The sequence below is a fragment of the Xenopus tropicalis genome, chromosome 3 (genome assembly GCF_000004195.4).
Source record: "Xenopus tropicalis strain Nigerian chromosome 3, UCB_Xtro_10.0, whole genome shotgun sequence".
NCBI classification, from domain to species: domain Eukaryota; kingdom Metazoa; phylum Chordata; class Amphibia; order Anura; family Pipidae; genus Xenopus; species Xenopus tropicalis.
The window spans coordinates 7,335,004-7,623,361 of NC_030679.2; the positions used below are offsets into that span (position 1 = coordinate 7,335,004).

A 288,358-nucleotide genomic window follows, 5' to 3' on the forward strand; every position below is an offset into this window, starting at 1 on the left:
GGGAATGCCAGGGGGGCTGTAAGGTGCCACAGACAGTCACTATTTATTAGGCTGGGGGGGGCTGTTTGTGCCTCTGGGTACTGGGAATTCCAGGGGGGCTGTAAGGTGCCACAGACAGTCACTATTTATTGGGCTGGGGGGGGCTGTTTGTGCCTCTGGGTACTGGGGAATGCCAGGGGGGCTGTAAGGTGCCACAGACAGTCACTATTTATTGGGCTGGGGGGGCTGTTTGTGCCTCTGGGTACTGGGAATGCCAGGGGGGCTGTAAGGTGCCACAGACAGTCAGTATTTATTGGGCTGGGGGGGCTGTTTGTGCCTCTGGGTACTGGGAATGCCAGGGGGGCTGTAAGGTGCCACAGACAGTCACTATTTATTGGGCTGGGGGGCTGTTTGTGCCTCTGGGTAGTGGGAATGCCAGGGGGGCTGTAAGGTGCCACAGACAGTCACTATTTATTGGGCTGGGGGGGCTGTTTGTGCCTCTGGGTACTGGGAATGCCAGGGGGGCTGTAAGGTGCCACAGACAGTCACTATTTATTGGGCTGGGGGGGCTGTTTGTGCCTCTGGGTACTGGGAATGCCAGGGGGGCTTTAAGGTGCCACAGACAGTCACTATTTATTGGGCTGGGGGGGCTGTTTGTGCCTCTGGGTACTGGGAATGCCAGGGGGGCTTTAAGGTGCCACAGACAGTCACTATTTATTGGGCTGGGGGGGGCTGTTTGTTCCTCTGGGTACTGGGAATGCCAGGGGGGCTGTAAGGTGCCACAGACAGTCACTATTTATTGGGCTGGGGGGGCTGTTTGTGCCTCTGGGTACTGGGAATGCCAGGGCCAATTCTGAATACTGAAAGTCTATTTTGGGAACACACAATTGGTGCCTGATTAAATAAAAAGAACATTAGTGAATATATCTATAATTCTCTTGGTCCGGTTGGAGGCGGACACTTGGTGCTCAAATATTGATAAAAATACAGTGATTAGATGGATTATATTCTTTCTTTCCACCCTGACCTCCGACCCTGCTCTTTGTAACAGACCCCATTCATCACTGACTGTAGCAATGACTTTCCCATTCTAATTCACACACATGTGTTGGGTGTCTGACTGCCCGATGCTCTGTTTGCATGACATTCGATCCAACCCCCCCCTCCCCATCACCAACCAGTTGTTTCACTAAATTATGCATTTTATCCCTTGCTTGTTCCAGAGCATCACCGTGGGAGGAGCGGTTGCCTAACGATAGCCAATGGGAGGCAGGGTGAGGTGGGAGAGGCAGAGACAGCAGGCGAATGTGATGCAGAAGGCTGGATGGTGCTGCACAGACACTGCCGTCGCTGCTGCCGTCTGATGTATCAGGAAGCAACACAAGGTAAGAGGCCACAACAGAGAATGAAATGGATATGGGGACCCCCTTCTTTCTAAGGAATCCCTCCCCCCAGTCATACAGGCATCAAGGGACCCAGGAGGGATGGGTTGCTGCTGATGCTGCTTATTGGGAAGCAATGGAATAATGGAAAGGTCCAATAGGAATTCACATTTAGATCGTTAGCTCTGCGCGCATGGTTCTGTTGGTATATAAGAAGGAGGGTATGCTGGGGGGCCCGGGCACGGAGGGACACACTGTTGCGTGTAGAAACTCTTCCGATGGGTTTTGCACCACAGATCGTAGGGGGGCAAATGATACGTTACTACACTGTGTAATACCTGATATGGTTATGGCTTTGAGTTCTTCTACAGCAGAAGGGCCACAGGTTGGGGGCCCCCATGTTTGCTCAGTTGTCTGTTTATCTTGTATCTAATTCTCTGTATAATTCTGCCTTTATATCAGTCAGTTTGCATTGAATCTTCCCATATAAATAGAACAGATTTAACTGATATAGGGAGACACAGGTTGTCCTTTCATGCCTGTCGTTATTAATTAGCGCAGGGCTGGGATGTGTTATTGTTATTATTTATTTATTTATAAAGCGCCAACATATCCCGCAGCGCTGTACAATAAGTGGGTTTCATACATTGGGCATACAGAGTAACATATAAAGCAACCAATAACCGATACAGGAGGTGAAGGGAGCCCTGCCCAAAAGAGCTTACACTCTACAAGGAGTAACATATAAAGCAACCAATAACCGATACAGGAGGGGAAGAGAGCCCTGCCCAAAAGAGCTTACACTCTACAAGGAGTAACATATAAAGCAACCAATAACCGATACAAGAGGTGAAGGGAGCCCTGCCCAAAAGAGCTTACACTCTACAAGGAGTAACATATAAAGCAATCAGTAACCAATACAGGAGGGGAAGAGAGCCCTGCCCAAAAGAGCTTACACTCTACAAGGAGTAACATATAAAGCAACCAATAACCGATACAGGAGGGGAAGGGAGCCCTGCCCAAAAGAGCTTACACTCTACAAGGAGTAACATATAAAGCAATCAGTAACCAATACAGGAGGGGAAGAGAGCCCTGCCCAAAAGAGCTTACACTCTACAAGGAGTAACATATAAAGCAATCAGTAACCGATACAAGAGGTGAAGAGAGCCCTGCCCAAAAGAGCTTACAATCTACAAGGAGTAACATATAAAGCAATCAGTAACCGATACAGGAGGTGAAGAGAGCCCTGCCCAAAAGAGCTTACAATCTACACCAGAATGCCTAGGGACCTTGGGTATTTGGATCACCTTAAGGGCTACTGAAAAACATATAAACCCAAAAGACACAATGGCAGCTCAGAAAATTCAGTCAAAAAATAATTCTTTGCTTAAATAGGGTCACAGTAGTACCTGTATTCTGCAGCTTTCTGGATAATGAGTTTCCAGATAATAGATTTCATACCTGTTGCCTGCTTAGCATCACCGCTATGTCTGGCAGACATTGTTGCACTGATTGTAATACTGATAGCTTTGTCATCTGCAGTACCTTTACTTGCCAGTAGAGCCGGAAGGTTGTTTCCTCATAGCTGGTAACAGAACAGCGCCACTGTCTATGGTGTTTCCTGCAGGTAGTGCAAGGGATGGTGGATGGATATTCTTGTTGTAAGACATGTCCCCCCTTTATGGGGGCATATGTTAATATTTGTGATATAACATCCTTATTATTATTATTATTATTATTTTCCTGTTGTCTAGTATTTATATGGCAGCATCATATTCTGGAGAGCAGTAGAATGCATGTAAACAGTAATGCAATGCACACTGTGCCTAGGGAATATTCTAATGTAGTTGCAGGGAACCTGGACCTAAGTCTGTCCCTCTCTACACTACTGTTTCTGACTCTTAGGGTGAAGACACACAGAGCTAATAGTAGCAGCTACTTTTTCACGGCTACTGAACGCCAGAAAATCCCCTGCCATAGACAATACTGAGAATTGCCTCTGTTAAAACTCACGTAGAGACAGTTATCAGTAAATGATCAGCATTGTCTGTTTTAGTAGCCACTACAAGTAGCAGCTACTAGTAGCTCTGTGTGTCCTTACCCTTAGGGCTCTGGCACACGGGGAGATTAGTCGGGCGCGACAAAACTCCCTGTTCGCGGGCGACTAATCTCCCCGAGTTGCCTTCACCTGCCATCCCATCGGCGAAAATGTAAGTCGCCGGTGGGATGGCACACGCGGCGGCGCGATTTTGCGCAAATCACCGAAAAAGCCTTGAGAGGCAACTTCGGCGATTTGCGCGAAATCACGCCGCGTGTGCCATCCCACCGGCGACTTACATTTTCGCCGGTGGGATGGCAGGTGAAGGCAACTCGGGGAGATTAGTCGCCTGCGAACAGGGAGTTTTGTCGCGCCCGACTAATCTCCCCGTGTGCCAGAGCCCTTAGGGCCTTAGGTCACACAGGGAGATTAGTCGCCCACGACAAATCTCCCTTGTCACGGGCAACTAGTCTCCCCGAACTACCATCCCACCGGCGAACATGTAAGTCGCCGGTGGGATGGTACACACTGCGCAGGCGATTTCGGCGCATCCACGAAGTTGCCTCGCGAGGCATTTTCGGCGATTTGCCAAAATCGCGCTGCCGTGTGTGCCATCCCGCCAGTGGGATGGCAGTTCGGGGAGATTAGTTGCCCGCGAACAGGGAGATTTGTCGCGGGTGACTAATCTCCCCGTGTGCCAGAGCCCTTAGGGCCGTGGTAGACAGGGAGATTAGCCGCCCACGACAAATCTCACTTGTTGCGGGTGACTAATCTCCCCGATATGCCATCCCACCGGCTCGAATGTAAATTGCCAGTGGGATGGCATATGCGACGCCTCGATTTCCTCGAAATTGCAGAAGTTTGGAGATTTGTCTGTCACAGCCCTTAGGTTGAAGACACACTGAGCTACTAGTAGCAGCTACTTTTTCAAGGCTACTAAACTCCAGAAAATCCCCTGCCATAGACAATACTGAGAATTGCCTCTGCCAAAACACACGTAGAGACAATTATCAGTAAATGATCAGCATTGTCTATTTTAGAAGCCGCGACAAGTAGCTGCTACTAGTAGTTCTGTGTGTCTTCACCCTACAGGTGCCCATACACGTAACCATCCGCTCGCCTGGTGAGGTCGCCAAGCGAGTGGATCTTCTCCCGATATCCCCACCTACGGGCTAATTCGGTCGTTTGGCCCTGGGGCCAAACAATCGAATTAGAATGACTGTTAAGGGTGCAGTCTTTTCGGGGACCGCATCAACAAGCCAATGGGGTCCCCGATCTGATTAAATCTTTCAACCTGCCCGATTGATATCTGCCCGATTTCAGGCCAGATATCGGTCGGGCAGGCCAGTCGTTGCTGCCCCTACACGGGCCAATAAGCTGCCAAATTGGTCCAAGGGACCCATATCAGCAGCTACAATCGGCCTGTGTATGGCCCCTTTAGAATGAAGACACACAGAGCTACTAGTAGCAGCTACTAAAATAGACAATGCTGATCATTTACTGTTAACAGTCTCAACATGACAGGGACCACTGGTTCCTAATTCCACCCTGTTTGTATAAAATAAACTATTTTCTACTTATCGTCCCCATTGGTACTATTACTATACTGTGATACAGCGCAGAGTGTACATTATTACAGTTACAGATCCCTTATCTGGAAAGCCCCAGGTCCCAAGCATTCTGGATAACAGGTCCTATACCTGTATATGAATATTGATACAAGCTCCCCAACCCGCAGCTTTATGGACACAATAAAAATAATAAAAATTACATTTATAAGTATGGCAAACTCGCAGCTCTGTTTACAATGAGCCAATAAACACTTGCATTTAAACGGTGGCAATAAAGGCTGCAGTAATGTGATGGGGGGGGCAATAGAGTGTGGGGGAAAGTGACGGGGGGGGGGGGGGCAGGTGTCAGAAAGAGCCTCGGGATGTCACTTATTGATTTCCATTAAAACCAGGTTTTCCTCACCCCGAGCCTCCGTCCCTCTGTGCTTACAGCCCAAAAGGCACTGACAAGTGAATTCTGATGATCCCACCATGAATTAGCTGCACAGATGCTGGGCACAATGTGACGGGGAGGGGGGGGGGTGTAATTAAAAGCTGTGAGGTGTGAGAAGGAAGGGGGAGGAATTCTGGGAGGCTTGGGAAGGATAAGGAGGGATGGTTCACTAGCACTAACATGAGGGGGGACTTGGGGGGTCCCAGCACCGAGACTACCTGTGTTCGTGTGTAAATGTATATGCATTGTGCTTCCCTGCACATTCCTGTCTTGTGATACATGGTTTTATTACATTATGGACAATAGGCCCCCTACTAATGTCTACTACTATCTAGCCAGTAAATTACCAGCCAGGGCCAGTTATGTAGTTGCTGGTAAATGTATAATCTCCAATGGTAACACCGCCATGTCTCCCCAGTTCCCTCGCAAACTCTCAAACCCTTCCTACTCACCCAATCCGACCTGCCTATGTCTCAGCTCCGCCCCCTTTGTCATCACAGCTCACGTACAGGTACTGTTTTATTATTACAGAGAAAAGGGAATCATTTAACCATTAAATAAACCCAATAGGGCTGTTCTGCCCCCAATAAGGGGTAATTATATCTTAGTTGGGATCAAGTACAGGTACTGTTTTATTATTACAGAGAAAAGGGAATCATTTAACCATTAAATAAACCCAATAGGGCTGTTCTGCCCCCAATAAGGGGTAATTATATCTTAGTTGGGATCAAGTACAGGTACTGTTTTATTATTACAGAGAAAAGGGAATAATTTAACCATTAAATAAACCCAATAGGGCTGTTCTGCCCCAATAAGGGGTAATTATATCTTAGTTGGGATCAAGTACAGGTACTGTTTTATTATTACAGAGAAAAGGGAATCATTTAACCATTAAATAAACCCAATAGGGCTGTTCTGCCCCAATAAGGGGTAATTATATCTTAGTTGGGATCAAGTACAGGTACTGTTTTATTATTACAGAGAAAAGGGAATCATTTAACCATTAAATTAACCCAATAGGGCTGTTCTGCCCCAATAAGGGGTAATTATATCTTAGTTGGGATCAAGTACAGGTACTGTTTTATTATTACAGAGAAAAGGGAATCATTTAACCATGAAATAAACCCAATAGGGCTGTTCTGCCCCAATAAGGGGTAATTATATCTTAGTTGGGATCAAGTACAGGTACTGTTTTATTATTACAGAGAAAAGGGAATCATTTAACCATTAAATAAACCCAACAGGGCTGTTCTGCCCCCAATAAGGGGTAATTATATCTTAACCCCTGCAGCACTATGGTGCTGATTCCTCAGCTGCCAGGGGGCGCTAAGAGCCTCACTCTGAGGGTTATGTGGCTGTTTGTTTTTAATGCCAGCTGGGATCTGTGTATGTTGTGCCAGTCTATTTATACGCGGGTCTGTTTGTCACCGGCACAAGGCTGTCATTTTCTCCCTCTTAGTAAATAAATAATCCCTTATTTGTGTTTCAGGATGGGGTTGGGTTGTTTTGCTGCGGCTGGGGCAGGGTGAGACATGAAAGGGCAAGTTAAGCCTGATAATGGATATATACAGTAAAGGGAAGTAAGAGAGAGAGCACAGAAAAGAAGGAAGAGGATGGAAGAAGAGATGAAAGGAATGAGGGATTGAGGGATGAAGGGAGAATATTCCATGGAAAGGGGAGATAACGGGATTAAATTAGAGGGAAAGGTCAAGCGCAAAGGGAAGATGCAAAATATCAAGCGAGAGCTGCGTAAGTGAAGGAGACAGACATGTAATGTATTGTGACATGCTCACCCTATATATACTGAGCTGCTGTACGGCACTGCCTTGCTGGGAGCTGATTGGGCGGAAGGCTCCGTATGGGTGAGTGGAGCAGCAGGAGGGCACGCCGCAGGGAATCTCCATCCAGCTGAAAGCAGCATTGGGCTGTTCCTTGCTGGTTTTGACTTTTGAAACAATGTAGCAGAAGTCAGCTGGCGCCCGGTGCAGTGTTTCAGGAGTCACAACCAGCAGTGCCGGGCCCCCCTGCTGCCCCAGCGACCACAGGGTCTGCTGTATACATAGTTACGCCACTGGGTAATTCTTCACTATTAACATTTGTATTGCAAATCTAATTCTCTGATTGGCTATTCGGGTGCTCTGATTGGCTAGTCGGGTGCCCTGATTGGCTTGTCGGGTGCTCTGATTGGCTAGTCGGGTACTCTGATTGGCTATTCTGGTGCTCTGATTGGCTAATTGGGTGCTCTGATTGGCTAGTTAGGTCAACATTATAGTATTGTATAATTTAAGACTAGACCAACTTGTAGCCAATAAGAACATTTCTAAAAGCCAAGACTAGATCAACCTGTAGCCAATAAGAACATTACTAAAAGCCAAGACTAGATCAACCTGTAGCCAATAAGAACATTACTAAAAGCCAAGACTAGACCAACCTGTAGCCAATAAGAACATTACTAAAAGCCAAGACTAGACCAACCTGTAGCCAATAAGAACATTACTAAAAGCCAAGACTAGACCAACCTGTAGCCAATAAGAACATTACTATAAGCCAAGACTAGACCAACCTGTAGCCAATAAGAACATTACTAAAAGCCAAGACTAGACCAACCTGTAGCCAATAAGAATATTACTAAAAGCCAAGACTAGACCAACCTGTAGCCAATAAGAACATTACTAAAAGCCAAGACTAGATCAACCTGTAGCCAATAAGAACATTACTAAAAGCCAAGACTAGATCAACCTGTAGCCAATAAGAACATTACTAAAAGCCAAGACTAGATCAACCTGTAGCCAATAAGAACATTACTAAAAGCCACAACTAGACCAACCTGTAGCCAATTAGAACATTACTATATGCCAAGACTAGATCAACCTGTATCCAATAAGAACATTACTATAAGCCAAGACTAGTCCAACCTGTAGCCAATAAGAACATTACTATAAGCCAAGACTAGTCCAACCTGTAGCCAATAAGAACATTACTATAAGCCAAGACTAGTCCAACCTGTAGCCAATAAGAACATTACTATAATCCAAGACTAGTCCAACCTGTCGCCAATTTGAACATTACTATAATCCAAGACTAGACCAACCTGTAGCCAATAAGAACATTACTATAAGCCAAGACTAGTCCAACCTGTAGCCAATAAGAACATTACTATAATCCAAGACTAGACCAACCTGTAGCCAATAAGAACATTACTATAAGCCAAGACTAGACCAACCTGTAGCCAATAAGAACATTACTATAAGCCAAGACTAGTCCAACCTGTAGCCAATAAGAACATTACTATAATCCAAGACTAGACCAACCTGTAGCCAATAAGAACATTACTATAAGCCAAGACTAGACCAACCTGTAGCCAATAAGAACATTACTATAAGCCAAGACTAGACCAACCTGTAGCCAATAAGAACATTACTATAAGCCAAGACTAGTCCAACCTGTAGCCAATAAGCACATTACTAAAAGCCAAGACTAGACCAACCTGTAGCCAATTTGAACATTAGTTCACAGGGATAGACTAAGCTTTAACCAATCAGTGCAGTGGGATATTCCCAGCCTGCGGGCTGTTGCAGGATTGGCCCTTAGTAATGGGGGGGGGGCCCTGAGCTGCCAGTCTGCGTTGCTGTGAGTGACAGGCGGTGCCATTATATAATGCAGGGCCAGAGTGACGCCTGGAGCGGAAATCTAATGCTCCTATATGTGTATAATGTCAAAAAACGTATGTTCTGCAGAGTGCAGGGAAGCATAACGCATGCACATTTACACACGGGTTGGATACGGACGGGCCAGTGCAGCTTCTTGCTAATTCAGCCGATCCAATGGAAAGATCTAGATTCCCAATAAGTTGTTTATTGTCTTCCTGCAAGTTTAGGTAATGATCTTGTTTTCCCCAATTCTCCTTCTCTTTCACATCCCTGAGATGTTTTGGGACTTAGCAGCTGTTCTATTAGCACCTTCTATAAAAAGATCTCATTGTTAACTGTCGAATAAAATTGCCAGCTTGAGTCACGCGGCTGCCAATCGGTGAGATCCTCACAGCACCCAACCCCTTCAAACCTCTCAAGCTCAGACTTAAAGGGGAACTTCAACCAGAAACTGTGTTTGCTTAATGTAGGAAATATCATTCCAAGCAGCTCCCCAATATCCATTCATCCCTCATTCTCACTGGGTTTATAGTTATGTGTAACTGTCACTGTGTCTGTCCCTTTCCCTTCCCTGCACTGCTGGTTCTGACTCCTGATACAACTCCCCAATATCCATTCATTCCTCATTCTCACTGGGTTTATAGTTATGTGTAACTGTCACTGTGTCTGTCCCTTTCCCTTCCCTGCACTGCTGGTTCTGACTCCTGATACAACTCCCCAATATCCATTCATTCCTCATTCTCACTGGGTTTATAGTTATGTGTAACTGTCACTGTGTCTGTCCCTTTCCCTTCCCTGCACTGCTGGTTCTGACTCCTGATACAACTCCCCAATACCCATTCATTCCTCATTCTCGCTGGGTTTATAGTTATGTGTAACTGTCACTGTGTCAGTCCCTTTCCCTTCCCTGCACTGCTGGTTCTGACTCCTGATACAACTCCCCAATATCCATTCATCCCTCATTCTCACTGGGTTTATAGTTATGTGTAACTGTCACTGTGTCTGTCCCTTTCCCTTCCCTGCACTGCTGGTTCTGACTCCTGATACAACTCCCCAATATCCATTCATTCCTCATTCTCACTGGGTTTATAGTTATGTGTAACTGTCACTGTGTCTGTCCCTTTCCCTTCCCTGCACTGCTGGTTCTGACTCCTGATACAACTCCCCAATATCCATTCATCCCTCATTCTCACTGGGTTTATAGTTATGTGTAACTGTCACTGTGTCTGTCCCTTTCCCTTCCCTGCACTGCTGGTTCTGACTCCTGATACAACTCCCCAATATCCATTCATCCTCATTCTCACTGGGTTTATAGTTATGTGTAACTGTCACTGTGTCTGTCCCTTTCCCTTCCCTGCACTGCTGGTTCTGACTCCTGATACAACTCCCCAATATCCATTCATCCCTCATTCTCACTGGGTTTATAGTTATGTGTAACTGTCACTGTGTCTGTCCCTTTCCCTTCCCTGCACTGCTGGTTCTGACTCCTGATACAACTCCCCAATATCCATTCATCCCTCATTCCCACTGGGTTTATAGTTATGTGTAACTGTCACTGTGTCTGTCCCTTTCCCTTCCCTGCACTGCTGGTTCTGACTCCTGATACAGCTCCCCAATATCCATTCATCCCTTATTCCCACTGGGTTTATAGTTATGTGTAACTGTCACTGTGTCTGTCCCTTTCCCTTCCCTGCACTGCTGGTTCTGACTCCTGATACAACTCCCCAATATCCATTCATCCCTCATTCTCACTGGGTTTATAGTTATGTGTAACTGTCACTGTGTCTGTCCCTTTCCCTTCCCTGCACTGCTGGTTCTGACTCCTGATACAACTCCCCAATATCCATTCATTCCTCATTCTCACTGGGTTTATAGTTATGTGTAACTGTCACTGTGTCTGTCCCTTTCCCTTCCCTGCACTGCTGGTTCTGACTCCTGATACAACTCCCCAATACCCATTCATTCCTCATTCTCACTGGGTTTATAGTTATGTGTAACTGTCACTGTGTCTGTCCCTTTCCCTTCCCTGCACTGCTGGTTCTGACTCCTGATACAACTCCCCAATATCCATTCATCCCTCATTCTCACTGGGTTTATAGTTATGTGTAACTGTCACTGTGTCTGTCCCTTTCCCTTCCCTGCACTGCTGGTTCTGACTCCTGATACAACTCCCCAATACCCATTCATTCCTCATTCTCACTGGGTTTATAGTTATGTGTAACTGTCACTGTGTCTGTCCCTTTCCCTTCCCTGCACTGCTGGTTCTGACTCCTGATACAACTCCCCAATACCCATTCATTCCTCATTCTCACTGGGTTTATAGTTATGTGTAACTGTCACTGTGTCTGTCCCTTTCCCTTCCCTGCACTGCTGGTTCTGACTCCTGATACAACTCCCCAATATCCATTCATCCCTCATTCTCACTGGGTTTATAGTTATGTGTAACTGTCACTGTGTCTGTCCCTTTCCCTTCCCTGCACTGCTGGTTCTGACTCCTGATACAACTCCCCAATACCCATTCATTCCTCATTCTCACTGGGTTTATAGTTATGTGTAACTGTCACTGTGTCTGTCCCTTTCCCTTCCCTGCACTGCTGGTTCTGACTCCTGATACAACTCCCCAATACCCATTCATTCCTCATTCTCACTGGGTTTATAGTTATGTGTAACTGTCACTGTGTCTGTCCCTTTCCCTTCCCTGCACTGCTGGTTCTGACTCCTGATACAACTCCCCAATACCCATTCATTCCTCATTCTCACTGGGTTTATAGTTATGTGTAACTGTCACTGTGTCTGTCCCTTTCCCTTCCCTGCACTGCTGGTTCTGACTCCTGATACAACTTCCCACTGTACCATAATGGACTGTATAATGTAATGAGTCGGGCGGCGGGGCAGTAGCCAGCTGCCTTGGGTTAATAGCAATAAAGAATGAATAGCCCTGAAGGGACAGGACCGGCCTGGCTGCAGGAGCAGTCGCTGCTATTGTGAGTAACTGTAACAGCTCAGCAGTTGTATTTAGATGATGAGAAGCTCTGGATAGAGATGGACATAAAGGAGAGATTTATGGATACAGAGTGGGGCCCTGAGAAGAAGTAATTACATAACACAGACTGCCCTGCTCTGGGGTTTATGCATTTCCTGCAGATAGACAAGTAAATACTTCTTGGTTCTACCCCCCCCCCCTCCTGTGAAAGCATCAATGCATCCATTTGCTTTGTTCTGCCAGATCCAGGCTCTTACTATTGTCTTATAAGCTAAAAAGGTCAGGCAATAACTGCATGGCCCGGGGCCCCCCAGCAAAAGATAAATAAAAACAATTCAGCAGGAACAGCCCTCTAAGTTTGCTCATAGCCTGTACAGAGAGATACCATAAAACTATGGCACATAGGGATTCCCCTGTACTAAGCACAATTCAGCAGGAACAGCCCCCTAAGTTTGCTCATAGCCTGTACAGAGAGATACCATAAAACTATGGCACATAGGGATTCCCCTGTACTAAGCACAATTCAGCAGGAACAGCCCCCTAAGTTTGCCCATAGCCTGTACAGAGAGATACCATAAAACTATGGCACATAGGGATTCCCCTGTACTAAGCACAATTCAGCAGGAACAGCCCCCTAAGTTTGCTCATAGCCTGTACAGAGAGATACCATAAAACTATGGCACATAGGGATTCCCCTGTACTAAGCACAATTCAGCAGGAACAGCCCCCTAAGTTTGCTCATAGCCTGTACAGAGAGATACCATAAAACTATGGCACATAGGGATTCCCCTGTACTAAGCACAATTCAGCAGAAACAGCCCCCTAAGTTTGTTCATAGCCTGTACAGAGAGATACCATAAAACTATGGCACATAGGGATTCCCCTGTACTAAGCACAATTCAGCAGGAACAGCCCCCTAAGTTTGCTCATAGCCTGTACAGAGAGATACCATAAAACTATGGCACATAGGGATTCCCCTGTACTAAGCACAATTCAGCAGGAACAGCCCCCTAAGTTTGCTCATAGCCTGTACAGAGAGATACCATAAAACTATGGCACATAGGGATTCCCCTGTACTAAGCACAATTCAGCAGGAACAGCCCCCTAAGTTTGCTCATAGCCTGTACAGAGAGATACCATAAAACTATGGCACATAGGGATTCCCCTGTACTAAGCACAATTCAGCAGGAACAGCCCCCTAAGTTTGCTCATAGCCTGTACAGAGAGATACCATAAAACTATGGCACATAGGGATTCCCCTGTACTAAGCACAATTCAGCAGGAACAGCCCCCTAAGTTTGCTCATAGCCTGTACAGAGAGATACCATAAAACTATGGCACATAGGGATTCCCCTGTACTAAGCACAATTCAGCAGGAACAGCCCCCTAAGTTTGCTCATAGCCTGTACAGAGAGATACCATAAAACTATGGCACATAGGGATTCCCCTGTACTAAGCACAATTCAGCAGGAACAGCCCCCTAAGTTTGCTCATAGCCTGTACAGAGAGATACCATAAAACTATGGCACATAGGGATTCCCCTGTACTAAGCACAATTCAGCAGGAACAGCCCCCTAAGTTTGCTCATAGCCTGTACAGAGAGATACCATAAAACTATGGCACATAGGGATTCCCCTGTACTAAGCACAATTCAGCAGGAACAGCCCCCTAAGTTTGCTCATAGCCTGTACAGAGAGATACCATAAAACTATGGCACATAGGGATTCCCCTGTACTAAGCACAATTCAGCAGGAACAGCCCCCTAAGTTTGCTCATAGCCTGTACAGAGAGATACCATAAAACTATGGCACATAGGGATTCCCCTGTACTAAGCACAATTCAGCAGGAACAGCCCCCTATGTTTGCTCATAGCCTGTACAGAGAGATACCATAAAACTATGGCACATAGGGATTCCCCTGTACTAAGCACAATTCAGCAGGAACAGCCCCCTAAGTTTGCTCATAGCCTGTACAGAGAGATACCATAAAACTATGGCACATAGGGATTCCCCTGTACTAAGCACAATTCAGCAGGAACAGCCCCCTATGTTTGCTCATAGCCTGTACAGAGAGATACCATAAAACTATGGCACATAGGGATTCCCCGGTACTAAGCACAATTCGAGTTATTCAAGATGTGACTCCTGGGAATAATAGGGACAGTTCGGTAGTTGATGGATCATTACAGTTACAGCGCAGTTCCCGGGGCTGGTTGATTTAGTACGTGCCTTCGCCAGATATAAATTATAGGATGTATTAAAATGCTCCCAGCGGTTGTTCCGATGGCCGTACCCAAATCCAGACTGGAGCGCGAGGCTTCTCTGCATTTTGTACTGTAAATGAATGACATTCAGGCAGCGCCAAGCTGGGTCCGAACCCGTTTGTCAGCTAGTGGGACATTTATACTGACGCACGCAATGTATTATTTAATAGATTCTTATGTAACTACATGTACTGGCACTCTACTGATTTATTCTGGGGCGGGGGAACCTATGTATATCTGGGGGCTGCAGAGCAGGGATGCACAGCCTGGAGTATACTGTTGGACTGCAACTCCCACACAAAGGTTGTTAAGGGATGCTGGGAGCTGCAGGTTGGATGTTCCTGCCCTTTAGCCAGTCCCCATCCCTCACCATCTTGTCCTACTGTAACCAACCTATCCTACTGTCTCCATCTTGCCCTGCTGTCTCAATCTTGCCTTACTGTTTCCATCTTGCCCTACTGACTCCATCTTGCCCTACTGTCTCCATCTTGCCCTACTGACTCCATCTTGCCCTACTGTCTCCATCTTGTCCTACTGTCTCCATCTTGCCCTACTGTCTCCATCTTGCCCTACTGTCTCCATCTTGTCCTACTGTCTCCATCTTGCTCTACTGTCTCCATCTTGCCCTACTGTCTCCATCTTGTCCTACTGTCTCCATCTTGCCCTACTGTCACCATCTTGCCCTACTGTCACCATCTTGCCCTACTGACTCCATCTTGTCCTACTGTCTCCACCTTGCCCTACTGTCTCCATCTTGCCCTATTGTCTCCATCTTGCCCTACTGTCTCCATCTTGCCCTACTGTCTCCATCTTGCCCTACTGTCTCCATCTTGCCCTACTGTCTCCATCTTGCCCTACTGTCTCCATCTTGCCCTACTGTCTCCATCTTGCCCTACTGTCTCCATCTTGCCCTACTGTCACCATCTTGTCCTACTGTCTCCATCTTGCCCTACTGTCTCCATCTTGCCCTACTGTCTCCATTTTGCCCTACTGTCTCCATTTTGCCCTACTGTCTCCATCTTGCCCTACTGTCTCCATCTTGCCCTAGTGTCACCATCTTGTCCTACTGTCTCCATCTTGCTCTACTGTCTCCATCTTTCTCTACTGTCTCCATCTTGCCCTACTGTCTCCATCTTGCCCTACTGTCTCCATCTTGCCCTACTGTCTCCATCTTGCCCTACTGTCTCCATCTTGCCCTACTGTCTCCATCTTACCCTACTGTCTCCATCTTGTTTTACTGTCTCCATCTTACCCTACTGTCTGCATCTTGTTTTACTGTCTCCATCTTGCCCTACTGTCTCCATCTTGTTTTACTGTCTCCATCTTACCCTACTGTCTCCATCTTGTTTTACTGTCTCCATCTTACCCTACTGTCTGCATCTTGTTTTACTGTCTCCATCTTGCCCTACTGTCTCCATCTTGTTTTACTGTCTCCATCTTACCCTACTGTCTCCATCTTGTTTTACTGTCTCCATCTTACCCTACTGTCTCCATCTTGTTTTACTGTCTCCATCTTACCCTACTGTCTCCATCTTACCCTACTGTCTCCATCTTACCCTACTCTTCTCATCTTTCTATACTATTTCCATCTTGCCGTATGGGTCCCATCTTGCCCCACTGTCTTAATCCTGCCCTATGGTTCCTATCTTGCACTACTCTTCCCATCTTTTTGTACTGTTTCCATTTTACCCTACTTTTCTCATCTTTCCATAGTATTTCCATCTTGCCCTATGGTTCCTCTCTGCTCTTCTTCATTTCTAGTGTTTCCATCTTGCCCTACTCTTCCCATCTTTCCCTGCTGTCTCCATTTTTTCCTACTGCTTCCATCTTTCCCTTACTCTTCCTATCTTTCTCTACTGTTTCCATTTTGCCCTACTCTTCATATCTTGCCCTACTCTTCCCATCTTTTTTGTACTGTTTCCATTTTACCCTACTTTTCTCATCTTTCCATAGTATTTCCATCTTGCTCTATGGTTCCTATCTACTCTTCTCCATTTCTACTGCTTCCATCTTTCCCTTACTCTTCCTATCTTTCTCTACTGTTTCCATTTTGCCCTACTCTTCATATCTTGCCCTGCAGTTGGCACATTTCCCTACTTTTTTTTGCACCCTCTTGCCCTACTTGTCCTACTTTACCTGCTGCCCCTCTGTGGATCTCCTGAAGGTGCCGGTGCTATTTCCGTGCCGGCATATTAGTGGGTGCCACAGAGCATGGGTGCTTACTTACATCAGCGGTGCCATTTTGTCAGGGGAATAAATAGCTCTGACGATATAATGGCTGCAGGAATTTCACAACATTTTGTGTGTGTCAGACCCCATAGGAAACACAGTCAATATGAATATTTAAAGAGTCATTCAGTTGGCAAAATGGAAGCCTGACAAATGGCACAGCGTGTATCTGTCAGATTAGAGCCATGGCAATGACAGACTGAGGCTTAGTAGCACAATGGGACCTGACAGTAGCCGGGGTGGTAATGGGGCTTGGATCCACCGAGGAGTAAAGCCTTAGGGGCCCTGGTACCTACAGACCCGAGCTGGGCTGCTGAAGAACCAAGGGATCTCCCCATTGGCACTGACCCTATGTAATAACTGTGAGAGTGGGCCCAGTGTGCCAAGTTCTGGTGGGCCCAGCCCTGTGTGTATGGGAAGGGATCTTGGCCATGTAAGCTGGGAAGGCTGTTATATAACGACTTGCGTACGGCAGCGCTTAACACTAACTCTCCGATTTGCAGCAAACAATTAAATCTAATCACAGACTGTTGCCTGCCAATGGATCTGCCCCTCCCTGGGTGTAATTACAGCTCTCACAGCAGCAGTCTCACCCTCATATCGGCAGCACATACCCTCTGACTTGATTACCCACCTAATTATAGGCAGCCATTGTGCAAAGTGGCGGGTGGGAGCCACTGAGGGATGCTGGGTAGGGATGGGGCAGGGGGACAATCGGCAGCCTAAAAAAATTAGAAAAAAACTCCTATTTAATTCTTGATTCCTAATGCACTTATTTATACTGCATTATAAAAGTAGTTTACCTTTAAAATAATGGGGTTAGTTTACCTTTAATCTTGTACTGTTATGTAGACCAGTGCTGTCCAACTTCTGTGGTACTGAGGGCCGGGTTTTGCTTTTCTGACCTGCATGGTGGAAGCCAGTTTTGACCACTCCCCTTTTTTAAACCACACCCACTTCAAACTACACCCATGTTATCACAAGAGCTTTTAAGACCAAACCCACATTAATGGTGGTAGCGCCGCAAAACCCCAATGGTTGGTGCTCACTGCTCCCCTTCATTCATATGTGAAAGAATTATATTATCTCATATTAAGACACACCCTTAAATCTATATGGCTCCTCCTCCCCTGTGGATAGCACAGCAACCCCCAGCTCATACTTACACACCTAAGGGACCATTTAATGGCTATTTCCAACTACTAACAAACATCCAGAACTAACCCTGCCGGATTTACCTACCACAGGCAGCATAGGGCAGGCAGAGTATGGAACACACAGGCAGCATAGGGCAGTTAGAGTATGGAACACACAGGCAGCATAGGGCATGCAGAGCATGGCACACACAGGCAGCATAGGACAGGCAGCATAGGGCAGGCAGAGTATGGCACACACAGGCAGCATAGGGCATGCAGAGTATGGGACACACAGGCAGCATAGGGCAGGCAGAGTATGGCACACACAGGCAGCATAGGGCAGGCAGAGTATGGCACACACAGGCAGCATAGGGCAGGCAGAGTATGGAACACACAGGCAGCATAGGGCAGGCAGAGTATGGCACACACAGGCAGCATAGGGCAGGCAGAGTATGGCACACACAGGCAGCATAGGACAGGCAGCATAGGGCAGGCAGAGTATGGCACACACAGGCAGCATAGGGCATGCAGAGTATGGCACACACAGGCAGCATAGGGCAGGCAGAGTATGGCACACACAGGCAGCATAGGGCAGGCGGAGTATGGCACACACAGGCACCATAGGGCAGGCGGAGTATGGCACACACAGGCACCATAGGGCAGGCGGAGTATGGCACACACAGGCAGCATAGGGCAGGCGGAGTATGGCACACACAGGCAGCATAGGGCAGGCAGAGTATGGCACACACAGGCAGCATAGGGCAGGCAGAGTATGGCACACACAGGCAGCATAGGGCAGGCAGAGTATGGCACACACAGGCAACATAGGGCAGGCAGAGACATTTTGCAACTGATCTTCACTTTTTATGTTTTTGTGGATTTTGAATGATTTCACTTATTGCTTCCAGTTCAGACTGTTGGCAGCTATCTAGTTGCTAGGGGTCCAGCTTACTCTAGCAACCAGGCAGCCAGGTGGGATAAAGATAAGGAAGATAAGGAATAAAAAGTAACAATAACCGAAAAGCCGAGTATTCTGTATGTATGACCGCTCCCCTTTAAGCATTTGACCAATAGTACATGGGGCTATTTTGGGCATCTGTTTAAGCACCCTAGAAACAGTCCCCCATAGACTTGTACTACTCTGTTGCAGTAGTTTGGGTGCTTTTCGAGGGGGTTGCAATGTAGGTGTATGGGTGCCCAGAAGCCCTGTGTGCCATTACCCATAGCCAGGCAGTTTAAATACAGAGATCAGATAAAACAAGGCTTCCGCTGCCTTTCTCTCTTTCCATTGTCTCCGTTGCTCAGATTCTAATCGCTGAGCCTCAGACGTGAAGCAGAAGCAATAAATTCCCTTTTAGACAGGAGCAAACGCCATTTATTGCCCTGTCATCCCCGGGACTCCAGCAGCAGTGACTGCCTGTCCAACCGATGAACTCTCGCTGGCAGATATTGAAGGTAGCAGAGCTGTCTCATTGCACAGGGAGCCGATAGCAATTCCAGCCAAGGCCTATAGCAGCCATTGGGCTCAATGCAAAGTCAGGCAGAGATTCTCTAATGAATCTGGATCTAAAGTGGAATAAGGCAAGCAGGGTGGGAAGTCATTTAGTGCAGAACAGGGTTCAAAAAGGGAAAAATATGCTGTTTTTTGCACTCCAAAACCGAGTCTTCACCCTATGAATACAGTGCTGCCTGTGTTTAGTATTGCTGTATTCATGGCAGGCAGGTAGGGGAGACATGAAGACATCCCTCCTCTTGCTCCTTACCTGTCCCATTATTTACATTGTATCCAGACAAACAAGTTAGGGAGCACCCACAACCAGTGCATACTCACCTAGTACCAGATTAAAGGGGACGTAAACCCTGCTGCACTGCTCAACCACACTTTATTAGTTGTATCCGGACTACAAATCCCAGAATAATGTAACATATAATGAAGGGTGAGGCATGCTGGGAGCTGTAGTCCAGCAACATCAGGGTTGGATTCTTAAAGCAATATTGCCCAATAAAACTGCATTAAAATGCAAGAAATCCCCCAATGAGAATCCCAGCTGATGTGAGTAAATCTGGCTCCCTGTTCTCTGTTCCTGCAATTGGAGTTGGGAGCAATAAGCACAGTTTCCCAGCACTGAACAAGTCTGTCCCTTTATCCCCATGTCTGATTCCTGTGCCATATAATGACGGGAAAATGCCATCATTATCTCTATATGTAAGGTACCAGCAAGATGGCCGACACAGTGCTGGGAATCAGCATTCTCATTGGTCACTTCTCTTGCATTTATAATGAGATATTTAGTCAGTAGAATTCTCATTGGTGAATTTTATTGCATCTATAATTGAATTTTTTGGCAACTTCTATAGATAACTAGGGGGCGCAGTGGGACAATGCTGTGGTTGGGTTTATAACGCCTTTATGTATAAAGGGCTATCTCCCCTTTAAATGACCACCTTTAGCTTGAGAGGGATATTCTGAGATATTTTCCCTGTCTGATGAATTTTGGATGGGACTAATCTCTCATTGGAATATGAACAGTAACGTGATTTGCAGGTTGGCTGGGGGGGGGGGGGGGCACTGCAGCATAAATAACATTTATATATCAAGAATCAATGTGGTTCAATCTGCTAAAAAGCTACAGTGTTGCAGTATGGGGGAAGCAGGATTTAGTGCTGAGTCAGCCTTTCCTTGGCCGGTCAAAAGCATAACTAGAAATAACTGGGCCCCACCGCTTCATGTTTTAAACCCCCAAACCAGGGCCTTCCGTAACTACGAAGCTCTCAGGAGCTGCCATATCTGTTTTGGCACCCCTAAAATTTAACTTTATATTTCTAACCAAACTTGAAGGGCACAGATTGTGCCAAAGGACAGAATAGACGATGCAGAACGTGCTGCAGATATGGCGGGGTGCCCGGCAGCGTGGCTACATGCCAACCTATTTCCATCACATAGACAGTGTATGGCACGGTGCACAATTATGGGAACAAACGGAAGGGGGGCATTACAACTACAAGTCCCAGCAGCCCTTCAGCAGCCTCAGCCTTGCTGTGTTATGGGCCAATAATAATGATAATAATACTGTAATAATAATGGAACTTTGCTTACAGCAAAAACAAATAATTGTCAGTGCCCCTCTGTTGGTATGAGGTATTTTTTATTTAATATGGGGGTGCTTCAGGGGGGGCTACAGGGTCAGACTGGGCCACCTAGACACTGGGAAATATCCCAGTAGGCCCAGGCGGCCCAGAACCTTGCCGGCGCTCCCTCTGCCCGACCGTTCCTCCACTGATATGTTAAATTTACACACGCTCAGGGGAGGACGTTGGGTGGGGGACCCTGCGGGGGTTTAGGGGGGGTTATGGGATGTGGCTGGCGTGGGCCCTGGGGGGCTATAGCCATCTGGTGGTGCCCCGGGGCCTCTTTTTAGAAGAGCAGGGTGCATTTTGGAGCGCAATTGTCACTATATACATGACATAGGCAGGGCATATTAGGGCATCCCCAAGCAAGTACATTGTGCCACATGTGCTATTTACAGTGTTGGGGTTCAATTATCAGTACATGAACCTTATGCCATCCATCCAGTCACTTGCCAGGGTTGTGCACTGTTACCTCCATAAGCCATCACCCCTCTGGCATGCATTGTCATTCATCCCCCCTCCTCACTATTACCCCCTCACTAACCCTAACCCAGTGATCCCCAACCAGTAGCTCAGGGGCAACATGTTGCTCCCCAACCCCTTGGATGTTGCTCTCAGTGCCCCCAAACCAGGGAGTTATTTTTGAATTCCTGACTTGGGGGCAAGTTTTGGTTGAATAAAAACAAGATTTCCTACCAAATAAAGCCCCCTGTAAGCTGATAGGGTGCATAGAGGCCCCTAATAGCCAATCACAGCCCTTATTTGGCTCCTCCATGAACTTTTATGGTGCTTGTGTTGCTCCCCAAGTCTTTTTACATTTGACGAGTAAGAAAGGTTGGGGACCCCTGCCCTTACCCTAGCCCTAACCCTAAAAGGCTAACCCTAACACCTTAGGGCTAGAGTTAAAGATAGGGTGGATGATCCAGGAGGGCTAAGCAGAGGAGGCGGAAAGATGGCCGGAGGAGACCTGATGGCTGAGGTAGGAGTTCAGACTCCTCCCTCCTAAATACCTGTTTTTGTATCCAATTACAGTCCCACATACAAAACTCAGAGCTCTGCATTGAAACTGAGGTTGCTATTCTAACTACGCTCATAGGAGGGGGCTTTAACCCTCTGTGCCCCTGTAATCACTCAGCTCAGTCACAGGTAAGCACGAGACATCAGCGCTGCCCACAGACTCTCACCAGAGGCTCTTATCCGGGCGCCCAAGGCTGCCCCCATTGCCTGATCTAAGCTGTGTACTCCACAATAGCAACAGGAGAGGTGCATTGAAATAACCTTCTAACCTTCTAACTATCTTAGTTGGGATCAAGTACAGGAACTGTTTTATTATTACAGAGAAAAAGGAATCATTTAACCATTAAATAAACCCAATAGGGCTGTTCTGCCCCAATAAGGGGTAATTATATCTTAGTTGGGATCAAGTACAGGTACTGTTTTATTATTACAGAGAAAAGGGAATCATTTAACCATTAAATAAACCCAATAGGGCTGTTCTGCCCCAATAAGGGGTAATTATATCTTAGTTGGGATCAAGTACAGGTACTGCTTTATTATTACAGAGAAAAGGGAATCATTTAACCATTAAATAAACCCAATAGGGCTGTTCTGCCCCAATAAGGGGTAATTATATCTTAGTTGGGATCAAGTACAGGTACTGTTTTATTATTACAGAGAAAAGGGAATCATTTAACCATTAAATAAACCCAATAGGGCTGTTCTGCCCCCAATAAGGGGTAATTATATCTTAGTTGGGATCAAGTACAGGTACTGTTTTATTATTACAGAGAAAAGGGAATCATTTAACCATTAAATAAACCCAATAGGGCTGTTCTGCCCCAATAAGGGGTAATTATATCTTAGTTGGGATCAAGTACAGGTACTGCTTTATTATTACAGAGAAAAGGGAATCATTTAACCATTAAATAAACCCAATAGGGCTGTTCTGCCCCAATAAGGGGTAATTATATCTTAGTTGGGATCAAGTACAGGTACTGTTTTATTATTACAGAGAAAAGGGAATCATTTAACCATTAAATAAACCCAATAGGGCTGTTCTGCCCCCAATAAGGGGTAATTATATCTTAGTTGGGATCAAGTACAGGTACTGTTTTATTATTACAGAGAAAAGGGAATCATTTAACCATTAAATAAACCCAACAGGGCTGTTCTGCCCCAATAAGGGGTAATTATATCTTAGTTGGGATCAAGTACAGGTACTGTTTTATTATTACAGAGAAAAGGGAATCATTTAACCATTAAATAAACCCAATAGGGCTGTTCTGCCCCAATAAGGGGTAATTATATCTTAGTTGGGATCAAGTACAGGAACTGTTTTATTATTACAGAGAAAAGGGAATCATTTAACCATTAAATAAACCCAATAGGGCTGTTCTGCCCCCCAATAAGGGGTAATTATATCTTAGTTGGGATCACGTACAGGAACTGTTTTATTATTACAGAGAAAAGGGAATCATTTAACCATTAAATAAACCCAATAGGACTGTTCTGCCCCAATAAGGGGTAATTATATCTTAGTTGGGATCAAGTACAGGTACTGTTTTATTATTACAGAGAAAAGGGAATCATTTAACCATTAAATAAACCCAATAGGGCTGTTCTGCCCCAATAAGGGGTAATTATATCTTAGTTGGGATCAAGTACAGGTACTGTTTTATTATTACAGAGAAAAGGGAATCATTTAACCATTAAATAAACCCAATAGGGCTGTTCTGCCCCAATAAGGGGTAATTATATCTTAGTTGGGATCAAGTACAGGTACTGTTTTATTATTACAGAGAAAAGGGAATCATTTTTAAAAATTAGAATTATTTGCTTATAATGGAGTCTATGGGGGACAGCCTTTCAGTAATTTGAACTGGGTTTCCAGATAACGGATCCGATACCTGTACCAAATTGCCAATCATAGCTCTTCTTTGGCACCCATGGGTCTTTATTCATGATTGTGTTGCTCCCCAACACTTTTTCCATTTGAATGAGGCTCTTGTGCATAAAAGTTTGGGGGTGTCAGAGGATGCTGGGAGTTGTAGTGCTACAGTTTAATGCCCCTTTTTTATATATTTTGCCCTAGTTTTATACCAGCAGCTCATGCTATTAAAAGCCTGCTCTGAAACGGCTGCCTTGTCACATAGTTACATAATTAGTGGTTTAAAAAACGCAACTGTCCATCAAGTCGGGCCCCCTCCCGTGTAGCCCCCATTATCCGCTAACAGCCCTGCAGTTTTAATCTCCGTGCCACCAGTTAATGGCTTTACCCCCAGCTCAGATAATACAAAAGCTTCTATGGACGGAAATAAACATCAATGCCGAAAGGCTCAATGTTACACCCTCCCAGCTTGTACCCCCCTCTCCCTGTGCCTCCGGCACGGAAATATAAATAGCTGGGTAAGGGCTGTCACTGTACCATTAATATTCCATGTACTGTGCGCTGTGTGATAAATGGGAAGTGTTTTATGTCCTCAGTGCAAATACTGTGTGTGGCAGTGTTATTTATTCATGTGCTTGTATATCTCCAGCCTCCCAGCACTTCTGGGGGAATGTCTCTAGGATGGGAATATATATATTCTATATAAACATATAGTAGGGGGTACAATATCTCTTATAACACGAGTGATACTCAGAGTTCCCTGTATAACTCAGCCTGCAGCCTTGTGCCTTTATATGGGGGGCACAGAACCCCTCAGTGACTGCTAATATCCTTATCATTTACAGTAGGGGGTACATTATCCCTTATAATACATGAGTGATACTCAGAGTTCCCTGTATAACTCAGCCTGCAGCCTTGTGCCTTTATATGGGGGGCACAGAACCCCTCAGTGACTGCTAATATCCTTATCATTTACAGTAGGGGGTACATTATCCCTTATAATACATGAGTGATACTCAGAGTTCCCTGTATAACTCAGCCTGCAGCCTTGTGCCTTTATATGGGCACAGAACCCCTCAGTGACTGCTAATATCCTTATCATTTACAGTAGGGGGTACATTATCCCTTATAATACATGAGTGATACTCAGAGTTCCCTGTATAACTCAGCCTGCAGCCTTGTGCCTTTATATGGGCACAGAACCCCTCAGTGACTGCTAATATCCTTATCATTTACAGTAGGGGGTACATTATCCCTTATAATACATGAGTGATACTCAGAGTTCCCTGTATAACTCAGCCTGCAGCCTTGTGCCTTTATATGGGGGGCACAGAACCCCTCAGTGACTGCTAATATCCTTATCATTTACAGTAGGGGGTACATTATCCCTTATAATACATGAGTGATACTCAGAGTTCCCTGTATAACTCAGCCTGCAGCCTTGTGCCTTTATATGGGCACAGAACCCCTCAGTGACTGCTAATATCCTTATCATTTACAGTAGGGGGTACATTATCCCTTATAATACATGAGTGATACTCAGAGTTCCCTGTATAACTCAGCCTGCAGCCTTGTGCCTTTATATGGGCACAGAACTACTAAACCCAAGTGCCCATCTCACAGTGCCTTACGCCCCCTATTGGAGATAATGGTCTGAGCTGGCTCCTGGGAGTCTTTACAAAATCTCGGCATTAGAAAATGCACAGCTCTTCATTAGCTAAAACTAAGATCAATTATTGATATTGTTATTGACACCGGAGAGCTTCTCGAGGGGGAGCAGGGAACATTAGTTAATGTTTATAAGGAAAGGGTATTGAGTGTCCCAAGGAACATTCCTTTCATTCCCAGTTGGGAACATTCCACTTATATTATTAGCAATTCAAGACAGAAACCTGTTTCCGAGCTCTACATTTATCCAATACAGGGCCTGAGATCTTATTTAATAGAAAGAAAGTCCTTACAGTCCAGTACTTATATCCTAGAAAGCTAACCTAATGATTAGGGGTATATGGTATATGATTCCTTATAGGGTTTGGGTACCTACAATGTAAATTGGGTATTGGGCAGGCTGTGGGTAGTTAAAGGGGCTGTAAACCATGCTGCACTGTTGCTGGACTACAAATCCCAGAATAATGTAACATATAATGAAGCATAAGGCATGCTGGGAGCTGTAGTCCAGCAACATCAGGGTTGGATTCTTAAAGCAGTATTGCACAATAAAACTGCATTAAAATGCAAGAAATCCCCCAATGAGAATCCCAGCTGATGTGAGTAAATCCGGCTCCCTGTTCTCTGTTCCTGCAATTGGAGTTGGGAGCAATAAGCACAGTTTCCCAGCACTGAACAAGTCTGTCCCTTTATCCCCATGTCTGATTCCTGTGCCATATAATGACGGGAAAATGCCATCATTATCTCTATATGTAAGGTACCAGCAAGGGGCCTGACACAGTGCTGGGAATCAGCATTCTCATTGGTCACTTCTCTTGCATTTATAATGAGATATTTAGTCAGTAGAATTCTCATTGGTGAATTAAATTGCATCTATAATTTCAGCAACTTGGAGAGACAACAAAGGGGGCGCAGTGGGACAGCGTTGAGGTTGGGTTTACAACCCCTTTTTAATGTGAGTGGGGTGACTGGTAGAGCATTGGCCCTGCTTCTTTTAGCAGCTTTGATGTAACCCTTTCTGCCTTCTCCCAACCCTGGAACTGCACACATATACCATGGAGGCTTCTCATTGGAGGAGCCTGGCGCATCTTTAATGATCTAGCAGTAGTGGCCCTGACAAAGCACCTTACAGAGGTATAATTGGGTGAGCTCAGATCCATGAAAGCCCATCGCTGTCTCTTATAACAGAGATAATTATTATTTTCATTGTCAGCCGTAGCCCTTCCGGTGTGGGGAGAGTATTCCCTCCGACCGTGAGCGGGAGAATCATCTCTCCTGCAGGATAATTGGATTGGGCCCCGTTCCGGCTTCAGCAAACAGCGCAAAGCAAAGAGCAGATGCGATGGGGAGAGACGGCAGGCTGAGTGGGCGAGTGACAGATGCACCAGAGGCTTTCAGCCTTGTCAGGCACAGGCTGCACACAGGGGCATCTTTGTGGTACGGCAAAACTGGCTTCCTAGGGAGCTTAGATTTATTCATATCAAGTATAGTGGCCCATCAGCCATGTGAGAGCAGCAACCTATGGAGGCCTGCGGGTAGGGCAACACTGCCCTGTTGTTGCAATATTGGCATCTTGCCCTACTGTCTCCATGTTGCCCTACTGTCTCCATCTCGCCCTACTTTCTCCATCTCGCCCTACTGTCTCCATCTCGCCCTACTGTCTACATCTTGCCCTACTGTCTCTATGTTGCCCTAATGTCTCCATCTTGCCCTACTGTCTCCATCTCGCCCTACTGTCTCCATCTTGCCCTACACTTTCCATCTTGCCCTACACTTTCCATCTTGCCCTACTGTAACCATCATGGCCTACTTCTCTGATCTTGCCCTATGGTTACCATTTTGTGCTACTTCTCTGATCTCATCCTATTGCACTGAACCTGTGGACCTAAACTTGTACCCCCGTGCTGTTTATAAATGGTTACCACCACCCCCCGTATACTTAAGTCCCATCTGCCCCCATCTTGCGCTATGCTCATCATTTTGTCCTGCTCTTTTTGTTCTGCTGTCTCCATGTTGCTCTTCAGTCACCATCTTATCAAAGTGTCTCCATCTTGTTTTGCTCTCACCATCTTGAACTACTGTCTCCATCTTTCTCTACAGTTACCATCTTGTCCTTCTTTAACCATCTTGCCATACCAGCGTCGGACTGGGACCCAAGGGGCCCACCAGAAACCTTAGACCATAGACCAATAGTCTACAAACTATTTTCCTCCTTTCCCCACCCAACCTCTTTATTCTCCCAGTCCCTTTTATTTACATGCTAGCATCTATTCTTCCATCTATTTCCCCTCTCTCTTCCCATTCAGAAATAGGGAATGCCCATGAAACAGGCCAAATGGTTAGAAGCAGGAGGGCCACTGGGAGTTTTCCTGGTATCCTGGAGGCCCAGTTCGTCACTGTGCCCTACTATCTATCATGACCTGCTCTCCTGCCCTTTGGTCACTGCCTTCTACTACTTTTTTTGTTGTGCTGTGTCCATGTTGCTCCATGGTTACCATCTTGTCAAACATTCTCCATCTTGTCCTACTGTCACTTTTTTCCTGCTTTTACCATTTTGTCCTACTGTTTCCATCTTACCTTATGGCAACCATCTTGACCTACTTTAACCATCTTGCCCTACTGTCTCCATTTTGCCCTACTGTCTCCATCTTGCCCTACTGTCTCCATCTTGCCCTACTGTCTCCATCTTGCCTTACTGTCTCCATCTTGCCCTACTGTCCCCATCTTGCCCTACTGTCTCCATTTTGCCCTACTGTCTCCATCTTGCCCTACTGTCTCCATCTTGCCCTACTGTCTCCATCTTGCCCTACTGTCTCCATCTTGCCCTACTGTCTCCATCTTGCCTTACTGTCTCCATCTTGTCCTACTGTCTCCATCTTGCCCTACTGTCTCCATCTTGCCTTACTGTCTCCATCTTGTCCTACTGTCTCCATCTTGCCCTACTGTCTCCATCTTGCCCTACTGTCTCCTACTTGACCTTACTTTAATCTTGCCCTATTACATACCGTTTAGGTTTTTGGCCTACCTTGTCCATCTTGTGCTATGGTCACCTTCTTGTCCTACTGTCACCAACTTCCCCTCCTGTTACCATCTTGCCTTACAGCTGCCATCTTGGTGTATTGTTACAGTCATACCCTGCTGTCATCATCTTGTCCAAGTCCTCCCATCATGCCCTTCTGTTACCTTCTTGTAGGGAATCAGAATGATTTTCTTCCTTAGAATCCAGACAGACAATTTTCTGACCCGCTTCCAAGACGCCGAAACCCAGTGAGAATGAATCATGTCTCCACGCATCAGTGCACATCCATTTGCTTTCTGGCACTCAGATGGGCAGCTCTGGGCAGAGCAGGGAGACAAGAGCAACCATTCCAAGACCTGTATTTTCTTTTAATAATAGAAATTATTTGCTATTCCTTCCTGGGGAAGGGGTAATGCCCTTTGGTTGAAGACTTGAGTGCAACACTCACTGATATTTGGGGTTCCTCTGTGTCCCAGGGGGTTCGGATATACCCTGACTTTATTAAGCTGTACTTCTTACCTTAGGGTGCTCTCTTTTCCCCTCTACCACCATCAGTGGAGTCAGATATGGCCTCTCCCCATTTTCTATAACCTAGGGGAACACACCTAACCCATCCTTGAGCCAATACTGACAATCCCACCTCCACAGGGCATTTATAAATAATAGCTCCTATAAATACGTGGGCTCAGAGATTCTGTTTGTGCAATATGATATGCAGTAGTGCTAAGGCAGCGAAGCTGGAGGATGCTGGGAGGGAGCTGGAGGATGCTGGTGGGGAGCTGGAGGATGCTGGTGGGGAGCTGGAGGATGCTGGTGGGGAGCTGGAGGATGCTGGGGGGGGGAGCTGGAGGATGCTGGGGGGGAGCTGGAGGATGCTGGGGGGGAGCTGGAGGATGCTGGGGGGGAGCTGGAGGATGCTGGTGGGGAGCTGGAGGATGCTGGTGGGGAGCTGGAGGATGCTGGTGGGGAGCTGGAGGATGCTGGGGGGGGAGCTGGAGGATGCTGGGGGGGAGCTGGAGGATGCTGGTGGGGAGCTGGAGGATGCTGGGGGGGAGCTGGAGGATGCTTGGGGGGAGCTGGAGATCGTAGGGAGGAGCGGGAGGAAGCAGTGTAGGAGCAGGATGCAGAGGGGAGTGGGCCATAGTATGAGGACACTGGGGGAGGACCAGCAATGTTTTAGGGGGCCCTGGCACCAATGCAAATCGTAACCTCTGGCTACCAATGTTTTAGGGTGGGGCCTGGCTACCAATGTCTGTGTGTCCTTTGTACTGATGGGAGTGGTCACTGGGGGAGGCGCTATTGGGGGGAGGGGTGTGGGAGGAGGGGGCCCAGAAAATTTTGTTGTGAGGAGCCCCATGCTTTCTGATGGCGGCCCTGTATATATACATACGGCAGGGCCCAGTGCAGTTGTCACTTTTATATCTCCCCAAGAAATACGGGGAGAAGCTTTGGGTTCATCATTCTTACGTTTCACTTCACATTGGCAAAAGTCCATCGCTCCTATTTAATAAAACACTGGTTAATAGGGATATGGTTTTTATCTACTCCCCGCAGATCGCTCTACGGCACCCAGGAATATACAGTCTGCACTGAAAGGCAAAGTCAAACCAAATACATATATATGTATATATTTTATTTGCTTCTGATTGGATAGGGCTTCCGTACGCAGCTGCTTGCAGTTTAAGACTCCTTTAAAAGAACGTTTTCCTTTCCTCTGTAATCACAATCACTAATTCGTGTCCATGTCCTGAGTAAATTCTATTTGCACTTCAGTAAATCAGTGTAACATTTCCTGTCATTGTGGCATTCTACCTGCATCCAGTACCTACAGGGTTAACCCGTCTCCCCCCCCCCCTTCCCCTCGGGGTCCTGTTCATAATACCATCTATTAAGTGCTGTCCCTTCCCATGTCATGTCCAACAGCCTGAGCCAATTGCCTTCCTATTGATCCACTGTCTCTCCAAACGGGTATCCACAGGGCTGTGTCCCTCTCAGCATCAATTTTATCTGCAGCCCCCCCCCCCCCAAGGAACACACAGCATCTAACTTTATTCTGTGGGAGGGAGGTGCCATAGTGTTTCCCTTAGACAGTACAGTATGGGGGTACAGCTTATTGTGTGCCCAGAACATTCCTTCTCTGTATATTTGTATTTATACATATGGGTAGGAGGTGCCATAGTGTTTCCCTTAGACAGTACAGTATGGGGGTACAGCTTATTGTGTGCCCAGAACATTCCTTCTCTGTATATTTGTATTTATACATATGGGTAGGAGGTGCCATAGTGTTTCCCTTAGACAGTACAGTATGGGGGTACAGCTTATTGTGTGCCCAGAACATTCCTTCTCTGTATATTTGTATTTATACATATGGGTAGGGGGTGCCATAGTGTTTCCCTTAGACAGTACAGTATGGGGGTACAGCTTATTGTGTGCCCAGAACATTCCTTCTCTGTATATTTGTATTTATACATATGGGTAGGAGGTGCCATAGTGTTTCCCTTAGACAGTACAGTATGGGGGTACAGCTTATTGTGTGCCCAGAACATTCCCTCTCTGTATATTTGTATTTATACATATGGGTAGGGGGTGCCATAGTGTTTCCCTTAGACAGTACAGTATGGGGGTACAGCTTATTGTGTGCCCAGAACATTCCTTCTCTGTATATTTGTATTTATACATATGGGTAGGGGGTGCCATAGTGTTTCCCTTAGACAGTACAGTATGGGGGTACAGCTTATTATTATTATTATTACTAGAGGGTAATTACCAAAATGGAAAATAATGGCAAAGCACAAGTCAGATGGGGCCACAAGGAGTTAAAGTGACTTCTCCCTGATCCCTGTGAAGCAATCAGATTTATTCCCAGTTCAATAGCCACAAAGACATTCTGTTTAGGGAAAAACATGTGAAATAAACTGATACATCCATCTCTTGTGTCTCAAGGGGAAGCAATGGAGCCTCCTACGGAATTGGAGATTCATTCGCACACTCATTATGGATCTGCCTCATCTTAACAATACAAACGAGGATTTGGGGTTCAATAAATAACATTACTTTAATGTGAGGTCACCAAACAAGTTGATCTGTGTCCAATTTAGCTGCCTACATGCCAAGCAAAAAGGGGGTCTGATACAATGGCTGCTGGGCAATGGTCAGATAATAACTCATGAAGGAAGGAGAAGGGGTAGGGACCCTAAGCTTTAGGTCCCTTTGCCTGGGTTCCCCTTTAGACAGGCAGTGGGTGGCCTTTGTTGGGGTGTGGGCACCTAAGGGTGGTCCTAATAGTTTGTTTATCATAACTATTCTTTCCAGGTTAAAAGAGAGTTTCCCCTGCAGTTCAGCAGTGACCACTAGGTGGTGGTCTTCTTCCTGGGACTTCCCCTCTCTAAGAGATAGCTAAAGGAGCCAGTCTAGTTCAGTTAGGTGGTTTATAGTCACTGTAGGAGGGAAAGGATAGATAGTGGTATTAGTTGGGCAGCTTGAAGCCCCTCCGAGGAGATCAGTAGGGTTATCACCTCGCAGCGTTACTGGCCGTAGTGCAGGGAAATTCAGTGGCTAGCTCAGGTCATAGCATATTCCCAAAGAGGGGAGATTATCCGGAGAGAGAGAGAGAAGCTCCTGGTTTGGATGTCGGGGAGAAATACCTGCTTTATTACCACTGAATGCTGTTTGGAATAAATAAAGAAGTTTGTTTAATGGTTAAATGATTCCCTTTTCTCTGTAATAATAAAACAGTACCTGTACTTGATCCCAACTAAGATATAATTACCCCTTATTGGGGCAGAACAGCCCTATTGGGTTTATTTAATGGTTAAATGATTCCCTTTTCTCTGTAATGATAAAACAGTACCTGTACTTGATCCCAACTAAGATATAATTACCCCTTATTGGGGCAGAACAGCCCTATTGGGTTTATTTCATGGTTAAATGATTCCCTTTTCTCTGTAATAATAAAACAGTACCTGTACTTGATCCCAACTAAGATATAATTACCCCTTATTGGGGGCAGAACAGCCCTATTGGGTTTATTTCATGGTTAAATGATTCCCTTTTCTCTGTAATAATAAAACAGTACCTGTACTTGATCCCAACTAAGATATAATTACCCCTTATTGGGGCAGAACAGCCCTATTGGGTTTATTTAATGGTTAAATGATTCCCTTTTCTCTGTAATGATAAAACAGTACCTGTACTTGATCCCAACTAAGATATAATTACCCCTTATTGGGGCAGAACAGCCCTATTGGGTTTATTTCATGGTTAAATGATTCCCTTTTCTCTGTAATAATAAAACAGTACCTGTACTTGATCCCAACTAAGATATAATTACCCCTTATTGGGGCAGAACAGCCCTATTGGGTTTATTTAATGGTTAAATGATTCCCTTTTCTCTGTAATAATAAAACAGTACCTGTACTTGATCCCAACTAAGATATAATTACCCCTTATTGGGGCAGAACAGCCCTATTGGGTTTATTTCATGGTTAAATGATTCCGTTTTCTCTGTAATAATAAAACAGTACCTGTACTTGATCCCAACTAAGATATAATTACCCCTTATTGGGGCAGAACAGCCCTATTGGGTTTATTTAATGGTTAAATGATTCCCTTTTTCTCTGTAATAATAAAACAGTACCTGTACTTGATCCCAACTAAGATATAATTACCCCTTATTGGGGCAGAACAGCCCTATTGGGTTTAAATAATATCTTTTTGATTTCTTAAGGTATTAAGATCCAAATTACAGAAAGATCCCTTATCCGGAATACCCTTGGTCCCGAGCATTCTGGATAACAGGTCCTATACCTGTATTGAGAAATTGTATCATTACGGAATTGTTACCTGGTTTAACCCCCTCTGCCGGGCCAGACAATAAAGGGGGGACATATGTTTTCCACCATATGAAGCTTAGTATCTAACTGAAGGCTGTGATTAGAGGGGGGGTGAGTTTACAGGACACCCACACATCCTGCTGCCGACAGTAACTCGTGGCACAATGATATAATAACTCATGTGTATAAATCATCATTTGTATGTGTTTTATCCAAGGCCTTCGGAAGCCATAATGCCCCCAGTGGCTAGCAGCTTTATAGTCACAGCCGGCGCCATTTTGTGTACAGTGTTATTAAGGCAAAGCTTTGTATCCCCCCAAAATCTTATGCATTTGCCATCTAGGTGATATCTAGGAAGTGCTGAATGGAAAATGAAAGTATTTGTAATTAAAAATCTAAACTGTCAATCATATATTGCCTGCGGCATAGAGGCAGGGGCAGGCAATATATGATTGACAGCTCAGATTTTTAAAATGCATTTATAACAGGTATACCCAAAATCTTATGCATTTGACATCTAGGTGATATCTAGACAGTGCTAAATGGAAAATGAAAGTAATTGTAAATAACATTCTGAGCTGCCAATCATATATTGCCTGCCCCGCCTCTATGCTAGCTCAGATTTTTAAATGCATTTATAACAGGTATACCCAAAATCTTATGCATTTGACATATAGGTGATATCTAGGAAGTGCTGAATGGAAAATGAAAGTATTTGTAATTAAAAATCTGAGCTGATTGACAGCTCAGATTTTTAAATGCATTTATAACAGGTATGGATGATTTAATTAAAAAAAATGTGGAAGCAAATCCCCATTTTAATCCCGAGATCCGTGTAATGTACAAACCCAAGGTTCCAAAGTAATGAAAACCTATTATCCCCCCCCCATGGTTCCCCCCATACAGTTGCTTCCCTGCTAATGGCTCTTACCACAGTATGATGTAGGGGTTATAGGCCACTTACTCTGACCCCTTTCTTCTTTGGGACTTGTGGTTTCGGCTCATTAGTGATTATTATGTAAGAGGGGTAATTAGCGAGTCACTGCACCAGCTACAAACATGGAAGTCTAACCAATTTATTTATTATATTTGGCTTTACTTGCCCTTTAAGATTCACAAGTTCTTTCCTTGCACAGATTAAAGGGTAACTAATGTGACCTGCATTTTGTGTATCTGCAGATAAGACAGTGAGCTACTGATCTCCTGATAAGAGAGCATTGAGACTTGCCCAATAAGCCGCCATATTCCAGTCCTAGAACCCCCCCCCCCAACCCGCCCAGAAAAGCGAAGCCATGAATTTCCTACGCAGACGCCTTTCGGACAGTAGCTTTGTGGCCAACCTACCCAATGGGTACATGATGGACCTCCAGAGACCAGATAACTCCACAAGCTCCCCAGTCTCACCAGCCCTGGATCGGAAGCAACAGCCTCCATCTGTCCCAGCTTCGGCCTCCACGGGGGGAACCAGCCTCTTCAGCTCCATCACCAACGCAGTGAAACAGACTACCCAAGCAGCTGCGGGGCTAGTGGAACAGACTGGGGCACCGGCACCCCCGGTAGTGCTAAAGCCCAAGATTCTCCTGGTGATCGACGATCCTCATACAGACTGGTAAGGCCCTTCTTTCAACTTATTTCCATGATGCATTTGCCATCTAGGTGATATCTAGGAAGTGCTGATTGGAAAATGAAAGTAATTGTAATTAAAAATCTGAGCTGTCAATCATATATTGCCTGCCCCGCCTCTATGCCGCAGGCATAGAGGCAGGGCAGGCAATATATGATTGACACCTCGGATTTTTACATGATGGAAAAATCTGCGTGCGCGCAAAGCGCATGGCAAAAAAAGACACTGGGATTCGGCCGAATCCCGAACCGAATCCGGGATTCGGTGCATCCCTACCAATTACTGCTGGGCCACTATAGTCAGGGTATAAACTGAGTGTTGGATGGGCTTTAACATAACAGGTTGCCACAATCTCACTTTGATGGCATATGGACTCTCTCTGTGTGATGTTACTCCCCAACCCCTTGGATGTTACTCCCCAACCCCTTGGATGTTGCTCCCCAACCCCTTGGATGTCGCCCCCCCAACACCTTGGATGTTGCTCCCCAACCCCTTGGATGTTACCCCCAACCCCTTGGATGTTACCCCCCAACCCCTTGGATGTTGCTCCCCAACCCCTTGGATGTTGCCCCCCAACCCCTTGGATGTCGCTCCCCAACCCCTTGGATGTCACTCCCCAACCCCTTGGATGTCGCCCCCCAACCCCTTGGATGTCGCCCCCCAACCCCTTGGATGTCGCTCCCCAACCCCTTGGATGTCGCTCCCCAACCCCTTGGATGTTGCTCCCCAACCCCTTGGATGTCACTCCCCAACCCCTTGGATGTCGCCCCCCAACCCCTTGGATGTCGCCCCCCAACCCCTTGGATGTCGCCCCCCAACCCCTTGGATGTCGCTCCCCAACCCCTTGGATGTTGCCCCCCAACCCCTTGGATGTTGCTCCCCCAACCCCTTGGATGTTACTCCCCAACCCCTTGGATGTTACTCCCCAACCCCTTGGATGTTGCTCACCAACCCCTTGGATGTTGCCCCCCAACCCCTTGGATGTTGCTCCCCAACCGTTTGGATGTTGCTCCCCAACCCCTTGGATGTTACTCCCCAACCCCTTGGATGTTGCTCACCAACCCCTTGGATGTTGCCCCCCAACCCCTTGGATGTTGCTCCCAAACCCCTTGGATGTTGCCCCCCAACCCCTTGGATGTTGCTCCCCGTGGCCTCAAAGCAGTTGCTCATTTTTGAATGTCTGGTTAGGTAAGTAATTGTAATTAAAAATCTGAGCTGTCAATCATATATTGCCTGCCCCGCCTCTATGCCGCAGGCATAGAGGCAGGGCAGGCAATATATGATTGACACCTCGGATTTTTACATGATGGAAAAATCTGCGTGCGCGCAAAGCGCATGGCAAAAAAAGACACTGGGATTCGGCCGAATCCCGAACCGAATCCGGGATTCGGTGCATCCCTACCAATTACTGCTGGGCCACTATAGTCAGGGTATAAACTGAGTGTTGGATGGGCTTTAACATAACAGGTTGCCACAATCTCACTTTGATGGCATATGGACTCTCTCTGTGTGATGTTACTCCCCAACCCCTTGGATGTTACTCCCCAACCCCTTGGATGTTACTCCCCAACCCCTTGGATGTTGCTCCCCAACCCCTTGGATGTCGCCCCCCCAACACCTTGGATGTTGCTCCCCAACCCCTTGGATGTTACCCCCAACCCCTTGGATGTTACCCCCCAACCCCTTGGATGTTGCTCCCCAACCCCTTGGATGTTGCCCCCCAACCCCTTGGATGTCGCTCCCCAACCCCTTGGATGTCACTCCCCAACCCCTTGGATGTCGCCCCCCAACCCCTTGGATGTCGCCCCCCAACCCCTTGGATGTCGCTCCCCAACCCTTGGATGTCGCTCCCCAACCCCTTGGATGTTGCTCCCCAACCCCTTGGATGTCACTCCCCAACCCCTTGGATGTCGCCCCCCCAACCCCTTGGATGTCGCCCCCCAACCCCTTGGATGTCGCCCCCCAACCCCTTGGATGTCGCTCCCCAACCCCTTGGATGTTGCCCCCCAACCCCTTGGATGTTGCTCCCCCAACCCCTTGGATGTTACTCCCCAACCCCTTGGATGTTACTCCCCAACCCCTTGGATGTTGCTCACCAACCCCTTGGATGTTGCCCCCCAACCCCTTGGATGTTGCTCCCCAACCGTTTGGATGTTGCTCCCCAACCCCTTGGATGTTACTCCCCAACCCCTTGGATGTTGCTCACCAACCCCTTGGATGTTGCCCCCCAACCCCTTGGATGTTGCTCCCAAACCCCTTGGATGTTGCCCCCCAACCCCTTGGATGTTGCTCCCCGTGGCCTCAAAGCAGTTGCTCATTTTTGAATGTCTGGTTAGGAGGCTTTTGGTTGCATAAAACCCAGTATATTGCCAAACAGAGGCTTCTGTAGGCTCCAGTCAATATAGGGGCTATCAAATAGCCAATTATAGCTCTCATTGGCACCCCCCCAGGAACCTTTTTCACGCTTGTGTTGCTCCCCAACACTTTGTCTATTTGAATGTGGCTGACGGGTATAAAGGTTGGGAATCCCTGGTATAAAGCAACAAAAGCTGCATTAATAAACACTACAGCAAGATGGCAGTGTTGAGCTGCATTAGGCCAAAGCAATATTGAGTAGATTAAAGATCCCTGCTGACAAACATACACCTAGAGATCCACGTTGTCAACACATTTGTCACACGCTGACGGCTGCAGCCATAACATCATTTGCACCTCTTTTTTCCAACCCGTGCTTATGTAACTGTGAGTAATACAGCCAACAGGAGGGGGAATTGCTTATATAAATACACATTTATCTCTTACCTTACATTCAAACCTGGGTGGATCATGATGATGAAGTTTTTCATCAGTAGAATTCTCATTGGTGAATTTTCTTGCATCTATAATTAGGTTTTTTGGCAACTTCTATAGCAAAACTAGGGGGCATCATGGCCTCTTTAAACCCAAAAAAAAGTAATTTACTGAGTCTTTTGTCACCTTGGCTCTCTCAATAAGGCATCTCTTAGTTATAGTTACAAGCTCAAGTTTTGCCACTTTGCTTTTATCTAACACGGGGAGACTATTGTGCAATTATATGTTTGCAAATATTACACTATAATCGAGCATTAGAAGGTGGGGGGGGGGGGGTACAGTGCTGTTTATTAGTTTAGGGCCCTTGGCAATTATCATATAAAGCAGGAAATAAGAGTCAAAGGTTAATTGAGCAGGCAGGATTTTCATTGGCTGATACTCTTGCATCGACTGTGCTTGCAAAAATGGGTAGTGTTGCTTTAAGAACCCATCTCCATGGTTTCTAGGCTACACCTTCTATCGGAATGGCAATGGCAAGGGTGGACTCTTCCCCAACACATCACAATTCTTCCCCTTCTTGGTCCTACCCCCCACCCCTAGGACCTACCCCCCACCCCTTGGACCTACCCCCCACCCCTTGGACCTACCCCCCACCCTTTGGACCTACCCCCCACCTCTAGGACCTACCCCCCCACCCCTAGGACCTACCCCCCACCCCTTGGACCTACCCCCCACCCCTTGGACCTACCCCCCACCCCTAGGACCTACCCCCCACCCCTTGGACCTACCACCCACCCCTAGGACCTACCCCCCACCCCTAGGACCTACCCCCCCACCACCTTACAACGTAGGATCATAACACAGATGTGGTTACTAGGTCCAGTACCCCATAGCAACAAGTCAGCTGGTGGAATTTTCCAGTGTCAGTTTTAAAATAATCATCCAATTGGTTGCTATGGGTTACTAGACCTTGGCAAACACTGTGTTTGAAACTCAAGGCAGTTGCCGCCCTGTTTGGAGCTCACAACAATTAGCCCTTCTGCTATAGACTGCTATGGCCTCCGTGTCTGTCAGTTCTCAGCCCGAGACAGTTGTTGGCTCATCAGCATGGAGTCTCTTCTTCTGTGACATAAATGTACTGTGTGAGGCTGCTGTGCCCAGTGTCCGGCATATGAACAGAGCAGCGACTGGCAAACATTCTTTATCTCTTGCCCAGTGTCTCCCTGGCACTCAGTTCCCCGGCCATTATATGGATACAATACACTGAGCAGGATCCCCCAGTAATGTAGTCTGTATGCGCGGAATCTCTCTGTGGGTGGCACGGTATTGTCCAGCACTGGCCCATTGTGTATACAAACCTAGGGCCCCACACTTGCACCCCCTCTCCCTACTATACCTGCTATCCCACAGCCCCAGTCCCTTCCCAGAGGCTATTATCCCCCCACTGCTACTATAGGCACTATCTCTCCCTACTATACCTGCTATCCCACAGCCCCAGTCCCTTCCCAGAGGCTATTATCCCCCCACTGCTACTATAGGCACCATCTCTCCCTACTATACCTGCTATCCCACAGCCCAGTCCCTTCCCAGAGGCTATTATCCCCCCACTGCTACTATAGGCACCATCTCTCCCTACTATACCTGCTATCCACAGCCCCAGTCCTTCCCAGAGCTATTATCCCCACTGCTACTATAGGCACCATCTCTCCCTACTATACCTGCTATCCACACCCCAGTCCCTTCCAGAGGCATTCCCCCACTGCTACTATAGGCACCATCTCTCCCTACTATACCTGCTATCCCACACCCCAGTCCCTTCCCAGAGGCTATTATCCCCCCACTGCTACTATAGGCACCATCTCTCCCTACTATACCTGCTATCCCACAGCCCCAGTCCCTTCCCAGAGGCTATTATCCCCCCACTGCTACTATAGGCACCATCTCTCCCTACTATACCTGCTATCCCACAGCCCCAGTCCCTTCCCAGAGGCTATTATCCCCCCACTGCTACTATAGGCACCATCTCTCCCTACTATACCTGCTATCCCACAGCCCCAGTCCCTTCCCAGAGGCTATTATCCCCCCACTGCTACTATAGGCACCATCTCTCCCTACTATACCTGCTATCCCACAGCCCCAGTCCCTTCCCAGAGGCTATTATCCCCCCACTGCTACTATAGGCACCATCTCTCCCTACTATACCTGCTATCCCACAGCCCCAGTCCCTTCCCAGAGGCTATTATCCCCCCACTGCTACTATAGGCACCATCTCTCCCTACTATACCTGCTATCCCACAGCCCCAGTCCCTTCCCAGAGGCTATTATCCCCCACTGCTACTATAGGCACCATCTCTCCCTACTATACCTGCTATCCCACAGCCCAGTCCCTTCCCAGAGGCTATTATCCCCCCACTGCTTCTCTGCTACTATAGGCACCATCTCTCCCATACTATACCTGCTATCCCACAGCCCCAGTCCCTTCCCAGAGGCTATTATCCCCCCACTGCTACTACAGGCACCATCTCTCCCTACTATACCTGCTATCCCACAGCCCCAGTCGCCTTCCCAGAGGCTATTATCCCCCCGACTGCTACTATAGGCACCATCTCTCCCTACTATACCTGCTATCCCACAGCCCCAGTCCCTTCCCAGAGGCTATTATCCCTCCACTGCTACTATAGGCACCATCTCTCCCTACTATACCTGCTATCCCACAGCCCCAGTCCCTTCCCAGAGGCTATTATCCCTCCACTGCTACTATAGGCACCATCTCTCCCTACTATACCTGCTATCCCACAGCCCCAGTCCCTTCCCAGAGGCTATTATCCCCCCCACTGCTACTATAGGCACCATCTCTCCCTACTATACCTGCTATCCCACAGCCCCAGTCCCTTCCCAGAGGCTATTATCCCCCCCACTGCTACTATAGGCACCATCTCTCCCTACTATACCTGCTATCCCACAGCCCCAGTCCCTTTCCAGAGGCTATTATCCCCCCACTGCTACTATAGGCGCCATCTCTCCCTACTATACCTGCTATCCCACAGCCCCAGTCCCTTCCCAGAGGCTATTATCCCTCCACTGCTGTAGAATTCCTCTCACAATCTTGGCACTGTTACAATATTTGCACACTGCATAAAAATGATGCATAATGGATATTAAATGGGCCTGCAGTGTTTATATAAAGGTGATAGGCCGCATTTATTAATTAGACTAGAGGTCCCTCCCATCAGTAAAGACGTAAATATTTTTTATTCATAAATACAATTTACTGATATAGGAATCATCCTATGGGCCGTTTACTACAAAGAGAAGGGTGTGACGGGGCGAATAAGAGGGAATTCATCTGTCTGTGAGCCAGAAATAAGTCAGGGGTATCTGACAGACCCCAGTTTATGGATTCCTGAATAAGGGAAATATTATTGGCACAATAGAGTCTATATTCCGGGCCTATGACGTGATGTTTCCCTGCAATTTATCACTCTGCTGGCAGATTGTGACTTGAACCTGACAAGGAAACCAATCTGACGTTCCTTCTCCGTTTCCTTTCCCCACAGGGCCAAGTACTTCAGAGGGAAGAAGGTGAACAAGGACTACGAGATTCGGGTGGAGCAGGTAATGGCAGTGATCTCAGCGCACAGCTGTTTGTAGAGCCACAGCCCGACTAAGGCCGATACACCCAACCCGTCTGTCAATGGATCCCTTGTATTTTTGTCTCAGTGCCATGAAGCCATTGAGAGAAATTTGGGCATATTCCCAAACCCCAAGCTTCTCCCTTCTGTTATCATTGCTTGCCCTCTTGGGACTGGGTTTATACGGGAACCACCTGCCGTGGCTCTGAAATCTGAAAAAGTGTTTTATTACTGGAAATAGAGCATTTGTCAGTTGTATTGCTCATAAAGGGATGGGCGTTTAGGGAAATTTATGGACAAACCTTGACCAAGCGAAGAATAAGATCAAAAATAGTGGGGAAAAAAATGTTATTTATAGTAGTTTCCACAGTTGGTGTAGTGCCAGGCAGTCTACAGGAGCTTGGCCAACCTTAATGCCTGAACAAACCAATGACCAGTCCATTTTGGGATTCTAATAGCCATGGCTTTATTAACAACTGACCTATTGGCTATTCACCGAAGAAGGAACCCTGCATGCCAGATAAGCATACCCCCTGCCAACATGGGCAAGTGGAAACAGGCAGCCAAAACAACCTACCTCCAAGTAGGCCTGCCCTATGCTGCATGTGTGTGCCATACTCTGCCGGCCCTATACTGCCTATGTGCCATACTTTGCTTACCCTATGCTGCCTGTGTGTGCCATACTCTGCCTGCCCTATGCTACCTGTGTGTTTCATACTCTGCCTGCCCTATGCTGCCTGTGTGTGCCATAGACACAAGCAGCATAGGGCAGGCAGTACATACAGTGACACAATGCTGGCACTGCTCCTACAGTCTGTTTGAGTCTGAACAATGCAGGAACTAAAAGGTTGAACAGTACAGGGAATTACAAGTATAAACAATACAGGGGGATTACAGCCTGAATCTGAGGTGGAACCATGCAGGGGGGCAGTTAATCTCAGTACTGATACCATTTAAAGCTTACTCAAAGGTAAGCAGTCACAGCAGCCAGACAGGTGGGGGGCCACACAGAGGGGGGGCCGTAGGCCTCCAGTTGGACAGCACTGCTCTAAATAGATCATTATCTACCCAAACCCCTTCCGGTATGTGTCTGTTTGATCCCTTAATGGGCCAGGCAGCAATCCTATCTATTCCTCCGATGGTGACCCTGCTAGTCATCATGGCAGCACTAGGTACAATATACCTTTTTAATGTGTTTTTTTGTCATTTAATACTGCCTTTCCTTCTTCCCAACCCACACACTGACCCATGTAATCCACCAGCAGCGGGGAAACTATGCAGCAGCAGCCTGCCAGCTAGATAGAGCCGCAAACCCCCTTACAGAGCAGATTTATTTTCCATTTTGATAAGTCTCGTGAAATTCCTTTGATCATTTTTGCACTTGCCTGGGAGACTTGGTGTAAATGATGCATTTCCGGGACGTGTGGGTTCAGCCCTGTGCATTTCTCTACACCAACCTGTAATGTAGTTATAAGAGTTGTCTGACAGACACAGTGACAGTTACATATAACTATAAACCCAGTGAGAATGAGGAATGAATGGATATTGGGGAGTTGTATCAGGAGTCAGAACCAGCAGTGCAGGGAAGGGAAAGGGACAGACACAGTGACAGTTACACATAACTATAAACCCAGTGAGAATGAGGAATGAATGGGTATTGGGGAGTTGTATCAGGAGTCAGAACCAGCAGTGCAGGGAAGGGAAAGGGACAGACACAGTGACAGTTACACATAACTATAAACCCAGTGAGAATGAGGAATGAATGGATATTGGGGAGTTGTATCAGGAGTCAGAACCAGCAGTGCAGGGAAGGGAAAGGGACAGACACAGTGACAGTTACACATAACTATAAACCCAGTGAGAATGAGGGATGAATGGATATTGGGGAGTTGTATCAGGAGTCAGAACCAGCAGTGCAGGGAAGGGAAAGGGACAGACACAGTGACAGTTACACATAACTATAAACCCAGTGAGAATGAGGAATGAATGGATATTGGGGAGTTGTATCAGGAGTCAGAACCAGCAGTGCAGGGAAGGGAAAGGGACAGACACAGTGACAGTTACACATAACTATAAACCCAGTGAGAATGAGGGATGAATGGATATTGGGGAGTTGTATCAGGAGTCAGAACCAGCAGTGCAGGGAAGGGAAAGGGACAGACACAGTGACAGTTACACATAACTATAAACCCAGTGAGAATGAGGGATGAATGGATATTGGGGAGTTGTATCAGGAGTCAGAACCAGCAGTGCAGGGAAGGGAAAGGGACATACACAGTGACAGTTACACATAACTATAAACCCAGTGAGAATGAGGAATGAATGGATATTGGGGAGTTGCTTAGAATGGCCTTTTCTTTCATTGTGCAAATGCAGGTTTAGGGTTGAGTTCCCCTTTAATTTTCTCTTAGCACCGTCTCTGCTTTTCATTTATTAATTACCTGAGGGTCCAACACGAGGCTGGGAATGGCTTTGTTTCCCCTGCAACAAAACAACGCCCGTGTGTCCTAAACCTTATTTCTAATAGATGCTGCCATACTGTTTCCTCTGCTATAGTAGAATAGATACCTTCCATGCACACAACAGCACCCCCTAGTGGGCAGATTACAATGACACATGATTTTATCTAGCATCACCAGGAGGTAACTATGTGCTTTACCTTTAGCTATAAACAGAATATCCTGTTTTCTACATTAGTCTGAATAAAGTCCCATTACGGTAACCGGAGCGTTTGATCTCGGAGGCCGCGGTGTCCCCAACGCTATCAGCGACAGACTCATCCATGATACAATGTGACACTCACAATCAGATGGGCTTTAATCCGTTTCCCTTGCGCCTGTTTGACTTCACACGGACCTGTCTAGTTTTTCTTCCCTTTCGGAAACGAAGGCTCCCAATTGTGTCTTGGAAACTTGGCAAGCCGTGAGATGCCAGAAGGCCGGCTATTAACCCCGTCGGTGAACTTCCACCGGGAGAGGGAAAATGAGCAAGGGCTCAGGCTTTAAGCTTCAGTTCTTCACCTTAAAGTCTGGTTTAATTTCAATTATATTAGAAAGATCCCTGCTGCTTTCTACTCTGCCCTGGGGCTCCGACACGTGTTGTAAACCCAACCACAACGCTGTCCCACTGCGCCCCCTAGTTATGCCTCCACGTTGTCCAAAAACATAATTATAGATTATTTTTATTATTATTATTATTATTAACTTTCATTTATAAAGCGCCAACATATCCCGCAGCGCTGTACAATAAGTGGGTTTCATACACTGGACATACAGAGTAACATATAAAGCAACCAATAACCGATACAGGAGGTGAAGAGAGCCCTGCCCAAAAGAGCTTACACGCTACAAGGAGTAACATATAAAGCAATCAGTAACCGATACAGGAGGGGAAGAGAGCCCTGCCCAAAAGAGCTTACACTCTACAAGGAGTAACATATAAAGAAATCAGTAACCGATACAGGAGGGGAAGGGAGCCCTGCCCAAAAGAGCTTACACTCTACAAGGAGTAACATATAAAGCAATCAGTAACCGATACAGGAGGGGAAGAGAGCCCTGCCCAAAAGAGCTTACACTCTACAAGGAGTAACATATAAAGCAACCAATAACCGATACAGGAGGGGAAGGGAGCCCTGCCCAAAAGAGCTTACACTCTACAAGGAGTAACATATAAAGCAACCAATAACCGATACAGGAGGGGAAGAGAGCCCTGCCCAAAAGAGCTTACACTCTACAAGGAGTAACATATAAAGCAATCAGTAACCGATACAAGAGGGGAAGGGAGCCCTGCCCAAAAGAGCTTACACTCTACAAGGAGTAACATATAAAGCAATCAGTAACCGATACAAGAGGGGAAGGGAGCCCTGCCCAAAAGAGCTTACAATCTACAAGGAGTAACATATAAAGCAATCAGTAACCGATACAGGAGGGGAAGGGAGCCCTGCCGAAGGGAGCCCTGCCCAAAAGAGCTTACACTCTACAAGGAGTAACATATAAAGCAATCAGTAACCGATGCAGGGGGGGAAGGGAGCCCTGCCCAAAAGAGCTTACACTCTACAAGGAGTAACATATAAAGCAATCAGTAACCGATACAGGAGGGGAAGAGAGCCCTGCCCAAAAGAGCTTACAATCAACTAATGCAATTAAATTCACCAATGAGAATTCTACTGACCAGAAACTTCATTATAAATGCAAAAGAATTCACCAATGAGAATGCAGATCCGAGCACTATGTCAGCCATCTTGCTTGTACCTTACATATAGAGATATATATATGTAAGGCCCAGGGCCACCATCAGAAAATTTGGGGCCCCGTACAAGTTATTTATATGCCCCCCCATAAACACAAGCATGCAGTTCTAAAATTTTGCCCATACCCCTTGTCCGCAAAATAAACAGCTGATGTTACTCTATAATTAGCAGTTCATATAAAGAATTCTATCAGTAAAAATGAGTGCTAATAGGTCAGTCTTTAAATTGGGGAGGGGTCAGTGGAGTTTATAAATAATTAAGCATAGGGGCCCAAAAATCAGTCATTCCCCTGCTGGAAAGTTCATGTAGGAAACTCTCATATAATTCAGTGTATAGATCCCAATATAAATTGCTGGTGTTATTCTAATATTCTATTCATTTACTGTAAATAGTTAATAAAATAGTTAATAAGTCAATCAGTTTATTGGGGGCAGTGGAATTTGCCTCAAGTTTTTAATTCATTGGTACAGGTATCGGACTCCTTATCCGGAAACCCATTATCCAGAAAGTTCTGAATTACGGAAAGGCCATCTCCCATAGACTCCATTTTAGTCAAATAATTCAAATGTTTAAAATTGATTTCCTTTTTCTCTGTAATAATAAAACAGTACCTGTACTTGATCCCAACTAAGATATAATTACCCCTTATTGGGGCAGAACAGCCCTATTGGGTTTATTTCATGGTTAAATGATTCCCTTTTCTCTGTAATAATAAAACAGTACCTGTACTTGATCCCAACTAAGATATAATTACCCCTTATTGGGGGCAGAACAGCCCTATTGGGTTTATTTAATGGTTAAATGATTCCCTTTTCTCTGTAATAATAAAACAGTACCTGTACTTGATCCCAACTAAGATATAATTACCCCTTATTGGGGCAGAACAGCCCTATTGGGTTTATTTCATGGTTAAATGATTCCCTTTTCTCTGTAATAATAAAACAGTACCTGTACTTGATCCCAACTAAGATATAATTACCCCTTATTGGGGCAGAACAGCCCTATTGGGTTTATTTCATGGTTAAATGATTCCCTTTTCTCTGTAATAATAAAACAGTACCTGTACTTGATCCCAACTAAGATATAATTACCCCTTATTGGGGTTTCTAGGCAGGTCACGTTAAGTTTTTGAGTAAGTTAAGTAGTTACTGTAACTTTATATGTAACTTTCACAACGCGGCCAGGCCAGAATTCACGGGGCACACCTGTACCCCCTCTTTCCCCCTGATGGCCGCGCTGCATAGGCCCTTAGGTGGCTGGGTGGTGGGCCCTTGAGTTGGGTGCCCCAGTGCAACTCTGCTCACTTCTAGTGCTCAATATGATGATAGCGCTGAGCAGAGAAGCGTTAGAAGACACTTCCTGCATCGTCAACTTCAGCTTTTGCCATTCATTAATTGTAGGGACACACAAAGCTTCCAGACTTTGACTTGTTTACTGGAATTAAGGGCACAATAGAATCCTTTTTAACCCCTGAATTGCTAGGGAGAGGAACCCAAATAGAGAGCATCAGACAGGCTAAGGCCTTGGGTCAATGACTGGAGCACCCAATGGAACTCGAGCATTGCAGGCACTATGGACACTATGGACTATATCTCTCTGTTCCTAGAGTGTTTATTCTAGCAGTTACCTGTATGAACCAAAGACTGGAAGATAATGCAGGAATTTTGGCCACGTGCCATTGAAATTCTTTACGTTTAATCTTCACACATAAATTAGAAGCCCTCGGATTTGGCTTGGAGCCCTAGGCCGTTGCTGTAGATGTACTGCAATAGGCTCATCTCCCACAAACAAGAGTCATTCTCCCCCTCCCGACAAGCTCAAAAGCCCACCCCGGGGGGCCTCAGCATCTCATTAGCCCCCGGCATCAATGATTTAGACCGTGGGAGCCAAGACCAGGGCTTAGCGAGTGGCAGGGTAAACACACACATTGTGCAGAGGGACCTGCTGTGTCCTGTGGGTCTTCAGGAAAATCTGAGACTGAATATAAATAGGTGCTGTTTATACACACAGCCACACATAAGACTTGCAACCCCTATTTGGCTATAAGATAGTCAAACCCAGGCTAGTGTAGGTGTTAGAGCATGGGGTACATGCGACTCTCTTAGCAGGATGGGCCTTCGCTGTATGGAAGAGACCTGTGGAGCAGGGGTGTAGTAGGACTACAACTCACTGTAGCTGTGTGCAGTGCAGATTTAGCAAAGATGGACGCCAGAAGGTTCTTGCAGTTGAACTATAGACAGGTTTATTGTCAGAGAGAAATGGATAAGCAGGGTTATTGCATATACTCACATACAGATGAGACAAGAGAGGATACACACCGGTTTATCCCACCTCCTTTAGAGTCTGGGCAGGGTAAATGCACCCAGTCAGCTTGGCAACCCTTTGGGAGCAGTCAGGATAGATACCTCAGCCCTCAGGTTGATAACCCCTAGCTTGAGAGTCCTACAGCCGACTGTGGATCAGAGTTTAGTTACTGCCTGTCTCAAACGTGGCAACAGTGCCTGTATGGAAGGTACTTCCAGCTAATTTCCTTGGTGGAGCCCAAACTGCCCTTGCTTCCTTCTCTATCCCACTCTCCTAGAGAGTGCTCTTACAAGAGTAACTATCTAACTGGTCCTCGTTCACGGGGTCCCTGTCCCCGACTTCACTAGAGTAAATGGTGATGACTCTAGGGCAATAAGGCTTTACTGGGGCCTATTCTGATCCCAGGCTCAGTGACCTGTTACTGAGACACAGAGGCAGCCAAAGAGGAAGCCACACCTCCTTGCTAAACACTATATTGGAGTGCAAGGGGTGTGGTCAACCAAATAACCAATAAGGTATAAGTGCAAAGGACAAACTAGATACAAGGGTCTTTGCCCAGTAACAGTAGAAATAAGGATGTGGTAGGGTTTAAAGCCATAGGAGCAGACTAACCCTATGGGTCTCTACGGACTCAAAAGGATATTTTAAGGTTAAAACCCAGGGGGCGGGGTTATTTTTGGTATTCCCTCCCCCCCAGTGAGTCAGCCTTCTGACCCAAGCTGGTGTTCATCTTCACGCCATACACGTACCTGCCCCACTGATATCTGTCCAAAAATCAACCAGATATTTATCGGGCAGACCTAAAAATCGCATTGGGGCAAATGATTGGTTCAACCCGATATCGCCCCGGCTCAATGTGGGCCAATCAGGTAAAGATCCCCTTATTTGCTGACCTCTCCAAACGTGCATAGCTTTATGTGTATGACCAGCACCTTGGGGCCCCCAACATAGCAGTATGCCTGTTGGGGGAACATTGAGTAGTGCTGGAAGCTGAAGTCCAACCAATAGGAAGGCAAAGGCGACCAGCCAATTGGAATGTAACTGCCATAAAGGGAAGGATCCCTGACATACTGCTGATACAGGGGGGTATATAAGCCCCTTAGAAATGCCATGGTGTCCACTGCAAATATAGCTGACATGTTTTTACATTCAGAGTCCATTTTGAGAGTTCCCAAGTTTACATTTATTTTTTGGGAATGGTGCTTAGTTTCCCTTTAATAGAGACAAAGCTTTATATGAAGCTGCTTTGATGTGTCTCCCTGTGTCTGCTGGTTGGCGACACTTGTTCAGTGGGTGTCGGAGCACACTGCTTCTGTAGGAGAATCAAGTCCAACAGATACTTGGGAATCTTGGGAAACAATACGGCAAACTGCGTCCAAAATAAACCGCGTGTCCCAGCAGACGAGACGCTGCTTCATCCAGAAACTGTTTGCGGCCAGACAAGGGGGAAGGAGAACAATTTCATTAGCGCTTTCTTCTTTTATTCAACAAACAGGCCACAGACGGGCTCAGGGTTTTAATGCTGACTTAAAAGGAATGAATAGTATTCAACACCCTTCCTAAGCTGGTTGTGGAATCTCCTTTCCTCCAGTTTCAGCACCTATCACCCCTCTAAGAACAGCCCCCTAAGTTTGCTCATAGCCTGTACAGAGAGATATCATACAACTATGGCACATAGGGATTCCCCTGTACTAAGCACAATTCAGCAGGAACAGCCCCCTAAGTTTGCTCATAGCCTGTACAGAGAGATACCATAAAACTATGGCACATAGGGATTCCCCTGTACTAAGCACAATTCAGCAGGAACAGCCCCCTAAGTTTGCTCATAGCCTGTACAGCGAGATACCATAAAACTATGGCACATAGGGATTCCCCTGTACTAAGCACAATTCAGCAGGAACAGCCCCCTAAGTTTGCTCATAGCCTGTACAGAGAGATACCATGAAACTATGGCACATAGGGATTCCCCTGTACTAAGCACAATTCAGCAGGAACAGCCCCCTAAGTTTGCCCATAGCCTGTACAGAGAGATACCATAAAACTATGGCACATAGGGATTCCCCTGTACTAAGCACAATTCAGCAGGAACAGCCCCCTAAGTTTGCCCATAGCCTGTACAGAGAGATACCATGAAACTATGGTACATAGGGATACCCCTGTACTAAGCACAATTCAGCAGGAACAGCCCCCTAAGTTTGCTCATAGCCTGTACAGAGAGATACCATAAAACTATGGTACATAGGGATACCCCTGTACTAAGCACAATTCAGCAGGAACAGCCCCCTAAGTTTGCCCATAGCCTGTACAGAGAGATACCATAAAACTATGGCACATAGGGATTCCCCTGTACTAAGCACAATTCAGCAGGAACAGCCCCCTAAGTTTGCTCATAGCCTGTACAGAGAGATACCATAAAACTATGGCACATAGGGATTCCCCTGTACTAAGCACAATTCAGCAGGAACAGCCCCCTAAGTTTGCTCATAGCCTGTACAGAGAGATACCATAAAACTATGGCAGTATAGGGATTCCCCTGTCCCCTGAGTGCCATGAGAAAACTACAACTCCCCTCTAAAATATAGTAAATCCTCCTTTTACTGGAAATAAAAGAAAGATAAGTTTTTTTTTGACATCTCTTCTTCAGCAGTAGAATACATGAGGTGATTTGCACTGTAACTTAATCCAGGAGTGGGATTAGAGCTGTCACGGGATGTAGCTGACAGGCAATTTGTAGGTGCAAATTTATACCAGGATTGGGGCCAAGAGGTTAGAACGCTGTAGAATGGGAAAGGGAAAAGAAAAATCCTTCCAAGGCAAATATAGCACCGAGCCGGAAAGCCCTGTGATGTTCCCTTCCTGGGGATGTGGTACGGCTGCAGCAGGTCGATGACAGACGTGAACTGCTCCATTCTATTTATTCCAGTACCCAGAGTCACTGATCCTTTATATATTCTGTATATTAGAAAACCTGCATTCATTGGGTACTAAATAAAGTTATGAGCCCATACAGAAGTATTCATTATACAGAGGGTTTAACCGGGAGGGAGAATCTGGTTGCAATTGGTATTCATTTTTTTATTATTAGCTTTTTGTTCAGTTTAGAATTTCAGGGGCTACCTGGTTGCTAGGGGCCAATTCAACCTAGCAACCAGGCAGTGGTTTAAAAGAGAGACAGGGATAAGATTAGAGGAAAGCCTTAATAGTAATATAACATAACAATAAGAATCAGGGGCTGCCATTGCCCAGCAAGTTACAGGGTTGGCAAAAAGCCACTCCTGGTAACTTAAAGCGGACCTGTCACCTTAAGAAATAATTCCAGATTGTTTTCTATTGTGTTTGGCAAGCAAAGTAAAATTTAACTTACACTATATAAATTATTTTAATCTTATTTTCTTCAGGCTTGGAATTCACAATTGCAGCAAGCAGGCAGGGGCCATTTTGTTTGCATCCTGTCCTACCGTCACCATCTTGTCCTACTGTCCCCATCTTGCCCTACTGTCTCCATCTTGCCCTACTGTCTCCATCTTGTCCTACTGTCCCCATCTTGTCCTACTGTCTCCACCTTGTCCTACCGTCACCATCTTGCCCTACTGTCTCCATCTTGCCCCACTGTCCCCATCTTGCCCTACTGTCTCCATCTTGTCCTACTGTCTCCACCTTGCCCTACTGTCTCCCTCTTGCCCTACTGTCTCCATCTTGCCCTACCGTCACCATCTTGCCCTACTGTCTCCATCTTGCCCTACTGTCTCCATCTTGCCCTACTGTCTCCATCTTGCCCTACTGTCTTCATCTTGTCCTACTGCTACCATCTTGCTTTACGGTCTCCACTTTGTCCTACCGTCACCATCTTGCCTTACTGTCTCCATCTTGTCCTACTGTCTCCATCTTGCTTTACGGTCTCCACTTTGTCCTACCATCACCATCTTGCCTTACTGTCTCCATCTTTTCCTACTGACTCCATCTTGCCCTACTGTCTCCACCTTGTCCTACCGTCACCGTCTTGCCCTACTGTCTCCATCTTGTCCTACTGTCTCCATCTTGCTTTACGGTCTCCCCTTTGTCCTACCGTCACCATCTTGCCTTACTGTCTCCATCTTGTCCTACTGTCTCCACTTTGTCCTACCGTCACCATCTTGCCTTACTGTCTCCATCTTTTCCTACTGACTCCATCTTGCCCTACTGTCTCCATCTTGCCCTACTGTCTCCATCTTGCCCTACTGTCTCCATCTTGCCTTACTGTCTCCATCTTGTCCTACTGTCTCCATCTTGCCCTACTGTCTCCATCTTGCCCTACTGTCACCATCTTGCTGTGCTGTCATTGACTTACCATAATGCTGTCATCTTGCTCTGCTGTCACCATCTTGCCCTACTATACTTACATATCCCACACCCTACCTACTTACAACTGCTGATCTGCAATCCAAACCTACCCCAATAAGTAAGGGGCCCTGGGCAGTAATCCCTGTTTGTTCAGAGTACGTTTTTGGCCAGGTTGGAAGCATTTTTAGGGGTGCGCTTGGGATATACAAATGTAACCTGGATTAAAGAAAAATGGGCTTTGCTTTAACCCAAAAGCAACTAAATCTCCTACAAAAATGTGCTTTCCTACCGACCGCAATTTCTCACTCTTCCTCTTTGTGTCTCAATTTCAGGCGGAATTTTCAGAGCTAAACCTGGCTGCCTATGTGAATGGGGGGTGCATGGTGGACATGCAGGTCATGAGGAATGGAACCAAGGTGGTCAAGTAAGTACTCTGCTTGTATGAGAAAAATATGTTTGTTTGTCATGTATATTGCTTAAGAATTTATTTTCCATTGTGAAGAATCTCCCAAACTTTGGGGGATAGCCCAAAAATCATGAGAATACTACTGGGTGATTGGAGACAGGGGTAGAGAAGGCAAAATCGGATAACTCCCGAAAGAATAGGGGGCAGCTCTGCAGGAGGTGCCGGTAGGGAATCCCTTTGCTTGTTGCACAGGGGCTAAATTCACCTTTATTTAAGCATATTTACTTGCTTATACATATTCACGTATTACTGTAGCAATATGACTGCCATCATATAAGATTTGAATTTGAACTGGCAGGAGTAGTGACAAATGGTTGTCCTGTGCGGTGTCGGACTGGGACCCCAGGGGCCCACTGACACCTGGGTCCCCCGGGAGTTTCCTGGTATCCTGGTGGGCCAGTCTGACACTGGTCCTGTGAGTACTTACAGCCAATAAGAGAGTAAGAAAAAGTGTTCTGTGAGGTAACCATGAGGTACTTACTGGTCCTGTGAGTACTTACAGCCAATAAGAGAGTGAGAAAAAGTGTTCTGTGAAGTAAACATGAGGTACTTACTGGTCCTGTGAGTACTTACAGCCAATAAGAGAGTGAGGAAAAGTGTTCTGTGAGGTAACCATGAGGTACTTACTGGTCCTGTGAGTACTTACAGCCAATAAGAGAGTGAGGAAAAGTGTTCTGTGAGGTAACCATGAGGTACTTACTGATCCAGTGAGTACTTACAGCCAATAAGAGAGTGAGGAAAAGTGTTCTGTGAGGTAACCATGAGGTACTTACTGGTCCTGTGAGTACTTACAGCCAATGAGAGAGTGAGGAAAAGTGTTCTGTGAGGTAACCATGAGGTACTTACTGGTCCTGTGAGTACTTACAGCCAATAAGAGAGTGAGGAAAAGTGTTCTGTGAGGTAACCATGAGGTACTTACTGATCCAGTGAGTACTTACAGCCAATAAGAGAGTGAGGAAGAGTGTTCTCTGAGGTAATCATGAGGTACTTACTGGTCCTGTGAGTACTTACAGCCAATAAGAGAGTGAGGAAGAGTGTTCTGTGAGGTAACCATGAGGTACTTACTGGTCCTGTGAGTACTTACAGCCAATAAGAGAGTGAGGAAAAGTGTTCTGTGAGGTAACCATGAGGTACTTACTGATCCAGTGAGTACTTACAGCCAATAAGAGAGTGAGGAAGAGTGTTCTCTGAGGTAATCATGAGGTACTTACTGGTCCTGTGAGAACTTACAGCCAATAAGAGAGTGAGGAAGAGTGTTCTGTGAGGTAACCATGAGGTACTTACTGGTCCTGTGAGTACTTACAGCCAATAAGAGAGTGAGGAAGAGTGTTCTCTGAGGTAACCATGAGGTACTTACCTGTGAGTACTTACAGCCAATGAGAGAGTATGGAAAAGTGTTCTGTGAGGTAATCATGAGGTACTTACTGGTCCTGTGAGTACTTACAGCCAATAAGAGAGTGAGGAAGAGTGTTCTGTGAGGTAACCATGAGGTACTTACTGGTCCTGTGAGTACTTACAGCCAATAAGAGAGTGAGGTAGAGTGTTCTCTGAGGTAACCATGAGGTACTTACCTGTGAGTACTTACAGCCAATGAGAGAGTATGGAAAAGTGTTCTGTGAGGTAATCATGAGGTACTTACTGGTCCTGTGAGTACTTACAGCCAATAAGAGAGTGAGGAAGAGTGTTCTGTGAGGTAACCATGAGGTACTTACTGGTCCTGTGAGTACTTACAGCCAATAAGAGAGTGAGGTAGAGTGTTCTCTGAGGTAACCATGAGGTACTTACCTGTGAGTACTTACAGCCAATGAGAGAGTATGGAAAAGTGTTCTGTGAGGTAACCGCAGAGTAGTTGCAACCAGCAAGAGAAAGCTTTCTCTGAGCTAACTATGAGGTATATAAAGTCAGTGACAGTGTGAAAGTGTCCTGTTGGGTAACCAGAAAGCATTTACAGCCAATGAGAGAGTGAGGAAAAGTGTTCTGTGAGGTAACCACAGAGTATTTACAACCCCTCCCAAGTGCTCCGTAGGTGAGCAAAATATACGTGTGGCTGGGCGGCATGCCCACTGGCTTTCTATGAGGTAACTAGGAAGTACTTACAGCCAATTAGATGAAACAAAAGTTTTATTGGGTAGAACAGTGTAATTGACAATTAACATAGAAGTTAATGGTTATCTGGAAGTAAACACATGTTATAACTAAATGCCACCCGCCGGCTTGAGGATATGTCCTCAGAGACGAGTCTCAACTTAAATTGCAGCAACTGTGAGCAATGAGCAAAAGGTAAACTCTGTATAACCTGCCAGCGCATGATCATTGTGTGAGAGCAGTGATTATTTCCGTTTTCTTTAAAGGCCTGACCCTTTAGTTCATGAAATTGATACAGAAATAGGAAAATATCAGAATAGGAGTTATAAAGCATCATTAAAATTTCAACCAGTCAACATTCCCACATTTTACGCCATTTATTTTTTGTATTCCCACCAATTCTGATGCACTTCAGCAGCGGCGTAACTGGGTTGCTTCAGGGCCCCCCTGCAGAAAAATCCTCTGAGGGGCCTGGAGTAACCAATCTCTTCTCCCCAGTCCCCCTCCAGATTGCCAGATTTTTAAAGGTATTTAAAGGTAGGAGATAGGCCGGGGAGAGGGACTACGGTACAGCAGACCCTGCGGTCCGGGCCCCCCTGTTGCCGCCCCCCCCCCAACCGTGGGGTGTGCTGTATACATAGTTTTACACCACTGCACTTCAGTGCTGCTTTTCTTCTATTTTACACCAAAATTGACAGTTTGTCTTCCGTGAATATTATTTGAAGTTCATTTTAGCTGTTAATGTTAGGTTGTGCCTCTGAGATCTTGCAGATGCTGTCCCATAGTGTAAACATTCATTCTGTGCTGCTCACACCTTGTCATTAGCACAGTGTTACACTAACGTGTGCCTGTATTATTATATTCTGCACGTATGAGGGCACATGGATATTTTCAAGTACATTGAGCAAAGCGCAGTTTCAGTCGCCATGTTTTCTCCCACAATGCAGCATTTTATCCCAGCGTCACTCTGTCATTTAACCATTAAATAAACCTAATAGGGCTGTTCTGCCCCCAATAAGGGGTAATTATATCTTAGTTGGGATCAAGTACAGGTACTGTTTTATTATTACAGAGAAAAGGGAATCATTTAACCATTAAATAAACCCAATAGGGCTGTTCTGCCCCAATAAGGGGTAATTATATCTTAGTTGGGATCAAGTACAGGTACTGTTTTATTATTACAGAGAAAAGGGAATCATTTAACCATTAAATAAACCCAATAGGGCTGTTCTGCCCCAATAAGGGGTAATTATATCTTAGTTGGGATCAAGTACAGGTACTGTTTTATTATTACAGAGAAAAGGGAATCATTTAACCATTAAATAAACCCAATAGGACTGTTCTGCCCCCAATAAGGGGTAATTATATCTTAGTTGGGATCAAGTACAGGTACTGTTTTATTATTACAGAGAAAAGGGAATCATTTAACCATTAAATAAACCCAATAGGGCTGTTCTGCCCCCAATAAGGGGTAATTATATCTTAGTTGGGATCAAGTACAGGTACTGTTTTATTATTACAGAGAAAAGGGAATCATTTAACCATGAAATAAACCCAATAGGGCTGTTCTGCCCCAATAAGGGGTAATTATATCTTAGTTGGGATCAAGTACAGGTACTGTTTTATTATTACAGCGAAAAGGGAATCATTTAACCATTAAATAAACCCAATAGGGCTGTTCTGCCCCAATAAGGGGTAATTATATCTTAGTTGGGATCAAGTACAGGTACTGTTTTATTATTACAGAGAAAAGGGAATCATTTAACCATTAAATAAACCCAATATGGCTGTTCTGCCCCAATAAGGGGTAATTATATCTTAGTTGGGATCAAGTACAGGTACTGTTTTATTATTACAGAGAGAAGGGAATCATTTAACCATGAAATAAACCCAATAGGGCTGTTCTGCCCCCAATAAGGGATAATTATATCTTAGTTGGGATCAAGTACAGGTACTGTTTTATTATTACAGAGAAAAGGGAATCATTTAACCATTAAATAAACCCAATAGGGTTGTTCTGCCCCCAATAAGGGGTAATTATATCTTAGTTGGGATCAAGTACAGGTACTGTTTTATTATTACAGAGAAAAGGGAATCATTTAACCATGAAATAAACCCAATAGGGCTGTTCTGCCCCAATAAGGGGTAATTATATCTTAGTTGGGATCAAGTACAGGTACTGTTTTATTATTACAGAGAAAAGGGAATCATTTAACCATTAAATAAACCCAATAGGGCTGTTCTGCCCCAATAAGGGGTAATTATATCTTAGTTGGGATCAAGTACAGGTACTGTTTTATTATTACAGAGAAAAGGGAATCATTTAACCATTAAATAAACCCAATAGGATTGTTTTGCTAACAATAAGGAACAATTTTGTCTTGCCATGAACTATTTTATTATGGAGAAAAAATGTGAATTATTTGATTAAAATGGAGCCTATGGGAAATGGCCATCTCATAACGTGGAGCTTTCTGAATAACAGATTTCACACCTGTATATCCACAGCCGCTGGGATCCCTTGCACCTCCCAGGAACTGCATATGCACAGTGTATTTACATGTTCCCGCTTTCCAAGGCAGCACATATCCTAATGCAAAGGGGTCCTGGGAAAAAAACAAGATGGAAGAAAGAGTTTGTGTGAAAAGCACCATCTGTTATTTTTGTTTCCCATTTATGTATGTATAACTTTATTTCTGTCAGCATAGTTACCATTAATTACTTTGACCTTTTCAAAGCAAGGGCTTATTTATAATTTATAGAGCTGTTCCTTTAATACAGAATTAGCTTGAACTTTTTTCAGAATCCCAGCATCCAATCATTCATGATTTCCTATTTCGGACCAGGTGGAGGAGCACTTCCTAAGAGCCAAGATATTGGCCCCGAGTATTACATTCCACCATAAACCTGTCGCCACAAGCTTCCCCGGTGCTTGCTGTGTTTTCCCAGCTGTAGGCTCAGTTATGAGTCCCAAGCGCGTGTTATCCACCCTGTAGGTCCTTCTGTCGCTCCTCTGTGCACATTCGCTCACCACATGTCCCCTGTGACACACAAGAAGATTCCAAGCTTGAAATTTCTATAATTTACTTTTGGAATTTTTATTTTCTCTCTCCCCCCACCAAAAAAACAACCTCATAAATCCAGCAATATAAATCACAGCCTGGGGACCCACTGGGTCACTCTACTACAGTTTCCAATCAGCCGGCCCATGGGTGACATATACGGATACCATAAGAGTGGGCATACTTTCATATTCTGAATAGACAACTTGAACATTTAGAACTTGGTGCTTTGGCAGGTGAAATTTTCAGGCATGCCAGTCTGTATAAAAGGTGCCTTAATGTGGCATAAATGTCCAGATGGTTGAATTTGGTCAAATAGGCTGGGCAAAGCACATTAATTCTAAACCTATCTAGTATGCATTGAATGTCTTTATAGAAAAAGAAATTATTTAATGGGAAACTTGATTTATTTTTGTTTCCACAGTATTTAGAATTCTAAGTGGATTTACATGTTTCTTTATTTAATCAACAGCAACTGAAACACCATAGCTAGGGTGTGGGATATTACTGTGACCACCATGCCATACTGTGCCTGCTATCCAACAGCCCCAGTCCCTTCCCAGAGGCTATTATCCCCCCCACTGCTACTATAGGCACCATCTCTCCCTACTATACCTGCTATCCCACAGCCCCAGTCCCTTCCCAGAGGCTATTATCCCCCCCACTGCTACTATAGGCACCATCTCTCCCTACTATACCTGCTATCCCACAGCCCCAGTCCCTTCCCAGAGGCTATTACCCCCCCCACTGCTACTATAGGCACCATCTCTCCCTACTATACCTGCTATCCCACAGCCCCAGTCCCTTCCCAGAGGCTATTATCCCCCCACTGCTACTATAGGCACCATCTCTCCCTACTATACCTGCTATCCCACAGCCCCAGTCCCTTCCCAGAGGCTATTATCCCCCCCACTGTTACTATAGGCACCATCTCTCCCTACTATACCTGCTATCCCACAGCCCCAGTCCCTTCCCAGAGGCTATTATCCCCCCACTGCTACTATAGGCACCATCTCTCCCTACTATACCTGCTATCCCACAGCCCCAGTCCCTTCCCAGAGGCTATTATCCCCCCACTGCTACTATAGGCACCATCTCTCCCTACTATACCTGCTATCCCACAGCCCCAGTCCCTTCCCAGAGGCTATTATCCCCCACTGCTACTATAGGCACCATCTCTCCCTACTATACCTGCTATCCCACAGCCCCAGTCCTTCCCAGAGGCTATTATCCCACTGCTACTATAGGCACCATCTCTCCCTACTATACCTGCTATCCCACAGCCCCAGTCCCTTCCCAGAGGCTATTATCCCCCCACTGCTACTATAGGCACCATCTCTCCCTACTATACCTGCTATCCCACAGCCCCAGTCCCTTCCCAGAGGCTATTATCCCCCCACTGCTACTATAGGCACCATCTCTCCCTACTATACCTGCTATCCCACAGCCCCAGTCCCTTCCCAGAGGCTATTATCCCCCCACTGTTACTATAGGCACCATCTCTCCCTACTATACCTGCTATCCCACAGCCCCAGTCCCTTCCCAGAGGCTATTATCCCCCCCACTGCTACTATAGGCACCATCTCTCCCTACTATACCTGCTATCCCACAGCCCCAGTCCCTTCCCAGAGGCTATTATCCCCCCACTGCTACTATAGGCACCATCTCTCCCTACTATACCTGCTATCCCACAGCCCCAGTCCCTTCCCAGAGGCTATTATCCCCCCCACTGCTACTATAGGCACCATCTCTCCCTACTATACCTGCTATCCCACAGCCCCAGTCCCTTCCCAGAGGCTATTATCCCCCCCCACTGCTACTATAGGCACCATCTCTCCCTACTATACCTGCTATCCCACAGCCCCAGTCCCTTCCCAGAGGCTATTATCCCCCCACTGCTACTATAGGCACCATCTCTCCCTACTATACCTGCTATCCCACAGCCCCAGTCCCTTCCCAGAGGCTATTATCCCCCCACTGCTACTATAGGCACCATCTCTCCCTACTATACCTGCTATCCCACAGCCCCAGTCCCTTCCCAGAGGCTATTATCCCCCCACTGCTACTATAGGCACCATCTCTCCCTACTATACTGCTATCCCACAGCCCCAGTCCCTTCCCAGAGGCTATTATCCCCCCCACTGCTACTATAGGCACCATCTCTCCCTACTATACCTGCTATCCCACAGCCCCAGTCCCTTCCCAGAGGCTATTATCCCCCCACTGCTACTATAGGCACCATCTCTCCCTACTATACCTGCTATCCCACAGCCCCAGTCCTTCCCAGAGGCTATTATCCCCCCACTGCTACTATAGGCACCATCTCTCCCTACTATACCTGCTATCCCACAGCCCCAGTCCCTTCCCAGAGGCTATTATCCCCCCACTGCTACTATAGGCACCATCTCTCCCTACTATACCTGCTATCCCACAGCCCCAGTCCCTTCCCAGAGGCTATTATCCCCCCACTGCTACTATAGGCACCATCTCTCCCTACTTTACCTGCTATCCCACAGCCCCAGTCCCTTCCCAGAGGCTATTATCCCCCCACTGCTACTATAGGCACCATCTCTCCCTACTATACCTGCTATCCCACAGCCCCAGTCCCTTCCCAGAGGCTATTATCCCCCCACTGCTACTATAGGCACCATCTCTCCCTACTATACCTGCTATCCCACAGCCCCAGTCCCTTCCCAGAGGCTATTATCCCCCCACTGCTACTATAGGCACCATCTCTCCCTACTATACCTGCTATCCCACAGCCCCAGTCCCTTCCCAGAGGCTATTATCACCCCACTGCTACTATAGGCACCACCAACATGAAAGGGGGTCTTGATGTAGGGAGTTAATAGTTGCTTTATATATTATGTTAGTGCTGAGGGCGGGAAATCTATTTTGTGAGGGAACTTGTGTGCACTGCTCTGGGCGAGTATAACAGCTGGCATTGTGGGATTTTAGTGTAGAAAGTAGCAGCACCCTGTATTTAACTGTGTTCATGGCATTCCTGAAATGATGGGTTAATTATACCATGAATGAGTTAGTACAAAACCTTGTATTGATTTATTATTCGCCAAAACCACGACAATTTAGAATGCAAAAAAACGTCGGATAAAACCTGTCAAGATCATGTAGAAGTCAATGGCAGATGTTCCTTTTACAATTGAAAGTTCTTCTTTTCTTGCTTCATGGTTTTAGCGGATTTCTGTTTTTCCGACGCTTTTGAGCGACAATACGAGTGAGTGTGTGAGTGTATATATGAGTTAATGTATATGTGTGTATTCAGGCAGGTCAGCCCGAAACCCTTGGGATCCACGGGTCCCTGCCACCCCCTGCTTCTGCCTCTGGCAGCCTCTATTTATGGTCATGTGCTGCTCTGCTCCGCCCCTTTTGTGATAAGGCGGGTCTATAAATAGAGGTGGATTGCTGGGTCAGGTTAAGCGCAGGGACATCTTTTGACCAGCAAATCACTAGTGTGTATAACAGAATGAGTGTGTGTATGTACAGGTATATAATCCCTTATCCGGAAACCCGTTATTCAGAAAGTTCCGAATTACGGAAAGGCCATCTCCCATAGACTCCATTATAAGCAAATAATTCTAATTTTTAAAAATGATTCCCTTTTCTCTGTAATAATAAAACAGTACCTGTACTTGATCCCAACTAAGATATAATTACCCCTTATTGGGGGCAGAACAGCCCTATTGGGTTTATTTAATGGTTAAATGATTCCCTTTTCTCTGTAATAATAAAACAGTACCTGTACTTGATCCCAACTAAGATATAATTACCCCTTATTGGGGCAGAACAGCCCTATTGGGTTTATTTAATGGTTAAATGATTCCCTTTTCTCTGTAATAATAAAACAGTACCTGTACTTGATCCCAACTAAGATATAATTACCCCTTATTGGGGGCAGAACAGCCCTATTGGGTTTATTTAATGGTTAAATGATTCCCTTTTCTCTGTAATAATAAAAAAGTACCTGTACTTGATCCCAACTAAGATATAATTACCCCTTATTGGGGCAGAACAGCCCTATTGGGTTTATTTCATGGTTAAATAATTCCCTTTTCTCTGTAATAATAAAACAGTACCTGTACTTGATCCCAACTAAGATATAATTACCCCTTATTGGGGGCAGAACAGCCCTATTGGGTTTATTTAATGGTTAAATGATTCCCTTTTCTCTGTAATAATAAAACAGTACCTGTACTTGATCCCAACTAAGATATAATTACCCCTTATTGGGGCAGAACAGCCCTATTGGGTTTATTTAATGGTTAAATGATTCCCTTTTCTCTGTAATAATAAAACAGTACCTGTACTTGATCCCAACTAAGATATAATTACCCCTTATTGGGGCAGAACAGCCCTATTGGGTTTATTTCATGGTTAAATGATTCCCTTTTCTCTGTAATAATAAAACAGTACCTGTACTTGATCCCAACTAAGATATAATTACCCCTTATTGGGGCAGAACAGCCCTATTGGGTTTATTTAATGGTTAAATGATTCCCTTTTCTCTGTAATAATAAAACAGTACCTGTACTTGATCCCAACTAAGATATAATTACCCCAGGTGGCAACCCCAGCTTTAGTTTTCCTGATCCCTTTATTGCCAGAATCTCACCGCACCCGTCCTGTTCTCCTGGGAACTCGCAGGGTTAATTAAAGGGCAGATATAACATTCCTCGCTAAATAAAATATGCAGCTGCACATTCAAGACTTGGTTCAGCATCACTGGAAAGTGAAGTGTGTTTTTGTTATTCATTCCTTCTGTTATATAATGGGGGGGGGGGGGGCTTTTCCTTGATCCCGTGCCAAAGCCCATGATGCTACAGGTACCGGCATGTCAGCGCCAGTGTGTGTGTGGCTCCTCGTATGCACCTCTGTTTATATGAAATCTTGTGTATGAAGCATCATATTCACTGCAGGAATCTTGAACTCTCACTGCCCTGACTGACTATGTACTATTTCATTTTTGCAGAGAGAATTCCTGTGCCCCAACACCGACCAACTAATGGGCCCGCAATAATAATAATATGTGTTTTGGGTGAATGAGCAAACTTAGGTTCTTGCTGAATTGTGCTTAGTACAGGGGAATCCCTATGTGCCATAGTTTTATGGTATCTCTCTGTACAGGCTATGAGCAAACTTAGGGGGCTGTTCCTGCTGAATTGTGCTTAGTACAGGGGAATCCCTATGTGCCATAGTTTTATGGTATCTCTCTGTACAGGCTATGAGCAAACTTAGGGGGCTGTTCCTGCTGAATTGTGCTTAGTACAGGGGAATCCCTATGTGCCATAGTTTTATGGTATCTCTCTGTACAGGCTATGAGCAAACTTAGGGGGCTGTTCCTGCTGAATTGTGCTTAGTACAGGGGGATCCCTATGTGCCATAGTTTTATGGTATCTCTCTGTACAGGCTATGAGCAAACTTAGGGGGCTGTTCCTGCTGAATTGTGCTTAGTACAGGGGAATCCCTATGTGCCATAGTTTTATGGTATCTCTCTGTACAGGCTATGAGCAAACTTAGGGGGCTGTTCCTGCTGAATTGTGCTTAGTACAGGGGAATCCCTATGTGCCATAGTTTTATGGTATCTCTCTGTACAGGCTATGGGCAAACTTAGGGGGCTGTTCCTGCTGAATTGTGCTTAGTACAGGGGAATCCCTATGTGCCATAGTTTTATGGTATCTCTCTGTACAAGCTATGGGCAAACTTAGTGGGCTGTTCCTGCTGAATTGTGCTTAGTACAGGGGAATCCCTATGTGCCATAGTTTTATGGTATCTCTCTGTACAGGCTATGAGCAAACTTAGGGGGCTGTTCCTGCTGAATTGTGCTTAGTACAGGGGAATCCCTATGTGCCATAGTTTTATGGTATCTCTCTGTACAGGCTATGAGCAAACTTAGGGGGCAGTTCCTGCTGAATTGTGCTTAGTACAGGGGAATCCCTATGCTGCCATAGTTTTATGGTATCTCTCTGTACAGGCTATGAGCAGTTTATTAGCTTTTAATTATATTATGTTATGGTTTAACTAAGGGTTTAACCACAGAAGAATGCTTGGCCATTCTTCAGACAGACAGCTGACTGCCAAAAGGGGGAATTTCCTTCCCAACAGACACCACCCTTGTTTCCACGGGGGCACCTCAGGCGCTGGATCCACTGGTTCCCATGCGGTGGCTTCAGAGCGGAGAAGATTATTTCAGACCACAAAGCACATTCTGGGTGACGTAAAGAGCCGGCAGCACTTGAAACAAGGCCATTGTGATGCACAGGGGAAGTTGTAACATTCACAGACATTGATGTAAACGTGTCCGCACCTTGAGAGAACGTAAGATACTCCCGTATGGGGACTCGTGGGCTTTAGGGTTGAGCCGCTGAACTGAAGGAAACAGAATAATGCTGGGAAAACTCACAGTATTGACATAAACCTTACGTAAAGCTCTCTAGAGTAAGGGGGAGATTTATCAATCCACGAATGGTCCGAGCGTTCGATCAAAGTCGGAAAGGTTTTTACCCGACTTTTTCGTACTGTGCGTTAAAAATCATGCAACAAAATCGTATTTGTCACGATGAATGCGAAAGTTTTGGATTCATTCATGCAGAGTGCCATTGATTCCTATGGGAGGCTTCCAAAATCATGCACAGAAGGATCAAAGTCGGAAAGGTTTTTACGCGACTTTTTCGTACTGTACGTTAAAAATGACGCGACATTTACTTGGAAGGGTTGAACTTGATGGACTCTGGTCTTTTTTCAACCCTATGTAACTATATATAAATCTCTCTAGAGTAAGTGCCCCAAACTTAATTACAGATGCAAAAACTTTCTCGTTGCACTGAAAAACTCTCAGACATTGTGGAAAATTGGCAAATCATGAAATATACAAGTGATTTCCTCCCTTGGCAACAGGAACATAAACCCAGCAGGAGTACATACATATATATATATATTCTCAGAATGTTTAGATAAAGGCAGGCCGGGGCTCGTGTCTTGCTGTGTATATGTCACGGGGCCACAATGACAAACACGCCAACTAACAGCTGGAGGGAGAGGCCAATAGTGTCACCCCGGGGCAGTTATGTTACAGGCGGCAATGGGGCTGGCGAACAGCTGTTTTATGTACGTTACTGTCGGGAACGCTGCCAACTTGATTTACTACTAGGTGAAAGCCTTGTAGTTGAAATCTAGGGACTTAAAGGTGTAGTTCACCTTGAAATTGTAATAATAAAACAGTACCTGTACTTGATCCCAACTAAGATATAATTACCCCTTATTGGGGGCAGAACAGCCCTATTGAGTTTATTTAATGGTTAAATGATTCCCTTTTCTCTGTAGTAATAAAACAGTACCTGTACTTGATCCCAACTAAGATATAATTACCCCTTATTGGGGGCAGAACAGCCCTATTGAGTTTATTTAATGGTTAAATGATTCCCTTTTCTCTGTAGTAATAAAACAGTACCTGTACTTGATCCCAACTAAGATATAATTACCCCTTATTGGGGCAGAACAGCCCTATTGGGTTTATTTCATGGTTAAATGATTCCCTTTTCTCTGTAATAATAAAACAGTACCTGTACTTGATCCCAACTAAGATATAATTACCCCTTATTGGGGGCAGAACAGCCCTATTGGGTTTATTTCATGGTTAAATGATTCCCTTTTCTCTGTAATAATAAAACAGTACCTGTACTTGATCCCAACTAAGATATAATTACCCCTTATTGGGGCAGAACAGCCCTATTGAGTTTATTTAATGGTTAAATGATTCCCTTTTCTCTGTAATAATAAAACAGTACCTGTACTTGATCCCAACTAAGATATAATTACCCCTTATTGGGGCAGAACAGCCCTATTGGGTTTATTTAATGGTTAAATGATTCCCTTTTCTCTGTAATAATAAAACAGTACCTGTACTTGATCCCAACTAAGATATAATTACCCCTTATTGGGGGCAGAACAGCCCTATTGGGTTTATTTAATGGTTAAATGATTCCCTTTTCTCTGTAATAATAAAACAGTACCTGTACTTGATCCCAACTAAGATATAATTACCCCTTATTGCGGGCAGAACAGCCCTATTGGGTTTATTTCATGGTTAAATGATTCCCTTTTCTCTGTAATAATAAAACAGTACCTGTACTTGATCCCAACTAAGATATAATTACCCCTTATTGGGGCAGAACAGCCCTATTGGGTTTATTTAATGGTTAAATGATTCCCTTTTCTCTGTAATAATAAAACAGTACCTGTACTTGATCCCAACTAAGATATAATTACCCCTTATTGGGGGCAGAACAGCCCTATTGGGTTTATTCAATATTTAAATGATTTTTAGTAGACAGATCCCTTATGTGAAAAACTCCATGTCCCGAGCATTCTGGATAACAGGTCCTATACCTGTACTTATAGTTACACCACTGGTGGTTCTGTTGCACCCCTCCCATAAATAACAGGGGAAAGGCATTACATATATAGGATAGTTAAGGGGTTCCATATGTAGGAAAGTCCCTGCATACTTAGAAAAACATGCAGTGTAACGTACCAGAACGGGTGCTAATTTGCACTTTGCACTGCATTTGGGCTATTTGAAAAGAGTTACATGAAGGGAAACCTTTTATGATACTGTTTCTTCCTATGTGCAGTAGGAATGGGTATTTCTAAAGGTAGGGATCACACTTTTTCCTTTGATTATTTGGCCTACGTAAGAGATTTGGCCGCTGGTCGGGACAAGTGCTTCCTGTTTGCAGTCCAATTCCCTGTGTTAAAGTAGTTAATTGCCCGTCCTTGTACCAACACCGGGAAAGGGGCAGAGGTCAAGTGCTGTTAAATTTCCACTTGGGGACCTGCTTTCAGGACTCTCTGCTTCTTGTCAACTCAGGCCTGGTATTTCCTTGCGGAAGGGCTACATTCCTCCATCTGCTCCATTCCTTTCCGTCTCCTCCACCTGCATTTGCAGCCTGCCCCCTAATCTTTCCATTATGTGAAATACACTGGATTCTGCATAATCCCATAGAGCAGTGATCCCCAACCAGTGGCTCCGGGGCAACATGTTGCTCCCCAACCCCTTGGATGTTGCTCTCAGTGCCCCCAAACCAGGGAGTTATTTTTGAATTCCAGACTTGGGGGCAAGTTTTGGTTGAATAAAAACAAGATTTCCTACCAAATAAAGCCCCCTGTAAGCTGATAGGGTGCATAGAGGCTGCCTAATAGCCAATCACAGCCCTTATTTGGCTCCTCCATGAACTTTTATGGTGCTTGTGTTGCTCCCCAAGTCTTTTTACATTTGACTGTGGCTCCCGAGTAAGAAAGGTTGGGGACCCCAGCTTTAAGCCATCAAACACATTCATTTTCCAACCCCTTGGATGTTGCTCTCAGTGCCCCCAAACCAGGGAGTTATTTTTGAATTCCTGACTTGGGGGCAAGTTTTGGTTGAATAAAAACAAGGTTTTCTACCAAATAAAGCCCCTGTGAGCTGATAGGGTGCATAGATGCTGCCTAATAGCCAATCACAGCCCTTATTTTGCTCCTCCATGAACTTTTATGGTGCTTGTGTTGCTCTCCAATTGACTGTGGCTCACAAGTAAAGGTGGCCTATTGTAGCTGCCGATATGGGTCCCTTGGACCGATTCAGCAGCTTATTGGATGTCGGCCTGCCCGACCGACATCTGGGCTGAAATTGGGCAGATATCGATCGGGCAGGTTAAAAGATTTAGTTGGATCGGGGACTGCATTGGCTCGTTGATGCAGTCCCCAACCCGCCTGCTCCCATTGCTCCCGTTATAATTGATAATTTGGCCCCAGGGCCAAATGATCGAATTAGCCTAAATTCGCCCGATATCGCCCACCCGTAGGTGGGGATATCGGGAGAAGATCCGCTCGCTTGGCGACCTTGCCAAGCGAGCTGATCTTAACGTATATGGCCACCTTAAGAAAGGTTGGGGACCCCTGCCATAGAGGAACAGTATGGCTAAAGGCCCTTTAGAGACCTAATATTTTTTGGGGTGTGGAATTGTGCCAGATGGGGTTGGAGGATGGGACTGTAACTGTGGTATTGTGTTTATAGTAAGGCAAAATGGTTTTGGGTTAAAGAGAAGAGGGCAGGACCAAGCAAGGTGTCTGATTTATCCTGTTTATTCTTTCTGTCCCCCAGGTCCTTCAAACCAGACTTCCTGTTGATCAGGCAGCACGCCTACAGTATGACGCTCGGGGAAGACTTTCGGAGCCTGGTTATAGGGCTACAGTATGGGAACCTTCCAAGCGTCAACTCTCTGTATTCCATATACAACTTCTGCAGCAAGCCCTGGGTGGTAGGTGTCTGTCTTTATTTGTGTATAGGCCAGGGTAGCACTGTCCATAAAGAATCAAATTGTGCTCAGCTGTCAATGTTGAAATCTAAACTACATCCAAATTTGACATATTTTCCTAAAAATGGAACAAAAAAAGCTGAAGAATTGTGTTTTACATAAAGACAAAATAAAAAATCATCTTCATTTCAGTTTCCAGTATTTTGATGAAATGTATAGTCCTGTATTAAAGGGGCACTAAACCCTGCTGCACTGCATGGCTCAACCAAATGTTACTCAGCTGTTGCTGGACTACAAATACCAGAATAATGTAACATATAATGAAGGGTGAGGCATGCTGGGAGCTGTAGTGCAGCTACATCAGGGTTGGATTCTTAAAGAAATATTGCACAATAAAACTTTTCCAAAACATTCCCCCAAATCTTAAGGGCCAACGGCTGCATTAAAATGCAGAAATCCCTCCAATGAGAATCCCAGCTGATGTGAGTAAATCCGGCTCCCTGTTCTCTGTTCCTGCAATTGGAGTTGGGAGCAATAAGCACAGTTTCCTTTGTCCCATGCATGATTCCAGTGTCATATAATAACATAGTAAGTTAGGTTGAAAAAAGACACACATCCATCAAATTCAACCTTAATGCCTATATATAACCTGCTTAACTAGCTCAGGGGCTAGAATCACTAGCAACCCCTATACTTATGCCACTGTGCAAAGATTGGGAGTAGATAGGCCTTTTCCCATTGGCATATCTTTGTCATCACTGGCCTAAAAGGTTTCACACCTTAAAGGTCCCCATACATGGGCCAATTGTAGCTGCCGATATGGGTCCTTTAGACCAATTCGGCAGCTAATCGGCCCGTGTATGGGCACTAACGACGGGCCTGCCCGACTGATATCTGGCCTGAAATCAGGCCGATCTTGATCGGGCAGGTTAAAAAATCAAGTCGGATCGGGGACCACATCAATGAGCTGACTTTGCCTATACCTGTCGTTATAATTTGATCGTTTGGCCCCAGGGCCAAACGATTGAATTAGCCTGGATTCTCCTGATATCGCCCACCGGTAGGTGGGGATATCAGGAGGAGATCCGCTCGCTTGGCGACATCGCCAAGCGAGCGGATCGGCCGTGTATGGGGACCTTAAGCCTAAATTGTCCTTTGTCTCAATTAAATAATAGAGTTGGAAAGTCTTGCAGGAAAGGTGTTGCCTGTCAATATTGCCTCCCCCCCCAAAACAAATGTAAACTTATTCCCAAAAGCACGAGTTGACTCCCCACAAGAATAATGAATGCTTCTGATAATTTAGCTGAGCAAGATCAAGCAGCCAAGCAAATGAAAGAAGTCACATCATTTAACTTTGTTAAGCCCAATTATTTATTTATTTATTTATTTTTTGCTAACTTCACTTGTAAAATGGCGGTGAAGGGAACTGTCAAGCTGGGAAATGCTTTCCAGGGTCTCATCCATCTTTCTCTTCTGTGTCCCTGCTCATTTCTCATTTCCTTGTCAGCGAATTAGCCTCAAGGATCACGGCCCTTGGGGGATATTTATAGTAAGGAGTGGGCTTAAACGTTTAAATATGTCTGTGCATTATAAATAGGCCATCTTTGTGCTCCCAGGCCTCGGTGGGCTATGGCTCCTAGCATTCATTTGTGTGCTAAAAACAGAAATTACATTGGGCAGAAATTTAGCCTAAATTCGCTGAAGAGCAAGAATAAAAATGACCTGTTACTTAGCACTTTATATTGTGAATTTGGAACAATAACTCCCAGTGAACTGAACCTTTTGGTGTTAATATTTTTTGGGAAGAAAAATTACCTTTATAAGGTATCCTCAGCCCTGGTGGCCCAGACCTGACGCATTAAACTTATGCAAGCTCAGGGGATGATGTCGGGTGGGGGACCCTGCAGGGAGTAGGGAGGCTCAGCGGGGGCCCCTGTGGGGTAAGGGTGGCTCAGCATGGGCCCAGTGTGGGGGTTTATGGGGTTCGTGGAATGCGGCCGGGAAGGGGAACCTGTGGGGCCGGTGGGCCCTGCACCCCCCAGTCCGACCCTGTTAACATGCTTGTGTTGCTCTCCATTTGAATGTGGCTAATGGGTATAAAAGGTTGGGGATCCCTAATCTAGACTCTAGCTTCTAGACCAGTGATCCCCACCTAGTGGCTCCGGGGCAACATGTTGCTCCCCAACCCCTTGGATGTTGCTCTCAGTGCCCCCAAACCAGGGAGTTATTTTTGAATTCCTGACTTGGGGGCAAGTTTTGGCTGAACAAAAACAAGATTTCCTACCAAATAAAGCCCCTGTAAGCTGATAGGGTGCATAGAGGCTGCCTCATAGCCAATCACAGCCTTTATTTGGCACCTCCATGAACTTTTATGGTGCTTGTGTTGCTCCCCAAGTCTTTTTACATTTGACTGTGGCTCCCGAGTAAAGGCCCCCATACACAGGCCGATTGTAGCTGCCGATATGGATCCCTTGGACCAATTCGGCAGCTTATCGGCCCGTGTAGGGGCAGAATCGAGGGGCCTGCCCGACCGGTATCTGGCCTAAAATTGGCCAGGTATCGATCGGCCAGGTTTGAAAATTCAGTCGGATCAGGGACCACATCAGCTCGTTGATGCGGTCCCCGAACCGACTGCCCCATTGCCGCCAATATAATTCGATATTTATCAATATATATTTTTTTTTTTATCTACACGCTCCCCGATATCGCCCACCCGTAGGTGGGGATATCGGTTGAAGATCCACTCGCTTGGCGAATCTCGGCATGTATGGGGACCCCTGCTTTAAGCCATCAAACCCATTCATTTTCAGTTTTTGCTCTAAAAACTCAATTAAACACACATTGCACCATTTTTATTTCACTCAAAGTGCCTACAGATTCCCGTCTCTCCTTTTCTTTCGTCCAATCAGCGAAGCCATACAGCACCCAGCTCTGCGTTTTGCACGTCTCCCAAAACCGCTTGCAGTTCCACCGTGAACTAATGACCGGATTGGCAATTAATAACCTTCCTGTTTGAAATATTTGGCACCATTTGCACGCCTGTGGTCGCAGCTCTAACTTCTGTCATTGTCTCTCCAGTTTTCGCAGCTCATAAAGATCTTTCAGAAGCTGGGTGCTGACAAGTTTCCCTTGGTGGATCAGTCCTTTTTCCCTAACCACAAGCAGATGGTGAGTGTCGCCCATGTCTCACATGTTCTTTATAATCGGATGGAGGAGGTCTCTGGGCAGGGTAAAGTGATCCCAAAGCTGATATGTGGCTGGGGGGGCAAGTTATTGTTACAAGGAAATTCTGATCACCGGTCAGATTAATCTTATTTCTATATTGTGGTTACTCAGAAACGTTACACCGCTCAGCCCTCTCATAATATTGTTCCTGGGGACTTTGCTGCCTCTTTAGGAAGTTTTTGCGCTTTTTACCTTGAGGCTGAACCCATGGAAATGTTTTTCTCTCTTTGAAGAGGGAGATGGAAGGTTTGGCAAATGATCAGGGCCATTCATTAAAGAGGCAAATCATTTGCTCACCTGTGGAGCTGCCATGTCGACATGCCGCAAAATGAAAAATCACACTGAAAATTAAACAAAACGAAATTCTTTTCAGGTAGTTTGTAATTTTAATGGATTTGCAAGGCCGCAATCAGAAGCTAAATTGCACTCAGGGGGTATCTAGCAAGGGACTGTGGCTGTGGGTTAGCAGGTATAGTATAGACTTAAATCCATATGCCTCCTCCTCCCCTGTAGGTAGCACAGTAACCCCCAGCATATAAGTACACACCCTAGGGACCATATAATGACTATTTCCAAATACTAACAAACTCCCAGAACAAACCCCTGCCAGGTTCACCTCCCACAGGCAGCATAGGGCAGGCAGAGTATGGCACACACAGGCAGCATAGGGCAGGCAGGGTATGGCACACACAGGCAGCATAGGGCAGGCAGAGTATGGCACACACAGGCAGCATAGGGCAGGCAGAGTATGGCACACACAGGCAGCATAGGGCATGCAGAGTATGGCACACACAGGCAGCATAGGGCAGGCAGAGTATGGCACACACTGGCAGCATAGGGAAGGCAAAGTATGGCACACACAGGCAGCATAGGGCAGGCAGAGTATGGCACACACCGGCAGAGTATGGCACACACAGGCAGCATAGGGCAGGCAAGTATGGCACACACCGGCAGCATAGGGAAGGCAGAGTATGGCACACACAGGCAGCATAGGGCAGGCAGAGTATGGCACACACTGGCAGCATAGGGAAGGCAAAGTATGGCACACACAGGCAGCATAGGGCAGGCAGAGTATGGCACACACACCGCAAGCATAGGGAAGGCAGAGTATGGCACACACAGGCAGCATAGGGCAGGCAGTACATAGTGACATAATGCTGGCACTGCTCCACAGTTTGCCACAGGTTAACAATGTGGGGGCTCACAGTCTGAGCCTGAGGTGTGAACAATGCAGGGACTAAAAGGTGTTAACAGTACAGGGAATTGCACGTATAAACAATACAGGGGTTTACAATTCAAATCTGAGTTGTGAACAATGCAGGGGGGCAGTTAATCTCAGTATTTAAAGCTTATAAAGGTAAGCAGTGACAGGTCTCGGGCCGCCAGTTGGACTGCACTGATCTGGATAATGTTAGATACCACAACTTGGCACTAAAACAGCAATGGTTTAAAACACTACATTTGAAAAAAAGTAAGAAAATATCGATATTTTCATTTTCTGCCACTTTTTCCTGAGGGAGTTTTACTAAACAAACAATATTGTTATTATTTGATGGGATCCTTCGACTTCATTCTACTTTTGTGATTGGGGGGGGCCCTCCTGCTCAGCTTCACTTTTATGACATCAGGTTTCTTTGTGACACTTGGGACCTTCGGAAGGTTTGTTTTGGCCAGAGAGATCGCTGAGAAAGGGGAGATTCTGTGGAGCGTTCTGTGACCCCCGTGACACCGCTAATTGCAGTTATATATTATTCAGGGGGTATGAAAATAAAAGGGAAAGTATCGTAGGTATAATTGGTAACATTAATATCGGGAGCGTTTTATCTCCAATGAGAACCATTTTTCTTCCTAAACAGATTTAAGTGCTTAAACTCTGGGAAAGTACTAAGGAATGTACCAAAATACGTCTTTTTAGATAAAGCACAGACTTGGGGGGGGCATAATCAGCCTTGGTTATATATATATACTGTATATATATATATATATATATATATATATATATATATATATATATATGTATAATGGTTATAAATGGTGTGTAATGTCTTCAGTTACAGTTGGCATTTAGCGATATCACTTCTATTAATTAGTAAAACCATTAGTTTTGCATTAAAGTATAACAATGTCACCTGTGGCCTTGTGCCTTTATATGGTTATGGTACTACTGGGTATCAGTATATTGTATTAAATATAACTTATTCAAAGGGACACCATAAGGTTTTCTTAATTTCTCTTTGTTTAGTCTGTATTAATGGCCTAATATATAATGAATTATTTCCTACTTTGTTGCCCCTAGCTTCTATAAGGTTTTACTAACTTATCTTGCAGTTACAGTGTTGCCTAAACTGCCATTGTTCTCAGACTCAATTACCATAAAACTATGGCACATAGGGATTCCCCTGTACTAAGCACAATTCAGCAGGAACAGCCCCCTATGTTTGCCCATAGCCTGTACAGAGAGATACCATAAAACTATGGCATATAGGGATTCCCCTGTACTAAGCACAATTCAGCAGGAACAGCCCCCTAAGTTTGCTCATAGCCTATACAGAGAGATACCATAAAACTATGGCACATAGGGATTCCCCTGTACTAAGCACAATTCAGCAGGAACAGCCCCCTAAGTTTGCTCATAGCCTGTACAGAGAGATACCATAAAACTATGGCACATAGGGATTCCCCTGTACTAAGCACAATTCAGCAGGAACAGCCCCCTAAGTTTGCCCATAGCCTGTACAGAGAGATACCATAAAACTATGGCACATAGGGATTCCCCTGTACTAAGCACAATTCAGCAGGAACAGCCCCCTAAGTTTGCTCATAGCCTGTACAGAGAGATACCATAAAACTATGGCACATAGGGATTCCCCTGTACTAAGCACAATTCAGCAGGAACAGCCCCCTAAGTTTGCCCATAGCCTGTACAGAGAGATACCATAAAACTATGGCACATAGGGATTCCCCTGTACTAAGCACAATTCAGCAGTAACAGCCCCTAAGTTTGCTCATAATAGAAATTCGGCTGTTAAAGTTACCAGGAGAAGCTTTTTGCCGCCCCTGTGCAAGTGGCAGTAGGAACAGTATGTTGGGAAATAATAAAGCATGTGGTGTCCTTGCCCAAAAAGGTGTGAAGTGCTGTTGACTTATTTATTGTTCCCACTTAAAAAAGTCACATTGTGCCCAAGACTCACTTCAACCGCCTTAAGAATGTTGTGTGGCCGCATTGTACATACTGTCCAACTGTAATAACCGTAGTCCCACCCCTGGCTAAACCTACAGGGGATCTTTCACCTATTTCCCCAGAGCTTTCAGCTTGATGAGAACTTTATTTTGGCAATAAAGTCTTTCAAGGGCTGCTGGGAGTTTTAGATCTCCAAGCGAGCAGATCTTCTCCCGATATCCCCACCTCTGGGTGGGCAATATTGGGTGAATTTAGGCTAATTCGGGCGTTTGGCCCTGGGGCCAAAAGATCAAATTAGAACGTCGGTAATAGGCGCAGTGGGTTCGGGGACCGCATCAACGAGCCAATGAGGTCCCCGATCCGACTAAATTTTTAACCTGCCCGATTGATATCTGCCCGATTTCAGGCCAGATATCGGTCGGGCAGGCCCGTCGTTTGTGCCCCTACACGGGCTGATAAGCTGCCGATTCAGTCTAAGGGACCCATATCGGCAGCTACAGTGGCCACCTTAAGTTAAACATAAACCTACAGTAAAAGGGTTGGCTTCCTAAACATTGCCTTTCCCGACAAAGTTTAAAGCATTCTGGGATATGTATAGATTGGAATGGGGTTCCGCATGGTTTTACTTCCCCTTTAACTTAATAATCAAACAGAAGCGGTCTTGGCACAAATGAATATAAGCTTTTCTTACTGTATATCTCAGCACTCAAATGGCCGCCCCAGGAAGGCATGAATAGGAACAGGCACGGAGAGGGGAGCCTCATTATTCAGCAAGTTTATAAATCTTTATTTTTTAGTATAAATAAACATTGGCATAAAATATGTCACAACCCATAGCCCCTCCAACCCCCCAGAGATCAACCCCCCCCCCCTACAAAATGGTACAGACAGAATCCATCCGTTTAACAAAACAAAATGGGGTTAAACAAAAGGAAGACGCCGAAGCGAACAGCAAAATCTGAAGCCAATGAGCCCACCTGGAGATAAAAGGGTTAAAGCAATGGGATGTGTACCCCCCCTTCAGCACTTGGCATCTATACATACATGTATAGATAAAATACATTTTTGAATATGGGATATTAAAATGGCTCCCCCACTGTGAGTGACAAAAACACAGGGGGAACGTCTCCATAATAAGAGTGCATGTATGTATGGGTGGGAGCTGCCATATTCCTCTTCTTAGACCGTATAGTATGATAATACACCTCTTTGTATATTTGTATTTATACATATGGGTAGGGGGTGCCATAGTGTTTCCCTTAGACAGTACAGTATGGGGGTACAGCTTATTGTGTGCCCAGAACATTCCCTCTCTGTATATTTGTATTTATACATATGGGTAGGGGGTGCCATAGTGTTTCCCTTAGACAGTACAGTATGGGGGTACAGCTTATTGTGTGCCCAGAACATTCCTTCTCTGTATATTTGTATTTATACATATGGGTAGGGGGTGCCATAGTGTTTCCCTTAGACAGTACAGTATGGGGGTACAGCTTATTGTGTGCCCAGAACATTCCTTCTCTGTATATTTGTATTCCCAGAACATTGCACATGGGAAATAATATGGCAGCTCCTACCCATATGTATAAATACAAATATACAGAGAAGGAATGTTCTGGGCAAATGCTATGTTCATACATGTTTATTTAAGCATCAATAAAATAAACAGAAGAGTATGATCACACTACAGTGCTGGAGGGGAGCACACATTATCACAATGTCACAAAGAAAAAGGGAGTTTACACTGCAAAGGTAAAGGGGAATTCTCTCTGCAAAATATAGCATATATATTTATAAAATATCCGCAATATAATGTACCAAAACTCTAAATATCATAATCACTTTTATAATATTACAAAAAAAAAAAAAAAACTACTCCCTACTCGGAATGAAGTGAAGATATATTAAACCTTTTCCTCTTCAAAGATAAATAAGAGAAAAAAAAAATATATATATATATATATATATAAAACAGAAAACTTGTTATATCACAATTTCTCAGTAAAATATATAGGTTTGTCATCACCCATTCGGTCAGAACGGACACACACACCTAAGGGTTAAAAAAAAAAAAATTTCAAAAGCAAAAAAAGATTTATATTAAAGATCTACATAAAATGTATTTATAATATATCCAGTCTGCGCTAAAACGAATAAAAACCCTTCACTCTACCCCTTTGCAAAGGTTCTGGCTTGTAAATGGTTAAACAAGGTGGCAGGAATAAGCCGTAAAGGGATATTGTCATCGACAAAATAAACAGGTATAGGACCTGTTATCCAGAATGCTCGGGACCAAGGGTTTTTCGGATAAGGGGTCTTTCCATAATTTGGATCTCCATACCTTAAGTCTACTAAAAAAATCAATAAAACATTAATTAAACCCAATAGGGCTGTTCTGCCCCCAATAAGGGGTAATTATATCTTAGTTGGGATCAAGTACAGGTACTGTTTTATTATTACAGAGAAAAGGGAATCATTTAACCATTAAATAAACCCAATAGGGCTGTTCTGCCCCAATAAGGGGTAATTATATCTTAGTTGGGATCAAGTACAGGTACTGTTTTATTATTACAGAGAAAAGGGAATCATTTAACCATTAAATAAACCCAATAGGGCTGTTCTGCCCCAATAAGGGGTAATTATATCTTAGTTGGGATCAAGTACAGGTACTGTTTTATTATTACAGAGAAAAGGGAATCATTTAACCATTAAATAAACCCAATAGGGCTGTTCTGCCCCAATAAGGGGTAATTATATCTTAGTTGGGATCAAGTACAGGTACTGTTTTATTATTACAGAGAAAAAGGAAATCTGTTGAATTATTTGATTAAAATGGGGTCTATAGGAGATGGGCTTTCCATAATTTGGAGCTTTCTGGATAATGGGTTTCCGAATAAGGGATCCCATACCTGTACATAGAAGACTGCCTTCTCCTGTAGCCTCAAGAGAGCTTCGATAGTGGTGCGTTAAAGGGTTAAATAAAGGGGCAGTTCACCCAATTAACTTTCAATTTTACATTTCTGGGGTCCGTGCCCCCCAACAACCGTTTTAAAATAGTTGGATAGAAAAAGTAGTAGAAAATAAAGACCAAGTGAAAAGTTGCTGGAAAGAAATGAATAAAACCCCTTTAAAGACAAACAAATGATTCATGGCATAGTAAACCACTGTATAAATATATGAAATATGCCAAAAAGAAAAAGAGGTACAAGATGTATTAAAGGTGCATTTAAAACAACGGGGCTATAAAATGGGGACGACAATATCCCTTTATACAGATTACGATTAGTGTCTCTAGTGGCCTGGAGGTGCTACTGCGCGTCAATATGAATTTAAAAATATGAAGTTGACCAGTTTGGGTAAATTCCCAGAATCCACCGCCATCAAAATAATGACTTGTCCCATGAAAATAGAATTCTAAAACTATCCGCACCCCAGGCCACCAGAGCAGGGTTATTCCTCTCAGTTACTATCTCTTGCCACAAGAGGGAGCCACTTACAAAACGTCTTTCCCCTTTCTAGGCAGAACCCATTACATCTTGGAGGTAAACTGCCCCCTTTAATAGCTAAAAGGTTTGCCACTGACCTGCAAGGCATTAGTTCCATATACTTACCCCCCTGGCACAGTTACTGCCTTGGTGCCGTGGGGGGGGGGGGGGGGTGATAGAATCGGCAGTTTCAGTTAAAACCATTAGTGCAAAAATAATGACCTTTTGTTGCCCATTGAACTTAATAATTGGCCTACGCTGGACTAAACACCCCCATAAGGAGGGTAAAATGGTGCAATATCAGCATTTTCACATTATCACATAATAGTTTGTATATTTTAGCTTCCCTTTCCTATGGGGGTGAGCCCCCGCCAGTTGTACAATGTTACATATAGTGGTTTATAGTAGGAGTTTGACTCTTTCAATGCACTTTTCATTCTTTTATATCCTTTTCCCAACCATGATACAGCACCTCTTGTGGCAGCGGAGTGGAACTGCAAGGAAATAAACAGGGTAGAGCAAATTCACAGCCAGAGACTTTGACAACCACAAAACCTACACTGCTCTGTGTCTTCTCCTTACCCCTCAACAACAAGTAGAAAAGGCTGCTGATAAAGAGTTTGATACGGCCCAATATCTGAGCGCTCTTCAATATATAAAGAGAAAGAAAAAAATGCAAAAAACTGAACCAGACCCTACAAAGAACATTCTGCTCACATCTGGCTGAAATGGGTGATTTTAAACAAAAAAAAAAAGTGATTACAAAATATGCTTTTCAATACGATGGCAAACGATAAGTGTTCCAAGTGCTAGGTTTTTTTTGCAAGAAATTAGCCGTAATTTCTTTGCCTTTATTATCGGATCAGGGAATTACTGTCCATTGCAGCTTCTGGGCCCAGGCAGAGGTCAGGCTCAGGGGTCTGTGGTGTTTATTGTGGTTTTGTCTGGGGGCGCCCATCCTCTGTACCAGCTGCAGTAGCCTTCCTTCTGCTTGATGCAGGCATAGTTCTTGGACTGGTAGCCAGGGTAGCCGAAGTTGGAGAGCATGTCTGTCCAGAGGCACTCGTTCTTGGAGGTGATGAAACAGGGAAGGTAGTAGCAAGGTTTGATCTGTAACACAAGATGAACCCAGTAAGCATTTCATGGTTGTAAATCTTGGACTTCCATCAAGAAACGTCAGAGTTCCATGAGAAGAAGGAGCCCAGCTCAGGACCAAGAGCCGAAGGAGCCCAGCTCAGGACCAAGAGCCGAAGGAGCCCAGCTCAGGACCAAGAGCCGAAGGAGCCCAGCTCAGGACCAAGAGCCGAAGGAGCCCAGCTCAGGACCAAGAGCCGAAGGAGCCCAGCTCAGGACCAAGAGCCGAAGGTGCCCAGCTCAGGACCAAGAGCCGAAGGTGCCCAGCTCAGGACCAAGAGCCGAAGGTGCCCAGCTCAGGACCAAGAGCCGAAGGTGCCCAGCTCAGGACCAAGAGCCGAAGGAGCCCAGCTCAGGACCAAGAGCGGAAGGAGCCCAGCTCAGGACCAAGAGCCGAAGGAGCCCAGCTCTGAAAACTGAACTTAAAATCTCCATTGTCCAAGACTAAGACAAGACTCAAAGCAACAGTACATGAGACCCAGGGAAGACCATGGTACTGGCAGTAATACTTATTTTCCCCAACAGACCTAGACTCCCACCCCACCAAAAGGAGGAACATGCATGAGCACTGGCTAAACTTTGGATAAATGCATTGAGGCTACAAGTTATACCACTAGAAAGGATAGGCACTAATAGTTTGTGCTTAAGAGCTTAAAGCTCTTTGTCTGGAAGCTTTTCTACCTCCTCTTACTGCAAAATCAAGCATATGGAGTACGAGGGCAATAAATTCACCCTTGGATCAGATACTGTACACCCAGATAATCCCAGACTCACCTTACAGGTGCAACCAAGAGGGTATCGGTGATTCAGTCCTTTCCGTTGGGCGAAGGTCAGCTTCTCCCACCTCTCTATTAAATTACACAGCCCGGTGTACACCTTCCCTTCATATACACGACCTGAGGAAGGAAATACAACGTTTCTGCAAATTACCATTAAAAGCTTTCATGGCACCACGACCAGTCTTGGATTGTGGGTGGCCATTCTATAACAATGTAAAAGTTAACTTGAAGGTGAACATCCCCTTTAATAGTGTAACTGCCTGGCTCTGGCACAGCCAACTTGTGATAGTTGGAAACACATGACAAAACCCACCTGTTATCAGATACTGATATTTGTTGACCTCCAGCTTCACGCCGCACAGGCTCTCCGAGGCCTCGGTGTAGATGTACTGGACTTGGGGCATCTTATTAAAGCCACGGTACATCTGGAGGAAGAGAGGAAGGAGAAGTCCATTTACTGAGACGATCCACTTGTTTAGCTCTATAGTGGAGTCCATTGTGCACTCAGAACATATCTTTCTCTGTATTTTGTCAGGCCCAGACTGGCAATCTGTGGATTCTGGCAAATGCCAGAGGGGCTGCTGTAAGAGCCATAGTCAGTCACTGTTTATTGGGCTGGGGGGGGCTGTTTGGGCCTCTGTCTATCTGAAATACCAGGCCTACTTTGTATCCCAGTCTAGACCTGTGTACACATATTGGTGAGTGTGTATTGACAGCCATGGCAACAGCTGCAATTAAAACAGTGCATTCTATTTATGCCCACTAGATGGTGATGTTTCATACAAGCCTATACAGAATAACTCATCCTGAAACCCTATACACAAAATCTGTTTCATGGTTAACCACAGTCCATATCTGCAGAAGCCATCGGTGCCAATGGTGTACAACTTAGGAGTATAGGGAAAAATCTAACACTGTGCCAAATTCACTGGATATTTAAAAATCAAATCTCAGCCACGGCAGAGGCTTTTAGGGTGAAGTCAGCATTGGCCGGCGATGAAACGTTCTCGTATCTCAGTGTCCAGCCACAGAGCCATCTGTATTTGATAAGGGGAATAAATCATGGCCCCAAAGCTGGGAAACAGAGCGCTGTCAGACACACTCAATGAAAACCAAGGCACGGACTGGGGGAAATACCCGACTGCTGCACCTGAATTCCACCAGAGCCAAAACCAATGCACCGACTGGGGTAAATACCCGACTGCTGCATCTGAATCCCACCCGAGCCAAAACCAATGCACCGACTGGGGTAAATACCCGACTGCTGCATCTGAATCCCACCCGAGCCAAAACCAATGCACCGACTGGGGTAAATACCCGAGTGCTGCATCTGAATTCCACCCGAGGCACCAACTGGGGGAAAATATCCGACTGCTGTATCTGAATTCCACCCGAGGCAAAACCAATGCACCGACTGTGGGAAATACCCGACTGCTCCATCTGAATCCCACCCGAGGCAAAACAAAGGCACCGACTGCTTCATCTGAATCCCACCTGAGGCAAAACCAAGGCACCGACTGCTTCATCTGAATCCCACCCGAGGCAAAACCAAGGCACCGACTGGGGGAAATACCCGACTGCTGCATCTGAATCCCACCCGAGCCAAAACCAAGGCACCGACTGCTTCATCTGAATCCCACCCGAGGCAAAACCAAGGCACCGACTGGGGGAAATACCCGACTGCTGCATCTGAATCCCACCCGAGCCAAAACCAAGGCACCGACTGGGGGAAATACCCGACTGCTCCATCTGAATCCCACCCGAGCCAAAACCAAGGCACCGACTGTGGGAAATACCCGACTGCTCCATCTGAATCCCACCCGAGCCAAAACCAAGGCACCGACTGTGGGAAATACCCGACTGCTCCATCTGAATCCCACCCGAGCCAAAACCAAGGCACCGACTGTGGGAAATACCCGACTGCTCCATCTGAATCCCACCCGAGGCAAAACCAAGGCACCGACTGGGGGAAATACCCGACTGCTGCATCTGAATCCCACCCGAGCCAAAACCAATGCACCGACTGGGGGAAATACCCGACTGCTCCATCTGAATCCCACCCGAGCCAAAACCAAGGCACCGACTGGGGAAATACCCGACTGCTCCATCTGAATCCCACCCGAGCCAAAACCAAGGCACCGACTGGGGGAAATACCCGACTGCTCCATCTGAATCCCACCCGAGGCAAAACCAAGGCACCGACTGGGGGAAATACCCGACTGCTGCATCTGAATCCTACCCGAGCCAAAACCAAGGCACCGACTGTGGGAAATACCCGACTGCTCCATCTGAATCCCACCCGAGCCAAAACCAAGGCACCGACTGTGGGAAATACCCGACTGCTCCATCTGAATCCCACCCGAGCCAAAACCAAGGCACCGACTGTGGGAAATACCCGACTGCTCCATCTGAATCCCACCCGAGGCAAAACCAAGGCACCGACTGGGGGAAATACCCAATCAGCCCAGGAATGTGTTTAAATTCATAAGTATTAAAAAAAAAAAAATCTATATTTTGCTTTTCACTCAACGCCACATTGGGCCCTTAATATGCCTGGGGGGCCCCCCAGCAGCCGCAGGGTCAGCTTCACTTGTTTTTTTTCCAATGCTAATATTTTTCCAGCAGATATTACTATTTACTTTCCCAGTGTGCACGGGATAAGAAATATGAATTGCACAGAGACTCGAGAGTAAACAGTCCTATCGGCCGGAATGATATTTTCATTTACACGGGAAGCAGGACAGAGGGGAGGGGGGTGGCTGGGCTCCAACTGCCTCCAATGGGGTCATTTAACCCCTGCAGTGCCGAGAAAGAACGAACAAGGGGCGAAGGAGTGTATATTGTGGAAGAACTCGTACATGATCCTAAATGGATACAGCTAAAGCCTGCAGCCCTATGAATAAAGGAATCTCTTACATGCCTTTGATGTAACAGCACCCAGCAATTGCCTTATTATTCACTTTAACCCATCCCGTGGCACCCTTCTCAATACAAAGAGCCTACAGTTAGGAATCTATATACTCTGCATTGCTAGTGCTACTCCTCTATAGAACATATCATTTTCCCTGGGAAAACTCTGCCCTGAGAAATTACCAGCCCGCAAGTTAATTTTAATCCATTATTATCCCTGTCTGCTAATCCCACCGGCCTCCAATCTCAGTCCCAGCGGCGGAAGCCACACACGCCTGCCTCTCTCTCCGCTCTGCGCTTAAATACCGCCATTGTTATCCGCAGGACATGTGGTCAGCTTGTTTTTCCCTGTAGTTTTATTCCCTTAATAAGTTGCAGGTTTGCAGAATTTGTGCCAGAGCATTACTTTTAATTTCTTGGTGAAGGAATGAGCAAAGCTTGTGACTTGGGGGGCGGTGGCCAAAACTTTAACCCTGTATATATCATACTTATTACATAGGCTGCTTGCAAGTCTTTCTACAATACATAATACATAATACTGTTACCCCAATGTTTCTATATATCTGTAACCTTGTTATGGGCTAAGGAGGCCCAGCCTGAAGGCCAGTTAGGGGGGGATTTGGGGTGAGTGCTTATTTGTGCCCTGGGTACCCCTGGAACTATAGCAGGGTGACTGTTACCCCAATGTTTCTATATATCTGTAACCTTGTTATGGGCTAAGGGGGCCCAGCCTGAAGGCCAGTTAGGGGGGGATTTGGGGTGAGTGCTTATTTGTGCCCTGGGTACCCCTGGAACTATAGCAGGGTGACTGTTACCCCAATGTTTCTATATATCTGTAACCTTGTTATGGGCTAAGGGGGCCCAGCCTGAAGGCCAGTTAGGGGGGGATTTGGGGTGAGTGCTTATTTGTGCCCTGGGTACCCCTGGAACTATAGCGGGGTGACTGTTACCCCAATGTTTCTTTAAGTTAGACTATATCCCTGGCCATTAGAAGTTCCACAAGGCCTGGGAATGTTCAAAGACACTTCCACAATGGAGCTAAGCAAACCCAAGTTATCATTTCCATCAAGATACAGGGACTTATCTATAGTTGTAGAATTTCCCCACAGATACAGAGTCCAGCCCACTGTGGCCACCAAAGAGTCAAAGTGAAGATTTGTGAAGTATTTGTGGATTCCAAAGAACTCTACAATTATTTGCTCTCTGAAGGGGGGGGGGGGGGGACTTGGCAGGACATATTTTGCTGCTCAGAGGAGCAGTCTCCAGGGGGAAGGAGGGGACAATATTATTGCAGTTTGTAAATTTATGAGCAGTTTACCAAGGGATAAAAAAGTAGAAAATGTCACAGGCTGGAATAATAAAAAATCTGGAAGCTGGGAGTAGCCCTAACCACTACACCGCAAGCCCTGGAGGGAGTATTAAAGGGGCGAGGTTGGTGAGTTCATATGTTTACAAGTGTAGCGGTCCAAGATGGTACGTTCTGCATTGGGAAGGGGAGGGGGGGGTGAAGGAGAAATATGGAATAGAGAAGGAATGGGGGAATAGAGGGGCGCCTGGGTAATGCAGGGAAGCTTACAACATATACAGATTAGGGGTTCATCCATGCTTATTAACGAATAGGGGGTGGAATCAATTCATACATGCAAAGGCATAGGGCAAAGCAGGTAAAGAAGCTTTGGCACCCAAGGCAAGGGTGGCAACCTGTGTGCCCACCACTCAGGGCTAAATATTTATACAGGGATCCAAGTACCCATGCCTACGGTGTCACCGCTACCTTTCCCAAAATGGTTTTGCCTTAGAACCTACTAACGCCAAGACCAACCTCTAGACAGTGAGAACCTTAAAACCTTGTAATGGCTAGACAACCTGTAGCCAATGAGAACCCTAAAACCTTCTAATGGCTAGACCAACCTGTAGCCAATGAGAACCCTAAAACCTTGTAATGGCTAGACCAACCTGTAGCCCATATATGTCAAACACAAGGCCCGGGGGCCAAATCTGGCCCACCTGGCTGTTTAATGTGGCCCTTGGTGAGTGTGTCTGACCATCCAGCCTGATCAATTTCCATTTCCCTCACATAGTAACTAAGACTAAGGGGTATATTTATCATGCTGTGTAAAAAGTGGAGTGAAGCATTACCAGTAATGTTGCTCAAGGCATCCAATCAGTAATCAGATTTCAGCAGTAGCAAAGCATCTATTGGCTGCTATGAGCAACATCACCAGTACTGTCTTACTCCACTTTTTATACATTGTGATAAATATACCCCTTAGTATCTTACTAAGTATATTAATAAAAAATGTGGCCCGCGACTTAGCCTGTGTTTTAGATTTCGGCCCCCTTATGTGATTGAGTTTGACACCCCTGCTGTAGCCAATGAGAACCCTAAAACCTTGTAATGGCTAGAACAACCTGTAGCCAATGAGAACCCTAAAACCTTGTAATGGCTAGACCAACCTGTAGCCAATGAGAACCCTAAAACCTTGTAATGGCTAGACCAACCTGTAGCCAATTAGAACCTTTGAATAGCTGAACCAACCTATAGCAATTAAGAACCTTAGAGCCTTCTAATGGCTAGACCAACCTACAGCCAGTGGAAACCTTATATTTTTACTAGCTATAGGGCTAGAGATTAGAAGGTTCTAAGGTTTTCACTGCCTTTAGGTTGGTCTAGACATTAGAAGGCTCTAAAGTTCTTACTGGCTATAGGTTGGTCTAGCCTTTAGAAGGTTCTCAGAACTTTTCTAATGTCTAGACCAACCTACAGCCAATGAAAACCTTAGAACCTTCTAATGTCTAGACCAACCCTATAGCCAGTAAGAACCTTAGAACCTTCTAATGTCAATACCAACTGACAGCCAGTAAAAACCTTAGGGCCTTCTAATATCTAGACCAACCTATAGCCAGTAAGAACCTTAGAACCTTCTAATGTCAATACCAACTGACAGCCAGTAAAAACCTTAGGGCCTTCTAATATCTAGACCAACCTATAGCCAGTAAGAACCTTAGAACCTTCTAATGGCTAGACTAACCTACAGTCAGTGAAACCCCTTGCTTTTGGAGGGTGTTTTGTTTTTTTTACCCATAGCTCCCAGCACTTACAAACAGATTCATAACAAACCTTCCTTTATATTATTATATTCCTATATTGGACTCTTGCTGAGCATGCTGGGTATTGTAGTATGGCACAAATCCACAGACACGGCCACGATACTCACCTTCATCTGCTTGACCGTGTAGCGCATGGTTCCGAAGGGCCCGTCCTTCATCAGTTTCTTGCCCACCACCTTAGCCCGAATGACTGGAGAAAAAAAAAACAAACAACATTTACTCACTCAGTTTTTAGAGGTCTTGTTAAACTACAACACCCAGAATTCCCCGTCAGGCTGCAAAACCCTTTTGGTCGCCGTGGTCACGGGATTAACACAACCATTTTCAATCACTCGGCGAGGTTCTCCACTAAAACCGCCGCTCATGAGTAATAGCCCCACAAAAGGAGATGTGGGAATGCACTTAGCGGAGACTCTTGGTTCCTTTTGGCCGCGATGATTTATTTGGAAAAAGTCATTTTTAGACAAGAATTCAGACAAGGTGCTTGGAGGATGACATAACTCAGACAAGCCCTTTGCCGAGAGTGGAAAAAAGTGTTTCTTATAAACCAACCCTTGGCAGCCGGGCCACAATAATAAAAACAGAATATGCAGCTTCTTAAAGGGGACCCGTCACCCAAAGAAATAAGTCCAAATCCTTTGGTATCAGTTTAGTAGAGCAGAATAAACTTTACTTACACCATATAGATTATTGAATTTTTTTTCCCCTTCAGTCTTGGAATTTAAAGTCACAGTAAGCAGGCAGCCGCCATGTTGTGTACAATGTTATTAAGGAACGCCTTGTATCACCCCCAAATCTTATACATTTGCTATCTAGGTGATATTTAGGATGTGCCCAACAGAAAATTGAAGTAACTGTAATTGAAAAATCTCAGCTGTCAATCATATGTTGCCTGCCCCGCCTCTATGCCTTCGGCATAGAGACGGGGCAGGCAATATATGATTGACAGCTCAGATTTTTGGGTGCAAAAACAGCCCTATTGGGTTTATTTAATGGTTAAATGATTCCCTTTTCTCTGTAATAATAAAACATTACCTGTACTTGATCCCAACTAAGATATAATTACCCCTTATTGGGGCAGAACAGCCCTATTGGGTTTATTTAATGGTTAAATGATTCCCTTTTCTCTGTAATAATAAAACAGTACCTGTACTTGATCCCAACTAAGATATAATTACCCCTTATTGGGGGCAGAACAGCCCTATTGGGTTTATTTAATGGTTAAATGATTCCCTTTTCTCTGTAATAATAAAACAGTAACTGTACTTGATCCCAACTAAGATATAATTACCCCTTATTGGGGGCAGAACAGCCCTATTGGGTTTATTTCATGGTTAAATGATTCCCTTTTCTCTGTAATAATAAAACAGTACCTGTACTTGATCCCAACTAAGATATAATTACCCCTTATTGGGGGCAGAACAGCCCTATTGGGTTTATTTAATGGTTAAATGATTCCCTTTTCTCTGTAATAATAAAAACAGTACCTGTACTTGATCCCAACTAAGATATAATTACCCCTTATTGGGGGCAGAACAGCCCTATTGGGTTTATTTAATGGTTAAATGATTCCCTTTTCTCTGTAATAATAAAACAGTAACTGTACTTGATCCCAACTAAGATATAATTACCCCTTATTGGGGGCAGAACAGCCCTATTGGGTTTATTTAATGGTTAAATGATTCCCTTTTCTCTGTAATAATAAAACAGTAACTGTACTTGATCCCAACTAAGATATAATTACCCCTTATTGGGGGCAGAACAGCCCTATTGGGTTTATTTCATGGTTAAATGATTCCCTTTTCTCTGTAATAAATAAAACAGTACCTGTACTTGATCCCAACTAAGATATAATTACCCCTTATTGGGGGCAGAACAGCCCTATTGGGTTTATTTCATGGTTAAATGATTCCCTTTTCTCTGTAATAATAAAACAGTACCTGTACTTGATCCCAACTAAGATATAATTACCCCTTATTGGGGGCAGAACAGCCCTATTGGGTTTATTTCATGGTTAAATGATTCCCTTTTCTCTGTAATAATAAAACAGTACCTGTAGTTGATCCCAACTAAGATATAATTACCCCTTATTGGGGCAGAACAGCCCTATTGGGTTTATTTAATGGTTAAATGATTCCCTTTTCTCTGTAATAATAAAACAGTACCTGTACTTGATCCCAACTAAGATATAATTACCCCTTATTGGGGGCAGAACAGCCCTATTGGGTTTATTTAATGGTTAAATGATTCCCTTTCTCTGTAATAATAAAACAGTACCTGTACTTGATCCCAACTAAGATATAATTACCCCTTATTGGGGGCAGAACAGCCCTATTGGGTTTATTTAATGGTTAAATGATTCCCTTTTCTCTGTAATAATAAAACAGTAACTGTACTTGATCCCAACTAAGATATAATTACCCCTTATTGGGGGCAGAACAGCCCTATTGGGTTTATTTCATGGTTAAATGATTCCCTTTTCTCTGTAATAATAAAACAGTACCTGTACTTGATCCCAACTAAGATATAATTACCCCTTATTGGGGGCAGAACAGCCCTATTGGGTTTATTTAATGGTTAAATGATTCCCTTTTCTCTGTAATAATAAAACAGTACCTGTACTTGATCCCAACTAAGATATAATTACCCCTTATTGGGGGCAGAACAGCCCTATTGGGTTTATTTAATGGTTAAATGATTCCCTTTTCTCTGTAATAATAAAACAGTAACTGTACTTGATCCCAACTAAGATATAATTACCCCTTATTGGGGGCAGAACAGCCCTATTGGGTTTATTTAATGGTTAAATGATTCCCTTTTCTCTGTAATAATAAAACAGTACCTGTACTTGATCCCAACTAAGATATAATTACCCCTTATTGGGGGCAGAACAGCCCTATTGGGTTTATTTCATGGTTAAATGATTCCCTTTTCTCTGTAATAATAAAACAGTAACTGTACTTGATCCCAACTAAGATATAATTACCCCTTATTGGGGGCAGAACAGCCCTATTGGGTTTATTTCATGGTTAAATGATTCCCTTTTCTCTGTAATAATAAAACAGTACCTGTACTTGATCCCAACTAAGATATAATTACCCCTTATTGGGGGCAGAACAGCCCTATTGGGTTTATTTCATGGTTAAATGATTCCCTTTTCTCTGTAATAATAAAACAGTACCTGTACTTGATCCCAACTAAGATATAATTACCCCTTATTGGGGGCAGAACAGCCCTATTGGGTTTATTTCATGGTTAAATGATTCCCTTTTCTCTGTAATAATAAAACAGTACCTGTAGTTGATCCCAACTAAGATATAATTACCCCTTATTGGGGCAGAACAGCCCTATTGGGTTTATTTCATGGTTAAATGATTCCCTTTTCTCTGTAATAATAAAACAGTACCTGTACTTGATCCCAACTAAGATATAATTACCCCTTATTGGGGGCAGAACAGCCCTATTGGGTTTATTTAATGGTTAAATGATTCCCTTTTCTCTGTAATAATAAAACAGTACCTGTACTTGATCCCAACTAAGATATAATTACCCCTTATTGGGGGCAGAACAGCCCTATTGGGTTTATTTAATGGTTAAATGATTCCCTTTTCTCTGTAATAATAAAACAGTAACTGTACTTGATCCCAACTAAGATATAATTACCCCTTATTGGGGGCAGAACAGCCCTATTGGGTTTATTTCATGGTTAAATGATTCCCTTTTCTCTGTAATAATAAAACAGTACCTGTACTTGATCCCAACTAAGATATAATTACCCCTTATTGGGGGCAGAACAGCCCTATTGGGTTTATTTAATGGTTAAATGATTCCCTTTTCTCTGTAATAATAAAACAGTACCTGTACTTGATCCCAACTAAGATATAATTACCCCTTATTGGGGGCAGAACAGCCCTATTGGGTTTATTTAATGGTTAAATGATTCCCTTTTCTCTGTAATAATAAAACAGTACCTGTACTTGATCCCAACTAAGATATAATTACCCCTTATTGGGGGCAGAACAGCCCTATTGGGTTTATTTAATGGTTAAATGATTCCCTTTTCTCTGTAATAATAAAACAGTACCTGTACTTGATCCCAACTAAGATATAATTACCCCTTATTGGGGGCAGAACAGCCCTATTGGTCCCAGGTCCCGAACATTATGGATAACAGATCCCATACCTGTACAGCTTTTTATGTGTAGGTGATAGGTCCACTTTAAAAGGGGAAAGTTCTGACCCTTGAAACAATGTAGCTGAAGCCAATTCCCCTCCAGATGCATTAATCAGCCGGCGTGCTACATTGTTTCAGGAGTCAGAACCAGCAGTGCCGAGAATATAAACAGCCAGACAGACAAAAAAAGCTGTAATAAATGAGTGTTGGAAAGCTGCTTGGGAATACAGGATGTTTATCAAAAAAAGTTGCCGCGCTTCAGCCTCCGTAGATCCTTCCTGGGAGCCAAGAAGCAAGCGCTCTGGTCTCGCCGCTAATAAATGGCTCTTTGTATAAACGCTGCCAGTTTGGGGTTTGTCCTGCGAACGGAAGTCAAAATATTTTCCATAGACTTTATAATGTAATCGGCAAAGTAGAAATGTACCTGAGCGGCCAGGAGACGTCTAATATTAAATAAGACTGGGTATCAATCAAAGCTCTGATTGGTCAATATCAGCAGCATAAATGTCTATAGAGCTGAATTCCAACTCCCATGATCCTTAGGCGGCTGCTGGCTGACAGGTGGGATGTCTTTGCATGACAGATAAACATTGTGGTTTGTGCAGAAGGGCAGAGCTGTGGGGCAGAGGAAGCTGGCAGCGCTCCCCATACCCGCTGCCAAGGCCGCTGGGAGTAGGAATGCAGCTCTCATACAAAGCATGCCTGTTAGCCCTTGTTTTTCCAACACTCGCAAGGAATCAAAAGGGAGATATTTGCAGCGGCAATACACAGAGCCATCCAAATATCTGATGTTTGAAATAAATATATATCTTGGGTATTTTAGCCTTTAAAAACATGATTTGGGTTATGTGAATTTCAAGTCTCCCAGTGGCTGTGTTACATAGTTACATAGGGTTGAATGAAGACCAGAGTCCATCAGGTTCAACCCTTCCATGTAAACCCAGCACCCACAGCCCACACTGACCTATCTATCCACTCACATACAGACCCACACTGACCTATCTATCCACTCACATACAGACCCACACTGACCTATCTATACACTCACATACAGACCCACACTGACCTATCTATCCACTCACATACAGACCCACACTGACCTATCTATCCACTCACATACAGACCCACACTGACCTATCTATACACTCACATACAGACCCATACTGACCTATCTATCCACTCACATACAGACCCATACTGACCTATCCACTCACATACAGACCCATACTGACCTATCCACTCACATACAGACCCATACTGACCTATCTATACACTCACATACAGACCCACACTGACCTATCCACTCACATACAGACCCATACTGACCTATCTATACACTCACATACAGACCCACACTGACCTATCCACTCACATACAGACCCACACTGACCTATACACTCACATACAGACCCATACTGACCTATCTATACACTCACATACAGACCCATACCGACCTATCTATCCACTCACATACAGACCCATACTGACCTATCTATCCACTCACATACAGACCCATACTGACCTATCTATCCACTCCCATACAGACCCACACTGACCTATCCACTCACATACAGACCCACACTGACCTATACACTCACATACAGACCCATACTGACCTATCTATACACTCACATACAGACCCACACTGACCTATCCACTCACATACAGACCCACACTGACCTATCTATCCACTCACATACAGACCCATACTGACCTATCTATCCACTCACATACAGACCCACACTGACCTATCTATACACTCACATACAGACCCATACTGACCTATCTATACACTCACATACAGACCCACACTGACCTATCTATACACTCACATACAGACCCACACTGACCTATCTATCCACTCACATACAGACCCACACTGACCTATCTATCCACTCACATACAGACCCACACTGACCTATCTATCCACTCACATACAGACCCACACTGACCAAACTATATATGTTATTAAAAAATATACAGCTTTGCCCAAGTCCATCAAGGCTATGCCCCCAATGAATAGAGGCAGCCCACATACTAGCAAGACACACCCCATTGGATACCGACACATTTCTAAAATCTCTGCTGTGCCCTCCCCAGGACATGATATTTTTTAGATACCATTTTTATGGCTATAGAGACCTGGGGATGGTACAGTGTCCCTTTATGTCTCTTCCACAAAAATACAGGCATAATTAGAACCCCTCAAAACGTAAAAACTTCGTTTCTAACAGTGTAAGGGCTGCAGCCTGCGAGGGCCCCCGGCTGCTTTCTCTCTGCCTCCAACAGCCGCAGATTTACTGACCTGATAAAATAGTTTTATTTCTGGAAACATTTCAAACAAGCCAAGTTATCAGAGTCTCTAAAAATACCTTCTCACTGTTACCTAGTAATGTAGGGTTTATCTGTTAGGGCAAAGGATCACTAAGTGTGGCTCTGGGGGGGGCGGGGGTTAAAGCAATGATGGGGCCCAGCTTGAATGGCATTTAGGATAAATGTTTGTTTGCTGAAAACCTCTTCTACTATAGCAGGGTGACTGTTACCCCAATGTTTCTATATATCTGTAACCTTGTTATGGGCTAAGGGGGCCCAGCCTGAAGGCCAGTTAGGGGGGGGATTTGGGGTGAGTGCTTATTTGTGCCCTGGGTACCCCTGGAACTATAGCAGGGTGACTGTTACCCCAATGTTTCTATATATCTGTAACTTTGTTATGGGCTAAGGGGGCCCAGCCTGAAGGCCAGTTAGGGGGGGGATTTGGGGTGAGTGCTTATTTGTGCCCTGGGTACCCCTGGAACTATAGCAGGGTGACTGTTACCCCAATGTTTCTATATATCTGTAACCTTGTTATGGGCTAAGGGGGCCCAGCCTGAAGGCCAGTTAGGGGGGGATTTGGGGTGAGTGCTTATTTGTGCCCTGGGTACCCCTGGAACTATAGCAGGGTGACTGTTACCCCAATGTTTCTATATATCTGTAACCTTGTTATGGGCTAAGGGGGCCCAGCCTGAAGGCCAGTTAGGGGGGGATTTGGGGTGAGTGCCTATTTGTGCCCTGGGTACCCCTGAAACTATAACGGGGTGACTGTTACCCCAATGTTTCTATATATCTGTAACCTTGTTATGGGCTAAGGGGGCCCAGCCTGAAGGCCAGTTAGGGGGGGATTTGGGGTGAGTGCTTATTTGTGCCCTGGGTACCCCTGGAACTATAGCAGGGTGACTGTTACCCCAATGTTTCTATATATCTGTAACCTTGTTATGGGCTAAGGGGGCCCAGCCTGAAGGCCAGTTAGGGGGGGATTTGGGGTGAGTGCTTATTTGTGCCCTGGGTACCCCTGGAACTATAGCAGGGTGACTGTTACCCCAATGTTTCTATATATCTGTAACCTTGTTATGGGCTAAGGGGGCCCAGCCTGAAGGCCAGTTAGGGGGGGGATTTGGGGTGAGTGCTTATTTGTGCCCTGGGTACCCCTGGAACTATAGCGGGGTGACTGTTACCCCAATGTTTCTATATATCTGTAACCTTGTTATGGGCTAAGGGGGCCCAGCCTGAAGGCCAGTTAGGGGGAGATTTGGGGTGAGTGCTTATTTGTGCCCTGGGTACCCCTGGAACTATAGCGGGGTGACTGTTACCCCAATGTTTCTATATATCTGTAACCTTGTTATGGGCTAAGGGGGCCCAGCCTGAAGGCCAGTTAGGGGGGGATTTGGGGTGAGTGCTTATTTGTGCCCTGGGTACCCCTGGAACTATAGCAGGGTGACTGTTACCCCAATGTTTCTATATATCTGTAACCTTGTTATGGGCTAAGGGGGCCCAGCCTGAAGGCCAGTTAGGGGGAGATTTGGGGTGCATGATTGTGACATCAGTCACTTATATATGGCACCAACCACAACTGTAATTCCAATATTCAACATTCATCTACATTTACTAAATATATAGGTCCTGTTGTTTTTGTGCAGAAACATGTGACTTTAGCACTGAGTGGGCCCTGTCAGGGTAACGCCTCCCATCTGTTCCAGTTCCTGAGATATTTACATTAATTGCTCACAGAGACAGGATTCTTTGCTCTATCCCTGGGCAAGCTTCTATACACCACACGTTTTAATTACAAAAATAAGATCCTCAGGTGACCTTTTGGGTGAGCGTGTAGAAACAACTTCTAGCCTTGGGACAATTCTCATTGGCTACAGGTTATTGTAGCCAGTCAGAGCAATTAGAACCTTTAGAGGGCTAAACTGACCTGTAGCCAATAAAAACGTTACAACCCTCTCATGGCTAGACCAACCTGTTATCAGTAAGAACCTTAGAACCTACTAACGGCAAGACCAACCTCTAGACAGTGAAAACCTTAAAACCTTCTAATGGCTAGACCAACCTGTAGCCAATGAGAACCTTCGAATAGCTGAACCAACCTATAGCCATGAGAAGGTTCTAAGGTTCTTACTGGCTATAGTTTGGTCTATCAGCCTATCAGCCTTTTAGAAGGTTCTTAGAACTTTCTAATGTCTAGATCAACCTACAGCCAGTGAAAATCTTAGTACCTTCTAATCTCTAGACCAACCTATAGCCAGTAAGAATCTAAGGTTTTCACTGGCTGTAGGTTGGTCTAGCCATTAGAAGGCTCTAAGGTTCTTACTGGCTATAGGTTGGTCTAGCCTATAGATGGTTCTTAGAACTTTTCTAATGGCTAGACTAACCTACAGCCAGTGAAAGCCTTAGAACCTTCTAGTGGCTAGACTGACCTACAGCCAGTGAAAACCTTAGAACCTTCTAGTGGCTAGACTAACCTACAGCCAGTAAAAACCTTAGAACCTACTAACGACTCTAGACCAACCTACAGCCTGAGAAAAATCTCAGTACCTTTTTATGGCTAGACCCATCTGAGCAGATAACAGCAGCTTTTTGAAAAATGACCTCCAGAAGCTTAGCCCAGGCATCGCTCAGCCACTAGATTCAAGATTATATCCCATCACCGAGTGTCATTTTTCTGACCAGTTGTGCCAGAAGGCAGACTTTTTACTCAGCCCTTGATGCCGTTGTGTAGCAGCCTATCATTTACTCAACATGAGCTCACTTATACATGGCCCCTTCTAATCCCCCAGTTAGCACCCCCACCACAGACTCCGCACCTCACCCTAGGAAAATTAGATCTGTACGGTATCCATGGAATGGCAGAACGGTAACCTAAGATGCAGAATGGCTCCAAGTCTGGGGCAGAGTCAGCAAATAAGAGCCCCCCTATACAGATCCCCAGGGAGCGTGCTTACTTATTAATATGGGTGTTTTAGTAGGGGGCTTTATAGTCAGGCCCCAATAAGGGGTAATTATATCTTAGTTGGGATCAAGTACAGGTACTGTTTTATTATTACAGAGAAAAGGGAATCATTTAACCATTAAATAAACCCAATAGGGCTGTTCTGCCCCCAATAAGGGGTAATTATATCTTAGTTGGGATCAAGTACAGGTACTGTTTTATTATTACAGAGAAAAGGGAATCATTTAACCATTAAATAAACCCAATAGGGCTGTTCTGCCCCAATAAGGGGTAATTATATCTTAGTTGGGATCAAGTACAGGTACTGTTTTATTATTACAGAGAAAAGGGAATCATTTAACCATTAAATAAACCCAATAGGGCTGTTCTGCCCCAATAAGGGGTAATTATATCTTAGTTGGGATCAAGTACAGGTACTGTTTTATTATTACAGAGAAAAGGGAATCATTTAACCATTAAATAAACCCAATAGGGCTGTTCTGCCCCCAATAAGGGGTAATTATATCTTAGTTGGGATCAAGTACAGGTACTGTTTTATTATTACAGAGAAAAGGGAATCATTTAACCATTAAATAAACCCAATAGGGCTGTTCTGCCCCAATAAGGGGTAATTATATCTTAGTTGGGATCAAGTACAGTTACTGTTTTATTATTACAGAGAAAAGGGAATCATTTAACCATTAAATAAACCCAATAGGGCTGTTCTGCCCCCAATAAGGGGTAATTATATCTTAGTTGGGATCAAGTACAGGTACTGTTTTATTATTACAGAGAAAAGGGAATCATTTAACCATTAAATAAACCCAATAGGGCTGTTCTGCCCCCAATAAGGGGTAATTATATCTTAGTTGGGATCAAGTACAGGTACTGTTTTATTATTACAGAGAAAAGGGAATCATTTAACCATTAAATAAACCCAATAGGGATGTTCTGCCCCCAATAAGGGGTAATTATATCTTAGTTGGGATCAAGTACAGGTACTGTTTTATTATTACAGAGAAAAGGGGAGATGGCCATTCTGTAATTCAGAACTTTCTGGATAACGGGTTTCCGGATCCCATACCTGTACTATGTAAGGAGGAACAGTTCTTCATGGCAATATAGCACATTTTCCCTTTAACACTACTGAATAGTTAAAGACATAGGTTGTACATTTTTTTCCCAGGATGCCATGGGACACATCAAAGCAAACAAACAAGACGGGCTGAAGTGATGTAAGGCTCAGCTATTCTTGGGTCTGGGGAAGCCGAATGCTGGGGCTACTGTCAGGAGAAAGAGCCCGGGGGCTGGAAGTTCAAAGCATAGCTCTCTGTGGTAGGCAGGTCAACAGGATGATCCCATAGGTGTCAAATACCCTAAAGCTTTCAGACGGGGGTCTTTCGGAAGTGGCACCTTCCCACAATAGCCCGTGCACAAGTCTTTCCTGGAAACTGATATATTCTGGCGGCTTTCCCATGACAGGTAGCGTTAGCCAATCCCTGCACCTTTACTAGCGGGGAAGGAGCTGTCAGAAAACAGTAGCCGAGGTTAAGGCCTCCGGTATGACAGGAATGCCCTAGCCAATAACACCGCCTTAGTGAAAGATCAACTTTACCTTTACTATTGCCAATAAGCAACATGTAAACCTTGGCACAGGGCTGTCTTTGGGTACAACATACATTGTGGGGGGGGGGGCCTCATTTATACGCATTAAAGCTGATTGATAGGTGGCCCCTCTACTGTCCCCAGTCATGTCCCCATCCCCTTTTATCACCATCTTGCCCTACTACACCACATCTTTTATTTTCCCCATACGGTCTACATCCTGTCCTATGAAAATAATTTTGCATCTTGTGTTTTCCCCTACAGTCACCATTTTGCCCTACTGTCAACATTTCATATTTGCCCCAACTGTCTACATCATGGGTCCCCAACCTTTCTTACTCGGGAGCCACAGTCGAATGTAAAAAGACTTGGGGAGCAACACAAGCACCATAAAAGTTCATGGAGGAGCCAAATAAGGGCAGTGATTGGCTATTAGGGGCCTCTATGCACCCTATCAGCTTACAGGGGGCTTTATTTGGTAGGAAATCTTGTTTTTATTCAACCAAAACTTGCCCCCAAGTCAGGAATTCAAAAACAACTCCCTGGTTTGGGGCACTGAGAGCAACATCCAAGGGGTTGGGGAGCAACATGTTGCCCCGGAGCCACTGGTTTGGGATCACTGCTTCTAGCCAATAACACCGCCTTAGTGAAAGATGAACTTTACCTTTAAAATTGCCAATAAGCAACATGTAAACCTGGGCACAGGGCTGTCTTCGGGTACAACATACATTGTGGGGGGGAATCAGTTATACACATTAAAGCTGATTGATAGGTGACCCCTCTACTGTCCCCAGTCATGTCCCATCCCCTTCTATCACCATCTTGCCCTACTACGCCACATCTTTTATCTTCCCATACTGTCTACATTAGTGGTGGACAGACATTTTCTCGGTCGCGATTGACCGATGACCGGGGAATGCAGAAGTGCAGCGTGAATGCGTACCTACCCGACGCATTCACGCAGCACTTATGCATCCCCGGCTTCATCGCGGTCCACCAGAAATCCACGGGGGATCGACTCGACGTATTGGCCACCCCTGGTCTACATCCTGTCCTCTTAAAATCATTTTGCATCTTGAATCTTGTTTTTTCCCCTACACAACATCTTGTATCTGCCCCAACTGTCTACATCAGTGATCCCCAACCAGTGGCTCGTAAGCAACATGGTGCTCCCCAACCCCTTGGAAGTTGCTCCCCCAACCCCTTGGATGTTGCTCCCCCAACCCCTTGGATGTTGCTCCCCCAACCCCTTGGATGTTGCTCCCCCAACCCCTTGGATGTTGCTCCCCCAACCCCTTGGATGTTGCTCCCAGTGGCCCTAAAGCAGGTGCTTATTTTTGAATTTTTGGCTTGGAGGCAAGGAAACCAGGTGTACTGCCAAATGGAACCTCTTGTAGGCTCCAGTCCATATAGGGGCTACCAAATAGCCAATAACAGCCCTTATTGGGCACCCCAGGAACATGTTTTATGTTTGTGTTGCTCCCCAAGTCTTTTAGGCACCCCTGGTCTACATAGTCCCCTCCACAACTTCTGCCCTATGGAATTCTGTTATTTGGTCGCCCCAACCCCATTCAGAATGTTCTAAGTACAGAGCTAAGCAAGGAAGGGCCTGGCCAGGGATATATATGTGGGAATATTCTCTGTATAAATTCAACCCAACGGCCATATTTCCGCCACTTCCAAATGTTGATGTATGTTTTCCTTTTGGAGGGGATCCATAATCGCACCCCACGCAGCTGAGCACAGAGATTAAAGGCCGCGTGCAGCTGGTGTGCGACTTACACAAAATAGCCAATAAAAACAGCAGGAAGTCTAACATCATAAATATCCCTTCTGTGACAGGAGAGGCAACGTTTTTAGATGAAATTCTCCCCACGGTGTATTGTATAAGGAACCTCTGGGTTCCGCACTTTGTCCGTGCGTCCCTCGCTGCACAGCAGAAGGAAGGAACAGTAAAACTGGAACAATCTGGTGCTATGGTATACACAGTGGGGTTAGTAAGGGGTAGATCCTGTTACTGCCATATTGCATTTTCATCCTTGCCTAAAATGCCATTGTCTCAGGCTGCTGGGTTATGGCCTTTCTTATCTCTTGCCCTATGTGGCATAAACTCTTATACAACTCTTACAAGCAGCAAGCAAGGGTGGGGGTCAAGTAGACCAGAGGTCCAGACATATCTGCCTCAGGTACACTAGCACTATTCCATACATTCCAATACCATAAAACTATGGCAGCATAGGGATTTCCCTGTACTAAGCACAATTCAGCAGGAACAGCCCCCTAAGTTTGCTCATAGCCTGTACAGAGAGGTACCATAAAACTATAGCACATAGGGATTCCCCTGTACTAAGCACAATTCAGCAGGAACAGCCCCCTAAGTTTGCTCATAGCCTGTACAGAGAGATACCATAAAACTATGGCACATAGGGATTCCCCTGTACTAAGCACAATTCAGCAGGAACAGCCCCCTAAGTTTGCCCATAGCCTGTACAGAGAGATACCATAAAACTATGGCACATAGGGATTCCCCTGTACTAAGCACAATTCAGCAGGAACAGCCCCCTATGTGCCATAGTTTTATGGTATCTCTCTGTACAGGCTATGAGCAAACTTAGGGGGCTGTTCCTGCTGAATTGTGCTTAGTACAGGGGAATCCCTATGTGCTATAGTTTTATGGTACCTCTCTGTACAGGCTATGGGCAAACTTAGGGGGCTGTTCCTGCTGAATTGTGCTTAGTACAGGGGAATCCCTATGTGCCATAGTTTTATGGTATCTCTCTGTACAGGCTATGAGCAAACATAGGAGGCTGCTCCTGCTGAATTGTGCTTAGTACAGGGGAATCCCTATGTGCCATAGTTTTATGGTATCTCTCTGTACAGGCTATGAGCAAACTTAGGGGGCTGTTCCTGCTGAATTGTGCTTAGTGCAGGGGAATCCCTAAGTTTGCTCATAGCCTGTACAGAGAGATACCATAAAACTATGGCACATAGGGATATCAGGTACTGGTAATACACTTAGAACTGGCCATTAGCGCCAGCATAATGTACCCCAATAAATCAAAAATAGCTCTGCGCCTTAAGCCTAAATGGAACTGCAGCACTGGAAAACGAAGTGAAAATTGCCCAAATTGACCCCCAATACCTCCCATTGACTTAAATGTGAAACAGCTGAACTACAAGCCACCCAGGTGCCAATGCAGATCAAGCTGGAATAACCATCATGGCAGCCTAGATGAACACAAAGGGTTATGGAGGCAACCTTGAACTTGAGCAAAGCTTAGAAGGAACCGGGGGGGGGGGGGGTGGCTAGAAGATATGCTGGAGGTCTGGAAGTGACCCCTTTTTACTAGGGTTAAACCAACAGCTCCCAGCGAGGGAGCCTCCTTCAACTGGAGGTGGAATTCCTGTACTGAGTGGGCCCTAAGCGGATTCCCAGCGCTGCTTCTGGGCATTCCTTATCCAGCACCGACGGCACATTCCTGCCCTTGGGAACAAGCAGCTCATTCATTAAATGTTTAGCAAGGGGGCAACCACCCCGCGACGGACGAGCCCTCAATAAACAGGTGTAACGGATCTGATTTATATGGCGGGGAGATAACCCAGGCCCCACCACCACAGCCAATCAGCCTCCACGGTACCTTCCCAGGCTCCCCTTAGACAGTACCTGTGCCACTACTGCACCGGTAGGGTGCTCTATATTGGTGAAAGTAGCCTCATAACTTTCAGCATAAAGGTCCCCATACACGGGCCGATTCGGCAGCTTATCGGCCCGTGTAGGGGCAGGAACGAGGGGCCTGCCCGCCCGATATCTGGCCTAAAATTGGCCAGATATCAATCGGGCAGGTTAAAAAATTCAGTCAGATCGGGGACCTCATTGGTTTGTTCATGCGGTCGCCGAACCGATTGCCCCATTGACGCCGATATAATTTGATCGTTTGGCCCCAGGGTGGGTTATGGCCTTTCTTATCTCTTGCCCTATGTGGCATAAACCTTATACAACTCTTACAAGCAGCAAGCAAGGGTGGGGGATTCCCCTGTACTAAGCACAATTCAGCAGGAACAGCCCCCTAAGTTTGCTCATAGCCTGTACAGAGAGATACCATAAAACTATGGCACGTAGCGAGCGGATCTCAACGTGTATGGGGGCCTTAATACCATTCCCTTTTGATTATACCAGGCTCTGCACAGTAGGGAGGTGCCCTGTGCATTGTTTCTGGGCCCCCGGCACGTGCTGCCATTAGATCAGTCCGACTCCCAGTTGCCCCTTTGCACGAGCTACAGGGGGTTGCACAAAGGCTGCTACTGCCACTCACTGAATGTCCCACACACGTGTTTCACTTTACGGCAATAGCAGCGGTCAGTGTATCTGCACCAAGCAATTGGCGATCCACATTCCGCTCCCCAGGGCCCATTTAGGGCCACCACCTCCCCAAACAGTCAGTGGGCCGCCCGTGCTCCTCGGCCCTCCAGCAGCTGCTAGCCGTTCTGACAGTAAGAAATATTTCTGGAATGTCAGGAACCCGCGGGGTTACAAAAAAAGAAATGAGATTAGTAAGTAACACGGAACCTAAGGATTCAATGAGGAGATTGGAAATGAGAGAGAGCGGTGATTTCTCCCGACATATCACATTTCTTAAAAGGAATATTTTTCCACTGCTTTGCAGGCAAAGGTATTTCCCAAAGCCAATGGAAGAATTTGTAGTATAAGACATGTCTTTTCTGCTTGCCATATATTATATATGGGTTTATTATCCCACTGCTACTATAGGCACCATCTCTCCCTACTATACCTGCTATCCCACAGCCCCAGTCCCTTCCCAGAGGCTATTATCCCCCCACTGCTACTATAGGCACCATCTCTCCCTACTATACCTGCTATCCCACAGCCCCAGTCCCTTCCCAGAGGCTATTATCCCCCCACTGCTACTATAGGCACCATCTCTCCCTACTATACCTGCTATCCCACAGCCCCAGTCCCTTCCCAGAGGCTATTATCCCCCCACTGCTACTATAGGCACCATCTCTCCCTACTATACCTGCTGTCCCACAGCCCCAGTCCCTTCCCAGAGGCTATTATCCCCCCACTGCTATTATAGGCACCATCTCTCCCTACTATACCTGCTATCCCACAGCCCCAGTCCCTTCCCAGAGGCTATTATCCCCCCACTGTTACTATAGGCACCATCTCCCCCTACTATACCTGCTATCCCACAGCCCCAGTCCCTTCCCAGAGGCTATTATCCCCCCACTGCTATTATAGGCACCATCTCTCCCTACTATACCTGCTATCCCACAGCCCCAGTCCCTTCCCAGAGGCTATTATCCCCCCACTGTTACTATAGGCACCATCTCCCCCTACTATACCTGCTATCCCACAGCCCCAGTCCCTTCCCAGAGGCTATTATCCCCCCACTGCTATTATAGGCACCATCTCTCCCTACTATACCTGCTATCCCACAGCCCCAGTCCCTTCCCAGAGGCTATTATCCCCCCACTGCTACTATAGGCACCATCTCTCCCTACTATACCTGCTATCCCACAGCCCCAGTCCCTTCCCAGAGGCTATTATCCCCCCACTGCTACTATAGGCACCATCTCTCCCTACTATACCTGCTATCCCACAGCCCCAGTCCCTTCCCAGAGGCTATTATCCCCCCCACTGCTACTATAGGCACCATCTCTCCCTACTATACCTGCTATCCCACAGCCCCAGTCCCTTCCCAGAGGCTATTATCCCCCCACTGCTACTATAGGCACCATCTCTCCCTATTATCCCCCCACTGCTACTATAGGCACCATCTCTCCCTACTATACCTGCTATCCCACAGCCCCAGTCCCTTCCCAGAGGCTATTATCCCCCCACTGCTACTATAGGCACCATCTCTCCCTACTATACCTGCTATCCCACAGCCCCAGTCCCTTCCCAGAGGCTATTATCCCCCCACTGCTACTATAGGCACCATCTCTCCCTACTATACCTGCTATCCCACAGCCCCAGTCCCTTCCCAGAGGCTATTATCCCCCCACTGCTACTATAGGCACCATCTCTCCCTACTATACCTGCTATCCCACAGCCCCAGTCCCTTCCCAGAGGCTATTATCCCCCCTCTGCTACTATAGGCACCATCTCTCCCTACTATACCTGCTATCCCACAGCCCCAGTCCCTTCCCAGAGGCTATTACCCCCCCACTGCTACTATAGGCACCATCTCTCCCTACTATACTTGCTATCACAGTGATAACGAGTGGTGCATTATTAAACCTTTCCCACACCCTCCCTCCCTACAACTGCTGACAGCAGAAGATGGATACATGGTTCCTCAGTGTTACACACAAACAGACATATGGACCCTATAATCCTGTATTCCCAAGTTAGGCTTTAGCCCTAGTGAGTTTACAAGAGTGATTGATGCCCTGGCACAAGAGAGCTGAGTAAAGGGTGTGAGCCGCCCACCCCACTTTACACAAAGAGAAATAAACTGGCACACAAGATGGATGAACAATGGCAGCGCTGAGGTCACATACAGACAATGGCATTAGCTCGGCTCATTCACTCTATTGTTGACAGTCCATTTAACACAGTCTCTTTCATCTGCAGGCCAAAAATACATCCACACCCCTAAATACCTCTCCCATTTTACAATTATTTAAAATATAAAGTTTTAACACATTTCTGGGGGTTATGGGGTCTTGTTTTATGTGTTTTACAGGTGAAATTGCCCTTTAGGCTGCGAGTCTCAGTTCCCCCCCAAGCTGTTTAGCTTATTAGTTACAACTGTATCTCAGGGCAAGTGTAGCTTGTTTAGTTTTCTGGGCTCGCACCCAAAAGCTACTTATTGAATTAAGTTTGAGAAACATTGTATCTTTTTTAGCATTCATTGCAGGAAATCAAAGGGAAATGAGGGACTTTTCAGTAATAATCCGGGACAAATCAGGGCCTGCTACACACATTTACCTTAGGAAAAAAGCAATTGTTAAGTTCCTTTTGCTAAGGGTACTTTTTATGGGTCCTTGTCGTGATGGCAACAGCCAGAATAAAACAAGTGTTTTTTTTTTTATTCAGTTAGTTTGTGCACTAATGGGTTTTGTTCGAGAACCTACGGGGACTCCATTCCCCGGGGCTAATTGAAAAAACTCAGTGCCGGGCAGATCTCCAACTCCCAGCTCCATCCAGATCTTTATATAAACACAGCACAGCTCTTGCCATTTTTATAGAGGCCCATTATAACAACTAGATAAGCCCACGGCCCCGGCCCAATACCCCAACCCACTGGCTCACATTCATAATCATATTCCCAGGCAAGGTCCAATTATAAACATTAATAACTGACCAACATTATCAAACGCAAACATCAGGATTTGCCAGATTAGTCACTCATCCCACAGCTAAGTTATACAGGAAACTCTGAGTATCACTCATGTATTATAAGGGATAATGTACCCCCTACTGTAAATGATAAGGATATTAGCAGTCACTGAGGGGTTCTGTGCCCCCCATATAAAGGCACAAGGCTGCAGGCTGAGTTATACAGGGAACTCTGAGTATCACTCATGTATTATAAGGGATAATGTACCCCCTACTGTAAATGATAAGGATATTAGCAGTCACTGAGGGGTTCTGTGCCCCCCATATAAAGGCACAAGGCTGCAGGCTGAGTTATACAGGGAACTCTGAGTATCACTCATGTATTATAAGGGATAATGTACCCCCTACTGTAAATGATAAGGATATTAGCAGTCACTGAGGGGTTCTGTGCCCATATAAAGGCACAAGGCTGCAGGCTGAGTTATACAGGGAACTCTGAGTATCACTCATGTATTATAAGGGATAATGTACCCCCTACTGTAAATGATAAGGATATTAGCAGTCACTGAGGGGTTCTGTGCCCCCCATATAAAGGCACAAGGCTGCAGGCTGAGTTATACAGGGAACTCTGAGTATCACTCATGTATTATAAGGGATAATGTACCCCCTACTGTAAATGATAAGGATATTAGCAGTCACTGAGGGGTTCTGTGCCCCCCATATAAAGGCACAAGGCTGCAGGCTGAGTTATACAGGGAACTCTGAGTATCACTCATGTATTATAAGGGATAATGTACCCCCTACTGTAAATGATAAGGATATTAGCAGTCACTGAGGGGTTCTGTGCCCCCCATATAAAGGCACAAGGCTGCAGGCTGAGTTATACAGGGAACTCTGAGTATCACTCATGTATTATAAGGGATAATGTACCCCCTACTGTAAATGATAAGGATATTAGCAGTCACTGAGGGGTTCTGTGCCCCCCATATAAAGGCACAAGGCTGCAGGCTGAGTTATACAGGGAACTCTGAGTATCACTCATGTATTATAAGGGATAATGTACCCCCTACTGTAAATGATAAGGATATTAGCAGTCACTGAGGGGTTCTGTGCCCATATAAAGGCACAAGGCTGCAGGCTGAGTTATACAGGGAACTCTGAAAACACACAAATAACCAATCCCACTTAAATATATGAACATTCTGTAAAGGCTTTTAAATAAAACATGTAACAATGCACTCACACAGCAAGCCTTTGTAATACTTTGCCTTTAAATCATACAACAAATTCCGTGTGTCACCGTTCCCTATACAGAAGGCTCCCCTGTCATTAAGAGCTGCCAGACCAATTATGTACGTGAGATATGAGGCCGTTTCATTGGGCGTCTGTCACTGCGCCGCCGATAGGGGAAAGTTCTCATTTATTTCCTAGTGTGAGAATATTTCAAAACAAATAGATCTACGCCAGGGTCTGGGCACGGGTCCCCCGAGTGACTGTGTCCTGATTGGTGTGAATTGAATTACACGGAGAAAGGAGAGGGTGGGAGATTAAAAACAATACAATTATTAGATAGAAACATATAAGTGTGCCTGGAATGGGAAGATAATACCAACTGCAACCTGCCCCCACCAAAATGACTTTGTATTGCAGCAAGCAAAGTGTCTGTTATGGAAAGAATATAATGTAACATAAGTATATTATAAGTAAATGTTCTGGGCACACAATAAGCTGTACCCCCATACTGTACTGTCTAAGGGAAACACTATGGCACCCCCTACCCATATGTATAAATACAAATATACAGAGAAGGAATGCTCTGGGCACACAATAAGCTGTACCCCCATACTGTACTGTCTAAGGGAAACACTATGGCACCCCCTACCCATATGTATAAATACAAATATACAGAGAAGGAATGCTCTGGGCACACAATAAGCTGTACCCCCATACTGTACTGTCTAAGGGAAACACTATGGCACCCCCTACCCATACGTATAAATACAAATATACACAGAAGGAATGTTCTGGGCACACAATAAGCTGTACCCCCATACTGTACTGTCTAAGGGAAACACTATGGCACCTCCTACCCATATGTATAAATACAAATATACAGAGAAGGAATGTTCTGGGCACACAATAAGCTGTACCCCCATACTGTACTGTCTAAGGGAAACACTATGGCACCTCCTACCCATATGTATAAATACAAATATACAGAGAAGGAATGTTCTGGGCACACAATAAGCTGTACCCCCATACTGTACTGTCTAAGGGAAACACTATGGCACCCCCTACCCATATGTATAAATACAAATATACAGAGAAGGAATGTTCTGGGCACACAATAAGCTGTACCCCCATACTGTACTGTCTAAGGGAAACACTATGGCACCCCCTACCCATATGTATAAATACAAATATACAGAGAAAGTTGCACCCATATTTACTCCTTTATACTTGCTGTAATTAATCATTTTTTAGTAAGACCGGTCCCTATTGAAATACAGACAAACCAGTAAGCCTGTTTAGCATACACACACACACACACACATTTACCCCTCCCAGGATAGTACACAGGCAGAACATGATATTAGCCTCTCTACGTTATATTCTGGAATGGTCTGCCTGTGCTCGTTGCTGGGGTCACGGCTGTCGGTAACCCAGAGCCCTTAAGTATGTGCTACGGGGCACGGCTCCATTACACCTGTCGCTGGGTCCCATCTGTCGCCCATATAAGCCCCCAGCTGTCCATAGGGGTTTCCATAAACTGAAGTTAACTCTTCTGAGGCTATTCTAGCTATAAAAACCACTAGGATACCACCCACATTTACATTAAAAAGAACTACACTAGCCTTAATAATGATAAGTAACACATGGAAGCCCATATTTACACTTCTGTGAATAGAATAGAATATTATCATATCATAATATATATATATATATATATATATATATATATATATATATATATATATATATATTAGTAGTATATCCTTGATTTCTTTCTCAAAATGGGGCCCTCAGTCTTCCCTCTCCCTGCATCTAATTTTAGTATTTCTGCTCTCCTACCCTCTCCCTTGCACAGAACAGAGGTGTTTTGTCTTCTTTTTTCTATCTGTTCTGCAGTATCCTCTCTCTTCCTCAGGAACCAGGAGGATTTGCTCACTACTTTCCTAGTTTGTATTAAGTCCCTAGGAACTTGGCAGCGGCCTGTAGTTTTATAAAGCCAGACCTATTTCTTCTCTTCTCATTGTGCCAGAGAATTAGTGGGCTGGGTAAAATCCCAGGATTTTAAAACTGACCAACTGCACACGTGTTGTATAGTGGGGAGAGATGGTGCCTATAGTAGCAGTGGGGGGATAATAGCCTCTGGGAAGGGACTGGGGCTGTGGGATAGCAGGTATAGTAGGGAGAGATGGTGCCTATAGTAGCAGTGGGGGGATAATAGCCTCTGGGAAGGGACTGGGGCTGTGGGATAGCAGGTATAGTAGGGAGAGATGGTGCCTATAGTAGCAGTGGGGGGGATAATAGCCTCTGGGAAGGGACTGGGGCTGTGGGATAGCAGGTATAGTAGGGAGAGATGGTGCCTATAGTAGCAGTGGGGGGGGGGGGGATAATAGCCTCTGGGAAGGGACTGGGGCTGTGGGATAGCAGGTATAGTAGGGAGAGATGGTGCCTATAGTAGCAGTGGGGGGATAATAGCCTCTGGGAAGGGACTGGGGCTGTGGGATAGCAGGTATAGTAGGGAGAGATGGTGCCTATAGTAGCAGTGGGGGATAATAGCCTCTGGGAGGGACTGGGGGCTGTTGGGTATAGCAGCGTATATGTAGGGAGAGATGGTGCGCCTATAGTAGCAGTGGGGGATAATAGCCTCTGGGAAGGGACTGGGGCTGTGGGGATAGCAGGTATAGTAGGGAGAGATGCGTGCCTATAGTAGCTAGTTGGGGGGATAATAGCCTCTGGGAAGGGACTGGGCTGTGGGATAGCAGGTATAGTAGGGAGAGATGGTGCCTATAGTACAGTGGGGGGATAATAGCCTCTGGGAAGGGACCTGGGGCTGTGGGATAGCTGGTATCAGTAGGGAGAATGGTGCCTATAGTAGCAGTGGGGGATAATAGCCCTCTGGGAAGGGAACTGGGGCTGTGGATAGCGGTATAGTAGGGAGAGATGGTGCCTATAGTAGCAGTGGGGGGATAATAGCCTCTGGAAGGGACTGGGCTGTGGATAGCAGGTATAGTAGGGAGAGATGGTGCCTATAGTAGCAGTGGGGGGATAATAGCCTCTGGGAAGGGACTGGGGCTGTGGGATAGCAGGTATAGTAGGGAGAGATGGTGCCTATAGTAGCAGTGGGATAATAGCCTCTGGGAAGGGACTGGGGCTGTGGGATAGCAGGTATAGTAGGGAGAGATGGTGCCTATAGTAGCAGTGGGGGGATAATAGCCTCTGGGAAGGGACTGGGGCTGTGGGATAGCAGGTATAGTAGGGAGAGATGGTGCCTATAGTAGCAGTGGGGGGATAATAGGGCAGAAGCCGAGCCCCAAGTGGCGTCAGTAGAGCCTTTTAGCCACAGGACAATACCTCTTGACCCTAAAAATTCCTCTGGCAGAAAATTGACAATTACTAGAGGAATGTTTATTACAAAATGAACAAGCAGACTGTTGTTTAATTATAGCCCTTTGCTTTAATGAAGCTCAACTCCCTCAGTGACAGCAAAGAGTTAAGTTAAGGCTGGCCAATGCCGTTCTCATTCCAGGCACATCCTCTCCCAGTGTCCGTGCTTACAGAGCGCTCTTTGGCTTTAAAAAGAAAAAAAAAAAAAGTCCCTTTCAGGAAACTTCCAGCAGATTACAAGGAAGCTGTGATACTAATGCAGCAGAGGGTTGGGAAGATAAATGGGGCATTTATTTTTGTCCCGGCCAGAGGAGCCAGGGTTCTGCCTGTGTCTCTGGCAGAGCAGGGGTTAAAGTAATAATAAAAATAGCTACATTGTAACATCATCTACATAACAAAGTGCAATGGGAGCGCCAACGTCACAATGGGCACTATGGGAAGGTGCTACAGAGGTGTAAGGGTGCCCCCCACACAATGGGAGGGTGCTACAGAGGTGTAAGGGTGCCCCCCACACTATGGGAGGGTGATACAGAGGTGCAAGGGTGCCCCCCACACTATGGGGGGTGCTACAGAGGTTAAAGGGTGCCCCCCACACTATGGGAAGGTGCTACAGAGGTGTAAGGGTGCCCCCCCACACTATGGGAGGGTGCTACAGAGGTGTAAGGGTGCCCCCCCACACTATGGGAGGGTGCTACAGAGGTGCAAGGGTGCCCCCCCACACTATGGGAGGGTGCTACAGAGGTGTAAGGGTGCCCCCCCACACTATGGGAGGGTGCTACAGAGGTGCAAGGGTGCCCCCCCACACTATGGGAGGGTGCTACAGAGGTGCAAGGGTGCCCCCCCACACTATGGGAGGGTGCTACAGAGGTGCAAGGGTGCCCCCCACACTATGGGAGGGTGCTAAAGAGGTGCAAGGGTGCCCCCCACACTATAGAAGGGTGCTACAGAAGTGCAAGGGTGCCCCCCACACTATGGGAGGGTGCTACAGAGGTGCAAGGGTGCCCCCCACACTATGGGAGGGTGCTACAGAGGTGCAAGGGTGCCCCCCACACTATGGGAGGGTGCTACAGAGGTGTAAGGGTGCCCCCCAATCAATGTAACCGATTCTGCAGTAGGTTTGGGGGGCGTCTAGCTATGTTCTGGTGCTAAAAGAAGGTGGGGAACTTGCCCCTTGGCTAATATAAAGATCACTCTGCTTCCATACTAGCCCACGCCCCTTATCCCTGTGGAACAACCCCCTACCCCCCCCCCCCTCATTGCCATGAGGGTCACAAGTAAAAATCAGCCCCTGGGTGAGTTTCTATTTATCCAACACATCAAAGGGGAACACATGTAAATAAATGGGAAAGAGACCTGCGAGCCCTCTAGATAGCCTCCGTCCCTGCCTCCGTCCCTGCAAGCCCTCTAGATAGCCTCCGTCCCTGCAAGCCCTCTCGATAGACAGACCCCTATCATCCAGTTAACCTACTAGTCCTACTGCCAAGTCACTAGCCCATCCATGCCCATTACCTGTGCCGCAGAGTTGCACAACTGCCCAAAAGTCATGCTCCACAACAGGAGGGCTTTTACAATGTGCACCTTCCTCTACTACCCGCTGTGCGTGCATCTCGTAATTCTCACTAACACCATCCGATTTGCACTAGTGACAGTGGAAAGCAGCCATGCACCAGTTTCACTCTTGCCCCACAGTCACAAGGGTGCAGCTCACAAACAGCAAACCATCATTATATGCCACTGGCATCAGCCTTGCACGTCTCTCCCACCAATGGCCCTGTAACCAGCACCGGTGTGCAAAGAAGGCCCCCCCCAGCCCTGTTCTAGTGTGCACTTTTGCTCACTTTCCCCATTGCACTACCCTGACCAGCAGCTTTATTACTGGGAGAAACATTGCACCTGACTTCCAATGCCAAAGATCCAATAGCCTTGCTCTGTAGGGCATCTCACAGCTACCCAGCACCACCCTGCATATCCTTACTGTAATCCTGCCAGCAGCGCCATGCCAATCTACCCATGTTTGCACCAAAGTACATTTCAAAAACAAACAGCCCTGTACCAGTCTGCCCATGTTTGCACCAAAGTACATTTCAAAAACAAACAGCCCTGTACCAGTGTGCCCATGTTTGCACTAAAGTACATTTCACTAACAGCCCTGTACCAGCGTGCCCATGTTGGCACTATAGAATATCTCCCAGCAGCCCTGTACCAGCGTGCCCATGTTGGCACTATAGAATATCTCCCAGCAGCCCTGTACCAGCGTGCCCATGTTTGCACTATAGAATATCTCCCAGCAGCCCTGTACCAGCGTGCCCATGTTTGCACTATAGTATATCTCACTAACAGCCCTGTGCCAGTGTGCCCATGTTTGCACTATAGTATATCTCACTAACAGCCCTGTGCCAGTGTGTCCATGTTTGCACTATAGAATATCTCCCAGCAGCCCTGTACCAGCGTGCCCATGTTTGCACTATAGTATATCTCACTAACAGCCCTGTACCAGTGTGCCCATGTTTGCACTATAGTATATCTCCCAGCAGCCCTGTGCCAGTGTGCCCATGTTTGCACTATAGTATATCTCCCAGCAGCCCTGTACCAGTGTGCCCATGTTTGCACTATAGTATATCTCCCAGCAGCCCTGTACCAGTGTGCCCATGTTTGCACTATAGTATATCTCCCAGCAGCACCATGCCAGTGTGCCCATGTTGGCACTATAGTATATCTCCCAGCAGCCCTGTACCAGTGTGCCCATGTTTGCACTATAGTATATCTCCCAGCAGCCCTGTGCCAGTGTGCCCATGTTTGCACTATAGTATATCTCCCAGCAGCCCTGTACCAGTGTGCCCATGTTTGCACTATAGTATATCTCCCAGCAGCCCTGTACCAGTGTGCCCATGTTTGCACTTTAGTATATCTCACAGCAGCCCTGTGCCAGTGTGCCCATGTTTGCACTATAGTATATCTCACCAACAGCCCTGTACCAGTGTGCCCATGTTTGCACTATAGTATATCTCACAGCAGCACCATGCCAGTGTGCCCATGTTTGCACTATAGTATATCTCCCAGCAGCCCTGTACCAGTGTGCCCATGTTAGCACTATAGTATATCTCACAGCAGCCCTGTACCAGCGTGCCCATGTTTGCACTATAGTATATCTCCCAGCAGCCCTGTACCAGTGTGCCCATGTTTGCACTATAGTATATCTCACTAACAGCCCTGTACCAGTGTGCCCATGTTTGCACTATAGTATATCTCCCAGCAGCCCTGTACCAGTGTGCCCATGTTTGCACTATAGTATATCTCCCAGCAGCCCTGTACCAGTGTGCCCATGTTTGCACTATAGTATATCTCACTAACAGCCCTGTACCAGCGTGCCCATGTTGGCACTATAGAATATCTCCCAGCAGCCCTGTACCAGCGTGCCCATGTTTGCACTATAGAATATCTCCCAGCAGCCCTGTACCAGCGTGCCCATGTTTGCACTATAGTATATCTCACTAACAGCCCTGTGCCAGTGTGCCCATGTTTGCACTATAGTATATCTCACTAACAGCCCTGTGCCAGTGTGTCCATGTTTGCACTATAGTATATCTCCCAGCAGCCCTGTGCCAGTGTGCCCATGTTTGCACTATAGTATATCTCCCAGCAGCCCTGTACCAGTGTGCCCATGTTTGCACTATAGTATATCTCCCAGCAGCCCTGTACCAGTGTGCCCATGTTTGCACTATAGTATATCTCACTAACAGCCCTGTACCAGTGTGCCCATGTTTGCACTATAGTATATCTCCCAGCAGCCCTGTACCAGTGTGCCCATGTTTGCACTATAGTATATCTCCCAGCAGCACTACAGTATCTCTCACAAGCAGCCCTGCTCCATTGAGCACAACGTTGCACTACAGTACCACCACCATCAGACCAGCAGCAAGACTTTATCCCAGTGGCACCTACCTATATCAGAGTTGCAGAAGGCGTCCTGTGGGTGGCTGGGGGCACATGTGCACCCCTCTACTGGTTTGGAGATGTCCCCCAGGAAGAGCAGGAGGCAGCCCAAGAGCAGGGTCAGAGCACACACAGACATGATGGATCCCAGCAGCTATTTGCACACAACAAGGATGAGTCCCGGTGCTGCACCAATGGCAATCAGAATCAGTTAGTCACTAGCCCTCACAAGCCAACACTAGCTTTCCCTACTAACGGGCCATTCTGAGTATTTAAACACGTGGGGGCGTGGCTAGCGCTTTCCTGGCTCCGCCCCAAGGGCGTACACACACGTCCCTCCCCACTCACATTCCTCAAGTGACATAATCACTCTCCGCTGGAGGGGCGTGGCCTCCCGGCTGTTCATTCCATATAGGGAAAGAGCCTCTAGTTGCAGGGAGCGAAGGCTGCCGCTAGAGGGGGCTGTGTGGCGCAGATTGGCGTCCGAATCCAAATCAACAATCTTTCGGGGGCCCCCAATTCTGCTGCAGTATGATCATACGGGCAGTCATACTATTGACTGTAAGCTCTTGGGATCAGCACTTCTTTCTAATTGTACCAATAAGGTAATTTTATTACATTTCAGTGATGATACCATTGCGCTCCTAAAAGGCAGCAGGTATCGGAAAGTGCAGGAGGGGTGTCGCAAAGTGCTTTGTGTAAGGAGAAGTGAACTGGTATAAAGACTGGAGCATTTTTGCATGGTGACAATGATTGACAGCAAGAGGTTCTGCAGCAGCTGCCATGGATACAGACTGGGCACTGTACCCACTACTGCTGCCCAGGGATCTGGGTACTATTGTACCATTTGCTGCAGTTGCAGTGCGGAAACATGTGGAGTCAGAGCGGTTTAGTTTAGAATATTTGTGTACAAGTATGGGATCCCTTATCCGGAAACCCGTTACCCAGAAAGTTCTGAATTACAGAAAGGCCATCTCCCATAGACTCTATTATAAGCAAATAATTCAGATTTTTTTTTTTTTTCTCTGTAATAATAAAACAGTACCTGTACTTGATCCCAACTAAGATATAATTACCCCTTATTGGGGCAGAACAGCCCTATTGGGTTTATTTAATGGTTAAATGATCCCCTTTTCTCTGTAATAATAAAACAGTACCTGTACTTGATCCCAACTAAGATATAATTACCCCTTATTGGGGCAGAACAGCCCTATTGGGTTTATTTAATGGTTAAATGATTCCCTTTTCTCTGTAATAATAAAACAGTACCTGTACTTGATCCCAACTAAGATATAATTACCCCTTATTGGGGGCAGAACAGCCCTATTGGGTTTATTTAATGGTTAAATGATTCCCTTTTCTCTGTAATAATAAAACAGTACCTGTACTTGATCCCAACTAAGATATAATTACCCCTTATTGGGGGCAGAACAGCCCTATTGGGTTTATTTAATGGTTAAATGATTCCCTTTTCTCTGTAATAATAAAACAGTACCTGTACTTGATCCCAACTAAGATATAATTACCCCTTTTTGGGGGCAGAACAGTCCTATTGGGTTTATTTCATGGTTAAATGATTCCCTTTTCTCTGTAATAATAAAACAGTACCTGTACTTGATCCCAACTAAGATATAATTACCCCTTATTGGGACAGAACAGCCCTATTGGGTTTATTTCATGGTTAAATGATTCCCTTTTCTCTGTAATAATAAAACAGTACCTGTACTTGTAATTGGCTGATCCCCCCCATCATTTTGACGGTCGCTGATATTTGTTGCAATTTCCTTTTGATCTCATCATGGGATCCTCAGAATCACAGGTGGGTGGCAGTTTGGGGCAGTAATGGGGGGAATCCTTCTGTGACTCGCAGTGCCCAGTGTTGTATTTATAAAGTGCAGGGAGCCCTTTCGGTTGCTTTGTGGGGTTCCTCAGAGAGTATTATTTGCAAAACCGTGCAAAAAAGTCCACAATTGGGGCAATAAATGACCCCTCTTTTGTCAGTGACACATCTATGGAAGATAGTTCTGAGAGACAAACAGGGTTGGACTGGGCTGGCGTGAAACTGGGAAAAACTTAGTGGTCCCTGCCGACCCAGACCCCCATGCCCACCCGTTTGTTCCCTCTACTATAAGGTATGCAAATGGGGGTGGATAAGTGGCTGGCAGTGGGTGAGCAGGTGGTTGGGGGACACTGAGGGGGTGTGGGGGCCCCTGGCGTAGCAGCTCCAGTGGGTCTCACACCCCAGTCCATAGATAGATAGAGTTGAAAAAAGAGTCCATCAAGTTCAACCCTTCCAATTAAACCCAGCACCTACAGACCCATACTGACCTATCTATCCACTCCCATACAGACCCATACTGACCTATCCACTCCCATACAGACCCATACTGACCTATCTATCCACTCACATACAGACCCACACTGACCCATCTATACACTCACATACAGACCCACACTGACCTATCTATCCACTCACATACAGACCCATACTGACCCATCTATCCACTCACATACAGACCCATACTGACCTATCTATCCACTCCCATACAGACCCATACTGACCTATCTATCCACTCCCATACAGACCCATACTGACCCATCTATCCACTCCCATACAGACCCATACTGACCCATCTATACACTCACATACAGACCCACACTGACCTATCTATCCACTCCCATACAGACCCATACTGACCTATCTATCCACTCCCATACAGACCCATACTGACCCATCTATCCACTCCCATACAGACCCATACTGACCCATCTATCCACTCACATACAGACCCATACTGACCTATCTATCCACTCACATACAGACCCACACTGACCTATCTATCCACTCCCATACAGACCCACACTGACCTATCTATCCACTCCCATACAGACCCATACTGACCTATCTATCCACTCACATACAGACCCACACTGACCTATCTATCCACTCACATACAGACCCACACTGACCCATCTATCCACTCCCATACAGACCCACACTGACCTATCCACTCACATACAGACCCACACTGACCTATCTATCCACTCATATACAGACCCACACTGACCTATCTATCCACTCACATACAGACCCACACTGACTTATCTATCCACTCACATACAGACCCATACTGACCTATCTATCCACTCACATACAGACCCACACTGACTTATCTATCCACTCACATACAGACCCACACTGACCTATCTATCCACTCATATACAGACCCACACTGACCTATCTATCCACTCACATACAGACCCACACTGACTTATCTATCCACTCCCATACAGACCCATACTGACCTATCTATCCACTCACATACAGACCCACACTGACCTATCTATCCACTCCCATACAGACCCACACTGACCTATCTATCCACTCACATACAGACCCACACTGACCTATCTATCCACTCACCTACAGACCCACACTGACCTATCCACTCACATACAGACCCACACTGACCTATCTATCCACTCACATACAGACCCACACTGACCTATCTATCCACTCCCATACAGACCCACACTGACTTATCTATCCACTCACATACAGACCCATACTGACCTATCTACCCACTCACATACAGACCCACACTGACCTATCCACTCCCATACAGACCCACACTGACCTACCTATCCACTCACATACATACCCATTCTGACCTATCCACTCACATACAGACCCATACTGACCTATCTATCCACTCACATACAGACCCACACTGACCCATCTATCCACTCACATACAGACCCATACTGACCTATCTATCCACTCACATACAGACCCACACTGACCTATCTATCCACTCCCATACAGACCCACACTGACCTATCTATCCACTCCCATACAGACCCATACTGACCTATCTATCCACTCACATACAGACCCACACTGACCTATCTATCCACTCACATACAGACCCACACTGACCCATCTATCCACTCCCATACAGACCCACACTGACCTATCCACTCACATACAGACCCACACTGACCTATCTATCCACTCATATACAGACCCACACTGACCTATCTATCCACTCCCATACAGACCCATACTGACCCATCTATCCACTCCCATACAGACCCATACTGACCCATCTATACACTCACATACAGACCCACACTGACCTATCTATCCACTCCCATACAGACCCATACTGACCTATCTATCCACTCCCATACAGACCCATACTGACCCATCTATCCACTCCCATACAGACCCATACTGACCCATCTATCCACTCACATACAGACCCATACTGACCTATCTATCCACTCACATACAGACCCACACTGACCTATCTATCCACTCCCATACAGACCCACACTGACCTATCTATCCACTCCCATACAGACCCATACTGACCTATCTATCCACTCACATACAGACCCACACTGACCTATCTATCCACTCACATACAGACCCACACTGACCCATCTATCCACTCCCATACAGACCCACACTGACCTATCCACTCACATACAGACCCACACTGACCTATCTATCCACTCACATACAGACCCACACTGACCTATCTATCCACTCACATACAGACCCACACTGACTTATCTATCCACTCACATACAGACCCATACTGACCTATCTATCCACTCACATACAGACCCACACTGACTTATCTATCCACTCACATACAGACCCACACTGACCTATCTATCCACTCATATACAGACCCACACTGACCTATCTATCCACTCACATACAGACCCACACTGACTTATCTATCCACTCCCATACAGACCCATACTGACCTATCTATCCACTCACATACAGACCCACACTGACCTATCTATCCACTCCCATACAGACCCACACTGACCTATCTATCCACTCACATACAGACCCACACTGACCTATCTATCCACTCACCTACAGACCCACACTGACCTATCCACTCACATACAGACCCACACTGACCTATCTATCCACTCACATACAGACCCACACTGACCTATCTATCCACTCCCATACAGACCCACACTGACTTATCTATCCACTCACATACAGACCCATACTGACCTATCTACCCACTCACATACAGACCCACACTGACCTATCCACTCCCATACAGACCCACACTGACCTACCTATCCACTCACATACATACCCATTCTGACCTATCCACTCACATACAGACCCATACTGACCTATCTATCCACTCACATACAGACCCACACTGACCCATCTATCCACTCCCATACAGACCCACACTGACTTATCTATCCACTCCCATACAGACCCACACTGACTTATCTATCCACTCCCATACAGACCCACACTGACCTATCTATCCACTCACATACATACCCATACTGACCTATCCACTCACATACAGACCCACACTGACCTATCCACTCACATACAGACCCACACTGACCTATCCACTCACATACAGACCCATACTGACCCATCTATCCACTCACATACAGACCCACACTGACCTATCTATCCACTCACATACAGACCCACACTGACCTATCTATCCACTCACATACAGACCCATACTGACCTATCTATCCACTCACATACAGACCCACACTGACCCATCTATCCACTCCCATACAGACCCACACTGACTTATCTATCCACTCCCATACAGACCCACACTGACCTATCTATCCACTCACATACAGACCCACACTGACCTATCTATACACTCACATACAGACCCATACTGACCTATCCACTCACATACAGACCCACACTGACCTATCTATACACTCACATACAGACCCACACTGACTTATCTATCCACTCACATACAGACCCACACTGACCTATCTATACACTCACATACATAAACTATATATACAAACATTAATACTGACTGTAGATATTAGTATCAAATAGCCTTGGATACTCGTTTCAAGAGCTCATCCAGGCCCCTCTTATAGGCATTAACAGAATCTGCCATTACAACATCTTTCGGAAAGGCATTTCCCAACCTCACTGCCCTAAATAGATAGATAGAGGTAGATTCAGATGTATAGATAGATAGACAGATAGGGTAGGTAGATAGATAGATAGATAGTAGATTCAGATGTATAGATAGATTTAGATAGATATAAAGGTAGTTTCAGATGGATAGACAGAATAGCAGACAGGCGGAACTATAAATAGATACCAGATGGCTAGCCATATAGACAGACATATATACAAAGAGACAGCCAGATAATGACAGATAATCGCCCGGTACTGCGGAGATCACATGTGTGAATCGGGCTGAGAGTGGGCCGTGCCGTTACCCACAAGCTCTTTATACGCCCTGAGCAGCCGGAATTCGTCTCACACCAGTTACAAAACGGCTCTGGAATGCACTACATATGTCATGTACCTACTCCCTATACCTTTAATGGCTTCTCTTAAAGGGATACCCACATAACAACACCCCCCCCCCCCCCCCCCAAACCATGTAAATAAACCATGCTTAGTGTTATACATTTCAGGGGTTTTTCTTGTGCTCCCCAAAAAGCTGTTTTGTGCTTCCAGACATGAATAGTTGAGACTGTTAACGTTGCACGCTGGTAGAATGAGTTACATGTGTGCTGATTGGCCAGTTAATCCTGCTGTGAGAGTTCTACATTCTTCCTTGCATTTAGGGCTGCAGGGGTTCTTTTCTGAGCCTGTCTGCTGGTGATGAAGGACATAAGCCCCTTCCTGCAGCTACAAGACAGATTATCAGAACTAGTGGGATCCTTCCACCTGGCTCAGACATGTCATTTGTCCCCTCTCACATTGTCACCAGCATTCACGGCCCTGTGTCCCCCTCCAAAACGGGCACAGCAAAGGGCATGGCCTGGCAATGTGTATGAGGGTGGAACAGGCATGTCCTGGGCAGATTTGGGGTGTGTTTCTGTTTGTGAAACAGGTGTGGCATGGGTGAAAAGGGTGTGTGATCAGGGTCGGACTGGCCCGGTGGGCCCCGGTGGCCCAGACCCGACCCTTGCCAGCGATCCCCCTGCCCGATCGTTCCCTCCCTGATGCGTTTAACTTACGTGCGCTCACGGGAAGGACATCGTGTGGGGGACCCTGCATGGGGTTAGGGGGCTGGAGGGAGCCCCAGTGGGCCCTGCACCCCCCAGTCCAACCCTGTCTGTGATTAAGGCATGGCCTGGGTGGGGGTGTGGCAAAAATGCACCGGCAGCGGCAAAACTTAAGAGCAGGGGTCCCCAACCACCGCCGCGTATAACGCCGCACCAGTCATATGAGTCAAACAGTTATTGTCTGCGTGGTCTGCTAATTACCCCACCCCCTGGTATTTGAAATGCACTCCCATGGAAAAATGTTCTTAATTGTAAACCAGTCCATGGTGCAAACAAGGTTGGGGACTGCCGCTATAGAGGGAGCAGACCCTGCAGTAGTGGGGAGGGGGGTTCCAGACTGCAGGGTCTGCTTCCTTTAACTGTCGAGATCCCCATTGCCAGTGAGTAGGCCGGGAGCACGCTAGCCAGCAAGCAAGCAGGGAAGGGGTAGTTACACCACTGAGCACCATTATGTATCTCTCATTGCATCATTCTACCCATCACCAGTATATGTTTACCTTTGCTAACTGGATTTGATTTCTAAACGGCTCCCTGGTTGACAGGGCAATTAACCCCTAGCAACCAGATAACATTTTCAATTCCAAACCTGAGAGCTACAGAGTAATGTGATTGTCCTGTCTTACAATGGGGCAGCCTTACTGTTTCACTATACAAGAAAAACTTGTGTATTCTAAATACAGAGCTGGTCAGTGCTGGGTCCCTTTAGCAGCAGCCAATAATAAAAGCCACGGCCCTGGGTTTCTGTTGGCCACCCGGATAGTTCTACGGGGGCAGAATGCCGGAGCCTGCTAATGGGAGCACATTCCCCATCTGGGGGCCATTATATTACTGCCGGGCTCCTGACTCTCCTGTCCTGTGAATTATCACAGTGGGGTCCCAGACACCCACGGGGACAAAGGGCTGCAGTTTGGTGCTATGTCAGAGCTGGGGGGGGGGGCGGCTGAGAGGCCGCTCTGGGCCCCTGCAGAGCAACAGTTGTGTTCAGTGGGAAAGTAAAGATAACTCTGGAATAGTGTGTATAGTAAGGCAAGCTCGTTTAACAACACTGTGCAGCCTGCTGTGGGTGTGGGAGTTGTAGTTTAATAGGAGCTGTAGTTTAATAGGAGCTGTAGGGTGGCTGACAGATACCAGGACCCATTCGGCACAGTGACTGGAACGGTCTCGCCGCAGGGGGGGGGGATCGGCATAGAGTGAGGGACGGGTTCAGGAATGAGAAACATTCTCTCTTCTTTCTGACCAGAAGGGCCCCAATGAGACTGGGAATGGAGGGGCCAATCCCCTTTCATAAAGCAGAACTGGAATCTACTGTCGTTCTGTGAATGGGGAACTTTAAAGGAAAATCCACCATTTTATAATCATGTGTCACCTCCGCAATAGAATTCTCAGCGGGGTGCAAGTGCGGCTGGGTGTGACACGGGGTGGCTTGGGTGGGGTCCACGGACTGGATATAACTGTTTTATGTACAGTTACTGAGATACCATAAAACTATGGCACATAGGGATTCCCCTGTACTAAGCACAATTCAGCAGGAACAGCCCCCTAAGTTTGCTCATAGCCTGTACAGAGAGATACCATAAAACTATGGCACATAGGGATTCCCCTGTACTAAGCACAATTCAGCAGGAACAGCCCCCTAAGTTTGCTCATAGCCTGTACAGAGAGATACCATAAAACTATGGCACATAGGGATTCCCCTGTACTAAGCACAATTCAGCAGGAACAGCCCCCTAAGTTTGCCCATAGCCTGTACAGAGAGCTTGTTTGGAGCAGAATCTCCAGTTTATTCCTGTAGCAATCAAAAAGTTACATTCTATAAGGAAAGGCCTAGGCTGAATGGTGCTGCTCGTTAATCAGGCAATTAGCTGCCTGGGGGGGGAGGTTCTTACTCCATTTGATCCTAATCAGTTACAGAGAAGAATAAAGTGACCCTAAACAGTTTGTTCTTATTAATGGCTTCCTTTCCCTTCCACTTACAACACGTTAAGCCAACAATTAGTTTCCTTCTGCTGCCTTGTAGGGTGTAGAGTTTCCCTTATGCAATGGCAAACGTCAGGGGGAGCATGCCCCGAGGCTGCGGGGTGGGAGAGGGGACCCAGTTGGTCCTGCAATTTCCCTCATCCCACTTAAAAAAAAAAAAAACTTTGCTTTGTGGGCTTGGAATGTCTTTAGTTAACTCTGGGGGTGTAGGAACCCATTTCTCTCTGCTAAGTCAAGTAACTAAAATACAACCCCAGAGTTAAGACAGAAAAGAGTTTGCCCATAGCCTGTACAGAGAGATACCATAAAACTATGGCACATAGGGATTCCCCTGTACTAAGCACAATTCAGCAGGAACAGCCCCCTAAGTTTGCTCATAGCCTGTACAGAGAGATACCATAAAACTATGGCACATAGGGATTCCCCTGTACTAAGCACAATTCAGCAGGAACAGCCCCCTAAGTTTGCCCATAGCCTGTACAGAGAGATACCATAAAACTATGGCACATAGGGATTCCCCTGTACTAAGCACAATTCAGCAGGAACAGCCCCCTAAGTTTGCTCATAGCCTGTACAGAGAGATACCATAAAACTATGGCACATAGGGATTCCCCTGTACTAAGCACAATTCAGCAGGAACAGCCCCCTAAGTTTGCTCATAGCCTGTACAGAGAGATACCATAAAACTATGGCACATAGGGATTCCCCTGTACTAAGCACAAGGGCCCTGTAACCGTTTCCCTGGCAGGTATGACCCGGCTTAAGGTCAGTTAGTGAAAAGAACATTCTATTTCCCGTAGTGGGACCATAATGTAGAACGTACCATGTTGGCAGGGAGATGGGCTCAGGCTATGAACATGGAACACTTGACATATTGTGCAGATCACTAAGTGCCTTTATAGTTTGCTCTTAAAGGGTAAGCAAACAGCAGCAATGATATCACAAACCAATGTTTCCTAACAACAACCCGACATAATATTCTCTTTCACTTGGAAATTTTCTTCTACTCCGGACGGGCCGGGGGCAGCTACGCCCTACTGATTGCTCTGCGTTCTGCAGGCTCAGCCATTCCAAACTGTCACATACAGTAAACCCTTCTCTGGCCCAAACTCTCAGTCCAGAAATGGGCCTCCTGAACCAGCGACATCGGGCCATTCCCCAGCCTTTGTTTGAGCCTGACAGAGTGCTGGCAACGCAGCGTTCTGATTGGAGAATCTTTCATATCAGTCATTAAGTCTTTGGTTGGCATCATTCTCATTGGTCAATCTGCCCCCAATAAGGTGTAAGTATATCTTAGTTGGGATCAAGTACAGGTACTGTTTTATTATTACAGAGAAAAGGGAATCATTTAACCATTAAATAAACCCAATAGGGCTGTTCTGCCCCAATAAGGGGTAATTATATCTTAGTTGGGATCAAGTACAGGTACTGTTTTATTATTACAGAGAAAAGGGAATCATTTAACCATTAAATAAACCCAATAGGGCTGTTCTGCCCCAATAAGGGGTAATTATATCTTAGTTGGGATCAAGTACAGGTACTGTTTTATTATTACAGAGAAAAGGGAATCATTTAACCATTAGGTTAAAGGAACAGTAACACCAAAAAATATATATATTTTAAAGAAATTAAACTATAATGTACTGGACTGGTAAAAGTTTTGTGTTTGCTTCAGAAACATTACTAGAGTTTATATAAACCCTGGTGTGTAGCCATGGGGGCAGCCATTCAAAAGAAGAAAAGGTACAGGTTATATAGCAGCTAACAGATAAACCCTGTAGAATACAATGGTGTCTTATCTGTTATCTGCTATGTACCCTGTGCCCTTTCTCCTTTTTTCCAGCTTCAATGGCTGCCCCCATGGCTAAACAGCAGCTTATTTATATAAACTATAGTAGTGTTCCTGAAGCAAACACCCCAGTTTTACCAGTGCAGGGCCACAGTACGTTATATTTCAATTACTTTAAAACACTTTCATTTTTTGGTGTTACTGTTCCTTTAATCATAAAACCCAATAGGGCTGTTCTGCCCCAATAAGGGGTAATTATATCTTAGTTGGGATCAAGTACAGGTACTGTTTTATTATTACAAAGAAAAGGGAATCATTTAACCATTAAATAAACCCAATAGGGCTGTTCTGCCCCAATAAGGGGTAATTATATCTTAGTTGGGATCAAGTACAGGTACTGTTTTATTATTACAGAGAAAAGGGAATCATTTAACCATTAAATAAACCCAATAGGGCTGTTCTGCCCCAATAAGGGGTAATTATATCTTAGTTGGGATCAGGTACAGGTACTGTTTTATTATTACAGAGAAAAGGGAATCATTTAACCATTAAATAAACCCAATAGGGCTGTTCTGCCCCAATAAGGGGTAATTATATCTTAGTTGGGATCAGGTACAGGTAATGTTTTATTATTACAGAGAAAAGGGAATCGTTTAACCATTAATTAAACCCAATAGGGCTGTTCTGCCCCCAATAAGGGGTAATTATATCTTAGTTGGGATCAAGTACAGGTACTGTTTTATTATTACAGAGAAAAGGGAATCGTTTAACCATTAATTAAACCCAATAGGGCTGTTCTGCCCCAATAAGGGGTAATTATATCTTAGTTGGGATCATTCCAGAGAAAATACATATCTTGGGATTTTGGCATAAAGTGGGTAACTTCAGGGTCCTGGGTTTGAATCTGACCTGGGCAATGTTCCTTTCTGTGCCTGTTTGGGCTTTGGACCAACCCCTCTGAAACATACAGACGGGTTAATTGACTCCCAACAAATGTGATCGCTGTGTGAATATAATAGCGGCCTTAGATTGTAAGCTCCACTGGGACGGGGTCTGATGAGAGGGAAAGAACACTGTAAACGTATCTGCGCTATATAATGGATAATAAATAAAACCCCAGGCCCCTTCTCAGAAAACACAGCTGGACCTGCCTTGTTCTGCTTCATGGAGACTCGATGATGTAGAACAATGACGCTTCCCCGGAGACTCGCGGGATTATTATTACTATTACATTATATGTATGGAGCTGCCTGCATCGGCGCTGAACCCACATAGGGGTCAAGTGGAGAGCTGGGAAAGTCCTCGCTGCTGAGTAAACCTGATTATTTATTCAAATACGTAATAATTATAATTAATTAGCTTCAGAGCGAGTTTTGGGGCACTGCCCACCATATCAACACAAGGTTCTTGCTTTATGGCAGTAGCTCCCTGGATTTTAAAAACACATTTGGGTGGTCTGGAACTAAAGGTCCCCATACACGGGCTGATAGTAGCTGACGATATGGGTCCCTTGGACCGATTAAGCACCTAATTGGCCCGTGTAGGGGCACTACCGACGGGCCTGCCCGACCGATATCTGGCCTGAAATCAGACAGATCTCGATCTGGCAGGTTAGAAAATCTAGTCGAATCGGGGACCTCATTGTCTCGTTGATGCGGTCCCCGGACCGACTTTGCCTATACCCGTCATTATAATTCGATCGTTTGGCCCCAGGGCCAAACGATCGAATTACCCTGGATTCTCCCGATATCGCCCACCCGTAGGTGGGGATATCGGGAGAAGATCCGCTCGCTTGGCGATATTGCCAAACGAGCGTATCTGCCCGCGTATGGGCACCTTTAGAGACGATGGGTGCCAAGGGGGCCGTGCTCCTCACCCCCCCCCCCCCAGTTCCATAAGTTAGTGCAGGTAACCCCCCCACGACTAGTTAGGGTTTGCCACCCAGCCAATATATTACCAGCCTAGCCAGTAAAACACCTACCACCTCTAGTTGCCAGTAAATCTGTAATAATCTATCATTCTCCTTGATCCACTCAACTAAAGGCGGCCATACACGGGCAGATTTCAGCTGCCAACTTGGTTCGGGTCCTTCAGACCAATTTGGCCAGTGTATGGGCTCCCCCACAAGCCTACTCAACTAATATCTGGCCAAAAATTGCCCAAATTTCAATCGGGTAGGTTTGATTTTCCCGTCGGATCAGGGGCCACATTGGCTCAGTGGTGTGGTCATAGGGCCAAACAACCAAATTAGCCCAATATTGCCCACCTTAGATTTGGGACCTCATCAAATGAGCGGATCCCAATTAAAATACTGACTTTCATTCATTATTTTTACTATTTTTAATAACTATGGGGCTCACAGCAAGATCATTGGGCCCCTAAACCCACACAGAACTACGTAGTAGCAGCTACTTTTCACGGCTACTAAACTCCAGAAAATGCCCTGCCATAGACAATACTGAGAATTGCCTCTGATAAAACACACGTAGATGTGTTTCAGTATCAGTAAATTATCAGCATTGTCTATTTTAGTAGCTGCTACTAGTAGCTCCATGTGTCTTCACCCTTATGCAAAAACTTACATAACTTCCATATCAAGCAATGACGGCGCAGAGCAGGGGCAGGTAGGTGGGAGGGGGTTAAACTTAAGACAAACCCCACTGACCCCTATAAACTGAATGACTTTTTAGCACATTAATCAATGGAACTCTTTATATGAACTGCTTATTATAGAGTAACATCAGCTGGTTATATGGCACACACAACTTTGGTATTGCTTGCTTGTGTTTCTGGGGGGCCCCATATAAATAAAATGTGCAGGGCCCCAGAGTTTCTTATGGCACCCCTGACTGCCAACCACCAGCTGATAAAAGTTTTTTTAGAAAATTGCAGCAATAATACAGGCCTCTGGGCAGGCAACTGTGTGTGTACAGGCACATAGACTCCTGTATGTTAAATTCACCTCTCTATGTCTCTCAGTCAGAGCTCTCCTGTAGATTGACTAGCCCGGCTTTGGGGCTTATTGATTGGCCAGCTGAGTCTAAACGGGTTCCCTTAGTCAGTCTGTAGCATTTACTCTGCTATAGCCAGTCCATGTATTCATATAGTCTGTTATTGATTAGCTTGAATACATACAAAGAGCGACTACAACATTTATTTATAAGTTATAAGAAAGGCAAATTATAGTTTTACGGGAATGGGTAAGCAGATGCCCTAAAGTTATTGTTTAACTACGTTTAACTACAAATTGCTGGGCCTTTGTGCTCAATATAAAAAAAAAAACAAGTGATTCTTTCATGTTTTTCTCATAAATAACCAAGAAATAAAGATCTGGGTGTTTGTTAGTGACTCAGGCGAGTGAAAGGGAAAGTTTCAGACAATGTAAGGGTGAATGGGGTTGAAGTTTTATCAGCTGTTTATATTGCACACACAATGGCCAAAACGTTGGTATTGCTCGCTTGTGTTTCTGGGGGGGCCCCATATAAATACATTGTGCAGGGCCCCAAAGTGTCTGATGGGGCCCCTGACTGCCCCCCACCAGCTGATAAAAGGTTTTTTAGAAAATTGCAGCAATAATACAGGTCTCTGGGCAGGCAACTGTGTGTGTACAGGCACATAGACTCCTGTGTGTCTTTTGCAGGTTTTCTATCAGAAATGGCAGGTGGGGGTTAAACTTTAGATGTCAAGAACGGTTGGTTTTTGGTCCCTGAGCCGCTCAAGGCGGATTCTCCGATGCCACCCCCCTCGGCCCACTGCGCCAGAGGGGGTCCTGGGGGCAGGGCTGGAACTAGGGTAAGGCAGAAGAGGCAATGGTGGGGGGGGGCACATAACTAGTGCAGAGAGCTGAATTGTACTCTCTGCACCAGCAGACCTGAATTTCCAGAAATTTGGCTCTTAAAGATACCAGAAGCAGCTTTTTGTCGCCCAGGTAAGTTTGGGGGGCACAGCCAACTGGGGGGCAGTTTCTCAACTTGACCCATGGTAGCAACGCCCCTGCCCACTCACGCTCACACTCCTCTCTGCTCACAACACAAGCGGCCTGTCAGTATTGAGCCAAGTTAAGCACATTCCCACTCATGAGAAAACCATAAAAAAGTACGACTAATTGCAAATTGTCTCAGAATATTAAGATCCCCATACATGGCCGATTGTAGCTGCCGATATGGGTCCCTTAGACCGACTCGTCAGCTTATCGGCCCGTGTATGAACACTAACGACTGGCCTGCCCCACCGATATCTGGCCTGAAATTGGGCAGATATCGATCGGCCAGGTTAAAAGATTCAGTTGGATCAACGAGCCAATGCGGTCCCCAAACCGACTGCGCCATCGCCACCAATATTATTTAGCCTACACGTTCCCCGATATTGCCCACCCCTAGGCGGGGATATCGGGTGAAGATCTGCTCGCTTGGCGACCTTGCCAAGCAAGTGAATCTTAACGTGTATGGGCACCTTTACTCACTGCATCTACTAAAAGTTAAAGATTGCAACTTGCCTGACGACACTGCTGCGCCGCAGGCCAGAGCCATAGCCCTACAGCCAACAGGCCCAAACCCGTATCCGCACCATATTAATAAGCCCAAGTAGTGGGACAGCCATAGGAAGGAGGATTTAGATGACGGATTTATAAATATAACACTGGAAACAAGCTGTTTCCGTTCTTTCAGCTAAATTTAGTCCGATCGCTCAGGGAACTCTCTGTGCATTTATCACGCTGCACTCTGCCCCCCGTTCTCACTCACAATTGGATGTCCCGACACAACTCAGCGTGGGTTGCTATGGGCCCCAGCGGGAGCGACGTCACTCCTCTAACCTTTCCCACCGTCCCTAAATAAAACCAGAGGAAATAGAGAAAGTGCTGGGGGAGCCCCGACATGGGCGCTGGGGTGAAGGAGTAGCGCCAACGTTTAACCCTTTGCAAAATATCTGCTAATGTCGGGATGCCATTATCCCAAATGTTACATTCAGTTTTCATTTTATATATTGTACAACTGCTGCAAGTTGGACTTAATTAGTTGTGTTGCTGTAAAGGGGTAAGGTGGTTACCCAAGTCTCATCCCCTCGTTAGCTGGTAGGACAGTAACCTTACTATTCCACCCCCCCCTCTGTATTCTCAGTTTTAATTTAATCTTGATTTTCCACTGACCAATTTCTTTAGGAATTTCAGTGCGACCTTGGGAGCGTGCCAGAGGCATCCATGTGAGTCTAATTGCAATAACAGTTTGGATCTTGCTGCATTTTTATATCTTGCCAACATGAGTAATATCCGAAGAATTTCCCCCTCCGAAAAATCCAGCTAATTGTAATATCTTTGATCTACCCGTTATTTTACCTTTAGTTCTTGTTCTCTATGGGGCACCTTCCTTCATGCATTAGGGACTGGGGCTGTGGGATAGCAGGTATAGTAGGGAGAGATGGTGCCTATAGTAGCAGTGGGGGGATAATAGCCTCTGGGAAGGGACTGGGGCTGTGGGATAGCAGGTATAGTAGGGAGAGATGGTGCCTATAGTAGCAGTGGGGGGATAATAGTCCTCTGGGAGGGACTGGAGGCTGTGGGATAGCAGGTATAGTAGGGAGAGATGGGTGCCTATAGTAGCAGTGGGGGGATAATAGCCTCTGGGAAGGGACTGGGGCTGTGGGATAGCAGGTATAGTAGGGAGAGATGGTGCCTATAGTAGCAGTGGGGGGATAATAGCCTCTGGGAAGGGACTGGGGCTGTGGGATAGCAGGTATAGTAGGGAGAGATGGTGCCTTAGTAGCAGTGGGGGATAATAGCCCCTGGGAAGGGACTGGGGCTGTGGGATAGCAGGTATAGTAGGGAGAGATTGTGCCTATAGTAGCAGTGGGCGGGATAATAGCCTCTGGGAAGGGACTGGGGCTGTGGGATAGCAGGTATAGTAGGGAGAGATGGTGCCTATAGTAGCAAGTGGGGGGGATAATAGCCTCTGGGAAGGGACTGGGGCTGTGGGATAGCAGGTATAGTAGGGAGAGATGGTGCCTATAGTAGCAGTGGGGGGATAATAAGCCTCTGGAAGGGACTGGGGCTGTGGGATAGCAGGTATAGTAGGGGAGAGATGGTGCCTATAGTAGCAGTGGGGGGGGATAATAGCCTCTGGGAAGGGACTGGGCTGTGGGATAGCAGGTATAGTAGGGAGAGATGGTGCCTATAGTGCAGTGGGGATAATAGCCTCTGGGAAGGGGACTGGGGTGTGGATAGCAGGTATAGTAGGGAGAGATGGTGCCTATAGTAGCAGTGGGGGATAATAGCCTCTGGGAAGGGACTGGGGGCTGTGGGATAGCAGGTATAGTAGGGAGAGATGGTGCCTATAGTAGCAGTGGGGGGATAATAGTCTCTGGGAAGGGACTGGGGCTGTGGGATAGCAGGTATAGTAGGGAGAGATGGTGCCTATAGTAGCAGTGGGGGATAATAGCCTCTGGGAAGGGACTGGGGCTGGTGGGATAGAGGTATAGTAGGGAGAGATGGTGCCTATAGTAGCAGTGGGGGGATAATAGCCTCTGGGAAGGGACTGGGGCTGTGGGATAGCAGGTATAGTAGGGAGAGATGGTGCCTATAGTAGCAGTGGGGGATAATAGCCCCTGGGAAGGGACTGGGGCTGTGGGATAGCAGGTATAGTAGGGAGAGATGGTGCCTATAGTAGCAGTGGGGGGGATAATAGCCTCTGGGAAGGGACTGGGGCTGTGGGATAGCAGGTATAGTAGGGAGAGATGGTGCCTATAGTAGCAGTGGGGGGATAATAGCCTCTGGGAAGGGACTGGGGCTGTGGGATAGCAGGTATAGTAGGGAGAGATGGTGCCTATAGTAGCAGTGGGGGGATAATAGCCTCTGGGAAGGGACTGGGGCTGTGGGATAGCAGGTATAGTAGGGAGAGATGGTGCCTATAGTAGCAGTGGGGGGGATAATAGCCTCTGGGAAGGGACTGGGGCTGTGGGATAGCAGGTATAGTAGGGAGAGATGGTGCCTATAGTAGCAGTGGGGGGATAATAGCCTCTGGGAAGGGACTGGGGCTGTGGGGATAGCAGGTATAGTAGGGAGAGATGGTGCCTATAGTAGCAGTGGGGGGGATAATAGCCTCTGGGAAGGGACTGGGGCTGTGGATAGCAGGTATAGTAGGGAGAGATGGTGCCTATAGTAGCAGTGGGGGGATAATAGCCTCTGGGAAGGGACTGGGGCTGTGGGATAGCAGGTATAGTAGGGAGAGATGGTGCCTATAGTAGGCAGTGGGGGGGATAATAGCCTCTGGGAAGGGACTGGGGCTGTGGGATAGCAGGTATAGTAGGGAGAGATGGTGCCTATAGTAGCAGTGGGGGGGATAATAGCCTCTGGGAAGGGACTGGGGCTGTGGGATAGCAGGTATAGTAGGGAGAGATGGTGCCTATAGTAGCAGTGGGGGGATAATAGCCTCTGGGAAGGGACTGGGGCTGTGGGATAGCAGGTATAGTAGGGAGAGATGGTGCCTATAGTAGCAGTGGGGGATAATAGCCTCTGGAAGGGACTGGGGCTGTGGGATAGCAGGTATAGTAGGGAGAGATGGTGCCTATAGTAGCAGTGGGGGGATAATAGCCTCTGGGAAGGGACTGGGGCTGTGGGATAGCAGGTTATAGTAGGGAGAGATGGTGCCTATAGTAGCAGTGGGGGGATAATAGCCTCTGGAAGGGACTGGGGCTGTGGGATAGCAGGTATAGTAGGAGAGATGGTGCCTATAGTAGCAGTGGGGGATAATAGCCTCTGGGAAGGGGACTGGGGCTGTGGGATAGCAGGTATAGTAGGGAGAGATGGTGCCTATAGTAGCAGTGGGGGGATAATAGCCTCTGGGAAGGGACTGGGGCTGTGGGATAGCAGGTATAGTAGGGAGAGATGGTGCCTATAGTAGCAGTGGGGGGATAATGCTATTCTGTATGGTTAGGAATGTACAAACCATTCCCTAGACCTGAGGTTGGAAACACAGCCCAACTGTGATCTTACTGAGGTTACAGACAGAATTCTTTGACTTCATTCTAATTCCTACTTTCAGACTTACTCCATGTGTAGCAGATGATGGGAACCTTTAATCCAACTGATTCAGTTTAGGGATTTTTAGAAACTTTACACAATGCGGCTATTCTGTATAAACAGCTGATTCATGGGTTGGTTGTCTTGAATCATTTCTAACCACACGGTCCCCTCCTCAACTAACAGAACTGGGTGTATCAGGAACTTTGTGGTCCATTCCAGCTTCCTATAGTATCAGGCTGGCTACTAGATTCTGATAGGCTACTGTTCCAGGACCTTTCTTGTGCTTATTTGTGCCCTGGGTACCCCTGGAACTATAGCAGGGTGACTGTTACCCCAATGTTTCTATATATCTGTAACCTTGTTATGGGCTAAGGGGGCCCAGCCTGAAGGCCAGTTAGGGGGGGATTTGGGGTGAGTGCTTATTTGTGCCCTGGGTACCCCTGGAACTATAGCAGGGTGACTGTTACCCCTGTGTTTGCCCCAAGGGAAATATTTGGAGCTCGCAGTGCCCAACTATAGTTAATGTTGCCCTTCTGGGTTCTGGACACTTTGCTAGAAGCACAAGGTGCTGTGTCCACAGATTTGCTGGATGATCTCAGCCGTGACTCAGCCGCTTGGGCCGGGCAGAACATCACAACCCAAACAACACATTAGTGTCAGAATCAGTGTGAGTCAAGCGTGATGCGCTCTGTGGTGGGGTTGTTGTTGCAGGGCTCAGCCATACAGACATTGGGCGGAGGGCCGCGGTCTGGGGGATATAAATACATAAAGTTTATATACACAGCAACACATTACTGTCCCTATCAGTGTGAGTCAGTTGTGATGCCTTTTGTGCTCTGTGGAGTTGTTGTTACAGGGCTCAGCCATAGAGATGGATGGGTGGCACTAATACTAGTACTTCTATGTTTTCCCCTCTGCTCTGTCTAAGGGAAACACTATGGCACCTCCTACCCATATGTATAAATACAAATATACAGAGAAGGAATGTTCTGGGCACACAATAAGCTGTACCCCCATACTGTACTGTCTAAGGGAAACACTATGGCACCCCCTACCCATATGTATAAATACAAATATACTGAGAGGGAATGTTCTGGGCACACAGTAAGCTGTACCCCCATACTGTACTGTCTAAGGGAAACACTATGGCACCTCTTACCCATATGTATAAATACAAATATACAGAGAAGGAATTTTCTGGGCACACAATAAGCTGTACCCCCATACTGTACTGTCTAAGGGAAACACTATGGCACCTCCTACCCATATGTATAAATACAAATATACAGAGAAGGAATGTTCTGGGCACACAATAAGCTGTACCCCCATACTGTACTGTCTAAGGGAAACACTATGGCACCCCCTACCCATATGTATAAATACAAATATACAGAGAGGGAATGTTCTGGGCACACAATAAGCTGTACCCCCATACTGTACTGTCTAAGGGAAACACTATGGCACCCCCTTCCCATATGTATAAATACAAATATACAGAGAAGGAATGTTCTGGGCACACAATAAGCTGTACCCCCATACTGTACTATCTAAGGGAAACACTATGGCACCCCCTACCCATATGTTATAAATACAAATATACAGAGAAGGAATGTTCTGGGCACACAATAAGCTGTACCCCCATACTGTACTGTCTAGGAAACACTATGGCACCCCCTACCCATATGTATAAATACAAATATACAGAGAAGGAATGTTCTGGCGCACACAATAAGCTGTACCCCCATACTGTACTGTCTAAGGAAACACTATGGGCACCCCCTACCCATATGTATAAATACAAATATACAGAGGAAGGAATGTTCTGGGCACACAATAAGCTGTACCCCCATACTGTACTGCCTAAGGGAAACACTATGGCACCCCCTACACATATGTATAAATACAAATATACAGAGAAGGAATGTTCTGGGCACACAGTAAGCTGTACCCCCATACTGTACTGTCTAAGGGAAACACTATGGCACCTCCTACCCATATGTATAAATACAAATTACAGAGAAGAATGTTCTGGGCACACAGTAAGCTGTACCCCCATTACTGTACTGTCTAAGGGAAACACTATTGGCACCCCCTACCCATATGTATAAATACAAATATACAGAGAAGGAATGTTCTGGGCACACAATAAGCTGTACCCCCATACTGTACTGTCTAAGGAAACACTATGGCACCCCCTACCCATATGTATAATACAAATATACAGAGAAGGAATGTTCTGGGCACCACAATAAGCTGTACCCCCATACTGTACTGTCTAAGGGAAACACTATGGCACCCCCTACCCATATGTATAAATACAAATATACAGAGAAGGAATGTTCTGGGCACACAGTAAGCTGTACCCCCATACTGTACTGTCTAAGGGAAACACTATGGCACCCCCTACCCATATGTATAAATACAAATATACAGAGAAGGAATGTTCTGGGCACACAGTAAGCTGTACCCCCATACTGTACTATTTTCTTTATTAACTTAAACATAAACAGGCCCCAGTTCACTAATTGCAAACAGAGATTAAAGGGCAACAGCTTTCGGGAAATTACAAAACAACTTTCTTTTGTTCTTATATGATAAATATCCTTTATATGCAGAGTCTCCCCATTATTCTCCCCGAATGTGGTGGGAGTAAGAATCCCTAACACGGGGGCAGATATGTAACCGATTCCTATAAGGCGCCTGTGACCAATTTATGAATCATTTCCTACAGCAGAGACAGAAAGGGGAGAGACGGGTGCCCTCTCTGATAAAGGGCCCCGGGATGGGTGTTTACTGGAGAGGGGCCCATGAGAAGCTGATATTGGCTGCTACCAGAAAACCCCTTTCTATTCCCGCTGCCCTCGGAGGGATGATGGGAACGCCTTCCCCATAGGGTAATGACCCGATTACTCACTCATTCCACACATTTTAAAGTTATTCATAAATGTAATTGCCATTGAAAGCAGTGTCTGCACTGCTGGTTCAGACTCCCTAAAGAATGTAGCCAAAAGCAAGGTGCTTAACAGACTTGTAGAAGAAGTGACTACTGCTACATTGGGTTGGACTTGGCTGGCAGAACACCGGGAAAATACTCTGTGGGCCCTAGCCCTCGTGGGACCCACCCAGGGCCGCCATCAGAAATCACGGGCCCCTCACAACAAAAAATCCTCCAGCTCCCCCCCAGCATCCTCCAGCTCCCCCCTAGCATTCTTCCCAGTATCCTCCAGCTCCCGCCAGCATCCTCCAGCTCCCCCCAGCATCCTTTAGCTCACCCCCAGCATCCTCCAGCTCACCCCAGCATCTCAGCTCCCCCCAGTATCCTCCAGCTCCCCCCAGCATCCTCCAGCTCCCCCAGCATCCTTTAGCTCCCCCCCGCATCCTTCCCAGACATCTCAGCTCACCCCCAGCATCTCAGCCCCCCAGCACTTTTTTCAGCTCCCCCCGCAATCCTCCAGCTCCCCCCAGCATCTTCAGCTCCCCCCCAGGCTTCCTTCACTCCCCCACAGCATCCTCCAGCTCCACCCAGCATCCTCCAGCTCCCCCCCAGCATCCTTCACTCCCCCCCAGCATTCCTCCAGCTCCCCCCCAGCATCCTTCAGCTCCACCCCAGCATCCTTCCCAGCATGCCTCAGCTCCCCCCAGCATCTTCAGCTCCCCCCCAGCATCCTCAGCTCCCTCCACAGACATCACATACAGTATACCTCCAGCATCCTCCAGCTCCCTCCCCTCCAAGAATAGGGCGAACCAATGACAGGGCCCATAATTCTTTAAAGGAGTACAGAGCTAAAAAACTGTATCACAGCCGGGCCCCCTTTAAAGCGGCAATCGTCCGGGCCCGGGACAACTGCCCCCCCCCGTGCCCCCTGATGGCGGCCCTGGACCCACCGACCCAGACCCAATCCCCACTGCTGCCACTCCCTGCTGCCATCGCACCCCCATCACCCTCCCTCCCCTGTTTGCGGCAAATTATAAAGTACGCAGGTGTCAGGGTACTCAGGGTCAAGGGGCCCCTGAGGGAGTGTGGGGGACCCCCGGGGGTAGCAGCTCCAGTCCGACCCTGCTGTTTAAAGAATCAGAACCAGTGAACCAACAACAGGAAGAAATAGTGCTTTTTACAGCATTTGGCTTTAAAACCATGTTCCTTAGAATGCTGCTTAGAATAATGTTTTCTTTTACTATATATTTTGGGCTTAACTTCCCCTTTAAGAAAACAAACCTGCCAGAAACATGGATAATTTCTGTTTATTACAGACATATCTGATTCCACATTTACAGGAAACCATGCAAGGGATAAGGAATTACACCTTTTTACCTCAAATGACCTTCGGTATCTGAATCTCCACAACACAAGTCTGTCTATTTCCTCCCTTAGGCTCACAGTGTCAGGCAATTCTGGGACTTGATGTCCCTCTGCTTTACAGAGAATCTGTGCCCCGCCCATTATGGAATGCGGAGGGAATTTGAGTCCCAGAATCCATCACTTCACAATGGAACAAGGTGAGGGAGGAGTTACATGTGAGCCTTTGAAGGGTTGAGAAATGGTTCTCACAAACTTAATTTTCTGCTGAATGAAGCCAAAATGAACAGCAGATGGTTGTTTCAGAATTATTATATTAGGAGTGATATTCTGGGCACCACTTTAGAGTACAGTCTAGACCCTGTCTAGAAATTGGCCCTTATCCTGCTGTGGGTTCTGGGGTATTATACATGGAATTGGCACTGTATTTATCCTGCTGTGGGTTCTGGGGTATTATACATGGAATTGGCACTGTATTTATCCTGCTGTGGGTTCTGGGGCATTATACATGGAATTGGCACTGTATTTATCCTGTTGTGGGTTCTGGGGTATTATACATGGAATTGGCACTTATTTATCCTGCTGTTGGGTTCTGGAGGTATTATACATGGAATTGGCACTTATTATCCTACTGTGGGTTCTGGGGTATTATACATGGAATTGGCACTGTATTTATCCTGCTGTAGTTTGGGGTATTATACATGGAATTGGCACTGTATTTATCCTGCTGTGGGGTCTGGGGCATTATACATGGAATTGGCACTGTATTTATCCTGCTGTGGTTCTGGGGGGTATTATACATGGAATTGGCCACTGTATTTATCCTGCGTGAGGTTCTGTGAGTATTATACATGGAATTTGGCACTGTATTTATGCCTGCTGTGGGTTTTGGGGTATATACATGGAATTGGCACTGTATTTATCCTGCTGTGGGTTCTGGGTATTATACATGGAATGGCACTGTATTTATCCTACTGTGGGTTCTGGCGGTATTATACATGGAATTGGCACTGTATTTATCCCGCTGTGGGTTCTGGGGTATTATACATGGAATTGGCACTGTATTTATCCTGCTGTGGGTTTCTGGGGTATTATACATGGAATTGCACTGTATTTATCCTAGCTGTGGGTTCTGGGGGTATTATACATGGAATTGGCACTGTATTTATCCCACTGTGTGGGTTCTGGGGTATTATACATGGAATTGGCACTGTATTATCCTGCTTGGGGTTCTGGGTATTATATCATGAATTGCACTGTATTTGATCCTTGGCTGTGGGTTCTGGGGTATTTATCATGGAATTGGCACTGTATTTATCCTGCTGTGGTTCTGGGTATTATACATGGAATTGGCACTGTATTTATCCTGCTGTGGGTTCTGGTGGAATTTATACATGGAATTGGCACTGTATTTATCCCTGCCTGTGAGGTTCTGGGGTTATTATACATGGAATTGGCACTCGTGATTTATCCTGCTGTTGGGTTCTTGGGGGTATTATACACCAGGAATTGGGCACTGGTATTATATCCTGCTGTGGGTATAAATGGGGTCATCTATGCATTGGAAATTGGCACTGTATTTATCCTGCTGTGGGTTATGGGGTATTATACATGGAATTGGCACTGTATTTATCTGTATTTAGACTGCGTTAGGCCGGCCAGGTGTTGTCCCTTCCACATACGGTCTGACGTCTCTGCAATCTGTTGATGTATTTTTCTTAGGAAGTGACCCCCTGTTACGGGAAGAGGGCTTTGATTTACAGCACTACAGCAAACATGTGGGTGTTGTTGGTCATGGTTCCCCAGCCCACGGCCTTGCATACACGCTAGTGGCAAAACGAAAGTTCCCAGCAGACATTCTGGCACCTAAATGGTTAAGCAATGTGTCCATCAGTTAAATGAAATTAAATGAAGGACTGGCTATACTTACAAGAAAAAGGGGGTTTTATAGTTGCCCTTTACACTTAATTACTGCCAATAAAGGCCCAATAAACCCACACAGGGCTGATATCCTGTTTACAAGGTTCCACCAAGTCAATATTCCCTCTGACCTGCTGGAATGAAACCATTGTGGAAAGCACCATCCCTGCTTCCCCTGTTCCTAATCACGGTGAGAGGGTCTGGAACCAATCAAAGAGCTGGCATGGGGGGGAGCCCCCCCTGTAACATAGAGCCCCCCCTGTAACCCGGAGCCCCCCCTGTAACATGGACTTGGATTTCTCTGGAAAAGGGAATTTTGCCCAGATGTTGCCTGATGTATTTATTTATATGGCACTGGCACATCTGAGCAGCATTTTACAGAGATTATACACTTTTCCCATCAATCCCTGCCCCAGTGAGCTTACAATCTAAGGTCCCTATCACATTCCCATCAGTCCCTGCCCCAGTGAGCTTACAATCTAAGGCCTATCCCATTCCCATCAGCCCCTGCCCCAGTGAGCTTACCGATCTAAGGATCCTGCCCCAGTGAGCTTACAATCTAAGGTCCCTATCCCATTTCCATCACCCCTGCCCCAGTGAGCTTACAATCTAAGGTCCCTATCACATTCCATCAGTCCCTGCCCCAGTGAGCCTTACAATCTAAGGTCCCTATCCCATTCCCATCAGTCCCTGCCCAGTGAGCTTACAATCTAAGGCCCTATCACATTTCCATCAGTCCCTGCCCCAGTGAGCTACAATCTAAGGTCCCTATCACATTCCCATCAGTCCCTGCCCAGTGAGCTTACAATCTAAGGTCCCCTATCACATCCCATCAGTCCCTGCCCCAGTGAGCCTTACAATCTAAGGTCCCTATCCCATTTCCCATCAGCCTGCCCCAGTGAGCTTTACCAATCTAAGGTCCCTATCACCTTCCCATCAGTCCCTGCCCCAGTGAGACTTACAATCTAATGGTCCCTATCACATTCCCATCAGCCCTGCCAGTGAGCTTACAATCAAGGTCCTATCACATTCCCATCAGCCCTGCCCCAGTGAGCCTTACAATCTAAGGTCCCTATCCCATTCCCATCAGCCCCTGCCCCCAGTGAGCTTACAATCTAAAATGTCCCTGTCACCATTCCCATCAGCCCTGCCCCAGTGAGCTTACAATCTAAGGTCCCTATCCCATTCCATCAGTCCCTGCCCAGTGAGCTTACATCTAAGGTTCTCTATCCGCCATTTCCCATCAGCCCCTGCCCCAGTGAGCTTACAATCTAATGTCCCTGTCACATTCCCATCAGCCCCTGCCCCAGTGAGCTTACAATCTAAGGTCCCTATCCCATTCCCATCAGTCCCTGCCCCAGTGAGCTTACAATCTAAGGTCCCTATCCCATTCCCATCAGTCCCTTCCCCACTGAGCAGGTGGCCATACACTGTAAGATCCACTCATTTGTCAAGGTCGCAAAGTGAGTGGATCTTCTCCCGTTATGCCCACCTACGGGTGGGCAATATTGGGCTAATTAGATTGTTTGGCCCCAGGGTCATGGGCCTAGTGGGTGCAGGCCTATGAATAGAGGTGCATTACTGGGTCGGGTTGGGGGGCCGCAGGTTAGGGGCAGGTACACATCACTAGAGGGTGAGGGTGACAAGCAGGGAGGGGCAAAGTGGAAAGGGAGCGACCATGCAACATGCAATGATGAGAAGAGGGGAGCGCTTTTTTTGGGGTAACTCCACAAGTCTTGTCCCCCGCGCTTAGAGCTACAAATCAGCCGCCATGTCTGTTGGCCCAGAGGTGCAACTAGATGAGCAGTTCTGAAAGGAATTCCTAAAATATTCTCTTTCACTTTTTATTTTTGATTTCTTACAGTCATTTCCTTATATACAGGATTTCCCCTAAGGAAGTGACACCTCATCCTAAATAAAGAGACGGCCGATTGCTCCTCTGCCCTTCAGGCTTTCCCTAAAAAGGCATCTTTCAGCTCATTCTTAGCCTGTCCCTAAAGAATATTGAGTTATTATAAAGTAACCCCCCCAAATCCATCTGAGTGCTTATTTGTGCCCTGGGTACCCCTGGAACTATAGCGGGGTGACTGTTACCCCAATGTTTCTATATATCTGTAACCTTGTTATGGGCTAAGGGGGCCCAGCCTGAAGGCCAGTTAGGGGGGGATTTGGGGTGAGTGCTTATTTGTGCCCCGGGTACCCCTGGAACTATAGCAGGGTGACTGTTACCCCAATGTTTCTATATATCTGTAACCTTGTTATGGGCTAAGGGGGCCCAGCCTGAAGGCCAGTTAGGGGGGGATTTGGGGTGAGTGCTTATTTGTGCCCTGGGTACCCCTGGAACTATAGCGGGGTGACTGTTACCCCAATGTTTCTATATATCTGTAACCTTGTTATGGGCTAAGGGGGCCCAGCCTGAAGGCCAGTTGGGGGGGATTTGGGGTGAGTGTTTATTTGTGCCCTGGGTACCCCTGGAACTATAGCAGGGTGACTGTTACCCCAATGTTTCTATATATCTGTAACCTTGTTATGGGCTAAGGGGGCCCAGCCTGAAGGCCAGTTAGGGGGGGATTTGGGGTGAGTGCTTATTTGTGCCCTGGGTACCCCTGGAACTATAGCGGGGTGACTGTTACCCCAATGTTTCTATATATCTGTAACCTTGTTATGGGCTAAGGGGGCCCAGCCTGAAGGCCAGTTAGGGGGGGATTTGGGGTGAGTGCTTATTTGTGCCCTGGGTACCCCTGGAACTATAGCAGGGTGACTGTTACCCCAATGTTTCTATATATCTGTAACCTTGTTATGGGCTAAGGGGGCCCAGCCTGAAGGCCAGTTAGGGGGGGATTTGGGGTGAGTGCTTATTTGTGCCCTGGGTACCCCTGGAACTATAGCGGGGTGACTGTTACCCCAATGTTTCTATATATCTGTAACCTTGTTATGGGCTAAGGGGGCCCAGCCTGAAGGCCAGTTAGGGGGGGATTTGGGGTGAGTGCTTATTTGTGCCCTGGGTACCCCTGGAACTATAGCGGGGTGACTGTTACCCCAATGTTTCTATATATCTGTAACCTTGTTATGGGCTAAGGGGGCCCAGCCTGAAGGCCAGTTAGGGGGGGATTTGGGGTGAGTGCTTATTTGTGCCCTGGGTACCCCTGGAACTATAGCGGGGTGACTGTTACCCCAATGTTTCTATATATCTGTAACCTTGTTATAAGGGGGCCCAGAAAGCCCAAGGATCAGTTCCAGAACTTTGCCCAATGATAAATAAATTCAAAACAAATTGCTTTGTTCTGCACCCTCAAGAAAATATCACTTTTCATGTTTTTCCCTGTAGCTGACGGCCGCAAGCTTCCCGGTGGTGGTGAAGATGGGCCACGCGCACGCAGGCATGGGGAAGGTAAGTGACCGCTTCGTTGTCTAATTAGTGTAAGCACTGATTATCTTTCCCTTTAGTTAGGAGCAGCCAGTGCATAGGGCTACAATGAATTCACTGTGCGAGGCTGAAACTGCAGGCTGTAGTTCCCCTTTAATGTTGCACTTAACCCTCGTGCCTGCAGGGGGAGCTGTGTGATTCAACCATATCTTTATGGAAGGATCAGCAGTTTGATAATGTTCTTTCCCACCTAAACCGCCCCCCTGACTCCCTAATAACTAACGGCTCCTCTCCCCCCGCTCTCTGACATCACTAAACCTCCCACAAATCACACAATAAACGCTGCGACTGTTTGCCCAGCTGTCGGCCCTGTTTGGACAATCCATGTCTCATCGGCAGCGTTAAAAATAACCGAGGGTCCCAGGGGCCCCTGATCCAGCACAGAGTGTATTTTTTGTACTCGAGCTCCCGATGCCCCCACTGACCTGCCCATGAATTATTACCCCTGGCACCCTGATCTCACCCGACTTTCTCATAGTTTAGCTATTCTTTATTGTAAGGGGGCGGGGCTTAATTTTAATTATATACATAAACGAACATGCTCTTATAGGGGTTTTCCGCAATGTATTATTCATCGACTCTCTAATACTCATTCATTAAAAACTGACTGGGGATAATAGCCTCTGGGAAGGGACTGGGGCTGTGGGATAGCAGGTATAGTAGGGAGAGATGGTGCCTATAGTAGCAGTGGGGGGATAATAGCCTCTGGGAAGGGACTGGGGCTGTGGGATAGCAGGTATAGTAGGGAGAGATGGTGCCTATAGTAGCAGTGGGGGGATAATAGCCTCTGGGAAGGGACTGGGGCTGTGGGATAGCAGGTATAGTAGGGAGAGATGGTGCCTATAGTAAGCAGTGGGATAATAGCCTCTGGGAAGGGACTGGGGCTGTGGGATAGCAGGTATAGTAGGGAGAGATGGTGCCTTATACGTAAGCAGTGGGGGGATAATAGCCCCTCTGGGAAGGGACTGGGGCTGTGGGATAGGCAGGTATAGGTAGGGAGAGATGGGTGCCTAGTAGTAGCAGTGGGGGGATAATAGCCTCCTGGAGAGGGACCTGGGGCTGTGGGGATAGCAAGGTATAGTGAGGGAGATGGTGCCTAGTAGTTAGCAGTGGGGGATAATATGCCTCTGGGAAGGGACTGGGGCTGGTGGGCATAGCAGGTATACGTAAGGGAGTAGATGGGTGCCTTAGGTAGTCAGTGGGGGGGATAATAGCCTCTGGGCCAGGGACTGGGTGCTGTGGGATAGCAGGTATAGTAGGGGAGAGTATGGTGCTAGTAGTAGCAGTGGGGGGATAATAGCCTCTGGGAAGGGACTGGGCGTGGATAGCAGGTATAGTAGGGAGATGGTGCCTATAGTAGCAGTGGGGGAGCCTCTGGGAAGGACTGGGGCTGGGGATAGCAGGTATAGTAGGGAGAGATGGTAGCAGTGGGGGGATAATAGCCTCTGGAAGGACTGGGCTGTGGGATAGCAGGTATAGTAGGGAGAGAGTATAGTAGTGGGGGTGCCCTATCCTTAGGCCCCAGGTTATCACTGTGGAAGCAGGCAAATAGCATATAGTAGGGGGACGGGGCTGGAGGGATGCAGACTGGCCTGGGTGCTGGTGGCAAAAGTGGGGGGCAATAGCCTCTGGGAAAGAGGGACTAGCCTAAGGGTAGCAGGTATAGGGCGGAAGATGGTGCCTAGGCAAGGGTGGGGCTGCAGAGCTAGCTAGAAGGGAGGTGCCCCTATGGATAGCAGGATAGCAGTATAGTAGGGAGAGATGTGCCTGCCTGGGATAATAGCCTGGGGGGACTGGGGCTGTGGGATAGCAGGTATAGTAGGGAGAGATGGTGCCTATAGTAGCAGTGGGGGGATAATAGCCTCTGGGAAAGGGACTGGGGCTGTGGGATAGCAGGTATAGTAGGGAGAGATGGTGCCTATAGTAGCAGTGGGGGGATAATAGCCTCTGGAAAGGGACTGGGGCTGTGGGATAGCAGGTATAGTAGGAGGAGATGGTGCCTATAGTAGCAGTGGGGGATAATAGCCTCTGGGAAGGGACTGGGGCTGTGGGATAGCAGGTATAGTAGGGAGAGATGGTGCCTATAGTAGCAGTGGGGGGATAATAGCCTCTGGGAAGGGACTGGGGCTGTGGGATAGCAGGTATAGTAGGGAGAGATGGTGCCTATAGTAGCAGTGGGGGGTGAGGGTACAAGGGGATTAATACTATATTACTGAGAGGCTGTGATGGAATTCGCTGTGGATATGGGAGAGGTGAGTCACATCTCAGGGCTGAGAAGCCTTTAAAGAATCTGTGGAATGTTAAAAAATGTGACACTGCCATTAGATCTGAGTGAGTTTATGAAACCTAAATCATATTTAAAGGGGAACTTCACCCAAAAATAGTTGTTTGTCTAATAAAAGAGAATATCATTGGAAGCAGCTCCCCAATACCCATTCATTCCTCATTCTCACTGGGTTTATAGTTATGTGTAACTGTCACTGTGTCTGTCCCTTTCCCTTCCCTGCACTGCTGGTTCTGACTCCTGATACAACTCCCCAATATCCATTCATTCCTCATTCTCACTGGGTTTATAGTTATGTGTAACTGTCACTGTGTCTGTCCCTTTCCCTTCCCTGCACTGCTGGTTCTGACTCCTGATACAACTCCCCAATATCCATTCATTCCTCATTCTCACTGGGTTTATAGTTATGTGTAACTGTCACTGTGTCTGTCCCTTTCCCTTCCCTGCACTGCTGGTTCTGACTCCTGATACAACTCCCCAATATCCATTCATTCCTCATTCTCACTGGGTTTATAGTTATGTGTAACTGTCACTGTGCCTGTCCCTTTCCCTTCCCTGCACTGCTGTTTCTGACTCCTGATACAACTCCCCAATATCCATTCATCCCTCATTCTCACTGGGTTTATAGTTATGTGTAACTGTCACTGTGTCTGTCCCTTTCCCTTCCCTGCACTGCTGGTTCTGACTCCTGATACAACTCCCCAATATCCATTCATCCCTCATTCTCACTGGGTTTATAGTTATGTGTAACTATCACTGTGTCTGTCCCTTTCCCTTCTCTGCACTGCTGGTTCTGACTGCTGAAACAAGCCTCTCCTTGCTGCCCTCAGGTGAAAGTGGACAACCAATATGATTTCCAGGACATGGCTAGTGTTGTGGCAATGGCCAAGACCTACGTGACCACCGAGCCCTTCATAGACTCCAAGTACGACATCCGCATTCAGAAAATTGGGAACAACTACAAAGCGTACATGTGAGTAAGAGCCAGGGGCCTGGAGTAACATTATATGAATAAAGATATATATATATAGTTACATAGGGTTGAAAAAAGACCAGTGTCCATCAAGTTCAACCCATCCAAGTAAACCCAGCACACCTAACCCACACCTACCAATCTATACACTCCCATACATAAACTATAAATACAACCACTAGTACTAACTGTAGATATTAGTATCACAATAGCCTTGGATATTCTGATTGATCAAGAACTCATCCAGGCCCCTCTTAAAGGCATTAACAGAATCTGCCATTACCCCATCACTAGGAAGGGCATTCCACAACCTCACTGCCCTCACCGTGAGGAGCCCCCTACGCTGCTTCAAATGGAAGCTCCGTTCCTCTAATCTAAAGGGGTGACCTCTGGTGCGCTGATTGTTTTTATGGGGAAAAAGAACATCCCCCATCTGCCTATAATCCCCTCTAATGTACTTGTACAGAGTAATCATGTCCCCTCGCAAGCGCCTCTTTTCCAGAGAAAACAACCCCAACCTCGACAGTCTAACCTCATAGTTTAACCCTTCCATCCCCTTTACCAGTTTAGTTGCAGTCTCTGCACTCTCTCCAGCTCATTAATATCCTTCTTAAGGACTGGAGCCCAAAACTGCCCCCCATACTCAAGGTGAGGCCTTACCAGGGACCTATAAAGGGGCAAAATTATGTTTCATCCCTTGAGTCAATGCCCTTTTTATACAAGACAGCACTTTATTTGCTTTAGTAGCCACAGAATGACACTGCCTGGAATTAGACAACTTGTTATCAACAAAAACCCCTAGATCCTTCTCCATTAAGGATGCCCCCAACACACTACCATTCAGTAGATAGTTTGCGTTTATATTATTTCTACCAAAGTGCATAACTTTGCACTTATCAACATTGAACCTCATTTTCCAGTTTGCTGCCCAGTTATCTAATTTTGTCAAATCGCTCTGCAAAGCGGCAGCATCCTGCATGGAACTTATAGTTTTGCACAATTTAGTGTCATCAGCAAAAATAGAAACAGTACTGTCTATGCCCCCCTCCAGGTCATTAATAAACAAGTTAAACAGCAAAGGACCAAGGACTGACCCCTGCGGTACCCACTAACCACACTGGTCCAATTAGAAAATGTTCCATTTACAACCACTCTTTGTACTCTATCCTTCAGCCAGTTCTCTATCCAATTACAAATATTATGTTCTAGGCCAATATTCCTTAATTTGATCATTAACCTTCTGTGAGGTACTGTATCAAACGCTTTAGCAAAATCTAAGTAGATGACATCAACTGCCATTCCAGCATCAAGGTTCCTACTCACCTCCTCATAAAAGGCAACTAAATTAGTCTGGCAAGATCTGTTACGCATAAAACCATGCTGGCACAAACTAATAGTATTGTGAACTGCAATGTATTCAAGTACCCTATCCCTTATTACCCCTTCCAGAAGCTTTCCTACTACTGATGTCAGACTAACAGGCCTATAGTTTTCAGGCTGAGAACGGGATCCCTTTTTAAATAACGGCACCACATTAGCAATCCGCCAGTCTCTCGGCACCATGCCAGACCTCAATGAATCCTGAAAAATTAAGTGAAGAGGTTTGGCAATCACAGCGCTCAGCTCATTTAATACCCTGGGATGAATCCCATCCGGCCCTGGACCTTTGTTTCCCTTTACATGTTCAAGTCTCTTTTGAATTTCCTCCTGAGTGACCCACGCGCCAGTAGCTAAATTACTAGCACTGGGCATATTACAAGGGAAGCCTTCATTATCTGGCTCCTCAGATGTATAGACAGATGAAAAATAAGAGTTCAAAATTTCAGCTTTTTCCCCGTTTTCATCAACCAACGTACCCCCCGTGATAATAAAGTTCCCACCCCTTCTTGCTTCATTTTTTTACTATTCACATAATTAAAAAATAATTTAGGATTCTTTTTACTCCTAGCTGCAATATCCCTTTCCATCTCTATTTTAGCTTGCCTGATAGCTTTGTTGCTGCTTTATTTGCCCCCTTGTACCTGATGAAAGCCCCAGCTGCCCCAGCTAACTTGAATGCCCTAAAAGCACGTTTTTTCTTACCAACCTCGACACTAACACTTTTATTCAGCCATAAAGGTTTTGCTTTGCGATGCCTCTCCTTGCTTACAAGGGGGATATACTGTTGTGTATACCTACAAAGCAATGTTTTAAATATGTACACCATGTGACACCTTGCATGGTCATGTGACTTTCCTTGAAGCCATATGGCAGCTCCATACCCCGCTAGCCCAGAACCGGTCCTTTCTGGGCACTCCGGGCCCCGCAGGTCCCCTCTCCCATCATACCTAAGTATGCATGCTTGGGGGAGGGGATTGGGTAGGCAGCAGCGGATGGGGTCCCTTGGGGGACCCCCGGAGGGCCCTGCACCCCCAGTCCAACCCTGTTTCTATTCTTTGAACCAGAAGTGCAGATAATATAAACAGCATAATGTCAGTACACACAGCATAAGGGCAGCCTTAGGCCTATTGGGCCCCTGTGGGGCTGTCACTGTGACTGTCTGATATACTTGGGGGTCACAGTACAGGTATGGGATCTGTTATCCAGAATGCTCGGGACCTGGGGTTTTCCAAATAAGGGATCTTTCCGTAATTTGGATCTCCATAACTTAAGTCTGCTAAAAATCATTTAATCATTAAATAAACCCAATAGGGCTGTTCTGCCCCAATAAGGGGTAATTATATCTTAGTTGGGATCAAGTACAGGTACTGTTTTATTATTACAGAGAAAAGGGAATCATTTAACCATTAAATAAACTCAATAGGGCTGTTCTGCCCCCAATAAGGGGTAATTATATCTTAGTTGGGATCAAGTACAGGTACTGTTTTATTATTACAGAGAAAAGGGAATCATTTAACCATTAAATAAACCCAATAGGGCTGTTCTGCCCCAATAAGGGGTAATTATATCTTAGTTGGGATCAAGTACAGGTACTGTTTTATTATTACAGAGAAAAGGGAATCATTTAACCATTAAATAAACCCAATAGGGCTGTTCTGCCCCAATAAGGGGTAATTATATCTTAGTTGGGATCAAGTACAGGTACTGTTTTATTATTACAGAGAAAAGGGAATCATTTAACCATGAAATAAACCCAATAGGGCTGTTCTGCCCCCAATAAGGGGTAATTATATCTTAGTTGGGATCAAGTACAGGTACTGTTTTATTATTACAGAGAAGCGGTTTCCGGATAAGGGATCCCATACCTTTATTATGAAATGATAGAAACTAATAGAACAAGGGAGAGACGTGAAGCAGAGACCCAGTGCTCGTGCCCTGCCAGCCAAATGCCCAGTCTAGGGAACCCACCATAAGGGTCCAGATTGGGCTCCCAGTATATAAGAGAATACAGGGAAATAATGATGGCACAGCCCATTGGTACGGATACGTCAGTGCTGTATTTGGCACCTATTGGGGCCCTCACACTGCCCCTGATCTGGGTACTGACACTTACACTGCACCCACTGTCACCTACAGTACTTATACCCTCCCATTTAGATTGTAAGCTCCATGGGGCAGGGACCTCCATCCTCTTGTGTGTTTGATTCTTAACTTAACTGTACCTTGTATTTATTGTTATACTTTGTATTTATCTATTATTTTAACCCCCCGTTGTGCTATACACCACTGCGTACATAGGTAGCACATTATAAATAAATATATACATAGATATCTATAGGGTTAAACTGGCAGTACATGAGGCCCCGCCTCGGCCCAGGGAAACAACAGAGCAATTTTCCTGCTTTATCATTATATAAACAGGCCCCTAAACTGCCCCAAAGCTCTAGCGCTGCCCAAATCCAGTAATAAAGGCACAAATCAGTGTCATTTCCCTCGGCTCCCAGGGGCCCCTGTATGTGGCTGATTAATGTGGCAGTGAGGAGCTACAGGGCCCGTTGCCCAATGGACGTATCCCAGTCACAGGCCGGGGGGTGCGATGCTCTGCTGATTGGAAGCTCCACCCACACACCCCGGGGCCACACTCTGCTTCTCTTGGCTCCGGGGAGGATAATAAACAATATATCACTGTCTGTGGCTCACAGGAAAGCCGGGGGGGGGGGCCCTATGGGGCCCCAGCACAATATCTGGGTGGGAGAGAGGGGAGACTCCGGGATTAGGGGGAAAATGGCTTCTTGCTCCCATTTACTGTTATACCTGCTCTCTGTCCGTCTGTCTGTCTGTCTGTCTCTCCCCTCATCTGAATCTCACTTTCTGTTGCAGGAGAACATCGATTTCTGGGAACTGGAAAGCAAACACTGGCTCTGCTATGTTGGAACAGATTGCCATGACTGACAGGTGAGTACAACAGCACAATTCAGCAGGAACAGCCCCCTAAGTTTGCTCATAGCCTGTACAGAGAGATACCATACAACTATGGCACATAGGGATTCCCCTGTACTAAGCACAATTCAGCAGGAACAGCCCCCTAAGTTTGCTCATAGCCTGTACAGAGAGATACCATAAAACTATGGCACATAGGGATTCCCCTGTACTAAGCACAATTCAGCAGGAACAGCCCCCTAAGTTTGCTCATAGCCTGTACAGAGAGATACCATAAAACTATGGCACATAGGGATTCCCCTGTACTAAGCACAATTCAGCAGGAACAGCCCCCTAAGTTTGCTCATAACCTGTACAGAGAGATACCATAAAACTATGGCACATAGGGATTCCCCTGTACTAAGCACAATTCAGCAGGAACAGCCCCCTAAGTTTGCTCATAACCTGTACAGAGAGATACCATAAAACTATGGCACATAGGGATTCCCCTGTACTAAGCACAATTCAGCAGGAACAGCCCCCTAAGTTTGCTCATAACCTGTACAGAGAGATACCATAAAACTATGGCACATAGGGATTCCCCTGTACTAAGCACAATTCAGCAGGAACAGCCCACTAAGTTTGCTCATAGCCTGTACAGAGAGATACCATAAAACTATGGCACATAGGGATTCCCCTGTACTAAGCACAATTCAGCAGGAACAGCCCCCTAAGTTTGCTCATAGCCTGTACAGAGAGATACCATAAAACTATGGCACATAGGGATTCCCCTGTACTAAGCACAATTCAGCAGGAACAGCCCCCTAAGTTTGCTCATAGCCTGTACAGAGAGATACCATAAAACTATGGCACATAGGGATTCCCCTGTACTAAGCACAATTCAGCAGGAACAGCCCCCTAAGTTTGCTCATAGCAACTTTTCTGTGGTTTCTCAGGTACCGACTGTGGGTCGATTCCTGCTCAGAAATGTTCGGCGGGCTGGATATCTGCGCTGTAAAGGCCGTTCACAGCAAGGATGGAAAGGATTATATCATTGAGGTGAGTTTTGATGATAATTGTCTATGGGATACAGGAGGTAACAATATCCCAATTCTCCAGCCAGGAATGCTGGGATATATGATGTCACTGAGCAAATAAAGATGGAATTTGGCGCTGGCTGTAACCCCGCCCCATTATTTAGTCCCTGACCCCGCCCTCTCTCTCTCCCTGCAGGTGATGGACAGCTCCATGCCGCTGATCGGGGAACACGTGGAGGAAGATCGCCATCTTGTGGCAGATCTGGTTATTGCGAAAATGACCCAACATGTCCAGCTGACATCTCAGGCTGCATCTCCGGGCCGACCCCTGGCCATGGTACAGAGAAGTATTATTTACACTATATATATAGTGCATACAGAAATCATATGGCACTTAGATGAACTACAAGTCCCAGCATTCCCCTAGCAATGACTTTGCCCCACAGAGGCCCAGAATCCCTTTCCTTTCTAGGAATTCTGCTATTGGCTCCCGTCCAGGCTCCAAACCCCACGCTTACATAGCGCCGTAGGTATGTTCCTTATTAGCGTTAGGCAATGGCGTGTCCTCGGAACGGGGTCACACAACGTTCCCTCTTGGACCCTCTCTGTGAAGCGACTCCAGAGAACAAAGAGCTCAGTAACCCCCGTCCCGCATACATTTTTTGGCAGAGGAGTGGATTTTCCGAAGTCATAATCACAAATGCGTAATGATCGGCCCCGGGGAACACAGAATATACATTCTTTATATCTCCAAGTTCTACTTAAAGGGCCAGAGACCCCCAGCCTGACTTTCTACTGAACACTTTTTTGATACTAAGTATACAGTGTGTGCGTGGGGGCCCCAGAGGGGGTGTGGGGGTAGAACAGCCCCATTGGGCCACACACACCCCAGTCCAACCAATGATGTTGGAAGCATGTCCTGATGCTTTTGTGCTGCCGAATGGTAGAAGTGGTGAGTGGAGAAGAATCCAGAGATGCTTCCTGTGTCAGTAACCGAAGCACCAGCAGATATATAGATATTACAAGTGTATTCCAGTTCCATTGTTCCATATCTTTATGTATCTCAGCCACAACAGGTCCAGCCTCAAGCTGTAAAGCCGCAGATGCAGCCCCAACCCGGACCCCCAGGCACGGCTCAACCTCGACCTGCGCCACAAGGTAGGTTACAGACCTGCTGGGTATGTGATCAGCAGAACAATGGGAAGGGAGCAAGATAGGAGCTCCCAGTTGGTATCAGAATAGCACTCAATAGTAAGAAACCCAAGTCCGGCTTGGGACTCCTCCAGTTACATGGGAGTAGGAGAAACAATAGGTTAGCTGAAAGCAGTTCTAATGTGTAGCGCTGGCTGAAAGCTCAGACTCAGGCACACTTTACTGCTGCGCTGCAAGTTGGAGTGATATCCCCCCCCTCACCCCCAGCAGCCGATCAGCAGAACAATGGGAAGGGAGCAAGATAGCAGCTCCCAGTTGGTATCAGAATAGCACTCAATAGTAAGAAATCCAAGTCTGGCTTGGGACTCCTCCAGTTACATAGGAGTAGGAGAAACAGTAGGTTAGCTGAAAGCAGTTCTAATGTGTAGCGCTGGCTGAAAGCTCAGACTCAGTCACACTTTACTGCTGCGCTGCAAGTTGGAGTGATATCCCCCCCCACCCCTCCCAGCAGCCGATCAGCAGAACAATGGGAAGGGAGCAAGATAGCAGCTCCCAGTTGGTATCAGAATAGCACTCAATAGTAAGAAATCCAAGTCCGGCTTGGGACTTCTCCAGTTACATGGGAGTAGGAGAAAATTTCTAATTTTCATTTAGAAATGAAAATTTCACCATAAAAATCACAACAGTATAGACTTATGGTGGGCACATTATATACATACCATTACAGCATAATCCTTCCTACAGCACAGGTGCCATCTAGTGGACATTAGGTATATGACACCCTAATAATACCTTCCTCTAATGCTGAGGAGGGGGGTGTAATGGTCTGAAGCTTCAGAGTCAAGTCTTGAAAAGATCTGGGATGTTCCTCATCTCTTTAGAGAAGCACCATGGAAAGGTTAGTCCACGGGGTTAACTTACCAGTCCCCAATTTAGGGGCACCTAAAGGTGGGAGGTGCTGCAGTGCTAAGGTATTGGGCTCTGTAGTGGACTTATTTTGGCTAATGCCCGGTGCAGAGATATAAAGGGATTATGATGATTATATACATTTATTATAATATCAATGTTCTATCCCTGTATACAGGTGGCCCCCGGCAGGCACAAGGCTCTCCTGCCCAAAGGACAGGGCCCCCGGCCCAACCCAGGCTCTCTCCCCAGGGCCAACAGCCTCAGACTTCTCAGCCCGGCTCCCCGCAGACACAGCGCTCTCCTAATTCCCCACAGCTCCCCAGACCTGCAAGTGGAACCCCAACTGGCCAAACCCCCAAGTCTGCTTCCCCTCAGCCGTCAAGACCCCCCGCCCAGGGGCAGGCACAGAACCCACCAGGTCCTGGCCCAACTGCAAAACCCCAACCAATGCTCAAGTGAGTACTCATTAATCTGTTGTAATTAATAAGTCAATGTCCCCCTGGACCCTCATGGCCCCCCAGCAGTTGCAGCTTACTCTATAGATACACCCCCATGGAATAAACAATCCAATTGTAAACTTCCCCTTTGAATTCTGACTTGCATGAAATCCCCCCATATTTGCACTACAACTCCCATAATTCCCTGGGCAGCAGAAGCTTGCCGATGATGAGGCTGCATTTATTTCTCCTGCTCCTTTTGCTGATTGGTCCTTCTCTCTCTGCCCTGCAGCAAATCCCAGTCACTGACCAACAACTTTAATATCTCGGATCCGTCCGCGCGCAGCACCGGCACCGAGGACGAGGCAAAAGCGGAGACCATCCGCAACTTGAGAAAGTCGTTCGCCAGCCTCTTCTCTGACTAACGCTGGGCTCGGCCGTCTTCCTGTCCAATCTGCACCCTCGTATAAGTCACAATCTTCCAGGCCTTCCAGGCACCGCCCCTTGTCAATGTTGAAGGTCTTTTGAGTATTTGATTTGCACTGTAGGAGCCATTTATGGTCTTTTGGGCCCATTTCACTGGAGCCCAACACACGTCATAGTAGATACACGTTATCCAGTTCTAATTGTCCAAGACATAGCCATCACCACCAATATGCCGGGCCCTGAAGCCATCCATTTTTCTTCTTCAACCCAGAAAGGCCTTATTGTTGGTTTAATGCCTTCCACCCAATCCAGCAAGGACTTCCAATAGGCCCTTGGCGCCATCTTGTTGATAGTACCAGGAGTTGCTACTCCTCGTTGCCTCAATAGTAAAGCCATTTTGATGCATTTGCTGCAAGAGCGTGGAGCGTTGCGAGATCTTCCAGGAATGGCGAGGAACTCCAGCTCTTTCCCTCCTCCCATGGGCCATGATACTGACCCTTCTCATGCAATTAAATACCTTTATGCACTGGGACTATGACTGGTTTGTATGGTACTCTCATAAGCATGTACTCAGTCATGTGACCCCCCATAGGCCAATAAGGTATCACTGGAAAGCTACTTCTTCTCTATGCAGCTGCCGTTGGAATATAATGATACAACATTGCCTTCTACATAGACAAAGAAGTCTTCATGCTTTGTGGTACTAATATCTTCCAATCACAGGGTGCAATCAGGGAGACATCTTGCTTTACTTGGGTCATTATGCTTCCATATTCCTGCAAGGTCTTCATGCCCCGGTAACTACAGATTCAGCCATACCAAAGCACAGTCATTTTGTGCTCCTCCGTTATACACCGAGACTGCTGAATGGCTGGTACAACAGTAGATCTGTGAGAACCAACGAGGGACCCCGTAGACCTCTCTGAACATGGATACGATCATCAGTGAGCCAACACAGCTTAAACCATCTTCACAGCCTTCCCTCCCTCCAAGATACACTATCTGGACAAAGTATGGGGACCCCTGCCTTTCCAACATCTCTCGCCCAACCCCAGGGGGTTAATATGAAGTTGCCCTCCTCCCTTTGCTGCTATAACTGCCCCTACCATTCTGAGAAGGTCCCCACTAGATGTTGCTCCCATTCAGCCACAAGAGCATTAGTGAGGTTGGGCAGTGATGTTGGGGATCAGGCTCACAGTCGGGGTTCCATCCCACAGGGGTTCAGTTGGGTTGAAGTCAGGGCCGAGGATTTCAACTACTCCAGAGCCCAATGACGGTTCCCTGTACCCCAAATCTGCCAACGCTTGGCATTGACCATAGTGTTGTTGGGTTTGGTTGACTCCCTGAGCTTCTGGAGACCCAGCAGTGAGGGTTCAGCCTGAGGACCTGGCATATTAGAGGGTCCGGATACGTTTGCCCATATAATGTCTATTGTTTCAGGGGCACCAATTACAGAGGCACCCGGATGCCAAAGTGTTTCTGGACGGCGGTGAAAGCCAAGAATCCAGTAAAATGTCTTCAAAGACTTGGCCGCGGTTATGGCATCTTCATAACGTGGGTCTCCAATAGAGCGCGTCGCGATTGCTGACAGGCCTGGCGCCCACAGATGCACCTCATTCCACAGGAGATTAAAATGTTTATTCAACGAGCGCTGGCTCCGGCCGAGCTTTGTTTGGAGCCGATACTCCTGGAATAAACCTTAATCTGATTCTGGAATGAGGGGTCGCAGTGTGTGCCAAAACTGTCATCATTTCTGATTCGCTTTGTTAGATTCCCCACGGCCGAAAGCCCGGGCCCGCGCACCTGAACCCTCCGTGCCCTCATGTTTATTGGGTTTATTTACACTGTAACAGGTGTTCAGCTCACCCCGCTATAGTTCCAGGGGTACCCAGGGCACAAATAAGCACTCACCCCAAATCCCCCCCTAACTGGCCTTCAGGCTGGGCCCCCTTAGCCCATAACAAGGTTACAGATATATAGAAACATTGGGGTAACAGTCACCCTGCTATAGTTCCAGGGGTACCCAGGGCACAAATAAGCACTCACCCCAAATCCCCCCTAACTGGCCTTCAGGCTGGGCCCCCTTAGCCCATAACAAGGTTACAGATATATAGAAACATTGGGGTAACAGTCACCCTGCTATAGTTCCAGGGGTACCCAGGGCACAAATAAGCACTCACCCCAAATCCCCCCCTAACTGGCCTTCAGGCTGGGCCCCCTTAGCCCATAACAAGGTTACAGATATATAGAAACATTGGGGTAACAGTCACCTCGCTATAGTTCCAGGGGTACCCAGGGCACAAATAAGCACTCACCCCAAATCCCCCCCTAACTGGCCTTCAGGCTGGGCCCCCTTAGCCATAACAAGGTTACAGATATATAGAAACATTGGGGTAACAGTCACCCTGCTATAGTTCCAGGGGTACCCAGGGCACAAATAAGCACTCACCCCAAATCCCCCCTAACTGGCCTTCAGGCTGGGCCCCCTTAGCCCATAACAAGGTTACAGATATATAGAAACATTGGGGTAACAGTCACCCTGCTATAGTTCCAGGGGTACCCAGGGCACAAATAAGCACTCACCCCAAATCCCCCCCTAACTGGCCTTCAGGCTGGGCCCCCTTAGCCCATAACAAGGTTACAGATATATAGAAACATTGGGGTAACAGTCACCCTGCTATAGTTCCAGGGGTACCCAGGAGGGGTGGGGGGGGGGTTCTACTCTGCAGGTTCCCACCTTCTGGCCGAGGATTATTTCTATTTTCTGTTCTCTGTATTTGTATTTATTTATTGATGTCATAAATAATAAAAAAAAAAAAAAAAAGTTTCCCCAAGCCCCCGCTCTTAATTATTCTTAACAAACAGTTCTATTAGTAATAGAAACACCCCAGTGGGGGGGTAACTGCCCCCATTTGCCCCATGTACCCCAGATAATAACAAAGCAGGAAGTCCAGCGCCAGGGGCTTATTCACAACTTAAGGGGAAACATCCAGTGCAACAGTCCGACCTCCGAATGTCTCCGACCCCCCCGGGAGTTCATATGAAGCCCCTCCGGATGTCGGGGCCCCTTCCTCTGCTGGGGCGGAGACTGCTGGGCCCCGGGATCGATGGGTCGCTCTCAGAAAAGGGGACTGTGACTTTAAAGGGGTTGGATAAGGGACTGAAGTGCGAGGAAGTCGGCCCGACTCGGGGGATGAAACTGGGGTCCAGGATAGGGGGGAAGGGCCTTTGGTCGTATTCACCCCCGATGATACCCGGAGGGTAATTTAAGTCAGGGGGGAAGATGTTGGGGTAATAAGGGTAAGGGTGGGTGATCCTGGGGGGCAGGAAGTGCCGGCGTACAAAGCGGCTGCGCTCCATCTTCTGCTTGTACTTCTCCCTGTAGAGCTGCAACACAAACAAAGATGGCGGCCCTTATACTGAGTTGCACCCAAGGCCCCGGCCCATATCTACAGTAACAGCACCCACCTTTTTCCAATCCATGTCCAAACTCCTTGGAAGGTTATCTGTTCAACAGCAAAGCATAGAGTTAGTGCTGATCCCTAACAGCATTGCCACAAAGCAACATAAACCCAAGATACCAAAACTTTGCCTTTTAGTGCTGATCCCTAACAGCATTGCCACAAAGCAGTGCACCCAAACTGCTGCAATTGGTTTTTGTACTATTTAGCTTGGGATTTCAGCAGCTATCTGGGTGCTAAGGTCCGAATTATCCTAGCAACCAGGCAGTGGTTGGAATAACAGACTAGAATATGAATAGGAGAAGTTTTTGAATAAAAAGATAGTCCAATAATAATAATAAAAAATAAAGACCAATTGAAAAGCTGATCATTTGCAATTCTATAACATACAAGTTAACATAAAGGTGAACCGCCCCTTTAAGAACAATATGGCGGCTATAACTGCAAATCGGATCTGCCGGGTTACCCCCTCACCCCCAGTGTTGCAAGGCACAAGAATATGTGGGTGCAGTGTCCCTAAATTTGTACTCACTCCGGAAGTCTCGGACGCACAGGAACCGCCACAGGGAGGGGTCGTTGGTGTCGGCCAAGAACTCCTTACAGGTGGCCGAGAGGCTGAGAAGGGAGCGAATGTCCAACAGGCGGAAAATCCTGAGCTTGAGCTCCGGGGGGAGAACGAGTAGCCCGAACACATCCGGGAGGTTCAGCACTGAGACGGGAAAGGAAGGAGATGTAATAACGGCTATAACTGGGGGGGGGGGGGGGGGGGAAGTGGCCAATAGCGGCCCGGGGCGGACTGTTACCTTGCCGGGCAGCAGCAAGCAGAGGGTAGGCCACCTGGTCTTTAAACTGCCCCGATAACTTCTGCAGATCCTTATACACAGAGGCAATGTTGTTATCTGTGGGGGGAACATGAAGATGCTGAATCCTACTACCCCCTACTGTAAATGATAAGGATATTAGCAGTCACTGAGGGGTTCTGTGCCCCCCATATAAAGGCACAAGGCTGCAGGCTGAGTTATACAGGGAACTCTGAGTATCACTCATGTATTATAAGGGATAATGTACCCCCTACTGTAAATGATAAGGATATTAGCAGTCACTGAGGGGTTCTGTGCCCCCCATATAAAGGCACAAGGCTGCAGGCTGAGTTATACAGGGAACTCTGAGTATCACTCATGTATTATAAGGGATAATGTACCCCCTACTGTAAATGATAAGGATATTAGCAGTCACTGAGGGGTTCTGTGCCCCCCATATAAAGGCACAAGGCTGCAGGCTGAGTTATACAGGGAACTCTGAGTATCACTCATGTATTATAAGGGATAATGTACCCCCTACTGTAAATGATAAGGATATTAGCAGTCACTGAGGGGTTCTGTGCCCCCCATATAAAGGCACAAGGCTGCAGGCTGAGTTATACAGGGAACTCTGAGTATCACTCATGTATTATAAGGGATAATGTACCCCCTACTGTAAATGATAAGGATATTAGCAGTCACTGAGGGGTTCTGTGACCCCCATATAAAGGCACAAGGCTGCAGGCTGAGTTATACAGGGAACTCTGAGTATCACTCATGTATTATAAGGGATAATGTACCCCCTACTGTAAATGATAAGGATATTAGCAGTCACTGAGGGGTTCTGTGCCCCCCATATAAAGGCACAAGGCTGCAGGCTGAGTTATACAGGGAACTCTGAGTATCACTCATGTATTATAAGGGATAATGTACCCCCTACTGTAAATGATAAGGATATTAGCAGTCACTGAGGGGTTCTGTGCCCATATAAAGGCACAACACCAAAGGCCGAGTGCTTTTATACAGATCATGGAACGGAATATAAGGTGACTATTTTACAACAGGGGGTACCTTATTTATTATAACACATCATGTGATACAGATGACATCACTGAGCACCAATTATAACTGATGACATCACAGAGCACCATTTAAAAGGATATCGTTTACAGAAAACGCATGGCTCTTGTGTTTAGACATAAACTTCTGATCCCGGCTCTTCATCCGTTAACCCTTTCCTGACAATTTTTTTGGCCCCCGCACCCCCTTTACCGGCGGAATCTGCCCCGTACCTGTCTCGGGGTAGGAAATGTAGGAATTGGTCGACAGCTGAAGTTTCCGCACACTTTTCATCTCGCTGTTAATCTTCAGGGTGGCTGCACGTGCAAAAGAGGAGAAATGAGGATGGCGGCAGCCATATTGCAACAAGATGTGAGCCTATGCTGTCGGCCAGGGGTCCTCAAACTGTGGCCCACGGGCCGGTTCCAGCCCCCTGGGGTAGGTGGTGGTCTGGCCCCCCCATTGCTTAAGAAGTTTGAGGACCCCTGCTGTAGGCAATGAATACAAACAGGAAGAGCAACTGTCACCCTAGAATTCAGAGTTTATAGGTGCTATGGGTGACCTGGTGTCACATGGTTCCTATAAACAGAATGGGGGGGGGGAATATACCAGAGCAATGAGAAGGAGCTTTAATACAAGGCTGCAATGCAATGCATGTACACTAGGTGGGGCACTAACTCTTTAACATGCTCCTGTGCCACACACACAGCAGGGGGCAGTACAGACAGCAGATGAAGGCAGGGGGCTGGCAGACTGGGAGGAAGAGGAAGGATAAAGTACAAGTAATACTCACCATTGATTATGACCAGCTTGCCCATCGGCAAACAAGCCAAGGTGGCCGAGACTTCAGCGCACAGAGGGTGAGTGTAGTGCAGCCTGTAGGCCCCCCCGCTGCGCCAATCCTGCGGCATACACAGCACCTTGCTTTCAGCACCCTGGGGGGGGACAAGGAAGGGTTACCGACCCACCAATCACAGATCCCTGGGATGGGGGGGGCCATATTGACTCCCTACCTTCTGTAAGTAGCCAGTCTCCAGCATCAGTAGGTGGATGGCGACTATGAACGCGTCGCTGGCGCCGGTGCAGCCGGCAGTTTGGTACAGAACCTCCAGGGAGTGGGGGATTTTCCCATCTAGTGCCTCGCTGCAGAGCATCACCTCCCAGGCCGGGCCCGACATCCCATCCTCCATGGCCACGTCCTCCGCTGAGGGAGGGGCTTGCTGGGCAGCCTGGCAGCAAAACCAATGGGCATTAGATAAGCCTGTCCGTCTCTAGCCCCATGGCTACTGCCCCATGGCTACTGCCCCATGGCTACTGCCCCATGGCTACGGCCCCATGTCTCCTGCCCCATGTCTCCGGCCCCACGTCTCCTGCCCCACGTCTCCAGCCCCACGTCTCCAGCCCCACGTCTCCTGCCCCACGTCTCCTGCCCCACGTCTCCTGCCCCACGTCTCCTGCCCCACGTCTCCTGCCCCACGTCTCCTGCCCCACGTCTCCTGCCCCACGTCTCCTGCCCCACGTCTCCAGCCCCACGTCTCCAGCCCCACGTCTCCTGCCCCACGTCTCCTGCCCACGTCTCCTGCCCCACGTCTCCTGCCCCACGTCTCCGGCCCCACGTCTCCTGCCCCACGTCTCCTGCCCCACGTCTCCAGCCCCATGTCTCATGCCCCATGTCTCATGCCCCTTGTCTCCTGCCCCATGTCTCATGCCCCTTGTCTCCTGCCCCATGTCTCCGGCCCCATGTCTCATGCCCCTTGTCTCCTGCCCCATGTCTCCGGCCCCATGTCTCATGCCCCATGTCTCATGCCCCATGGCTACTGAGTAGAGAATTATTTCACCCATCCCTACTACTGAGTAAACCAGGAATACCAGTACTACCAGTAGTATCTCAGCACACATTACCTGAGCCATGGCTTGGGCTCCTGTGCTATCATCTGACTGGCTCTTGGGCCTCTTGTTAGTCGAGCTGCAGGGTTGGCTGGGATCCACCAGGGGGCAGCCAAGATCCCGCTTATCGGGGGCCGGAGCAGGAGCTGGCTGCGGCGGGGGCAGCTGAGAGTCCGGCAGTACCACAACAATCAGATCCCCGGAGATGATCCCCGCAGACTCCAGAGTGTTCTGATCCCCAGTCAGGGCATCTTTGCCATTCAGTGTGATGGTGAAATTTGCCTCAGTGCTGCAAAGGAAGGATATAATAATTAAAGGGTAAGTGTCCCTGCTGTATGTCTGTTCCCAGGGGGGCAGCGCATTACCTGTAGCCCAGAGCCGGCAGGGTGACGGAGGATAATTTACTGCGCAAGTCTCCCAGGGTCGGACTCTCCGCCTCCAGCTCTAAGCGATTGGTCTGCTTCCTCACTCTCACCCTCAGCTTCATTCTTATTGGCTGCGCGTCCCTGAGGGAAGAGAAAGGCTTCAGTAAAGGAACACGAGCGGCTTCTGATTGGCTATCGCTTCAGGCAACACATATTGTATTATTATCCTTTATTCATATAGCGCCGACATATTCTGCATCATTCCCATCAGTCCCTGCCCCAGTGAGCTTACAATCTAAGGTCCCTATCCCATTCCCATCAGTCCCTGCCCCAGTGAGCTTACAATCTAAGGTCCCTATCACATTCCCTTCAGTCCCTGCCCCAGTGAGCTTACAATCTAAGGTCCCTATCCCATTCCCATCAGTCCCTGCCCCAGTGAGCTTACAATCTAAGGTCCCTATCCCATTCCCATCAGCCCCTGCCCCAGTGAGCTTACAATCTAAGGTCCCTATCCCATTCCCATCAGTCCCTGCCCCAGTGAGCTTACAATCTAAGGTCCTTATCCCATTCCCATCAGTCCCTGCCCCAGTGAGCTTACAATCTAAGGTCCCTATCCCATTCCCATCAGCCCCTGCCCCAGTGAGCTTACAATCTAAGGTCCCTATCCCATTCCCATCAGTCCCTGCCCCAGTGAGCTTACAATCTAAGGTCCTTATCCCATTCCCATCAGCCCCTGCCCCAGTGAGCTTACAATCTAAGGTCCCTATCCCATTCCCATCAGCCCCTGCCCCAGTGAGCTTACAATCTAAGGTCCCTATCACATTCCCATCAGCCCCTGCCCCAGTGAGCTTACAATCTAAGGTCCCTATCCCATTCCATCAGCCCCTGCCCCAGTGAGCTTACAATCTAAGGTCCCTATCCCATTCCCATCAGTCCCTGCCCCAGTGAGCTTACAATCTAAGGTCCCTATCCCATTCCCATCAGTCCCTGCCCCAGTGAGCTTACAATCTAAGGTCCCTATCCCATTCCCATCAGCCCCTGCCCCAGTGAGCTTACAATCTAAGGTCCCTATCCCATTCCCATCAGCCCCTGCCCCAGTGAGCTTACAATCTAAGGTCCCTATCCCATTCCCATCAGCCCCTGCCCCAGTGAGCTTACAATCATCTAAGGTCCCTATCCCATTCCCATCAGCCCCTGCCCCAGCGAGCTTACAATCTAAGGTCCCTATCCATTCCCATCAGCCCCTGCCCCAGTGAGCTTACAATCTAATGTCCCTATCCCATTCCCATCAGTCCCTGCCCCAGTGAGCTTACAATCTAAGGTCCCTATCCCATTCCCATCAGCCCCTGCCCCAGTGAGCTTACAATCTAAGGTCCCTATCCCATTCCCATCAGCCCCTGCCCCAGTGAGCTTACAATCATCTAAGGTCCCTATCCCATTCCCATCAGCCCCTGCCCCAGCGAGCTTACAATCTAAGGTCCCTATCCCATTCCCATCAGCCCCTGCCCCAGTGAGCTTACAATCTAATGTCCCTATCCCATTCCCATCAGCCCCTGCCCCAGTGAGCTTACAATCTAAGGTCCCTATCCCATTCCCATCAGTCCCTGCCCCAGTGAGCTTACAATCTAAGGTCCCTCTCCCATTCCCATCAGTCCCTGTCCCAGTGAGCTTACAATCTAAGGTCCCTATCCCATTCCCATCAGCCCCTGCCCCAGTGAGCTTACAATCTAAGGTCCCTATCCCATTCCCATCAGTCCCTGCCCCAGTGAGCTTACAATCTAAGGTCCCTATCACATTCCCATCAGTCCCTGCCCCAGTGAGCTTACAATCTAAGGTCCCTATCACATTCCCATCAGTCCCTGCCCCAGTGAGCTTACAATCTAAGGTCCCTATCCCATTCCCATCAGCCCTTGCCCCAGTGAGCTTACAATCTAAGGTCCCTATCACATTCCCATCAGTCCCTGCCCCAGTGAGCTTACAATCTAAGGTCCCTATCACATTCCCATCAGTCCCTGCCCCAGTGAGCTTACAATCTAAGGTCCCTATCCCATTCCCATCAGTCCCTGCCCCAGTGAGCTTACAATCTAAGGTCCCTATCCCATTCCCATCAGCCCCTGCCCCAGTGAGCTTACAATCTAAGGTCCCTATCCCATTCCCATCAGTCCCTGCCCCAGTGAGCTTACAATCTAAGGCCCCTATCCCATTCCCATCAGTCCCTGCCCCAGTGAGCTTACAATCTAAGGTCCCTATCCCATTCCCATCAGCCCCTGCCCCAGTGAGCTTACAATCAAAGGTCCCTATCCCATTCCCATCAGCCCTTGCCCCAGTGAGCTTACAATCTAAGGTCCCTATCACATTCCCATCAGTCCCTGCCCCAGTGAGCTTACAATCTAAGGTCCCTATCCCATTCCCATCAGTCCCTGCCCCAGTGAGCTTACAATCTAAGGTCCCTATCACATTCCCATCAGTCCCTGCCCCAGTGAGCTTACAATCTAAGGTCCCTATCCCATTCCCATCAGCCCTTGCCCCAGTGAGCTTACAATCTAAGGTCCCTATCACATTCCCATCAGTCCCTGCCCCAGTGAGCTTACAATCTAAGGTCCCTATCACATTCCCATCAGTCCCTGCCCCAGTGAGCTTACAATCTAAGGTCCCTATCCCATTCCCATCAGTCCCTGCCCCAGTGAGCTTACAATCTAAGGTCCCTATCCCATTCCCATCAGCCCCTGCCCCAGTGAGCTTACAATCTAAGGTCCCTATCCCATTCCCATCAGTCCCTGCCCCAGTGAGCTTACAATCTAAGGCCCCTATCCCATTCCCATCAGTCCCTGCCCCAGTGAGCTTACAATCTAAGGTCCCTATCCCATTCCCATCAGCCCCTGCCCCAGTGAGCTTACAATCTAAGGTCCCTATCACATTCCCATCAGTCCCTGCCCCAGTGAGCTTACAATCTAAGGTCCCTATCCCATTCCCATCAGCCCCTGCCCCAGTGAGCTTACAATCAAAGGTCCCTATCCCATTCCCATCAGTCCCTGCCCCAGTGAGCTTACAATCTAAGGTCCCTATGACATTATAACCCTGCTTACCAGTTTCAGATGTCGGCCTGTGGGGCTGCTGTTAGTGCCGTGGGTCTGTGCCTGGGTGCATGACGCAGCACTATCACTTTCACTTCTGCGGGGGCCACAGAGCTCGTCTCTTTCACTTCTATTCCTGTTCAACAGCACAGATAGGGATCAGTGTAAACAAACCCACCCCAGCATTAGGACACACCCTTTTAAAGACCTACAGCTTATAGCTAGAAATGCTGTATTTTATATACTGGACTAACTGTACCAGCCCTATAACAGTAATGCCCCCGGCCTTCACAGTTGCCCGTTTAGCCCCCATTTTGGATTATGTTAGGACATGTTTTGCGTGTCAGTGGCACTGCACATGCTCAGTGGGCTCTGGGCTGCTGGAAAGCTCAGCTTAGGGGGTTGAAAGGCATAAAGTGAGGGTCATCTGCTACAGGGCTGGTTATGAATCGATTCCGACGCAGACTGCACGGATTTCTATGCTGCCATGTAATGTGAACCTGAATTAATTATTGTATTGTGTTATTGTGTATATATACTGTATGGTGTGACTTTTACTGTATAAATACCGTATATTATTGTATGAGCCCACAAATATGCAATGAATCAGCAAAAACTAAGTTGTGGCGTCTTTATGATCAGAATATGGATAAGAGTGCAAGCTCCTCAGCCCAGCCCATGAACCCTCTCACCTGTTTCCTTGTGCAGCCGCAACCTCCCGCCTCTCTCACCGGCAGACACTTGGGGGGCGGGGACTCTAAGTGACACTATACCAAGTGGGGCGGAACTCGTAATAACTGCGCCGTACTGGGCACGACGGATGTGCGTGATTCCATCAACGACGTGAGGTGCTATGCCATATAAGGAAGTGTGGCGGAAGAGACGGACGCACAGCTCGCTGATTGGTCACATGTCGTGGTGACGCACATGCGCAGTAGAGCAGTAGCGCTGTGGTGTCCCCGGTGCGTGTGTGTGAGGGAGAGAAGCGCTGGCACCATGAGCCGCAGTTACAATGACGAGTTACAGTATCTGGACAAGATCCATAAGAACTGCTGGCGGATCCGCAAGGGCTTCGTGCCCAACATGCAGGTGATGTATATGTGTGTCTGTCCGCCTACAACTCCCAGCAGCCCCTGCCAGCCATCTGACTCGCTTATATTATGGGCTGTCCGGCCCGGATCGGCGTTGGGCAGAACAGTAGCACCGAATCCTTTGTAGGGAAACTGTCATTCTCTCAGTATAATGTAGAGAGCAGGTTGGGTTATGGGATTGGGCCTGGGGTGGAACCTTTCCATGTACAGGGGTGCCCTGATACCCCCATGCCCCGATACCCCCATGCCCCGATACCCCCATGCCCCGATACCCCCATGCCCCGATACCCCCATGCCCCGATACCCCCATGCCCCGATACCCCATGCCCCGATACCCCCATGCCCCGATACCCCCATGCCCCGATACCCCCCATGCCCCGATACCCCCCATGCCCCGATACCCCCATGCCCCGATACCCCCATGCCCCGATACCCCCATGCCCCGATACCCCCATGCCCCGATACCCCGATACCCCCCATGCCCCGATACCCCCCATGCCCCGATACCCCCCATGCCCGATACCCCCCATGCCCCGATACCCCCCATGCCCCGATACCCCCCATGCCCGATACCCCCCATGCCCCGATACCCCCCATGCCCCGATACCCCCCATGCCCCGATACCCCCCTACCCTCATACCCCCCCCTACCCTCATACCCCCCCCTACCCTCATACCCCCCCCTACCCTCATACCCCAATACCCCATTACTAAATCATAGTATCTCTAAAATTGCCTTGTTACTCCAGGAATCCCGGTACCTTCTGCCCCAATACACAGTGCCCCCGGGAATCCCGGTACCTTCTGCCCCAATACACAGTGCCCCCGGGAATCCCGGTACCTTCTGCCCCAATACACAGTGCCCCCGGGAATCCCGGTACCTTCTGCCCCAATACACAGTGCCCCCGGGAATCCCGGTACCTTCTGCCCCAATACACAGTGCCCCCGGGAATCCCGGTACCTTCTGCCCCAATACCCAGTGTCCCCGGGAATCCCGGTACCTTCTGCCCCAATACACAGTGTCCCCGGGAATCCCGGTACCTTCTGCCCCAATACCCAGTGTCCCCGGGAATCCCAGTATCCGGGGGGTGCTCCGATACCCCAGTAACTATCCCAATATGGAGGCCCACAGGCACGCCCTGATACCCCAGTACCCAGATTCCAAGTGCCCAGAGGGAATCACCAGTCTGATATATTTGCTAATGGCAGGTTGGGAATTGTACTTCTATAATTAGAACTTCTTTCCTTTATTTTCTATCCTGAGACTGTGCCGGCAAGTCCTGACTTGTATATAGTCACCCGGGCACGGCCACCCCTGTCTGTATTAGCCACTGTCTCCCTCCCATCATCCCCCTAGTGCCCTGTCCCACACCCACTCCCATCTCTCACTGCGGTTATAGTTATGTGTAACTGTCACTGTGTCTGTCCCTTTCCCTTCTCTGCACTGCTGGTTCTGACTCCTGATACAACTCCCCAATATCCATTCATCCCTCATTCTCACTGGGTTTATAGTTATGTGTAACTGTCACTGTGTCTGTCCCTTTCCCTTCTCTGCACTGCTGGTTCTGACTCCTGATACAACTCCCCAATATCCATTCATTCCTCATTCTCACTGGGTTTATAGTTATGTGTAACTGTCACTGTGTCTGTCCCTTTCCCTTCCCTGCACTGCTGGTTCTGACTCCTGAGACAACTCCCCAATATCCATTCATTCCTCATTCTCACTGGGTTTATAGTTATGTGTAACTGTCACTGTGTCTGTCCCCTTTCCCTTCCCTGCACTGCTGGTTCTGACTCCTGATACAACTCCCCAATACCCATTCATTCCTCATTCTCACTGGGTTTATAGTTATGTGTAACTGTCACTGTGTCTGTCCCTTTCCCTTCCCTGCACTGCTGGTTCTGACTCCTGATACAACTCCCCAATATCCATTCATCCCTTATTCCCACTGGGTTTATAGTTATGTGTAACTGTCACTGTGTCTGTCCCTTTCCCTTCCCTGCACTGCTGGTTCTGACTCCTGATACAACTCCCCAATATCCATTCATTCCTCATTCTCACTGGGTTTATAGTTATGTGTAACTGTCACTGTGTCTGTCCCTTTCCCTTCCCTGCACTGCTGGTTCTGACTCCTGATACAACTCCCCAATACCCATTCATCCCTCATTCTCACTGGGTTTATAGTTATGTGTAACTGTCACTGTGTCTGTCCCTTTCCCTTCCCTGCACTGCTGGTTCTGACTCCTGATACAACTCCCCAATACCCATTCATCCCTCATTCTCACTGGGTTTATAGTTATGTGTAACTGTCACTGTGTCTGTCCCTTTCCCTTCCCTGCACTGCTGGTTCTGACTCCTGATACAACTCCCCAATATCCATTCATTCCTCATTCTCACTGGGTTTATAGTTATGTGTAACTGTCACTGTGTCTGTCCCTTTCCCTTCCCTGCACTGCTGGTTCTGACTCCTGATACAACTCCCCAATACCCATTCATCCCTCATTCTCACTGGGTTTATAGTTATGTGTAACTGTCACTGTGTCTGTCCCTTTCCCTTCCCTGCACTGCTGGTTCTGACTCCTGATACAACTCCCCAATACCCATTCATCCCTCATTCTCACTGGGTTTATAGTTATGTGTAACTGTCACTGTGCCTGTCCCTTTCCCTTCCCTGCACTGCTGGTTCTGACTCCTGATACAACTCCCCAATATCCATTCATCCCTCATTCTCACTGGGTTTATAGTTATGTGTAACTGTCACTGTGTCTGTCCCTTTCCCTTCCCTGCACTGCTGGTTCTGACTCCTGATACAACTCCCCAATATCCATTCATTCCTCATTCTCACTGGGTTTATAGTTATATGTAACTGTCACAGTGTCTGTCTGTCCCTTTCCCTTCTCTGCACTGCTGGTTCTGACTCCTGATACAACTCCCCAATATCCATTCATTCCTCATTCTCACTGGGTTTATAGTTATGTGTAACTGTCACTGTGTCTGTCCCTTTCCCTTCTCTGCACTGCTGGTTCTGACTCCTGATACAACTCCCCAATACCCATTCATTCCTCATTCTCACTGGGTTTATAGTTATGTGTAACTGTCACTGTGCCTGTCCCTTTCCCTTCCCTGCACTGCTGGTTCTGACTCCTGATACAACTCCCCAATATCCATTCATTCCTCATTCTCACTGGGTTTATAGTTATGTGTAACTGTCACTGTGTCTGTCCCTTTCCCTTCCCTGCACTGCTGATTCTGACTCCTGATACAACTCCCCAATATCCATTCATCCCTCATTCTCACTGGGTTTATAGTTATGTGTAACTGTCACTGTGTCTGTCCCTTTCCCTTCCCTGCACTGCTGGTTCTGACTCCTGATACAACTCCCCAATATCCATTCATCCCTCATTCTCACTGGGTTTATAGTTATGTGTAACTGTCACTGTGTCTGTCCCTTTCCCTTCCCTGCACTGCTGGTTCTGACTCCTGATACAACTCCCCAATATCCATTCATCCCTCATTCTCACTGGGTTTATAGTTATGTGTAACTGTCACTGTGCCTGTCCCTTTCCCTTCCCTGCACTGCTGGTTCTGACTCCTGATACAACTCCCCAATACCCATTCATTCCTCATTCTCACTGGGTTTATAGTTATGTGTAACTGTCACTGTGTCTGTCCCTTTCCCTTCCCTGCACTGCTGGTTCTGACTCCTGATACAACTCCCCAATATCCATTCATTCCTCATTCTCACTGGGTTTATAGTTATGTGTAACTGTCACTGTGTCTGTCCCTTTCCCTTCCCTGCACTGCTGGTTCTGACTCCTGATACAACTCCCCAATACCCATTCATCCCTCATTCTCACTGGGTTTATAGTTATGTGTAACTGTCACTGTGTCTGTCCCTTTCTCTTCCCTGCACTGCTGGTTCTGACTCCTTATCCTGTAATGACTCTGCCCCTTTGCCTCTCTCTGCAGGTAGAAGGGGTGTTCTATGTGAATGACCCCCTGGAGAAGCTGATGTTCGAGGAGCTGAGGAATGCCAGCCGGGGGGGAGGTAGGTTGGGGGCCAGATGACACATTTATAGTGGGGCAATACATGATCCAATAAGCTGTGAAGCTGCAGGTCAGAGCCTCATTCTGCTCTTTAGGGAAGTTCCCTGCACTTCCTGTTACTTCCTGTTGTTCAGGCTTGGCAGGGCGCTGGGGTATGGGCACAAAGTATGGGCAGCTCTGATTGCGGCATATTGCGTGGGCGCAGCATGGACTTTAGCCCTAGATAAGAGATTTGCCATAAAGATTTGACGTCATTTCGTGCCCCAATGATGAATGCCAGTTGGCCGGGAACAAACGGGCAGAACGTAACCGTGTTTTCTATTCTTTCAGCCGCCGGAGGTTTCCTTCCCGCCATGAAGCAGATCGGCAATGTGGCGGCTTTACCTGGGATCATTCATGTAAGGCCTCGGCGCTAATAAAGCTATAGCCCCCCCTGTTAATGTAACCACTTCCAATGTGATATTTTTAATGCGGTAGTTTGCCTTTAAATGAGCTTTTAGTAGGATCAAGGGATATAAGGGAGAAGCCAATGATGATGCAGGGATATAAGGGAGAAGCCAATGATGATGCAGGGATATAAGAGAGAAGCCAGTGAGGATGCAGGGATATAAGGAAGAAGCCAGTTATGATGCAGGGATATAAGGGAGAAGCCAGTTATGATGCAGGGATATAAGGGAGAAGCCAGTGAGGATGCAGGGATATAAGAGAGAAGCCAGTGACGATGCAGGGATATAAGGGAGAAGCCAGTGACGATGCAGGGATATAAGGGAGAAGCCAGTGACGATGCAGGGATATAAGAGAGAAGCCAGTGACGATGCAGGGATATAAGAGAGAAGCCAGTGACGATGCAGGGATATAAGAGAGAAGCCAGTGACGATGCAGGGATATAAGAGAGAAGCCAGTGACGATGCAGGGATATAAGAGAGAAGCCAGTGACGATGCAGGGATATAAGAGAGAAGCCAGTGACGATGCAGGGATATAAGAGAGAAGCCAATGACGATGCAGGGATATAAGAGAGAAGCCAGTGACGATGCAGGGATATAAGAGAGAAGCCAGTGACGATGCAGGGATATAAGAGAGAAGCCAGTGACGATGCAGGGATATAAGAGAGAAGCCAGTGACGATGCAGGGATATAAGAGAGAAGCCAGTGACGATGCAGGGATATAAGAGAGAAGCCAATGACGATGCAGGGATATAAGAGAGAAGCCAGTGACGATGCAGGGATATAAGAGAGAAGCCAATGACGATGCAGGGATATAAGAGAGAAGCCAGTGGGCTACAAATTTGGTGACTTGGAAGACTCCCTCATTTGATAGAACTCATTATTTCACTGCAGAGATCTATCGGGCTACCAGATGTGCACTCTGGCTATGGATTTGCCATCGGAAACATGGCAGCGTTTGATATGGACAACCCCGAAGCAGTTGTCTCCCCAGGTGAGAATCGGTTGGCCTTGTGCTCTGTGTCCCCTCGTTGCAGAGGAGCAGTCTAATAGACCCTTGCCCATGTGGGGCTGTCTCTCTCTCTAGGTGGTGTTGGCTTCGACATAAACTGCGGGGTCCGCCTGCTTCGTACAAACCTCGATGAGAGCGACGTGCAGCCGGTGAAAGAGCAGCTGGCCCAGGCCATGTTCGACCATATCCCAGTAGGGGTCGGATCCAAAGGGGTCATCCCTATGGGGGCCAAGTAGGTTCAGACTCCCTATGTTCTGAGATAACATTGGGGGTGGGACACATTGAAACATGGGTGCGCTCTTTTCCCCAGGGATCTGGAGGAAGCCCTCGAGATGGGGGTGGACTGGTCGCTGCGAGAAGGCTACGCCTGGGCCGAGGACAAGGAGCACTGCGAGGAGTATGGCCGCATGTTGCAGGCTGACCCCAGCAAGGTCTCCTCTAAAGCGAAGAAGCGAGGGCTGCCTCAGGTATACCCTTCATGCCTGTCCTCCGAACCGACATGGAACGTGCACGTTCTAACCCCCATCCCTTTTGTTCTTCTTGTCCCTCTCAGCTGGGGACCCTCGGAGCTGGAAACCATTACGCCGAAGTCCAGGTGGTCGACGACATATACGACGAGTATGCCGCCAAGAAAATGGGCATCGACCACAAGGGGCAAGTGTGCGTCATGATCCACAGCGGCAGCCGCGGCTTGGGGCATCAAGTGGCGACAGGTACATGGCCGCGGAACAAAGTCTAGGTATGTCCCTTGCCCCTTTGTGTTCCTATTCTAACGCCTCCCCTTACTACTACACAGATGCTCTGGTTGCCATGGAGAAAGCCATGAAGAGGGACAAGATCACGGTGAACGATCGCCAGTTGGCCTGTGCCCGCATCTCCTCGGCCGAGGGGCAAGATTATCTCAAAGGCATGGCCGCCGCGGGCAACTACGCTTGGGTCAACCGCTCCTCCATGACCTTCCTGACCAGACAGGTACCATCAAGTCTCAAAGCTCTAAAGGGGAAATTAACCCAAGAAATGTAACTTAAGGTTGGAGTTTGTTTAGTTCCATATCTGTAGGACCTCCTTCTGATACCATCCACACCCACGCCCCTTTCCCCGCCCCCCCAACACATAAAGGATGGGGTTGGTTGACCAAGGGCAGACTAAAGAGGTCCCATTTGGACACTCTCCATAAAGACCCTATAGACCTGGCTGGTCCAAACCAAGTTCCTGATGGTCTTTATTCCCGTTAAGGCCTTCTCCAAAGTGTTCAACACGACTCCGGACGACCTGGACTTGCACGTCATCTACGACGTGTCCCACAACATCGCCAAGGTGGAGCAGCACGTGGTGGACGGGAAGGAGAAGACACTGTTGGTGCACAGGAAGGGGTCCACGCGTGCTTTCCCTCCCCACCACCCCCTCATTCCTGTGGATTATCAGGTGAGTATGCCCCGCCCACTTACCCATCATCTTTATTTGTCTGTTACCCGAATCGGCAAAAAACAAATATGGGGGACACTCTCAGTAGGACATTGAGGCGTTATTATAGGATACAGAGAACTTTGCCACAGTATTGATTTTTAATTCTTCTTCCTACAGTTGACTGGGCAGCCGGTATTGATTGGTGGAACCATGGGAACCTGCAGTTATGTCCTTACTGGCACTGACCAGGGCATGACTGAGACGTTTGGCACTACCTGCCATGGCGCTGTAAGTAATGTGGGGTACAGTCCAACAGTCTGTCTAAGGGAAACACTATGGCACCTCCTACCCATATGTATAAATACAAATATACAGAGAAGGAATGTTCTGGGCACAATAAGCTGTACCCCCATACTGTACTGTCTAAGGGAAACACTATGGCACGCCCTACCCATATGTATAAATACAAATATACAGAGAAGGAATGTTCTGGGCACACAATAAGCTGTACCCCCATACTGTACTGTCTAAGGGAAACACTATGGCACCCCCTACCCATATGTATAAATACAAATATACAGAGAAGGAATGTTCTGGGCACACAATAAGCTGTACCCCCATACTGTACTGTCTAAGGGAAACACTATGGCACCCCCTACTCTGTATATTTGTATTTATACATATGGGAAGGAATGTTCTGGGCACACAATAGTGACTGATAGCGGTTTCATTCCATAGGGTCGTGCCCTTTCCAGAGCCAAGTCAAGAAGAAACCTTGATTTCCAAGATGTTCTAGACAAACTGGCAGACTTGGGCATCGCCATTCGCGTGGCTTCTCCAAAACTGGTCATGGAAGAGGTAAGTAGTTGCTGTTTCCAATTAAAGCTCGGTCTGTGGGACATATACTATACTATATACCGTGTATATCTAGTGCCTAACCACAAACCCATCCCAATCTCTCAGGCCCCCGAGTCGTACAAGAACGTCACGGACGTAGTAAATACCTGCCACGATGCCGGCATCAGCAAGAAAGCCATCAAGCTCCGCCCCATTGCGGTCATCAAAGGCTGAGCCCCCGGGAAATCGGTGACTGATAAAACGCCAATATTTGCGCTCTTCATACCTGTCGGTCTGGCAGATGTTGCTGAGCTCACAGCACTACAGCACGCGAGGGGTTAATCCTCTGCACTTACCTGGCAACAGCAAAGCCCCCCAAACCTTTTTTTTTTTTTTTTTTTTCCCCCCCCTCCTGCTGAATTTAGTAGCTGAGAATTATCAGCATTTTGCTTTCTCTTTTACTAACACTGGGCAACGTTTCCCCCATGCAGTAACCCATAGCAACCAGCTGCAGGTTTGCAGTAGACCGACCAAAGCTGACTGCTGATTGGTTGCTATGGGTTACTGTTTTGTGACATTGGTCCAGTGTTGGAATAGGGGCTTCTGGGTATTATACTGATACCGTAGAGTTACTACTGGGGCAGGTTTTGCTTTGTGTGTCTTAAATCTGCTTTTTTTTGTTATTGGTCAGAACTGGATCTCCCTTCACAGAGGGAAGGGAATCTAATGAGGGCACTTACTGTAATAGTAGAGTCCAGGGGTAAGTGGGCCTGCTGGAGAGGGCATGTATGGTTGGATATTTGCCCATCAGGGATGCTGGGAGTTCAGTTCAGCTGTTGGTGGGAGTTGTAGTTTAACAATCCCCATAGGGCTATGTCTGAACTAGGGAACAGGCAATCGCCTGATAACATCGTGCTGGGAGTTGTAGTGCAACAACAGCTGGAGGGTCAGGGGTTAAACTCTGACCTTTTATATTACCTCCCCTTCAGTGGGGGGGTGAGCAGCTTTCCTGCTTTGCAAATGGGGCCCCCCGCTATCACTATTTGCCTGACTGCACAAGAGGGAAATAAAAAAATCCTTACAAGCAACACCTGTTGTTTGGTTTCATTTTAGCAGAATAGAGTCTGCAAAAGGGTTAAATAGTCACCATAACACAGAGCTAAATCACCGAGGGGTTCTGTGCCCCCTGCTGTAAATGATAAGGATATTAGCAGTCACTGAGGGGTTCTGTGCCCATATAAAGGCACAAGGCTGCAGGCTGAGTTATACAGGGAACTCTGAGTATCACTCATGTATTATAAGGGATAATGTACCCCCTACTGTAAATGATAAGGATATTAGCAGTCACTGAGGGGTTCTGTGACCCCCATATAAAGGCACAAGGCTGCAGGCTGAGTTATACAGGGAACTCTGAGTATCACTCATGTATTATAAGGGATAATGTACCCCCTACTGTAAATGATAAGGATATTAGCAGTCACTGAGGGGTTCTGTGCCCCCCATATAAAGGCACAAGGCTGCAGGCTGAGTTATACAGGGAACTCTGAGTATCACTCATGTATTATAAGGGATAATGTACCCCCTACTGTAAATGATAAGGATATTAGCAGTCACTGAGGGGTTCTGTGCCCCCCATATAAAGGCACAAGGCTGCAGGCTGAGTTATACAGGGAACCCTGAGTATCACTCATGTATTATAAGGGATAATGTACCCCCTACTGTAAATGATAAGGATATTAGCAGTCACTGAGGGGTTCTGTGCCCCCCATATAAAGGCACAAGGCTGCAGGCTGAGTTATACAGGGAACTCTGAGTATCACTCATGTATTATAAGGGATAATGTACCCCCTACTGTAAATGAATACAAAACTTTTGTCCTACTGGAATAAAACAGCAGCCTCACATCCCAGCATTCCTTGAACAAGGACAGTGCCACCTAGGGGCTGATCTAAGATCTCCTTCACTAGGCCTGCAAAGCCTTTCCTAGAAGTGACCCACACAATGCAGTTTGTCTCTTTAGAAGTCATTTCTCAGTGAGACAGGCTGGCACACAGAACCGGACCATTGGTGCAGATAAATCATTTTATTTAAGGGGAAAAACATCTCAAACATAAGGAGGCTGTTTATACAGCCACAGGCTTTTGCACTTCTGGGTAACAAGACCAATATCCCCCCCCCCCACCCCGATGGCCTGATTCTGAAGGTTCTGGGGGTGCAGAGTGCTGTTGGGGATAGACTGGAGTCAGGAGGGGGGTTGCCTAGCACAACGGATACCCCAGTCTGAAACTGGACTCCGCTTGTATTTGGCCCATCTCTGACTGACCTGGGGATGCTGTTAATAGAAAAACAAAAATATAGGAAGGACAGCAATTTTCTTCCAAAGAAAAGGTAAAACCTCCACCGGCCCGTATAGGGCTTCACTGGTCCCCCTATGTGGCCTACTCTCCCATAGTAACCCCACTGGGTGGCAGTTCTTTCAAATTAGGGGGCTGTTCTATAGGCCAAGCAGTACCGCAGCCCAACGGGTTATGAGGCACAATATTGCCGGTGCATAAGTTCTTATAAACTGCACAAAAATATCTGATTCCTTCTACCTCCTACCCTTGCCTCTTCTTTTTCTCATAGTAGAGACCTGTGCGGTTCTAATCAGGGGACCACAACCCACTGATCCCCAACCTCCTAGCCACCACTGTATTCCTACCTGTTTCTGCCTCCTACTACAGGTATGGGACCTGTTATCCAGAATGTTCGTGACCTGGGGTTTTCCAGATAAGGGATCTTTCTGTAATTTGGATCTCCAGCACTCAAGTCTGTTAGAAATCGTTTAACTATTGAATAACCCAAATAGGCTTGTTTTGCCCCCAATAAGGGATAATTATATCTTAGTTGGGATCAAGTACAGGTACTGTTTTATTATTACAGAGAAAAGGGAATCATTTAACCATGAAATAAACCCAATAGGGCTGTTCTGCCCCAATAAGGGGTAATTATATCTTAGTTGGGATCAAGTACAGGTACTGTTTTATTATTACAGAGAAAAGGGAATCATTTAACCATTAAATAAACCCAATAGGGCTGTTCTGCCCCCAATAAGGGGTAATTATATCTTAGTTGGGATCAAGTACAGGTACTGTTTTATTATTACAGAGAAAAAGGGAATCATTTAACCATTAAATAAACCCAATAGGGCTGTTCTGCCCCCAATAAGGGGTAATTATATCTTAGTTGGGATCAAGTACAGGAACTGTTTTATTATTACAGAGAAAAGGGAATCATTTAACCATGAAATAAACCCAATAGGGCTGTTCTGCCCCAATAAGGGGTAATTATATCTTAGTTGGGATCAAGTACAGGTACTGTTTTATTATTACAGAGAAAAGGGGATCATTTAACCATTAAATAAACCCAATAGAGCTGTTCTGCCCCCAATAAGGGGTAATTATATCTTAGTTGGGATCAAGTACAGGTACTGTTTTATTATTACAGAGAAAAGGGAATCATTTAACCATGAAATAAACCCAATAGGGCTGTTCTGCCCCCAATAAGGGGTAATTATATCTTAGTTGGGATCAAGTACAGGTACTGTTTTATTATTACAGAGAAAAGGGAATCATTTTTAAAAATTAGAATTATTTGCTTATAATGGAGTCTATGGGAAATGGCCTTTCCGGATAAGTGATCCCATACCTGTAACACCATACTCCTATCAGTTACCCATCTAACCAAGGATTTGTTTTCCATTGCATTGACCTCTATGAACACTTATCACACATGGGCCACTTAATAGTCAACCTGTGTGCAACCACCATCAACTTCTGTACTGGCCTAGGCAATTTTGCACCCAGCCCCCCCTCCACCACCAAGTATGTGTCTGATCTGAACCCCCCCAGACCCAACTGGTTCTTTACCTGACCTGTAATGCCATTAATGTTATGCCTACAGCCAACCCACCCATCAGTGATGGCCCAGAAGTTGGTGGGTGGCAAGGCACGAGTATATATATACTTATATATATATATATATAAAAGCAAACAGACTGCCAGATGAGGAACACTGAAGGTCCTACTGAGATCAATGGTGGGAAGAACACAAGGATATTCATTCAGGTCCAATGGGAAAGACAGCAGCCCAGAAAAATCTGGATAAAAGATGGAGGGAGATTGGACTGGCCTGGATACACCTACCTAGGGTGAGATTATGTCCAAGTCTAACTAAACATACTCATTTATCCCTTTGGATAAATACAAAGAAAAAGCTGGTTTCAAGAAAGAAAAACAATTATCTTTTTGGTTCTATTGGCTTAAGAATAACATGGCTCTCAGAGAACGTGTAATTGATGTTCTTCTGTACAAGGAGAGCCCATGGCACAATGTCTTTGGATGGAGCTCTTGGTGCTGAGATAGAGCACTGGGCTAATGCTGGTCTCTGTATTGGAGAAGGGCTCTGTCACCGGAGGCCGTAGAGTTCCCAGATCCAGAATGTTCTGCAGATGTTTGATGTATTCAATCGCCGCTCGCAGAGTCTCCACCTTGCTGAGACGTTTCTCTGCCAGCTCCAGGGGAAGATGCTGGCGAAGTCGGGCATAGCCCTCGTTGACGCACCTCACTCGTTCTCTCTCCCTCTCGTTCCGCTTCCTGATGAAGGCTGGCTCTGAGGAATAATCGCAGAGACCCAGCTGGTTCTGAAAGGGGATATATGTGTGCCTTCCACCCCAGCACGAGGAGTCAACATGAAAAGCAATGCCATACTGTTCCCGTAACGGTGCTTGTTGATGGTCCATATAGAAGCCCCAAGGTAGAGTCACCGAATGCACCGATACTGTATTAAAGAACATGTTCTGTCCACTGTTGTCCATGCTTTCTCTTTTATTATCCCCAAGTGTCAGTGCTGGGCTTATCATTACATTATGCCTGGAGCAATGGCTGTAGGAGCTTTAATTAGGGTGAGATTTGAGGAGGACACCTCTAGATGTTCCTCTAGATGCTCCTCTAGATGCTCCTCTAGATGTTCCTCTAGATACTCGTCTAGATGCTCCTCTAGATGTTCCTCTAGATGCTCCTCTAGATGTTCCTCTAGATGCTCGTCCAAATGCTCCTCTAGATGTTCCTCTAGATGCTTGTCTAGATGCTCCTCAAAGCTTACCATGAGGGTCAGATAGACTTGGACCTGTGAGTGAGCAATTATTTGCTCTTCTACGGCTAATAGGGAAATATTTTCATATATCTAACCTGGTTATGAGCTCTGCTGGCCCCTTACCAATGGTCTTACCTCCAAGGTGGGCTTCAACTTGAAAAAGACCAAGGGAAACTACACTGCCCTACTGAGAAGTGTTCAAACATGGAGATGGATTATACATAGGGAGAGGGTTCTTTGATCATGATGATAAATTACATAAAAGACGGTGCCGAGCCATTATTTACTGTTGGACAGGGTCCAGTCTGCCATAGTAATCCTGAGATATCTCCTTCCTTAGTCCCTGCTTTCCGTCAGCTTCTTTAATCCAAACTTGAAAGGAGTTGGCTCTGTGATCTGTTCACATCCCGGGATAATGAGGGAGCGGATGGAAGGGAGGAGGGTGGGCTGTTCCTTCTAGAAAGCTCTGCAGAAACTTCTGAAACTCTGGGTGGGGGGGAAGCAAATGAAAGAAAACATCAACATATTGAGCTCCTCTGGGAATCAGCGGGGGCTTTAGATGTAAGCCTGTATGAGCGATATGCAATTTGCAAGGTGTTGTATCATTAGAGCTTCAAGGACGATTGTTTTTAACCCTAAAACCAACCACTTTGATCTGCAATACAAGTAATTGCAATAAAAACACCACGGGGAGGAGGCAAAGTAACACTAGCAGGATGTGGGGCTGATATATGAATTTGGGGTTCACTTACATTGCCCCAGACTCAAGTGCTAGAGCACTACATGGTGCACCAATGTTACCTCTGCACTTGACTCATACACCAGGATGGTTCCCTGCCAGCTGTATTGGCACAGAGGGGTATAGCAAGTGGTGGTGGCTGGGCTTGGGTTCATGTAACACAAATGTGTGGAACTATCAAGTCCCCACTCTTCTCCAAGATCCATTGGGAGCTCACTGTGTCCTTAGGGATATCAATCATGGTCAACCAGCAAATCTTTTTAGGACAACCTGGTCCTAATTACTTTCCAGACTAGTGACGATGTAAGAAAAATCTGCAAACACTAAAGGATAAAGCTCTCAGCTACTCCAGAACATCTTGAGATGAGAGCTGCCCATCGGATAGGACACAATAGGTATTTGACCAAGTCCTTGATTGCAACTTGGACCTTCTTATGGGACCTGGTCTAATGCCTGGTCATATATTGGGCACCATTTCCACCGACACCCTCTTTGGTCAACCACTGAACTTCTGCAAGTAGCAACTAGTGACGATGTGAGATCTGCAAACACTAAAGGATAAAGCTCTCAGCTACTCCAGAACATCTTGAGATGAGAGCTGCCCATCGGATAGGACACAATAGGCATTTGACCAAGTCCTTGATTGCAACTTGAACCTTCTTATGGGACCTGGTCAAATGCCTGGTCATATATTGGGCACCATTTCCACCGACACCCTCTTTGGTCAACCGCCGAACTTCTGCAAGTAGCAACAATACTTGATAGACAAAATGAATCTAATTTCAAAGATGTTCATCTGCAACCCTGGTCTTTGGAATTAAGGAGTGGTACAGACGAACCCTGGGTTTTGGAAACATGTAGCTCAATGTTGGTCTTGCAACAAGCAAGCGGTGACCTTTTGGAATACGCCAGCTATATAGTCCATCATTGGTCTTTCAGATGATGCCAGCAGCAATCTCCTGTCACAGGCCAATAGTCCAATAGTATAGAATAGCTTTGGCCTTTTGGAACAGTTTAGACCAGGGATCCCCAACCTTTCTTACTCGGGAGCCACAGTCAAATGCAAAAAGACTTGGGGAGCAACACAAGCACCATAAAAGTTCATGGAGGTGCCAAATAAGGGCTGTGATTGGCTATTAGGGGCCTCTATGCACCCTATCAGCTTACAGGGGCTTTATTTGGTAGGAAATCTTGTTTTTATTCAACCAAAACTTGCCCCCAAGTCTGGAATTCAAAAATATCTCCCTGGTTTGGGGGCACTGAGAGCAACACCCAAGAGGTTGGGGAGCAACATGTTGCCCCGGAGCCACTGGTTGGGGGTCACTGGTTTAGACCAATAATCCCCAACCCCTTTGATGTTGCTCCCAGTGTCCTCAATGTAGGTATATCTATGGCTTGTGTAGCTCACCAGAAGTTTTGAGTTTGGCTCACAAATAAAACACTTTGGTTTAGACTAAACCCTGGTTTCGCCCAACACTGACCTTCTGAAGTCCAACAACTATGCGTAGCAGACCAAACAATGCAATAGACATCATGAGAAGACATAGGAAAGAAAGCTTACCTTACATTTGGTCCTACAGGATCCGGGAAGAAGGCTGCTCTGAGAACACACGCTGCTCTGTGGAGACACAGTGGGTCTCTTGGAGTTCTTACCATCTGCGTGTCTTAGATATGATCAGTAACAAAGCGATGACAGCCTCCAAGCTGAGTGGTTGATAGCCCCGGGGCAAAGCTACCTTCAGCTTCAGCATTCTGCATACAGTACCTTCAAATACCTCTCTCGGCCATGTTTTATGTGGGTATTTTCATCCTTCTTACATGAAACGGTAGAGCCTATGTTCTTTGCTTATCCTTCTCCACCTCTACAGGCAGGTAATGCTCTCAAACGGCGCCTTTGAGCTGCTCAAATAGCTTTCTTGACGTTGGGCCAGATCAAGTTACAGAATGAGGTGTCTGAGATGGTTCTGAAGCATTAAAGGCTTAGTGATATCCATAGCAGATAAAACACCTTAATAATAGTAGATGTGAAGGGGAGGAAATTCGGGCAGACAATAAAGGATCATGGGATGTGCCAGGCGCGTACATCAATGAGGGGGTAATGAGAGGATTGGGGATGGGACGTGATTACAGGTTCACTGGTCTCTGTCGCATCGAACGGAAATCACCAAACAGTTCTTTCTACTGACACTGGAAAAGCACAGACAAAGAAGCAGACGGCACAATGGCTCCTATATGGATAAAGTTCGAGAGACTTTCATTGAAGAAATGTTGCTGTAAGCAAGTGGCTACACCAAAACTGGTGCCCAAATGCCGGAACTGGCAATGCCCAACTAAGATATAATTACCCCTTATTGGGGGCAGAACAGCCCTATTGGGTTTATTTCATGGTTAAATGATTCCCTTTTCTCTGTAATAATAAAACAGTACCTGTACTTGATCCCAACTAAGATATAATTACCCCTTATTGGGGCAGAACAGCCCTATTGGGTTTATTTAATGGTTAAATTATTCCCTTTTCTCTGTAATAATAAAACAGTACCTGTACTTGATCCCAACTAAGATATAATTACCCCTTATTGGGGCAGAACAGCCCTATTGGGTTTATTTCATGGTTAAATGATTCCCTTTTCTCTGTAATAATAAAACAGTACCTGTACTTGATCCCAACTAAGATATAATTACCCCTTATTGGGGGCAGAACAGCCCTATTGGGTTTATTTCATGGTTAAATGATTCCCTTTTCTCTGTAATAATAAAACAGTACCTGTACTTGATCCCAACTAAGATATAATTACCCCTTATTGGGGCAGAACAGCCCTATTGGGTTTATTTCATGGTTAAATGATTCCCTTTTCTCTGTAATAATAAAACAGTACCTGTACTTGATCCCAACTAAGATATAATTACCCCTTATTGGGGGCAGAACAGCCCTATTGGGTTTATTTCATGGTTAAATGATTCCCTTTTCTCTGTAATAATAAAACAGTACCTGTACTTGATCCCAACTAAGATATAATTACCCCTTATTGGGGCAGAACAGCCCTATTGGGTTTATTTCATGGTTAAATGATTACCAAGCTCCTTCTCCATTATGGATTTGCCCAGTGCAGTCCCATTAAGGGTATAAGTGGGGGCATATTTATACCCCAGGTGCATGACCTTCCATTTATCCACATTAAATCCCATCTGCCACTTAGCCGCCCAGATTGCCAGTTTGCCCAGACCCTGCTGCAAGGTGCCACATCCCGGGTAGAACTGACTGGGCTGCAGAGTTTTGTGCCATCTGCAAACACTGATACAATACTTATAATCCCCTCCCCTAAGTCATTTATGGAAAAGTTAAACAAAAGTGGCCCCAGTACAGAACCCTGAGGGACCCCACTGAGAACCTTACTCCCAGTAGAGACTGTACCATTATCCATGTGTAAACGACTTCACTATGACCAACAGACCTTAGTTTGTGGGGAACAGAATCAAATGCTTTGGCAAAATCCAAATAGATCACATCTACTGCCCCCCCACTGTCCGACTACTGCACCCCCACTGTCCGACTACTGCCCCCCCACTGTCCGACTACTGCCCCCCCACTGTCCGACTACTGCCCCCCCCCACTGCTCGCGACTACTGCACCCCACTGTCTGACTACTGCACCCCCCACTGTCCGAATACTGCCCCCCCCACTGTCCCACTACTGCCCCCCCACTGTCCACTACTGCACCCCCACTGTTCCGACTACTGCCCCCCACTGTCCGACTACTGCCCCCCCACTGTCCGACTACTGCACCCCCACTGTCCAACTACTGCACCCCCACTGTCTGACTACTGCACCCCCACTGTCCGAATACTGCCCCCCCCACTGTCCCACTACTGCCCCCCCCACTGTCCCACTACTGCCCCCCCACTGTCCCACTACTGCCCCACCACTGTCCTACTACTGCACCCCCCACTGTCTGACTACTGCACCACCACTGTCCCACTACTGCCCCCCCACTGTCCGACTACTGCCCCCCCACTGTCCGACTACTGCCCCCCACTGTCCGACTACTGCACCACCACTGTCCGACTACTGCCCCCCACTGCTCCGACTACTGCACCCCCACTGTCCGACTACTGCCCCCACTGTCCGACTACTGCGCCCCCACTGTCCGACTACTGCCCACCCCACTGTCCGACTACTGCAGCACCACCTGTCCGACTACTGCCCCCACTGTCCGACTACTGCACCCCACTGTCCGACTACTGCCCCCCACTGTCCGACTACTGCCCCCCCACTGTCCGACTACTGCCCCCCACTGTCCGACTACTGCACCCCCACTGTCCGACTACTGCACCCCCACTGTCCGACTACTGCACCCCCCACTGTCGCGACTACTGCACCCCCACTGTCCGACTACTGCACCCCCTCTGTCCGACTACTGCCCCCCACTGTCCGACTACTGCCCCCCCACTGTCCGACTACTGCACCCCCACTGTCCGACTACTGCCCCCCACTGTCCGACTACTGCCCCCCCCTGTCCGATTACTGCACCCCCACTGTCCGACTACTGCACCCTCACTGTCTGACTACTGCACCCCACTGTCCGACTACTGCCCCCCCACTGTCCCACTACTGCCCCCCCACTGTCCAACTACTGCCCCCCCACTGTCCCACTACTGCCCCACCACTGTCCTACTACTGCACCCCCACTGTCCGACTACTGCACCCCACTGTCCGACTACTGCACCCCCACTGTCCGACTACTGCACCCCCACTGTCCGACTACTGCCCCCCCCACTGTCCCACTACTGCCCCCCCACTGTCCAACTACTGCCCCCCCACTGTCCCACTACTGCCCCACCACTGTCCTACTACTGCACCCCCACTGTCTGACTACTGCACCCCCACTGTCTGACTACTGCACCCCCACTGTCCGACTACTGCCCCCCCACTGTCCCACTACTGCCCCCCCACTGTCAAACTACTGCCCCCCCACTGTCCCACTACTGCCCCACCACTGTCCTACTACTGCACCCCCACTGTCTGACTACTGCACCACCACTGTCCCACTACTGCCCCCCCACTGTCCGACTACTGCCCCCCCACTGTCCGACTACTGCCCCCCCACTGTTCCGACTACTGCCCCCACTGTCCGACTACTGCACCCCCACTGTCCGACTACTGCCCCCCACTGTCCGACTACTGCACCACCACTGTCCGACTACTGGCCCCCACTGTCCGACTACTGCACCACCACTGTCCGACTACTGCCCCCCACTGTCCGACTACTGCAACCCCCACTGTCCGAACTACTGCCCCCCCACTGTCCGACTACTGCGCCCCCCACTGTCCGACTACTGCCCCCCCCCAACTGTCCGACTACTGCAGCACCACTGTCCGACTACTTGCCCCCCACTGTCCGACTACTGCAGCACCACTGTCCGACTTACTGCCCCCACTGTCCGACTACTGCGCCCACCACTGTCCGACTAACTGCCCCCCCACTGTCCCGACTACTGCCCCCCCACTGTCCGACTACTGCACCACCACTGTCCCACTTACTGCCCCCCACCTGTCCGACTACTGCACCACCACTGTCCGACTACTGCACCACCACTGTCCGACTACTGCACCAACCACTGTCCGACTACTGCCCCCCCACTGTCCGACTACTGCCCCCCCACTGTCCGACTACTGCCCCCCCACTGTCCGACTACTGCACCACCACTGTCCCCTACTGCCCCCCCACTGCCGACTACTGCACACCACTGTCCCACTTACTGCCCCCCCACATGTCCGACGTACTGCCACCAGCACGTCCCACTACTGCACCCCCACTGTCCGAACTACTGCCCCCCCACTGTCCGGAACTACTGACTCCCCACTGTGACTACTGCGACCCCACTGTCCACTGACTACTGCTCCGACTACTGCCCCCCCACTGTCCGACTACTGCCCCCCCACTGTCCGACTACTGCCCCCCCACTGTCCGTTACTTACTGCCCCCCCACTGTCCGACTACTGCCACAGCACTGTCCACTACTGCACCCCCACTGTCCGACTACTGCACCCCCCACTGTCCGACTACTGCCCCCCACTGTCCGACACTTGCACCCCCACTGTCCGACTACTGGCCACCCCCACTGCTACTGTCGCACTGCCCCCACTGTCCGACTACTGCCCCCACTGTCCCACTACTGCACCCCCACTGTCCCCTTACTGCACCCCCACTGTCCGACTACTGCCCCCCCCACTGTCCGACTACTGCACCACCACTGTCCGACTTACTGCACCCCCACTGTCCGACTTACTGCACCCCCACTGTCCGACTACTCAACCACCACTGTCCGGACTACTGCCCCCCCACTGTCCGACTACTGCCCCCCATTGTCCACTTACTGCGCCCCCCACTGTCTGGACGACTGCAACCCCCCTGTCCGACTACTGCACCCCCACTGTCCTGGACTACTGCACCCCACGGTCCGGATACTGCACCCCCACGTTGTCCGACTACTGAACCACCCCACTGTCCGACTACTGCCCCCCCCACTGTCCGACTACTGCCCCCCCACTGTTCCGACTACTGCCCCCCCACTGATTCTGACTATGCACCACCACTGTCCCACTACTGCCCCCCCACTGTCCGACTACTGCCCCGCCCACTGACCGACTACTGCACCACCTCTGGCCCACTCTGCCCCCCCCACTGTTCCGACTACTGCCCCCCCACTGTCCGACTACTGCACCACACTGTCCGACTATGCCCCCCACTGTCCACTACTGCCCCCCCACTGTCCGACTACTCCCCCACATGTCCGACTACTGCCCCCCCCACTGTCGACTACTGCAGCACCACTGTCCGACTACTGCCCCCCCACTGTCCCACTACTGGCACCACACTGTCGACTACTGCCCCGCACTGTCCGACTACTGCCCCCCCACTGTCGACTACTGCGGCCCCCACTGTCCGACTACGTGCCCCCCCACTGTCCGACTACTGCCCCCCACTGTCCGACTATGCACCACCACTTGTCCGACTACTGCCCCCCACTGTCCGACTACTTGCACCCCCACTTGTCCGAACTCTGGCCCCCCCACTGTCCGACTACTGCCGCCCCACTTGTCCAGACTACTGCCCCCCCCACGTCCGACACTGGCAGCACCAACTGTCCGACTACTTGCCCCCACTGTCCGACTACTAGCACCCACTGTCCGAACTACTTGCCCCCCACTGTCCGATACTGCCCCCCCACTGTCCGACTACTGCCCCCCCACTGTCGACTTGACTGCACCCCCACTGTCCGACTACTGCACCCCCACTGTCCGACTACTGCACCCCCCACTGTCCGACTACTGCACCCCCACTGTCGACTACTTGCCACCCCCTCGTCCGACTACTGCCCCCCACTGTCCGATACTGCCCCCGCCACTGTTCCGACTACTGCACCCCACTGTCGACTACTCGCCCCCCACTGTCCGACTACTGCCCCCCTTCCCGATTACTTGCACCCCCATCTGTCGACTATGCACCCCCCACTTCTGACTACTGCACCGCCCCACTTGTCCGACTACTGCCCCCCCCACTGTCCCACTACTGCCCCCCCACTGTCAACTACTGCCCCCCCACTGTCCCACTTACATGCCCCACCACTGTCCTACTACTGCGACCCCCACTGTCTGACTTACTGCCCCCCAGCTGTCTGACGGACTGCACCCCCACTGTCCGACTACTGCCCCCCCCACTGGCCCACTACTGCCCCCCCACTGTCAACTACTGCCCCACCACTGTCCCACTACTGCCCCAACTACTGTGCCTACTACTGGCACCCCACTGTCTGACTACTGCACCCCACTGTCTGACTACTGCACCCCCCACTCTGCGACTACTGCCCCCCCCCACTGTCCCACTACTGCCCCCCCACTGTCCAACTACTGCCCCCCACTGTCCCACTACTGCCCCACCACTGTCCTACTTACTGCACCCCCACTGTCTGACTACTGCACCACCAATGTCCCACTACTTTGCCCCCCCACTGCCGACTACTGCCCCCCCATGTCCGACTACTGCCCCCCCACTGTCCGGACTACTGCACCCCCACTGTCCGACTACTGCCCCCCACTGTCCGACTACTTGCACCACCACTGTCCGACTACTGCCCCCCACTGTCCGACTACTGCACCACCCACTTCCGACTACTGCCCCCACTGTCCGGACTACGCACCCCCACTGTCCGACTATGCCCCCCCACTGTCCGACTCTGCCCCCCACTGTCCGACTACTGCCCCCCCCACTGTCCGACTACTGCAGCACCACTGTCCCGCACTACTGACCCCCCCCTGTCCGACTACTGCCGCCCCCCACTGTTCCGACTACTTGCCCCCCCACTGTCCGCTACGTGCCCCCCCATGTCCGACTTACTGCACCACCACTGTCCCACTACTGCCCCCCCACTGTTCCGACTACTGCACCACCACTGTCCGACTACTGCACCACACTGTCCGACTACTGACCACCACTGTCCGGCTAACTGCCCCCCCAGCGGTCCGACTACTGCCCCCACTGTCCGACTACTGCCCCCCCACTGTCGACTACTGCACCACCACTGTCCCACTACGCCCCCCACTGTCCGACTACTGCACCACCACTGTCCCACTACTGCCCCCACTGTTCCGACTACTGCACCAGCACTGTTCCCACTACTGCACCCACTGTCGACTACTGCCCCCCACTGTCCGGACTACTGCACCCCACTGTCCGACACTGCACCCCCCACTGTCCGACTTACTGCCAACCCCCACTGTCCGAGCTACTTGCCCCCCCACTTCCGACTACTGCCCCCCCACTGTCCGACTACTGCCCCCCCACTGTCCGACTACTGCCCCCCCAGCTGTCCTACTACTGCCCCCCCAGCTGTCCGACTACTGCACCAGCACGGTCCCCACTACTGCACCCCCACTGTCCGACTACTGCACCCACTGTCCGACTACTGCCCCCCACTGTCCGACTACTGCACCCCCACTGTCCGACTACTGCACCCCCCACTGTCCCACTTACTGCACCCCCACCTGTCCGGACTACGTGCACCCCACTGTCCGACTACTTGCCCCCCCCCACTGTTTCACTACTTGCACCAGCACGTCCACTACTGCACCCCAACATGCTCCCGACTTACTGCAACCCACTGTCCGACTACTGACACCAAACACACCACTACTGCACCCCCACTGTCCGACTACTGCACCCCACTGTCCCCACTACTGCACCCCCCACTGTCCGACTGACTGCACCCCCCACTGGTCACTACTGCCCCCCCACTGTCCATCTACTGCACCACCTCTGTCCCACTACTGCCCCCCCCACTGTCCGACTACTGCCCCCCACTGTCCGATTACTTGCACCACCACTGTCAGACTACTGCCCCTGTCCGACTCTTGCCCCCCCACTGTCCGGACTAGCTGCCCCCCCACTGTCGACTACTGCCCCCCCCCACTGTCCGACTACTGCAGCCCACTGTCGACTACTGCCCCCCCAACTGTCCACGACTGCACCACCACTGTCCGACTACTGCCCCCCATCTGCTCCGACTACTGCCCCCCCACTGTCCGTAACTACTGCGCCCCCACCGTCCGACTACTGCCCCCCGCTGTCCACTACTGCCCCCCACACTGTCCGACTACTGCACCACCACTGTCCGACTACTGCCCCCCACTGTCCGACTACTTGCAACCACCACTGTCCGACTACACCACCACCCCTGTCCGACTACTGCACCACCCCTGTCCGACTACTGCCCCCCCAGCTGTCGACTACTGCCCCCCACTGACCGGACTACTGCCCCCCCCACTGTGCCGACTACATGCCACCCCACTGTCGACTACGTGCCCCCCCACCTGTCCGACTACTGCACCCCCACTGTCCGACTACTGCACCCCCACTGTCCGACTGACTGCACCCCCACTGTCCGACTACTGCCCCCCACTGTCCGACTACTGCCCCCCCACTGTCCGACTACTGCCCCCCCACGTCCGACTACTGCCCCCCCACTGTCCGACGAATACTTGCCCCCCCACTGTCTACTACTGCCCCCCCCACTGTTTCCGACTACTGCACCAGCACTTCTGTCGACTAGCTCCCCCCCCACGTCCGACTACTGCACCGCCCACTGTCCCACTCTGCCCCCCACTGTCCGACCTACTGCAACCCCACTGTCCGACCTACTGCACCACCACTGTCCGACTACTGCACCCCCACTGTTCCGACTACTCACCCCCAACTGCCGACTACTGCAGCCACCACTGTCCGGACTACTGCACCCCCACGTCCGACTACTGCACACCACTGATCCGACTACGGCACCCCCAACTGTCCGACTACTGCACCCCACTGTCCGACTACTGCACCACCACTGTCCGGACTTACTGCACCCCCACTGTCCGACTACTGCCCCCCCACTGTCCGACTACTGCACCCCACGTGTCCGACTACTGCACCGCCCACTGTCCGAGTACTGCAACCCCCACTGGTCCCACCTACTGCCCCCCACTGTCCCACTACTGGCCCCCCCCACTTCCGACTACTGCCCCCACTGTCCGCACTACTGCCCCCCCCACTGTCTTACTACTTTGCCCCCCCACTGTCGACTACTGCACCAGCACGTCCCACTACTGCACCCCCACTGTCCGACTACTGCACCCCCACTGTCCGACGTACTGCCCCGCCCACTGTCCGACTACTGCCACCCCCACTGTCCGACTACTGCACCCCCCACTGTCCCACTACTGCCACCCCCACTGTCCGACTACTTGCACCCCCACTGTCCGACTACTGCCCCCCCCAGTCCCCACTACTGCAACCCCCACTGTCCCACTACTGACCCCCACTGATCCGACTACTGCCCCCACTGTCCAACTACTGCCCCCCACTGTCCGCTACTGCACCCCACTGTCCGACTACTGCCACCCCCAACTGTCGACTACTGCACACCCCACGTCCGACTACTGCACCCCCACTGTCCGCACTACTCCCCCCCACTGTCCGACTTACTGCCCCCCCCACTGTCTGAAGCTACTGCACCACCACATGTCCCACTACGCCCCCCCACTGTGCCGGACTACTGCCCCCCACTGTCCGACTTACTGCACCACCTTCTGGTCCACTACTGCCCCCCCACTGTCCGACTACTGCCCCCCACTGTTCCGAACTACTGCCACCAGCCACTGTCCGACTACTGCCCCCCCACTCGTCCGACTACTGCCCCCCCCACTGTTCGAACTATGCCCCCCCAGCCTGTCCGATACTGCCCCCCCACTGTCGACTACTGCAGCACCACTGTCCGACTACGGCCCCCCCCTGTTTCCCAACAAACTACTGCCCCCCAACTGTCCGACTACTGCCCCCCAGCTGTCCGAGCTACTGGTACGCCCCCACTGTCCGACTGGACTGCCCCCCACTGCGACTACTCCCCCACACTGGTCCGACTACTGCCCCCGCCACCTGTCCGACTACTGACCCCCCTCACTGTCCGACTACTGCCCCCCCACGTCCCGCGCTACTGCCCCCCAATCTGTCCGACTAGCCCCCGCACTTGTCGGCACTGCACCCCCACTGCCGACAACTGCACCCCCAACTGTCCGACTACTGCCCCCCCACTGTCCGACTACTGCCCCCCCACTGTCCGGACTGAACTGCGCCCCCCACTGTCCGTCTACCCCCCCACTGTCCGACTACTGGCCCCCCCACTGTCCGACTAATGCCCCCCCACTGTCCGGACTACTTGCCCCCCACTGTTCCGACTACTGCACCCCCACTGTCCGGCTTACTGCACCCCCACTGTCCGACTGCTGGCTCCCCACTGTGCCGACTGCTTGGCCCCCCCACTTCCGGACTGCTGGCACCCCCACGGTCCGATGCTGCGCGCCCCCCCACTGTCCGACTACTGGCCCCCCCACTGTCACTACGGCCCCCCACGTGTCCGACTCTGCCCCCCCACTGTCCGATGCTGCCCCCCCACTGCTCCGTCTACTGCCCCCCCACTGTCCTAGTACTGCCCCCCCACTGTCCGTCTACTTGCCCCCCCACTGTCCAGTTCTACTGCCCCGCCCACTTGTTCCTACTACTGCCCCCCCATCCTTCCGACTACTGCCCGCCCCACGTCCGACTACTTGCCCCCCCCACTGTCCGGGCTACTGCCCCCCCACTGTCCGACTACTGCCCCCCCACTGTCCAGCTTCTTATTTACCTCATCATAAAAAGCAGTTACATTTGTCTGACAAGACCTGTCCTTCATAAAGTTGCACTAGTCCCACTTCTGACCCATTTGCAATTTACTATTTCACTGCACCTCTCCCCACCGGGTGTCCCCTGGCCCCACCACCCCAGTGCCGGGGTCTGCCCTCCCTATAGTTACACCTGTGAAAGGTACAGCTGCAAGGTTACAGGCTGGACACCCCCCAGCTGTAGGTAAATGCTCTAAATATATACTAATAATTCTACATTGCAGTAATAGGTAAAGCTAAGATTTCTATAAGATTTTGTTGCACATACAGACCCCTAAGCTGCCTCCATGCTCCCCCCTTACCTAACGGCTCAGGAATGCATTATCTCCAGGTATCCATCACAAAGGCCCTAAGGATCAAGCACTTCATCTTCCACTTGCACCCATCTTTCATTTACTCCTCAGCTCTGAGTCAGTTGTACTGCAATCAATCTCATTGCACAGACAGGGTTTTATTAGTTGTCTCCTTGTCTCCCATTATCATGTTTTGCTTATAGTTTCCCTATAGCATCAGGAGCTGCAGTAGTGTAACTGGCACTGGGATGTGCTTTCTATAGAGGCACCCAAGGGCCCATGTCGCTTGCTGAGGGGGGGGGGGGGGGGCACCCTTATTTCTAGGGTTATCACTTGGCCTGGCTGGTAGAAATGATGCCTGATGCCAATGTTAATAATAGGGTAGAAACATAAAAATATAGGAGTTATTTTCTAGAAAAGGTGGCAGGAACCCTCCCCTCTCCATTTAGATATAAAAGGGAAGGAGCAGTGTCAGACTGGGGTGTCCGGGGCCCGAAGGGACTGCAATATCAGGGGTCCCCCTCCCATTCATGAACTCTTTCCTCACTGCCCAGAGCTGTCAACACTATGGGGCCCATTCATTAAACCACAATCTTTTTGTGGTTAAAAGCACCAGAGGCACAAACAGCCCCCCCAGCCCAATAAATAGTGACTGTCTGTGGCACCTTTACAAGCCCCCCTGGCATTCCCAGTACCCAGAGGCACAAACAGCCCCCCCCAGCCCAATAAATAGTGACTGTCTGTGGCCACCTTACAGCCCCCCTGGCATTCCAGTACCCAGAGGCACAAACAGCCCCCCCAGCCCAATAAATAGCGACTGTCTGTGGCACCTTACAGCCCCCCTGGCATTCCAGTACCAGAGGCCCAAACAGCCCCCCAGCCCAATAAATAGTGACTGTCTGTGGCACTTTACAGCCCCCCTGGCATTCCCAGTAGCCCAGAGGCACAAACAGCACCCCCCAGCCAATAAATTAGTGAGTATCTGTGGCACCTTACAGCCCCCCTGGCATTCCAACCCAGAGGCACAAAACAGCCCCCCCAGCCCAATATACACCCCCCTGGCATTCCCAGTACCCAGAGCACAAACAGCCCCCCACCCAATAAATGACTGTCTGTGGCACCTTACAGCCCCCCTGGCATTCCCAGTACCCAGAGGCACAAACAGCCCCCCCCAGCCCAATAAATAGTGACTGTCTGTGGCACCTTACAGCCCCCTGGCATTCCCAGTACCCAGAGGCCACAAACAGCCCCCCCAGCCCAATAAATAGTGGACTGTCTGTGGCACCTTACAGCCCCCCTGGCATTCCCAGTACCCAGAGGCACAAACAGCCCCCCCAGCCCAATAAATAGTGACTGTCTGTGGCACCTTACAGCCCCCCTGGCATTCCCAGTACCCAGAGGCACAAACAGCCCCCCCAGCCCAATAAATAGTGACTGTCTGTGGCACCTTACAGCCCCCCTGGCATTCCCAGTACCCAGAGGCACAAACAGCCCCCCCAGCCCAATAAATAGTGACTGTCTGTGGCACCTTACAGGCGCCCCCTGGCATTCCCAGTACCCAGAGGCACAAACAGCCCCCCAGCCCAATAAATAGTGACTGTCTATGGCAACCTTACAGCCCCCCTGGCATTCCCCGTACCCAGAGGCACAAACAGCCCCCCCCCAGCCCCAATAAATAGTTGACTGTCTGTGGCACCTTACAGCCCCCCTGGCATTCCCAGTACCCAGAGGCACAAACAGCCCCCCCAGCCCCAATAAATAGTGACTGTCTATGGCACCTTACAGCCCCCCTGGCATTCCCCGTACCCAGAGGCACAAACAGCCCCCCCCCCCAGCCCAATAAATAGTGACTGTCTGTGGCACCTTACAGGCCCCCCCCCCTGGCATTCCAGTACCCAGAGGCACAACAGCCCCCCCAGCCCAATAAATAGTGGACTGTCTGGTGGCACCTTACAGCCCCCCTGGCATTCCATACCCAGAGGCACAAACAGCCCCCCCAGCCCAATAAATAGTGACTGTCTGTGGCACCTTACAGCCCCCCCTGGCATTCCCAGTACCCAGAGGCACAAACAGCCCCCCCCCAAGCCCAATAAATAGTGACTGTCTGTGGCACCTTACAGCCCCCCTGGCATTCCCAGTACCCAGGAGGCACAAACAGCCCCCCCCAGCCCAATAAATAGTGACTGTCTGTGGGCACCTACAGCCCCCCTGGCATTCCCAGTACCCAGAGGCACAAACAGCCCCCGCAGCCCCAAATAAAATAGTGACTGTACTGTGGGCACCTAACAGCCCCCCCTGCATTCCCAGTACCCAGAGCACCAAACCAGCCCCCCAGCCCAATAAATAGTGACTGTCTGTGGCACCTTACAGCCCCCCTGGCATTCCCAGTACCCAGAGGCACAAAAGCCCCCCCCAGCCCAATAAATAGGACTTGTCTGTGGCACCTTACAGCCCCCCTGGCATTTCCCAGTACCCAGAGGCACAAACAGCCCCCCCAGCCCAATAAATAGTGACTGTCTGTGGCACTTTACAGCCCCCCTGGCATTTCCAGTACCCAGAGCACAAACAGCCCCCCAGCCCAATAAATAGTGACTGTCTGTGGCACCTTACAGCCCCCCTGGGCATTCCCAGTACCCAGAGGCACAAACAGCCCCCCCAGCCCCAATAAATAGTGACTGTCTGTGGCACTTTACAGCCCCCCCTGGCATTCCAGTACCCAGAGGCACAAACAGCCCCCCCAGCCCAATAAATAGTGAGTATCTGTGGGGCACTTACAGCCCCCCTGGCATTCCCAGTACCCAGAGGGCACAAAAGCCCCCAGCCCAATAAATAGTGACTGTCTGTGCACCTTACAGCCCCCTGGCATTCCCAGTACCCAGAGGCACAAACAGCCCCCCCAGCCCAATAAATAGTGACTGTCCTGTGCACCTTACAGCCCCCCTGGCATTCCCAGTACTCAGAGACACAAACAGCCCCCCCCAGCCCCAATAAATAGTGACTGTCTGTGGCACCTTACAGCCCCCCTGGCATTCCCAGTACCCAGAGGCACAAACAGCCCCCCCAGCCCAATAAATAGTGACTGTCTGTGGCACCTTACAGCCCCCCTGGCATTCCCAGTACCCAGAGGCACAAACAGCCCCCCCAGCCCAATAAATAGTGACTGTCTATGGCACCTTACAGCCCCCCTGGCATTCCCCGTACCCAGAGGCACAAACAGCCCCCCCCCCCAGCCCAATAAATAGTGACTGTCTGTGGCACCTTACAGCCCCCCTGCATTCCCAGTACCCCAGAGGCACAAACAGCCCCCCCAGCCCAATAAATAGTGACTGTCTGTGGCACCTTACAGCCCCCCTGGGCATTCCCAGTACCCAGAGGCACAAACAGCCCCCCAGCCCAATAAATAGTGACTGTCTGTGGCACCTTACAGCCCCCCTGGCATTCCCAGTACCCAGAGGCACAAACAGCCCCCCCAGCCCAATAAATAGTGACTGTCTGTGGCACCTTACAGCCCCCCCGGCATTCCCAGTACCCACAGATTGCCAGCCTGGGCCTGTTAGGGGTGCAGTGTCCAAAAAGCAGAGAAGGGCCCTTGGGTTTTTTGCAGTTGCCCCTTTTGCCCTCCTTCTATTATATTACTTGTATTACTGTAACTTTATTACATTGGGGGGTCCATTAAAAATAGTAGTGATTCAGAAAGGATGTTCCATTTGTTCATATAATACCATTTTAGCTTTGTGGCTGGGAGAGAAGCTGCTGGAACAGGGAGAGGGGACCGTACTGTGAGGTAAAACGCCTCACAAAGTGCTTCTATACAGCTACAGCTTGCTAAAGCTTCTCCGTGCCCATGGTAACGGCCCTCCCTCCTCAGCAGCGCCCCGCCTACTCTCCTGTGGGCTGACCTCCAACCTCCTGCGTGATTGGCCCGTTACCTTGCTGCGGATGTCACTTCCGCCGCCGCCATCTTGGTAGTGGATAGGGGAGAAAAGTCGAGGATGAGGTTTGTAAATGAGAGCGGACGGTGAGGGAAGGAGGTGGGCTGGTACCCTGCAATGGGGGTGTGATGGTTACTATCCCTGTGTCTGTTAACAGTGCTGTGTGAGTGTGAGTGTATGTTTATATGTGTATGTAAGGGGAGTGGGGGGGGCTGTACAAGTGACATCTGTGGGAGATGAAGGGATGCACATCATTTAAAGGGGAACTCTGCCTAAGGAGATCAGATATATACCTATATATATATATATATGAGTTACATTCATCTCTATAGCACCTTAACAACATGTATCTATCTCTACCCTGACAGAACCATGGCCGTAAGTATCCGGCACTAGCAAAGAACCTTCTAACCGCCACTTCAGCATCGAGGCGCCACCAAGAACCTCCATGACAAAGGCCTGGAAACGATTTCACTCTGCCCCGCCGCTGTCATTTGCCTCGTAGCCTTCCAAGCGCAAGATATTTCCGCCACAGACTCTTGCAACCATGGATTTCATCGGTGCACCATTAGCGCCAACGGAGCCAAAGGCAAGAACCTAGAGAAAGTGATGCCATACGTATAGGTAAGTGTGCTGCTACCCATCTCTTTGTTTAAAGGAGAAGGAAAGGCTAAGTTACTTGGGGGTGCCAAAATGTTAGGCACCCCCAAGTTACTTAAATCGCTTACCTCGTACCCTGGGCTGGTGCCCCTGTTAGGAGAAAACAGCACCAGCCCAGGGTAGCTGTAGCGAGCGCTTCCTTCTTCCCTAACATTATGGCACCCCCAAGTGACTTGGACTTTCCTTCTCCTTTAAAGGAGAAGGAAAGGCTAATAAAGAGTTAATCTCAAGCTGCTGGCATACCTTCAGTTCTCTCAATAGTGCCCTTAAGTCTCCCCTTATTTCTCCCGTTCAGATGATCAGAAGCCTCATAGGAAAAAAAAAACAGCTGAGATCTGTAAACACATTTCCCATAATGCCTCGCTCCTGCACCGAGACCCCTGTACATGCTCTGTTTGTAAAACTATGAGGAAGCTTCCTGCTGATTGGCTCAGATCCCACATTCCTAAGGGGGAAGGAGGGAGTTCTTAGGATTCTTGAGGTAGGGGGGAGCAGGAGAGAGGAGAGAGCTGCGTGTCTCTGGCACAGGAAAACAAACAGACAAGAAATTCTGTATCTTTTGATAGAGGACTCAGTGCAACATAGACCTTTCTGATAAAGCTTACTGAGTTTATACCTTTCCTTCTTCTTTAACAGCAGGAAATGGAACAGACACGGTTGTGCTATTAACCTTCTTTCTTTTTATCCCCCCCCCCCCAGTCCCGTTCCACCAGATGTCGCCGTGAAGGCATCAGATGCATTACAGGTACTAGTAGCGCAGTGGGACCAATACTTTCATAAGCGGAGTCTAAACATTGCCCAGTTGGTTTCAGTGTGGGAGAAAATGTGGGAAAATTGTGGTAGATTGTGTTAAAGGGGTGGTTTAGTTGAACCACCCCTTTAACACAACCTACCACAATTTTCAGGTCAACTTTTTGTATGTTATATAATAGCCAGTTCTTTTCAATTGGCATTAATTTTTGTAAAATTTTTGATTTATTTGCCTTTCACCTTTCGCTTTTGTTGACCCCGGCAGTCAAATACCTGCTGCTCTGTACAGCAACAATATTATTGTACCGTATATACTCGAGTATAAGCCAATCCGTATATAAGTATTAGCAATGCTGATCACATGATATGGATATACCTGATCAGTATTGCTAATACTGGTAAATACTGTACTTAGAAAACCAATAAAGACATATTTCAAATAAATACTGTACTTAGTACTGAACTAATTATAGGTAATTATTGATTGGTTGAAGTTAAACACACGGTATGTGCTTAATGTCAATCAATTATGATTAACTGTAATTAGGATATATACATATCTATACATACCAGTATCTAGCACTAGGACATAATTCCAAACTGAACTAAAACATAATTCATTCAAAAACCACAACTAATAAAAAAGACCAACTGTGATAAATGTTTATGGGTGTAGGTTTAATTGGCGCCTATTTTCTGGGTCTTCACAGAATGAATGAGTTGAACCTCAGCACAGTGGGGATTGACCAGCTGACCTCTTCCTCCGTAGCCAATTCTTTAACGGTCTCAGGGAGTCATCTTGGGCTTTCTGGCTCCCCTCCACACAATACTCTTCCAGCACCAGGTAAGCAAGGGGAAGTTAAACCTATCCTGCGGTTGTTTCAATGTAAAGCTTCTAACAAACATTTTGTTTTTTCCAATGTCTCTGTTTCAGGTTTACCAGTGGCAATACCTAACCTGGGTCCATCATTAAGCTCCCTTCCTTCCGCTCTCTCAGTCATGTTACCTATGGGGATAGGAGACCGTGGCGTGATGTGTGGTCTCCCAGAAAGGAACTACCCCCTTCCTCCTCCACCTTACCCTCACCTGGAGAGCAGCTACTTCAGGCACATACTGCCAGGTGATTTGGGCTTCCTTTCCTAATGAAAGCTACAGTATTTAGGGGGAATTCAGTAATCCATAGGTCTATCTCACTGGCCATAAACTTTCCAGCAGGAGAATGACTGGTTATTGGGCCCCAGTGCAGAGCAGGGGCAGGTAGGTGGGAAGGGGTAAAACTTAGGGCAAACTCCACTGACCCCCCAATAAACTGAATTAATCAGTGGAACTCTTTATATGAACTGCTTATTATAGAGTAACACAAGGGGCGTGGGCAAATTTTGGATAATGTGTAATTGTGTTCATGGGGGGGGGGGGCATATAAATAACCTGTGCGGTGATGGTGGCCCTTATGGCCAGCTTTTATAATTATATTGTGGAATCTCATGTCCTGTTCTGTTCACCTTGCAGGAATCCTCTCGTACCTAGCTGACCGCCCCCCACCGCAATACATACACCCCAGCCCGCTGAATGTAGACGGCAACTCCGGCCTTTCTGTTTCCAACGCCCCACAGTCTCTGGACCCTTTTCAGCCTGGGGGATCTGTGGGTTTAGAGACCGGAATAGTATCCCTAGACTCTCGGTCGGTCGGTGGGCACACAGGGCAGAGCCTGCACCCTAGCGATGGGCACGAGGTGCAGCTGGACTCGGGGATTACTATGGGGAGTGTCTCACGAGTGAACAGTCCCATCCCGTCTGACGGCATTACAGAAGAGCTGGCCATGGAAGGCGTCGCATCGGAGCACAGGCAGCTCTCTAACGTCCCGCGCTCCCACGAGCCCCTCACAGTGGACGGCAGCCTGCCCCCTGATGCCGTGGGCCATGCTAGTGTCTTACCACTGCACAGTGGTTCCTTAGAACTCCCAGTAGTTATGGAGTCGGAACATCACATGGCAACCCGTTCGAGCATGTCGGAAAGCAGCCTGAGTGATACTATCCACACTGTGGCCATGGATAGCAACCCCGTGACTGTAGCGCTGTCTTCTTCCCACCAGCTTTCATCTTTAACCTCAGTGTCCTTACACGGGGGCAGCATCAGCCTTGAGCCAGTCACGGTGTCTTCCATAACCCCAGAGGTCTCCATGGGAGGTGGACATGTTGATACCGGGAACCTGACCTTTGTCCCTTCCACCCTACAGATCGACTCCAATTCTAACAAGGAAAATATGGCAACTCTGTTTACAATCTGTGAGTGTGGGATATGAATCTAGTGCTTTAATTATGTCTCAATAATTATTTTGTTCCTGCTCAATTGTGCTTAGTACAGGGGAATCCCTATGCTGCCATAGTTTTATGGTATCTCTCTGTACAGGCTATGAGCAAACTTAGGGGGCTGTTCCTGCTGAATTGTGCTTAGTACAGGGGAATCCCTATGCTGCCATAGTTTTATGGTATCTCTCTGTACAGGCTATGGGCAAACTTAGGGGGCTGTTCCTGCTGAATTGTGCTTAGTACAGGGGAATCCCTATGTGCCATAGTTTTATGGTATCTCTCTGTACAGGCTATGAGCAAACTTAGGGGGCTGTTCCTGCTGAATTGTGCTTAGTACATGGGAATCCCTATGTGCCATAGTTTTATGGTATCTCTCTGTACAGGCTATGAGCAAACTTAGGGGGCTGTTCCTGCTGAATTGTGCTTAGTACAGGGGAATCCCTATGTGCCATAGTTTTATGGTATCTCTCTGTACAGGCTATGAGCAAACTTAGGGGGCTGTTCCTGCTGAATTGTGCTTAGTACAGGGGAATCCCTATGTGTCATAGTTGTATGGTATCTCTTTGTACAGGCTATGAGCAAACTTAGGGGGCTGTTCCTGCTGAATTGTGCTTAGTACAGGGGAATCCCTATGTGCCATAGTTTTATGGTATCTCTCTGTACAGGCTATGGGCAAACTTAGGGGGCTGTTCCTGCTGAATTGTGCTTAGTACGGGGGAATCCCTATGTGCCATAGTTTTATGGTATCTCTCTGTACAGGCTATGAGCAAACTTAGGGGGCTGTTCCTGCTGAATTGTGCTTAGTACAGGGGAATCCCTATGTGGCCATAGTTTTATGGTATCTCTCTGTACAGGCTATGAGCAAACTTAGGGGGCTGTTCCTGCTGAATTGTGCTTAGTACAGGGGAATCCCTATGTGCCATAGTTTTATGGTATCTCTCTGTACAGGCTATGAGCAAACTTAGGGGGCTGTTCCTGCTGAATTGTGCTTAGTACAGGGGAATCCCTATGTGCCATAGTTTTATGGTATCTCTGTGTACAGGCTATGAGCAAACTTAGGGGGCTGTTCCTGCTGAATTGTGCTTAGTACAGGGGAATCCCTATGTGCCATAGTTTTATGGTATCTCTCTGTACAGGCTATGAGCAAACTTAGGGGGCTGTTCCTGCTGAATTGTGCTTAGTACAGGGGAATTGAATGGCTAAGAGAAGAGCTAGGAGGAAGAGGTTTTGGCTTGCTAGCCTAAAGGACAATCCAGTAATGTTTTTACAGAAGCTTAGGCTTAAAGAAACAAAATAAAATTATATATTGTAGTTGCCCTTTAAAGCAGAATAATAACATGCCCAGATTTCCTAGGCTACTTTCATGCCACTACTGTCTCTAATCCTGCTCCTCCTGTGCCCTTTAGGCAGTAACTTTTTTTTTTATATATTAATTTTTTTTTTTCATCGGCTCTTCAGCTGCTATCTGGTTGCTAGGGGCCAGTTCCCCGTTGCAACTAGCCAGTATTTTGGATGACAGACATGGAAGAGGCCTCAGGAACAGATTTGTTATTAAATCAGGTTTTTCTTTCTCACTTCTCATTCTTTGTCTCTGCTTTCCTGACAGGGTGCACACTCTGCGACCGGGCATACCCCTCTGATTGCCCCGAACACGGCCCGGTCACATTCATACCAGACAACCCCATCGAAAGCCGGGCGAGATTGTCCCTCCCTAAGGAGCTGGCGCTGAGGCAGTCTGTAACTGGGGCCGAAATGGGTAAGGAATACATTCACCCCTCTCTAACAGATTTTCTAGTGTTCTAGGTGGTTTCTTCTCATGCTGTATATTTTATACCCACGTATCAGTCAGCGTGCCCATTATACGACAATGGGAACTATAATGGGCACTAGCCCATTGTAGTGCCCATTATATTTCCCATTATAGTTCCCATTATAGTGGCCACTATATTTCCCATTATAGTGCCCATTATAGTTCCCGTTCTATTTCCCATTATAGTGCCCGTTCTATTTCCCATTATAGTTCCCGTTCTATTTCCCATTATAGTGCCCGTTCTATTTCCCATTATAGTGCCCGTTCTATTTCCCATTATAGTGCCCGTTCTATTTCCCGTTATAGTGCCCGTTATAGTGCCCATTTTATTTCCCATTATAGTGCCCGTTATAGTGCCCATTATATTTCCCATTATAGTGCCCGTTATATTTCCCATTATAGTGCCCGTTATATTTCCCATTATATTTCCCATTATAGTGTCCATTATATTTCCCATTATAGTGCCCGCTATAGTGCCCATTATATTTCCCATTATAGTGCCCGCTATATTTCCCATTATATTTCCCATTATAGTGTCCATTATATTTCCCATTATAGTGCCCGCTATAGTGCCCATTATATTTCCCATTATAGTGCCCATTATATTTCCCATTATAGTGCCCGCTATATTTCCCATTATATTTCCCATTATAGTGTCCATTATATTTCCCATTATAGTGCCCATTATAGTGCCCATTATATTTCCCATTATAGTGCCCGCTATAGTGCCTGCTATAGTGCCCATTGTAGTGCCCATTGTAGTGCCCATTATAATGCCCATTATAATATGAAATTTAGGCTGGGAAGGATAAATGTAGATTTCTGGGTCCCGCAGCCTCCAGGTTAAATCTGAATGATTCTGAATGATTATCTCTTCCCATTATCCAATAATCCATTATACTGGAATTAAACTAGATAATTGGATAACGCTGGCAACTTCTTCTTTCAGGTGTATGGGCACAGGAAACCATCCCAGTCAGGACCTGCTTTGGGCCTCTGATAGGGCAGGAGAGTCAGTCGCTGGAGGTTGCTGATTGGACGGACAAATCTGCCAGCCACATCTGGAAGGTGAGAATTTGCATGTGTATTCCCCTGTAATTCAGCAGGAACAGCCCCCTAAGTTTGCTCATAGCCTGTACAGAGAGACACCATAACACTATGGCACATAGGGATTCCCCTGTACTAAGCACAATTCAGCAGGAACAGCCCCCTAAGTTTGCCCATAGCCTGTACAGAGAGATACCATAACACTATGGCACATAGGGATTCCCCTGTACTAAGCACAATTCAGCAGGAACAGCCCCCTAAGTTTGCTCATAGCCTGTACAGAGAGAAACCATAAAACTATGGCACATAGGGATTCCCCTGTACTAAGCACAATTCAGCAGGAACAGCCCCCTAAGTTTGCTCATAGCCTGTACAGAGAGAAACCATAAAACTATTTTCTCACTGACATTCCCTTTCCCAGATGTACCACAATGGAGTGATGGAGTTCTGCATCATCACGACTGACGAGAATGAGTGTAACTGGATGATGTTTGTGCGTAAGGCCAGGTATTTAGTGCTAGAACTTGAAGGATCTTGGCTGCCCAGTGACAATTAGAAAGGGATGGGGTTGGCCCCTTAAGCCTCTGTGGGGTCCATTTTCCTGCTTGGAGGCACTGAATCCAAAGGTGACAGTTCCCCTGTGCAAGCAAGAGGCGGCTTTGGCCAGTATGCTAGTAGAGGCATGGATTTGACCATAAAGGGGCGGTTCACCTTCCATTTAACTTGTAGTATGTTATGGACATATATTCCAGCCTCTGTTTTAAACCGCGGCCGGGTTGCTAGGTTAAATTGGACCCTAGCAACCAGATAGCTGCTCAAATTCCAAACCAAAAGCCGAATAAATAAAACGCAGTTGATAAAAAAATAAAGACCAATTGCAAATTGTCTCAGAATAGCACTCTCCACATCAGGAATCTTCAACCCCTTTTACCCATAAGCCACATTCAAATGTAAAAAGACTTGGGGAGCAACACAAGGATGAAAAATGTTCCTGGGATGCCAAATAAGGGCTGTGATTGGCTATTTCTTAGCCCCTTTATGGACTGGCAGCCTACAGGAGGCTCTGTTTGGCTGTACATCTGGCTTTTATGCAACCAGAACAAGGAATATAAAAAATAAGCCCCTACTGGGAGCAACATCCAAGGGGTTGGGGAGCAACATGTTACCCCCGAGCCACTGGTTGGGGATCACCGCTCTACATCATACTAAGAGTTAATTTAAAGGCAAACAACACTTTACTAAAGCCCAGTTAGAAATGTGGCTATTTTCTTGTTTTAGTCCATTTCCTTCATGTCCGATACTGTAACTTATTCTGGGTCTCTTGCACCAGGAACCCGGAGGAACAGAACCTCGTGGCCTATCCTCATGATGGAAAGATCTACTTCTGCACCTCCCACAACGTCTCGCCCGAACAGGAACTGCTCTTTTACTACAGTCGGGACTATGCCAGGCAGATGGGTAAGCACTGGGGTTTGTGTTACACAGTACAGGTATAGGAGCCCTTATCCGGAAACCCGTTATCTGAAGTTCCGAATTTTTCTTTTTCTCTGTAATAATAAAACAGTACCTGTACTTGATCCCAACTAAGATATAATTACCCCTTATTGGGGCAGAACAGCCCTATTGGGTTTATTTAATGGTTAAATGATTCCCTTTTCTCTGTAATAATAAAACAGTACCTGTACTTGATCCCAACTAAGATATAATTACCCCTTATTGGGGCAGAACAGTCCTATTGGGTTTATTTCATGGTTAAATGATTCCCTTTTCTCTGTAATAATAAAACAGTACCTGTACTTGATCCCAACTAAGATATAATTACCCCTTATTGGGGCAGAACAGCCCTATTGGGTTTATTTAATGGTTAAATGATTCCCTTTTCTCTGTAATAATAAAACAGTACCTGTACTTGATCCCAACTAAGATATAATTACCCCTTATTGGGGCAGAACAGCCCTATTGGGTTTATTTCATGGTTAAATGATTCCCTTTTCCCTGTAATAATAAAACAGTACCTGTACTTGATCCCAACTAAGATATAATTACCCCTTATTGGGGGCAGAACAGCCCTATTGGGTTTATTTCATGGTTAAATGATTCCCTTTTCTCTGTAATAATAAAACAGTACCTGTACTTGATCCCAACTAAGATATAATTACCCCTTATTGGGGCAGAACAGCCCTATTGGGTTTATTTCATGGTTAAATGATTCCCTTTTCTCTGTAATAATAAAACAGTACTTGTACTTGATCCCAACTAAGATATAATTACCCCTTATTGGAGGCAGAACAGCCCTATTGGGTTTATTTAATGGTTAAATGATTCCCTTTTCTCTGTAATAATAAAACAGTACCTGTACTTGATCCCAACTAAGATATAATTACCCCTTATTGGGGCAGAATAGCCATTAACCCATGTATATATTACACCCATATACCAGGCCTCCCAGAACAGCCAGAGTTCTTTGTGTGCCACTGTGGGAAGGAGTGCCACTCGTACGCAGATTTCAAGAGCCACGTGAATAGCCACCTCCCTGCCGAGCCCCTGAGCAGCGGCGTGGCCAATGGGCTGACCCCCACCAAGGAGCGGAAGTGGAAATGCTCAATGTGCTCGCGGTCCTTTATCTCCTCCTCCAAACTCAACGTTCATTTCATGGGCCACATGGGCATGAAACCCCATAAGTGCGAGTTCTGCAGTAAGGCATTTAGTGACCCCAGCAACCTCCGTACCCACCTCCGGATACACACGGGTGAGTTCTACCTACCGATTGCTATAAAGAGCCGGTGCCGGGACACGTGGGCACGTAAATCCCTATAATATTCCATTTGCAGGTCAGAAGAATTACCGCTGCGGCCTGTGCGACAAGTCGTTCACCCAGAAAGCTCACTTGGCCTCCCATATGGCCATACACACGGGCGAGAAGACCCTGAAATGTGACTTCTGTGAGAAGATGTTCATGCGCAGGCACGACCTGAAGCAGCACGTGCTCACCCACACCCGGTGCGTGTACTCCCTTGGAATTCTGGGGGTTTCCCAGCAACACTTTGGGTTTATATAGGACCCCCCCACACAAAAAAGCCAATTATAATCAGCAGTATCTAAGCATTAAGCTGTAATAGAAGTCCTGCTTTCAGAAAGGGTTAGTTTCCATTAAATCAGGGGTGGGCAAACTACGGCCCCCTTAAGAAAATGACGGGCCCTGATTGGTTGTGCCCTGTGTGTATGCATGATGTCAGCAATGGACAAAAGGATGCAGAAGGGAGCCGGGGGGGGCGGGGTACAGAAGCATCCAAGGACGGAGGAAGGGGGGGGGGGGGGTGGAGCTGAAGGATGCTGGGGGGGAAGTGTAAGGATGTTGGGGAGGATGCTGGGGGGGTGGAACTGAAAAATACGGGGGGGAGCTGAAGGATGCTGGGGGGAAGCTTAAGGATGTTGAGGGGGGGGAACTGAAGGATGTTGGGGAGGATGCTGGGGGGAGAGCTGAAGAATGTTGGGGGGGAGCTGAAGAATGTTGGGGAGGATGCTGGGGGGGTAGCTGAAGGATATTGGGGAGGATGCTGGGGGGGAGCGGAAGGATGTTGGGGAGGATGCTGGGGGGGGAGCTGAAGAATGTTGGGGAGGATGCTGGTGGGGAGCTGAAGGATGTGGGGGAGGATGCTGGGGGGTGGAGCTGGAGGATGCTGGTGGGGAGCTGAGAGGCCCTGTGATTTCTGATGGCAACCCTGGGCGTAACGCCGGCCCGGCTGTCTGTAAGTCAATGTGGCCCCCGAGCCATAAAGTTTGCCCACCCCCCTGCTTTAAATCCTGCTCTCTGTTCATAAAAACCATTTTTCTTTCCTAAAGGGAACGGCGGATCCGATGCCCCAAGTGTGACAAATGCTTTTCCCGCACGGGTCACCTTAAGAAGCACCTCAACTCGCACGAGGGGAGGCGGGACTACGTGTGCGAGAAATGCTCGAAGGCTTTCCTCACCCGGTATCACCTCTCCCGGCACCTGAAGATCTGCAAGGGCCCAAGCACCGCCCCCCTGACGCCCGACACTGACGAGGAAGAGGATTCGGAGGATGAAGAGTTACTGGGCTCGGACTGCGTCGTGTTCAACACAGACCTGACGGTGCACACGTGACCGAGGGAGCCGCCGTGCGTATTTATTCTATTTATTTCTGCCTCAGAAAGGCAAAGCGGGAACTACAGGGCTCCTCTTTCTCTGACTAAACGTCCCACCAACCTCAGCGCCTCCGACGGCCGAGGCTATTGGGCGTAGTTAATTACTGCCCATTGGCTGAGAATGGAGAAAAAGGCGGGGCTTTCTTTATGAATGAAAGCTTCAATATTAACTGTGTATATAAAAGGGATTATCTAAACTCCAGCCGGCTGGCTGTGCCAAGGAACACGGGAAATGCTCATTATAATAAATCATTATAGGACCTATGGCTGCATTGTGAATAATGGATAGTTCCACTAGTGGAACAGGGTGCTATATAATACAACATCACCCATAAATAAAGTGAGCAATATCTAGATAAGCCTCCATCTTGGCTCTCTCTGCTGCAGCTTATCTTCTCCAAACACACTGCTCCCCCACTTGCAAACGTTTCTCAATGAGCAAACGGGACCTGGTTTACCCTTATGGGAGCGCCTGTGGGTGGGTGGTGTAATATATATATATATATATATATATTACTGTATATTACACCACCCACCCACAGGCGCTCCCATAAGGGTAAACCAGGTCCCGTTTGCTCATTGAGAAACGTTTGCAAGTGGGGGAAGAAGTATTTTTGGAGAAATAGATAGATATATGCCATCATATATATGCATCTTGGAAAAGCAGGGGGCGAATAGCCAACTCAGCTCCTCCAGCCCAGCTTGTCCGCTTACTGGCCAATCCGTGGGTCCCAAACAATATTGGGCAGATTTAAAAATTCCATGGAGCAAGGGCCACATTGTGGTGTCGATTCAAACGCCGGCCCATGGTTGAAAAGAGGGTTACAAATAGGGCTGATCTGCTCCTTTTGCTCCCAGGACAGTTGGATCATAGTGGGCCTTCTGTCCTGGCCAGTAGATATCAACCAGATTTCTAGGCCAGATATTGGTTGGTTTGGCATTAGCCAGAGGCCAATAAGATGCTGACTAGGTTGGGCAGGGGGTGCAAAACATTATTTAAGGTTCCCATACACGGGGCGATTGTAGCTGCTGATATGGGTCCTTTAGACCAGTGTTTTTAAACCTTTTTTGGGCAAAGGCACACTTGTTTCATGAAAAAAATCACGAGGCACACCACCATTAGAAAATGTTAAAAATTTTAACTCTGTGCCCAGCAGCAGTGCCCCCCTAGTACACTGGTGCCCAGCAGCAGTGCCCCCCTAGTACACTGGTGCCCAGCAGCAGTGCCCCCCTAGTACACTGGTGCCCAGCAGCAGTGCCCCCCTAGTACACTGGTGCCCAGCAGCAGTGCCCCCCTAGTACACTGGTGCCCAGCAGCAGTGCCCCCCTAGTACATTTGGTGCCAAGAGCAGTGCCCCCTGTTACATTGGTGCCCAGCAGCAGTGCCCCCCTAGTACATTGGTGCCAAGAGCAGTGCCCCCCTAGTACATTGGTGCCCAGCAGCAGTGCCCCCTAGTACAATGGTGCCAAGAGCAGTGCCCCCTAGTACATTGGTGCCCAGCAGCAGTGCCCCCCTAGTACATTGGTGCCCAGCAGCAGTGCCCCCCTAGTACATTTGGGTGCCAAGAGCAGTGCCCCCTAGTACATTGGTGCCCAGCAGCAGTGCCCCCCTAGTACATTGGTGCCAAGAGCAGTGCCCCCTAGTACATTGGTTGCAGTGCCCCCTAGTACATTGGTGCCCACAGCAGTGCCCCCCTAGTACATTGGTGCCAAGAGCAGTGCCCCCCTAGTACATTGGTGCCCAGCAGCAGTGCCCCCTAGTACATTGGTGCCAAGAGCAGTGCCCCCCTAGTACATTGGTGAGCAGTGCCCCCCTAGTACATTGGTGCCAAGCAGCAGTGCCCCCCTAGTACATTGGTGCCCAGCAGCAGTGCCCCCCTAGTACATTGGTGCCAGCAGCAGTGCCCCCCTAGTACATTGGTGCCCAGCAGCAGTGCCCCCCCTAGTACATTGGTGCCCAGCAGCAGTGCCCCCCTAGTACATTGGTGCCCAGCAGCAGTGCCCCCCTAGTACATTGGTGCCCAGCAGCAGTGCCCCCCTAGTACATTGGTGCCCAGCAGCAGTGCCCCCTAGTACATTGGTGCCCAGCAGCAGTGCCCCCCTAGTACATTGGTGCCCAGCAGCAGTGCCCCCCTAGTACATTGGTGCCCAGCAGCAGTGCCCCCCTAGTACATTGGTGCCCAGCAGCAGTGCCCCCTAGTACATTGGTGCCCAGAGCAGTGCCCCCCTAGTACATTGGTGCCCAGCAGCAGTGCCCCCCTAGTACATTGGTGCCAAGAGCAGTGCCCCCCTAGTACATTGGTGCCCAGCAGCAGTGCCCCCCTAGTACATTGGTGCCAAGAGCAGTGCCCCCTAGTACATTGGTGCCCAGCAGCAGTGCCCCCCTAGTACATTGGTGCCAAGAGCAGTGCCCCCCTAGTACATTGGTGCAGCAGTGCCCCCCAGTACATTGGTGCCAAGAGCAGTGCCCCCTAGTACATTGGTGCCAAGAGCAGTGCCCCTAGTACATTGGTGCCCAGCAGCAGTACATTGGTGCCAAGAGCAGTGCCCCCCTAGTACATTGGTGCCCAGCAGCAGTGCCCCCTAGTACATTGGTGCCCAGCAGCAGTGCCCCCCTAGTACATTGGTGCCAAGAGCAGTGCCCCCTAGTACATTGGTGCCCAGCAGCAGTGCCCCCCTAGTACATTGGTGCCCAGCAGCAGTGCCCCCCTAGTACATTGGTGCCAAGAGCAGTGCCCCCCTAGTACATTGGTGCCCTGCCTACGGCACACCAGGCAACATCTCGCGGCACACTAGTGTGCCGCAGAACAGTGGTTGAAAAACGCTGCCTTAGACCGACTCAGCAGCTTATCGGCCCGTGTAGGGGCACAAACGACTGGCCTGCCCGACCGATATCTGGCCTGAAATTGGGCAGATATCGATCGGGCAGGTTAAAAGATTTAGTCTGATCGGGGACCACATCGGCTCGTTGATGCGGTCCCTAAAGCGACTGCGCCCATTGCCGCCGTTATAATTTAATTGTTTGGCCCCAGGACCAAACGACTGAATTAGCCTGAATTCCCCTGATACCGCCCAACCGTAGGTGGGGATATTGGGAGAAGATCCGCTCGCTTGGCGATCTCACCAAGCGAGCGGATCTTAAAGTGTATGGACGCCTTAGTATTCCTTCCAGACTGCAGCGGGACGGGGTGGAAATGAGTCTCTGTGCCCTTAACCCAGAAACAAACACGCATTAGGCTTTTATTTTTTTTTTTTAAGAGACCAAACACAGCTTTGCCTACGGGGCAGTTACAGTACACGGGGCAGGGGGCAGTTACAGTCAGTACAGAATGGAGTGATCCATAGGCCTCAGTATTGGGGCTGTAAAGGTGCCGCTATATCTCCTACCTGGACAAGGCACAATGTGACTTTCAACTGGTTCTAAGAAGTAGTTCCCCTCCGTTACCTTTGAGTATGTTACAGACTGTCCCACTCCTACAACTTTGCAATTGGTCTTCATTTTTTTAAAAAAAAAAAATGTATTCTTAGTTTTTGTTACTTATCTTTCCTATTCATATTCCAGACCCCTAGCACCCACGTAGCTACTGGAGAAACAGAAAAACTAAAATGAATAACTGCAAAATATAAAAGATGAAGACCAATTGCAAACTGTCTCTGAACATCTAAAGGTTTATTTAAAGGTAACCAACTCCTTTATGTGGGTAACTGTGGAGCAGCGGCAGTTTAATAACATCAAGGCCATGGAATTTGCCCCCCAGCCCAAGAATATGAAGCTTCAACCCCGTCCACCCCAGCGATAACCTTGTAACAAAACACGACCAATGAGAAAAGTAGGAGGTGAAACAGCCGGCGAGTTGCCTAATACGCTGCGTGGAAGGGGTAATCCTTGTGCTTCTTGGCCCTGCCGGAAAAAGTAAACAATATACACTGGTGAAGCTGTGTTTTTTAAAAGGTGCACTGTCTCTTTAAAAATTTATAAGTTGCTTTTTGGGGGGGGGGGGGGTAATCAAACTTTGAGCAGCATTTACTTCCCCTTTAAAGTGCAATAGCATTTCATTGGTTACTGTTAACAGAACTGTGCCCAGGGTGGCACTTAGCACATTGATTAACTGCCAGTCGGGCAGAAAGAGAAGAGGATACTTACGAGGAAAGCGCGCACACTCGCCAGCCGCGCTCGAAGCTAAAGATGGCTTCCGTGTCTTCCGGAGACAGCTCAAAGTCAAACACCTGCAAAGGCAGAAAGTTCATAACTAGACTGTATGGTGGTATCTCATAGGAATTTGCCCCCTCTAGGGGTAGGTAGGTGCCTAATGGGGGCTGCTGCAAAATAGCAGCTCTAAGTTTGGAATTTTGGTAGCCTGTTGCTAGGGTTCTGTTTTCCCTAGTAACCAGCTAGTGGTATAGCAAGAGGAGAGGGGCTGAATAGAAAGAGAAGTAATAAACAGGCACCAATACAAATGTCTCCCCACAGTGCAAGTGTTTGGTTGCTGGGGTCAGCGACCCCCATTTGAAGCTAAAGGAAGTCATTGAGATCCCCCCTCCTACTGGGTTGGACAGAATCCTCTCCTCTCACCTGGAAGTTCTCCTCAATGCGCGCCGGGGTGACAGATTTGGGGATGACGACAACATTCCGCTGGATATGGAACCGGATCAGAACCTTCAAAGAAACTATACATAAATATTCAGCTCTGATGCCTTCACCATTGGCCATATATGGGGGCGGAGTCTTAGGGCTCAGGAACCGGAATAAAGGGGAACTGGGAATGGAGTCTGTTTGTCCCTTTCCCTTCCCTGCACTGCTGGTTCTGACTCCTGATACAACTCCCCAATATCCATTCATTCCTCATTCTCACTGGGTTTATAGTTATGTGTAACTGTCACTGTGTCTGTCCCTTTCCCTTCCCTGCACTGCTGGTTCTGACTCCTGATACAACTCCCCAATATCCATTCATTCCTCATTCTCACTGGGTTTATAGTTATGTGTAACTGTCACTGTGTCTGTCCCTTTCCCTTCCCTGCACTGCTGGTTCTGACTCCTGATACAACTCCCCAATATCCATTCATTCCTCATTCTCACTGGGTTTATAGTTATGTGTAACTGTCACTGTGTCTGTCCCTTTCCCTTCCCTGCACTGCTGGTTCTGACTCCTGATACAACTCCCCAATATCCATTCATTCCTCATTCTCACTGGGTTTATAGTTATGTGTAACTGTCACTGTGTCTGTCCCTTTCCCTTCCCTGCACTGCTGGTTCTGACTCCTGATACAGCTCCCCAATACCCATTCATTCCTCATTCTCACTGGGTTTATAGTTATGTGTAACTGTCACTGTGTCTGTCCCTTTCCCTTCCCTGCACTGCTGGTTCTGACTCCTGATACAACTCCCCAATATCCATTCATTCCTCATTCTCACTGGGTTTATAGTTATGTGTAACTGTCACTGTGTCTGTCCCTTTCCCTTCCCTGCACTGCTGGTTCTGACTCCTGATACAACTCCCCAATACCCATTCATTCCTCATTCTCACTGGGTTTATAGTTATGTGTAACTGTCACTGTGTCTGTCCCTTTCCCTTCCCTGCACTGCTGGTTCTGACTCCTGATACAACTCCCCAATACCCATTCATTCCTCATTCTTACTGGGTTTATAGTTATGTGTAACTGTCACTGTGTCTGTCCCTTTCCCTTCCCTGCACTGCTGGTTCTGACTCCTGATACAACTCCCCAATACCCATTCATTCCTCATTCTCACTGGGTTTATAGTTATGTGTAACTGTCACTGTGTCAGTCCCTTCCCTGCACTGCTGGTTCTGACTCCTGATACAACTCCCCAATATCCATTCATTCCTCATTCTCACTGGGGTTCTTTTATACGGGGCCACGTACCTGGGCCGAGGTCTTGTTGTACTTTTTAGCAATTTCTTTGATTTTGGGCTCCTCGAGCAGAGACGGATCTTCCGGTTTGGCCCTAGAGACACAAGACATGGTCAGTACAGGACCCGGGTGCTAGGAAGGTGCAAGTGACAATGAAATGGGAGGAGCCAGGATATTACCAGGGCCGGTCTGGGGAGCCCAGGGGGCTGTAGGCAGTGACCACGATCCCCTTGGACTGGCAGAGATCAATCAGTTTCTTCTGGGTCAGGTAGGGGTGGCATTCAAACTGCAACGGTAACAGAACGGCAGTAAGAACTCACGGATTAACCACTTGGGGTAAATAACTGGTCCATCTGCAATAGCAAGTTAACCCCTTGTGCTTTTATTAACGGCATTTCCTGTTTTCGGGCTGCTCTCCTCCCACTGATCAGGCAGTGGGCAGGGCTTGGCCCCCACAAAAACAAACTAGTCAGATCCACTGACCAGCACAAAGCAGGCTGATGGATCTCTGGCCACTAAAGACCAAGGCAGTGAGAAAATCACCATCAGCAATTTTAGTCGACTTCAAGCTCCTCCCACCCTGCCTGACCATAGGAATGAGAACAGCCCAGAAGCAGGAGGGGCAGAAGGTTCAATTTCAATATAAGTGGGGTAATACAACTGACCTTTTAATTCTTTTCAGCCAGGGAGCATATCATTCAGAAAGCTTTTATTCTACTTATGACTGGTTGCTAGGCACAGTGACCCCAGCAACCAGATTTTTGGCTTTAGTATAGCATTCTAGTGCAATAAATTCCTCCTCCTAACCAATAGCATTCAAGGGTTGCCCCCCAATGTTACCTGGTGAACCGCCGGCTTGTGCTTCAATCCTGGTTTATTCAGCAGCTGCTCGATTTGCTCGCGGTTGAAGTTCGAGATGCCGATGGCCTTGACTAGCCCGGCGTCTACCAACTCCTCCATCCCCTGGGGGAACAGGGGTAAAAAAAAAAAAGGGGTGGTTTAAAACCTTCAGTTACAGAATGGCCAATTCTAAGCAACTTTTCAACAAGAAGACCAATTGCAATTAGTCTTAGACTATTACTCATTACATCATACTAAGTTAACTCAATGGTGCCCCATGGTTTCCTCCATTAATATGTGGGAGCTGCCATGACAACATAAAACAGATCATTTATAGACTGTAATGAATTTGGCCCCCTAGTGGCCAACCTGTGTATTGAAGGGGGACATTTATAGACGAAAGGGCTAAAGGCTGATCTGAATTGTGTAGAAGTTATTGGCCCCATCCGGCCCTTGAACATTACCCAACAGCCAATCAAACGTACCTCCCAGGTATCCAGGAAATGCGTATTACTGTGAATTACGCAGCCCTCGTTGTCGAGTGGGAAGAGCGCATCGCCAGCCTGGAATATAGAATCACACAAAAACGGCGTTTATTTAAAGGGGAAGTTACACCAACAAATAGAAAATGAGTAATAACAATAGTATAGGGGCATCCAACCCTTCCCTGAAACCACCGACTTTATCGTTCTAAATGAACTTAATGAAGGAGCACAGGGCCACATTTAGATCCGGGGACGGAATAGAACGCGCACCTGGAACCCTGTCGGCCAATGGACCAGGTAGAGGTCCAGGTAATCCAGTTTCAGGTCGGACAGGGTTTTCTGGCAGGCCCCCTTCACCATGGATTTGTCATGGAAGGTGCTCCACAGCTGTAGGAGATACAAACAGGATAAAGTATTATTGCAATAATAGGGGTCATGTAACTATGGTACGGAGCACGTAGTTACGTATTTATTCCAATGGCAGAAGGCTGGTACCTTGCTAACGACGAACAGGTCTTCTCTCTTCACCAGTCCCTCCTTAATCTTCTGCTGGATCCCCTCTCCCACCTCATTCTCATTCTGATACACATAGGCGCAGTCCAGGTGTCTGTAGCCCACCTCAATAGCCTTGGCCACCGCCGCCGTCACCTTCCCCGGCTCAGACTAACACAAAGCAAACAGGGTTTTATCTACTAATACATATAGTACAATGTACCCCCTACTGTAAATGATAAGGATATTAGCAGTCACTGAGGGGTTCTGTGCCCCCCATATAAAGGCACAAGGCTGCAGGCTGAGTTATACAGGGAACTCTGAGTATCACTCATGTATTATACGGGATAATGTACCCCCTACTGTAAATGATAAGGATATTAGCAGTCACTGAGGGGTTCTGTGCCCATATAAAGGCACAAGGCTGCAGGCTGAGTTATACAGGGAACTCTGAGTATCACTCATGTATTATAAGGGATAATGTACCCCCTACTGTATATGATAAGGATATTAGCAGTCACTGAGGGGTTCTGTGCCTATATAAAGGCACAAGGCTGCAGGCTGAGTTATACAGGGAACTCTGAGTATCACTCATGTATTATAAGGGATAATGTACCCCCTACTGTATATGATAAGGATATTAGCAGTCACTGAGGGGTTCTGTGCCCATATAAAGGCACAAGGCTGCAGGCTGAGTTATACAGGGAACTCTGAGTATCACTCATGTATTATAAGGGATAATGTACCCCCTACTGTAAATGATAAGGATATTAGCAGTCACTGAGGGGTTCTGTGCCCATATAAAGGCACAAGGCTGCAGGCTGAGTTATACAGGGAACTCTGAGTATCACTCATGTATTATAAGGGATAATGTACCCCCTACTGTAAATGATAAGGATATTAGCAGTCACTGAGGGGTTCTGTGCCCCCCATATAAAGGCACAAGGCTGCAGGCTGAGTTATACAGGGAACTCTGAGTATCACTCATGTATTATAAGGGATACTGTACCCCCTACTGTAAATGATAAGGATATTAGCAGTCACTGAGGGGTTCTGTGCCCATATAAAGGCACAAGGCTGCAGGCTGAGTTATACAGGGAACTCTGAGTATCACTCATGTATTATAAGGGATACTGTACCCCCTACTGTAAATTCTCAAGGCCAGGGAATTCAAGGCCTTAGTATAGGTAGGGGTATATTTATATATATATATGGTATTATGTTATGACAGCCTTATATAACCCCAGCTGGGGGCACATCAGGTGATGCCACAACAAAGCTCTAATCTCATTATATAATGTGGCTCTAATGCACCATTTGTCCTGCTCCGGTCAGTATCAGACGGGAACAATCTAATTGCCCCGACACAGACACAAATGCCCCCGGGCAGCAGAGCGGGGCTGATAAGCTCTCAGGCTGCACAAAGGATATTTATAGAATGGAGTGGCACAAGGAATGGGCCGCGGCTGCCGGGATATTAATATAACTATCGGGTCGGGCCGGCTCTATAAAATGGGAACAGTTGCCTCTGGGGGGGGGGCTAAAGCCCTGCCCACTTCCCCCAAGCACCGCCCACCCCAGAATCCCCTCCCCTTCACAACTCTCAGGGAGCCCCTGACTAAAGTACCCCCTGTACCCCTAGAAGGCAATAAGGCACCATACAGCGACCAATAATCTGTAGTCTTGGTCTGGGGGAGCCACATTGGCCCAGATGTGCGGATAGAGACCACCGGTGCCACTCAAAAGCTGAATGGTGATTGGCTATATACAGGGCCACAAATACAGCCTCGGTCTCCTAAACTATATAACTCCATGTCAGTGTCCCTGGCTCACAGAGCTTACACTCTAGTGCTTGCCCCGCCCCCCTCCCCCCTTGCCCCATGTTTGTAAATGAGCCCCACAGTCTAAATAAATGGGCAAATCCTGCAGGGTCACTAGAGCAATAACCCCCCCTGTGCCCACAGGCTGCTGTATGTCTCCCCTCTCACACCAGCTCCACCTCAGCTTCTAAAGCCTCCAGCCCCGAGCTTATTTACCCACGCTAGTTGCACCCTCCCAGCTGAATAAGGTGCAAAGTGCAGGGTGCAAGGGGGCAGTGGGTTTAGCCCCGGCCTTGAGGAGGTGAAAATTTACACCCGTGTTTGCACTGTGCGCGTAGTAAATAAGATCTACCATCAAAAAAAATGGCTCTGGGGCCGACCAGTGAGTTGCACCAATTTAATATAAATGTACAGGTGTAGGGAAAGCGAGGCATTGTACTAAACTCCTGAGCAGCTAGGAATGCTGGGAACTGTAGTACAGGTGTAGGGAAAGCGAGGCATTGTACTAAACTCCTGAGCAGCCAGGAATGCTGGGAACTGTAGTACAGGTGTAGGGAAAGCGAGGCATTGTACTAAACTCCTGAGCAGCTAGGAATGCTGGGAACTGTAGTACAGGTGTAGGGAAAGCGAGGCATTGTACTAAACTCCTGAGCAGCCAGGAATGCTGGGAACTGTAGTACAGGTGTAGGGAAAGCGAGGCATTGTACTACACTCCTGAGCAGCCAGGAATGCTGGGAACTGTAGTACAGGTGTAGGGAAAGCGAGGCATTGTACTAAACTCCTGAGCAGCCAGGAATGCTGGGAACTGTAGTACAGGTGTAGGGAAAGCGAGGCATTGTACTAAACTCCTGGGCAGCTAGGAATGCTGGGAACTGTAGTTCAGGTCAAACCATAGAGGCACAGGATACAGTTATGAGATGCAGCTCAGGCAAATGGAGAGGAGCTATTGTTGCTCTGTAGATACCGATCTGCCAGGAATGCTGGGAAATGAAGTACAGGTATAGGAAAAAGCTAGGCCTTGTACTAAACTCCTGAGCAGCTAGGAATGCTGGGATTTGTAGTTCAGGCAAAACATAGGTTTCACTGGGAAGCAATACTATGTGTATTGCTGCAGACACCATGCTCTGTAGAGCCAGATCTGCCAGGAATGCTGGGAAATGTAGTTCAGGCCAAACCTTAGAGGCACAGGATACAGTTATGAGATGCAGACACCATGCTCTGTATATACAGTTCTGCCAGGAATGCTGGGAAATGTAGTTCAGGCCAAACCTTAGAGGCACAGGATACAGTTATGAGATGCAGACACCATGCTCTGTATATACAGTTCTGCCAGGAATGCTGGGAAATGTAGTTCAGGCCAAACCTTAGAGGCACAGGATACAGTTATGAGATGCAGACACCATGCTCTGTAGAGCCAGATCTGCCAGGAATGCTGGGAAATGTAGTTCAGGCCAGACCTTAGAGGCACAGGATACAGTTATGAGATGCAGACACCATGCTCTGTAGAGCCAGATCTGCCAGGAATGCTGGGAAATGTAGTTCAGGCCAGACCTTAGAGGCACAGGATACAGTTTCATTGGAAAGCATGAAAGTCAGGCGAATGGAGAAGAACTATTGTTGCTCTATAGATACAGTTCTGCCAGGAATGCTGGGAAATGTAGTACAGGTGATGCTTAGATGCACAGGAGAAGTCGCTGCAACTTTAGTAGAACTGTAGCCCTTCCTGCCTTACAGGTGCCAGGCCGGCAGTGCATGCTGGGAGTTGTAGTAAAGATAAACCCAAACCCACTCACCTTCCATGTTCCCAGACCTACAATGGGCATCTGGGCCCCGGTATAGAGCTGCACATGGGTCGGGCCCTTCATCCCTGCGGCCGCTGCTGAGAGCTGAGACTTCTAACACTGACAGCCACAAGCAGAGACCGGAGAGACAGTACAAGTACAAAGGCGCCGCTCTCATTGGTTGGTAGGTGGGTGGGATCAGTCCTGATTGGTAGAAAAAACTGAAGTGACGAGCAGGCCTTGGGGTCATGTGACACAGCCTGGCAGCCAGCGTGTCCCTCTGTGCCTGGGATATTAAAGGGGAAGTAAAGCGGCGCTGCCTCATGTTGTGATTTATAGATCTCTGTGATATAAACCGGGGGAACCTACAGTGTGTAGTCTGTGGCTGTAACAGTATATAACTCTCCTTATCTTACTAACCTGGTACTGCCCCACCGGCCTGGGCAATTATTAGCCAACAAAGCTCAGCTTTAAATGAACTAAAGCTTTATATATCTATGTAGCTATATGTATTTATTACTCTATTTAGTTATTCTTTTACCTGCCTCTGAAATCCTTATCTGTTTGTCAGGGGGTCACTGACCATGGTAGTAAAAAAAATAACAAAACACCCCCCCCCCCCATAGAATGTGGTGGTTCAAGTCTATTGTTTATGACCTTCAGCTGCCTGGTTGCTAGGGTAATTAAGCCCTAGCAACCTGACGGCAGTTACAATTCCAGGCCTGAGAGCTGCATTAGAAATAAAAATGAAGAATAAAAATCTATGAAATATATATAATCCCCCCCAGTCTGCCGCTGGACTATCTGGGCTGAACACAGAGGCGGAACTGGAGGGGTTACAGACCCCCCTATACAGAGCCTTATGTTTATCCTGGTCCAATCAGCTGCATTTCCCCTTTAGTGCGTGACTTGTGTGACTAAGGGACCATCATGTGACCAGAATATTAGGCCGCAAGAGTGGAATTCCCCAAACATTAAAGGCAAAGTAAAACCAATTTCTTATTAGCCTGCATAGCTTCAACCTGCTCTCCTATTCGCTCTGTTTCCTGCTTGTGGACTTAACCCAACCCACCCTTCAGTCTGTGCTCACTCTTGTCCTTCAGACATTTCCCCCTCCCTGCTGGGAGTTGTAGTTTGGCCACATAGAAATACCCTCCGGTCTCCATCGCTGATCCCGTGATAAATAAGAGTGGGTACATAAAGCAGAGAGTATTCTCATTAAAGGAGCCTCTTGCATTAAGTGAGCAGTTTTTTGAAAGGGCTATAAATAATCTGAGTAGACACTCATCTGAGTAGACACTGTCTGAGTGATTTGCTTCCTAATGAAACAGTGTTACTGTAATAATCCATCCCTGATTCTGCTGTACTACAGCTCCCAGCATGCTTTACCCCAGGATAAAGTGCAGGAGAATGCTGGTAGTACAGCCGTAAGGCAAGACTGAGCCGCCGCTGTTTAATAACTGTATATTTACAGCAGTCTCAGGTCTGCCACCCAGTGGCAAGAGCTGCTTATTACACCCACAGGAACATAAAGGGAAAGTGCTGAGTAACCATGACAGGAATAAGTTATATAATACCAGATGGCTCAAGTTATCATATAAAGCGCTCGCCAGCAGTTACCATTGCCTGGGCCTTCAGCTGGAAAAGGCTGCAAATTGCAGACATGATTGGGGGCGTCGGAGGAGAGCCTGAGGTTCCAGACAAGGAGCAGGGGGGCCTGGGTCGGTGGGGCCCACTGGCTTTATTCCCCGGGGTCCTGTCTGCCCAGTACAACCCTGGTGTATAGACAGAATCCATAATGTAAAGTTGCCAGATTTCTGAAGTAAAATCCAGGGATACGCATAAGCAGCATGCACAGTGCACCATGGGAAAAATATAGGCCACACCCACCACACTCGCTTTCCCTCGTGCTGCAATGAACCACACCCCATTTTTCAAATACGCCCTTAGAGCTCAGTACAGATAACTAAGCAACAGCCCAATACCAACTGCCGAACTACAGCTCCCATTATTCTAGGGCAGTGCGGCCCGACTTCTGTGGTACTGAGGGCCGGAATTTGTCTGGCCTATGCGGATAATGGAAGACAGTTTTGACCACTCCCCTTTTAAACCACACCCATGTTATCACAAGAGCTTTTTAAGCGCATGGACACATTAATGGTGGTAGTGCAGCAAAAAAAATAAATATATATATATATAATCAGCCATATACTGGTGGGTTTACTGCTGGCTCAGGATGAAACTGAATTAGACTGTTAGCTCCTCTGGGTCAGGGACAAATAGGGACAAATGTGAATAATCTGCATTATGTGCTGTGTAATCCGCTGACTTTATATAAAGCGTGTGTTTGGGCTGACTGTAAATCTACTGCTTGATGTTATTTGGCCTTCTTTTAGCTGAGCTCAGCGAATACAGCAATATAGCGCCATCTATGGTTAGGAGAGAGGTAACGTCATAGAGTTACGGTTTCTCAGTTTAGGGATTTTGTGCTTTATAGAAAGAACATGTTCACATTTATTATTTATTATTATTGGGGGGGGGTCAACTAATTAATGGCTCCCTGTGTAACATGCAGGGCATATTGTGTTACTGGCATCAGTCTGGCTGCAGCGCCACTTCCTGTTTCCCAAGATGCAACAGGTTCTACTTAGGGAATAGTTTAAGGCCCAACAGCCAAGCAGCCTGGTCACTGCCAGAGTAATGACTGATTTGTGCCCCCCCATCTGCCAACCTGCCCCCCATACATACCTGTATATACCATTTCCCCTACTAAGGGCAAAGCCCCTCTTATCATTGAGTGTCACCCCCATCTCTCCCCACTATTCAGGCTAAGGAAGGGACACCCCCACTTAGCAACAGCAGTGAGGGAAACCATGGCTGATGAATGAGCGGATCTTCCCAACAGATATGGCAGCACAGTAACTGGGCTCAATAGGCCACACGTACAGGGCAATGCTCTGGGTACCCAATAAGCCATGTATGTACTGCCCATCTAAGGGCAAATAAAGCCCACATAAACCTCGCTCATCAACAGGGTGCACTGCCCCTTTAACAGCAGCGCCTGACATTGTGATGTCAATGTGCCCAGAGCTGCCCTCACTCCCAGGAAAGTGACAGTTGGTTAGTCCGTTGGTTGTCACTGTGGTGAGAGGTAAGTGTACATCCCCTCTGAGAGATGTTTTGCCCCAAAACCCCTTGTTTTAGCTACAAAAGAGGGGCAATAGTTGGGTGACTGCCCCCCCAGACTAGGAGATGTTGCCCCTGTCACTGATTTTAGTGAATTTGGAGAATTTTCCCCTAAATGGGCTTGTTGTTCCCAGTACTGACAGGCTGCTAAGAGTTTTGCCCCTCTGCCCCGGGTATCTGCCCTGCCCTTATGTACCAACCTGGGTACACAATAAGCTATGTATGTACTGCCCATCTAAGGGCAAATAAAGCCCATATAAACCTGTCATATGAGAGCTGCCTTCATACCCAGGAAAGTGACAGTTGGTAGAGTCTGTTGGTTGCCATTGTTGTGAGAGGTAAGCGTGCATCTCCTCTGATAGATGTTTTGCCTAAAAACCCTTATTTTAGCTACAAAAGAGGGGCAATAGTTGGGTGACTGCCCCCCCCAGACTAGGGGATGTTGCTCCTGTCACTGATTTTAGTGAATTTGGAGAATTTTCCCCTAAATGGGCTTTGCGGGCGCCATTACCCTTAGCGCTGGTTGGGAGACACAGACCCAGGGGGGCAGATATGTGGGGCTGCAGCAAATATACACTTTTATAACTGGGTCCTCCATAAAAATGTAACATTTCAGGGCCATATAAATATTTTTTATTTTTGTTCCCAGTATTGACAGGAAAGTTTTGCCCCTCTACTCCCGGGTATCTGCCCTGCCCTTATGTACCAACCTTAGTGTGTAACTGAATGTAAGGGAATAAATCCAATTCCTCATGTACTTTGCCTTCAAATGCCCCGGCTGTGGGGGGCAATAGAGTACACGGCAGGGGCAGTATTGAATACTACAGTGTTTAATTGCCTTCAAATGCCCCGGCTCTGGGGGGCAATAGAGTACACGGCAGGGGCAGTATTGAATACTACAATGTTTAATTGCCTTCAAACGCCCTGGCTCTGGGGGGCAATAGAGTACACGGCAGGGGCAGTATTGAATACTACAATGTTTAATTGCTTCTCTTTACAGTTACCCAGTAATACAGCCCTAGGGCCTAGTTGCCCCTTAAGCACTTACTGCCCATATGTTCCCTAATCAGCCCCCTAACTGATTTGGGCTTATTATTTACCCCCCTGCCCTGCATTAAATGTATCCTATGGCGGGGGGGCCTGGTTTACTAATTCCTACTACTGGGATTAATCTAAATCAGTGGCCCTGAAATTGTGGTGATGCCCCCTTGGGGGCAAGAAGCACGATTTACTGGCATAACAACAAAAGTGCTGTTACTCATAGCAACCGCACAGACATCTGATTGGCTATCATAAGTATTTTATAAAGTGAGGCCCGGTACCTGCTGAAAGTGATACCACTCCTACTCCTTTTAGATTGTAAGCTCTTTTGGGAAGGGCCCTCTTTACCTCTTGTATTAGTTATCAGTTTTTATTTCTACATAATCTGTATATTCCCATTAATATACCAATACTATGGAATATGTTGGGGCTTTATAAATGTGTTATTAATACAGGTTTGGGACCCATTATCCAGAATGCTGGGACCTGGGGTTATCCAGATAAGAGGTCTTTCCGTAATTCAGATCTCCTACCTAAAGTCTGCTAAAAACATTATTTAAACAGTAATTAAACCCAACAGGGCTGTTCTGCCCCAATAAGGGGTAATTATATCTTAGTTGGGATCAAGTACAGGTACTGTTTTATTATTACAGAGAAAAGGGAATCATTTAACCATTAAATAAACCCAATAGGGCTGTTCTGCCCCAATAAGGGGTAATTATATCTTAGTTGGGATCAAGTACAGGTACTGTTTTATTATTACAGAGAAAAGGGAATCATTTAACCATGAAATAAACCCAATAGGGCTGTTCTGCCCCAATAAGGGGTAATTATATCTTAGTTGGGATCAAGTACAGGTACTGTTTTATTATTACAGAGAAAAGGGAATCATTTAACCATGAAATAAACCCAATAGGGCTGTTCTGCCCCCAATAAGGGGTAATTATATCTTAGTTGGGATCAAGTACAGGTACTGTTTTATTATTACAGAGAAAAAGGGAATCATTTAACCATTAAATAAACCCAATAGGGCTGTTCTGCCCCAATAAGGGGTAATTATATCTTAGTTGGGATCAAGTACAGGTACTGTTTTATTATTACAGAGAAAAGGGAATCATTTAACCATTAAATAAACCCAATAGGGCTGTTCTGCCCCCAATAAGGGGTAATTATATCTTAGTTGGGATCAAGTACAGGTACTGTTTTATTATTACAGAGAAAAGGGAATCATTTAACCATTAAATAAACCCAATAGGGCTGTTCTGCCCCAATAAGGGGTAATTATATCTTAGTTGGGATCAAGTACAGGTACTGTTTTATTATTACAGAGAAAAGGGAATCATTTAACCATTAAATAAACCCAATAGGGCTGTTCTGCCCCAATAAGGGGTAATTATATCTTAGTTGGGATCAAGTACAGGTACTGTTTTATTATTACAGAGAAAAGGGAATCATTTTTAAAAATGTGAATTTTTAATGTGAATTTTATGGGAGATGGCCTTTCCGTAATTCGGAACTTTCTGGATAATGGGTTTCCAGATAAGAGGTCCCATACCTGTAATAGTAATAATATTATTAGGTAATTATATAAGTAATAATTTTGTTTTTATGTATTTTAAAGGAAATATGAAATACTAAATGCCCTATGCCTGAAGCTGACAGTTTATTCCCCTCTCTATACAGATTGCTACTGTGCCTCCGACGTTCATCAGTGCTGAAAAGCGATACCTTTGGTGCTTTTTTGCGTGATTTCTTTGTGATTTTTCTGGCATCTCCCTAGCTTGATATTTCCCATTCTTATCAGAGCTAGCGGGGACAGCCAGAGACTACAGAGGGAGACCCCTTGGGGTACCCCGGCCTTGGGCCGGCCCCTCTTTTTTTATCAACATGGCAGCCATGGAAGACCTTCTAAGAGGTAATCTGGCAAATCACATTGATACGTTCATGATATATTACATTTATTGCTTATATTTTTGTTGGTGTTTCAAATGAAGGGTAGGCGTGTCCTAGTGGTCCCAGCCAGAAGCACAGTAAGATGGGAAGAGCCAATCACAGCCTTGCACTCACACAGGCAAAGACAGGCTTCAGTTCCCTATCAGGTCAGCCTAGCTGCTGTTTGGTTCCTGTGCTACAGTGCAGTGTGCTGAGAGCCGGCGGCCCCCCTGCACATCCAGAGAACTCAGCCAGCAGGAAGTGGAACAGATGGGCGGGACTAGTGGGTTTTGGGGGAATTTCTCAATAAATCGGTCCCCCCTCTCTCCCCCAGTTATGCCTCATTGTGCTGTAACCACACCCACACTCCAGACAATTATTGTAAGTCCCTGCAATGACTTATTTGTATCTTTAGTCGGTATTTAAAGAGGGCTTTGTGCGTATAAACCCCATACATCTACTGTATATTGTCTTTATAATGGGCATTTGTCATTGGGCGGAGAAATGTTTCATACAAATGGGAGAATAGAGGTTAGGAAATGACTATAAGCTCCGTATCATTCAAGTCACATTCGTTAACCTTCTCCTATTGCTGTTCCTAATATAATGCCCGTGTGTCTCCTGTGGTTGCTTTTAGGTTGCGAGACCATCAGGCAGAATCCCAGGCTGCAGGTAATGCATCTGTTTCTTCTGCAATTCCCTGTTCTGCAACTTTCCCCTCTTCTTAAGTAGCTCTCTGTCCGCACAGCATCTTGTGCCTCTCAGTTTGTTTTGCCTTTACACATAGAGGTGGGAGCTGCCATACTATTTGCCTCTGTGCAGATATTGGAAAGGTTAATTTCCTGGGGGGAGCCAATATTTTAGACCCCTCAGTGAATTAAACGGCTCCTTTTTCCCCCGGCGTCAGTGCCTTTTTTTCAGATGGATAATGCACTAGCCCAGGGGAAAAACTAACAGAGCCACACTCACACCCTACTGTGTTTTCCAGCTTGAGATTGTGCTGGAGCAATACAGTAGGCAGAGTTCCACCTGCAGGGTCGGACTGGGCCGCTGGGACACTGGGAAAAATCCTGGTGGGCCCCGGCTGTGGTGGGCCCCGGAGGCCCAGACCTGACCCTTGGCCACGCCCCCCCCTGCCCGACAGCTCCAGCCCCGACGCGATAAATTTACGCGGTCGAGGGAGGACGTCTGGTGGGGGGGCCCTTGGGGGGGCACCTGCAGGTCCCCTGTGGGCCCTTCACCCCCCAGTCCGACCCTGTCCACCTGTGCCATATCCCTTATTCCTGCCATTATGTGCCATAGAAACCCCCAACCCTTTCCTGCCACTATTCCCCTCAGTATGTTGATGAATTTACAGTTGTAATGCTCTTTTCTATAACTTACAGGAGCTGTTCCGTGCCCTGGACACCTTCAGGCCGGAGAATACGAACTTTCCGGCCATGATTTCTTATTATGGTAAAATCCTTTATTTATTATTATTAAGTTGTTTCGCTTTACAGCCTTTTGCCGGAAAAGTGCAAACATGGCACCTGTAATTGGCAAAGGCTGTAGCGTCAGTTTATTATTGTTGAATCCCTTTCCCTCTTTCAGCTCAGTGTTTAATGGAAATGTATTTTTTCCCTGCAGAACATCACTACAGATATTTTTTCGGGGAGATGGAAGACCTGTAAGTAAACATTAATGATCTTATTATATGTTGGGTATTGTTTGCTATTGCCCCGGGGAAAGTGCAAGAGCAATAAGGGTGAAAATTCCCACCCCTTAGGGCCCATGCACTTAGCGACTGATCTGTGCAGCACCCAAACATCTACTCACTGCAGTGCATTATGGGACCCTTTATCTTTGCCATTATACTGTATCTGCTAGATATAACCTTTCATTAACTCTTAATGTGAATTCTTTTTCAGAGAACACTTTCTTTGCTGGTATGCCCTCAACCACATCGACGAGGGCAACATCATCAATTACATAGTGATGATCAAACATCTGGTAAGAAATCCAAAATAGATAGAAAATGAATACATGATATTAGATTGTTATCTCTTGGCCCAGTATATTTTATGTCTGGATCTTTGGGTCACATGATGAAACGACACAAGGCTCAGGCAATGGCATTGGATGCAGCACTAAATCTCAGTGTGTATAAAGCTAATATCAAAAAGCCCATGTAACTACAGAGGTATATACAGGTATAGGACCCGTTATCCAGAATGCTTGGGACCAAGGGTATTCTGGATAAGGGATGTTTCCGGAATTTGGGTCTCCATACCTTAAGTCTACTAAAGAATTAATAAAACATTAATTGAACCCCACGGGATTGTTTTGCCCCCAATAAGGATTAATTATATCTTAGTTGGGATCAAGTACAGGTACTGTTTTATTATTACAGAGAAAAGGGAATCATTTAACCATGAAATAAACCCAATAGGGCTGTTCTGCCCCCAATAAGGGGTAATTATATCTTAGTTGGGATCAAGTACAGGTACTGTTTTATTATTACAGAGAAAAGGGAATCATTTAACCATTAAATAAACCCAATAGGACTGTTCTGCCCCCAATAAGGGGTAATTATATCTTAGTTGGGATCAAGTACAGGTACTGTTTTATTATTACAGAGAAAAGGGAATCATTTAACCATTAAATAAACCCAATAGGGCTGTTCTGCCCCAATAAGGGGTAATTATATCTTAGTTGGGATCAAGTACAGGTACTGTTTTATTATTACAGAGAAAAGGGAATCATTTAACCATGAAATAAACCCAATAGGGCTGTTCTGCCCCCAATAAGGGGTAATTATATCTTAGTTGGGATCAATTACAAGGTACTATTTTATTACTATAGAGAAAAAGGAAATCAGTTTTAAAATTCTATATTATTTGATTAAAATGGAGTCTATGGGAGATGGGCTTTCCGGATAATGGGTTTCCGTATAAGGGATCCCATACCTGTACAATTAAAGAAAAAGTGATCAAAAAATATCTATTACAGACAAGGCTCAGAAATACCGAGCGAAACGCGCCTGATGCACAGATTTAGTTGGGGAGGCAGGTGTTTGATGCACCGGGCGGGTTGATGGTCTGGGGAAGGTGGAACTGAATGGGGTGTTGATGGGTGTGGATTGATTGTGGTCGCTCATGGTGGGCTGGGTTCTGGATATGTAGACCAGCACTGGAAGCGGAACACAATTTTTCTTCCCCCAATCACTCCCTACCCATTAGGCACAAAGGACCAGTATAGGCACCCAAGGGTGCCCCTTATTTTACATTACCAGACATACCTTTTAATATCATTATTACAGGTTAAGTTTTATTATTGTGCTTAAGATCTAAGGATTAACACATTTGAGGGTAATTGCACAGCGGCGGCGCCTCGTATTTCTGCTTCACAGATGATATTGCTGCTGCGCCTTCATTGTAAATGAGCCCAAATGTGTCAGTCAGGCATATAATCTATAATAAATATATAATAAAGAACTTACTCGGGGTTTATAGGTCTGATTATAAGAGTAATAGCACTGTCTCACAGATTCCTTTCTCTCTTTTACGTTACAGGAAGAAATGGAACTGGTGGTTGGCATATATTATGCCTTCTACAATATTGCCTTTCGGGCACCTGTAAGTGTCATTATTATTATTATTACTATTATTATAGGAGAGGTTTTTATTCACTGTGTGTCTGTATTATAACCAGGAACATTATTATTCCCTGTATGGCGCCACATGGGCACAATAGTGACACTGGTACAAAGCATTAACATTGCGCATCTTCTCCCACAGAGGACGCAAGAAGGAAGACGCCTGCGGAGAGAATTGAGGGCCTTTCTTATTCTTTATAAAGTAAGTTCCCTGGATCACTGTCCCTCGTGCTTTTTTGGGGGGGATTTACTGCCAAATTCTGCAGACAATATTTAACGCTTTTAAAACCTGCATTGTGGGTTGGTGCCAATATTTGTTGAAGTATTCTGTCCGCTAGTTTAGCAATAAATACTTAAAGGGAAAGTATAGGGATAATGAACTGATCTATAGGAAGCACTTGATAACTCCTGTCCTTGTTCCATTCCCTTCAGGCTGTAAAATCAAAGCTGGAAGAGGTAAGGACTCAGCTTGTAGGGAGAGAGGAGCCGCAGGAACTGCCTGGGTAGGTATTTTACTAATTAAACTTTCCATTCCAGTTACTCACACATAAGAGCAATAGGGAGAAGAGATTAAAGATAAATGAAAGCATCTTGAACTTATAATAACATCACTTTTCCCACTAAAATATGTGCCGGTCTATCAGTTTAGTTTGATGTATTCATACAATGTACCAGAAGCCCCGACTGTAAGTAGGCAGTAGGTATCTTCCAAATATTGCAGCTCCCTCCCCAAGGGGAAGCCTATCCCTATAGTAGCAGATGGAACCTACTCAGCTCAGTAACTGCCCTAACAGGGTATATTATGTCTTCAGGGATCATAACTGCAGCCTTAACACTTTGGAAACAACTCATTTTTCATTTCTTTTTTTCCCTTTAGAACCAGCCAACAACTCCCTACAGCTCAGGAGACCCCTGCTGCAGAGCTGGAAGCAGCAGAAGAAGAGGCCGAGGAGACCCCTGCTGCAGAGCTGGAAGCAGCAGAAGAAGAGGCCGAGGAGACCCCTGCTGCAGAGCTGGAAGCAGCAGAAGAAGAGGCCAAGGAGACCCCTGCTGCAGAGCTGGAAGCAGCAGCAGAAGAAGAAGAGGCCGAGGAGACCCCTGCTGCAGAGCTGGAAGCAGCAGAAGAAGAAGAGGCCGAGGAGACCCCTGCTGCAGAGCTGGAAGCAGCAGAAGAAGAAGAGGCCAAGGAGACCCCTGCTGCAGAGCTGGAAGCAGCAGAAGAAGAAGAGGCCCAGGAGACCCCTGCTGCAGAGCTGGAAGCAGCAGAAGAGGGAGCAGAGGAGACCCCTGCAGCTGCTGTTGTGGTGGAACAACTGGCCCTTACTAAAAGGGTCAGGAAAGCCATCACAAGGCAGTTTCAGAGACTTTGGGTAATTTATTTACTTATTTACAATCTATTATCAATCTGTAGAGGCCACATGTCAGCAATTAGGCTGGCTACCAAACCCTTGGAACAACAGAAAAGCAACTATAGCTAGAATGGCCCCTAGTACACTCCTTGCTCCTTCTGCCTGTGGGCTGATCAATCAGAGCGCATACTTGATAGGATAAAGTATGGCCGCCTTTAGGTTGGACAAGGTGTCTGAGTTTAGATCTGGCCGGTGTTACAGACATCACTGCCAATTCTAGGTCAATGAGAAGAGCGGGTTGGTAACTCCATAAGGGCTGCTGTAGCTCAGGCTGAGATATCCACCTTTATAATGGAAACTAAACTGGTGCCAGGTTATCAATACACAAATAAAAGGTGCCATTCCAGATAGAAATGATATATCTATAATTTACTATTATTTTTTATAAAATTTCTAACCCTTCTCTTCTTTTTTTTTTCAGCGTTCCACCAGAAGTCTCCTCAGGGGCGGATGCTGTCATCGACCTCACCTTGCTCCCTAGTATTCTTTGTTATTGTGGTGAGGGGTGGGTGGGGAAGAGGTGTGGGTAAGGGGTATGTAGGGGTGTGGGTGGGTGTATGTTGGGGTGTGGGTGGGTGTATGTAGGGGAGTGGGTGAGGGGTATGTAGGGGTGTGGGTGAGGGGTATGTAGGGGTGTGGGGTATGTAGGGGTGTGGGTGAGGGGTATGTAGGGGTGTGGGGTATGTAGGGGTGAGGGGTATGTAGGGGTGTGGGTCGGTGTATGTAGGGGTGTGGGTGGGTGTGTAAGGGGGTGCGTGCATGTTTATGGGACAGGGTGCATCTGTTGGGAGTGAGTGGTTGGCTGTGTGTGTGTGTGTCAGGTTGATGCATGTTTGTGTGTAGCGGGTGGGTGTAGGGGGGGTGGCATAGCCATGATCCAGGGTGTAAAACCGACTGCCGTTTCTAGGAGTCAGGAAGGAATTTTTACCCTCAGTGCAGATTGGCTGAGAGCGCTGGGGTTTTTTGCCTTCCTCTGGATCATCAGCTGTTAGGGATTCCCAACCCCAATTGGCTATAAACTGGAATAAACCCTGTGCCCATCTACAGGTTTTCCCATATACATGTCTCTGTGTTTTTTCTTGAATGCCTGACCAATAGTGTGATGGGGCAATTAATACCGCTTGGCTCTGCTCACAATGGGCAAGGGTAATGCAGGGTGGGGTAAAACTGATATAAAGGTTTAATCAAAGAACTGGATGGGTTTAGGGGGTTGTTAGAGTGGGTTCCGCTATGGGAATTATTTGGTTAATATGTACCTGATGGGGTTAAAATTCAAAGGGAGCCATAGACACAGATATGAGGGCAACCAACCTACTATATTGTACATACTGAGCTACAATATTGCTTCACTCCATAGGCCCCGATGCAACAGAATCTCTAAGGCCACTTCCCAGCAGCCCATTAATACTATACCAGACATTTAGGGGCACATTTACTAATCCACGAACGGACCGAAAGCGGGCGAACGCGTTTTTTCGTAATGATCGGTATTTTTGAGACTTTTTCGTATGTCCCGCATTTCTTTTGTCGCCGTTACGACTTTTTCGTATATTTTCCGCGACCTTTTCATCGCCGTTGCGTAAAAAACGGATTGGTTTTTCTGCCGTTTACAATTGCTCAATACGAAAAAATTGCGACGGCAATCTGATTTTTTCCCATTCGGATTCGTGGATTAGTAAATGTGCCCCTTAGTGTATGGAAGTGATTGATATAGGGGAAGGCCTATGCTGGATTTGTTTGGGATTTCCGCGTTTCACCATTGGTGGATTTTTTTGCGGAAGGCTGCGCGTCCAAAAATTGTCACTCGCGTCAAAAGAATGGTTGTGAGCGTCAAAAGAATTGTCTTGCGATTGTCTTACGCCAAAAAGAATTGTCTCTCTTCAAAAGAAATGTCTTGCGCCAAAAAGAATTGTTGCGCGTCAAACGTATTGTTACACGTCAAAAGAATTGTCTCTCGCGTCAAAAAGAATAGTTTTATCAAAAGAATTGTCTCTCGCATCAAAAAGAATTGTTTTATCAAAAGAATTGTCTCTCGCATCAAAAAGAATTGTTTTATCAAAAGAATTGTCTCACGTCAAAAAGAATTGTTTTATCAAAAGAATTGTCGCTTGCGTCAAAAAGAATTGTTTTATCAAAAGAATTGTCTCGCGCCAAAAAGAATTGTTTTATCAAAAGAATTGTCTCGCGCCAAAAAGAATTGTTTTATCAAAAGAATTGTCTCGCGCCAAAAAGAATTGTTTTATCAAAAGAATTGTCTCTCGCATCAAAAAGAATAGTTTTATCAAAAGAATTGTCTCTCGCATCAAAAAGAATAGTTTTATCAAAAGAATTTTCTCTCGCATCAAAAAGAATAGTTTTATCAAAAGAATTGTCTCTCGCATCAAAAAGAATTGTTTTATCAAAAGAATTGTCTCGCGCCAAAAAGAATTGTTTTATCAAAAGAATTGTCTCGCGACAAAAAGAATTGTTTTATCAAAAGAATTGTCTCGCATCAAAAAGAATTGTTTTATCAAAAGAATTGTCTCGCATCAAAAAGAATTGTTTTATCAAAAGAATTGTCTCGCATCAAAAAGAATTGTTTTATCAAAAGAATTGTCTCGCATCAAAAAGAATAGTTTTATCAAAAGAATTGTCTCTCGCATCAAAAAGAATAGTTTTATCAAAAGAATTGTCTCTCGCATCAAAAAGAATTGTTTTATCAAAAGAATTGTCGTTTGCGTCAAAAAGAATTGTTTTATCAAAAGAATTGTCGCTTGCGTCAAAAAGAATTGTTTTATCAAAAGAATTGTCTCGCGCCAAAAAGAATTGTTTTATCAAAAGAATTGTCTCACGCCAAAAAGAATTGTTTTATCAAAAGAATTGTCTCACGCCAAAAAGAATTGTTTTATCAAAAGAATTGTCTCGCGCCAGAAAGAATTGTTTTATCAAAAGAATTGTCTCGCATCAAAAAGAATAGTTTTATCAAAAGAATTGTCTCTCGCATCAAAAAGAATAGTTTTATCAAAAGAATTGTCTCTCGCATCAAAAAGAATTGTTTTATCAAAAGAATTGTCTCACGCCAAAAAGAATTGTTTTATCAAAAGAATTGTCTCGCATCAAAAAGAATAGTTTTATCAAAAGAATTGTCTCTCGCATCAAAAAGAATAGTTTTATCAAAAGAATTGTCTCTCGCATCAAAAAGAATTGTTTTATCAAAAGAATTGTCGTTTGCGTCAAAAAGAATTGTTTTATCAAAAGAATTGTCGCTTGCGTCAAAAAGAATTGTTTTATCAAAAGAATTGTCTCGCGCCAAAAAGAATTGTTTTATCAAAAGAATTGTCTCGCGCCAAAAAGAATTGTTTTATCAAAAGAATTGTCTCACGCCAAAAAGAATTGTTTTATCAAAAGAATTGTCTCGCGCCAGAAAGAATTGTCTCTCTCATTGTCACATGTGACAATTTTTTTTTACGCGCAACAATTTCCCCGTTTCGCAAATTTTTCTCTGTGTCGCGAATCTTTCTTGTCTCTATTTTGGTGCGAGACAATTCTTTTGATTCGTTTTTGATTTTGATTCGGCGAAGCGGGACAGATTCGCTCATCACTATAAATCAGTACACTTTACATTACAAGGCCGAAAATCCCACTAATAAATAGGATTCTTCAGTTAATGCAAAATGGACACGTTGCCGGCATTTCTAGCCCTATTTCTGTCCAGGCAGCGATTCAGCCAATCATCGTGTGTTTTACAAATAATCTCATTGGCAAAACAGTGCCGGAGATTTTCAGTTTGGAAAACATTACGAAACACATTATGAAAGAAAGTTATATTTAATATGGGAACACACCTCGGGGGTCAGGAATTAAAATGGTCCCATTGTTTGCAGTAAGTGTTCCGTAAATCTTGGAATGAAATACTCTCGGATTGTTCACAGAAATGAATGCAACTAATTGTGTGGATAAAACACAAGGGGAAAATAATATGGTTTATCTGTGGAAGTTTAATAATGTTGAGCTACACAACCTTTTCTGGAAAAATATACCAACATTCCTATGTATTTCCCCATTAAAAACGTTGGCATCAAGCAATATGGCAACTCCATACACAGCCCAATGGCGCTATACAGTACTGAAGTACACACGAGAGACCCAGCACATACACTCAATTGTCTTAAGGTTATACTTACACATTCCTATAAAAATCAATAGGAACATATCAGTACAGGTATAGGACCTGTTATCCAGAATGCTCGGGACCTGGGGTTTTCCGGAAAAGGGATCTTTCTGTAATTTGGATCTCCATAACTTAAGTCTGCTAAATACCATTTAAATATTGAATTAACCCAATAGGGCTGTTCTGCCCCAATAAGGGGTAATTATATCTTAGTTGGGATCAAGTACAGGTACTGTTTTATTATTACAGAGAAAAGGGAATCATTTAACCATGAAATAAACCCAATAGGGCTGTTCTGCCCCAATAAGGGGTAATTATATCTTAGTTGGGATCAAGTACAGGTACTGTTTTATTATTACAGAGAAAAGGGAATCATTTAACCATTAAATAAACCCAATAGGGCTGTTCTGCCCCAATAAGGGGTAATTATATCTTAGTTGGGATCAAGTACAGGAACTGTTTTATTATTACAGAGAAAAGGGAATCATTTAACCATTAAATAAACCCAATAGGGCTGTTCTGCCCCAATAAGGGGTAATTATATCTTAGTTGGGATCAAGTACAGGTACTGTTTTATTATTACAGAGAAAAGGGAATCATTTAACCATTAAATAAACCCAATAGGGCTGTTCTGCCCCAATAAGGGGTAATTATATCTTAGTTGGGATCAAGTACAGGAACTGTTTTATTATTACAGAGAAAAGGGAATCATTTAACCATTAAATAAACCCAATAGGACTGTTCTGCCCCCAATAAGGGGTAATTATATCTTAGTTGGGATCAAGTACAGGTACTGTTTTATTATTATAGAGAAAAGGGAATCATTTAACCATTAAATAAACCCAATAGGGCTGTTCTGCCCCAATAAGGGGTAATTATATCTTAGTTGGGATCAAGTACAGGTACTGTTTTATTATTACAGAGAAAAGGGAATCATTTAACCATTAAATAAACCCAATAGGGCTGTTCTGACCCAATAAGGGGTAATTATATCTTAGTTGGGATCAAGTACAGGTACTGTTTTATTATTACAGAGAAAAGGGAATCATTTAACCATTAAATAAACCCAATAGGGCTGTTCTGCCCCAATAAGGGGTAATTATATCTTAGTTGGGATCAAGTACAGGAACTGTTTTATTATTACAGAGAAAAGGGAATCATTTAACCATTAAATAAACCCAATAGGGCTGTTCTGCCCCAATAAGGGGTAATTATATCTTAGTTGGGATCAAGTACAGGTACTGTTTTATTATTACAGAGAAAAGGGAATCATTTAACCATTAAATAAACCCAATAGGGCTGTTCTGCCCCAATAAGGGGTAATTATATCTTAGTTGGGATCAAGTACAGGAACTGTTTTATTATTACAGAGAAAAGGGAATCATTTAACCATTAAATAAACCCAATAGGACTGTTCTGCCCCCAATAAGGGGTAATTATATCTTAGTTGGGATCAAGTACAGGTACTGTTTTATTATTATAGAGAAAAGGGAATCATTTAACCATTAAATAAACCCAATAGGGCTGTTCTGCCCCAATAAGGGGTAATTATATCTTAGTTGGGATCAAGTACAGGTACTGTTTTATTATTACAGAGAAAAGGGAATCATTTAACCATTAAATAAACCCAGTAGTGCTGTTCTGCCCCAATAAGGGGTAATTATATCTTAGTTGGGATCAAGTACAGGTACTGTTTTATTATTACAGAGAAAAGGGAATCATTTAACCATTAAATAAACCCAATAGGGCTGTTCTGCCCCCAATAAGGGGTAATTATATCTTAGTTGGGATCAAGTACAGCTACTGTTTTATTATTACAGAGAAAAGGGAATCATTTAACCATTAAATAAACCCAATAGGGCTGTTCTGCCCCAATAAGGGGTAATTATATCTTAGTTGGGATCAAGTACAGGTACTGTTTTATTATTACAGAGAAAAGGGAATCATTTAACCATTAAATAAACCCAATAGGGCTGTTCTGCCCCAATAAGGGGTAATTATATCTTAGTTGGGATCAAGTACAGGTACTGTTTTATTATTACAGAGAAAAGGGAATCATTTAACCATTCATTTTTATTATTAAAATTAGAATTACTGTATTTGCTCATAATGGAGTCTATGGGAGATGGCCTTTCTATAATTTAGAACTTTCTGGATAACGGGTTTCCGGAATGAGTAATGAGTTGCAAAATGTTTAGGGCCAAATATCCCCCAAAGCTGCCCCCCAGCCCAGTAGTACTGAGCCCGACACTCCAATAAGACTTTATCTTTATAAGACTAGGGCTGTTAGTCCTATATTTTATGCTTTGCACCTACTTACGCCGGCCATTATATTGCTAAGTGGACGCGGCTTCATGTCTTGAAGGTGGTAACTGTTATTGGTCTAAAATTACAAAAAGTTACCGATATATCGAAGACCGTATGGGGATATGAGCTTGTTTGTTGAGTATTGTAAAGGGGTCACAGAGGGTATAACATTTAATTTTGATGGAAAGATAGAGACGGCTCCCTGTTGTAAAGCTAAGAAACACAGAGTATCCATTCTATGGGGTATGTAATAAAAGGCACTTTGCCCAGGAGCAGTAACCCATAGCAACCAATCAGCAGGAAGCATTTACTAGTGACATGTTTAAATGCAAATATCTTATTGGCTGCTATGGTTTACTGCTCCTGGGCAAACTTAGTGTTTTTTATTCTATTAGTCTTTGGTCAGGGGCCAAAGACTACTAAAAAACGTTTATTTTTTGCTAGGGTCTTATTTACCATGGCAGTGGTTTGAATGAGGGGCTGTAGCAAAGAAGCGATAGTAATGGAATTGTAATCTCACACTGCAATAGTGCTGCTAGGGTCAGTGACCCCTATTGGAAAGCTGGATAGAGGAAGGCGAACTATTAAAAACTATAAATAATAAAGACCAACTGCAAACTTGTTAGGAATAGGATATTCTATAACATACTGAAAGTATGATGATACAGAGTCGACTGGATTGCAGGGAATTAGAATTCACTGGGTTTGGAAGGTGTAGGGGGGCGGGGCTATAAATACAGTATAACTCCGGGGAAGGCGGGGCACAGACAGAGAGATCTTCAAGCCTTGGGGGAATCTGATCACTCCAACTATGGCGCTGCACAGAGACTCCTACGTTGTACTCAATGATGGGCACAAAATGCCAGTGCTTGGGTTTGGCACCTTTGTCCCCGGGAAGGTGAGTGGCCCCTGTTGGTGGGCACATCTTCATGTCATAAGGGCAGGTAGGTCTGATGGCCAAATATCTTGGGTGGGTCTCAGCTGTTCTTCTATTCCCAGAATTCCTTGCCAGCTGGAAAGATACATCTTTGGGGAGCACTGCTTATAACTGATGTTTCGAGGGGGGACCTGCAGGGGGGGGGGAATTAGGAGTACTTGCACCCCTAAAATGGTTGCATAGTTAAGGGCTCATGTAGGACACAACTCAAGTACAAAGCATGGATGCGAAATTGCCATTCACACAGATACCTGTGCCCGTCCGTGTCCCTAGCAACCTGCAGGGGGCACTAATGCCAGGGAACCATAGAACTAGCAGCAGCCTGGAGCTAGCGGGGATTCCAGGGTCCCGTATGAGGGTTGCACCCATAGATGGAAATCACCAAAGCAAAAAGCCCTTAGACTTACTGTCCGTCTATAACGCCATGGGCGTTCGGGGGGGAACACTTGTCCCCCGAAAAATTTCCCCTCAAGCAGGGCAAGGGCAATCATGACATTTTCTGGGATTGTTTGCAAGTTACATAATTGTATAGCTAAGGGACACTGTTTAAATAGAAAATATATATATTGAACATTTGCCCCACAGTGCTGCAGAAAGGATTTGGCCATAAGCACAACCTTAAATACCGCACCCATTGAAACCATACCCCAGATATGTCAGTGTGCCAGAAAATGGGTTACAAGCATATTAACCCCAGACAAGCAAGTATAATCACTAAATAAAATAGATAACGGGCATTTTAACCCCAGCTGTGCCAGTAATATTACTGCAGAAAATGGGTAACAAGCATATTAACCCCAGACAAGCAAGTATAATCACTAAATAAAATAGATAATGGGCATTTTAACCCCAGGTGTACCAGTAAAATTACTGCAGAAAATGGATAACAAGCAAATTAACCCCAGACAAGCAAGTATAATCACTAAATAAAATAGATAACAGGCATTTTAACCCCAAGCTGTGCCAGTAATATTACTGCAGAAAATGGGTAACAAGCATATTAACCCCAGACAAGCAAGTATAATCACTAAATAAAATAGATAACAGGCATTTTAACCCCAGCTGTGCCAGTAATATTACTGCAGAAAATTGGTAACAAGCATATTAACCCCAGACAAGCAAGTATAATCACTAAATAAAATAGATAACGGGCATTTTAACCCCAGGTGTACCAGTAAAATTACTGCAGAAAATGGATAACAAGCAAATTAACCCCAGACAAGCAAGCATAATCACTAAATAAAATAGATAATGGCCATTTTAACTCCAGGTGTGCCAGTAAAATAACTCCAGAAAATGGATAACAAGCAAATTTACCCCAGGCATTCCAGTATAAATACTAAAGAAAAGGGATAATCACCATATTAATAAATGGCCAATCAGCTCCATTAACCCCAGACATGCCAGTAAAATGAATGCAGAAATGGATATTCTTCTTTCCTGCTGCTCCCATGCTACTTTTGGCTTCGGTATAGAATCCAAGATGGCGGTGTATCTCACAGTGGAATGCACGTCCATCTTGGAGTTTTTTCTTGACAAGCAGGGAGCCAAACAAAGCAGACAACGTGGTGCATTTAAACAGTGATCTGAGACAATGGGCTGTGAGCTGGAAAAGGGGGCAGCTGGGAGGTCTGCAAAATTCCAGGGGGGGCAAGTGACCCCTCCTTCCTCTATTACAGGGCAATTTAGTGGGGTAGTTAGTGTTGCCCTAGGTAGTTTGGGTGCCTTATAATAAATACACCCTGGGGCAATGGGGTATCCCCAGCAGATGGCTCTGTGGTGCAATGGATAGCGCATTGGACTTCTAGGCAGATGGAGGCATTCAAAGGTTGTGGGTTTGAATCCAAGGGGACACTTGGGGGGTATGCATAGTTGTGCCCCCTTGCCCCTATTTGTCGACACCCTTGAGAGTGATTGCCCCAGGTTACCTTAGTAACTGCTTATTCTCTCCCTTATATAATGACAGCTACACAAACTTCATACTTGATTCATTGGATCTTCTCTGGCCCTCAGCCTGATCACAAGATCCTTCAGGGGCCTGTGCTTTTTCTCCCCAAGAAAAAAATATGAGCTCATAATTCATGGCACCCCCCCGGCTGGCCCCCTGTTCAGCTGGGCCCCCTCCAGGAATGAGAGAGTAAGAAGTGGGCATTATTGCAGGGGTGCCTGGCTACCCATGGCTTCTACACCAAGAGATCCCACCCAATCACTAAGCTTCACCATCAGCAACCATGGGGCACCATAATACTAAGTCAGCAGGATCCCAATTATTAGATTAGCCAGGATTTGGGTCCTGGCAACAAGTAAACTGGGCCCCCAATGAAAAATCTCCTTGCATACAAGACCACAACCCTTATCCACCAAGGCCACTCCTCAATTAATCCCAAACTCCACTCACAATTTACCCAAACCCAGCCCTCTTTCATACAAGCCCCACCTCTTTCGTGACCCACAAATCATACATTTTCATTCCAGAGCCCCCTTTGCCACAGGGCCCCTGGCTTCTGTGCCCCCCTCCCCAATGGCGCCCCAGTCTGAGCTATCTTATTAGTTAGTATTATTATGTGTGTAAATCACTCCCTATATATGTCCTATTCTAAACTACCTTAATATCTATCCAGCAGGGGGGAGCGGGGCCATTTGGGCCTCTGTGTACTGGAATTGCCAGGGCCTATTTTGGGTCTCTGTTTGGACCTACTGCTTGTTGGGTAGGGACAAGACAATGACAAGGTATAATGGGGGCTTGCACAGCTTATCTACAATTTATCATGTTATTTTATCCTTAGCTCCCCAAGAGCTTGGCAGAAGAAGGCACCAAAGTGGCCATTGACGTTGGATACCGCCATATTGACAGTGCATTTTTCTATGGGAATGAGGTGGAGGTTGGACGGGCGATCAGGGCAAAGATTGCGGATGGTACCGTGAAGAGGGAGGACGTGTTCTACACTGGGAAGGTAACCAAGAAACTCACCATGATTAACTGGGTGGGAACGGGCAGAAACACAGAAAGCCTAGAATGGTTGATCATGTCCGAGAGCCATGGCGCTGTTCTGCTGCAGTCAATGAGAATCGTTCCTATTGAGAGGTGAGATGTGGAACTGCAAGGGACAAAGCTATTACTAGCATCCGGCACCTTCTATAACATCTGAATGAAGCATCTTCCAGGCATAACGGACCCCTTGTTTTATTTGGTTGCGTATTGCAAAACTATGTTTTGGAACAGCCACGTGTCCCACATAAAATCCAACCCAACTTCTTAACTTTCCCTTCATTTTACTCCTCAGCTCTGGTGCACATTCCATACCCCCGAGAGGGTCCGTGTGTGTCTAGACAAGTCTCTGAAAGATCTGCAGTTGGATTACCTAGATCTTTTCATCATCCATATACCAGTGGAGTTCAAGGTGAGTCTACAGGATTCCAGTGCCACCATGTAAAAAGCCATCCGAGAATTGTAGTCCCGCCCATTGCTTGAGTCACAGACTCCCTGTCCCTCCCTCCATAGGATGTCATTAGACAGTTCTAGTCCCACCCACTACTTCTAATAGGTTGCTAGGGTCAGTTTGACCCATGGCAGTTCAGAACCTTTTGTAATAAATTAGCTCTATATTTTGAAACTCCTCCCCCCAAACCATTCTAATTATCATTCTTTTTTTGCTCATGTTTAAGCCCGGAGATGATCCCTTGCCAGTGGATGAAAATGGAAAATGTATTTTCCATAACACGGACCTTAGAGATACATGGAAGGTAGGACTGTTCCTGTGGGTTTCTCTGGCTTTTCTGGGGCAATACGGAGTATGGGGCAATAACAAGTAATTTATAGAATGATTTTTTCCCATCAGGCTCTGGAAAAGTGCAAAGACGCAGGGCTGGTCAGATCCATCGGGGTGTCCAATTTTAACCACAAGCAGCTGGAGCTGATCCTCAATATGCCTGGGCTGAAATATAAACCCGTCTGTAACCAGGTAAATCTGCTCGGTATTTTAATCTCACCAAGGGGGAGGGGCATCAGTAAAAATCCAGAACTCTCTGTCTCCGCCCACTGCAGGTGGAATGTCACATTTACCTGAATCAGAGCAAACTGCTGGAATTCTGCAAGTCCAAGGACATCGTTCTGGTGGCATATGGTGTATTGGGGTCCACCAGGGATAAGAAGTGGTAAGGCTTTTATAGCATCTTGATGTATGGGGGGTGATCCAAAGCAAAAGAGAAATTAGGGTACCACCCTCCCTGTTTCAGGATAGATCAGAGCACTCCTTTTCTCCTGGAAAACGCCGTGCTGAATGCCATCGCCAAGAAGCACAATTGCACCCCCGCTCATGTAGCAATGCGGTACCTGCTCCAACGAGGAGTCGTCGTCCTTGCAAAGAGCTTCAACCCAGCCAGGATCAAGGAAAATTTCAAGGTAACAGAATATGAAAACGTAATTAAACGTAAATGTTCCAAACCAATTTGTGTGCAACATCTCTGATGTTTGGTTACAATGTAATATCAGCTGCCCAAACTGCCCAGTAATCTCCCTATGTTAGATAAGGGCAAGATGGCTGATAGTGGTAGACAGGATTCTCATTGGAGCACCCTTTTGCATGGATAATTAAGTTTGAGATACATATTTTGAAGAAGGTATTAAGTCCAGTCTTCTTATTGTTTTAGGTTTTCAACTTTCAGTTGGACGATGAAGACATGAAAACCATTGATGAAATAAACAGAGACTTGCGCTATCTCGACATTACTGCGTATGTACCTGCACTTTTACCATATAAAAGATTTATGTTCAGCCCCCCCATAATCAAAACTTTGGATAGAAGTTTTCTTTAGATCTCCAGGGCCAGTGATCCACTTAATCCAAGTTGGTTCCCCTACTCTTGGCACCTAAACACCCTACTAAGACTAATATCAGCAGCCAACATTGTCCAGTGGTCTCCCTATGTTGATATAGAGCTGGTAGGCCGGACTCTGGTTGGAGCATCCTTTTGCATTTGTAATTAGGTTTGGTCTATTTGCTTCTATAGTCACATTTATTTTGTAGGCAAGTATTTAAGAACTGATGGGCGTTGATGGATATCAAGGAACAGTCAAGGAGTAAAGAAATAGGGGTGGGATTCATCCTAGAACTCCAAAAGAGAAGATGGTGTAGCAGCCAGACTGGCAATCTGTGGGTTTTTTGGCAAATGCCAGAGGGGCAGCTGTAGAAAGTCACTATTCAATTTGCAGTTTTGGTTCCCAGAATCCCTTGAGCAGGAACTGCTCAATTATAATCTTATTTCAGGAGAAGCTCATACTCATATTAATCGTGCAACTGTTCTTTCCTTAGGTGGTCGGACCACCCGAAATATCCATTCCATGAGGAATACTGACAGATACGATTCCTGACTCTCCCACTGACAGATACAGCCATCTTTGCATTGAGCAGAAGATCCACATTTGCTACTGCCCTTCCTTCTCTCCCCATTGCCTGGATATTAGAGAAGCATTTGCTGAATATCATCATCAGTCTCTGAAACCACCACTGTGATGGACAGGACCAGGTTTAATAAAATGTATCAGCAAGAACCTTCCTGCTTTTAGAGCTCATTTACGTATAAGCTTATTTACTTGCTATAGTTGAATGTGCCAAAGGCAGACAAAGGACTAGTCTAGACTAATTCCAAATCTCACTCCTCTAGTAGCAGTGGGGGATAATAGCCTCTGGGAAGGGACTGGGGCTGTGGGATAGCAGGTATAGTAGGGAGAGAGGGTGCCTATAGTAGCAGTGGGGGGATAATAGCCTCTGGGAAGGGACTGGGGCTGTGGGATAGCAGGTATAGTAGGGAGAGATGGTGCCTATAGTAGCAGTGGGGATAATAGCCTCTGGGAAGGGACTGGGGCTGTGGGATAGCAGGTATAAGTAGGAGAGATGGTGCCTATAGTAGCAGTGGGGGGATAATAGCCTCTGGGAAGGGACTGGGGCTGTGGGATAGCAGGTATAGTAGGGAGAGATGGTGCCTATAGTAGCAGTGGGGGGATAATAGCCTCTGGGAAGGGACTGGGGCTGTGGGATAGCAGGTATAGTAGGGAGAGATGGTGCCTATAGTAGCAGTGGCGGGATAATAGCCTCTGGGAAGGGGACTGGGGCTGTGGATAGCAGGTATAGTAGGGAGAGATGGTGCCTATAGTAGCAGTGGGGGATAATAGTCTCTGGGGAAGGGACTGGGGCTGTGGGATAGAAGGTATAGTCGGGAGAGATGGTGCCTATAGTAGCAGTGGGGGGATAATAGCCTCTGGGAAAGGGACTGGGGCTGTGGGATAGCAGGTATAGTCGGGAGAGATGGTGCCTATAGTAGCAGTGGGGGGATAATAGCCTCTGGGAAGGGACTGGGGCTGTGGGATAGCAGGTATAGTAGGGAGAGATGGTGCCCTATAGTAGCAGTGGGGGGATAATAGCCTCTGGGAAGGGACTGGGGCTGTGGATAGCAGGTATAGTAGGGAGAGATGGTGCCTATAGTAGCAGTGGGGGGATAATAGCCTCTGGGAAGGGACTGGGGCTGTGGGATAGCAGGTATAGTAGGGAGAGATGGTGCCTATAGTAGCAGTGGGGGATAATAGCCTCTGGGAAGGGACCTGGGGCTGTGGGATAGCAGGTATAGTAGGGAGAGATGGTGCCTATAGTAGCAGTGGGGGATAATAGCCTCTGGGAAGGGACTGGGGCTGTGGGATAGCAGGTATAGTAGGGAGAGATGGTGCCTATAGTAGCAGTGGGGGGATATAGCCTCTGGGAAGGACTGGGGCTGTGGGATAGCAGGTATAGTAGGGAGAGATGGTGCCTATAGTAGCAGTGGGGGGATAATAGCCTCTGGGAAGGACTGGGCTGTGGGATAGCAGGTATAGTTAAGGAGAGATGGTGCCTATAGTAGCAGTAGGGCGTGGGAGGATAATAGCCTCTGGGGAAAGGGACTGGGGGCTGTGGATAGCAGGTATAGTAGGGATAGATGGTGCCTATAGTAGCAGTGGGGGATAATAGCCTCTGGGAAGGGACTGGGGCTGTGGATAGCAGGTATAGTAGGGAGAGATGTGCTATAGTAGAAGTGGGGGGATAATAGCCTCTGGGAAGGGACTGGGGCTGTGGGATAGCAGGTATAGTAGGGAGAGATGGTGCCTATAGTAGCAGTGGGGGATAATAGCCTCTGGGAAGGGACTGGGGCTGTGGGATAGCAGGTATAGTAGGGAGAGATGGTGCCTATAGTAGCAGTGGGGGGATAATAGCCTCTGGGAAGGGACTGGGACTGTGGGATAGCAGGTATAGTAGGGAGAGATGGTGCCTATAGTAGCAGTGGGGGGATAATAGCCTCTGGGAAGGGACTGGGGCTGTGGGATAGCAGGTATAGTAGGGAGAGATGGTGCCTATAGTAGCAGTGGGGGATAATAGTCTCTGGGAAGGGACTGGGGCTGTGGGATAGCAGGTATAGTCGGGAGAGATGGTGCCTATAGTAGCAGTAGGGATAATAGCCTCTGGGAAGGGACTGGGGCTGTGGGATAGCAGGTATAGTAGGGAGAGATGGTGCCTATAGTAGCAGTGGGGGGATAATAGCCTCTGGGAAGGGACTGGGGCTGTGGGATAGCAGGTATAGTAGGGAGAGATGGTGCCTATAGTAGCAGTGGGGGATAATAGCCTCTGGGAAGGGACTGGGGCTGTGGGATAGCAGCAGATAGCGAGAGATGGTGCCTATAGTAGCAGTGGGGGGATAATAGCCTCTGGGAAGGACTGGGGCTGTGGGATAGCAGGTATAGTAGGGAGAGATGGTGCCTATAGTAGCAGTGGGGGATAATAGCCTCTGGGAAGGGACTGGGGCTGTGGGATAGCAGGTATAGTAAGGAGAGATGGTGCCTATAGTAGCAGTGGGGGGATAATAGCCTCTGGAAAGGGACTGGGGCTGTGGGATAGCAGGTATAGTAGGGATAGATGGTGCCTATAGTAGCAGTAGGGGGATAATAGCCTCTGGGAAGGGACTGGGGCTGTGGGATAGCAGGTATAGTAGGGAGAGATGGTGCCTATATTAGCAGTGGGGGATAATAGCCTCTGGGAAGGGACTGGGGCTGTGGGATAGCAGGTATAGTAGGGAGAGATGGTGCCTATAGTAGCAGTGGGGGGATAATAGCCTCTGGGAAGGGACTGGGGCTGTGGGATAGCAGGTATAGTAGGGAGAGATGGTGCCTATAGTAGCAGTGGGGGGATAATAGCCTCTGGGAAGGGACTGGGGCTGTGGGATAGCAGGTATAGTAGGGAGAGATGGTGCAGGTTAATAAAAGTCATGAAGCGTTACAGGAGTTATTCACCTTTAAATTAACTTTTAAATGGGTAAATGGGCTGCACTGCTCTGCTTCAGTTAGTTGTTGCTATACTACAAATCCCAGAATAATGTAACATATAATGAAGGGTGAGGCATGCTGGGAGCTGTAGTCCAGCAACATCAAGGTTGGATTCTTAAAGCAATATTGCACTATAAAACTGCATTAAAATGCAATTCAATCCCCCAATGAGAATCCCAGCTGATGTGAGTAAATCCGGCTCCCTGTTCTCTGTTCCTGCAATTGGAGTTGGGAGCAATAAGCACAGTTTCCCAGCACTGAACAAGTCTGTCCCTTTATCCCCATGTCTGATTCCTGTGCCATATAATGACGGGAAAAATGCTATCATTATCTCTATATGTAAGGTACCAGCAAGATGGCTGACACAGTGGTGGGACTGAAAGGGTCAGGAAGGAGGGGTTTACCTCTGTTCTAGATTACATGTAACTCCGGAAGACGTGGGACAGAGAGCAGTCCAAGCGTTGGAAGGGAAGGATCACTCACAGTAGCCATGGCGCTGCACAAAGACTCCTGCATTGAGCTGAATGATGGGCACAAAATGCCAGTGCTTGGGTTTGGCACCTACGCCCCAGAGAAGGTAAGGGCTCTGTATTGGCAGGTCTGTAAGAGCTGTCATTGGCTATTGGGCCCTGTGGCCCGATTGTGACCGCAGGGGCCATACTCTCAGGGCCTGCCAGCCATAGGCGGATTTTCAATAAGGCCCCCCACAAACCTTCTCGGAACCTTAAAATAACAAAACTAAACAAAACAAAGTTTCTGCCCTGTACTGCAACTCTGCTCCTGTTCCTGTTAGCTCTGTCCTGCTGTAATCAGCTGTGCTCTGATTGGAGCTTTCTTCTTGTGGCTTCTGCAATCAGTCCTGACAGACAGTAAAACTGACCAATGAAGGTACACATGCAGACAGGGCTCGGGAGATATTTCGAACTGAAGGCTGAATGCAGAAATCAAGTTGAAAACAAGAACCTGCGGCTGTAACTATACAGGTACTATACACAGGTACTATACACAGGCGCTATACCCAGGCGCTATACCCAGACGCTATACCCAGGCGCTATACGCAGGCGCTATACGCAGGCGCTATACCCAGGCGCTATACCCAGGCGCTATACCCAGGCGCTATACGCAGGCGCTATACGCAGGCGCTATACCCAGGCGCTATACGCAGGCGCTATACCCAGGCGCTATACCCAGGCGCTATACGCAGGCGCTATACACGGGTGCTATACCCAGGCGCTATACACAGGCACTATACACAGGTACTATACCCAGGCACTATACACAGGCGCTACACACAGGCACTATACACGGGTACTATACACAGGCACTATACACAGGCGCTACACACAGGCACTATACACGGGTACTATACACAGGCACTATACACAGGCGCTACACACAGGTACTATACACAGGCACTATACCATACCCCCCAACTGTCCCGCTTTTCGCGGGACAGTCCCGGTTTTTACAGCGCGTCCCGCTGTCCCAGATTGTTCAATGAATGTCCCGCATTACGGAAATGCAGAACATTCATTAAACTATCCAGGCCAGCGGGATGCGCTGGCTGCAGCAGAGCGCTCCGGCTCCGTCTCTTCTTGGGCTCCTGCTCCTTATTTGGCTCTTCGTACGGCGGCGATAGGTCCTTTTATAAGGTTGCGCCCGTGCGTACGCGTGACGTCACACGTACGCACGGGCGCAACCTTAAAAAAGGTCCCGTCGCCGCCGTACGAGGAGCCGAATAAGGAGCAGGAGCCGCAAGAAGTCTATGGGGGCCGCTATGTATGGGGGCATTTTCTATTGGAGGTACTCACTATGGGGGCAATTGGGGGGCTTTGTGTATGGGGGGGCTCTGTGTATGGGGGGGGCTCTGTGTAAGGAGGGCTACTGTGTATGGGGGGGCTCTGTGTATGGAGGGCTACTGTGTATGGGGGGCTCTGTGTATGGGGGGCTACTGTGTATGGGGGGGGCATTGTGTATGGGGGGGGCACTGTGTATGGGGGTGCTGTCTATTGGGCCATCGTGGGCACTATTTTAACTATTTTAAAAATGGGGTGTGGCAATTGGGGCGTGGCCACAAAGTGGGCGTGGTAAAAAAATTGCTATACACAGGCACTATACACAGGTGCTATATACACAGGTACTATACACAGGCACTATATACACAGGTACTATACACAGGCACTATACACAGGTACTATACACAGGCACTATACACAGGTACTATACACAGGCACTATACACAGGCACTATACACAGGGCACTATACACAGGTACTATACACAGGCACTATACACAGGTACTATACACAGGCACTATACACAGGTGCTATACACAGGCACTATACACAGGTACTATACACAGGCACTATACACAGGTGCTATACACAGGCACTATACACAGGCACTATATACACAGGCACTATACACAGGCACTATATACACAGGCACTATATACACAGGTACTATACACAAGTACTATACAGAGGTGCTATACACAGGCACTATATACACAGGTACTATATACACAGGCACTATACACAGGCACTATATACACAGGCACTATACACAGGCACTATACACAAGTACTATACAGAGGTGCTATACACAGGCACTATACACAAGTACTATACAGAGGTGCTATACACAGGCGCTATACACAAGTACTATACAGAGGTGCTATACACAGGTACTATACACACAAATGATGCAGAAACAGAAGAACTGTTTTGCAGCTGGATTTCAGCATATAAGAATGGTATTTATTCCTACTTTTTGGAACAGATTACAGGGATAGGTATGTTAGGGGTTTCTGTGTTGTGTTGGGCTCTTTAACAAATAGAACCTTAAAGTGACAGTACTTTTTTTTTCATTACTCTGCATTTGTCTTGCTGGAAAGTCTTGCCTAGTCATTAGCCAATTGCATTGCAGCAATGTTGGGGGCCACAATATTTGGCTATGTGAATTCTATTCCCAGCACTGCTCGGGAAGGGCACTTGGGGCACTGTTGTCCACAGCCTGGCAATTAGGGGAACTGTGGGGAGTAGGTAAGGGGTGTACGAATGGGTGGAGGTGTGATTTGCCATGTTATTTTATCCTCAGTCCCCCAAGCACTTGGCAGAGGAGGGCACCAAAGTGGCCATTGAAGTTGGATACCGCCATATTGACTGCGCATTTATCTATGGGAGTGAGGTGGAGGTTGGACGGGCGATTGGGGCAAAGATTGCGGATGGTACCGTGAAGAGGGAGGACGTGTTCTACACTGGGAAGGTAACCAAGAAACTCACAATGATTAACTGGTTAGAAATCAGCAAACAGAAAACTTACTGTAAATTTGCCAGGGAAATAAAAATTAAAGGAGAAGTAACTGCACTTGCATGATGTGAAAAAAATAATAAAAAAATAAAATAAAAAAAGTAATTTCTAGGACCTGTGGCGCTGTTCTACTGTAGCCAATAGGGAAAACATTTCCACAAGCAGGTGAGATGCGGTACTGCAAGTGGCAAGGTTATTGCCCTCTTGGAACTGCAGTAACATTAGAATAAGGCATCTCCCAGGCAGAGCAGGGCCCGTGTTCTCATTGGCTAGGAGAGTAATAACGACAGATGGAGCTCATTTCTCTGGGGGAGCCTGGGAATGTAATGTAAAATAAAGAACAAGAGTTGTCCCCTCTATTTACTTGTATTGCCTGCTCCCAACACATACACACACTGCCTTTTGCCATGGGTACAGCCTGATATTATTTATAATGTTCTGCCCGTTATTCTATGTATAAGTCTTTCTATCTCCCATTACATATGTGCATATACCCATTCAGATCTATCTAATGTACCCATCAGCTCTGGTCCTCGTTCCATACCCCCGACACAGTCCGTGTGTGTCTAGAGAAATCTCTGAAAGATCTGCAGTTGGATTACATGGATCTCTTCATTATCCATATGCCCATGGAGTTAAAGGTGAGTCTATTGATCAGTCAGGGGGTGAAGAACCTCTGGATTGTGGCAAATGCAAGGGGGGCTGATGCAAGAAGCCATAGACAGTCATTAATTATTGGGCTGGGGGGGCTGTTTGTGCCTCTGGGTACTGGGAATACCAGGGGGGCTGTAAGGTGCCACAGACAGTCACTATTTATTGGGCTGGGGGGGCTGTTTGTGCCTCTGGGTACTGGGAATGCCAGGGGGGCTGTAAGGTGCCACAGACAGTCACTATTTATTGTGCCTCTGGGTACTGGGAATGCCAGGGGGGCTGTAAGGTGCCACAGACACTCACTATTTATTGGGCTGGGGGGGCTGTTTGTGCCTCTGGGTACTGGGAATGCCAGGGGGGCTGTAAGGTGCCACAGACAGTCACTATTTATTGGGCTGGGGGGGCTGTTTGTGCCTCTGGGTACTGGGAATGCCAGGGGGGCAGTAAGGTGCCACAGACAGTCACTATTTATTGTGCCTCTGGGTACTGGGAATGCCAGGGGGGCAGTAAGGTGCCACAGACAGTCACGCATTCATGCACACAAGGAAGCGCGCACATGTGCAGGGATGGCGTGGGGGGGTGGCATCCAATCACAAGAGGTGGGGCAGGGTAAGTTCCTACCTGGTGCCCCCACAGCATTTTTTCCTAAGCACCCCACAAGGTGCCTCCTCCAGTCATGCATTTGTGAAACGCATCAAGGGAGGACATTGGAGGCCAGAGGAAGTGGCAATAGGGTCGGGTCTGGGCCGCTGGGGCCCACTGGGTATTTTCCCAGTGTCCTGGCAGCCAGTCCGACCCTGCCTCTTTTGCCTACCCCTAGTTCCGGCCCCTGTTCCTCCCCCAAACCATTCTAATTATGATTATTCTCTTCTTCATGTTTAAGCCTGGAGATGATCCATTGCCATTGGATGAAAATGGGAAATTGATTTACCATAACACGGACATTAGAGATACATGGAAGGTAGGACTGTGCCTGGAGGGGGGGGGTCTCTGACTTGTCTGGGGCATCAGGAAAGGGTGGAAACCCAACACTGAGTATGGGGATTTTGTTCCCATCAGGCTCTGGAAAAGTGCAAAGACGCAGGGCTGGTCAGATCCATCGGGGTGTCCAATTTTAACCACAAGCAGCTGGAGCTGATCCTCAATATGCCTGGGCTGAAATATAAACCCGTCTGTAACCAGGTAAATCTGCTCGGTATTTTACTCTCACTAAGGGGGAGGGGCATCAGTAAAAATCCCGAACCCTCTGTCTCCGCCCACTGCAGGTGGAATGTCACATTTACCTGAATCAGAGCAAACTGCTGGAGTTCTGCAAGTCCAAGGACATCGTATTGGTGGGATACAGCGTATTGGGGTCCAGCAGGGATGAGCAATGGTAAGGTATTTAAATAATCATGAGGGGGGAGAGGGGGGACTATTGTCTCAGGTCCAGTAAAATCTTTATTTGATGGGGGCTGGTCTATTATCCCACCCTGTTTCAGGATAGATCAGAACTCTCCTGTGCTCCTGGAAGACCCCGTGCTGAACGCCATCGCTAAGAAGCTCAACCGGACCCCCGCTCAGGTAGCAATGCGGTACCAGCTCCAACGAGGAGTCGTCGTCCTTGCAAAGAGCTTCACCCCAGCCAGGATCCAGCAGAACTTCCAGGTAACGCCCATTGGTGTAACTATAGGGGGAAGCAGACCCCCCTCTCCTGAATGTTGATTGCTGCATGGGGGACAGGGTCCTGTTTCCTGTTAACCACTTGAAGACCTGGTTCTGAATGTATATTAAGGATCTCTGCCGTAAAGCAAGACAGTAGTGCAGAAATAAATTTGTGACAGGCCTAATGCCTTGGCAACCCATAGTGTTTAACCCAGCACTGTGACAGACACATAGGGAAAAGATACTAGACTTGACTTTTGATTAAGCCTAACCTAAATAATCACAGTAAGCAATGCTCCAATAGGGGTAGTCATATTATTTTGCAGATATCTACAGTGGCTTGCAAAAGTATTCGGCCCCCTTGAACTTTTCCACATTTTGTCACATTACAGCCACAAACATGAATCAATTTTATTGGAATTCCACGTGAAAGACCAATACAAAGTGGTGTACACGTGAGAAGTGGAAGGAAAATCATACATGATTCCAAACATTTTTTACAAATAAATAACTGCAAAGTGGGGTGTGCGTAATTATTCAGCCCCCTTTGGTCTGAGTGCAGTCAGTTGCCCATAGACATTGCCTGATGAGTGCTAATGACTAAATAGAGTGCACCTGTGTGTAATCTAATGTCAGTACAAATACAGCTGCTCTGTGACGGCCTCAGAGGTTGTCTAAGAGAATATTGGGAGCAACAACACCATGAAGTCCAAAGAACACACCAGACAGGTCAGGGATAAAGTTATTGAGAAATTTAAAGCAGGCTTAGGCTACAAAAAGATTTCCAAAGCCTTGAACATCCCACGGAGCACTGTTCCACCGATCATTCAGAAATGGAAGGAGTATGGCACAACTGTAACCCTACCAAGGCACGGCCGTCCCCCTAAACTCACAGGCCGAACAAGGAGAGCGCTGATCAGAAATGCAGCCAAGAGGCCCATGGTGACTCTGGGGGAGCTGCAGAGATCTACAGCTCAGGGGTGGGGATCTGTCCATAGGGGAACTATTAGTCGTGCACTGCACAAAGTTGGCCTTTATGGAAGAGTGGCAAGAAGAAAGCCATTGTTAACAGAAAACCATAAAAAGTCCCGTTTGCAGTTTGCCACAAGCCATGTGGGGGACACAGCAAACATGTGGAAGAAGGTACTCTGGTCAGAAGAGACCAAAATGGAACTTTTTGGCCAAAATGCAAAACGCTATGTGTGGCGGAAAACTAACACTGCACATCACTCTGATCACACCATCCCCACTGTCACATATGGGGGGGCAGCATCATGCTCTGGGGGGGGCTTCTCTTCAGCAGGGACAGGGAAGCTGCTCAGAGTTGATGGGAAGATGGATGGAGCCAAATATAGAGCAATCTTGGAAGAAAACCTCTTGGAGTCTGCAAAAGACTTGAGACTGGGGCGGAGGTTCACCTTCCAGCAGGACAACGACCCTAAACATGAAGCCAGGGCAACAATGGAATGGTTTAAAACAAAACATATCCATGTGTTAGACTGGCCCAGTCACAGCCCAGATCTAAATCCAATGGAGAATCTGTGGCAAGATCTGAAAACTGCTGTTCCCAAAGGCTGTCCATCTAATCTGACTGAGCTGGAGCTGTTTTGCAAAGAAGAATGGGCAAGGATTTCAGTCTGTAGATGGGCAAAGCTGGTAGAGACATACCCTAAAAGCCTGGCAGCTGGAATTGCAGCAAAAGGGGGTTCTACAAAGTATTGACTCAGGGGGCTGAATAATTACGCACACCCCACTTTGCAGTTATTTATTTGTAAAAAATGTTTGGAATCATGTATGATTTTCCTTCCACTTCTCACGTGTACCCCACTTTGTATTGGTCTTTCACGTGGAATTCCAATAAAATTGATTCATGTTTGTGGCTGTAATGTGACAAAATGTGGAAAAGTTCAAGGGGGCCGAATACTTTTGCAAGCCACTGTAAGTAATGGCAGCCTAAAACTGCATTAACTGATTTCAATATTTTTTTCATTGCTATTTTAGGTTTTCGACTTTCAGTTGGACGCTGAAGACATGAAAAGCCTTGATGGACTAAACAGGAACCTGCGTTATGTCGACATAGCCATGTAATGCTCCTTTCTTAATTCCATAGCCCCTTCCCTACATGCGCTAATTACTTCTTCTTCTAATTTTATAGCAAATAAAAAGAACTTCAGTCACTCATAACCCCTAGAATAATGATATAGGTACAATTCCCAGCATCCCAAAAATGGATGGCTCTAAGCAGTATCATAAAAATCAGAGTAATGTTCCCGAAATGTTACCTTGTTTCCCAGGATCCGTTGAGTAGGAACATCTCTAGGGTATTTTTGAATATTCAGCTCTCATTTCAGAAGGAGAAGCTCATATCTGATACTAACGGTGCAAATGTTCTTTCATAGCTGGTCGGACCACCCGAAATACCCCTTCCATGAGGAATACTGACAGATACGATTCCTGACTCTCCCACTGACAGATACAGCCGTCTTTGCATTGAGCAGAAGATCCACATTTGTTACTGCCCGGCCCGGGCTCTAAGGTTTCTCATTGTGTGTCATGAACAGCCCCCTCCTTCTCTCCCCATTGCCTGGATATTAGATAATAAAGAGAAAAAGAACAATAAAGAAAATGAACCTCATTATTAGTCTCTTTAGTACAATGTTACTTACCTGTATCATATTGATCAAATAAGAAAAAACATGCAGTGGTTACTAGTGTGTTTTAATGGGGACATCACTGGTTTCTATGGAGTAATCCACTGTTTGGTTGAAAAATTAGGGAGAGATGGTGCCTATAGTAGCAGTGGGGGGATAATAGCCTCTGGGAAGGGACTGGGGCTGTGGGATAGCAGGTATAGTAGGGAGAGATGGTGCCTATAGTAGCAGTGGGATAATAGCCTCTGGGAAGGGACTGGGGCTGTGGGATAGCAGGTATAGTAGGGAGAGATGGTGCCTATAGTAGCAGTGGGGGGATAATAGCCTCTGGGAAGGGACTGGGGCTGTGGGATAGCAGGTATAGTAGGGAGAGATGGTGCCTATAGTAGCAGTGGGGGGATAATAGCCTCTGGGAAGGGACTGGGGCTGTGGGATAGCAGGTATAGTAGGGAGAGATGGTGCCTATAGTAGCAGTGGGGGGGATAATAGCCTCTGGGAAGGGACTGGGGCTGTGGGATAGCAGGTATAGTAGGGAGAGATGGTGGCTATAGTAGCAGTGGGGGGGATAATAGCCTCTGGGAAGGGACTGGGGCTGTGGGATAGCAGGTATAGTAGGGAGAGATGGTGCCTATAGTAGCAGTGGGGGGATAATAGTCTCTGGGAAGGGACTGGGGCTGTGGGATAGCAGGTATAGTAGGGAGAGATGGTGCCTATAGTAGCAGTGGGATAATAACCTCTGGGAAGGGACTGGGGCTGTGGGATAGCAGGTATAGTAGGGAGAGATGGTGCCTATAGTAGCAGTGGGGGGATAATAGCCTCTGGGAAGGGACTGGGGCTGTGGGATAGCAGGTATAGTAGGGAGAGATGGTGCCTATAGTAGCAGTGGGGGGATAATAGCCTCTGGGAAGGGACTGGGGCTGTGGGATAGCAGGTATAGTAGGGAGAGATGGTGCCTATAGTAGCAGTGGGGGGATAATAGCCTCTGGGAAGGGACTGGGGCTGTGGGATAGCAGGTATAGTAGGGAGAGATGGTGCCTATAGTGGCAGTGGGGGGATAATAGCCTCTGGGAAGGGACTGGGGCTGTGGGATAGCAGGTATAGTAGGGAGAGATGGTGCCTATAGTAGCAGTGGGGGGATAATAGCCTCTGGGAAGGGACTGGGGCTGTGGGATAGCAGGTATAGTAGGGAGAGATGGTGCAGGTTAATAAAAGTCATGAAGCGTAAGTTAATAACAGGAGTTATTAACTTTTAAATGGGTAAATGGGCTGCACTGCTCTGCTTCAGTTAGTTGTTGTTGAACTACAAATCCCAGAATAATGTAACATATAATGAAGGGTGAGGCATTCTGGGAGCTGTAGTCCAGCAACAGCAGGGTTGTATTCGTAAAGCAATATTGCACAATAGATTTCCCCCAAATCCCCAGGGCCGGCGACTGCACTAAAATGCAAGAAACCCCCCAATGAGAATCCCAGCTGATGTGAGTAAATCCGGCTCCCTGTTCTCTGTTCCTGCAATTGGAGTTGGGAGCAATAAGCACAGTTTCCCAGCACTGAACAAGTCTGTCCCTTTATCCCCATGTCTGATTCCTGTGCCATATAATGACGGGAAATAAATGACATAATTATCTGTATATGTAAGATAACAGCAAGATGGCTGACACAGTAATGGGACTGAAAGGGTCAGGAAGGAGGGGTTTACCTCTGCTCTATATGTAACTCCGGAAGACTGTGGGACAGAGAGCAGTCCAAGCGTTGGAAGGATCACTCACAGTAGCCATGGCGCTGCACAAAGACTCCTGCATTGAGCTCAGCGATGGGCACAAAATGCCAGTGCTTGGGTTTGGCACCTACGCCCCCCAGAAGGTGAGTGCTCTGTATTGGCAGCTTTGTAACTAATTGTCATTAGTTATTGGGCCCCGAGGCTCAGTATTCCATGCAGAACCCAATTGTGCAGCTCTCCGGCTGTGGTTGCACCGCAGGGGCCACACTCTCAGGGGCCTCGCTCTCAGGGGCCTCGCTCTCAGGGGCCTCGCTCTCAGGGGCCTCGCTCTCAGGGGCCACACTCTCAGGGGTCACACTCTCAGGGGTCACACTCTCAGGGGCCTCGCTCTCAGGAGCCTCGCTCTCAGGGGCCTCGCTCTCAGGGGCAACACTCTCAGGGGCCACACTCTCAGGGGCAACACTCTCAGGAGCCTCGCTCTCAGGGGTCACACTCTCAGGGGCCTCACTCTCAGGGGCCTCACTCTCAGGGGCAACACTCTCAGGAGCCTCGCTCTCAGGGGCCTCGCTCTCAGGGGTCACACTCTCAGGGGCCTCGCTCTCAGGGGCCTCGCTCTCAGGGGCCACACTCTCAGGGGCCACACTCTCAGGGGTCACACTCTCAGGGGCCTCGCTCTCAGGGGCAACACTCTCAGGAGCCTCGCTCTCAGGGGCCTCGCTCTCAGGGGCAACACTCTCAGGAGCCTCGCTCTCAGGGGCCTCGCTCTCAGGGGCAACACTCTCAGGGGCCACACTCTCAGGGGCAACACTCTCAGGAGCCTCGCTCTCAGGGGCCTCACTCTCGGGGGCCTCACTCTCGGGGGCCTCACTCTCGGGGGCCACACTCTCAGGGGTCACACTCTCAGGGGCCTCGCTCTCAGGGGCAACACTCTCAGGAGCCTCGCTCTCAGGGGCCTCGCTCTCAGGGGCAACACTCTCAGGAGCCTCGCTCTCAGGGGCCTCGCTCTCAGGGGCAACACTCTCAGGAGCCTCGCTCTCAGGGGCCTCACTCTCAGGGGCAACACTCTCAGGAGCCTCGCTCTCGGGGGCCTCACTCTCGGGGGCCTCACTCTCGGGGGCCTCACTCTCGGGGGCCACACTCTCGGGGGCCACACTCTCGGGGGCCACACTCTCGGGGGCCACACTCTCGGGAGCCACACTCTCGGGAGCCACACTCTCGGGGGCCTCACTCTCGGGGGCCTCACTCTCGGGGGCCTCACTCTCGGGGGCCTCACTCTCGGGGGCCACACTCTCAGGGGCCACACTCTCAGGGGCCACACTCTCAGGGGCAACACTCTCAGGGGCAACATTCTCAGGGGCAACACTCTCAGGGGCCTCACTCTCAGGGGCCACACTCTCAGGGGCCTCACTCTCAGGGGCAACACTCTCAGGAGCCTCGCTCTCAGGGGCCTCACTCTCAGGGGCCTCACTCTCAGGGGCCACACTCTCAGGGGCCTCACTCTCAGGGGCAACACTCTCAGGGGCCTCACTCTCAGGGGCAACGCTCTCAGGGGCCTCACTCTCAGGGGCAACACTCTCAGGGGCCTCGCTCTCAGGGGCCACGCTCTCAGGGGCCTCGCTCTCAGGGGCCACACTCTCAGGGGCCTCGCGCTCAGGGGCCTCACTCTCAGGGGCAACACTCTCAGGGGCCTCGCGCTCAGGGGCCTCACTCTCAGGGGCAACACTCTCAGGGGCAACACTCTCAGGAGCCTCGCTCTCAGGGGCCTCGCTCTCAGGGGCCTCGCTCTCAGGGGCCTCACTCTCAGGGGCAACACTCTCAGGGGCAACACTCTCAGGAGCCTCGCGCTCAGGGGCCATGCTCTCAGGGGCCAATTTCTCAGGGGCCACACTCTCAGGGGTCGCAGTGGTTACACAATGCTGTGTTAGTTTTGCCCCATGGCTATATTGTTCTAGTAAACTTTGGACTAATTTCTTTCTACAAAGCTGCCAGCCATAGGGGATTTCAATAAGGCTGGAGGCTAAGCCCCCCCAAACCTGCTCGGAACCTTAAAAAAAACAAAACAAAACAAAGTTTCTGCCCTGACCTGCAAATTTTCTCCAGTTCCTGCAAGTTCCTTCTGCTGTAATCAACTGTGCTCTGGATCTTTCTTCTTGTGGATTCTCCAATCAGAGCACAGCTTTCTTGACAGACAGTAAAATTGACCAATAGAGGCATAGATGCAGACAGGGCTGGGGAGATATGAAAACTGAAAAGAAGAATCTGCAGCTGTAACTTTACCTGAGAACCAGCTCTGAACTTGTGCTGCAGATTTCATCCCACAGGTACTATACTGTATCCTTCCACTCCCACAGGTACTATACTGTATCCTTCCACTCCCACAGGTACTATACTGTATCCTTCCACTCCCACAGGTACTATACTGCAGTGTTTTTCAACCTTTTTTGGGCAAAGGCACACTTGTTTCATGAAAAAAATCACGAGGCACACCACCATTAGAAAATGTTAAAAAATTTAACTCTGTGCCCAGCAGCAGTGCCCCCCTAGTACATTGGTGCCAAGAGCAGTGCCCCCCTAGTACATTGGTGCCAAGAGCAGTGCCCCCCTAGTACATTGGTGCCCAGCAGCAGTGCCCCCCTAGTACATTGGTGCCAAGAGCAGTGCCCCCCTAGTACATTGGTGCCCAGCAGCAGTGCCCCCCTAGTACATTGGTGCCAAGAGCAGTGCCCCCTAGTACATTGGTGCCCAGCAGCAGTGCCCCCCTAGTACATTGGTGCCAAGAGCAGTGCCCCCCTAGTACATTGGTGCCCAGCAGCAGTGCCCCCCTAGTACATTGGTGCCAAGAGCAGTGCCCCCCTAGTACATTGGTGCCCAGCAGCAGTGCCCCCCTAGTACATTGGTGCCAAGAGCAGTGCCCCCCTAGTACATTGGTGCCCAGCAGCAGTGCCCCCCTAGTACATTGGTGCCAAGAGCAGTGCCCCCCTAGTACACTGGTGCCCAGCAGCAGTGCCCCCCTAGTACACTGGTGCCCAGCAGCAGTGCCCCCCTAGTACATTGGTGCCAAGAGCAGTGCCCCCCTAGTACATTGGTGCCCAGCAGCAGTGCCCCCCTAGTACATTGGTGCCAAGAGCAGTGCCCCCCTAGTACATTGGTGCCCAGCAGCAGTGCCCCCCTAGTACATTGGTGCCAAGAGCAGTGCCCCCCTAGTACATTGGTGCCCAGCAGCAGTGCCCCCCAGTACATTGGTGCCAAGAGCAGTGCCCCCCTAGTACATTGGTGCCCAGCAGCAGTGCCCCCATAAGTCAGTGTGCCCCGTGGCCCCCCCTAATACATTGGTGTCCAGCAGCATTTTACTCTTCGGCGGCTACAGCCGAAGTAAAAATTGCGGCCCTGCCTACGGCACACCAGGCAACAGTGGTTGAAAAACGCTGCTATACTGTATCCTTCCACTCCCACAGGTACTATACACAGGCACTATACTGTATCCTTCCACTCCCACAGGTACTATACTGTATCCTTCCACTCCCACAGGTACTATACACAGGCACTATACTGTATCCTTCCACTCCCACAGGTACTATACTGTATCCTTCCACTCCCACAGGTACTATACACAGGCACTATACTGTATCCTTCCACTCCCACAGGTACTATACACAGGCACTATACTGTATCCTTCCACTCCCACAGGTACTATACACAGGCACTATACTGTATCCTTCCACTCCCACAGGTACTATACACAGATACTATACTGTATCCTTCCACTCCCACAGGTACTATACACAGGTACTATACTGTATCCTTCCACTCCCACAGGTACTATACACAGGTACTATACTGTATCCTTCCACTCCCACAGGTATTATACACAGGTACTATACTGTATCCTTCCACTCCCACAGGTACTATACACAAGTACTATACTGTATCCTTCCACTCACACAGGTACTATACACAGGTACTATACTGTATCCTTCCACTCCCACAGGCACTATACACAGGTACTATACTGTATCCTTCCACTCCCACAGGCACTATACATGGGTACTATACTGTATCCTTCCACTTCCACAGGCACTATACACAGGTACTATACACGGGCACTATACACAGGCACTATACCCAGGCACTATACACAGGTACTATACACAGGTACTATACACAGGTACTATACACGGGCACTATACCCAGGGCACTATACACGGGCACTATACACAGAGCACTATACACAGGTGCTATACACAGGTGCTATACACAGGCACTATACACAGGGTACTATACACAGGGTACTATATACAGGCACTATACACAGGGCACTATACACGGGCACTATACACAGAGCACTATACACAGGTGCTATACACAGGCACTATACACAGGGTACTATACACAGGGCACTATACACAGGTGCTATACACAGGCACTATACACAGGGCACTATACACAGGCACTATACACGGGCACTATACACAGGGTACTATACACAGGGCACTATACACAGGTGCTATACACAGGTACTATACACAGGTACTATACACAGGGCACTATACACAGGCACTATACACGGGCACTATACACAGGGTACTATACACAGGGTACTATATACAGGCACTATACACAGGGCACTATACACAGGTGCTAAACACAGGTGCTATACACAGGTGCTATACACAGGGCACTATACACAGGGCACTATACACAGGGCACTATACACGGGTACTATACACGGGCACTATACACAGGGCACTATACACGGGCACTATACATAGGGCACTATACACAGGTACTATACTGTATCCTTCCACTCCCACAGGTACTATACACAGGCACTATACTGTATCCTTCCACTCCCACAGGCACTATACATGGGTACTATACTGTATCCTTCCACTTCCACAGGCACTATACACAGGTACTATACACGGGCACTATACACAGGCACTATACACAGGTACTATACACGGGTACTATACACGGGCACTATACACAGGGTACTATACACAGGGTACTATATACAGGCACTATACACAGGGCACTATACATGGGCACTATACACAGGGCACTATACACAGGGCACTATACACAGGCACTATACACAGGGCACTATACACGGGCACTATACACGGGCACTATACACGGGCACTATACACAGGCACTATACACAGGGCACTATACACAGGTGCTAAACACAGGTGCTATACACAGGGCACTATACACAGGGCACTATACACGGGTACTATACACGGGCACTATACACAGGGCACTATACACGGGCACTATACATAGGGCACTATACACAGGTGCTATACACAGGCACTATACACAGGTACTATACCCAGGTACTATACACAGGGCACTATACACGGGCACTATACATAGGGCACTATACACAGGTGCTATACACAGGCACTATACACAGGTACTATACACAAGCACTATACACAGGCACTATACACAGGCACTATACACAGGTACTATACACAGGTGCTATACACAGGCACTATACACAGGTACTATACCCAGGCACTATACACAGGCACTATACACAGGCACTATACACAGGTACTATACACAGGTGCTATACACAGGCACTATACACAGGTACTATACACAGGTGCTATACACAGGCACTATACACAGGTACTATACACAAGCACTATACACAGGCACTATACACAGGCACTATACACAGGTACTATACACAGGTGCTATACACAGGCACTATACACAGGTACTATACACAGGTGCTATACACAGGCACTATACACAAAAATAATGCAGAAACAGAAGAACTGTTTTGCAGCTGGATTTCAGCATATAAAAATGGTATTTATTCCTCCTTTCTGAAGGAACAGATTACAGGGATAGGGATATTTCTGTGTTGTGTTGGGCTCTTTAACAAATGGAACCTTAAAGGGACAGTACTTTTTTTTTCATTACTCTGCGTTTGTCTTGCTGGAAAGTCTTGCCTAGTCATTAGCCAAATGCATTGCAGCAATGTTGGGGGCCACAATATTTGGCTATGTGAATTCTATTCCCAGCACTGCTCGGGAGGGGCACTTGGGGCACTGTTGTCTGCAGCCTGGCAATTGGGGGAACTGTGGGGAGTAGGTAAGGGGTGTACGAATGGGTGGAGGTGTGATTTGCCATGTTATTTTATCCTCAGTCCCCCAAGCACTTGGCAGAGGAGGGCACCAAAGTGGCCATTGACGTTGGATACCGCCATATTGACTGCGCATTTATCTATGGGAGTGAGGTGGAGGTTGGACGGGCGATTGGGGCAAAGATTGCGGATGGTACCGTGAAGAGGGAGGACGTGTTCTACACTGGGAAGGTAACCAAGAAACTATCAAAGATTAACTGGGTTAGAAATGAACAAACAGAAAACCTACTGTAAATTTGCCAGGGAACTGTGGCGCTGTTCTACTGCAGCCAATAGGGAAAACATTGCCACAAGCAGGTGAGATGTGGTACTGCAAGTGGCAAGGTTATTGCCCTCTTGGAACTGCAGTAACATAAGAGTAAGGCATCTCCCAGACAGAGCAGAGCCCGTGTTCTCATTGGCTAGGAGAGTAATAACGACAGATGGAGCTCATTTCTCTGGGGGAGCCTGGGAATGTAATGTAAAATAAAGAACAAGAGTTGTCCCCTATATTTACTTGTATTGCCTGCTCCCAACACATACACACACTGCCTTTTGCCATGGGTACAGCCTGATATTATTTATAATGTTCTGCCCGTTATTCTATGTATAAGTCTTTCTATCTCCCTTTACATATGTGAATATACCCATTCAGATCTATCTATTGTACCCATCAGCTCTGGTCCACGTTCCATACCCCCGAGAGGGTCCGTGTGTGTCTAGAGAAATCTCTGAAAGATCTGCAGTTGGATTACATGGATCTCTTCATTATCCATAATCCCATGGAGTTCAAGGTGAGCCTATTGATCAGTCTGGGGTGAAGGGATGGACCAAGCTGACCGGGTGCCCTAGGCAACCCAGTTGGCCACCTTGCCCCTGCACCCTCCCACATTCATGCACACATGGAAGGGGAGGTGGATGGTGTCCAATCACAAGCGGTGTGGGCAGGGGAGGTTCCTGCCTGGTGCCCCCACAGCATTTTTCCCTAAACACAGGGTCGGACTGGGGGGTGCAGGGCCCACGCACCCCCCAAGGTGCCTCCTCTGGCCGTGCCCCCCCGCAGGGGCCCCCGCCGCCGCGCACCCCTAACCGCCCATCCCGCAGGGGCCCCTGTCCAACGTCCTCCCCTGAACGCACGTATGTGAAACGCGTCAGGTAAGGACATTGGAGGCCAGATGAAGCGGCAATAGGGTTGGGTCTGGGCCCCTGGGGCCCACCGGGTATTTTCCCAGTGTCCCGGCAGCCCAGTCCGACCCTGCCTCTTTTGCCTACCCCTAGTTCCGGCCCCTGTTCCTTCCCCAAACCATTCTAATTATCATTCTTTTCTTCTTCATGTTTAAGCCTGGAGATGATCCCTTGCCATTGGATGAAAATGGGAAATTTATTTACCATAACACGGACATTAGAGACACATGGAAGGTAGGACTGTGCCTGGGGGGGACGGGGGGGGGGTTCTGTGGCTTGTCTGGGGCATCAGGAAAGGGTGGAAACCCAACACTGAGTATGGGGATTTTGTTCCCATCAGGCTCTGGAAAAGTGCAAAGACGCAGGGCTGGTCAGATCCATCGGGGTGTCCAATTTTAACCACAAGCAGCTGGAGCTGATCCTCAATATGCCTGGGCTGAAATATAAACCCGTCTGTAACCAGGTAAATTTTAATCTCACTAAAAAGCACATGAAGGGGGAGGGGCATCAGTAAAAATCCTGAACCCTCTGTCTCCGCCCACTGCAGGTGGAATGTCACATTTACCTGAATCAGAGCAAACTGCTGGAGTTCTGCAAGTCCAAGGACATCGTATTGGTGGGATACAGCGTGTTGGGGTCCAGCAGGGATGAGCGATGGTAAGGTATTTAGATAATCATCAGGGGGGAGAGGGGGGACTAATGTCTCAGGTCCAGTGATATCTTTATTTGATGGGGGCTGGTCCACTATCCCACCCTCTCTTTCTGTTTCAGGATAGATCAGAACTCTCCTGTGCTCCTGGAAGACCCTGTGCTGAATGTCATCGCTAAGAAGCTCAACCGGACCCCCGCTCAGGTAGCAATGCGGTACCTGCTCCAACGAGGAGTCGTTGTCCTTGCAAAGAGCTTCACCCCAGCCAGGATCCAGCAAAACTTCCAGGTAACACCCAGTGGTGTAACTTTAGGGGGAAGCAAACCCCCCTCTCCTGAATGTTGATTGCTGCATGGGGGACAGGGTCCTGTTTCCTGTTAACCACTTGAAGACCTGGTTCTGAATGTATATTAAGGATCTCTGCCATAAAGCAAGACAGTTGTGCAGAAAGAAAGCTGTGACAGGCCTAATGCCTTGGCAACCCATAGTGTTTAACCCAGCACTGTGACAGACACATAGGGAAAAGATACCAGACTTGACTTTTCATTAAGCCTAACCTAAATAATCCCAGTAAGCAATGCTCCAATATGGATAGTCATAATATTTAGCAGATATCTAAGTAATGGCAGCCTAAAACTGCATTAACTGATTTCAATATTTTTTTCATTGCTATTTTAGGTTTTCGACTTTCAGTTGGACGCTGAAGACATGAAAAGTCTTGATGGACTAAACAGGCACCTGCGTTATGTCGACACAACCACGTAATGCTCCTTTCTTTAATCCATAGCCCCTACATAAGCTAATTTCTTCTTCTAACTTTATAGCAAATAAAAAAGAATTTCAGTCACTCATAGCCCCTAGAATAATGATATAGCTACATTCCCCAGCATCCCAACAATGGATGGCTCTAAGCAGAATGATGGAAATCAGAGTAATAATCCTGAAATGTTACCTTGTTTCCCAGGATCCGTTGAGTAGGAACATCTCTAGGTTATTCTTGAATATTCAGCTCTCATTTCAAGAGAAGGAGATGCTCAAATCTCATACTAATGGTGCAAATGTTCTTTCCTTAGCTGGTCGGACCACCCGAAATACCCCTTCCATGAGGAATACTGATGGATACGATTCCTGACTCTCCCACTGACAGATACAGCCATCTTTGCATTGAGCAGAAGATCCACATTTGTTACTGCCCCCTCCTCTCCCCATTGCCTGGATATTAGATAATAAAGAGAAAGAGAACAATAAAGAAAATGAACCTCATAATTAGTCTCATTAGTACAATGTTACTTACCTGTATCATATTGATAAAATAAGAAAAAACATGCAGTGGTTACTAGTGTGTTTTAATGGGGACATCACTGGTTTCTATGGAGTAATCCACTGTTTGGTTGAAAAATTAGGGAGAGATGGTGCCTATAGTAGCAGTGGGATAATAGCCTCTGGGAAGGGACTGGGGCTGTGGGATAGCAGGTATAGTAGGGAGAGATGGTGTCTATAGTAGCAGTGGGGGGGATAATAGCCTCTGGGAAGGGACTGGGGCTGTGGGATAGCAGGTATAGTAGGGAGAGATGGTGCCTATAGTAGCAGTGGGGGGATAATAGCCTCTGGGAAGGGACTGGGGCTGTGGGATAGCAGGTATAGTAGGGAGAGATGGAGCCTATAGTAGCAGTGGGGGGATAATAGCCTCTGGGAAGGGACTGGGGCTGTGGGATAGCAGGTATAGTAGGGAGAGATGGTGCCTATAGTAGCAGTGGGGGGATAATAGCCTCTGGGAAGGGACTGGGGCTGTGAGATAGCAGGTATAGTAGGGAAAGATGGTGCCTATAGTAGCAGTGGGGGGATAATAGCCTCTGGGAAGGGACTGGGGCTGTGGGATAGTAGGGAGAGATGGTGCCTATAGTAGCAGTGGGGGGATAATAGCCTCTGGGAAGGGACTGGGGCTGTGGGATAGCAGGTATAGTAGGGAGAGATGGTGCCTATAGTAGCAGTGGGGGATAATAGCCTCTGGGAAGGGACTGGGGCTGTGGGATAGCAGGTATAGTAGGGAGAGATGGTGCCTATAGTAGCAGTGGGGGATAATAGCCTCTGGGAAGGGACTGGGGCTGTGGATAGCAGGTATAGTAGGGAGAGATGGTGCCTATAGTAGCAGTGGGATAATAGCCTCTGGGAAGGGACTGGGGCTGTGGGATAGCAGGTATAGTAGGGAGAGATGGTGCCTATAGTAGCAGTGGGGGGATAATAGCCTCTGGGAAGGGACTGGGGCTGTGGGATAGCAGGTATAGTAGGGAGAGATGGTGCCTATAGTAGCAGTGGGATAATAGCCTCTGGGAAGGGACTGGGGCTGTGGGATTGCAGGTATAGTAGGGAGAGATGGTGCCTATAGTAGCAGTGGGGGGGATAATAGCCTCTGGGAAGGGACTGGGGCTGTGGGATAGCAGGTATAGTAGGGAGAGATGGTGCCTATAGTAGCAGTGGGGGGGATAATAGCCTCTGGGAAGGGACTGGGGCTGTGGGATAGCAGGTATAGTAGGGAGAGATGGTGCCTATAGTAGCAATGGGATAATCAGTGCAGAATGACATTGCTAAAGAGAGAGTTGAATGGGACAGAGCCAACTGGAAAGAGAATGGAGGTTAATAAAAGTCAGACAGACTGAATCTGGGCAAAGAACTCTGGGAGGGGAATGGAAGGGCCAAGAGGTTGGGCTAAATGGCTGGAAATAAAATGTGACTCCAGAGAAGGGGAAGAGACAGCACTACAAGTCTATAAAAGATCTCTTTCAGACCTCACGCTACTCTATACACTAATAATGGCGCTGCACAAAGACTCTCATGTTGCGCTCAGCGATGGGCACAAAATGCCAGTGATTGGATTCGGCACATACGCCCCAGAGAAGGTGAGTGCTCTGTATTTGCAAGGGAGTTGCTAGTGCTGACATTAGTCTTTTGTTTCTGCAAAAAGATTCTACTTCTGACTCTTAAGGATGCTAAGAGCTGTAGTTCTGCAAGAACTGAGGCACCACAGGATAGCTGCCCTGGGAGAAAATAATTGAAGGGGATGTTAACCCGGCTGCACTGCACGGCTCAACCAAACGTTACTCAGCTGTTGCTGGACTACAAATCCCAGAATAATGTAACATATAATGAAGGCTGAGGCATGCTGGGAGCTGTAGTCCAGCAACATCAGGGTTGGATTCTTAAAGCAATATTGCCCAATAAAACTGCATTAAAATGCAAGAAATCCCCCAATGAGAATCCCAGCTGATGTGAGTAAATCCGGCTCCCTGTTCTCTGTTCCTGCAATTGGAGTTGGGAGCAATAAGCACAGTTTCCCAGCACTGAACAAGTCTGTCCCTTTATCCCCATGTCTGATTCCTGTGCCATATAATGACGGGAAAATGCCATCATTATCTCTATATGTAAGGTACCAGCAAGATGGCCGACACAGTGCTGGGAATCAGCATTCTCATTGGTCACTTCTCCTGCATTTATAATGAGATATTTAGTCAGTAGAATGTTCATTGGTAGGTCGTTTCCTTTCCCTGATTGGAGAGCGAGTAGACTGGAAGCTGACCTGTGAACCGGGCCCTGGTCAGGACCACCACCATCCAAGATGGGAATAAAAATAATAGGACTAAACATGGCTGCCCTGCTCTGCATTTTGGGAGGCACAGTCAAGTGTGGGGGGAGATAATGGGTGGAGGGGGGTTTACTTGCCATATATTATGTCTATAGAGGCAGTCTGGTTATGGGTTTTGTACTATATCTATGGTTGAGTCATATTGCCCCCATGTTTGTATGGCAAAATCATACTCATAATTACAGTTATTCTAGCAGAAGGCTACTTTGGCATGAATGATAATCTGTGATTTGTCACATTATTTTATCCTCAGTTCCCCAAGCACTTGGCAGAGGAGGGCACCAAAGTGGCCATTGACGTTGGATACCGCCATATTGACTGCGCATTTATATACGGGAATGAGGTGGAGGTTGGACGGGCGATCAGGGCAAAGATTGCGGATGGTACCGTGAAGAGGGAGGACGTGTTCTACACTGGGAAGGTAACCAAGAAACTCACAATGATTAACTGGGTGGGAATGGGCAAACAGAAAACCTACTGTAAATTTGCCAGGGAAATAAAAATTAAAGGAGAAGTAACTGCACTTTCATGATGTGAAAAAAATAATAAATAAAAAAAGTCATTTATAGGAACTGTGGCGCTGTTCTACTGTAGCCAATAGGGAAAACATTGCCACAAGCAGGTAAGATGCGGTACTGCAAGTGGCAAGGTTATTGCCCTCTTGGAACTACAGCAACATTACAATAAGGCATCTCCCAGACAGAGCAGGGCCCGTGTTCTTATTGGCTAGGAGAGTAATAATGAAAGATGGAGCTCATTTCTCTGGGGGAGCCTGGGAATGTAATGTAAAATAAAGAACAAGAGTTGTCCCCTATATTTACTTACAGGTACGTACAGGTATGGGATCCGTTTTCCGGTAACCTGTTATCCAGAAAGTTCTGAATTAAGGAAAGGCCATCTCCCATAGACTCCATTATAAGCAAATAATGATTTTTAAAAATGATTTCCTTTTTCTCTGTAATAATAAAACAGTACCTGTACTTGATCCCAACTAAGATATAATTACCCCTTATTGGGGCAGAACAGCCCTATTGGGTTTATTTAATGGTTAAATGATTCCCTTTTCTCTGTAATAATAAAACAGTACCTGTACTTGATCCCAACTAAGATATAATTACCCCTTATTGGGGCAGAACAGCCCTATTGGGTTTATTTCATGGTTAAATGATTCCCTTTTCTCTGTAATAATAAAACAGTACCTGTACTTGATCCCAACTAAGATATAATTACCCCTTATTGGGGCAGAACAGTCCTATTGGGTTTATTTAATGGTTAAATGATTCCCTTTTCTCTGTAATAATAAAACAGTACCTGTACTTGATCCCAACTAAGATATAATTATCCCTTATTGGGGCAGAACAGCCCTATTGGGTTTATTTAATGGTTAAATGATTCCCTTTTCTCTGTAATAATAAAACAGTACCTGTACTTGATCCCAACTAAGATATAATTACCCCTTATTGGGCCAGAACAGCCCTATTGGGTTTATTTAATGGTTAAATGATTCCCTTTTCTCTGTAATAATAAAACAGTACCTGTACTTGATCCCAACTAAGATATAATTACCCCTTATTGGGGCAGAACAGTCCTATTGGGTTTATTTAATGGTTAAATGATTCCCTTTTCTCTGTAATAATAAAACAGTACCTGTACTTGATCCCAACTAAGATATAATTATCCCTTATTGGGGGCAGAACAGCCCTATTGGGTTTATTTAATGGTTAAATGATTCCCTTTTCTCTGTAATAATAAAACAGTACCTGTACTTGATCCCAACTAAGATATAATTACCCCTTATTGGGGCAGAACAGCCCTATTGGGTTTATTTAATGGTTAAATGATTCCCTTTTCTCTGTAATAATAAAACAGTACTTGTACTTGATCCCAACTAAGATATAATTACCCCTTATTGGGGGCAGAACAGCCCTATTGGGTTTATTTAATGGTTAAATGATTCCCTTTTCTCTGTAATAATAAAACAGTACCTGTACTTGATCCCAACTAAGATATAATTACCCCTTATTGGGGCAGAACAGCCCTATTGGGTTTATTTCATGGTTAAATGATTCCCTTTTCTCTGTAATAATAAAACAGTACCTGTACTTGATCCCAACTAAGATATAATTACCCCTTATTGGGCCAGAACAGTCCAGTTGGGTTTATTTTTTAGCAGACTTAAGTTATGGAGACCCAAATTACATAAAGATTCCTTATCCGGAAAACCCCAGGTTCCGAGCATTCTTGATAACTTGTCCCATATACCTGTATACTGAATGCAGCCAATATATAAACATATGCAGTGAACAACCCCTTTAACTTATATATCAAGCAATATATAACAAGGCCCTCTATGCCAACCTCTGTTTCTGTTTCAGGGTGGATCAGAACTCTCCTGTGCTCCTGGAAGACCCCATGTTGAACCGAATCGCTAAGAAGCTCAACCGGACCCCCGCTCAGGTAGCAATGCGGTACCTGCTCCAACGAGGAGTCGTCGTCCTTGCGAAGAGCTTTACCCCGGCCAGGATCCAGCAGAACTTCCAGGTAATGCCCACTGGTGTAACTATAAAGGGAAAGCAAACCCCCCTCTCCTGATTGCTAGTTGCCGGACAGGGATCCAATTTCCTTTTTAACCAATTGGCCTGGTTCTGAATGTATATTAAGAATCTCAGCCATAAAGCAAGACAGTACTGCCAGAAAGGAAGGACAGGAACATGAGTACATCAACGGGGGGGGGGGGGGGGTTAGGAGGCAATTCTCCACCCCCAGTTCATTACTATAAGAATACCAGATACCAGGATTAACTATATATTAAGCCAATCACAGAAAGCATGTAGGGTATTTATAATATTTAGCAGATATTTATGTAATAACATCTTTTTAACTGCAATTTTAGGTTTTCGACTTTAAGTTGGACGCTGAAGACATGAGAAGCCTCGATGGACTAAACAGGCACCTGCGTTATGTCGACGCCACCAAGTAAAGCTCCTTTCTTTGTCCTCAATCCCTGGCTTTCATTTAATGAGGAGTTCATATCTCATACTAATGGTGCAACTGTTCTTTCCTTAGGTGGTCGGACCACCCGAAATATCCATTCCATGAGGAATACTGACGGATAAGGATCCTAACTCTCCCACCGACACATACAGCCGTCTTTGCATTGAGCAGAAGATCCACATTTGTTACTGTCCGGCCCGAGCTCTAAGGTTTTTCATTGTGTGTCATGAAATAAAGACAAAGACCAAACCACTTGCTGGACATCATTATTAGCCTCTGAAGTAATACATTTCTTTAGTCCAATGTTACTTATATGTAGTATGTTGATAGCAGGTATAGTAGGGAGAGATGGTGCCTATAGTAGCAGTGGGGGGATAATAGCCTCTGGGGAGGGACTGGGGCTGTGCGATAGCAGGTATAGTAGGGAGAGATGGTGCCTATAGTAGCAGTGGGGGGATAATAGCCTCTGGGAAGGGACTGGGGCTGTGCGATAGCAGGTATAGTAGGGAGAGATGGTGCCTATAGTAGCAGTGGGGGGGTAATAGCCTCTGGGAAGGGACTGGGGCTGTGGGATAGCAGGTATAGTAGGGAGAGATGGTGCCTATAGTAGCAGTGGGGGGATAATAGCCTCTGGGAAGGGACTGGGGCTGTGGGATAGCAGGTATAGTAGGGAGAGATGGTGTCTATAGTAACAGTGGGGGGATAATAGCCTCTGGGAAGGGACTGGGGCTGTGGGATAGCAGGTATAGTAGGGAGAGATGGTGCCTATAGTAGCAGTGGGGGGGATAATAGCCTCTGGGAAGGGACTGGGGCTGTGGGATAGCAGGTATAGTAGGGAGAGATGGTGCCTATAGTAGCAGTGGGGGGATAATAGCCTCTGGGAAGGGACTGGGGCTGTGGGATAGCAGGTATAGTAGGGAGAGATGGTGCCTATAGTAGCAGTGGGGGGATAATAGCCTCTGGGATGGGACTCCTTGTTGTATACCAATATCCTTTGTTTTATTATACAGGTTCTATCCAGTCACTCTCTTCAATACATTCATGGGTCCTTTATCCCCAATTTCATTAAGGCATTAGTTAGCTAAGAACTTCTCCGTCTTCTCCTGGTACTGAAGCCTTTCTCTACCTCTGGCTCTTAAGCATCCTCCCCACCCCAATAAGGGCAACCCAAAACCATGCGCTTCTCCCCCTTTTATAGACTATCCGTGCTACCGCTTGGCCAACATACTTTGTGGATACTTTGTGCATTGCACTCTATGGGGAGGGGTAATTGAATGTGTGGAGGGGGGGCAGGAGGAATGGGGCCAGCCTGTAGAGAGGTGAAAACTGGAGGAGACTTGGGGAGCAGGACACAAATTGTATGGGAAACAGACGCTCAATAAGTCCCAGAATTTATCACTTCAACAAGGAACAAAGAGATAAAGGGGTAAAATGACTGTGCAGGTCTAAGGCTTGGGTAATACATTTGCCCCTGGCTACCTAGTGTAGATAATAAAGACTTACACCCCAAGACAGACCTGTCCGAGGTGGGACACCACTGCCCCTTTATTGGATCTATAGCCCCAATTTGTGTCCCCAATATAGATAGGCCTGAGGAGGCAGGGTGGAGTAAGAGTAATGGCAAAAGGCAGTAATGGGTTAATACATATTTTACTTTACTGGTGTTACTGGTCCTTTAACAACAAAACTCCAGTCCCCTTTCACTATCTGACCAACAAAAACCCCACCCTCTACCAACCCCTCGACCAGTTTTTCTGCTTTGACAAGCAAAAAGGCTAGACTGAAGCTCAGCCACTTGTCCTATATACAGTGTAACCCCCAGGGAGGTGCAGTAAGGATCTGATCGCTTACACCAACCATGGCACTGCACAAAGACTCCTACGTTGAGCTGAATGATGGGCACAAAATGCCAGTGATTGGATTTGGCACCTACGCCCCTCCAAAGGTAAGTGGTCATTTTTGGCAGGGGCATTGCCAGGGCTAAACAGCAACCACTATGGGCATATGGGCACTCAAGTAAAAAATGCTTTATTCAAAGCTACCGGGCTGTCCATAGAGCTGATAGGTCTCAAGGCATAATATCCTGTGCAGGTGCCCATAATTTCAGTTTTATTATACTACTATTCCCAGTATCCCCTACTAGGCTACGACTGGACTAATACAGTGCTTTAGAAAAGCCAGATATTGACATAACCTTTGTCACTGCTCGTTGTCCCACTGCCCAGCTACTCTGGAATGATTGTTTCTCTGTGGCTTATAATGTTATTATATCCCCAGTTCCCCAAGAGTTTGGCAGAGGAGGGCACCAAAGTGGCCATTGACGTTGGATACCGCCATATTGACTGCGCTTTTCTCTATGGGAATGAGGAGGAGGTTGGACGGGCGATCAGGGCAAAGATTGCGGATGGTACCGTGAAGAGGGAGGACGTGTTCTACACTGGGAAGGTAACCAAGAAACTCACCATGATTAACTGGGTGGGAATGGGCTCCGCCACTCTCCCCCCATACATATGTGCATATACTTGACCCCTGTATTTTACCCATCAGCTCTGGTCCACGTCCCATACCCCCGAGAGGGTCCGGCCAGCCCTGGAGAAATCCCTGAAAGACCTTCAGTTGGATTACATGGATCTGTTCATCATCCATATGCCCATGGAGTTCAAGGTAAGTTTAGTATGGGGACTGCTGCCTATAATGCTACATACTATACAGAATGGGGTATAGGTGAAGAATACTTTCACAGAGCTGCAGAACTGTACAGGTTTTGAATCTGCTGCCTATAAGATCCCATTAAAGAATTTTAGTCCCACCCACTGCTGGAATTATATACTTCCTGTCCCTCTGTAGAATATCCCTCTGTAATATTCCATGAGAGTGTTCTAGCCCCACCCACTGCTGGAATTATATACTTCCTGTCCCTCCCTCTGTAATATTCCATGAGAGTGTTCTAGTCCCACCCACTGCTGGAATTATATACTTCCTGTCCCTCCCTCTGTAAACTGCAGTGAGAGTGTTTTAGTCCCACCCACTGCTGGAATTATATACTTCCTGCCCCTCCCTCTGTAAGCTTCCATGAGAGTGTTCTAGTCCCACCCACTGCTGGAATTATATACTTCCTGCCCCTCCCTCTGTAAGCTGCCATGAGAGTGTTCTAGTCCCACCCACTGCTGGAATTATATACTTCCTGTCCCTCCCTCTGTAAACTGCAGTGAGAGTGTTTTAGTCCCACCCACTGCTGGAATTATATACTTCCTGCCCCTCCCTCTGTAAGCTTCCATGAGAGTGTTCTAGTCCCACCCACTGCTGGAATTATATACTTCCTGTCCCTCCCTCTGTAAACTGCAGTGAGAGTGTTTTAGTCCCACCCACTGCTGGAATTATATACTTCCTGCCCCTCCCTCTGTAAGCTGCCATGAGAGTGTTCTAGTCCCACCCACTGCTGGAATTATATACTTCCTGTCCCTCCCTCTGTAATATTCCATGAGAGTGTTCTAGTCCCACCCACTGCTGGAATTATATACTTCCTGTCCCTCCCTCTGTAAGCTGCCATGAGAGTGTTCTAGTCCCACTCACTGCTGGAATTATATACTTCCTGCCCCTCCCTCTGTAAGCTTCCATCAGTGTGTTCTAGTCCCACCCACTGCTGGAATTATATACTTCCTGTCCCTCCCTCTGTAAACTGCAGTGAGAGTGTTTTAGTCCCACCCACTGCTGGAATTATATACTTCCTGCCCCTCCCTCTGTAAGCTTCCATGAGAGTGTTCTAGTCCCACCCACTGCTGGAATTATATACTTCCTGCCCCTCCCTCTGTAAGCTGCCATGAGAGTGTTCTAGTCCCACCCACTGCTGGAATTATATACTTCCTGTCCCTCCCTCTGTAAACTGCAGTGAGAGTGTTTTAGTCCCACCCACTGCTGGAATTATATACTTCCTGTCCCTCCCTCTGTAAACTGCAGTGAGAGTGTTTTAGTCCCACCCACTGCTGGAGTTATATACTTCCTGCCCCTCCCTCTGTAAGCTTCCATGAGAGTGTTCTAGTCCCACCCACTGCTGGAATTATATACTTCCTGTCCCTCCCTCTGTAAACTGCAGTGAGAGTGTTTTAGTCCCACCCACTGCTGGAATTATATACTTCCTGCCCCTCCCTCTGTAAGCTTCCATGAGAGTGTTCTAGTCCCACCCACTGCTGGAATTATATACTTCCTGTCCCTCCCTCTGTAGACTGCAGTGAGAGTGTTTTAGTCCCACCCACTGCTGGAATTATATACTTCCTGCCCCTCCCTCTGTAAGCTGCCATGAGAGTGTTCTAGTCCCACCCACTGCTGGAATTATATACTTCCTGTCCCTCCCTCTGTAATATTCCATGAGAGTGTTCTAGTCCCACCCACTGCTGGAATTATATACTTCCTGTCCCTCCCTCTGTAAGCTGCCATGAGAGTGTTCTAGTCCCACCCACTGCTGGAATTATATACTTCCTGCCCCTCCCTCTGTAAGCTTCCATCAGTGTGTTCTAGTCCCACCCACTGCTGGAATTATATACTTCCTGCCCCTCCCTCTGTAAGCTGCCATGAGAGTGTTCTAGTCCCACCCACTGCTGGAATTATATACTTCCTGTCCCTCCCTCTGTAAACTGCAGTGAGAGTGCTTTAGTCCCACCCACTGCTGGAATTATATACTTCCTGCCCCTCCCTCTGTAAGCTTCCATGAGAGTGTTCTAGTCCCACCCACTGCTGGAATTATATACTTCCTGTCCCTCCCTCTGTAAACTGCAGTGAGAGTGTTTTAGTCCCACCCACTGCTGGAATTATATACTTCCTGCCCCTCCCTCTGTAAGCTTCCATGAGAGTGTTCTAGTCCCACCCACTGCTGGAATTATATACTTCCTGTCCCTCCCTCTGTAAACTGCAGTGAGAGTGTTTTAGTCCCACTGTCACGGTCGGAACCCCAAAACCCCAGTTCCGAAGGGCCTGGTCTCGGCTCATGCTTCTGCCTATAACCGCCGCCTTTCACGTCGGGAGGAGCCCTTCGCTACTCGGATGCCGCCAGGTCTTACAGTGAGGGGCCCAAGGAAAGAGTTCTGAGCAGGCAAGGGGACCAGAACCGTTCTAAAGGGGGAATGGGCACAAGAGGACACAGTCGGAGGACAGGCCGGGGTCAGCAACATTCAGAGAGTAAAGTACCAAATCAGAGTCCAAAAGGGTAGTCAGAGGTCAGGCCGGGGTCAACAACAATAAGGCAGCGTGGTACCAAACAGAATCCGGAAGAGTAGTCAAAATTCAGGCAAAGGTCGGTTCAGGCAGCAGCACAGGAAGGTCAAGGACAGGCAGGGGTCAAAACAGATCAGCAGAACAGGAATAACACACCCAGGAACTCACAGGAGGAAAACCTACGTTGGGCAATGATTTTGCTCTAAGAACAGCTTTAAATATTAGAATCTCGCGCCAAAATGACGTCACACGCAGCGCAACGCGGAAGAAGGAAAGTGCGCATGCGCGCGCAGCACAGGAGAGAAGGCGCATGCGCAGATGCGAGCGCACGTCAAAAAGGTGACAGACGTGCGCGCGCGCGTAAGAGAACCGGAGGGCGGGCGTCCCCGCCGGGCCCCTAGACCACCAGGTACCCTTACACCCACCCACTGCTGGAATTATATGCTTCCTGCCCCTCCCTCTGTAAGCTGCCATCAGAGTGTTCTAGTCCCACCCACTGCTGGAATTATATACTTCCTGTCCCTCCCTCTGTAAACTGCAGTGAGAGTGTTTTAGTCCCACCCACTGCTGCAATTATATGCTTCCTGCCCCTCCCTCTGTAAACTGCCATGAGAGTGTTCTAGTCCCACCCACTGCTGGAATTATACACTTCCTGTCCCTCCCTCTGTAAGTTCCCATTAAAGCATTCCAGCCCCACCCACTGCTGGAATTATATACTTCCTGCCCCTCCCTCTGTAAGTTCCCATTAAAGCATTCTAGTCCCACCCACTGCTGGAATTATATACTTCCTGTCCCTCCCTCTGTAAGCTGCCATGAGAGTGTTCTAGTCCCACCCACTGCTGGAATTATATACTTCCTGTCCCTCCCTCTGTAAACTGCCATGAGAGTGTTCTAGTCCCACCACTGCTGGAATTATATACTTCCTGCCCCTCCCTCTGTAAGCTTCCAACAGTGTGTTCTAGTCCCACCCACTGCTGGAATTATATACTTCCTGTCCCTCCCTCTGTAAACTGCAGTGAGAGTGTTTTAGTCCCACCCACTGCTGGAATTATATGCTTCCTGCCCCTCCCTCTGTAAGCTGCCATGAGAGTGTTCTAGTCCCACCCACTGCTGGAATTATATACTTCCTGCCCCTCCCTCTGTAAGCTTCCAACAGTGTGTTCTAGTCCCACCCACTGCTGGAATTATATACTTCCTGTCCCTCCCTCTGTAAACTGCAGTGAGAGTGTTTTAGTCCCACCCACTGCTGGAATTATATGCTTCCTGCCCCTCCCTCTGTAAGCTGCCATGAGAGTGTTCTAGTCCCACCCACTGCTGGAATTATATACTTCCTGTCTCTCCCTCTGTAAGCTGCCATCAGAGTGTTTTAGTCCCACCCACTGCTGGAATTATGTACTTCCTGTCCCTCCCTCTGTAAACTGCCATCAGAGTGTTCTAGTCCCACCCACTGCTGGAATTATATACTTCCTGTACCTCCCTCTGTAAGCTGCCATTGGAGTGTTCTAGTCCCAGCCACTGCTGGAATTATAAATATATATATATATTACTTAGTTCATTGGGCATGGGCCAACACATAAAATGGGTCCAAAATGGAAAAAGAAGGCCCTCAGATGCAAGGCCACGCCCCGTATCCACCCATTCCCTGCCCCTTTGTGACCCGTGAATCACGTTTTTCCATTTTGGGCCCCCCTCTACAGCACCCTCTGTATCCCTCTGTGTGGCCCTGAAGGGAAAGACATTTCTTGTTAATATTTAATCTACATACTAGAAGCCAGGAATAAACTCCAGAGTACATTTTCATAGGACCAATCAGATTTCTGCTCTCATTAGTCTTGCTGCAGTTGCCTGACCAGTTCTAACTGCCGATTGGTTGCTGTGAGTTTTACACTGGATACCGTTCCCTAAATGCCCCCCCGAGGCAGTCTGATTTGTGACTGTATGAAATAGTATGAAAATATCATTTTTTTTCTTGTTTACGTTTAAGCCTGGAGATGATCTCTTTCCGGCGGATGAAAATGGGAAATTTATTTACCATAACACGGACCTTAGAGATACATGGAAGGTAGGACTCTGCCCGGGGGGGGGGTTCTGGCTTGTCCGGGGCATTAGTGAAGGGCAAAGAGATTTCTATGTGAGTATTTTTTTCCCATCAGGCTCTGGAAAAGTGCAAAGACGCAGGGCTGGTCAGATCCATCGGGGTGTCCAATTTTAACCACAAGCAGCTGGAGCTGATCCTCAATATGCCTGGGCTGAAATATAAACCCGTCTGTAACCAGGTAAATCTGCTCGGTATTTTACTCTCACTAAGGGGGAGGGGCATCAGTAAAAATCCCGAACCCTGTCTCCGCCCACTTGCCCTGTCTCCGCCCACTGTAGGTGGAATGCCACGTCTACCTGAATCAGAGCAAACTGCTGGAGTTCTGCAAGTCCAAGGACATCGTGTTGGTGGGATACAGCGTATTGGGGTCCAGCAGGGATGAGCGATGGTAAGGCTTTTTTTTTTCATCATTATCATCATTATGATAACTTTCTACATTTTGTAAAATGTACCCCTAACTAGCAGGTAAATCACTAGCTAGATTTACCTGCAATGTACTTGCCAGTATATTTGTTAAGCCCTACCTCCCCTGACCCTCCCCACTGCCAATCACCCTTTATCCCCATGGGCCACCCTCGGCACCACCTATAACCCCACCCATATGCCTACCCCATCCATCTTTCCCTCCACCAAGCCCACCCTTTCCCCACCCCTTACATCATTGCCCCACCCCAAAATGTCAACATGACCCGCCTCCAACCCAAAGGCCGGCACTATTGACCACTAGTGATGGGCGAAAATGTTTTGCCACGCATGGACAAAAGAGTAGCCGTGGACGACAAAAGAATAGCTGCGGACGACAAAAGAATAGCCTCGCGACAAAAGAATAGCCGCAGAGGACAAAAGAATAGCCGCGGACAACAAAAGAATAGCCTCACAACAAAAGAATAGCCGCGAGCGACAAAAAAATAGCCGCGGGCGACAAAAAAATAGCTGCGGGCGACAAAAGAATAGCAACGGGCGACAAAAGAATAGCCGCGGCCCACAAAAGAATAGCCGCGGATGACAAAAGAACAGCCTTGCGACAAAAGAATAGCCGCGGGCGACAAAAGAATAGCCGCGGGCGACAAAAGAATAGCCTCGCAACAAAAGAACAGCCGCGGGCGACAAAAGAACAGCTGCGTGACAAAAGAATAGCTGCAGCCGACAAAAGAATAGCCGCGGGCAACAAAAGAATAGCCGCGGGTGACAATTTTTTTTGACGTGCGACATTTTCGCCATTTCGCAAATCTTTTGACTAGTCCAAGAAAAGTAGGTGGACATTATCCCATCTTTCCCATTTACTTTAGGATAGAAGCGAGCACTCCTGTGCTCCTGGAAGACCCTGCGCTCACTGAGATCGCTAAGAAGCACAACCGGACCCCCGCTCAGGTAGCAATGCGGTACCACCTCCAGCGAGGAGTCGTTGTCCTTGCAAAGAGCTTCACCCCAGCCAGGATCCAGCAGAACTTCCAGGTAACAGAAGATTATTGTTAATGGGACATCATATTCCTAATTGTTTTCAATTAAAGGGACAGTGACATGTTTTGAATAATCTCAGGGGTGGGGCCTATGTCCCAGAGGCTCAGGGAAGCGGATTGGTTAACAACCCCATTAATACTCTTTTGGTCTTTTTTAACTACTGTTTCAGGTTTTTGACTTTCAGCTGGACGCGGAAGACATGAGAAGCATCGATGGGCTGAACAGAAACATGCGTTACATCGACACTTCCAGGTAATGTTCCGCCCCTTTATTCTGTAGAACCTTCCCACATGTTATTTTACTACAGTAAGTACCAAAAAGAGTAGCTCAACGTCAGCAGAACAATGGGAAGGGAGCAAGATAGCAGCTCCCAGTAGGTATCAGAATAGCACTCAATAGTAAGAAATCCAAGTCCGGCTTGGGACTCCTCCGGTTACATGGGAGTAGGAGAAACAATAGGTTAGCTGAAAGCAGTTCAAATGTGTAGCGCTAGCTGAAAGCTCAGACTCAGGCACACTTTACTGCTGCGCTGCAAGTTGGAGTGATAGCCCCCCCCCCTCCCCCCCAGCAGCCGATCAGTAGAACAATGGGAAGGGAGCAAGATAGCAGCTCCCAGTAGGTATCAGAATAGCACTCAATAGTAAGAAATCCAAGTCCGGCTTGGGACTCCTCCAGTTACATGGGAGTAAGAATCTCATACTAATGGTGCAACTGTTCTTTCTTAGATGGTCGGACCACCCGAAATATCCGTACAGTGAGGAATACTGATTGGTTCCTGACTCTTCCACTGACAGATACAGCCGTCTTTGCAATGAGCAGAAGATCCACATTTGTTACTGCCCCCTCCTCTCCCCATTGCCTCCATATTAGACAATAAAGTATTGAATTAGTCTCCAAAATCTTGGTTATATTTGATGTATCGATCCGGCTGCTGAATTCATTCTATGCTTGGTTTCAGTGCTCTGTTTTTTTTCTCTTATTTCTTTGTTATTATGTCTTTTGCCTCCGCACAGATTAATAAACACAATGCTGCCCCACTGCGCCCCCTAGTTGCTGAAAAACATAATAGATGCACTAAAATTCACCAAAGATAATTCTACTGACCAGAAACTTCATTATAAATGCAAAAGAATTCACCAATGAGAATGCTGATTCCCAGCACTGTGTCGGCCATCTTGCTGGTACCTTACATATAGAGATAATGATGGCATTTTCCCGTCATTATATGGCACAGGAATCAGACATGGGGATAAAGGGACAGACTTGTTCAGTGCTGGGAAACTGTGCTTATTGCTCCTTCCTTACTCTCACCTTCTTCTTCCACTTCGTCACTTGCAGTCATTCTCCCTGTTGATCCAGTAAAACAAAAAACAAGTCTGTCCACAGAAAGTTATTTATGTTTAAAAGCTGTCAAGTATATCTTATCTACCAGATAGAAGAGCTCCCTCATACAGAGCTGCGCCTGGGGCACCTTTGTACAGTGAATGCAGAGGGTGAAAGTTGAATGTTCTGCAAACTGTCCCTACGGACTGTACTGTCTGCAGGGAGACTCCCTTCCCCCCCTAACTGGCCTTCAGGCTGGGCCCCCTTAGCCCATAACAAGGTTACAGATATATAGAAACATTGGGGTAACAGTCACCCCGCTATAGTTCCAGGGGTACCCAGGGCACAAATAAACACTCACCCCAAATCCCCCCCTAACTGGCCTTCAGGCTGGGCCCCCTTAGCCCATAACAAGGTTACAGATATATAGAAACATTGGGGTAACAGTCACCCTGCTATAGTTCCAGGGGTACCCAGGGCACAAATAAGCACTCACCCCAAATCCCCCCCTAACTGGCCTTCAGGCTGGGCCCCCTTAGCCCATAACAAGGTTACAGATATATAGAAACATTGGGGTAACAGTCACCCTGCTATAGTTCCAGGGGTACCCAGGGCACAAATAAGCACTCACCCCAAATCCCCCCTAACTGGCCTTCAGGCTGGGCCCCCTTAGCCCATAACAAGGTTACAGATATATAGAAACATTGGGGTAACAGTCACCCCGCTATAGTTCCAGGGGTACCCAGGGCACAAATAAGCACTCACCCCAAATCCCCCTAACTGGCCTTCAGGCTGGGCCCCCTTAGCCATAACAAGGTTACAGATATATAGAAACATTGGGGTAACAGTCACCCTGCTATAGTTTCAGGGGTACCCAGGGCACAAATAAGCACTCACCCTAAATCCCCCCCTAACTGGCCTTCAGGCTGGGCCCCCTTAGCCCATAACAAGGTTACAGATATATAGAAACATTGGGGTAACAGTCACCCCGCTATAGTTCCAGGGGTACCCAGGGCACAAATAAGCACTCACCCCAAATCCCCCCTAACTGGCCTTCAGGCTGGGCCCCCTTAGCCCATAACAAGGTTACAGATATATAGAAACATTGGGGTAACAGTCACCCCGCTATAGTTCCAGGGGTACCCAGGGCACAAATAAGCACTCACCCCAAATCCCCCCTAACTGGCCTTCAGGCTGGGCCCCCTTAGCCCATAACAAGGTTACAGATATATAGAAACATTGGGGTAACAGTCACCCTGCTATAGTTCCAGGGGTACCCAGGGCACAAATAAGCACTCACCCCAAATCTCCCCCTAACTAGCCTTCAGGCTGGGCCCCCTTAGCCCATAACAAGGTTACAGATATATAGAAACATTGGGTAACAGTCACCCCGCTATAGTTCCAGGGGTACCCAGGGCACAAATAAGCACTCACCCCAAATCCCCCCCTAACTGGCCTTCAGGCTGGGCCCCCTTAGCCCATAACAAGGTTACAGATATATAGAAACATTGGGGTAACAGTCACCCCGCTATAGTTCCAGGGGTACCCAGGGCACAAATAAGCACTCACCCCAAATCCCCCCCTAACTGGCCTTCAGGCTGGGCCCCCTTAGCCCATAACAAGGTTACAGATATATAGAAACATTGGGGTAACAGTCACCCCGCTATAGTTCCAGGGGTACCCAGGGCACAAATAAGCACTCACCCCAAATCCCCCCCTAACTGGCCTTCAGGCTGGGCCCCTTTAGGGTGAGACTCAAGAGCCTTAAAGGTGTATGCACCCGGATCAGTTAGTAATTTTAGACTACTGAATGAATGGATAATCAGAGTAAAAATAAAGTAAGACAGGATGTTGTTATGATTCCAGAAAACATTCTCTATCTCCCCCTGGAACAGAGGAGGAAGAGGCCTGCACAAACCTGTATATACAGATGCTCCCAGAGGAGCTGCATCTGGGAACACAAGGGGCGGAGCTAAACTTGGCTTTAAGCAATATGTAACTCCTATGAAGGGAAGGGAGAGAGCAGTCCAAGCGTTGGAGGGGAAGGATCGCTCACAGTAGCCATGGCGCTGCACAAAGACTCCTGCGTTGAGCTCAGCGATGGGCACAAAATGCCAGTGCTTGGGTTTGGCACCTACGCCCCCCAGAAGGTGAGTGCTCTGTACTGGCAGGGGCATTGCCAGGCTGGTATGGCAAAATATCCCATTATTTATAATGCATTCTGCAGCTCTCTCAAACAGCCTTCAACATAAATCTTGAAGGAATCAGGCACCATTAAAGGGACACTATCCTTTATTCTACATTTTTTCTTTTAAAGTAAGTACAGGTATGGGATCCCTTATCAGGAAACCCATTATCCAGGAAGTTTCGAATTATAGAAAGGCCATCTCCCATAGACTCCATTATAAGCAAATAATTCAAATTTTTAAAAATGATTGACTGTACTTGATCCCAACTAAGATATAATTACCCCTTATTGGGGCAGAACAGCCCTATTGGGTTTATTTAATGGTTAAATGATTCCCTTTTCTCTGTAATAATAAAACAGTACCTGTACTTGATCCCAACTAAGATATAATTACCCCTTATTGGGGCAAAAGAATCCTATTGAGTTTATTGAATATTTAAATTATGTTTAGTAGACTTAAATTTTTGAGATCCAAATTACGGAAAGATCCCTTATACGGAAAACCCCAGGTCCCGAGCATTCTGGATAACAGGTCCCATACCTGTACATGTACAACAGTTGCCCCAGGGACTGGTCCGATTGCCATCTTGGAGTCAGGAAGGAATGGGTTCCCCTCTGGGGCAAATTAGAGAGGCTTCAGATGGGGTTTTTGCCTCCCTCTGGATCAACTAGCAGTTAGGCAGGTTATATATAGGCATTAAGGTTGAACGTGATGGATGTATGTCTTTTTTCAATCCAACTTACTATGTAAAAGGCGGTAGATATAGAACCCTAGGGGCTATGGCACCCAGGGCATTTGGATGTTGCCATCAGGCCTGGACTGGAAATCCGTAGGTACTGGGAATGCCAGGGGGGCTGTAAGGTGCCACAGACAGTCACTATTTATTGGGCTGGGGGGGCTGTTTGTGCCTCTGGGTACTGGGAATGCCAGGGGGGCTGTAAGGTGCCACAGACAGTCACTATTTATTGGGCTGGGGGGGCTGTTTGTGCCTCTGGGTACTGGGAATGCCAGGGGGGCTGTTAGGTGCCACAGACAGTCACTATTTATTGGGCTGGGGGGGCTGTTTGTGCCTCTGGGTACTGGGAATGCCAGGGGGGCTGTAAGGTGCCACAGACAGTCACTATTTATTGGGCTGGGGGGGGCTGTTTGTGCCTCTGGGTACTGGGAATGCCAGGGGGGCTGTAAGGTGCCACAGACAGTCACTATTTATTGGGCTGGGGGGGGCTGTTTGTGCCTCTGGGTACTGGGAATGCCAGGGGGGCTGTAAGGTGCCACAGACAGTCACTATTTATTGGGCTGGGGGGGGCTGTTTGTGCCTCTGGGTACTGGGAATGCCAGGGGGGGCTGTAAGGTGCCACAGACAGTCACTATTTATTGGGCTGGGGGGGCTGTATGTGCCTCTGGGTACTGGGAATGCCAGGGGGGCTGTAAGGTGCCACAGACAGTCACTATTTATTGGGCTGGGGGGGGCTGTTTGTGCCTCTGGGTACTGGGAATGCCAGGGGGGCTGTAAGGTGCCACAGACAGTCACTATTTATTGGGCTGGGGGGGCTGTTTGTGCCTCTGGGTACTGGGAATGCCAGGGGGGCTGTAAGGTGCCACAGACAGTCACTATTTATTGGGCTGGGGGGGGCTGTTTGTGCCTCTGGGTACTGGGAATGCCAGGGGGGCTGTAAGGTGCCACAGACAGTCACTATTTATTGGGCTGGGGGGGGCTGTTTGTGCCTCTGGGTACTGGGAATGCCAGGGGGGCTGCAGTAAAATCCCATAGACAGTCACTATTTACTGGGCTGGTGGGGGGCTAATTGGGCCTATTTTATCCTCAGTTCCCCAAGAGCTTGGCAGAGGAGGGCACCAAAGTGGCCATTGACGTTGGATACCGCCATATTGACAGTGCATTTTTCTATGGGAATGAGGAGGAGGTTGGACGGGCGATCAGGGCAAAGATTGCGGATGGTACCGTGAAGAGGGAGGACGTGTTCTACACTGGGAAGGTAACCAAGAAACTCATATAGATTAATATACTGTTATTGTCATTATTGAGTCTCTCGCCTTATACATCTGTGCAAATTTATTCCGACCCCTGTATTTTACCCATCAGCTCTGGTCCACGTTCCATACCCCCGAGAGGGTCCGGCCAGCCCTGGAGAAATCCCTGAATGATCTTCAGTTGGATTACATGGACCTTTTTATCATTCATATCCCTGTAGAGCTCAAGGTTAGTCTGTTATTGTCAGTTTGGAGTAGAGAATGGCTAAATACAGCTAAATATAATTAATATCTGATACAGAATGGTGTAACAGCAGGGTTGGACTTGCCCACTGGGATACTGGGAAAAAAACCTAGTGTGCCCTGGTCCTGCTGTGTTGTGTGTTCATTGCCCATTTTCTGCAGTGATCTTACTGGCTTGTCTGGGGTTTGATTTGCTTATTACTGACATGCCTGAGATTAATATGCTTTTTGACCATTTCTTACTGGCATGCCTGGTGTTAATATGCTCATTGACCATTTCTTACTGGCATGTCTGGTGTTAATATGCTCATTGACCATTTCTTGCTGGCATGTCTGGTGTTAATATGCTCATTGACCATTTCTTACTGGCATGTTTGTTGTTAATATGCTCATTGACCATTTCTTGCTGGCATGTCTGGTGTTAATATGCTCATTGACCATTTCTTGCTGGCATGTCTGGTGTTAATATGCTCATTGACCATTTCTTGCTGGCATGTCTGGTGTTAATATGCTCATTGACCATTTCTTGCTGGCATGTCTGGTGTTAATATGCTCATTGACCATTTCTTACTGGCATGTCTGGTGTTAATATGCTCACTGACCATTTCTTACTTGCATGTCTGGTGTTAATAATGTTGATTGACTATTTCTTACTGGTGGTGTGTCTAGGGGTTAGTGTGTTTATTGCCCATTTTTTGCAGTGATCTTACTGACTTGTCTGGGCTTTGATTTGCTTATTACTGACATGCCTGAGATGAATATGCTCATTGACCATTTCTTACTGGTATGTCTGGTGTTAATATGCTGATTGACCATTTCTTACTGGCATGTCTGGTGTTAATATGCTCATTGATCATTTCTTGCTGGCATGTCTGGTGTTGATATGCTCATTGACCATTTCTTGCTGGCATGTCTGGTGTTAATATGCTCATTGACCATTTCTTGCTGGCATGTCTGGTGTTAATATGCTCATTGATCATTTCTTACTGGCATGCCTGGTGTTAATATGCTCATTGACCATTTCTTACTGGCATGTCTGGTGTTAATATGCTCATTGACCATTTCTTACTGGCATGTATGGTGTTTATATGCTCACTGACCATTTCTTACTTGCATGTCTGGTGTCAATATGTTGACTGACTACTTCTTACTGGTGTGTCTAGGGGTTAGTGGGTTTATTGCCCATTTTTTGCAGTGATCTTACTGACTTGTCTGGGCTTTGATTTGCTTATTACTGACATGCCTGAGATGAATATGCTGATTGACCATTTCTTACTGGCATGTCTGGTGTTAATATGCTCATTGACCATTTCTTACTGGCATGTCTGGTGTTAATATGCTCATTGACCATTTCTTACTGCCATGTCTGGTGTTAATATGCTCATTGACCATTTCTTACTGGCATGTCTGGTGTTAATATGCTCATTGACCATTTCTTGCTGGCATGTCTGGTGTTAATATGCTCATTGACCATTTCTTGCTGGCATGTCTGGTGTTAATATGCTCATTGACCATTTCTTGCTGGCATGTCTGGTGTTAATATGCTCATTTACCATTTCTTACTGGCATGTCTGGTGTTAATATGCTCATTGACCATTTCTTACTGGCATGTCTGGTGTTAATATGCTCATTGACCATTTCTTACTGCCATGTCTGATGTTAATATGCTCATTGACCATTTCTTACTGGCATGTCTGGTGTTAATATGCTCATTGACCATTTCTTACTGGCAAGTCTGCGGTTAAAGCATATTGCCCATTTCTGTGGTGATGTTACTTGCATGTCTGTGTAATTATGCCCACAGGGTGTGACACAGAGCCTACAAATGTTTTCTAGTCCCTCCCACTGCTTGAGTTGGACACTTCCTACCCCGTCCCCTGTAAGATGCAATTAGAGTGTTCTAGTCCAGTCCAGCTTGAATTACAGGTTCTCTGACCCATTCAGCAAATATTAAAAAAATAAATATAAAAAAATGATAAAACATATATATTTTCCTTGTTTAAGCCTGGAGATGATCCCTTGCCATTGGATGAAAATGGGAAATTTATTTACCATAACACGGACATTAGAGATACATGGAAGGTAGGACTCTGCCAATGGGGGGGTCTCTGGCTTGTCCGGGGCATTAGTGAAGGGCAAAGAGATTTCTATTGAGTATTTTTTTCCCATCAGGCTCTGGAAAAGTGCAAAGACGCAGGGCTGGTCAGATCCATCGGGGTGTCCAATTTTAACCACAAGCAGCTGGAGCTGATCCTCAATATGCCTGGGCTGAAATATAAACCCGTCTGTAACCAGGTAAGTCTGCTCTGTGGTTTAATCTCATTAATAAGCACATGGGGGGAGGGGCATCAGTAAAAATCCTGAACCCTCTGTGCCCTGTCTCCGCCCACTTGCCCTGTCTCCGCCCACTGCAGGTGGAATGTCACGTCTACCTGAATCAGAGCAAACTGCTGGAGTTCTGCAAGTCCAAGGACATCGTTCTGGTGGCATTCGGTGTGTTGGGGTCCAGCAGGGATGAATCATGGTAAGGCTTTTAAAACTTCTTCAGGAGGCTCAATATCGCCATTTATCAATAGCTTCATCATTCTTTACTCAGTAGACAAGGTACCACAATGTCATCCAGTTGGTTGCCTCTAACACTTTACACTACATGGAGTACAGTCCAAATGGGGACACACATGAGGTACTTTTGACAACAATTTATAAGCAACTTGCTAGCTGTGGGCTTGTTTCTGTGGTTCTGTACTGGTCAGGCGCCCAGTGGGGAATAGAAACCTCTTAAATCCTCGGTGGAGCCCAAACGGCTCATCCAGTTGGACTATTCCAAACATTTACCCAGTAAGGTGAGCTCTACGGAGCTACAGATGCAGTTGGGTCTCACCTTGGACAAGTCCTCTATGGTTGGTATCTATGGTTGGTATACTCATGCTCCTGGCTTCATTAATTCTCCCCGAACTACAGCAAAAGAGACCTGGGGTAACTCCTTCAGTCCCTATATTACTATCTAGAGCAATCTCCTCCTCCTCCTGTTTGACATTGGCGGGGTGGGTGGGGAACCACCTACTAGAATCTTCTACAATATGGGTATTACCTGGCCAACTGACTAAAGCCTAATTGCAAGTAACCTCATTTAAGCAAAAAAAAACCCCAACTAACCGTTAACCCCTCTCATAGCCATCCATTGTGGCACAGTTTAAAGTACTGGTTAGTGTTTGTCTACAAAAATCCATTCTGTATATAAAAAAACAATCCCAGGTAAACAGAATACATGTGTGACCATATACACTGGTAAAAAATATACAAAAGACATATTTCTAGTAAAGAATGAGAACAAAATCAAGTTTGTGCACAAAAGGATTTCATTATATTACAAAATCCTTTCTGTAAATGTTAACAAGCATTCTGTCTCACAAATGTATAAAATCCGTGCAACAGAACCAGTTACGTGTAAGTTACTTACAGAATGAATTATGTAAAACAAATCTTGGACCAAATATATAATGGTGTGAATGACTAGCATATTTCAAGCTAGATTTTCATGACAAAATAGATGCTTGTGACAGAAAGGAAGATTCTATAGCACAGAATTCATTCTATCAACAAAATGAATACTCAGTTCCACAAAACTGATAAAATATCAATTCTGTGGAACAACACTGTCAAATTACTGAACCAATAAGAAGCAAACATATTCATTACCCAATAACAAGCAGGTTTTAAACAAAAAAAGGAAGCATTTAAGAAATACAAGTCAGAGGGGACAGAAGCTGCATTTAATGAATATAAACACTATAACATGCAATCCGGAAGATAGAAATTTATATTTTATCAGTTTTGTGGAACTGAGTATTTTTTCATGAAAATCTAGCTTGAAATATGCCAGTTACACCATTATCTATTTTGTCCAATATCTTGTTGTGCACAAACTTGATTTTGTTCTCAGTCTTCACTAGAAATATATGTCTTTTGTATGTTTCTTGGTACGGAAATGGGCACAATTATAGCACAAAATCTAATTACAAGGTTCTAATCTTTAAACTTGCTTCCAGCATCAGTCTGTTGGGTTACCCCCTGTTCTGGTACATACGGTGCTCCAGAGCATATAGGGGGCAAGTGCATTCTGGGAAACCCTGGAATCACCACCTGCCTTGAGCTGGTGGTATTTCCAGTATGGACCTACTGGACACTGTATTTGGCCAACATTACCCTCCCTGCCCCTGTCCAGATCTTCAGTTTTGGAAAGGTGGTAATCCTGCCCTATCCCTCCCTTTCTCTTGTAGGATAGACCCAAACCTTCCTGTGCTCCTTGAAGACCCCGTGTTGAATGCGATCGCTAAGAAGCACAATTGCACCCCGGCTCAGGTAGCAATGCGGTATCTGCTCCAACGAGGAGTCATCGTCCTTGTGAAGAGCTTCACCCCAGCCAGGATCCAGCAGAACTTCCAGGTAACACCCAGTGGTGTAACTATAAAGGGAAAGCAAACCCCCCTCTCCTGATTGCTAGTTGCCGGACAGGGATCCAATTTTCTTTTTAACCAATTGGCCTGGTTCTGAATGTATATTAAGAATCTCAGCCATAAAGCAAGACAGTACTGCCAGAAAGGAAGGAAGGACAGCAACATGCGTCCAAGAAGATCCAAGAAGATAATTTCCAGAGTCCAAGAAGATACTTTGTTGTAACGAGATTCCTTAATCACATCTGTCCCCCAATGTTATTTACCTTAATGAGACACTGAAACTTTTCAATAATAACACCAATTTCAAAGGGGAGGGTGATAATCTTAGCATTTTTTAATTGCCGTTTTAGGTTTTCAACGTGCACTTGGATGCTGAAGACATGAGGAACGTTGATGGAATAAACAGAAACCTGCGCTACGACTACGCACCCATGTAAGGAAATAAAACATTTCCCAGCTCTCCAGGGCTAGACACCTAATTGCCTGAAGAACATCCTCCAATCAAATTCCTGCCTGCTCTGTGTAGCCGCCAACTACTGTATGTGGTCTTTGTTCATTGGATACAGTGTAATCTTGTAGCAGGATTTTCATTGGATCATTCTGTTGCATATGTAATGAAGTCTGGTTACTTAGAAGGCTTGGGGAGAGCAATGTGTAAATTATTTGGAAGGGTTATATCCACTGTAATTGTGTAGGTAGGATATATATTCACTATGGACTCATGGCCCCGCCTTATTGACCCTTTCATTGCCCTCATGAAGGGTGTGCTTTTGCCACTGAACTCTTTAGTCCGGCAATGGCTGAAAGGCTTATTCTGCAGCGTCATCATGAATCTCATGAACCAATTGACCTTACAGTTTATTATTTATCATTTCATCATCTTATTTCAGGAGAAGCTCATATCTCATACTAATGGTGCAACTGTTCTTTCCGTAGGTGGTCGGACCACCCGAAATATCCGTTCCATGAGGAATATTGACGGATACGATTCCCGACTCTCAGTCTTTGCATTGAGCAGAAGATCCACATTTGTTACTGCCCGGCCCGAGCTCTAAGGTTTCATGGGGACTAGGGTGACATTTCTGGTTGGGAGGCTACCAACACAAAGCTTTGCTCTCCTTTGGGGGACTTATTGTTATATGTGGACTTGAGGCAGTTGGTTTCTTTTTATGGGGCAAGTTTATCATTGCCATGAATTGTCCTCTACTATTCTATCCATTGCTTGGAAATTAAACA

General features: G+C 47.2%; 12 protein-coding genes across 17 annotated transcripts in view; 8 read left to right on the top strand and 4 right to left on the bottom strand.

Moving 5' to 3' along the window:
- Positions 1-1,310: 1,310 nt before the first annotated feature.
- On the top strand, positions 1,311-153,293 carry syn3 (synapsin III). The gene is given in 14 exon segments (NM_001130325.1): positions 1,311-1,364; positions 34,379-34,808; positions 41,171-41,228; positions 52,451-52,542; positions 67,888-68,044; positions 71,120-71,209; positions 141,146-141,208; positions 144,359-144,501; positions 148,762-148,836; positions 149,757-149,859; positions 150,034-150,174; positions 150,905-150,995; positions 152,074-152,353; positions 152,628-153,293. Coding segments are annotated over 13 exon segments (1,743 nt in total). The 5' UTR covers positions 1,311-1,364; positions 34,379-34,491; the 3' UTR covers positions 152,761-153,293.
- timp3 (TIMP metallopeptidase inhibitor 3) lies at positions 77,551-112,964 on the bottom strand. The gene is made up of 5 exons (XM_002940320.4): positions 112,756-112,964; positions 85,974-86,056; positions 80,159-80,270; positions 79,841-79,962; positions 77,551-79,042 (listed from the first exon to the last, which is right to left on the bottom strand). Exons 1-5 carry the CDS (start codon positions 112,883-112,885, stop codon positions 78,845-78,847), a joined length of 645 nt encoding a protein of 214 aa, XP_002940366.1. The 5' UTR covers positions 112,886-112,964; the 3' UTR covers positions 77,551-78,844.
- Positions 153,294-155,528: 2,235 nt separating the features above from the next.
- Positions 155,529-164,151, bottom strand: fbxo7 (F-box protein 7). Its single transcript, NM_001079102.1, is given in 11 exon segments — positions 155,529-156,148; positions 156,230-156,267; positions 156,755-156,931; positions 157,026-157,121; positions 158,315-158,398; positions 158,875-159,016; positions 159,095-159,310; positions 159,984-160,257; positions 160,334-160,474; positions 163,420-163,543; positions 164,100-164,151. Coding segments are annotated over 9 exon segments (1,500 nt in total). The 5' UTR covers positions 160,456-160,474; positions 163,420-163,543; positions 164,100-164,151; the 3' UTR covers positions 155,529-155,797.
- A 211-nt stretch (positions 164,152-164,362) lies between these two features.
- rtcb (RNA 2',3'-cyclic phosphate and 5'-OH ligase) lies at positions 164,363-173,333 on the top strand. Its single transcript, NM_001030503.1, is given in 12 exon segments — positions 164,363-164,496; positions 168,468-168,546; positions 168,876-168,943; positions 169,884-169,983; positions 170,077-170,233; positions 170,312-170,468; positions 170,555-170,714; positions 170,798-170,973; positions 171,238-171,426; positions 171,586-171,696; positions 172,147-172,266; positions 172,372-173,333. Coding segments are annotated over 12 exon segments (1,518 nt in total). The 5' UTR covers positions 164,363-164,403; the 3' UTR covers positions 172,480-173,333.
- A 2,541-nt stretch (positions 173,334-175,874) lies between these two features.
- Positions 175,875-179,156, bottom strand: ascl3 (achaete-scute family bHLH transcription factor 3). Its single transcript, XM_004913907.4, has one exon. It carries the CDS (start codon positions 177,143-177,145, stop codon positions 176,564-176,566), a length of 582 nt encoding a protein of 193 aa, XP_004913964.2. The 5' UTR covers positions 177,146-179,156; the 3' UTR covers positions 175,875-176,563.
- A 15,471-nt stretch (positions 179,157-194,627) lies between these two features.
- prdm4 (PR domain 4) lies at positions 194,628-205,691 on the top strand. 4 transcript variants are annotated; one of them, XM_018092155.2, is made up of 13 exons: positions 194,628-194,694; positions 194,964-195,219; positions 195,955-196,000; positions 196,716-196,849; positions 196,940-197,125; positions 197,515-198,291; positions 199,922-200,071; positions 201,075-201,193; positions 201,594-201,679; positions 202,503-202,630; positions 203,613-203,921; positions 204,004-204,172; positions 205,016-205,691. In XM_018092155.2, exons 3-13 carry the CDS (start codon positions 195,990-195,992, stop codon positions 205,296-205,298), a joined length of 2,352 nt encoding a protein of 783 aa, XP_017947644.1. In that variant the 5' UTR covers positions 194,628-194,694; positions 194,964-195,219; positions 195,955-195,989; the 3' UTR covers positions 205,299-205,691.
- Positions 205,692-208,574: 2,883 nt separating this feature from the next.
- Positions 208,575-216,756, bottom strand: akr1b1 (aldo-keto reductase family 1, member B1 (aldose reductase)). Its single transcript, NM_001011130.1, is given in 10 exon segments — positions 208,575-209,240; positions 209,484-209,566; positions 209,913-209,996; positions 211,223-211,304; positions 211,390-211,496; positions 212,051-212,173; positions 212,536-212,613; positions 212,806-212,922; positions 213,031-213,198; positions 216,641-216,756. Coding segments are annotated over 10 exon segments (957 nt in total). The 5' UTR covers positions 216,713-216,756; the 3' UTR covers positions 208,575-209,197.
- An 18,327-nt stretch (positions 216,757-235,083) lies between these two features.
- On the top strand, positions 235,084-240,774 carry LOC116406435 (aldo-keto reductase family 1 member C15-like). The gene is made up of 9 exons (XM_031898559.1): positions 235,084-235,185; positions 238,011-238,178; positions 238,509-238,625; positions 238,891-238,968; positions 239,064-239,186; positions 239,270-239,379; positions 239,461-239,626; positions 239,875-239,957; positions 240,536-240,774. The coding sequence occupies exons 1-9, from the start codon at positions 235,099-235,101 to the stop codon at positions 240,576-240,578; spliced, it is 975 nt and encodes a 324-aa protein (XP_031754419.1). The 5' UTR covers positions 235,084-235,098; the 3' UTR covers positions 240,579-240,774.
- Positions 240,775-244,034: 3,260 nt separating this feature from the next.
- akr1c8p (aldo-keto reductase family 1, member C8, pseudogene) overlaps positions 244,035-288,358 on the top strand; it is a 44,367-nt gene continuing 43 nt past the window's right edge. The window contains 9 exon segments of one of the 2 annotated variants that reach the window (NM_001004955.1): positions 244,035-244,144; positions 282,260-282,427; positions 282,535-282,651; positions 284,670-284,747; positions 284,838-284,960; positions 285,080-285,189; positions 286,946-287,111; positions 287,473-287,555; positions 288,059-288,358. The exon segment at positions 288,059-288,358 is cut by the window's right edge and continues 28 nt beyond it. In NM_001004955.1, coding sequence (NP_001004955.1) covers positions 244,058-244,144; positions 282,260-282,427; positions 282,535-282,651; positions 284,670-284,747; positions 284,838-284,960; positions 285,080-285,189; positions 286,946-287,111; positions 287,473-287,555; positions 288,059-288,101 — 975 coding nt within the window. In that variant the 5' untranslated portion in view covers positions 244,035-244,057 and the 3' untranslated portion in view covers positions 288,102-288,358. 2 annotated transcript variants of the gene reach the window in all.
- Positions 244,532-251,809, top strand: LOC116409681 (aldo-keto reductase family 1 member C15-like). Its single transcript, XM_031898558.1, has 9 exons — positions 244,532-244,550; positions 246,666-246,833; positions 247,403-247,519; positions 248,413-248,490; positions 248,589-248,711; positions 248,795-248,904; positions 249,011-249,176; positions 251,175-251,257; positions 251,573-251,809. Exons 3-9 carry the CDS (start codon positions 247,481-247,483, stop codon positions 251,613-251,615), a joined length of 642 nt encoding a protein of 213 aa, XP_031754418.1. The 5' UTR covers positions 244,532-244,550; positions 246,666-246,833; positions 247,403-247,480; the 3' UTR covers positions 251,616-251,809.
- LOC734139 (novel aldo-keto reductase family 1 c (akr1c) protein) lies at positions 253,542-268,406 on the top strand. Of its 2 annotated transcripts, none has more exons than XM_031898014.1 (9): positions 253,542-253,687; positions 259,711-259,878; positions 260,364-260,480; positions 261,028-261,105; positions 261,212-261,334; positions 261,419-261,528; positions 261,643-261,808; positions 268,054-268,136; positions 268,227-268,406. In XM_031898014.1, exons 1-9 carry the CDS (start codon positions 253,601-253,603, stop codon positions 268,267-268,269), a joined length of 975 nt encoding a protein of 324 aa, XP_031753874.1. In that variant the 5' UTR covers positions 253,542-253,600; the 3' UTR covers positions 268,270-268,406.
- On the top strand, positions 269,970-277,958 carry akr1c3 (aldo-keto reductase family 1, member C3). The gene is made up of 9 exons (NM_001078713.1): positions 269,970-270,099; positions 270,432-270,599; positions 270,702-270,818; positions 275,347-275,424; positions 275,516-275,638; positions 275,739-275,848; positions 276,750-276,915; positions 277,091-277,173; positions 277,647-277,958. The coding sequence occupies exons 1-9, from the start codon at positions 270,013-270,015 to the stop codon at positions 277,687-277,689; spliced, it is 975 nt and encodes a 324-aa protein (NP_001072181.1). The 5' UTR covers positions 269,970-270,012; the 3' UTR covers positions 277,690-277,958.

What these genes read in the sequence shown, in the direction of transcription:
- timp3 (XM_002940320.4), bottom strand. Translation starts at nt 112,885, where the DNA reads ATGTCTGTGTGTGCTCTGACCCTGCTCTTGGGCTGCCTCCTGCTCTTC. An exon ending in ATATCAGTATCTGATAACAG is followed by an intron (nt 79,963 to 80,158) that starts GTGGGTTTTGTC and finishes TTCCTTCCTCAG; the next exon opens with GTCGTGTATATGAAGGGAAG. An exon ending in CTCTTGGTTGCACCTGTAAG is followed by an intron (nt 79,043 to 79,840) that starts GTGAGTCTGGGA and finishes CTTGTGTTACAG; the next exon opens with ATCAAACCTTGCTACTACCT.
- ascl3 (XM_004913907.4), bottom strand. Translation starts at nt 177,145, where the DNA reads ATGATAAGCCCAGCACTGACACTTGGGGATAATAAAAGAGAAAGCATG.
- prdm4 (XM_018092155.2), top strand. An exon ending in ATGTTTGTGCGTAAGGCCAG is followed by an intron (nt 201,680 to 202,502) that starts GTATTTAGTGCT and finishes CTCTTGCACCAG; the next exon opens with GAACCCGGAGGAACAGAACC. An exon ending in CACGTGCTCACCCACACCCG is followed by an intron (nt 204,173 to 205,015) that starts GTGCGTGTACTC and finishes TCTTTCCTAAAG; the next exon opens with GGAACGGCGGATCCGATGCC.
- LOC116406435 (XM_031898559.1), top strand. Translation starts at nt 235,099, where the DNA reads ATGGCGCTGCACAGAGACTCCTACGTTGTACTCAATGATGGGCACAAA. An exon ending in GCACCTTTGTCCCCGGGAAG is followed by an intron (nt 235,186 to 238,010) that starts GTGAGTGGCCCC and finishes TTTTATCCTTAG; the next exon opens with CTCCCCAAGAGCTTGGCAGA. An exon ending in ACGTGTTCTACACTGGGAAG is followed by an intron (nt 238,179 to 238,508) that starts GTAACCAAGAAA and finishes TTTACTCCTCAG; the next exon opens with CTCTGGTGCACATTCCATAC.
- LOC116409681 (XM_031898558.1), top strand. Translation starts at nt 247,481, where the DNA reads ATGGATCTCTTCATTATCCATATGCCCATGGAGTTAAAG. An exon ending in ATATGCCCATGGAGTTAAAG is followed by an intron (nt 247,520 to 248,412) that starts GTGAGTCTATTG and finishes TTCATGTTTAAG; the next exon opens with CCTGGAGATGATCCATTGCC. An exon ending in ACATTAGAGATACATGGAAG is followed by an intron (nt 248,491 to 248,588) that starts GTAGGACTGTGC and finishes TGTTCCCATCAG; the next exon opens with GCTCTGGAAAAGTGCAAAGA.
- LOC734139 (XM_031898014.1), top strand. Translation starts at nt 253,601, where the DNA reads ATGGCGCTGCACAAAGACTCCTGCATTGAGCTCAGCGATGGGCACAAA. An exon ending in GGATCCAGCAAAACTTCCAG is followed by an intron (nt 261,809 to 268,053) that starts GTAACACCCAGT and finishes CTGCAATTTTAG; the next exon opens with GTTTTCGACTTTAAGTTGGA. An exon ending in CGTTATGTCGACGCCACCAA is followed by an intron (nt 268,137 to 268,226) that starts GTAAAGCTCCTT and finishes TTCTTTCCTTAG; the next exon opens with GTGGTCGGACCACCCGAAAT.
- akr1c3 (NM_001078713.1), top strand. Translation starts at nt 270,013, where the DNA reads ATGGCACTGCACAAAGACTCCTACGTTGAGCTGAATGATGGGCACAAA. An exon ending in ATAAACCCGTCTGTAACCAG is followed by an intron (nt 275,639 to 275,738) that starts GTAAATCTGCTC and finishes CGCCCACTGTAG; the next exon opens with GTGGAATGCCACGTCTACCT. An exon ending in CGTTACATCGACACTTCCAG is followed by an intron (nt 277,174 to 277,646) that starts GTAATGTTCCGC and finishes GTTCTTTCTTAG; the next exon opens with ATGGTCGGACCACCCGAAAT.